Genomic DNA, 265,301 nt, shown 5'->3' with positions numbered 1-265,301 from the left:
ATCAGGCCAGCGTTCGGCCGGCTGTGTCAAATGTGCACATGGCTTCAGTGACAGAGATCTTTTCACATGGACGCATCACATGCCTTCGTCTGTCTGGGTCCACTTCGCTGAACAGCCTAAAAATATGCTGTTTCCTGTTGCAATTAGCTTCTATTTGCGGACACTCGCACAGACAGGGATGTTAGCCTTTCAGACATGGGTGCCACTTTTGTGTGGGGTGTTGCACTCAGGCCCTTGTGCTGTGTCACAGCAGTATAGTGCTTGTAGCAGCCTGCATCACTCCCCTGTTGGCCATATGCAACATATGGAGTTTATTCTCCCGCATGCTCTATTTACTCTGGTACAGCGTCAGTTGTGTCCGCCACGTAAATGTTGAAGTCACATTCTGAAGTTCTGATTCTCAGTTGGGACAACAGCTCAGTGTGTTTTTCATGTCTGACTGCATGACCTCGCAAGTAGAGCACACAGAGGGGAGCACGACCTTGGACGTCACAGAGTCGGAGTGCGTCATCAAGACATCCTGTGCTGAAGGAACACGTTTTCAGCTATGAATTAAATGCATGCATAATGAACTCATGACATGTTTTATATAGAAACTGTATTTTACATTTGGTACATAGTATACAGCACATTGATGTTGAATTAAACCCCGTACAGGATAGGTTTCCATTTTTCCCAATCTCTAAAATCATGGTGATGCAAGAGACATGAATCACATTATCACAGCAGAGGGTGTTATGATATTAATAAAGTGATAACCAGCCATTGGTGCAAAAAAAAAAAAAGTTTGCCATGGTTCATGGTTGGCATAGCCACCAGCAAAGCAAGGTTAGCTGTACATTATGAGCGTCATTCAGCAGCAGCCTGAATTAGTAATGTTTGAGGTTGAATCTGCTTCTTAATGGTGTCCTGCTGCTAATCAAAGCTCGAGCTGTAAGCCACATAGTGTTTTTGGGAGCTCAGTGCTGGAGACAGGCTACACACTGGGACTGGGTCCGACAGCGGATCTGGCGGATGAGAGCGCAGCAGTGATGTAATGACGGACTAATGTGAACCAGTATGTGTCTCCTCTATCGGCCCACCCTCATTGTGTCTCACTCTGAAAGTGGGTGATGGCTCACAGACGGAGGGAGACTGGAGAAGGAGGATAACAACCACAACAAAGACGAGCCTTGTCCGCTGAGCTGCATGTAAACAGTCCCTGCTGCCTGTGATGTAACACCGGCCTGCTTTCTGAACCTCCTCTTTAAATAACCCAATAGCTGCCCTGCAGTGTTGGCTGACATGTTCATTTGACTTTGTGAAATATCAAGGTTCCCCGAGTCGCAGAGAACATGTTTTCTGCACCGCTTGTCAGCATGAATTTGCATTTTGCTCCTGACATTTCACCTCCCCCTGCCCCAGGCCCCCAGCCTGCTGGTTGCCAGCAGAGGGGAATCGTGCCAACACACATCCCAATAAGGAGAGGGTGAAGGGCCCCTGGAGCCACCATTATGATACCACTCAAGTCCACGTAGTAACTTTCCAACCTACATTATCCTCCTGACTGTCAACAATGGCAACACTGCGATGGGAGCACAGCAGCCACAGCATCCATCAACATGTTGACGTTCTGACCCAGGAGTACTCTGTAGTCATTACTACATCATTACAGGAGTACTCACACACAGACCACACCCACGTATTAACATCCGCAAGAGCGACCATTAACAGTGATTTGTGACTTAAAGCGAATGTGGGCCAGGGGCCCCCTCCCTACTTCCTAACCCCCCTACTTTCAGTTCCCCTGCCACACCCATCTTCGAACTCGGCCTTCATTTTGATCTCAACTACACACCTGTAAGGTTTAGTGACAGCATCGTGATGATTGTGAGGCTATCACATTGACAAAATCTGTCCATAGACATATAAACACCTGGCAAAGTACTCAAAACTGCTTCTGTGGTAGTTCCCGCTACAGTAGGTGTCTCCTGGACCACATTTTGCCATGATGACACACACAAAGACTCACAAGGTGAAAACAATACCAGCCTCACGCTGTCACAGCTGGTAATAAGAGAGAAACAGACATTAAGCTGCACAGGATAGACTTAAACATAAAATTACATAACTGCAAAAAAAAAAGCTGCATCAGAGGAGAATATAAAATCACCTGATTTAAATATTGTAGATGCTGTCTTTAAAGCTGTTCTATTCAATATTTTCATGTTAACAATGGATCAAATGATTACGTAATGAAGAAGGGGTCGCTAATACCTCAATTTTGCATTTCAAAGTCATCATTTTGGTTTTACGGTTCAATTTTTGGGTTCACTCTAAGCGCTCTCATTGACCCAAGCGCAGCAGTCACCTGTTCCAGTTTCACCAAACGGCAGACGGACAACGTTAGTGACTAGCTGTTGCACATACTGGAGCATTTAGCCGCTAAACCAGTTGGTGTAGACCAAAACAAAGCTAAAAGGAGAGTGAACATTGGATTTATGTAACAGGGTTTGTATAGTGTGTGATCCATAGACGGTATAAACATATGGAGCCACTGTGACATCACCCATTTGTGGACATCCGTTTTGAATCCGTTCCCGGCATTTTTGGTATTGGGTTTTTTTATTTATTGTTTTTTTGAGAAAAGTGAAGTGACCATATTTGGATGAGAGGGTGGAGCTGTGAATCTGAGAACCCAAGGACACTATGCACACCCACCTGCCCTGCAACCTGTATGCAACTGGCTCCTGGCTATGCAAAGTGGCTGCTAACAAAGTTAGCTTGTAAATGTACTTACTGGAAAAAATGAACAGCCGACTCCTTAGTGTGTCTTTTAGTACAACCGAAGGCCTCTATCGTGATTGACACGTGGTAGCGACTGTCAATCACAAGGTAGCCACACCTTAAAGCATACCCTGCTTTATCTTCTATTTAATGAACATCGTGCTGCATTGAAGAAGACTTGAAACTAACAATTGAGACCATGAACTCATCAGGAAAATGTTTACTGGCCATTAGAAAGAATGCAGGTTTAAGGCACTTCCACATTGGCTTTAATGTTCAGTCCCGGAGGTTGGTGTTAGGTGTGATCCCACTCCCCATTAATCCAGTAGTATAGGTTTGTGGCTCACAGGCGCCCCCCTCTCAGTGGGTAAATTACATCATATGACGTTATATAGTGCACTGGACAAACAAGTTAGCTCACCCTGCTAAAATAACTTGATCTTTTATAGTGTGCTAGAAATAGACGCAGGCCTCCCATCCATCATTATGTCAGGTGTCAACATTGATAAGAACATGATAAAATATACTTCACCGAAGTAATGAAATCAAACTCAACAATAAAGCAAAAGCCATCTGCATGAGCCCTGCAGACTCACTAACATTAGAGCTTTTTGTGTATCCTGTGGTATAAAGCAACACGTACCGGTCGGGCTGCTGAACATGCAGTTCACAGACATCTCCTTACAAGATTTCTGGGTTTTGATGTTTAGTTTTCAGGGACGTCTCGCTGCCATTTGGAGACGCTGGTGCGCAAAGTTTGTTGGTTCAGCTTGAAAGAATCCTCTCTCCTGACGGGCCTGGCAGATGATGTGAGGTTTGATGAATCCTGGCTGTGTGAGTCAGAGCAACAGTCTGACACCGAAGACTCGTCATGCTTGCCGTCATTCAGAAGTAGGAGTTTGTTGTCGCTTTTTATAGACGAGCAGCGGGCCGGGTGGCAGGCTGCCTGAGCAGACAACGTCCTTGTGTACCTTTTTATAGCAGAGTGCTAAACTTTACACAACACCTCACCACACCAGAACCTAGTAGGAACATACAGGACTTACTACTACTAGTGATTACATGCAGGTTTGTTAGCATGCACAAGTAGAAGTAGGAATTCATACTAAAGAATTCACAGTAGCCACAAAGAGTCACACTGTCCACAGTGACATGCATGGTCTGACAGTTGTTGAGATGCAATGATAAACTGAGGAGGAGAAGACGTCTGAACATTTCCCGTCTCGGATATGAAAATGAATGCTCTGTCTTTCGGGGTTTCCACCCTCACAAATGACCCAGGCTTTGTTTCGGCGACTTAGCGGGCATCCACAAAGGACAGACCATAAACTGTTGTGACACATGAGGAACTGCAGCCAACCGTGAGTAACGTTAAGGTTCACGAAATGCCTTGGAGACTGCAAATAAAACCGTGCAGTCAAAGGCTTGTCACAACTGTACGTTCACAGCCACATTCTTTTATTTTTTGGGGGGGAGGATGCTAGTAATTTAAGGACTGCCTTGGGGTCAGAGAGCGCATCAATTCAGTCCTGCAGCAACATTTATAAAAATGTTCTGGGCTGGATTATTTTAAAAGCTGAAACAAAGTCTTGCATGATAATAAAAAACACAAAAAAACTTGTTAACTTTGGCACCAAGGTTGATTTGTCTTTGTGCAAAACAACATTTTAAAGAAGAGGCTCTGTGAGCACCCAGAACCCCTCCCTTTGCCCACCCAGTGCCCCTATGCATCCATGGGGCGGGGGACCACACACACTGTCTGAGCTTTACTCCTGCAGCCTGGCACGGAGGGCAGGGGGAGGAGAGACACAGATGAGGGCTGAAAGCCTGCGCGGTGTTGTTAGCCAGACCCTCCTAGAAACACAGGAGCTAATGAATGCAGCCAGAAGTCAGTGTGTGGCTCAGCAGCTGCTGCTCCACAGCACAGACTGCCCCTCTGAAGCTGCTCCGAAGAGGAAAATAAAAGGGGAAAAAATAGGCAGGAATGGCTCACCAAGTACAACACACTAACAGGGATGTTTCTTCTAATGAGAACATTATTCCACGTACAGGCCAAACAGCGATGTGTGTGTTCCTGCGTTTCCTGCTCTGTGTGTGAGTGATGTAACAGCCTCTCTACCGTGGGCAGGAATGACTCCGGGCTGCTCCGAGCACATTCACATTAATTAAGTTGATGCATCGTGGCAACTCACATGTGAACACACATGTATAATCACACAGTGGCAGCGAAGCAAGCCGTTAGCGAGCACACATGTTCTCCATGATCGCCAAACAGCATGCAATAATACAGTAGCTTTTTGTTATGAGGAGTGTATGAATGCTGCCGTGCTCTGTAGGTCTAACGTGAACTGCACTCAGGGCAGTGCTTGACCCTTTCACTTTGTCCCTTTGTGTTCTCAATTTAATGGATCTCTGCTTCAGTGGCTTATAATGGCGGACATATTCCTGTGCTGATTTATGGGCCTTATACGTCTTTGCTGCTTTATTAGAGGGTGCTTTGTGTGGAAACTGTGATAATGTGATCATTAAAAAGCAGCTATTTAAAATCATGTTGTTGATCTTCACAGCATGTTACCACCACTGCCCGTGTGTGTGGTAGATGTTGCATAATTGCATGATTATGGCTATCCTCATTACTTTGTGAAATATAATGATTATGATAGTCAACTGTAATTATTGTGCAGCATTTTGAGAATTTCTATTCACTTCCTGACTATTTTCCGCCAAAACATCCATGAAATACCTTGTGTGTTACCAATATACCCTTCCTGCGTTGCTACAGTACAGAAGCTTGCTTTCTGCTTAATTGTTATTTTTGCTTCTTTTTCCTTCTTGTCTCAAACTACAGCAGATTTAAGCAGGTTTCCCATAGTAACTAAATCATTGGGAGGATAACTTATGACAGCTCTGGGTCTCCTTTGAACTGCCCTCTGCTACCCACAACGTTGGTGCAACCCAAATAGTAACTTAGTGGACTCCAGGAAGAATTGTGCTTTGGACTGCACTATGTATCTCTGCTCATTAGAACTGATGAAGTGTACAGACGCACTGGAGACAGGGATATTCACATTGGAGACACTCTGCCAATGTCAGTGAGGTAGTTCATCAGAATTCAACTCCATAAGATTTCAGTGGATATCTATTTCTAAATGACACCATCCCAAGACTCAAACAAAAACCAATGAAGTCATGTGAAGCAAAGGTGGGCATAAACACAGACCCCATTCAACCCTGACATTACAGCTGGGAAACAGTATTATGAAGAGTGCCAGTGGACAATAAAGGCCAAAAAGTCTCATGTGGAGCAAAGAGGGAAAATGAATCTAAAGAGACTATTTCAACCTGTAACTCTGCTTGTGGGAGACGCCTCTATCAGAAATAGAAGACAATTAAAACAAAAAGCATTCCAGGTGCCATGATGTGTGACATGAAAGAGGAAATTCCTCAACTGATAATTTAACACCCCCAAATGAATCAAATGATTCTATATGTGGGGGCCAATGATGATCAGAAGTACTAAAGCAGCATTTCATTGAACTGTTTAATTGTGTGGACAAACTGGAGGCCCAGTTTCTTGTTAGTGGACCACTGTCAGCGGTCAACAGAGGGATCAACAGGTACAGCAGACTCTCAGGACTCGACACATGGCCCAAGGATCAGCTATATGGATAACTTTGATCTTGATAATATTGATAAAGATGGCCTCCACCCAAACAGATCTGGAGTCGAAGTACTGATTTTTGATTCTGTCTGCGACACCCATCAGCCGGGCCTAAGATGATGCACCCTGACACCCAGCAGCCTCGGTGCCATGAAGACAAAACATCACAGTCCTCAATGTCAGCGTGATGACAGCCAGTTCATGGATTAGTCTTCTAATTCCTCCTCCCTTCACTCTTACCCCTCCCCTGCCTCACCCCTTGTGGGATTCACTGATAAAATGGAAGCGCTGGTTAAACGCTGCCATTAAATTCATCGCCCATCGCCTGCCTCCACCCCACAACCAAACACGTTCTGTGACACCAACCTTGCTGATAGTCATGACAAAAAGAGCAGACTAGGACACGTCTACTACCCCCACTAAGCCTCTTCTCTCTCCTATTGGGCATGGACCCAGTGACACCCACCAACAGCAGCAGGATCTTTTTCTGGGCTTTATGTTCCTATTCATCTTCCTTCATGTTGCTATATTTTGATAAGTAGTGGAATGAAAAAGATGCACTCATCATCAACAAATGGTTTTCTTCTCTTCCACACCTGCCCCTGCGTCAGTCAATCATCCTGTAGGTAATTTCAGTTCTAGATTTACGAATGTATTGATGCCATCGCCCCCACTAAGCTAAAGGTAGTCTCTGGTAAGAAAAAAGCACCGTGGAGAAATGCCACACTGGTAGAAATTAAGAAAAAGACAGTGTTGGTGGCAAAAATCAAATCTGCAGCTGCATTATGACGTCTATATAGAGAGAGTACATTTATAATTCTGAACTGAGAGATGCAAGGCAATCCAAAAACAATAATAATGCATGTGCCTTATTTGCTCCTGCTGACAGGCTGACAAACCCTATCACCAGGTGACTATGGTCCCATACAAGTACTGAAGTGCATTCAACAAATCAGTGATTGCATGTGCCAATATTTCCTCCAGTTAAACGAAGATAGAGATTGGACCCAAAGAAGAACGTTTAAAAGTCAGTGAACACCACTAAAGTTAGACCACAAACCAGGCCAGAAATATGGGTGTATTCGTGCACTCCTCCACCTAAATTTTAACATCCCCATTAAGACAATAACAAAATCAGTCTGCTCCAGTTCTCAGATCTTTACACAGGATTCCTATTTGTCAAATCATTTAAAAAGCTACTGTTGGTTTATAAAGCACTGAATGGTTTAGGGCCCAAATACATCTCTGATCTGCAGCTCCGTTATGAACCGTCCAGACCTCTCAGTTGGTCTGGTACGAAGTCTGCTTACTGTTCCCAGAGTCCAAACTACACATGAAGAAGCAGCATTCCCTTTTTATGCTCCACACATCTGGAACAAATTCACAAAAAACTTATAAGATCTGCTCCAACTCTCAGCTTTAAATCAGGGCTTAAAAGCTTTTTTGTTTGCCACTACATTTTAGCGAAGTTAAACTATTTATTCATGTCTTACACTACTCTTTATTTTGTCTTGTACTATTTGGGCTTTTTTTTGTTTGTTTGTTTGTTTTATTCTTTATATATTGCCTTGTGTTTGTTTTAAATCTTTTCTTAATGCCTGTCTGTCTTATGTAAAACACTTTGAATTTCCTGTTGTTGAAAGGTGCTGTACAAATAAACTTTCCTTGCCTTTATTTTAGGCCTGCAACTAATGATTATTTTCATTATCAACTAATCTGCCAATTACTTGATTCATCTTTTGGTCTATAAAATATCAGAAAATAGTGAAAAAAGCATGTGACAGGTGCAAGTTGACATTTGAATTGCTTATTTTTTTCAACCAGCAATCCAAAAACCCCAAGTATTCAGTTTACTATCATAGAAAACAAAGAAAATCAGCAAATCTTCACTTTGAACCAGTACACTTTTTGTCTTTTATGCTTGAAAAATGACAGTTAATCGATTATCAAAAAAACTGTGCTTGTTGGTTGTGTCTCTGTGAGATTGATTGAGTGGTTTGGACTGGCAGCTGACCCTGGTTCAGCTGATAGTAGTGACCTCAGTCCACTGATACACTTTACGTAAGAATTACATTCAACCTTTGTTGTTCATGCAGCCTGAGGCCAGTTTTACGTCACTGCTTTCGTGTCGTTGCAGCCGCTCTGCTGCAGATTATTCCTGCATCAAGAGTTCATTGCTGCTCAGCTGGCTGTATTAATCAATTACTATCCTACTATCATATTATTTCATTGAGACATTGAGGTGTGAATCGAGTTTTGACCAAGGTGACTAACGCACTTGTCTGTGGCTTCACTGGCATTAGATCTGCATTAGCGGTGTGTTTAGCCCGGTCTGTGCTTCAATATTTCCCCACTCCTCTGAGACTTGGCTTCAAAGGCTCGCCTCCTGCCTCAGTCCAAGCTGGATTACTCATCAGCCCCCGCACACAGACGTGGGCAGCGACGTCGTGCATGACTCACGTGGCTCTCAAGAATGTTCATTTTAACTCTGCACTGGCTAGAAGAGATGGAAGTATTAGTTGTGGCCATGGTGAAAAGGGGGAAGATGTAAGACATTTATGACACATGAAGGACTCCTGAGTGGCCCTTGGAGAAATTTCAAGGTGACGCACTTTACTTGCATTCACAGTGAATCAGTCAGAGTGGGAGTATCACCTACATCCCCACAAATGCCACAAATGCCAGTACCATTTACCCCTGACCTTGATCTATCTTATGGCTGAATGTTCTTGCTGGGAATCACAAATTGATTGGTTGTAGTCTTTCTCAAGAGCACCTCAGAGAAAGGTGAAAGATTGTCATGTATGTTCTCTTTCCAGGTTTTGCCAGCAAGCCTATGGATTTAAACCAGCAGCCTACCCGTCAAATGTATGTTTTCAGAGACTTTATAGGACTTCATGGGTGGTCTAATCTATCTATTCCAAAACAAATGGTTGCTTCTATTGCAAAATCATCTGTCAGAATCACTGTCGCGGTACATCACTAGACAAAATAGATGTTTATTCGTATGAAAGTGTTGCAGATTATTAGTTCACTGTGTTGTCCTCTAGACCTACGAAAGACATGAGGGGAAAATGGCAAGAAAGAGAATGAGAGAGAACGTCCATCATGTCAGATCACATGTGACAAGGTAGGCTGAAAGCGCTGCTGTCAGTCACATTACATACAGCAGCTCTGTTCCTGTTCCTTAAGCACACAAAAAATGCAACATTTGTACATCAAACCAAAAAAAATGACATTAAACAGGTACAGATAGATTCATTTAAATCAACTGAAGCTTAAAAAATATTTACGCAGTCCTTCCTATGTAACTCCGCCATATCAAATTCTCTGAACAAGCAAACTGTAGAATCCACGGCCATGCAATGAATAGGTGTAATAAGTGAGAATAAATGCAAATGAATTATTGTATTGTTCATCAGTGGTGTAAGAAGTACACATTATGTAAGTAAAAGTACCAATACAACAATACTCCATTACAAATAAATGCATTCAAAATTCTACTTACATAAAAGTACAGAAGTATTATCAGCAAAATATACTTAAAGTATCAAAAGTACTCGTTCTGAAGTGAAATGTTCCCTGTCACTGATATATTATTATACTTGACACGTTTTCTAATCGTAGTAGTATAGTATATAGTAGCATTTTATTGGGTAGTTGGTTGAGGAAGAGCTAGTTAATCTACTTTAGATACAGTACAAACACAGGTGGGTTTGTCCATAGGTTTCCAACCTAGGGGTTGGGCCCCTCCAAAGGGGCACAAGATCAATCTCAGGGGCCTTGACAGGATTAATGCCAGAGGAAAGAAGAAAAGTCTAAGTTATGCGACACAAATCTGTCTTCATTTTTTGGGGGACTTTTGTCTAAACTTTTAGACAATTGTAACTCAATGTTCTTTATAATGTAAAATCTTCTGTAATCTAATCTATCTGTAAAATAACTGGTAATTATATCTGTCAAACAAGATAGAGTTACATGCTGTCTGTTCCTTGGAGTACCATGCTCCATGTTAATACGTGATTTGTTTTCTTCTTTTTCTCTCTTTTTGAGTGAGGGTTTTTGATCCACTCGTATAGTTCATATCATGTTCTTTTTCATTATTTGTGCAGCTAAACAAAGGGTTTTGTCTTGTTCTGATGTTTATATAACTACTGCGTTCCCTGTGATGTGTCAGCCAGGTGTGTAGTGTTGGATTGTGACAGGTTGCATGTTTAGGGGGGACAAACCGTGACGGACACTCTCTCTTGGCTGGGAGGGAAACGTCTACGCAGCCTATGTGCAGCTGTCTGTGTCACGTGGCAAGGAGGCCATCGCCTTGGCGAGGTCCATGACGCCCAGGAATGCTAACGTCTTCAGGCAGCCTGTCACATAAATCCCACATCCTGTCCGGCCTCCGGAAGTTTGATGGCTCCAGCATTCGGCCCTGACTTCTCAGACGTCAACGGCCTACTTTGGGAGCTCACCTTACCTTCACCTTCAGCCGTGACGCGCGCAGAGACGCCCTGATTGAGCCGGAGTTAATTTAATTCGGTGAGCAAAGGTCTGACATTGGGGAAGAGGGAGGAGAGGAAGGGACGTTAGCGCTCCAGCAGGGATGAAGATGATGAGTTTGCCTTTGGGGTGAGGACTTGATTCAGTAGAGCATATGAGCAGCTTTCAGTGGGTTTCATCAGAGCTGGCCTCATGTTGTTCGGGTTGGGTAGGGGCCGCGTGAGGTTGGGCAGAGACATTTACCAATACACAGCATCTTATGTAACAACTCCTTGTGCTGTGCTGGGCGAGTAGCTGTGGAGAAACCTGGCTCGAAGAGAGGGGAGTTGAGTGTTATCACCTTTTGTTTTTCCTGTAGCAGACATTTTAAAGGGTCAATTCCCCCAAACTACAGAAAAAGCTCTAGTGGTGCATATCTCTGTGCAGATAGTTTTGTTTTTTTTTGTCCAGGTTTTGAAATATCGCCTCCACACCAATACAATGGAGGTGAACTGATTTTACTTTGTGGGGCTCACAGCACTGAAACTTTATTTAGCCATTCAAAAGCAACATATCATTTAAACCATATTAAGCCCCATATACACGCATTTCCCCAGCCCATTTTGCCCAGACACCAACCAGTATTTCTATGCTGGAGTACTACTTGCCCCAGGTTTGCTGGTTAGCTGTTTAAACACTAATTTGTGTAACAATATGCAACATATAGCATAATATCAACTGGAGTTTGATTCAGCCTAATTCAATTTATTAAAGGTATTGATCTAGATATTGACACAGATTTGTAACTGTGAAAAGAACTATTCATGTATACATACCATTCATGTTCATTGTTATGGTGTGGCAGCAGAAATCTCATTGCAAATAAAAGCAAAACTGCTGTGTCTGCATGACTAAATATCACTTTGTTTCTGTTGTAATTCTGGTGAATTGACCGTTTAATGAATTATCACAACAACTGATATCTCCAGTAATCCATTTATATTCCATGATGATTAAAAATATGCATTTTTCTGCTGTCTTTGTCAGGTCTATTTCTTCTTCTAATGTTGTCAGGGTAGTACAGGTCCATCCACTGAACTCTGGTTGTTTATCACGGTGCTTTTTAGAGGAATGAGGACTGCTCTACTGTTCTGTTCCATGTACGTCTGGTGTTTTGACGCATCAAACAAATGTCCATCAGGTGTGAGGTGAAGAAGAAGCCTGTGCATTTGTCAGTCGGCCTCTAGCCTGTTCCATGTCTGTAGTCTGTTGTTTATCGGTACAGTCGTCCCAGAACCTGAGCAGACAGAGGAACAGAGGAAGTGACAGGATGAGGACGATAAGCCCCACCTCCACCCACCCCACAGCACGTGCACACAGACACACACTGACTCATACTCCTTCCTCACATGGGAAACAACACAGCCTCTCACTAAATCACTGTGTGTGTGTGTGTGTGTGTGTGTGTGTGTGTGTGTGTGTGTGTGTGTGTGTGTTTATTTGGTGTTTACAGATATGAGGCCTCTAAGGATAACTGGGATTCAGAGGCAGTGATGTGTGAGGGCCGAGATCAGATGAGGTCATCAGGGATGGCGAGCTTAGAGGAGTTTGTCTGCGAGGAAGTCAGCTGTGTGTGGTTTTGAGAGAGGTACAACAAGACAGGGAGGGAGAGGAGGGAAGAGGATGCTCTTAGTTACAGCAAAATGTCAGGATGTTGATCAATCTGGTAGTTTGAGACTGTGTTTAATCTGCTTTTTTCCCCCCATGAAGTCTTGTCTGTCATTGACATATTATGAAAGTGTGCATGCCTCAGACCATAATGAGCTAGAGTAAAAACACAATTAGCATGCTGCAAGAGTGTAAACAAATGTCAGACACCTATTTATAGCATAAGAGGACATCAGAGTGCCCCCGTTCCGATCTGTCCCGACTCCACAAGGCCTCATGTTTGCGGCGGTTCAGCTGTTCTCAGATTGGTTGTGCCCACTGGGACCGTGTAAACATCAGCGCTCATAACCTTCCAGTGAATGGACAGACAGAGAGGCTGCACGCAAAGGCAAACAAATACACACACATGGTCAGTGAGGAGATTTTGGCGGGAGCTGGGTCAGTGTGGCAGACAGTATGGTCTTTGCCATAAGGGGTCTCAGAAATCCATAATAATCGCTCTCATTCCTGAGGCAGACGCTCTCATTTACTGCCCTCTTCTCTCGTTTGCTTTGAATCCTAGAATTCGGCCATTTTTGGGGGGAGTAGGCCAGGGTAAAGACAGGCCAGAGTGCAGGTTCTCTGAGGTCAGACTGTGGGAGGTGGTGCTCGTAGTGTAAACACAGCAAGACTGTGTTTATTTGAATGTAAAGACATGCGAGCTCTGCTGTGACTCAACTGCATGTGACTCTCATCGTTTCAGTGACAGCGTGTATGTGTGCGAGGATATATGTGTGTGCGTGCTTGCAGGAGAAACAGGAGTGAGGAGCGTGTTACAGACTTGGGGTCATAACTTCTGTCATAACTTCTCATTGTGCTGGTGGGGGAGGGGGGGTTATGTAACAGGGACAAAAGGATGCATGTTGCTGGCATGGCTGCGCATGCGGGGAGATGGGGAAATCTGTGTGTGATGTGTGCGTGTGTGTGTGTGTATGTGTGTGTGTGTGTGTGTGTGTGTGTGTTACGGCAGCAGATGAAGACGTCAGTATCCTCCAAACACCAACACCCCCATTGTAGCTGCTGTTGCTAACGTAGCTAGTTGCCAGAAGATGTTTTTGAGACTTGTTTGTGTGCATCTGTGACTGTTTCTCAGTCTGTCAGTGTGTGTGTGTGTGTGTGTGTGTGTGTGTGTGTGTGTGTGTGTGTGTGAGAAAGAGAGAGAGAGAAACGAAGCTGTAACTCTCTAACACACAAGAAACAGATGGAGTTCGAGGCTTCAGGCAGACCTCAGGGTCATGACAAGATGTATAGAGAAGATATGGCATGCTGCATCATGGGGGATATAAAGTATATACAGTAGTATATAGTGTGTAGGACTCCATTTGATCAGTTTAGCCTAATAGGAGTAGATATGATAATTGGAAATACAAAAATTAATTCTGATGAAATGTAGTGATACAAACGCTACAACAAAGTTGTGTCATATCACAATGGTAATTTGCAGCATTTGCAAACCATAACTGAGCTCTGGAAATGAACACTTTGATACTTGAGTTTTCAAATCAACTCAAGACAGAGGTCTAGAGAGACCGAATAATCTGAGCCCAAACTGCAGAAGCATCAGTTCAAGTATCTGCAGAGACCCTGCCCTCTGCCTGTATTTTCTAAATTTCTGTGTTTGTTACATGGAAACGTTCGGAAACGTGGCACAATTTTCCACAAATTTCTGTACCCTGTAGGTACCCAGTATTTACAAAAATACTTAATTTCTCCTTTCCAATTGGTACTCCCTTGTTCCCTATAGTCCTTTTTTTTGTCCACTGTACCTACATTTAACCTCCTAAGACCTGGCATCCACATGCGTGGACATCACATTTTGGGTTATACCATAATACTTAATTCTGCTTATATGGAAATTCAAAATTGACCCCGTATGCGGAACCACATCATGTCAACAGATGATGCTTAGTTTTTATACTTATCAGGTCCCAATAAGCCCAAATAGCAAAGAGAAATTAAGATAGAGCTTGGGTCTTAGGAGGTTAAGTACCACTAGGAACTGGTAAGTATTTCAGTCATGGCAGAAAGACCTGAGGGCAAACTTCTCCCATGTGCTGATAAAGCCACTGAAATGTTTATGTGTGACAGTGTAACAGCAGCACAAGAAGAGAAGAATCATAAAGTCAACAAACTGACTTAATCATGTCAATTACTTTCTCCGAAAACTCCGCACACACAAGCGTGGGATTATCGACAGTATATTATTGAGCCGCAAATGTCACGAAACTATTTGTTGTAAAATGGCTTTTGGAATTGAAAGGCTTCATCATTCTCTGTCACTCCCTTCCTCCCCCCTCTCCACTGACCTTCACCCCATCTCCAGCCATTTCTCTCCATCCTCGTTTCACTCCTCTTCCTTCCCAGCCTGCTTTATCTCATCCTCCTCTCCTTCGTTCACCCTCACACTGCCGATTGTTTGCATCTACTCATGAAAGAGAATTTTCCGGTTTTCTCATTCCATTTAAGCTCAGCCAGCACTAACCCATTGTGCTCTGATGTTCCTCTCAGGCAAGAGGTCTAAATCAGGCAGGGAAGACGGGGGAGGGATGGAAGGATGGAGGGAAGGAGGATGGTAGGGATTTGAGGGAGGGAGGGAAGGAAGGAGGGTGGGGAGGGAGGGGGAGGGAGGATAAGAAGGAAGGGTTAGAAGAGGGGAGAGGCAGAGAGTAAAGCAAATGTGTGAGGGAGAGGTGTAAAAGAAGTATGCGTGAAATAAGCAGAGACATTACAGCGCCTGAGCGGGCTCAGCAGCCAGCCATATGCTCATAATGTGGACTCAAATCTGACCTTTCCTGCTTGCCATCTTCCGTCTCTCTCTTTCCTCTCTGCTGAATATAAAAAACGTCTGTGGTAAAATGACAGTTTTCCTTATATATCATACTAACATCTCTCTCATTTCATTTTCACTCCCCGCTACTAGTTGCTTGTAATTCATCTGCTGGATAAGAGCTGCAGCTAAGGGTCACTTTAACCGCTTAATTAAATGTGGATAAAAATCTCCTCCTTTTTTATCATTTGACGTTCAGCACCCAGATGATATCACAGACTGTCTCACTGTGCAGCGACTTAGCCCACTTTGTAGCCCAGCGGGTGCAGCATGGCAATAAAGCTGCAATGCTTATAAGGTTTAAACCCACCAGAGCTACTTACACTAATACAAGTTTGTGCATTTTGAACGCACAGAAGTGGAGCACGCTAATATTAATACTAGCCTGTGCATACATGGAGATAGGAGCTGCATTTGATGTAGGCCGGTTTCTTTAAAGTGGTTTTAACAGGTTGGCAGCAGTTTTACAGAAAATAAAGAACATTTCTTTATATGGATTAAACAACACTTGTTAAAGCAACAGAAATATTACAGTGACAGATGCACCAGTATTTTAACAGCACTGCAGTTTATTGGAAGTGTAAGTACAGGATTGCGGGTGAGTAAAAAAACAAATGAATGAATGGCTGACAGGGTATCACACACTATAAGAAGGCTGAAGACAGTCTGGACTTAAAGGTGCATAGACAAGATTTTGTGGAAAAATACAATGCATGGCCAAAAGTATGCGGACAACCAACCATTGCACATATGTCGGAACATTTCTTAAAAAAACTATTTATGTTAATATGCTGCTATAACAGCCTCCACTCTTTGGAACCAGGATGCAGGGATTTGTTCCCCTTAGTGAGGTCAGCCACTGATGTTGGGCAATAAGGGTTGCAGTCGGCGTTCCAGTTCATCTCAAAGGTGTTAGATGGGGTTGAGGTCAGGTCACTGTGCAGGCCAGTCAAGTTCTTCCACACCAAACAGGGAAAAACTATTCTTTATTAACCTCACTTTGTCTATTCAGGCTTTGTCATGATGAAACAGGAAAGGGCCCTCCCCAAAATGTTGCCACAAATTTGGAATGCTGAAACAAGGATTTCATTGCTTGGTAGTAAAGGGGCCGAGCCCAAACTGTTTAACAGCTCCATACCTAAACTACAGAAAACCATGTGGGTAATGGGGCTCCTCAATTGTTGTGGCCTGGTTGGATGGTTAGAAGCTTCCCTATCTGATTACTCGGTTTGTGTAGGTTCTTGATCTTTAGCTTCTGTCTCTGGAGTCTGGTGAGAGGAGGTTCTGTTGGTGCTGAGTTACTTTACCTTTCCACTGTCAGGGTTACAATCGTGTTTGATATCCTGTTGTTATTCTCCGTCTTCTCTCAGAAACAGCACTGTATCGTCCTTGTAATCAGCATCATTAGTAAAACTCGGTCTAGTGAGTGTGCAAAGGACATACTGTTGTCTGAAGGGTTCAACAATGTCTCTCAATTTTGGAGGCAACTGCTCTGCGATGTTTCTGACCCTTTTGGGCCTTTTTTTTCTTGTTCACACTCAATTTCACAACCCATTTCAGCCAATTCTCTGAACATTTGTGTTTCATCTTTCTCACTTTTCATCTGCACATTTTTTTTCTGCTGTGAATTCTGTCACTGAGTGTGTCTCTTGGCAGCTTCTTTTCACGCTTTCAACCATGCCAATGTGTAATTTGAATCCCAGTCAGGGTTCCTGTTTTCAGTTACCACTTTCCACTTCCCCTCTGTGAGAGTGTGCATGTTAAATCTGAAGGAGATCACAAAATACATGCTTCTATTGAAATAAGAAAAAAAAACTTGTTGAATTCCATATACAGCAAGAGGACAGACCTCAACTGGTTGGATTTGATTTCATTCACATCCACTCGATGTGACACATCCTTTGCCTTTTAGGTTTCCATCCGCATATCAACCTACTGTGATATCACACCAGTATGATACCAGGAAGATATCAGTGATAACTATAAAAGAAAAGGCTTGGCTCCTCCGAACACTCACAACTGCACTTGACTGTTTTGTTTAGATGATCTAATTACTGATAGCTTAACAGTTTTTAAAGTCATGAACAAAAAAAGAAAAAGATCAACTCACAGGAACACCCGCCAGGCAAACATCAAAGGTTTCCTCACCCAGAATACTTTTCATATGAGTAACTTGTTCATTGACGCCAGATTGTTGAGGTATAATAAAAATGTCCAAACGTTGAAATGGATGAATAGACTGTTTCTCATCAGCATTCAATGAAACGAGCTGGGAAAGAGTTAAGTTAGATCGCATCTGCTGAGCACATGCTCCAATGAAAATACAGTACCAATAAGCTGCTATGTGTAAGAAAAAACCCCAAAAAGGCATGAAATCAGTGGTGACAGCAACAAATCTCAAGAGCAACATTTCCAGAAATCAAGTTTCAAACCAGCTTTAATACAGCTTTAAAGGGCCAGTACGTCCAAATACCCAAAAAACACATCTTGTCACTCACCCCTTGTGGTATGTGCTATCTATACAAGCAGATATGGACAGATACAACAAAGATAGATATAGATGTGCTGGCTTTGTTTGCACGGGTTTTAAAGTATTCGTCTCTGAGATTTCTGCCACCACCTCAATAGCAGGGAATGAAATTTAGTTTGAGCTGAAACATTTAGAAATTATTTAACAGCAACATCTCTCTCCAGAAACAGTGTGCCCATTACTCTGGATAATCCACTGACCTCACTGTGAACAGTTTCTACCGAAGAAATAGTCCCTGTGAAAGCAGGTGACTGTGTTCTGTGGATTATCCCGACTAACAGGGACGTTGATACTGGAGCGACTGCTGCTGTGAATTTCTTTAAAAGTAATTATTTTAGTATGTTTTTTTTTTTTGTATTTTGGGTGAACCAACCCTGTAAGGGCAACAGTTACATAAACCCAGTTTAATGTAGTTTTAAATATCAAGTTCAAAAGTTGAAATGATCTCATTTTGCTCTGTTGCAGGTCCATAATAGTCAGCTCTCGAGGAAGTAGTTGATTTTAGCTGGGGGGACAGTTGCCATGCGGTGTAGTTCAACACCTCCTAGACAGCCTGCAGGGCATCAAACCACCGCTGCTGGGGTGGCTCGCTTGCCACCATATGGCGCCATGCTGCTGTGACCCCACCTGTCTGTTCCATCTCTGGTAAGGACCTGACGCAGGTAGAAAAGGCCTCAGATGCTTTCTTGACACAAAAAAAACATTCGATTTATCATCGAGGACACAGAGCACATTTCACTTCTAATGGGATTAGTGTGATATTTTGTCACCTCAGAGGGGGGGCGCCACTCACACACTGCTTTCCTTAAGACAGGCATTCCAGTGACTTGCTAATGGCGTCATCTCCGCCTGTGTGAGTTTAAAAACTCCCTGAATGAGCATATTGTTTGCTCCAGGGCACATTTGTTTGATGAGTCTAATCCCTTGTCATCCCATGTCTAAAGAAACAAAGGTGCAACACTCGGCTGCCGAGGATCAGCGAGTATGTGTGTGTGTGTGTGTGTGTGTGTGTGTGTGTGACGGTGTACATAAACCCATCTCTCCCAATCCCACACAGGCTCCTAATCCCAGAAGATCAAGTGTAACCGGGTTGGAAGTGTGACTGGGCGGGAGCCAGTGTGATGCTTTCGGTTATGTTGACTCACACCGTGATCACTCCTGCCTCACAACAACCGCAGGATGTCATGCTTCTGTAACCTTTTGTTGCTTTTGGCTGAAACATCTATTTTTATTCAAAGGCTAAATGTTTACATGCACAATCTGCACGTATCCGTCATCATTCTACAGCTGCATTGTTTTTTGACAGTAGCAGATAAAAAACACTTCTAAAGACTAAACACAGATGTGTATGCAGTAAGGGAAAGTAACGTGTCAGGTTCGTGTTTAACCATGCGCAGCTTTTACAGTAAACATCTGTGTGAAGGCTTTGCATGCTTCATATATGCTAACCATAGACAGAAATGTTAAATCATTTTCACAGTACAATGAGACATCAATCAAAGCTGAGTAGGCAGTAAAATCAACTGAGCACATGAACATGAGCCTATTTTTAAATCAGGTACTGTGAGTAGTGTTGTTTTCCATACTTGACCTCAAGGTTTCATTTCAATGCCATATGCTCTCATTGGACAAACAGCTGATAGCGTCCTCTTCTGCAAGTGAAGTCAGTCAGTAAAGTCAGTCTTATTTCAATATCTAATATGTTTTTACGAATCAGTGCCTATGTTCACATTTTTGGTTACTATTTGGTGCAATTTAATGGAACCAAATTATGCAATGGTCTGTTAAAGCTTTCATTAGGCACTAATTTCATGTGGAAAATTGAATTTATTTCACTGAAATGTATTGGAATTTTTAAGGTTTTCTAGGTAACAATACACATTTTGTGCCAACTGTGCCAAACGTTGGCTGAGGGTTCCTATGGAAGCCCAGTATTCATGTAAATGACCTATCATTACATCCTGCAGGGGGTATCAGGTTGTGCCATCATAACTCTACTGAGCCCTCTGACAGGCGACACCATTCTCTAACCCTGACCTAACACACATTTAAAATGCCCCTGAATCCTTCGCTCACCCAAGCAAAGTACTTATATCTTCATTGTATCTTCTTAGGCTAAGCTACATTGGCTGGCCCTACCAGCTCCATATGCAGTTTAATATGAATGCTCAGTTGTCCAGCCGCCATACCTGCTTACGTAGCTTCAATGGTCTTGCAAGTACAACGTTTTTACATTTGAACTGCCTTTGGATCCAACCAAAGAGCAAATATTCGACTGCTTAATTGGGCCTCATATCTACATGATATCTAAGGCTGACCTAAATTGGCTGGCCCAACTGGCTTGATAGGCAGTTTCATGTTGTGCAGCCACCATCAATGATTATCTAGTTCCACTGGTCTCACAAGTGGCCACTGATTAGCAACTCCTCTGGTATCAGACTCTCAGACACACACTGGAACCTGTCTTACAAAAGGGGGGAAAACGGTTTCGATATGAAGTTGAGCGTGACCATAAGAATGTGGGCAAATCTACAGGCTCATGAAGGTGGGCACCCTTTCAATACATGGTGTTTCGTTGAGTTGGGCCCACCACACCGAGAAGGCTCATCAGTGCGTTCCAGTGATCCAGAACTTGCCAATAAACACAACACCTCTCTTAGAAGCTCTCACTTCTCAGGCCAACACAATTGTCGTTGTGAGGCATGTCATCATGTGAAGGCTGTAGTCCTCTTTACTGACATGTTTACTGTAAGCCTGTGTGTGTTATTTACATCATCTTGGATTAAAACTTTTTGCCGTGTACCTGCTAGAGCACCTGTAGTCAGGGCTCAGTGATAATCCATCAAAAAAAAAAGTGAGTGAGACCTGGGCTGGCAACAGATCCCATGGATGTGACTATCAAAAGCGAAACGATATAATTTGATGTTGAAACATGCTGGTTAGGCAAATTCTTTCTTTTTATTAAATTTCACAGAGATTACAGTTTTGATCTCATTCACTGCGTTGCGTTTCAATCTATTCACCGGTGGCAGCTTTGAAGTTGGGAGAGAGAGATTTAAAAGCGAGCCAGGTATAGGCTAACAGGGCCCCGCTAAGCCTGTGACAAAAAAGACACTGAGACGTGTGCTCCATCTCTCCTGATCCACAGGGACCGGGAAAGTAGGCCAGGCTCGGTGTCAGACTGCTGCGAGGATCAGGACGCTGAAGTTGTTGACTTGTAATCAAAGTTCCTTTTCACACTTTGGATGTCAAGAATCTCACAGAGCGAGAGAGCGAGATTTAAAATATTCCTCTCTCTCTCACACACACACACACACACACACACACACACATGTAGGTCATATTTTTAGAAGTGAGGCTTTCCAGCTGAACACTGCGTCACACAGTGTCATCCAGAAGCACCCAGATTTTTAATAAATCGTGTTTTCTGGAGATGGAAGTTGAACTATTCACCCGCCTACCCCATCAGACACATACAAAGAAACATGAAAGGAAGCAGCACAGAAGAATCCTATAGGAGGCCTAATAAGCATGAGACACTGATAGCATAAACTCACTTGTGGGTACTACAGACACATGAGTCACGACAGGAACGTTATGGTGATGCAACTGGAGAAAAAATGTCTAATTTTAGGAAGTCAGCTCCAGTTCCGGGAATCTTAAGGGCAAGGGATATTTACAAGGGTATCAAATGCGCATGGAGGATGAGTATCTGCTCAGGCCGAAAGATGCATTCACTTGCACACTGCACACCGTCATTTCTGTCTCCTCTCATCTTGTGGAGACGAGCTTGTTCGTGTACATCAAACTCACCATTTCTAAGTGATTGTGCCAATAAACTGAACGCGTGCCGTGAGTTAATAGACAGCCACTTGACTAATTTGCAATTAGGAAGCTTTTTGTGTGTTGACAAAACTGTGTGTTAGGCTGACGACCCTGCTGAGAGAGACAAGAGGCACCAAAACAGCCAGGAGACACTGAGGCTCGTCACGTGTTGTTTGTCCCTCCCGGAGTCCTGCCTGACTCCATCGCGAGTTATAATCAGACGGCGAATCACGGGAGCAGCCCACGATGCCGACGCGCGCCATGCAAGCGCACACCCAGTCCGGCGGTGCCTGGGATTGGGTGGAGGGAGTGGTGGCTGCGGACGGAGTCACAGGATTGGTAGAGTTCAGCGCCAAACTTGTTGACTCATAACTGAGCAGCTCCTCTCCATCGTTCACGGCGCGGAGCTGTCCAGGGCCAGTGGTGCTGAAACTGCCAGCTTCCGACGCGCCGTAGGAATAATTCCGTGTTTTTTTATTTCCACGGTTTGATTGCTCCCACCGAGCCTTTGAAAGTTGCGTGCTCTTGCGCAACTCTTCCAGGCGTTTGGTTTAAGCGTCACTTGACGGATATTTATCCACCGTCACCGCTCTATCCAAGAGCGCACCGAGCCTTCAACTTCTTAGCCGATCAAACAGAGAGCTCTCCGAGGCTCAGCCATGGCTTTCATGGTGAAACACGTGGTGGGAGGACAGCTGAAGAACCTGACAGGCGGACTGACGGAGGAGAAACCCGAGGGGGAGAAAACAGACGCCGCCGCGCAGGGGATGACTCAAGAGGAATTTGAACAATATCAGCAACAGTTAGAGGAGGAAAAGTAAGGCAATGATTCAAGCTTGTGATTGTGCGGTTGTATTGAAAACCTACAGTATGTGTCAGTTAAAAACAGTGCGTCTCTGTGTGTGTTAATAGCAGAGCGCTCCCAGTGCGCCGTGCGCCTTTTTACGCATCAATGCAATAACACGAGCGCTCCACACACAGCTGCTCCTCTCGCCCAGGGAGCTCTCGCTCTCTTAGCTCCGGCAATTTGTGTAGCGCCGTTTTTTTAATTTGGGATTCCTGGAATCATTCTTCCACGGAAATGTCTACAGGGATTCGTGCCTGAGGCGAAACATGTTCCTATTGCTGTGCGTGCGGCTGTATAATGAATCTGACTGTGTGGTAAATAAAGTCAGACCTCTATTTGGATATCATCAGAGGGCAAACAACCAACAGCACAAACTCAAATTCATTTATAAAAATGTACTGCAGCCTAAAAAAAAGTGGATAAATTGAATTTAGAATGGTATGTTCTCTAATATCTCTAATTTGGTTTTTAGTTGAACTTTATATATATTTTTTAGCTGTGGTTCCAGCTGTGCGCCTTTTAATTATTTTGTTATGCTTGCTTCTCATTTAAATCTTGGCTCTGTGTCTCACCTGCAAACGTGAATTCTTTACATGTTCTTTTTTCATAATCTACATATTTGTTATGGTTTTTATCTCCTGGGCGTCAGGGAGGACAATATAAGTTAGCAGCAAGGTCATTTGGCAAACAGAGTTCACCCAGCAGACAGCAGCTCACCAGTGATTAGTGTGATGCCTCGCTTAGAGCAGGACTCCACACCCCATATCAGATATTCACATAGAATAAATTATCATAGATTTATAATGTGGAATAAAGAATTCAGACCAGAGTTCTTACAGAAAAATGGTCAATTCTGATTTCCGTTCTTACACAAATTGTAGGCATCTAAAGCAGAACTGCATGCTCTTTGCTGGGAGGAGCATATATCATGAGGGCAGAATTATCCAATTGTTTCCAACCCCTGGCTCATTCTCATCAGCACAAACACATGTGATGAACACTTTTATCCACAAAGAACCGTGTGCAGACATTTTAAGCATGAGTGGGAAGTCCTAACTCTCGCAGTATTAACACTCAGCTCAGCCCACTGAGCTCCACAGGAGGCCTGGCGAGATGCTTACCGTTCTGCCATCATAATGTGACCTTCAGTGGAAGTGAGTTATTAGTCAGAGGTGCTAAACACGAGCATAGATCACAGAGAAAGCCCATACTGCTCAGATTAAAGCAGAATAAGGCTGAGGGGGGTGGGGTGGGCGGCTCATACTGACATGTCACATGTAGACATTTTATCACCCTCAGCACCCGGGCCACAGTGACAACCCTGGTCATCTGATGCCCTTGAGAGGGGAAGACACGAAGCTCTGCTCATTGGCTGCAAGTGAGCGCTGCACGGGCCCATGTGCCATTTGGTGTTTGGGCCCGCTCATGTTAATACAAAGTGAACTGAGGCTCACACGGACGGCACCATGAATGCTGCATCTCCAGATAAAACGACCTTCCCCTGACACATTGGGTACAAACACTTTGAAACCATGCCCGTGGTCCTCCAGTGCCGCCCCCCGCCCCAGTGCCTTTAGATTAACGGTCTGATTTGATCCTTCTAGGCGTACAATGCAACCTCTGCCACTGTAGCTATGAACAATATCATCTACGGTGTTTATTTTGTTGTAAGCACCTACTGTATTTAACTGGCTGTAATAAAATGCTGTCTTTTGTCACTGTAGTCTTGCTATATTTAGCCTCAGAGCATTTGACAAGCAAGCTTGTTAAGCATTATGTCAAGTTGTTGACTCAAGATGTTAGAGGCATTTCAGCAAATTTAACAATTTAAGAGGGACAATTATGAACTACACTGAAGCCATAAATGTTCCAGCAATGATGAGTGGAGAGAGCATTGCCTGCAGCCTATTGCCTGCCCTCTGCTGGAGGCAACACACACTGTAGGCTGGACTGGAGTGAGTCTTCAGAGACAAATGACAACAGGCCAACGGATAATTACACGACATGTCGCAACATTTGGTTTCTCCCAATTCAAACGTGCAGAATTTTAGAAATGCCTCAATACCTCTCTTGTATGCAGAATCAGACTTAAGGCAACTTAAGTCATCTTTCATTTCTTTGATGGTTTGCCTCAAACTGCCCTTTTTTCAAAGACTGTCATGGAGCTCTTTTGAGGGTTTCCAGCTTTAAAAGTTGAAAACACCCGAAAGGTCAGGCTTTTAAGTGCAGTCAGGAAGGCAGACTGCACTGTTGCCCAGCTAAAGAGAGGTAAATCCAGGATATGTATGGGATGGGTTAACAGCTGTGAAAGTGGGGGAGTGGTAGTGAGTCTGCAGTTCGTAGGTTACCTCTTGTAGTCCACATCCCAAGAGGACTAAAGTCCCTCAGGGGAGCACTGGACTGACAGGATGCTGCATCTGGGGCTCCTAAACATAAGCAGAACATCTCCTCCTGCTTTTTTCCCCCCACGGCATCGCTGCCGCTGCTCCACCTCCTGCTGGCTCTGCACTCTGTGGTTAGAGTAGAGAGGAGACATGGGAATGCTCAGCTCCAAGGCCTACAAGGTCCAGATCCAGCAGAAACGCACCTTCACACGGCAATAATGAACATTGATTTTGTTCGTTTTCAGATAATATGTGTGGTTTGTTAGTAATATGTTGAGGACATTGACCCTTAAATGTGGGGTGCTCAGAGTTACAGTTGCTATTCCAAAGCTCCCCACAGGTGAAAGCGTCTACAGTTGATTAAACAAGACTTTTCTTGCTGGCTTTGGTTGAAAACGGAGTCGATCTAAATTTGTATGTTGAGTGGCACGGAGAAAATTCAGCCTAAAACCTTTTTTTCCTCCTTTCTTGCAGACAAGAAAGAGAAGCCAATTTTGCCCAGAAGAAAGCTGAGAGAGCCACAGTTAGAAGTCATTTCCGGGACAAGTACAGACTACCAAAGGTAAACTAATTCAGCTCTGCAAAGAAAATGCATGTTTGGATTGAAGGGCAGGCCATGTCATGACACACGTGAAAATATCTCCAGCAGGATCACTGCCTTTGTAAAACAAATTCTTGCAGCTGAGAACTATCCTTCTGTAAACCCCAGTGGGATTTTGGACCTTTTGTTCTAAGTGCATTGTCCTTCTTTCTCCATTCCTGTTGGGCGTGTCAATGCCTGTGTGTATCTACCTCAGAACGAGATGGATGAGACCCAGATCCAGCAGGCGGGGGACGACGTCGTGTTGCCCACAGAGCTGGCCAAGATGATCGCTGAGGACAACCAGGAGGAAACGCACAAGCAGTCGGTGCTGGGCCAGCTGTCCAACATCCAGAACGTGGACATCGACCAGCTGAAAGACAAAGCCCAGGCCACACTGGAAGACCTCAAAAAGCAGACGGAGAATTGCAGTCTCATGTGATTTGGCCAACTCTAAGTCCCAGAAGATTAGAGTTTTACTTGTACAAATATTTTTCAGGAGGCAGAGCTACTCTGGAGGTAGAAATATTCTTGTTGCTTGAGTGGAATGTCAGCTGGCAGGACAAATAATAACTGTTTTCCTAGCCCTGCAGAAAGGAAAGTTAAATATATTGTGAAATCTGGGGCTCATCTTACTAACTGGGGAAAAAAAGAGCCATAGTGTCATCTAGGTGATCTAGTTTAGTTCCTGTTGACCTTCAGATATGAATGTCATTCATATCTTTATTGAAATTAGTAGACTTCCACTCTGAAAGACTGTGCTTCTTTGGCTCCTCCCATTCAGATTGAACCAATGAGATTATTTCTGCCTTCTGAGAAACTCCTCCTCTGATGAATAACTCCTTTCATTCCCTAACCTCCCTCCCTCTCTGTACCTCACATGACCAGTGATAACACAATAGGATCCTGCAGCAGAGGACTCAGGTGTGAGTGTGAGTGTGTGTGTGTGTGTGTGTGTGTGTGTGTGTGTGTGTGTGTGTGCGTGTGTAGGTTTTCATTTCTTCCGAACACACAGCAGATGATTTCACTGATGAACACCTGCACCTTTAACAAGAGAGGATCACTGAGATCAGCTGCTTGGTTGGAATGAAAACACACATACACACGGCTGACACTTATGTGTGTCATGTTGAATTTGGGAACAAAAGCAATTGGCAATATTCATTTAGAGCAAAAAAATGAGGTTGGCTTTTATAATAAGTAGCTTACTAATGTTGGCCCCCTGGTGCCCTGATGAAAGCTCCCTGTGAGCTGCATTAATCTTAGTTTTAATCTTTAATCCTAAACATATCATTTTAAAGCCTTTTTATTTTTTTAAAGCTTTTTCTGTACTTCTGTGTGCCTTGGACGTCCGTACAAGGTTGTCGTCTCTCAAGCTCCAACATCTGTAAGCTACTTTTTTACGAAGACGGGCCTTCTTGTTTGTTTCTTTCTGCAGGAGATGTCTTACTTTTAGTTTGATTAAAAAGCAACAAATCATTTTATGAGCAGGCGGGAATCACGTCTTACTTAAGGGCAGGATAGATGTGCTGTCTTCTGTCTGTTGTAAGAATTTACAGTTAAGTGTGTACAATAACTGCGCTCCCAAGTTTAAGCTAGCATCGATATCGACGACATAGGGAGCAAATCTGTGTTTGTGCTGCATCCTGCTTAGGTTAAAAAAGCTGCTCACGTGAGAGAAATGTAAATGCTTTAGAAGTTGTAAGCCAAAGCCCTTGTTGTAGAACACGTCAACCAACATAAAGGAAATGGTACAAATATGTCGAACTGTGTAACTGCGGTGTGAGTATAAATTCACAAGTATTTGTGTTGTATAAGGTGTAAATGTATCTGCTGTTTGCCTATACTGTCAACAGCAGGTCGTTCTTCACTCTGTTTCCATCAGCTCACTGCGTCTTGTAATGTTGTCGACCATCACATGACCTTTGACCTGTCCTCCATCTCATTGATCCCCCCACCCCCCGCGTCTCAGTGGTGCCGTTTTGTGCTGGTGGATTCGTGTTGTTTAAGCCGATGTGATATGTCAAGTGGTGTCTTTGTGAAAACCTCTTCCTGTGGCAGAGAGTGCTGGTCATGGTGTTGCGCAGCACGCGCAGTCACTGTGGGCTTACTGCATAACTCCTGTATTCTGTCTGTGTTGTTTTCTAGCCAAGCGTTAAGTGAAGGCAAATCAAGAGGGGGTGTTGTTGATGTTGTGTTACATCCATATACGCTACATTTTGATTGTGTTTGATTTTATGTAGCAGTGGTGTTGAGGGTGATGTCAGCTTTGATCCCCACTTTGAGTCCTGTGATGTTTCTACTGCCAAAACATGGTTTTTCTTTGGGTCATTTTACATGAACACATGTTATTTTAGAGAAAATGTGGGCAAAAATATATGGACTGTTTCCTCTAAGGTGAGTGGTCATTCTCTTGCTGTAGGTTCCACACTGCTGCTGAATGAAAAGTGAGGCAACACTTAAAACATTTTCAGTACAGTGGTCATTGTCATGTGATTGATGAACAGCGTATTTGTAACATTTCAATAATATAATGCAGAGGAAAAGTTGCAATAAGTCCTTTTATAATAGAACTACTAGAATCTGTTGTGTCTGATCACGAGACAATATTAATGGGTGGAACAGAAGCCATAAAGCAAACTGTTTGCTTTGTATGAGTGTGTGTGACTTAATAAATAATAATTCAATAACTCAATAATGATAATAATAATAATAATAATATACAAATGTCATTTTTTTGTGTTGTCATCCTGTGGAAGTGATGTTGCAGGAAATGGTTGCCATGACATGCAGCTTCTTCTCCTTCTTTGGCTGTTTCTTTGTTTCACGGTATCTCTGTCATTCTGTCTCATTTCAGTGATTTTTTTTTAATTTATTTTTAGTTCTAACTGCAATAAACTGATTTTTAGGATAATGAATGAACTTCCTTTCTGTTTTGTGTGATTTTTGCACAGGGCCCACTACTGTACAATATGTGCTGATCTGTCTTCCATTTGCAGCCACCAGAACACCAGATGGAGACAAAAATACACTCACAGCTACAGAAGCATCCAAGAGGGAGGCTCAGAGATTATGATTGACATGTCAGTAACTGTTAATATCAAAAGATAAATGATACAATTAAGCATTTCATATAGGGAGGAAACATCCTCACCCTGTGGCAACACTGCAGTAAGTTAAATAATCCATATATACAGGGCCATTTCTAGCTTTTAGCCGATGTAAAATGTTGTTTGGGGGCTCCTATTTTGTGAGCTATTTTGCTCACAAGACACAGCTCCCCTATCCATTGCATTGTCTTAATAATAACGTTAACTGCTTTTTTATATATAAAGCCTAAATATATTTATATATATATATATATATATGCACATTTTTGGAGCATATAGGTGCTTTCACTCAACACACGAGGGCACTTGGCTACCTGTCATCTTTTTTTTTATTTCTAAAAAAGAAAAGAAAAAAGGCATCTTGGGGGTCTCCTGGTGGCTTCGTGGGGGCCTATGCAACTGCATAGTCTGTATATAGCAAGAAACAGCCCTGCATATATACCAGTGTGTCCTAAAAGCCTACACAAAACCATTCATGCGTGTTTGTATATACACCTCTATAGAAATGTAGTCCTTTAACTATGACCTCAGTAATAAACATATAATTAAATTTACATAATTCCAAATTCAAATTCAAATCAACAAACTCAACATTATAAACTCTGTACAGGTTTTATTCTACTGGTGTACCTAATGGGCCACTGAAAGTATATATGTATGTAGGTGAGATATATAGAAGACAGTACAGCCCTATAAAAGCACTACTTTTTGACACATATGTTTAGACTGTAGAACTGAATTGTATTCAACTTTGTGGTTATTTTAGAAGCTGTCATTTGTGGTGTTGTGTTGGACTACATTATACATCCTAGTGTTCCTGTTAATTGGTCCGCCTGGTGTAGCCTACATACAGTACATAGAGCCTTAATATACACACATGTATGATGTATTCTATGCATTTTTAGATACTGGACTGCAGCTTTACCAGCAGCTGTTTGTCATATAGTCTTGACTGGGTCTCAGGTTGGGCATCCGTCTGGTTTTGTGGAGTTTGTGCAAAACTGGCACAGGCTCTCAGTATTTGGGGTGGGGGGGTTGCAAAAAAAAGAAAGAAAAAGAAAATCAAGTTAGTTACCATTTCAATGGCAGGAAAGCCTGGGCTATTGGTAGTTTTCAAGTGCGGTGTGAAAGGGGATAGCTGTAAAATATATTGATGCTGAAACCCCTCTCCATTGATAGGCCGCAGTGCGTGGACAATGTGCAGCCTGCAAAGACACTGGGCCACTGCATGGCCAATCTGACACAATTGGGGTGAAACGGGCCAGAAAATACTATTCTTTCCCATTCTCTTCTGTCAATCGGAGCTTAAAAACTCTGCAGAGTGAGAGGCAGGACAGGGAGAGGGGGGGGGGGGGGGGGGCTGCCACAATTAGCGAGAACCTTTAAGTGAAAACCGTCAACGACGAGGCGGTTATCGCAGAGGTTTTCCCCTGCTCTGTTTCTGTCTAAAAAGGAACAGATTTGTTTGTCCTCGCTGAAAACTGGAGCAGTGAAGTTGCAGATGTGAGCTTCTTGCAAAGGAATGCGTTTTGCAAGCCCCCCCCCCCCCCACCACCTCACTCGTGTTTTGCTGCTAGAGAAGTGGGGGACCACACAGATCCTGGGTTTCATGCAAGGAAAATCATAAACATTTTCCTCCAGCCTATCTCTGTCATGTACTGAGAGGATTTGTGCTGCTGCAGGCCTGGAAATGGGTCCCACGGCTGACTCCTCAATGACGACCAATCGGTGGCCAGGATTGTAAATGAGAGAGAGAGAGAGAGAGAGAGAGAGAGAGGGGGGAAGGAAAAGTTTTCTTTCTTTTTTTCGACAGAGGGAGGGGTGTTGTGGTGAAATGCTCGGCGGACCGTGAAGCGTAACAGCAAGAAGAGGGACAAAGACGCACAGAGCGGGACAAACTGCGACAGATAGAAACCTCTTCCAACTGACAAAAAAGAACAACAACAACAAAAAAACCCATCGGAATGCGTGGATGGATGTTAAACGTGGTAGAGCTGGAGAGAGGAGTCGAAACCGACAATGGCAGGAAAGATGAGTTCAAGTGTACGAAGTGAGTTGTGGACAATAACTGCGGTCGGAGTGCGCGTTAACTTTGGATAGCCCCGCGGCGCGTCGCAGCGTCCGCCTCAGATCTGCAGCGGCGGCACGGAGCAGACTCATGCTGCCCTCTGGAGAATGATCCCCTACTTTTGAACGGACATGCTTCCCGGAATGACTGTTTCTGCGCTCTTTCTCCTTTTTTTGCAGCCACGCGTGGTGGTTTTCCCTGACTCAGACCCTGTTGCAAAGCTCGCCAGGAGGAAGCAAACTTTCGTGCAACTTTGTGGATGATTTATAGAAGGACTCGTGTGTGTGTGTGTGTGTGTGTGTGGGTTTTTTTTTTCTCGTCGATTGCGTTGGTTGGAAAACGCATGTATGATATACTTCAGTCTGTGAGATTCAATGTGTAGACTGTCCTGGTCCTAATGTGCTGGTGGAGAAAGTGCACGTCACCGAGCTAGAACTCCATCCAAGCATGAAATGTTGGTGCAGCGCCCTGGCACTTCTCCCATGGGTGCTGGTGGCCTTAGATGCCCAGCTAATCTGCTGGCAGGCGCTCCTTCGCTGCCACGACGAGCCCGAGTGCGATCTTGCGTACAGTCAATACTTAGCAGCTTGTGAAGGTAACATCAGGGGGACGAGGAGGCAGTGTCCCAGCCACTGCATCAACGCGCTGATAAGGCTGAACCACACGCGCAGCGGGCCAGACCTGGAGACCTGCGACTGCGCCCAGGACCTGGAGTGCCTCAGCGCCAAGCGAGCCATAGAGCCGTGCCTCCCCCGCAGACACCCGACCGACGCCGGGGGTATAGGGTGCATGGAGGCCCGGCAGCGCTGCGAGGAGGACAGCAACTGCCACACCTCCCTCACGGCCTACTTGTCATACTGCGGGCAGCTGTTCAACGGCAGGAAGTGCTCCTCCAGGTGTAAAGCCACCATTCAGCAGATGCTCTTCATCCCAAATGGCATGCTGCTGAACCGCTGTGTTTGCGATGGGGTGGAGCGGCCTTTCTGTGAAGTGGTCAAGGAGAACATGAGAAAACTTTGCTCCATAGGAGACCACATTGTCATTTCAGACCAGCCTGATGTGGACGACATGTATGAGGATGAAGACTATGACCCTAAAAGTGACAGAGAGGAGGTGTATACTGATCATTCCTCTGCTTCCCAGAGGTTGTCCAGCTGCATGATGCTCCTCTTTCTGCCTCTGGCACGGATATTGTACTGAGAGGATGGCTACTTGAAGCATTTGTCAGATTTATAAATGACAGTTCATCTAACCTCTCCAGGGAGCCAAGAGTCCAGCTGGAGCTGATGCGGAAGCAGTGACTTGATCCAAGACACCTCAGCAAGGCATTGGTCTGCGGGATAAAGGAAGCTGTTTTTTTCACCCCCAGGCCTCCCTGCCATCCTATTTTAGATGCAGAGTGACAGTGAGCACAGTAGTGATTTGTGTAGGCTTTCCTCGACCGTACAATTTGCATAGTAATTCTTCTACGTGCACATCTCACTCAGGAAAACTGCTCTTTTTTTGGATTCGGATTGTGATTCAAACCTTCACATAGATGGCCTTGCAGCGCTCCGAGTGAACTGCTCACTTGTTTTTAAGTTGACGGAAAGCCCGTCGTGACAACTGGCAAAAATGCTTTCAGTGAACCACACCGGACTTATGTTGCCATTTTGTGTGCCTTTAACCAGCTCCTGTTTGTTTGGTTTGGTTTCAATGGCACTTGGGAGTGTGGCTTTATTAAGACCTTAGACAAACATTGGACCCATCCAGTCTCTGTTTGCTCTGCTCTCCATTTCAGGGGCCTCTGCATTGTTGCAGCAACCACACTTCAAATATTTGTGGGAACAGTCAAAGGACAGGCAAGGGTGTGGGATCAAGTACTGAAATTAACTGAAGCGCCTCTCCAGCACTCTGTCTGGGGCCCCTCCCCCACATGAGATTGTTTTATTGAACTTTTCCTGAGACCCCCACCCCCCACCCCCTTTTTCCTCCTCTCTACTGCCTGCCCCCCTTTCACGCCTTAAAGAGACCCCTGTCTTTATTACAGCTTTCACACCAGGAAAGGCTGTGTGTTGCTGGTGCGTATAGGTCAACATATCATCCCTGGAGTTCGTCCACATCACTGCTCATGATAAAGAGGTTCACCTGGTCTGACACTGCTTGGCTTTCAACTGTGTGATTCGAACGAACGGAAGTGGTTGCAATATGTTTTCATGAGCTCATCGCACAAAGTACAAAGTACATTTTATGGATATTAAGGATTGCCGGACCAAACCCCCAGGTCATGCTCTGCCTTGTTGATTCTCCAACCACACAGTAATCAGTGATCAGTGTCACAATAGAAACAAGGTATTCACTCGAGAGCAGCCGTCTGGTCTGAATGGTCAAGCACGGGTTGTTGTATGTTAATTATGAAGCATGACTGTTGACTAAAGAGATGTCTTAGGCTACATGTAGAGCGCTTTCTAAAGAAACACACAAATACAGATGAAACTAATTGAAACAAGAGATTGAGGACATTCATATTTGTATTTGCACAAATGTACACGGGGGGGGGGGGGGGGGGGGGCTTTGTGCGGCTACTGAGCAGCTAACCGGGCTAATGTTACCTGTTACCTGTTTGAAGGTCCACACTGATAGTCCAGGGATTCAAACCAGCAGTCTTTCAGTCTCACTTCTTTCTTCCACATTAAGCTGTTTAGCAAAAAGGGAAAGTAAAAACAATGTTCTTGTTAGTATTGATCACTTTGTAATGAAGCTGCCAATTCGTGTCTTTTGCCACTTGAAATTGTGTCAAAACCAATCTTTTTGGTTTTGTTATGAAGTCTTGAATAAATGTTGATAAATGTTAAATTATGAAGCTAGATTATGAAGAATATGTATATGTTTGACAATTACACGCAGTTAAATAAGCCAGTGTCTGCCCACTGTCACTGTCACACGCATTTAATACAATAAAAACACACAAAAGTAGCTCAGATTTTGGCCACAAAACCTGAGATGATTTAGAGTTCTCAGTTTTTTCATCTCAACTTGCGGGAACAGCAGCAAACACTTCAGAGCAGTGTCTTCCATGTGGGATGGTGAGTTTTATAATAAAATGTTTATGACCTAAAGTTGTGGAGTGATGTGATTTGTCCACAGAGAGATCAAGAAAGAAAGTAATGTGATCCAGAAAGTGTCTCTAACACTGTGTCTTTGATTCAGGGGAACGTTCACAACCCTATGAATATGTTTGATGATATGTTGAAAGAAGTATATGCTCCAGTGCTGCTTGGGAAGTAGATGCACTAAATTCTCTTTGAAAAAGAAGTGGCTGTAATCTAGTAACCAATTTTATACAGGTTATTTTTCCAAATTCCTGAAAAGTTTACTTTTTGAAGACAGGAGTGCAGTAACACTTCCCCATATTAGATTTACTTTATTTATTTTTACTTTTATTTATACGTGGCCTTTTTAAAAGGTGCTATATACAGTGTCTGAAAGCCAAAAACACAGAGGTTATTGTTTGAAAATGTCGTTCTCAAGTCAGCCAAATCACTCCAAAGTAAACACTGCATGTGGCTATATTTCACTGTCTAATACTTAGAGGATTAGGTCAGTGTAACTGAAACCTGGTGAAGTGTCTAGTCGTTGCGCAATACATCCTTATTGGAGCAAAATGGCAGAAGGCAGGCAGTCAATGAAACATGCCAATTGGTCCACTTGTGCACTCTTCGGTATATTTACAATCCTTGTTAATGGCCAAAACTCTAATGAAACAACGGTTTTCAGAGCCGGCAACCATTTGGGGCTTGTTCCACACTTGCTTTGGTGTTTACAAGTCATTAACAAATTGTAAAAAAGTAATTTAGCATTACAGCCAGGTGTGAGGTGTACACCTGTTCTGCAAACGTAACTCTAGTCACGTCCAAAAAGGGCAACAAGCAAAGAGAAAAGTGTGAAGTGTTTTTCCAGGACAGATTTAGTTACACGTGCCGTCAAGCTCCTTTCGGTTCTTTGCAGCAAAAGAAAACCACTACTGACACTGTGCATAGTTAATGTAACAGAGGGATACTGATGTGGTCCGAGGTGTCACGCATTTCCACACATTGTCAACTGCTGACGATGTTTCTATTTGGTAGGATGCTCCCAGTCTTGCGTGACAAAGTAGACCTACATGTGATGAGTAATTAGAAGTTTGTTACTTGAGTCACAGGTTGAAGATTTCAACATCTCCAAGCCTGGAGAGAACTTCTGCGCAGCTTCTCCTGATTTTTTCGTTAACCACAGGAATCCTCAAGCATTTCCAACTGTCTACTGTGTCATAAAGACAGGGAGATAGAGAAACAATGTGGCCTACAGCTACAGTATAGCGTGACTCCCTCTAGTTTAGTTAAGATAGTCTATGGTCCAATCTGTCTTAACTATTGCCATGCACCTTAAAGTGCTCCAACATAACCACCCCGCCCCCTTCAAACCAACCCCCACCCCCCAACTCCAATTCTGGGAGCAAAATCAAAACAAACACGAGCAGAGCAGCCTTGGGGAGTTGAGTGTGTGGAGGGAACAGGGGGATACAGAGGCAGCACTGTGCTGGAGCCCATTTTCTAAATTATCTTTATTCAACATTTCTCTGAAACAAACCCCCCTCCTCGTGACCCCCACTCTCTCTTCACTGCTCCAGAGTGGGAGTAACCCGGGGATTTAGGAGGCTCTTGTCTCTCAAAGGTACAATGTTCCATTCATGACAGCCATCGTGCCAAAGTGAATGGCTGACCTGCTCTCTGTTTTCAGTGTAGCGGGTGCTGGAGTCAAGGGCACCCAGTCCCTTCAGGTCTAGAACATAGAGACCCCTTTTTATGGGTGACGTCGATGCCAATACGACTCGACCACTGTCCCATTAACAGTATCAACAGAGCCAGAGAGAAAGGGAGCCTGGAAGGGGAAAGGGCAATAAGTAGTGTTGTTGGAGCTGGAGCGAAATGGAGGCCAATTACAGCCACAATGCCGTAGGTTGTGGTTAGGGAGAGGAGACTGGGGGGGTGGGGGTTGAGATTTCCATTTCAGAATCTCCCTGTCTGGGTTGCATTAGTGTAAGGATATTCTACACACTTTTTGGGGCAATATAAATTGGCAGAGCTTTCAGAAACAAGCAACAAAGCAAGCACAAGGGTCAAAATTGCATCCAAAGTTTTCCTGGCAGCAACATGCTCATGTCATGATTAAAGCAATGAAGCCGAGCCAACACCACGGGCACCGTGAGCCAATTAGAGCACAGCCACAAATGCAGCACCCGGTGGTTCTCCATCCTGTTGCCCCAGGACTCTGGGCCACGCTGCTCTCTGTTCTAACCATACAGTCTAGGAGTGATTTACACCTGGCAGGCCAGGTGAATGTGATTAACCAGCTGGTAGGGCAGAAAGCAAACATTACTGAGAGTCCTGGGCAGATCTGAAAACCACTTGCTAAACCTAAGCCAACTACAGCAGCCACACTCTGTGAATCACTGCTTTTAGCAGAACTAGACATATTTTTCAATTGATGATTTTCCCAAGTTGACTGAAGATTTTCCCAAGATTGTATCATGTTTCGAGTCACTATTTTAAAGGGGTCCTCCAGAGACTTAGTATTGCACCTGCAAGATATCCTGACTTTCCTAATACAGGTCAAGCTCCTCCTGGCTCCTACATTTCCCACAATGCATCCCAACAGCATCTTTCAGTAGACCCGCTGCCTGGTAAACACCAACTCCTGTCAAACTCCACACTCTCCAGGCCCAGATTACCCTGATGACATCACTACGACATCATCAGGGTTATTTTCACAACGCTCCTCCAGGAAACCTTATCACTGTTTTCACAGGTGGCACTAATTCAGTGCTCCATCTTTCTAAAATGGTTGATCTTTTTGCATTTCAGTTTTTTGAAAAGCTTAATTTCCACTTCAGGCTACTTTTCTCTGCAGAAACCAATGAGTGCAACATTACTGGCTAATTTTGAGCAACAAGTAGTAAAAAGTGCAACTGCCGTAGTAGCGTAAAGAGTTATCATACATGGCAGAAGAGACATAAAAGATAATATACCTGTAATGAGTTCTTTGTCCAATTAGTTTTTGAGAACATTTTCAAATTCAGTTTCCATAGTTTTCCAGACTTCCATATGAATCATATAATTATCAAACGTCCTTACTTCCCCTTGCCTGCCTTCCTCTCTCCTCCCCTTGTGGCCTTGAGCCAGCTGTTTCTACAGAGCGGCCTGCCAGATGATGACGATGGCGGGGGACCAGCAGCGTTGCTCCCATGACGGCACATAAATCTTTCCATAGGTTCTGAGAGACGAGCGTTTGACTTGTGCTGTTCACACAACAGGTCCAGATATTACAGAAACTTCAGAGATGGCCATTTTATTTTTCCACAGAATTTCTCATTTAATAAATACATAGAATATAAAATCACAGCTGTATAAACATTCAAATGAAAAATAAAAACAACACAGCAGTGTGGAAATCAGACATATTTATACTTTTCTCCTTTAACACTTGTTTCAACAGTTGTCTGTATATTCTGTTATATTCACAAAGTAAAGCTCCCTTTTGGAATATTCAAGTGCTTTACCTGAAATCAAACCAGTCGTGAAGACCTACAACAGCGAGGATTATCAGCCTGCCACCGCCTGTTAAGCTTTTTTACCATTTCACAGAGGCCTAGTTATGAAGGCTTTGCTTGAGAGCCACAACTCACTGTATCCCTCAAATACCCAGCCGGTGCCAAGCCTAAGAAAATGCAAGTCTAGTGTAAATAAGGCAGAGGCCGCACCTCTCCAGTTTTCCCCTCATAGTGGTGAAGAGGGCTCCATCAGCGGAGAGGGCATGGTGAGCCTGTGGTTGACCCACAGTAAAGGCAGTGGGGAAGGGGAGTATGTGCATGTTTGCAGAGGCCTCGATATATTACACTTAATCCTACAGTTCAAAACTGATTTGGTACTTCTTAAATGTCTCAGTTCCCATATGATTGTTTTTTTCAAGTTTTCACAGTTTTTAGGTGTGCTGCAAATACTGAAAGTTTTGCAATACAATAAACGTAGCAGCAGTCTCAGTAGAACTTGTTTACCATGACAGTGTGGTATTGTCATACAAGCTGTCCAGCATTTACATATCAATGGCGTGTCAGGAGGAGGGATTTGAGGCTAAGCAGTGCAACAACACAATGTACAGAGCAGGGAACTAACTTTCACATTCACCAGTGTGCAGATGCTGAATTAAAAAAAACTACTTTCTGTATTTTACCAGCCAAATTATTATTATTATTAGTTCTCAACTGGCCAAATCATCCACCTTCCAGCAACAACCAAAACATTAACCATATTTGGCCAGCGTTGTGTAATATCCCACCCGGACAGCGTTCTGAGTTGGATAGGGTGAAGTGTGATGCAGGTTTGATTTGGCCCCCGACAGAAACCTGGTCAGGTGAAGGCTCTGTGTCCGACCTGAACGCTGACAGGCAGTCTGAGGCTCTGTGGAGGTGTCCCAGCCAGTTCCCATGGTGGCCGTCAGGCTTACTGCAAACAGCAAGCTGAGAAAACAGAAATGATTGATGTGTGATAGGTTTCAAGATTACACATTTCCATTTTTTTTTCATTTCATTAAAACATACGGAAACACTGTAGCCTTATAAATTGTCAATGAAAGCCCTATAATAATGTAAACCGTTTTCTTAATAATAAATATACAACTTGATCTGTTGCCTCCTTTTCCACCTTCTAACATGTATTTACTAGTATCCCGTTAAGCTATGTACAACAGCATGTGGTGTAGGTGGGCTCCTCTTTGTGTGCAAAGTCATAATGCAACTATACCATACCATTACCTTACCATAATCCTTTGCATTTTTCAGCGGGCTACATACTCACTATATAAGTATAAATTATGACCCTGAAGGAGAAATGGGCCCTCACTTAACATTTGTTTCCACACAAACTGAACATCTGAACACATTACTGAGGATGAACTTTTCATTTACAACATAAACAAATGTCATTAATCTTTAAGTATAAGCGTCACACTTTACCACTGAATCACTGCATGCAGCTTAACATATAAAAAGTAAATTGTCTGAGGGTTACAGTGTAATGCTTCTCAGCAAAACTGTGCTGCTTGTTTTGGTGTAGTCTCAGGTCACCAGACAGACTTGGGCGTTGCTGCGACCCTCTTCTCTAGTACAGCTGCTGTTGGATCAGTGCCAGTTAGTATGGCTGACTATGGTGTGGTTTTATTAAATAACAACAGCAGAATAAGAAGCCACGTTCTTCATGAAACTTGAGCGGCCTCGAGAGTCATTGGTGCCCTTCCCCATCCCCCCTTTTTTTATATTCATAATTCCCCAGGAATTTCTTGCCGAGAACAGGATATTGCCTCGGCTTTAGGTATCCAGAGCTGAGCCCAGAAAAAAAAGTGAATTTGGCCGTATATAGGTTACAGCTAGGGAAGTTCAAGTATATTAAAATGTAACTTATATTAACAATACATTGCTTTTTAATTACTTTAGTAGTTTGTTTATGTAGTGTACAGACAGGGAAGTTCCAGTATATTCAATTATTTATTTTTACATCGTTGTTTGGATTTGATATGTACTGAATGCACACTGACTCCTCAAAATATATAAAAAAGCAAATTTACATGCGAGTATGTGAAAGGAATGACATGTACATGTGTGTGCTGTCGTTGTTTCTGACGTCTGTGTGTTAGGAGGATAACTCTTTGCTAGCACCAAGTCTCACTTTCACAAGGTAGGCTTTACAAGAGGGCAGAGGACAGAGCAGCCCACGGCTGCACTGAAACGAAATCAAAGAGCCAGACAGTCCTGCGGGGTGGCCAGCACAGCGAGAGAATGGCTCATATTTTACAAGTGGAAAAAAAAAAGCTTTAATGAAAGGACATTTCATTACAACTTCAGGCGGCTATTCCTCACTTAAACCCCACCACCTTCCCGTACCAAACCTCCATATAGTAATTTATCAAAAACACACTCTCGTGACCAAAGGAGCAGTTTATGCAACACGGCAGGGGAAACTCACAGCTTCTGACAGAGTCTGCAAGAGGTTCTCGATCCAGAGACACGTCCCTCTGAGCCTCCTGCATCTGAAAAATAAACACGTAGCTGTAAATCACCCAAAACTAATAAGCAAATGACAACAAAACAAGGACATTGAATACAGATATAGGTAGATGATGAGACTGAACATCATCATCAATGTTTTAATTTTTAATTAATTAATTAATGTTTAATTTAGTAGTATCAAAAAAAGAAGTCTTAATCTTGTCCCTAATCTCTTTTTGAAATCAAACCTATTCGGTGTTCTCAGTGACATACAGTCTGAGGATGCGAGAGTAATCCTTCAGTTGAATATCTGGAAGGAATGCATGCTTACCTTGATATGCTTTTTGAGGTATTCAGCTCTGGTCATGAGGCTTTTAATCTGGTGAGAGACATAAAATTCAAATAAATGTTATTACAATTTAAACTTTCAACGCAAGTGTTCGCTGATGCTTTCATATGGCAACATGTGTTCTACTGATTTTAGCCACGTTTGCGGTTTGGCTCTAGAGATGTCGGCTGTTCCACCACTTGGGTCCAGTCTGAAAAATTTCAACAACTATTGGATGGAAGGTCACAACATAATGTTTTGTGTCTTAATGTTTCCCTCTAGTGACATGTTTAGGTTTTAAGTGAAATGGATATAATGATTCTTTTTTTGGAAACTTTTCATCTAGCACTCAGTGGTCATTACTACATTGTTACATGAGTACTCAGTACTCATAGGTGGGACCACACCTACATACTAACATACTGGGATACAAAGAAAACTTAAAAATAATGTGGGCAAGGGGCATAAAGTGGGGGGTCAATGGTGTGTAATCAAAAAAACAATTCTCTCTGAATTTCCTTTTCTTTTTTTTTTATTTTCAATTACAAGATGTATTTTCTGAGTTGCGCTTGTTTACTGTAAACTGCGGTGTCTTCATGCAGCAGGAAATGCAATAACTTTAAGATGTGTGGACATAAAATCAGATTAAACTGATCAGCTCGACTGATGTGCTTCTTGCTCTTTCTGTTATGTTTTGAAAACATTTCATATGGTACACATGTGCTACTAATGTCTGTCGTCATCATATGCTTGAGGGTGCTCTTTGCTGTGGTAATCAGTCCTCTGGTGATTATGAAGTTTCTTGGCTGCACCTCATGCCTAGTTCTATCACCACTGTCACAGTATAGAGCGAGCCCTCTTGGGTATTACTTCAGTAACATCTGAGGGTCATAATCACGGGAGACCTAAACTGATGGCTTCCATAACGTCCTTTTAAAACACCAATCTGCAGTAAGTAATCATTCTGACCACAGGTTTTTAGTATCCAGCCCTGACCCCAACCCTACGTAGCCACAGCACTTAAATCACAATCCCTTTAATCAACAAGTACAATAAATGTGGAAGAAATCTACATGGGTGAGCACAGTTCATGGGACGTATTGATCACTGTCAGATTTTTAAAGGTACATATACTGAAACACAGGCCACAGGACAGCACGTCATCACGTATGTTCAGCCACAATGACACTATGTCAACATACACTGGATAGATCAAAGCTGTGGCTCACATATGACAAGACGGGATATTGAATTACAGCTTTGAAAGGCTAAAGTGTGCTCTACAGTAGATATGAACGCATATGGAGGCCAGTCACGGCATGTGTTGGTTCTCACATATACACATGCTTTCCATCGAATCCCCCACCTCGCCTCCCTAATGCTGTGTTGGATTATTACAGCCACATCTGAATTTACTTAAGACAAGCACCCATAAAACTTCAAATAGGGAGGTCTATGAGGCCCACTCAAACCCCCATCCCCTTCTGGGGTTTGTTGGTGAAATACTGTTGTCTGTTGTTGGCTCAGTTGCTGGCTAAACAATGCACGAAAACAAAGGGGTCTGGAGCATTAATGGCAGACATACACAAGTCGTTTGCAAAAGTTTGTTTAAGTACAATATCAATGCTAATATTCTGGGTCTTGATTCCCGAAAGTCAGAGCCAGCAAATTTACTGGACCATCAAAATGTTAGGTTTGTTCAAGTATGTTCGGGTTGGTCCCAAAGGCATGTATGTAATCTACAGGAAAGGTCTTATTACTGCAATAAGACAGGAGAAGGTCAATGGAAGGACTTTGTTGGTTTTTATTACAGCTGATTATTATTGCTTTTATTTATCTAATTCACATATCACACATATTTCTTTCTTTCAAGTTACCTAGGTCTGTTCATTTCAACTTCAACTTTAATTCCTTTACGATGATTGTTAATGACACTGACAATCCGAGTATAATCTTTTTTGAGGGGTTTAAACCTGAAATAACTGATTTTCTTTGGGCCGCCACTTGATGAATGTAACAGTCAGGTGGTCACTCTCCTTTTAGCTCTTTTTTTTTGGTTTCCACCCTCTCCTGAAATCTTAATAAATATCTGGCTATTTAGCTGATAAATGCTAAAAGTTCAGCAGCTCTCTGTTGTTTGCTGCTGGGCAGGTAGCGTAGAGACGGTTTGCAGGGCTTTTCTGAAAAAAGCTGCCTGCTGAGGCCAAAAACAACGCTTTCGCAAGTAAAACCAAACCAATGAGCGCAATGTCGCTATAAAACTTTGCAAAGATGAGGGGAATAGAGTTAGACGTGTGTCAGCACGTGTGACTCTTTTCACATACAAGTGGTCATGTGATCCATTGCTGATGTAAAAAAAAAAAAAAAAAAAATGATGCTAGCCACTTTAAGTATCCAATTTTAAAATGGACAGTGATCTATGTGTATGTAACAGTAATATAGATGATGGATTGCGTTATTTGGCCTTTACCACAAAAAAACATGCACATGTGAGTGCTGGAAAAAGGCTCATGGGTCATGTGATGGAGCATCCACTGTGCTAGGTGATCAGCCGAGGGCTTGTTAGAGGAGACAAATAGTCGTCCCTACCGTGAGCACTCGACCAGAAGCCCTTCCTCGCCTACTCACCTCACTGTGGAGCAGCTCTCTCCTGCGGCCCTGGGGCTCGGCTGGCTCACCGAGAGAGAAAAAAAGAAAAGATACAGAGAATAATGAGGAGAGGAAGGGAAGAGAGAGTCCACCACCTAATCACCTTGTTTGCTCAAGAAGAGGTCAACTACTAGATTGGATTTCGCTAGCATGTAGACTGGGGGGCTCAAGGGTGGAAATGGCTCTAATGTAGGCCAGTGTTTTCACAGTCAGTCATCCTGGAGGGGAGAGTGACAGAGAGGGGAGGAGGACGAGGAGGAGAGCTCTCTGGTGGCAAGGCATGTTGGGAAGCTGTGCAACAAAGAGCTTCTAGCCAAACAAAGAACCAATGTTTTCTTCCCACAATCCCCCTGGTGGCATCTGCTGTGCCACACAACGAGGCTGGCTGACACTGGAGAGAAAGGCTGGTTAGGATGCCATGTGATCACTTGGACCAGTAAATCATACGTTATTGATCCACTGACAAGATGAGTAAAAACGCTCATATGTCAATTTAATTGATGTGTTTTTGTAAACTATTTCTTCAGCTACATTAGGCAATAAGGTGTAACATCTACAATCTATTAGGTCAAGTCAGTCTTTTAGCCCCTACTGGACGATCCTTCAACAGCACTGGATGATTAGAGCTCTTGTTTATCCGAGAGATAATAGTTTTTATTTGTTTCCAGTGTGTAATAACACAAATAAATGAAGTGTGTTGTCTGAATGGGAAGCAGATGGCAAGGCTCTCATACCACACACAGGGCGCTGGCACCGGGTCTCATCCCGGCTCAAAGCCACATCTGGATCACTCTATCCCACCTCTTCCATTAGGCCGATCTTCCAGATGAGCTCATGAGCCGGGCCTAATGGACGCCAGGCCGCAGAGAGAGTCACTGGAGTCTCTTCTGTAGTTCTTCTGTCTGTTTGTCTGTCTGTCGCTTATTAAGTGTCCCCGTTCTCTCTCCAAGTCTATTGCTTCACTCCGTCTCTGTCTTTCAGTTCGTCTTTTCCTCACTTTAGTTATTTTCCATCTCTGTGAGACTTTCTCTGAGTCGTTTTTATATCCATCTCTCTCAAAGTCTCTCAGTCCTGTTCAGTTTGTCTCTCTTTCTGTTTCAAGTTAAGTCCCTCTATATTTATTCTCTACTCCAAGTGATTTTTTGTCTCTCTTTTCCAGCTTTTCCCTTGAGTATCATTTTCTTTGTTTGGCCATTTCTTGACCTGTCTCAGTTTCTACCCTCAACTCTAAATGAATGTCTCTCATTGTGTCTGCAAGACTCTATTATTCCGTTCCTCTAATAACAAATGTGTGCAAACACACACAGCCGCCTGAGGTCTGAGGTGATGTCTCTGAATGCAGAGGAAGTATCAGATGTGGGTCTACAATATGGTTTAAATTTCTTCCTCAGTCACTAACTACTGCCAATGTGTCCTTGAGCAAGGCATTTAAACCTTGGACTCCAGTGGACAGGATAACTGCATATAGCCATGTTGTACAGAAAGAAGAGTTTACCTACCTGCCAGCGCCAACAGCAGTTCACCTAAGCACTGTTGGTACACATCCAGGGTCTCATGGTCATCCAATCCACTCTCCTCCTATAATGGAAAGTTATAAATAAGGCAAAACATTGCTTTATATCTGACTACAGAGAAACTTGGGCCACCTTGGTACATGCATAGTTCAGCTATTTCATAGCATTGAAACATTTTTTATTCATTATTGTTCACTTCTAAAATTGTTAGCAGCACAAAGCAGAGACACACAAATATAAAAAAGTTTGCACAACTAATAAAGTGTCAGATGAGCAAAACCACAAAATAGATGTTTTTGGTTTACCAATAATCTTAAAAGATGTGGTTTGGAAAGCAATCTAAGAGGGGGGATTGGTTTGTACTCGCTGGTTTGTTTTGAATGTTGTATTACTGCCTTTGTGTGTGTGTGTGTGTGTGTGTGTGTGTGTGTGTGTGTGTGTGTGTGTGTGTGTGTGTGTGTGTGTCATCATCCAGCAGTACCCCCTTCTAACCTTAGCCATGGCAGTAGAGGCCATCTCCAGAGCAGCCAGCAGTCGTGGTTGGTCTCGAGACATTTCTGGAGTAGAGAGAAAACAGAAAACGCTACTTTGAGTCCTACTGTATATCAGTCTAAACACACCATCAATTCATTCTACTAGAAATATATGCATTATTGTATAATCAGCATGTTCCCTGCAGTATCTAAAGACTCCAGTATTGTGGATTTGGGATACCTAAGATTTCATAATATCTATTTTAGGGCAAGAGGGTCATAGAGCACAAGAGTCCTTGAGCAAAAGACCAAATCCCTAAGAGACCCAGACCTGTCATTCTGACCTATGATCTCTGGGGCACAGGAAAAGAAAATGAAGCATACATTTAAGAATAACTGCTGATCAGACAAGGCTAATGCAGATATACAGTGGCCCTGCCTCTGCACTGAGCTGTGTTCATTACCTCTGAGGACATCCCTGGAGGTCTGGGCCTCCTCAAAGCTCAGTCTGTTGTCGGAGGCCACCAGGGCTTTCAGCTCCTCGGCTCTGGACACATACTGGCTGACCTGCAGGAAGTCCTCTTACATTGACTCAACTTAATCATGTCAACCACGCCATATGCTCTCCATCCACACCATATGGTATTCATAGTGGAGAATTCATTCCAAGTGAAAGCCACTGGAGTATAAAAGAAAGACCGATTGAAAATAGAAAGTAATCCAAATGTGAACGCGGGGAGTGTTTTCAGGCCTACCTTCTGCCTGAGGGCATCTTTACGTTGTCGGTCTGTCTCGTCTGGGGAGGGCGCAGAGAAGAGATGTTTTGATTTTACATTTAATGCGTTTACTTTGCCAGTTCATTATAGTGGAACAAAGGCGGTGCATTGTTGAAGGGCTTAAGCCAAAGACAGGATATGAGAGTGGTTGTTGTTCTTACAGTGAATGGCAGGGACAAAGTGCTCAAGGGCGCTGCAGTAAAGACAGAGAGCAGCAGACCTCTCACCCTCCTGGTCCTTCTGAATGGCCTGCAGGACCAGCTCTTTCTGAAAAGAGGAAATAGAAACTGGCATCACTGAATGCAAACTGCTGCAGCTCTCCATCGCTTACGCATGCATGCAGAGTCATGGGTGAAGGAACATGTGGGGCAGACATGAGCACAAACCTACTAACACATGTGTACATGTGCTCAGTCAATCACACACACACACATTATTCATGGTCATCTAGAGCAGACACACACATGCCAGCACATATGTCCCATTCTTCTTACTCTCTTACCGCTTTTACCAGGCTCTCTACACTCGGCATGTGCTCCAAATCCACAAAAGGGTGGGTGAAGAACTCTGCAAAGGTGATCCGGGCATCTGGATTTCTCTCTAGCAGCCGCAACAGAAGGTCTCTGCAGTCCTTGGATACCCTGGCCCCAGGAGGGAGCTGATGCACAAAACACGACCTTATTATGTTGCACTCAATCCACAGGACAATCCAAGGGAAAAGGACAGCAGACTGTTGCCAGAGACCTACTAGTCTCACATCACTACTTTTTATCAAAAGATGACCTTAAAACTCTTGATGTGAATCCCTGGGTAATGGACCATATGCTAATGCTATCCATTTAGCTTGAGCCTAATTTTTGACACAAGAATTCAAGTGAATTCAAGCCCTCCATCATTAAAAGTAGTGTTATCCTTAATTGCTGCAATGATAATTAACATTTGGTGAGTGTATGCTGCGAGCAAATCCTGACAGAGACACAACTATGACTTTTAATTGCCAGCAATCAGCTATGTTATTGTTTTATTTAAACACATAAAAATCAAGATAAAACTCTTGTTTTAAGTCTTGAAACATCCAATAAGCATTTTAATCCATATTAATGATCGTGTTTTTACACATATATCATTAAATCGACTGACTTATAGACGAAACACTACCAATTTGTTTCTGAACAGGTCATAATTAAATATATTACATAGGCCTATTTACAAATACATAAAAAAAAGTTTTCATTTGTATCTCAGAATGTTCCTTATCAATTTTTGATAGATAACTGGAGATGAGCAATAACTCCTTGTTTCAGCTGAGCACCCCCACTGCCAGTAAGGGTACAGTGTGAATGGATGCCATCTAGTGGTTTAATGCTGAAAATTCACAAATACAGTGAGAAAAATCTCAAATACTCAACGGTAATGTGTTTTTAATAAACTGTTCCAGGAGCATTTCAACGAAACATTTGGTGAAATGCTGCTCTGCCTTGTACAGCAGGGTTGGACACACATTGAACAAGAACGTTTTTTAATCAGTTTGAGCATTAAAAACTTAATTACAGGGATAATTAATAATAATTTAAGATGATGTGGTGGTGCATGTACATTTGGATGATTTAATCTATTTTGATTTTTAACTGTTACACCCCAAGGTGCTGTGGTAGTACAGTGTTACCATTACTGACACAATCAATGAATAACAAATAGCACTTCATGCACTGACTTCTGGCAAACTATATAGTCATTTTCCTAAAATTTACTTCATCACTGCTGCTTTACAGGTTTCCATCTGGACATAATACAGTATTTGACATTTGGAGTGTGCTCAACGTGTGATTCCATCAAATGACAAATATGTGGCACAATGTGGCACTACTTTGGAACGGCAGTGTGAGCAGTGAGTCATTCATAGTTGTGTCTCGGTCCAGCACACTGATCACTAATGAGGAACTCATGTATTGCTCCACGCTTACCTCAATAGGTTGGTTACTCCGGATCTTCTCCTCCAGTTCAGCGTATGACCTTGATGCAAATGGTGCTCGCCCAAACAGTGTCTCTGCATGCACACAAACAATGTTGAGTAGATTATTCCAAAAGGATAACTGATGTTAGTCTAAAGTGAGAAATTCCAACAATCTGTAAATTGCATGCTACTCTGTTTGGCTTACATGATTGACAGTGACAAGACCTCCTCCCATTATGTCTTGTGCATTGTCACTCCACACAGTGCAATTACTGCATTGTGCTATGGCACTATTATTGTACAATTACTGTACCCCACTAAAAAGGGGGGCAAACCAGGTGGCCATTTTATGATTAATGGCACAATTTTGTTTGTGACTTACTCAGAGCGCTCTTTCAAGCCTGCAGGGCCAGTCAACTGATAAGCCTTTTATAATTGTAGAGGAAGTGAAAAGAAGTAAAAACTATTATTAAGGGGGACTCACAATACACAGCACAAGACACAGTTACATCAGATGCTGCGCATGGGAATCCGTTTTGGTCCCTTGAATATATAATGAAGCAGCATTACAACTAATAGATGGTCTGAAGCCGTGTTTAATTTGTGTTGAGGGCATTCCACATTCAAAAGAGAAAAGTGAACACTAAACCACTCACCATAAAGAATGACCCCTACTGACCAGAGATCTACCCTGGAGTCATATTGGCGTCGGCACACCATCTCAGGAGCCATGTAAAGAGGAGAACCCCTCAGCACACTCTGCTCATCCCATGGTGACATGTACTGAGCGAAACCAAAATCTGAGAGCAAACCAGAATGAACAGGTTCACTATGAGAGATTCAAGCAGACATGTTAATAATGGAGAATACACAAAGGAGTGTTGTTTAAAATCAGCACAGTTTAAGAACCCTTTGATATGGTGTCAGTACAACATGAACAAGCAAATGTGGCCTGTGCAGCAAAGACAGTTAACTGTCTTACTCTGCAAACATCAGAATAGCATGATGATGATTCAGTTCATCTGGTGTCTGGCACGGAGCTGAAATGATCACAATCACATGCACATCAATATGTGTTCACTTGATGGCTTGACTGTGTGAGATCACCTGCTAGTTTGAGGACAGAGCCGCTGAGCAGAATATTCTGGGGTTTCAAGTCCAGGTGTGAGATGTTTCGCTCATGAAGAAACTGGAGGGCACAGGCTGTTTGTGCAGACACACATACAAACACACAATGAGAGAAACACAGTGTTGCTGTTTGCACTGAGCACACACTTGCACTAAATAAGAATATATGTCTTATTTCTACCGCAAGAGTGAGTTCTACCAATTTTTCCAAACAAAACAAAACAACAAAATAGTATACAGGGATGAAAAAGTGTCAAAACACCGTAGAAAAAAAAGAATAATACCAACTGGTATGAAAATAAGCTTTTGACATGGAACCAGTGTCAAAATGTATCTCCTATCAATTGAAGTCAAAATAAAAGTCCAGCACTGACTCACCCATCTGTTGCAGGAAGCGCCGGGCCACCCTCTCAGGTAAAATCCTGCGACTGCGAATGAAGCGGGAGAGATCTCCACCAGAGCACCACTCCAGGATCAGATATATATTCTCAGCATCCCACTGATGAAAGAGAAGAATTCAGACACTCTTACAATCTTACAAATCTTACACAAGGACTGTTGCTTTTGTTCCAAAATAGTTTTTACCTTCTTCTTCATTCCTATTATCAGCTACAGCAAATCTGAAAGCTATAAATGAGCTCACCTGAAAGTCTTTCAGCTGGACTATATGAGGGTGACGCATAGTCTTGAGGATTTCAATCTCTGTGAGCAGGTTTTCTGTAGATGCCTTGTTTAGAGTCTTCTTCGCAACCACCTTCACTGCCACCACCTCTCGACTGTCCCCCTGCAACGTCACAGGCAAGAACTAAACTTTCACTTTCAGTTACAAAACTATATTGAACTTATAATACCAGTGTCTTTCAGTAGTGACAGCAAATATGCTACATGTGGACTGTCAAAGCCTCAGACAAAATTGGGAGTGTAGAAAGCACATTTATAATAATGGCTAGTATCTGTGGTAAGGAAAGGAAAGTACAGGTGACTCTTACTGCTGGCCACCTGACTCAAACATTGAGTTAATATAGAAACATGAATGTTGTAGCATTTTGATACTTATGAGATGTTTCCCCTGTCTCCTCCACAAGCCCACCTTTCTGTAGGCTTTGTAGACTGTGGCATAGGTGCCACTGCCCAGCCGCTCTGTGAGGATGAAGTCAGCCAGTTTTGGAGGCGCAAAGCTGGAGGTTGAAGCCATGCTGACGACAGCAACATCAAATTTCCCGAGGTGGTCTTGGCTGGAATGTAAGATCAATATGCTATTCATACCAAATACACGCCTGATCTTCACCCTGCAGCAGGGATGAAGAATAGTGCTATCCCTTGACCTGGTGGGGACCGTCTAGTTAAGGGACAGTCTATCTACACCATTCCACTTTACAAGAGTCAGGAAGACAAGTTAATTATTTCACCATTGTGTTTGTCAGTCATTTACAGAGTTCATTTACAGTAAGGGGCGGCATGGTGGCGCAGTGGATAGCACTGTAGCATGAGAGGAAAAGCTGGTTAGAGCGGATTGAGCAAGACAATGAACCCTAAATTGCATGGCAGCTTATTTACCATTTATTATGATGTTTGTCCGCGCGAACAAGTTCAAAGTTTACTGAATTAATCCAGGCAAGCTCGTTAAAGTCTTAAACCGTATTCTGACATGAATTTGTCTTCCTGATAGGAAAGGAAACCGTAAACTGCCAGTTACTTTAACTGAATTTGGTGTACCTCAGTTTGAGAGATAACCGCTAGCTACAAGTTCTAGCTAGCTAACGTAGCACTTGCTGTGGTGATAATGTAAGTTAGCTACTATGTTATGCTAAGTTACTATTAATGTAGTGTTAGTAAACCAGTTGCCAAAAATAAAACGGAAGTAGTTAGACCTTTTCGCGTTCATTCAAAAGTTAAAAAAAATACATATGCAAATAGGTGACACATACCTGTAGGCTAACAAATCCACAGCACATGAATGAAAAGTCAATGTTTACATTGCTGACAAGCAGACTTGGTCGCACGCTGCAGTGCAGTTGATCAGCTGACATTAAAATGAAGTAGAAAATATGTTACTGCCTTCTAGCGTTGGTACTCCGTTACTGCAGCTTACGGGAGGAAATGTCGTGATTCAAACAAGATGCGACGCCTGCAAAATATCAGTCACATTCAAAGTATATTTGAAAGATCTGTCTAAAAAATAAATAGATCATAAGAGCCCTACATTCAGACCTAAAATGTTATTACCGCATAGTTAGGGTATATAATAGGGTAATAATTCACAACTTTGACTAAATAACATTTTGTCAGATAGCTAACGTTACATTTCCCCACTCATCCACAGAAAATGGACTTGGCATTTGCTTTAGTCTGATTTTGAGACTCATAACACAAGCAATATGTATTCATACGTATCCACTGTGTTATAAATTTGTGTTTTCAAACATATCGAATAGCGTATTCATATTGTTTCATGTTCAATTAAGTGGACTCTTGTTCTGGTTGCTTGCTTGTGGGTAGTTTTATTTTCAAAAACCGTCACCGGAAGTTAGCTGTCATTGTGGGCATGGTGGTCATTTAAAGATGGCGGAGTGCCTGGCTGCACGTTTGGCCTCCCAGGAGGAGCAAATTCAGCTCCTCACCAAGGAAATCTCCTCTCTCCGGGATGGATTAAGTCGAGGTCTGGATGCCGCCTTTGTTGCGGGGGTCTCCCCGGAGCTGGAGAGCCTGCGGACCGAGAATGAGAAGCTCAGGTACCGGCTCCTGCACCTCCGGCGGGGTCTGCGTGCGGAGCTGGAGCTGGAGGAGGCGCGGGGCAAGAGACAACAAGGAGTGAAGTGTGGCAAAGCGCCGGAGAAAAACACCAGCAAAGAGCCGCAGACAAACAACCGAACTGATAACAAGGTAGCATTAAAGACTAGGGCAGTTAGTGTTGCCCACTTTAAATGACTTGTAATATGAGGAGGGGGTGAGTAGTAGACGTGCTGCACTATTATGGCCTCTGTCCAGTGAAGACAAATGACAAACTCCACCACCCCATTTCCAGAAATAGCTGCCCCCTCAGTGTCTCAGTGTGTGTACACTTTGAATATGTTCACTGATATTAATAACAGGCTGATAATGTGATCCAGAAGGGAATAGTGATAAGAGCCTATTGTAAGACTAAAGACTCCCACACCCCCTCTCTGTTCGTGGACAGGTGGCAACCCCGGATACCAAACCAGGTGACAGGAACAAGAAGGAGAAGAAGCAGGATAAGGGACAAGGAGGTGGAGGTGTGAAAGAGGTGAATATTAAAGAAGCACAGGACCTTAAAGTCGTATGTAACATACAGTTATAACATAACTTATGTTATAAATAAGTTTATCACAAACATTGTTTTCACACAAATTAATAATACTGTGATGCTGCGTATGACAAAACAACATGCAAAGCTCTAGTCATGCTTTGACTTTTTAATATATTCCGCTGTAGCAGAAGCCCATGCCTGGATACATTGCAGAGCGCCTAAGCCTCTACGAGGAGCTGAAGAGGGAGAGTGACGCCCTGCTGGCAAAGAAAGCTGCAGACAGCAAGCCCGTTACTGTGGAGCTGCCAGACGGACGCAAGGTGGCGGGCAAGGCTTGGCTCACCACACCATACCAGTTGGCTTGTGACATCAGGTTAGTGCTTAAACAACTAGCCAGATCCACTAATGTTAAGTCTACAATTATATTACCAATGAATGGCTGCCAATATGATCTGTATAATGAATTATTTATCTATAAAACACTAAATTGTCTGATCAGAGCAGACCCACCGGAGGGAGACTTCTCTCTTTTTATTGTAATGATAGAAATCGCTCTCAATCAAATTTGGGAGCAGCATTTCTGAGGCAACCATCTTGTGCTTGACTTTCAGCCAAGGCCTGGCTGACAACGCTGTGATTTCTCGGGTGAATGGGGAGCTTTGGGACCTGGACAGACCTCTCGAGCAGGACTGCTCTCTTGAGATCTTGCGCTTTGACAATGAGGATGCTCAGGCTGTGAGTACATAGACCTTTTAAATTAATTGATAAAAAACATTTCAACACATGTCTGGTGGCTACAGAGGGAAACCTCGGAGATGAGTTCTTCATCTGTGATCTGAAAATCTTTTTTTTGTTCTCCTTTTTTTAATTATCTTCAGTAATATACTGTCTTACTTTAGTGCCTGGTGTATTTAAAAAGGTCAAAGCCACAACGTCCAAACAACATACTGGCTTTAATTTGACTAAACTGTTGAAGAGGTAATATTTAAATCTTCATCTCATGTCCTAGGTGTATTGGCACTCCAGTGCTCACATCCTGGGGGAGGCAATGGAGAACTTTTATGGAGGTTGTTTGTGTTATGGACCCCCCATTGAGAATGGTTTCTACTACGACATGTTCCTGGATGGACAGAAGTGAGCAAATATCTACACTACAGTATCAGGACACATTTCCACATCTGTGTGGATTTTAGACATTTTCAGGATTCTGGTCTAAGTTTATACCCTCCAGTCTTAATTATGTATTTCACTGCTTTCTGAAATCGAGGTTATTGATGTTTTTGCGTTGTTGGGCCAAAGAGAGTGCCTACAGCAGAAAACCAACTCTTTTAGAGTTCATTTAAAACCTACTAAGTTGGATCATCATGTCAAACAAGATTAGGCCATTACAGAAACGTCATGGTACTTGTCGGAGCAGCACTGACCATGTGCACTTGTAATGAACTGAACATGTTTTCCAGAGGAGTGTCCAGCACTGAGTTTGGGGACCTGGAGACTTTGTGCAAGGCTGTGGTGAAGGAAAAACAGCCCTTTGAGAGGCTTGAGATCAGGAAGGAGACACTGCTGAAGATGTTTAAGGTGAGAGAGAGAGAGAGAGAGAGCTCTCATCTGCCTGAGATCCTCTACTGTGGAAGATTGAATTACATTTTTTACATTGTTCAAAACTAGAAATATGTTTTTGTGCCTCTATTGTTTCACAAACTGTTTTCACGGATGAGAAAACTGTTCTCCAGCCAAACTGACATATCCTGGTTCATGCAGTCTTGCCTAGTCTTATTGTTTTTATTTGCATGCATGGCAAAAAAAACACAAATCAAGACAAAAAATGTGTGTGTGGAGAATATTCCTTCTGCCCATAACTTCTAACTTACCCAACATGCTTGTGTCTTTCAGTACAACAAATTCAAGTGCCGCATTCTGAATGAGAAAGTCACCACCCCCACCACTACAGTCTACAGGTAAATTGCTTATAAGAAAGAAGAAGAAATATGAACTGGATCTTTTTATTTTAAGGAGGACATATGAGTCTTTGTACTTTGTAAAGCTAACCATTGTGTAATTTATGAATCCTGGTTAGATGCGGGCCCTTGATTGACTTGTGCAGAGGTCCCCATGTAAGACACACAGGCAAGATCAAGGCCATGAAGATCTACAAGGTATGGAGAACACACACAGGGTCTAATGTTGTGAATGAACTTCAGCATTTTAACAAATCAGACTCCCAGAGTAGATTTAATTAGCTGATTCTGTTCATGAATATTTTCTGGAAAGGTTGTCTTCTATTAACACATGTACAAATTATTTCACTCTTTTCCACCTCATCAGAACTCTGCAACCTACTGGGAGGGGCGCTCCGACATGGAGACTCTGCAGAGGATCTATGGGATTTCCTTCCCTGACTCAAAGATGCTGAAGGAGTGGGAACGTTTTCAGGAGGAGGCCAAGAATAGAGACCATCGCAAGATTGGCAAAGTGAGTCTCCGTAGGCAGTCCTGTCCAAGCCCACCCAGCTGGCTGAGGCATGGGACTGGAGACTGAAACCCAGTACAAAGTGAAGTTTTATTTGTAATTGTGTAACATGATGGCTGACACATCTCCTTTGAGGTTTTTGTAGGAGTTTTTCCTCGTGAGAGTCTAGGGTTGTGGTTTTCTAGATGTGGTGAAGCCCTGAAACGAACCTGGACCAAGAACACAGTCTCCAGGCAAACATGGACTGTAAAAACATGTGCAAAAATATACAAACAAAATACAGCATTACGCAGAGGTTAAGGAAAGTAAAATTATCTTTCTTGCGTAACTCATTTGGCATTGTCAAAATTCCTCAGGTCCAAACCAGTATGGCAAAACAACATGGACATGAAAACCATTAAATCATGTGTTGCTGCTTTCTACCAGCTGAGGGCACTGTGTTTCTTCATATTGGCACATTTAGGACAACTGTGAGTCATCTGAGCACCCCAGCTGGTTTCCCAGCATGGGAGACGCAGGCGGCAGCACCTCAATCAGCACTGATAACAACACAGTTCCATATTAAATATGAGAGTCAAGATATTGCTGTTGAAGCCAGTTGGAGGGAGGTGACAAAAGTGGCATGTTGTTTTAAAGATGGTGCCGGGTGGCATGATCCCAAGCCGACCCTCATCATTTGCCGGAGGCATCATGAAAGCACAACATTTTGAAATCCTCTAGATGCAGTCTAATTTTATTACCCAACTCTGGAGTAAATAACAATATTCCATCTTCATCATCATCATCATCATAGGATTACTATTGAATTACTTATTTCAGTCATTCAGGCTCATTCTGTTCCATAAAGGAGATTTAAATAAGTCAGACCTAAGTTACCATGGAGACCTATCCCTCCAGACTAGCCTGGTCAGGTAGTTCGTTTTAAGGTTTAGCGTCATCTCAGGCTTAAACAGTGTTACAATCAATCTGTCAGACATAAACACAGTGTTCCTCCCCAAAGGTTGTCTTTACTCATATCTTTTAGTGTCTTCAGTAAAATTCAAGGGACAGATACCCAGAAATCCATTTTTAAAAAACACATATCTTAGTATTTCCACCATATAGAGGCTGTTGTGCCACTTGTACGAAACAAAGTAATATAATCCAACTGATAAGAGTTGATACTGTAGATTCTTCAGTTTCTAGAAAATGCTAATTATCTTATTTGCTTGCCATAAAATACATTTCAAAGTTGTTTAAAGGTGTATTTCATCTTATACGTCTGCATGTAAACATTCATTTTCAGCACTTATTAATCTTGGCTTTCTGCTGGTCTACGACATGCTGCCACTCAGTCACTGACAGGTGGTCGGCTGTGTGATTATTGGATAACTCCCTGCTGTGTATGGAGGAGTTAGATAATAAGAATATGTGAAGTCATTAAAAGAAGTGGTCTTTGTCTGCTTCACAGGATCAGGAGCTGTTCTTCTTCCATGATCTCAGCCCTGGCAGTTGTTTCTTCTTGCCACGTGGAGCCTACATCTACAACACACTCACAGAGTTCATCAGGGTAGGAGTGGTGGCCAAATTCCCATCAGTGCCTCTTTTATTTACAATCCTATTGGCAGAGTTTTGTTCGATTTTTCGATTTCAATTCAGTCAAATTCAAATTGTTCCAAAATATTTTTTGTGATCTCACTATAACAAGCTTTGTTTTTAGTGACCCTGAAAAACATTTCTTTATCATAATAAGTTTGGTTGATAATTACGAAATCATTATTTTGTCATTACAGGAATTGTCTTGTGCTTTTTTAGCCCATATTTTGGGATCTCTATTGAGGAACAACACCAATTTATATTGGAACAAACAGAATCAGCATCTACACAGCGTTTATAGTTCTAAAAAAAGAAGTGCTCCAGAGTTTCTGAAACACAAAAACATTTAAAACCACTCTCAACCTGAGTCCGTGAGGCTCAGGCTATGCTTACCACTTCCAGTGTACTTGTAGTGATTGCCAGCTCATTGACATGCAGACCACTAACTGTTAACTTATGCGAAACATGCAATCACCAAGGAGCTCAAAGATAAGCTGTGAGCATAACAGTGACCTGAATAGTTTAGTTCAGCTCAATCAGTTCAAAATCTGCTCAGAGCCCCAGAAAAGCTCCAGGCCAGTCCTGACTGCTGTGTACGGTCTGAAGTATGGCCTGAGCAAAGGTTTGTCAGTCAAATGCCAAATACATGACATACTGAACATCATAAAGTCAGAAGTGTCCAAACCACTTAAGAACGGAGATTTCAGAGTGACTTTCTGGCTGTACAGGAACTGGTCTCTTTGACGTGTTTGAAGACACGAGTTGATATCTTGAAGACTTTCACATCACACACCAACGCACCGGACCAAGCCAAGAAGACCTCACATAGATTGCACAGAAATGGTGCAAGATCATTATCACGTCACTTCAATCTGTTATCACTGTGTTTTTTTAAAAAAAAAAAATAATAAAATAAAAAAACAACTGTGCGGCTCGCATGTATAGATGCTGGCTTCTTATGACTGCAATGGAGGAGATGTATCCCTCTTTTTCTGCTAAATTGTATTTATTCAAGAGAAGCTGACTAAGCACGCATTATATTTTTATGCTCCTGCCTGTTTCTTATTCACAGCTCCTCATATTCACGGTTGAAATCTTTCCAGTAACACCAGTCTTCTACTGTTGGCTGCTAAACAGCTCAACTGGACATTACATGTTTTGCTTAAGGAAAACAAATGGATAAATAAAACCCACAGGATCTGATTTCCGTTGTAGTCGCTCGAGATTCGTGCCAGAAGTCATGATTCAGCTCAGCTCAATAAAAAGTACCTGTGCAGTCCAACTGGCGGGTTTAGCTTGTTTATGTGGTTTTGTTGTTTTTCTAGGATGAGTACTGGAGAAGAGGTTTTCAGGAAGTAGCCTCCCCCAACATCTATAACAGCAAACTGTGGGAGACATCTGGCCACTGGCAACACTACAGCGAAAACATGTTCTCCTTCCCTGTGGAAGAGGACATCTTTGCACTCAAGCCCATGAACTGCCCCGGGCACTGGTAAATTTAGAGCGCTGTGAATCAAACTGTACTTACGGTATTTCATGTGTTGTCACCGTCATTTGATTTCCTGCTCTCTGGTTGTCCTGTAGTCTCATGTTCAGCCACAGGCCTCGCTCATGGAGGGAGCTTCCTCTGAGGCTGGCAGATTTCGGGGTCCTCCACAGGAATGAGCTGTCAGGAACACTAACTGGGCTGACCAGAGTACGGCGTTTCCAGCAGGATGATGCTCACATTTTCTGCACCATGGATCAGGTGACCACATCAGTAGTTTTCAGCATTTTCTTGGGTTAAACACACATTTTTTTAGGCCTTTGAACTTTGAAGTACCTACTTACTTATTTTGAGTAATTTCCTAAATTCTGAATCATCTTCTTTTTTTTTCTTCCTTTTTTTCCCCCAACAGATTGAGTCAGAGATGAAGGGCTGCCTTGACTTCCTCCGCTGTGTATACGATGTGTTCGGATTCTCCTTCCAGCTTCACCTCTCCACTCGTCCAGAGAAGTACCTGGGCGACATCGCTGTGTGGAACCAGGCCGAGAAGGTGAACCACATTATGCACAAAGATCTGACTTTGTCTTCCAAGTATGAGACACTGCTTTGGTGGCGTACAGCATATAAAATGCAGGGACCTTCGTTTTTTGCAAATTAATGTTGACACTTACTTGGCACTGTTGATGAAAGTTCCCTGCTGTGTGATCATACAGTAGTATCAGATCTGTGAGTCATTGTGAAGTTCCTTGAATTTGTGTGGGAGGTGTGTTGTCAATAAAAGCCATTGCTCGTTTGTTTGACTTGATTTCTATCTATAATTTTGTCCAGCTGTAAGTTGCATAAGGGCATCAATTCAAGTGCGTGTGGAAGTGCATTAAGGGCAAGTTTTCAACTGAACTGCATGTACTTAATTGTGTACTGCAGTATGACATGGCCGGCTTCACAGTAATTGCTTTTCATTGTTTAGATGTAAATTAAACGTTAACCCATGCCTCATGTGCGACAGCAACTGGAGAACAGCCTGAATGAGTTTGGGGAGCCATGGAAACTCAACCCTGGAGACGGTGCTTTTTATGGACCCAAGGTTAGGACATTTCTTGATATTTCCTGCCAAACGAACAAAATCAATTTAATTCTTTGAGGTCTGATAAAGGGGCTGTAATTCTTTCTGTGCTGTTTACAGATTGACATTAAGATCAAAGATGCAATTGGACGTTACCACCAGTGTGCGACCATTCAGCTGGACTTCCAGCTGCCTATCCGCTTCAACCTGACCTTTGTGGGGTGAGTCACCTAATCAAAACATTGACACACTGCTGAGCGCGTGTGCTTTCCTGCACCAAGGATTATATGTTAATCCCCTTCTGAATAAAATGTCTCAGCTTGTACACTGTGCTCCACGGAGTCGTGTGTTTAAGAGGTGAAGACTTGTATGCGAATTTGAACTCATTGAGCAGGTGATGGGTTGATTTATCCCCTCACCGGGAACTTCAATTTGTAAACCCAGCATGGGAAAACAATGCACATCCTGTACAGCCACAAACAGCAGGTAATTAATCAATCAGCCCGGTGTTACATATTGAAAGGGAAGGGGAGGTGTACAAATACATTTTGAATTGAATTAAAGCCAAAAAATACAATTCTAAATGTGAAAGGCCAAGAATGAGTTTAGTTTACATTAATAGTGACACATTTCACAGGAACCCTTTCATCTTTCTGATGCAATGTCTTACAGGAAGGATGGGGATGACAAAGCCCGACCAGTCATCATCCATCGTGCCATCTTGGGCTCAGTGGAGAGAATGATTGCCATTCTCACAGAGAACTATGCAGGGAAATGGTGAGGTGCTCTCTGGAAATTCTTGCATTTGTGAAGTTAAATAATGTTAATAAATTCAAAAACTGAAAATCCACAATTTTGATATGGCCCACTGCTTTCATCTGTATCATATGTTCAGTGACGTTTCAGCAAATAAATCAGATGTGCTTTGTCATTACGCCATCTTGCTGGAATGCCAAACTATCCACTGTATTGTTAGTAACATCTTAACCATGAGTGTCCTCTTCCATTTCTGGCATAATTTCAATATCAAAGATTTCAGCCAGTAGTTCCTTTTTGTCAAGGAAATGGAGCTGGTAATGTTGTTATCGTTACACCAGTTTATCACTGTGAAGACCGTTTCATTACAGTCGTGTCTGTCCCTTCACTAGGCCTCTGTGGGTCTCTCCACGTCAGGTAATGTTGGTGCCTGTCAACCCCTCCTGTGAGGATTACGCCAAAAGGGTATGTCTTCCACTTCCCCATCTTGACCACATTTAATTACGATCATATGAATGCAGACACTAATTATCTGTGGCATTCAGATTTATATAATTTTCATGAACTGTATATTCTTTTTTTTATTCCACCTGTCAGGTGTGTAAGCAGTTTACAGAAGCTGGTTTCATGGCAGATGCTGACCTGGACTCTGGCTGTCTTCTCAATAAGAAAATCCGTAACGCTCAGATGGCCCAATATAACTTCATTCTTGGTGAGAAAATGTACTGCCCTATGTACATTTGGGAGCACTGACTGACCACTGATTCATGAGCATTTTCACCCCATATTAGCTGCTCACGGAGCTGCCTGCAATCACTTCAAAAGTACATTGAATTGGTTACTCCCACTACATTCACAGTCTATTTTAAATACAGTATTATTGTGATTTTTAGGACTGTTAAAATTGATTTCCCCTTTAAAATGCTGATTGGGTAATCCACTCATTTTAGGTGGTCTCTTTTTGATTACAAGGAGGCACCACAATGTAGATAAAGGAAGTATACTATATATGGTTTCATTGTCTGTAAACCACACCATACCAAAACTGAGATTTAGGAAAACAGCATCAGTAAAGATTAGGCAACTAAAGCAAGTTAAGTCAAAGGACCAGTTATTTTGCATTTTTTAGTCCGTTCTCCTAAGAGTCATTTGTATTTTGAGTCAGAGTATGTTTTACACTACCAAACATTTTCCAAGACATAACATAGTTTTTTCATCATATCTGCTTTTAATTTTATCAAAGTTTCATTCTTGTTGCATTGGAAGCACTGCAGACTTTTAAAATCCATCAGCAGTTAAAACTGTAGATTTGAAAAAGCATTCAAAAATCTAAAACAGGAATGTAAAGAATATGTGATTTGTAGTAAATATGATTATATGAACAGGTATGGTCCTTTATAACTGTGGGGTTGTCAGTAGACTCCCCTTAGAATGATAATGGTTCAAAATAAACATTCTTAATTGGTTGAATATAAAGCAAATGGACCTCCAAGCTGGCTAACCACCCACAGTTGTTGAATTCAGCGGCACAAAGCGGGGAATGTGTTAGGGTAGCTGTGTGTGTGTGTGTGTGTGTGTGTGTGTGTGTGTGTGGTGTGACTTGGCCCATGTCAAGCTGTTGTGTCTTCTCGTATCTTGGCAGTGGTCGGAGAGAAGGAGAAGATGACTAACGGCGTCAATGTGCGCACGAGGGACAACAAAGTCCATGGAGAGCTGTCGGTGGCCGAGGTGCTGGCTCGCCTGACCCTGCTCAAACAATCCCGCTGTCGAAACGCAGAGGAGGAGTTCTGATCAAGACAAAGAACGATCCAGACTCTCGCATTTGAATACCTCAACTACAGTCAGATGAGCAGTAAAGGGACAAATTATGGCACAGATGTGTAGATGGTACAGTGAAAGTGTAGTACATAGAGCGGAAATCAGACAGAGGAACTGATGAGCTGATATTCTGTAAGTAAATGTAATGAATGGGGCAGCAAAGCAACTTTGAAATGTCTACATGATCATCTGTGAACAGCAGAAAAAGACATGTTCTTGTATGTGGTGTGGGTATCGAATTATGTCAAAGTAATTTAAGTCTATCTGAAGGGACGTTACTTGATAAGTGTGATCATTGTCATAATGAAGGTTACGTGGATTTGGCACTAATTTTTCATAAAGGTCTGTCACTATGGGGAACCCCAGAAATAAAATAAATCGACTGAATGTGAGAGATTGTTCTTTTACTTTACAACAGAAGAGGTTAATGATGATTCAAGAAATATGTCATGATAAACAGCAGTAGGGAAATACAGCCTCCATCAGTGGCAGTGATTGTCTTTGCCTATTGAGCAATACAGGGCCACGTCCTTATTCAACATGTACTGACAGATGTAACAGCATTAGGCACTGAAATGTATTTCTCATTATTGCTCTGGTGCTTATGAGAGGACCGTGTCTGTGTAGTCTACAGAATCCATAGCCAACGAACACCAAATTAAAAAATGAGACATCTTTGAAATACAAACTGTAATAAAATGTTGACGGTTTATAATATATGGATCACAGGGTTTTGTGGGTGGAGCGCGGTGGGCGTGGTAAGATGAGGACCCGGAAGTTCTGTAGCATGTTGCTGCGTTCAAACTCATGGGAAAGATGGCGCATAAAAACCCTCTTCCATACCATCTTCTCTTTTAGTCTAGTCACAGTACAACAAGGGTTGTGGTGACTCCCATTTTAACAACTTTGATGCCACGACCTGTAATTGTAGGAGTGATGAACAATATGGAAAAATTGCAGTAAAATGTATTGTCACAACAATGTAGTTATAAAACACTTGCACAAAGTCACTTTGCCAAGTGCTTAGATGTAATCTAAGACGTATATGAACGAATGAGTGTCAGCTGAATACTTCTCTCATGACATCTTGACTGCTTAAGTTAACTATAGATGATCAAATAACCGGGGAAATAGTGCACTTATCTGCCCTTTCTTCAGAACAGCACAGGATCTCTGACAATCACTTTTTTCCTACGTGACCTGAATGCATCTTTGGTTTCCTTCTGCAGCAACAATGGCCACTAGCTGTCAGATATGGAGACCTGACCGAGGTCGGTGCTTTAAAACCTACGGAATTGTAATTGTTTTGTTCATGGACCTGGTCTTACAATGTGTTAACGGTATGTATATGGGGGCAGATTTATACCAGCTTGGCTTGTGTACATGGCCAGCTTACATTTGGGCTTTTTGTCGTATTCGTAGTACCGTTAGCTTCCTCCCATTGAGCTAGCATTAATTGGTTAGCTAGCGAGCGAACACTAGTGCACCTAGCTAGTTAGCAATGAAAACATGGGATGCAGTAAAATGCGCTGATTGAACAGTTGTTTGTCTAATACAACAGGTATTTTTGGTCAATTAGATAGTATTTCATTTACAATATGTGAGAGCTAACTGTTTACTGTCCCTGCCAGTTTGCAAGAAGTTAGCGCATCGGTAAAAGTTACTGTTAAGCTGTAGCGTTAGCTAGCTTAGATGTTTTGTTAAAATAACATTCTGTGTTTTGATACGCTATCACAATTACTAGACTTCTAATTTATATTTAACCATAGGTTATTGACGTGTCTGTCTCGTGTAAGGTAGTTTTTATAAACATGGTCATAGCAGATGAGTGAGTTGGACTCGTAACTATGTCTTCTTTATTGTCTGGCTGCTTCTCAGGGTACCTGAGCTCTCCACATGTTGGCCAGGAGCCCCCCTACACCAGAGATGCCCAGCATGGACCTGTCATCACCAGCCCAGTGGTACCTGCTGCAGCCTCAGGTAAACACATCGGTCAATGATCAGCATTAACTATGCTGACTGTAACCTTTGTAGCACAGAACTACAAAAAAAATACAACACTATTGAGCGCATTAGGCAACCTACATCTGATTGGGGTATTCGAAGTCATACATACAAGCCCATGACTCTCTTACATGAGGGAGGTGCAACACTATAGAAAAGGATTCCTCCTATATAGCCTGGGATTATGAACTGCAAATCTGTGCATATCTTTACCGGCACTTGTGTTGTCCAGGATTTGAAGAGTTAATGTCTTTTCAACAGAGCAGCAACACTTTTCTTTTGCTGGCAGTAAGCAGCCTTAATGGAGCAATCAGGAGTGAATGGCCTTGCTCAAGGACTCTTTTTTGATGGCCTTTTTGATGAGGGCAGAGTGTTAGTCATTTAGCTCCCACAGCCTTATTTCCCCAATTTGGGTAGAGATTCAAAGGTTTATTGCCACAATCAGCAATGATCTCAAACATAAAATCATGAAATAAACTTGCATCAAAGCTGTGTTACATTGATTATTCTAGCTACAAAAGGAAAAACACCTGTAACTTTATGTGTGTTGTTTTGCAGTGTCTCCTGCAGATGAAGAGAGCTACACTTCCAAGTGTCCTAGTGGGGGGTTGTGCAGTCGCCTGCCAGCTGATTGCATGCATTGCAATTACCAACACAACTGCACCTACAGGAAACCAGCTTCCTTCACATGTAAACCCAAAAAAGGGGTTCACTGTATCGTGAGTAGCAGTCCATCTTCTGATAGATCTATGCTGCATAAAGGGTGGAAGTCTATACCTTGTTTAGCTCATTGATATAAAGGGAAATGAAACCCAATGTCATGTTGTGCTTGTACCATTTGTGTCAGCTATGAAAGTCGAAGTCATCTTAATGTTGACAAAAGTGCCCAAGACAAATAGTTGTGTGTGGTGACAGAATTAGTGATTTTAAGAAGCAGTTGTGGTGCTTAAATTTGGGAATAGCTGTGTAGTGATGACCTGATGTTTTTTTGTATTTGTAGGGAGAGTCGGGACAGCAGCAGACCAACTTCTCTCTCTCCATCACCTGTCAGTTCTGCTGGCAGCTAGACCCATCCCAGTACCGCTGCTCAAACTCCACCAACTGTATGACAGTGTCCTGCCCACGCAAGCGCTACAACGCCACCTGTGACGTGTTAGACCATGTACATTGTTTAGGTATGATGAAGGCTCTGCTGTAAATTCGCTTATTTTCGTTAACTTCAGTGGGGGTAACTGTGTCTGTCAGGCACCGTAGACATAGTTTTTTGGGGAAGGGCGTTTTACAGGTTTTCTCATCTTGTTGAAGTTTACAAAATGACCTTTTTTGCCTAGAACAAAAAATGTGAATTGCCAGACCTTCGTGGTTGCCCTTAAGTTTCTTATGTAAGGTTACGTATTCTGTTAGGTGTTAATTAATGTGATGATCAACAGCTTGTATGCACAACATGTATGGAGAACAGTATATCACAAAAGCAGCTGTTCTGTGCTGATAAATATTTGAATGCACATGTAGTTGTAGAATCACTGAAACTTTTAATATTGTAGTATCTAAACATAATACTGTAGAGTAATTATAGCAATACAGTTTTCAGTCCTTGTCCTCAGAACTTGGAGGACTATTAGCTTTCCGTCCTACAAGCTTGGTAATTGCACTCTTAAGGTCTATCAGGTGTAAATCAGGCAGATAAATAAAATAGAGAAATATGATATTTTTTTTAAAAATGTATACAACTATTACTATACAACTTGTATTTGTAATACACAATCTGGGAACCAAAATGAAAACGATACTTCACAGAAAATAATGTCAAGTGTTATGTTTTTCAAAATATTTTGTACGTATATTGTAAATGTGTTTTCAGTCATGCTAGTCCACTGAATGTCTTTATTTCTTGTGTAGGTAAAAGACGTTTTCAGAAACGTTTATTTTGTAACTGGACTGGTGGATACAAATGGTCAACAGCATTAGCACTCAGGTAAGCCTGCCACTAGTATCACAATCATGATCCTGCTTAGATGCCTGAAACATTCTTTTTTTTAATCTAATAGTAGCTTTGACTTTGTTTCTATTTTTTCTCATTTCTGTCTGTAGCATTACGCTTGGTGGTTTTGGGGCAGATCGGTTTTATCTGGGCCAGTGGAGAGAGGGTCTGGGCAAACTGTTCAGCTTTGGAGGCCTGGGCATTTGGACTTTGATAGATGTTCTTCTGATAGGGGTTGGTTATGTGGGACCTGCTGACGGTTCACTTTACATCTGAAGCGAAGCTCTGGAGACATGGCTGGATGGTTTGTGCCCTCTTCCGCTTCACACTGCTTCCCTCTCAAAGATTTAAGATCTGAGATGCTGTGTTCTTAGCACGTTTGCCTGCCCAAGCTCGCTGTGCAACACGTCCTCATCCCATCTGCTAACAGGCAGGAAGTGTTTTCCTCATTACACCAACGATGACTCTACCCACACAACCATCAGATCAATCCCAATCATTCTGCGCCCGTCTCCTGTTGAGATTCTGCAGATGGAGCTGTGCAGGGGGATGAGGAGCCAGTTATTATGTCTATCTGGTAAGTTTGACTTAACTGCTGGTTAGACTCTGTCACGCTGATATATAGATAGGTTTGGTTTCCTGTGGAGCAGTGCTTTCACAGACATCCTGTCACCTTGGAGCCATGTGTTGCTCCTCCCCTATTGCAAGGTAAATGCATCAATGGGGGTCAAATGGTAACCATGGCTACAGAGGGTTTTTTTTTTGGTGACAGAATAGACGTGCTGAAAGGTAATATTTATGTCCGGAAAGACAGCATGAATATGCTGAAGGGAATATGTTCAACACATGGTTGAATTCAATAGTTATTTTACATGTTCTTTATTTTTTCCTGACATTGACAACTGTAAGAACAATGCCCTGAGGGTTAGATAAATGATATAATAGCTTTTCAAAAGCTCAAATCAAATGTAAAAGTTCATTGATAAAGTTCATATGTTGTATGAATAAATAGAGCTACTGTATATTCAAGCAGCAACTGGAACTGGTAGAGAACCAGAAAGATCTGCAGGGGCAAGGACTATAATTTTTGTCATCACTTACTGCAATATGTAGTCAGATTTTTGGGAAACGCACAGATAATAATCTCTAGCAGTGTATGTCTGTACATGATAAATGTTGAAACACTTTAAATGTGTTGCACTAGCAAACTGCAGTTACTTGTGGTTTCCCGTGTTGGAGATATCCTGTACATTCAACTGGTATTTTTCATTATCATTCTTCACGTTGTAAATAAATTCAATGTGTACTAACACTGTAAGATCTTTGCTTGAGACTGTGTGGCACAAATGGGCTTCCCTCTCACTACATGTAAATATATGTTTTCTGTTTTCAGTGTCAGGTCATTTTAATCTGTTGGAACACTGTAAATGACATTTTTTAAGTTATGTGAATAAAATTGTGAAATATGATGATGATGTGTTTACTCGTCAGTGGATATATGAGAACCATGGCTAAATGTTTTCATTCACTCCTTGGTTTATGGCAGCGTTTAATGGGGCACAGTTTGGTCAGGTTTTGCAATAAGACCAGTGGATTTAGGAGGCATAAGAAAGGGTGAACAAGCCATCAGCTGAAGAGACTAAACACAATTCTGTCTAACATTTCTATTTGCTAAGATGTTTCAATTCTAAAAACCAGAGAGGCAGAAATTAAATGATTAATGTGGCCTTTCTTGTTGCAGCAATACCTTACACAGAGGTCAGCATCATCTCTATATAGGGAACTTGAGCAGGACAGTTGCTTTTATTTCAAAGGGGCCATGAGCTTGGACCTTCTGCTTGAGTGCTGCTTTCCTTGCAGCATCTGATAGGAATTCAGAGCTCTATTATTAGCTGAGGTCATCTTCACAGATGTCTGTGCTTTTTCTCACATTAAACGCAGTGAGTGGTGCCAGACGCCCATGTTACCCACAGGCGAGTGTGACAGAAGGAGGGAGGTCAGGAGGGTAACCCAGTGGCTGAGGAACACTCCCTTCCTAAACTAGCACTGTTCAGGCGCTTTTGAGCAAGACACTGAATTGCCACGTACGGTGATTAAACATGTTTAACAGAGAGTGACAGAGATACACAGTTATTTCAGTAAATCAGTTATTAGCTTTTACAACAGCACTATTTAATTCACCAATTCATGTAGATATATGTGTGCTCATGCTGCATAGTGTGAGGAGGAGAAGAAAAAGAAGAACTCACGGGGAAAAAAATCATTTCCTTTCTAGTAAGTTGTTGGCTTTTGTGTCGACTTTTCCAATTGGCTGCTTTGCTGAGACTGTCGTAAATTTACTCCACCCTAATTCTAGTTCCTCAAATTTGACACCACCCACTCACAGCCACTACAGCTCCCTCCCACAGACTGATGCAAGTGCTTGTCATATAGTTGAAATGCTCACCTATATTCTGCAAGACGACATAAGTGATTTTGTTTCTGCACCTTTTGGAAACTTGTGGCTTAAATATTGACAAATTACTTTGTAATCCTGCATCCACAAGATACTCCCTACGACTGCTGCTACTGACTGCCCCAGCATGACCCCAGTTGATCTGTATCATACTATGTACTGAACTTCTATCATGGAATAACATTTGAAGCATACTGAATGGATGTGTTTGTACATCTGTGTATATGCATGTAAATATGAGTAAGTGATACATGGATTTGAAATTCTGTATGATAAATAATATGGGGATGGTAGAATACTTTAGAATAACACAGAGCTGAATGCACAATGACATAAACTAACTTCTGCAATACTAAGATCAAACACAAAGGTTCTACTCTTTAACAAATGTAATCACCACATCTTACTAATTATGTCTGGGGAGTCTGGAGTAAATAGATAAGTTACTGCACTAAATAGCTTTTTATTCACACATCAATGGCTGCTGCCAAATTACAAATAATGGTCAGTGCTATTTGCTATTTGGTTTTGCTATTATCTCTCTTTATGATATTCCCCTTTTCTGTGAGTATGAAACCATCCTTAATGAGAATTATATGGAACTTGGTTTTATGAGAATAATTGTTTAATTTTGTGGTACTTATCCCAAACAGTCATTATTCCCACTGTTAAAATGAACATCATTGGGAGTTGAGCCAAAATATTGTCTGTCAAAGACAGATAGATGGTGTCACGACTTCCTGATTTTGAATTGCTAATCATGCAAAGAGGAGAACAAAAGTTTATTCATCCCTCTCTTACGCAATCCCACTTAGTCCCATCGCAGCTCTGAATTTTGGAGCATCGGCTCTGACCCTCTGTATCCTACACTGCCTAACAGATTGTGTCCTCCCATTATGCTCACTCCTACAGGAGATAACATCTCTAACAAAAAGCGGATAAACACAATGCTGTAACCACACGAATTAAAAAGTCTAACCACTCTATAAGCATCCAACTGCGTGTTCTGTTCTCTCACACTTGGACTGTTGCTAAGGAGCATTTGAAACCACCTGAGGACATAACAGAAATTACAGTGCCTATAAAAAGTATTCACCACCCTTGGACTTTTTCCATTTTGTTGGCCGACGCAACATTGAATCACAGTGGTGTAATTAAATTTTTTTGACCCTATATCAGCAGAGAGTACCATTTAACGACATAGTGAAAACAATATGATCTAAATTAAGAACAAATATAAAACAAAATGATTGATTGCGTAAGCGCTCACGCCCTTTGCTATGACATACATATTGTAGCAAATAATGTTTCTAAAGGCACACAATTAGATGAATGTGTGTGTGTGAGATCAAGAAATGATAAGATCAATACACCTGTATCAGGAAGTTGAACAGCTGGTTCGAGTGTTTGCCAGAAAGCATGTGGGAGACTCTGACACAAAAAGTAAGATGGTCATCCAAAACTAAGCTTTTTTGGCCATCATACATACCGAATCCTAAATGAAGCACCATGCTGTCAGGATGCTTCTCAGGGATACAGACCAATCACAGAGGAAAATCTGCTGCAGTCTGCGAGAGAACTGTGGGTGATGATTTATTTTCTAGCAAGACAACAACTCCAAACACAAAGCCAAAGCTAGACAAGAATGTACGGTATTCAAAACAACAATATCGTCCAATCCAATCAAGAATCTGTGACGAGAAGATTGCCGTTCTCTCCATGCAACTTGACAGAGCTTGGACAATGGATGAACGCGGGTGTCCACATGTGCAAACCTGTAATTGGAGTCAGAAAGGTTGCCTCTGCTACATATTGTCTGGGAGGAGGTGAATACATGCAGTGCAACCAGCTATGTTGTGCGTTATGTATTTTAATTCAGTGTGGATCATTTGTAGACATTAGTTTTCCTGTTTGTGTCAAAAAAACCCAAAAACATTCAACCCTGTAAAACTCATAACACGAAAAGCAAAAGGGTAGTGAATACCATTTCTTGGCATTGCACATAGCAAGATACAGGCAATTTGAATAAATTACTTCTGCAACTGGTCTCCTCCACCGTTTTGTCAATTTTATGTTCCTCGTGGAGGGTTGCTATAGCTTATAATCCATCAACTCGCTTATCATCCTCCCATCTGTGCAACCCATTTAAGAAAAACACCACCACATCAGTGTGCCAGTTCTGCTTTCCAAGTCTTGAATCGCTTCTACAGTCTTGGCACAGCAACAATATCTCACTTAAACCTTGTTCACACATTTAAATAAAAAAAAGATTGGATTATGGTCGTTTCAGAGCATGGACGATCACCTCAAAATGTGTCAAAACAAAAGAGAAAGTCAGGCCAAAATTGCAATTTTAGTGATTTATTTGTACAATAGGAATCGCAACGTACAAATACCCCAGCTCAAATGTACAGGCAAGAACATTAGAGCATCTATTCTGCCCGACCTGAACATCCCTCAAACCTCCCTGTGAGCTTAGACTGATGGAAACATATGCCAAGAAACAAAATAAAAGCTAAAAGAAAAATAAATAAAAGCAGCTACCTGCTGAACAAATGAACATTTACAGGGCTAGAAGAGACCCCTCCCAACTAAGTGCCAAAGAGTACTGAAAATACTAAAATTAAAAAAGGCAAAATAAAAACTAAAAAAATTCTCATGTCCAAGTTTAACTGTCCAACCTTTATGGCAGTGGAGCGATTATGGCCTCAGTTTAAATAACATGTAAAAATGGAGCTCACAGTAGACAAATACAGAAAAGGCATATGGTGATATCTCTATCAAGTCCATGTGCCCATGCCACTTACACATTTATACACCATCCACAGACAATGTTGTGAGCTTTTACACACAAGACAGAGGACACGCTTTAATTTAAAAAAAAAAAAAAAAAAAAAAGAAACAAAAGAAGTGGAATTCCCTCTCTAACCCGCCACATGTAGAACAAGTTTAGACAGCAATGGAGGTGACATGGTCCATTTCAAAAGCAATATCAATTTACATTCACTCAAATTTCCATTAGTAAATCACTCATGTTACCATGGTAACTCAAAACGTCGTATAAAAATATAACAAAGACTGAAAACTGATGCACTCAACAAAAATATATCTACACAGTTTCAAATGTGGGGCGGGGGCTGAGCGATGCGGCCAAGAACAGCTCAAATTTCCAATCTATCCTTCTTCTTCTGTGGGATGAGGAATGCATAAGGATGCCCCACATGTCAAGTCTGAGTAGCAGCAGTCTTCCCCCTCTCACTAACAGTGACACAGTGAAAGCCGCGGGTTCCATCGGGACCCCTTGGCAGCCTCGTTACCCCCGGCGGAAGGCCGTCGGCGTTCTGGATCTTTCTACCCAGCATGGGGCTGCCGACCGGACTGCTCTCCTGAGACGCCACCTGCTTGCGCCGCTGAACCCACGGGCTCCCTGAAGGGGTGAGGCTACTGTCTGAGGAGTAGTCTGCCCAGCGACGCCCAGGCTCGGGGCTCAGTCTGCCCTCACTGACGAGGGGAGACTTGTGGGAATGAGGAGATTTGCGCTGAGGACAGGGGCTGGCACGGGGGCTAGACCAGGGGCTGTTACGCGGGGACATACCAGGACTCAGGTGATTGTTCTGGAAGCTGATGCCCGCAGTGGTGGGGCTGAGCTTGTTGCAGGACTGGGACTTTCTGGTCAGCCTAGGGGACGTAGGGTTGCTCTCAGTCTCTGAGGAGCTGCAGGCAGAGTCGTCTCCGTGGTACTGAAGCTCTCGTACTCTGCTGTTGAGCGAGCGACTTTTGCGCATCCCTCCCTCCTCACGTGGCCTGTCTTTGGACACCTTCTTCTTGGGCGGCTTGGTGCCAATCAGGACTACTTTCAACCCCAGTGAACTGGTCCCTCCATCCTCGCTCCCCACAGCTTCATTGGCTTTAACAGCAGCCTCCACCTCCTCAAACTCCACAATGGCACATTCCTCTGTGCCTAGCTGAGTGTAGCGGCCACTCAGCCGCTTCAGGTCAGCCGGCAGGTCCTTCCCAGGCTTCAGGACTCTGACGGAGGCGATGGCGCCGTATGTTCCGAACGCTTTCAGCAGCAGCTTCATCAGCTGCTCCTGCTGAGTGGCTCCTCCTTCACTGCCTCCATTATCCTTAGTGAGAGCAGCCAGCTCTGGCCACCTCTGCAAATCACTTAACAGCAGCATGCGGCTAGGCAACGACTCACTGGCAAAGACTGGCACTGCGGATTTACGCCGCACCTTGCGTCCTTCATCGTTCAGCTCAAGTATCTTTGAGTGTCTCAGCGCGTAAGCAGTTGTTCTCCAGTCACGAGTCAAGTGTTTCACCTGCAAAGAGACAATGCTTGTGTTACATGGGTGAGATGATAAGTGGTTTAAGAGGGCCATCTCATAACCACTGGATAACAAATTTGATCCCGGCAACAGCTTCTCTTTGTGAGTTATGAAGCTTCACTTGGCGAAACAATAACCTATAAGCCTGTCAGCAGGATCAATCAGTAGTGTGTACTGCCTTCCCTTCAGTCATACTTCCTGAATCAATATCTGGACTGATGGCATTATAACCGATTCAACACACCCAAATGTTCTGCATCACTGCGTTACTCAATTCATCACTGTATAATTTCTCATATTTAAAAAAAAAAAAAAAACAATCTCAGCGTTTAAGCCTTGTTTGTATTAAAAATGAGTATGGGGACTGGGATCACTTGTGGCATAAACAGATTAAAACAAAAATCTGCATGCATGAGCCTGAAGTAGCACCAGCTGTTGTGAATCAGTGTGATAATATCATTGCACCCCCAACAGCATCATGTTGACACTAAAAACAGCCAGTCATTGCTATTCAATTCTCAATTTCTCAGCCTCTACGTCATTGGGAATTAAAAATGGCTTGGAGCTTTATCTACGTTGCCGTTTTAACACATCTTCCTCACCAAATATCATGTATGTAAATTATTAGTATTATACATTATATTCAGTTGACCATCAGCTCAGGTATATCAATATATAACATTAAAGCACATAATGAGCCACCAGTGGACTATTACTCCTCATTGAACATGTGATGTGTACACTAGCCTATATTTTAGCCCACAATATTAACTTCATCAGGACAGGGAATTCCATTAATATCTGGTTACGTTTCCAGACTATACCCACGTGCTTTGCAGTGATGGTTACCTTTTTGAATGAAGTGAGCAGCTTGACGCTGACAAACCCGAGTTTGTTGCGTCTGACATGTTTGAGCAGGAAGGCATCGTGCTCCAGGTTCTCATCGGACAGGTAGTACTCGATCTGAGCGACCAACTTCTGGATGAGTTCTGGATCTGGGGGCTGCCAGCTCTCCTCCTCCAGCTCCCCTCCACTGGTCCCGGCGCCGCTGTGTGTGGGAAGACAACACGGTCAGTAAAGACTCTTCCCTATGACATCACTGAAACAGCAGAATGCTTCATATCCTAAACTGCCAACATTACAACTGTAACACATTTCACTTTCATTAATACAATAAGCCAGAGGCTTACAAGTTGTTGGCAGGAATTCGTTCTCATCCTGCCATTTCCTTCTGCAATTTTCCTTTGCAGCCGTTGACAAGCTGTGTCTCCAGCCAGTCACCATGCCTCAGTGCCAGACCTCAACACCAGTGTCCCACTAATCCTGAAACTGCCAAGACCTCTCCATCTGAGGGCCGTGGAGTCACAGGCTCTCCCTCCCACACAGAATATGGTGGCTCACCAAATCAACTTCACACAATTTTCACAAAAACTGGTCCCAACACTGCATAGCTAAGGCTTTCAGGCACAATTTGATCTCAGTCAGACACCTGGCTGAAGCTGTGAAGCGGCACATGCAGGTATCCTTGCAGATTAGAGTGAGGGTCTGAATGAAATTTTGTGGATGACTCATCACCTCCTCCAGCCTCCTCCCCTCCCTCCCACACCCTCAGTCAACAGCTTTCCAGCCGGCTGACCGCACAGCTGGCACAAGCCCACTGCTTCCCCAGGACTTCAGATAAAGACAGCCACGAGCTGAGCTTTTAGAAGAGAACGCCATCACCGTCAACACACACACACATATATACTGTGTAAATATGTGGATTAAAGCAAACAGCACAGATGTTAGCGAAGCTGGACATTTTTTCTTTTTTTTAAATAGGCTGTGATGAAGTTCACTTTCTATTAAGGAATGTGCTGCAATTCTCTGAAGGAATGTTGCAGGGATATTAGGTGAAACAGCCGCATGTGCAAACAGCTGATAATCTGCACTTTCCTCCAAGTTCCAAGCATGCTTCCTATCACATCTTCAGGGATCTTAAAATACATCCAGTGTGGAGAAACGTGCCACACAGGTGTTACAGAGGATTTTTGTGGCCGAGAGCCATTAGGGATCGACCTACAAGCAAACAGACGCCTGGTATGGACCGAGTGATTTATTTTCCCCTTTGGCCTTTCTATCACCGACTCAGTCTTTGCGCACTAGTCCGAGTTGTAGGGAACTTATAGGCCAGAGGATAAAAATAGCAGGCCATGACGCAGGGGAATTAGATTAAAGTGAAGGTGCCATCCTCTTTCTCTCCAGGACTGATGCTGCCTACAGGTGGCAACACTTGCCCTGCTGTCCCACCCAGGAGATAATAATAATAAATAACAATAATAATAATAATCTCTCATGTATATCTGTATCCATTTACTGCCTTTAGTTGTCACTGTGCTACACCTGTCCATTTGTACAGTATATTTCTACACAGCTGGCATTCTTTCAGAAAGACAAAGCAGTCTGTACCCATGCTGCTCATGTGCCGGCAGCTCACCAGCTCAAACTTACTGGGCCAATACAGATGAAAATCCGACGCAGAAACCGGTAGGGCTCCAATAACCTTGACACCCAAGAGGAAACCGTTCCATTCACCCTCCAACCTGAATGAACCCAGGCTGCATGCCATGGTATTTGGGGAAGGGAATACACTTCACCTACATTTATTGAATAAAACACATTTGACAAAGTCTGACAAGGCCATTTGTTTACCAAATGATGGTATGATTGACTTAATTTTATAGTTTACCAACATTGTTCTCACCCCATGCATCCCTGGTTATTAAGACAGTTAACTTAAGTAACTAGTAACTCAAACCTGGATTTGTCATGTCTTCCGATCTCGTCCTCACTACAGCTGCCGCCGAGGAAGTCAATATTATTGGATGACACCTCCTCGGGTTCCTCGTCCTCTGCCGCTTGAATGGCCACTGTGATCGTCACCGTCCCCATCTCCTGCGTGTGCTGATCCACGGTGATTACCTCATCGATGCCCCGCTCCGCTGACGGATCCGAGGCGCACTCCGCTGGGCTCGGATTGGGGATCCCCACGGACCCGCTCATGTTCCTCCTCGGATAAGTCAAGGTGCTCCCGCCCGCTCCCTTCCCTTCTTCTGTCGTAGCAGCAGCAGCAGCGCCTCCCTGGAAGCTTTTAATCTTGCTCGACTCGAAGGCACATACAGGATACGGGGTGCGTAAAGCTGCTCGACGCCTCTTCGGGCACCAGTGATGGCGGAGAAGGACCCAGGGGGCTCCGAAGACGCGCTCCACGGCTCGCCAGAGACCCCCGATCCAGATCCGACCCGACGGAGGGCCCTGATGAGCAGCGGGGCTTGTAGCAGCCGGCGAGACGCAGCCTGGAACTGGTGAGACCGACGGGCTGGAGCCTCCTTGGGCTTCTACTGCTGCTGCTGCTGCTACTGCTGCTACTTCCTCATATGTAAGAGGCTTTCTGCTTTTGAAACGAGCTCTGGGATTGGGCCGCGGCAGCGTCTCTTCGCACTCACTCCCAACCCACAAGCAAAAGCTGACACAAAGCCAAGGGGGAGGCAAGAGAAAGGAGAGGCAGCGCATGAAGGCGTTCACCAAGGCGTGCATATTTCGCTTTTTGTTTTTACACACACACACACACAGTTGTCTTTTTCTGTGAAGACACGAATGCCCCGTTTACATGGCTCTAAGTAGGGGAGCAAATTCACGTGTTCCTCTCTAATTGGGAAATTGCCGTGCCAAGGACGACCCCTTCTCTAACGCCGCTAATTGGATAATAGGCTTTCAGCTTCTGCTCGCAAGCAAGAGACAAGTGGCGCATGTGCCTCAAGGAAGGAGGAAACACATCAATTAATAGTAGGGCCTATATTCATGGACGTCAGACTAGAGATTGCAAACGATAGGGTATCAAAACTCCAGATTAGTTAGAAATGTGTCCCATAAAGGTCAGTAAAATGTCCTTCAGAATTGTATCTATTCCACACTATATTCATTAACTACATTATCATATTTTCTGTCAGGTTAATCTCCCTGATGGTCTAAATGTCCATTCAAATCCTTTTTCTTAATTTTCATTTATTGTACTGAAAAACTGTCACATTTAAGAATATTGGCTCCAAAAAAATATCAATGAAATCATCCATTAAAAACTCATCAATATAATCTGTGTGTAATTGCTTCATGTAAACTCACCCTCAAGTCAGTAAAACTAAGGTCATGTCCTCAGAGACAATACTGAGGACATGACCTTAGTGTCCTCAATGGTGGTTGTGGCCCTGGCCTATGGGACCAATGAAACCTCTCTAAAATAAAAGTGAGAGTAAGTGTGGCGGTCCAGAGTTCATTTCCAGAATCACTGGCTTCATTCATCGATGTGGGTTTTGTAGCACTCGAGCATATGTAGGTGTTCATCTGAGAGCATTATTATTTCAGTCATCTGAATATTTCTCCGTAAACTATACCTCGGGTCCATTTTTGTAGCTTGTTGTTGGCCTCCATCCTAATAGCCCTGTAAATCACCCACACTAATGTTGTTGGCTGTTGCCTGCCCTGCATGAAATATCTTTACTCCTCCCCACTGGCAAGCCACGCTCACAGCTGGTGGGCAGTCTGACTCATTCGCTGCACCACATACAGTGCTCCAGTTTGTGTACAATGCAACATGGGGGTAGAGAATGAGACAATGAGATGTGAGAGAAAAGGGGTGGGGGTGGGGTAAAGTTAAAGTCACTTGTAAATGGTGTCGCAGGCCACTTCCTCTTTTCAGGCATGGTTGTCCCATAGACATAGATAGCCTCCTTCAGTCCTCTTTCAACCATCTGTCCACAGTGTGTACAAAAAATCCACTCTTTTAGATGTCACTAGTGGTGGACAAAAAAAGGCTCCTCTCAGTATAATACAATGCAGTGCATTCTTAACAAAAACTGAAGAAGACCTCATGAAGCAGTATGTCATGTCTTACAGGGCTGTTGTATTGGAATTAATTAAATCTGTCTAGGTGTGCTAATAAGGTGGAAATTCAGTTCATTTGATATTTTACAGCGCAACTTTAAAATCCCTCTCTGGGCATTTTCTTCTAATTCGCACCATAACACAGCTTGGTCATTTTTCATAATTTCCATTTTCCCACCTCTGGCTCATATTGCACCACCAACCCTCTGAGGAGAATCTCTCTTTGAATTGCCTCTCCTAGGGATTCTTCAGAGGATTTTCCCATTTCCTTCTTCTTTTTTCCCCTTTCTCTTGTCCTTTATATGCTGTCCAGGAGTTGTTTCTTCCTCTTCCTTAGTGATCCAGATGTGGACCTTAAAATCCCATTGAAACATATATATACAGTATATATAAATAAGCTTGAATTCTCTCATTTTGTGAGAATGTGATAACTCTCATGCAATCCTATTGACACAACTCTGGTAACCAGCCAGTGTGCTTAGTGCTAATTAGTAAATGTTAGCATGCTAACATGCCAAACTAAGGTGGTGAACATGGTAAACTTTACACTTCCTTAATATTTGCATGTTAGCATGCCGATGTTAGCATTTAGCTCCAAGCATCGCTGTGCAGCCTCGCAGAGCTGCTAACATGGCTGTAGACTTTTAGTCTTGTTTCTTGTGGCAAAAGCACTAGGTTCATGTGACATCAGTACTTATGTGACATCTACATTATCAACAGAGTTTTAAATGCAATGGCCCACCTTCACCTATCAGACCTTCGTTCTGATGGGTGTAGGTCTTTTGGATGTACAGGAACAGTACATCCAGTTCCCTTTGAGGTTGTGATTCTAGATGTAAGATATAGTTCCATTGTTAAAACCTGCCATGCCCTTTACGTAATTACTGTAATTGTTGTTGTTAGCAGGAAGTACATTAGTTAACAATGGGGGAATTTGCTGACATGACGCTCACAGTGTGGAATTTCTACAACAGTTTTAACAAAGAATTTTTAAATATTTGTGTGATGCGGCAGATGGAAGGGGCCTTGGCAACCAATCTGTTTCCCCCTTGTCTGTCTTCTGTTTTCAGGAATCCTGCTAAAAAATGGGGGATGGTTGTAACCCTGTGAGGAAATGTTTGCAACCCCCATCTCTTGCAGCCATCACATCAAATAAAGTGCCGTTTAGGGATGTGAATTTGTAATTAGATGGATTGGATGTAATCAATTTCAACTAAAGAGAGATCTTGAATTAAATTGATCAAAATAAAAAATCATAATTTCCCTTCACTAGTGCTGCTGATATTTTTTGCTGCAAGCGTATCACACAAAACAAATCATGTACAGTCTAGGTTACTGGGGAAGTGGGTTACTGTGAACCATGTGAGCGCTACAATTAAACTATTACCTGAACCTGGTTTCCATCTTGGTTTCTCCTACTTAAGGTCACTCTTGTACACAGGGTGATGCATAAATAATGAACTGGTGCTTGAAATCAATAACCCAGAGCTGTCAAGTAATCTATTTTTCCCTCTGACTGTGAAATCTTTTCAGCTCCTGTGGATAAACAAAAATTTAAAAAAAGCTTGATAAATGGATTGACTGACAGGAAAAAACTATGTACTCTCTCTCTCTCTCTCACACACACACACACTCACTGGCAGATGGTAGAAAACAGCAGATCTATGTGCATCACCCATTACTGTAATTTTTCTGTCGTATTTTTTTAACGTGAGAATATGTTCACAAATAGTGCCCCTGTTTCTACATCTACATGTCCTCTGTCCGTCAAGGCAGGGGTCAAGCTGTGCTGCTGCCAACAAATCAGCACTGCTGGTACAATTACACCAGGTTTATTTTTGCATTTCTTAAAAAAAATAAAAAAGCCAATGTCTATGTTTTTTCTTACAACCAACAGTATAGATCACCTTTGTTGTGCTGTATATCAGACTGTGTTTATAGTTTTCTATCGTCCCTGTGTCCAGTTTTAACAACAAATTACATTAATTTTCACTCCTGCATGCATCCATCTTCCTGCATGCTGACAGATCTTCGACAGGCTCTGGTTTAATGTGTTAAATGTCACATTCATACCTTGGTCAACTAGCAAACTTTTAAAGGGTCTTTCTAAGGGGAGACGATGGCGACATTATAACTGAGATAAAATAATGAAGAAACACACACCGTAGACTAGGGCAGGGACACATAAGACACAGATAAAAGGTGACAACTACAGGAAAAACACCTTTTATTGGCTCTGTGTTTGTGTTTCTTCTGGGAATCACACATAATTTTTCTACGTATGTTGCATTCAAAGAAGTAGATCTATTTATACACCACTGGAATTTACATTGTACTTTTACAATATGGCCTGTCATGCAAACTGTTGATGATCACCTCCCATAATATGTGTCAGCCTGTGCTTCGTGAATAGATTGTGACAGGCAGTGTGTGGGATGTCCCTTTGATGAATCTGGACTTCTGTTCTCTGAGCAACCGCTTATTACTGCCAGAGTAAAAAGGCTAAAAATACACAACACAATCTCTATTTGATCACAATGGGATTAAAAGGGTGGTCACCTGGGTTATATTGTTAATAGAGCAAAGGAGGAGCACCAAAATGGTGGATAAAGACAGGGTCCAAAATGTTATCCATCCATGACATGACAAAGCCGATATTAACCTGTTGGCCACTTAGACATAGTCCTTTTCCACAGTGGACATTTTGACTTGAATGAATGATTGAATGATTACAATGTAATTTATGTCATTAGTTACACCTTTACTGCTATGATAAGTCAAAGTGTTCAGCAGGAGAAAGGTCTGTTTCTTTCGATGCTAGGTAATTAGTTTCACACATCGAAATCAATACACATGTTGTGGACAATTAATACGAATGCATAAACCATAGTGTAGGTATAAGCATATTGTGAAAAGTGTTGGTCTGTAATCTCACATCTATAAAGGAGATCTTTAGATAAAACCTACAACTAATGCACTGAGAGGCTCAGTCAGGATAGATTTGGATATATAATAAAGGAGGCTAATGACAGGGATGAATCAGCATAAAATAATTCCAAGATATCTGACAAATGCAGATGGCTCACTGACTGCTTACTGTGTGTGCTTACTGACACACCTAACTGGAGCAGAGCCATCATTACTGTTATTTGTTGCACCTGTGCCGTTCCTCTAATGACAAAATGTTCACTGTGAGAAAGGTCTGTTTTCAATGCTCCTGAGGTCATTATCATAGCAATCTTTTTTCTCAGCATTACATCAATTTTATGCGGAGAACGTAATAGGAACCGAGAATAAGTCAAAATGATGATGTTCACAGGTGCTGGTACAAGTAATTATCTTTTAAAGTGTTCTGGTTTAATTATGTTTTGGACTTTGATGGAGGGGGTGCTTGCAATACTATTATGTGTAATTTGCATATTTAAAAATACAGTTTACATAAATGTTTTTTGGACCCACATCTCAAAGGTCTGTGTGACTGACTGACTGACTAGCTGAGGCTACTAGTGTTTACTTAAGCTACTGTGTACATCAGACCATTTGATTTTCTGCTGCATTTACTCTGCAGTAGGTGTATTCTGGGAGGGCATGTGGGATTGGCTGATATTTAACCTTGACCTGCTTAACTGAGAATGACCTTCAGTGTGATGTAAAATGACAACAAGACTGAAGGCTGAATAAACATGGCCGGCTTAACCCGACAGGGGGGCCCTGGTCCTGGAGCTGTCGGCCCCTACTGACCCCTGTTCTGCCTGCTCTTTGTACATTATGTATGTAATCTGTCAAGTACAGTCCATACAGTAGCCTACATATGAGAGAGCCAGAAATCGACCAGTTCTCCTGTTTGGGGATACTACCTGGCCTCATTGCTGTGTCTCATATTTTGTGGGAATTTGATAAAATATAAAAATATATTTAGACACTATGTAAACACAATGTAAACTGAACTAATACAGGCCTTTAAAACTAGACTGTGACACAGGTCACTTTTACAAGACAAAGCCATAATGTTAGATAATAATAACTGATAACTAATTAAGTGGCAAACCAAACTAAGCCCACCTTTGGCCATGAAACCATTTTAGGACTGGTTTCCATACGGAGTGTTTTTTAGTGACACAGGAAATCAGTGTAACCAGGCAACGCCATCGTTGCCATGGCAACAGTGCTTGTCTCCGAGGAAGTTTGTAGCGCGTGGAATAACGATGAACAACACATATAAGCTCTAGAAATAGTTCACTGTAGAAAATGAGTCCGCGTGTTTCTTTTGAGTATTCATGAAGTTAGTGCCGCTGAAAAGTAAACAGTTTTCAACGTCCAAAGTTGGTCTTAACTGTCAACTTTAGCAAACGTTTGCTAACGTGAAATGGAGCCGGAGAGGACTGAGGGCAAAACAATGCGATCTCAGAAACACAACGCCAGTGTCAATGATGGATGGGTGTTTCTCACCCCCATGGTAAATACCGCGTTTAATAGACTTTTACCATTGTTTCACAGTATAATGTTACATAGGTTAACTATTGAAAGTTTAGCTAGCTAAGCCTCTGGTTCAGTAGAGAAAATAATCAGTTATCGTTAGCTAGTCATTGGTAGTCAGTAGCCCAAACATTAACATATGGCTGGGCTACTGACTACCAGTTAGTCAGTAGCCCAGCCATATGTTAATGTTTGGATAAGGGGTCTGTGTCTTATTCAATGCAACACAGTTGACCTATCAGTACAATATTTTTGCAGGTCAACAGCTGCAAGTTGCACCTTACAACTGTCAAGTCACTAGTTCCTGAGAGAGCCCAGAGGATGGTGAGAATGACAAAGCACGCACTGAAAGACAAGCTATGTAGTTAATTGCCTAGACTTTCCAACATGTTCACCGTTTTACAGATGGACTCTCAAGAAAAAGACATGAATACCGGCCAAACAATGACTCACTGTAACCCAGGTAAACTGGAGCTAGTCCCTCATTCACATACTCACTCACCCAAGATGTTTTTGTGTGATTCAGCAATGTATTCTATATTCACGAATGGCTGAGGTATGTAAATAATCTTCTAGACTATTCTTCACCATACCATACCATACCCTTTGTAGAAAGCAGGTTGCATGCATGCAGCCCGAGAAGACCTGTCCAGACACCTCCGGTGCCATCATTTGCCAGTGACTCTACAGATTCCTCTGCACATAATCTAGTACCACTAGCGGGTGGTGCTCAAAGTGATTTGGATGAAGTTTCACGTGCTGCACAAGAAGATAGAGACAAACGTAGAAGACCAACCCACAGTGCAGGGGCCACTTACTACTGTAATGCCTTAAACCTTCCCAAGCCATCAGGTAAATATGGCCACATCACATGGCAAATATTATACACAAATATATAGCATTGATGCACTATGGTATTTGTGTGTATTGCACTTAGTTTGTAATGTCCATGTCAGGTGGTTCTGGAGGATATAAGTACAACGCAGTCCCTGGTTTTCCCTTCATGCGATTGCCAAATGACAGTTTTACCTCCAGTTTTCAACGTATTGACTTGGACAGGTACCTCTTGTCTCTTTTTCATTTTCAAGAGATTAGAGTTTTATCTGTGTAATTTAGAACATATTGGTTTGCAGTGTCTTTCATATTCTTGTTTCATTCCTATGTCATTAGGTTTTGTTGGTTTTATGAGCTCAGTCTGGCTGTCACAGTATTTGCAGTAGAAATAATGTAGAAATGGCATGTGCTTCAGATTGCCACCAGGGAGCAGCAAAGTCCCTTAAAATATAAAATGTCTCCAAGTGGTTGCTAACTTAGAACTACTTTACTGGTGGCAAAAAAAAAGTCAATCAGTATGTATAGTTAAATACTAAATCAGCAATTTGCATCACTGAATTGCATGGTTAGGTGAAATACAGCAGTTATATCATGGAAATTACATGCTGAACTGCAGCCATCCATATGAAGCATAAATTGTGCTAAATGTTCTTTTAATTTTCCAGGCGCAGTCTGGAGGAATGCCCCCAGCTGGGAATTATGGATGAACTACAGCTTCTCAACCTCCAGCACAATCTAATCACAGTGATCCAGCATCTGTCACGTCTGCAACACCTTGTTTTCCTGAACTTGTATGACAATCACATCTCTGAAATGACTGGCATTGAAACTCTAAGCTCTCTTAGGATCCTTATGCTGGGGAAGAACAGGTAAGTTGTCATCAGTGTTAGACAGATAGTATTGTGCAGTTCATATATGTAAAAGAGTTGTTTTTGTTTCATAAGGTTGGCAGGAGGGCGATTATCACTGTGAATGACATGAAGACCTTACAGACAAACTCTGGAATGAGTTTCTCTTTCTGTAATACATGACATTTGTCTTTTTAGACCTACCTGGTCTACCTAACAGTCCTGGACAATAAGTCACTGTACGCTACTGTATGTTCGGTTTCCTCAGGGAATGTAACCTCTTAATAAGCTTGTTTGCAAGACAAAATGTATGAAAGTATGTTATTGACTGTTGACATACATACATTGTGACAAACTATATTTAATGTACACTTTATGTCACTTCTTCTCAGAATCCATAAGATATGCTACCTGGAAAGCCTGTCCAAACTGAACATCCTGGATTTGCATGACAATCAGGTACTGTTCCTTCACTATCCTCCCACCTACAGCGTGTGTGAGTTCAGTCTTGTTCATTTGGTTGCTGATACTGTAGCTGGATCATGATTTTCAGCTGCAAAGTTCAACAGAAGTGGATTGCCTCTTCCACCTCCTCCACACTGTGGCTAACTAGTGGTTTGCTATGTGAGATGGCAGCTCTCTAAATGCTAGAGTCAAACAGACATGACAGCAGGAGGCCAGGCATGATAATTCATGTACTCATGCTCATTCTAAACCCCTCATCTTAATCCACTGGCCTATAAAATGATGTCCATTCAGGGTGGACATTTGTCCACTTGTCACTGTGTCCTAAACAGTATTAGCATTCTTTGTCCGTTTGATATTTTAAAGTATTTTTTTAAGTCAGAAATCTGATGGGTGTTATGATCATTAGTTTACCTACCTCAGTTTTTAGGAACTTAACATCAGCATTTGTTTTAGTTCCCGGCACTATTAGAGAACAGTGGATTGAAAACCATCAGAACCCACAAGCTCAAGGGTCTACTCCCACATCTATGTCCTCAGTGACCCTAACATAATTTATTCAACAGGCACAACTGTTTCTATGTTTTCAGCGTTGGGAATGTTTAGGAGCAGAATTAGTGCATATTACGCTGTTCTTCAATTCATTTGAGTCTAAATCTAAATTCTCTAAATTCTTGGGGGCTGTTTGTTCAGCCTCCACAATAGAGCGTGGCTCACTGACATTAAAATCCTGAGAAGTAAAATGATGTAAGCAACACTGATGTCAGATGAGGATTTTAGCAGCTCCTGGAAAAGGAAGATAAAATAGAAAGGCTTCCCTTGGCCAAATTAGTGTTTTGCCAGCGTGCCGCCTACGCCCGTCCTCAGAGAGCTACTCCAGAGCCCTGGTAAGACTCCTTCCCTCTCTGATGTTGGCTGCTCTTTGCATGAGCAGGCGTCCCAATTACTATTCAATGACTGCTACAGTCTTATGTTATTTTTTCCTGACAGAGGATGCTTTGTTGCCTCAAGCTCTGTCCACTTGTTGTATTTCCTAACTACATCTCAGCAATTCTGAGAGTGTGACAACTGAATGAGTCAAAATGAATGAATCAATAGAATCTTTTGCGCTGTCCTTGTTGGTAATGAGAGCACAATGCATTCAGAGGTAGCCATTTCTTGGCAGGCACCCATTGAGGAGCAGATGATGAATCTATTATTCCGACCAGGACAGTTTGCATTTCACTCACTGACTTCAAATCCTCCTGTTTTGTGCACTAAAATAACTGTTCTATCACCTTTATTCAACGTTTTCCAAACTCACCAGAGGCCTGACCACCCAAATGTAATGTGAAATGCTGCACAATGATAATATGAGATGAGGTGAGTAAAGCCAGTCAGGGAATTATTGGATACATGAATTAAAATCATGTTAAAGTTGTGATTATTCTACCCAGTCAGGTTGTTGTTTAGCTATAGAACAACAGCTGCTTGTCCTCTTTCCTTTTGTGTGCATGCTTTAACCACAAACAGTACATCACTGTCACCCCTTCTTCCTCACATCACTCCCAACCTATCTTTTTACCTGTTTATTTCTGTAACAGGATGTTGTTTCATTTCCAGTTTGCTCAAACAAAAGGAAGATATTCTCTTTGGGAGCATGCATCCATCCCACACTTGTTCTCAGTGACCGAGTGTTGGGGGTTACAATGCGACCCGACTTTGTTGGATAACCAATCTTCAGTTAGGCGGTGATGTTTTCCACTCGAGCAATTTGACTTGAATACTCACAAAAGACAATGGAGAATGCCCCACAGGGTCTGTAAAACAAAAGAAATAGTATCACAGAGTTAGATGTGTTGGTTTAGGTCATATCCTTCCTGCAAACCAAGATGATTATTTTAATTTAGTTTGACTGGATCTGTCATCTGTGGTAAGCATAGCACTCTGGGTTAGGGTGAGGCTGGAACAGAGACTCCCCACAAGGATGCTCTAGGTTTTGTTGTCATTAATGACACTTGTAACACAAGGTTATCTATGTTCATGTCGTCTTCTTTGATAATGCAGGCCATTATATAAAATCTTAGGTGTGATTACTGTATTCTTTACAAGGAACACGCCAAGAGCCGATGTTATTATCTCCCCTTCTTGGCGTGTTGCTCTCAACTTTCCTGTCAAGAACAGGCCTCTGTCCTACCTGTGGAGCCATATTTCTTTAGTTTTCTACTAATGTTTAGCAAACATCGTAGACACTACAGAAATCTTCAACACTCTCACATCCATGTCCTACTTACATATCTCAAGCGTTTGTTAAAATGAAATCTTACTAGTGTAGCATAGATCGAACATGTCAGGTTGTGTAACACAAGATCCTTGAATATTTACAAATGAAGCTCTCCAAAATCTTCTTCAGTGTGTGTAGAGATACTGTCTGAGTGTTGACAGAGGTCTGACATACCGATGCCTGTCTTGCTTAGGTCAGGGATACCCAAGTGTGGGCCTGAGGTAATGTTAACCTTGTGAGAGTGTTTTTTTTTCTGTTTGGGCGATGAGTGTTTTTTGCTCCCCTGAATTTATTCAATGAGCATGCAGCTGTTTTCCATCCACTGACTGCTTTACATTCATGCATTTTCCGTCTTGATATTTGAACCAGAAACCTGTCACAAGCCTGCTTCTCTAACCTTTTAGGTACCATTGATCTGTTAATGTGTTGACTGAAAGTATTCATGTCAGCTGTGACACCACGATACAACTATTGTAGAGGTCTTTTGAATGCAGCATTATGATCTCGCTCTGTTGTATCCATCGCCAGATGAGACAGCTTAATGGCAGTGTTTGGGGTGGATCTGATGCACTCAGTTTATTGTCATTTTCTTTTAATTATGCTGTCACTTGTATATGCACACCCACTGTTAATACACTTGGAAAATCTGAGCCAGCACCATCAAAATTACACATTTTATCCCATGTTTGTTCAGGCCAGAATGTGTAAATTTCTCTCTGTGGCCAATATTCAGAAATTACTACGCACTTTTATTTATTTTGTAATGAGTTCTGCAATTTATATATAAAGTTTTTGTATTGATTTTAAAATCTTCTTAGTAGTTTTTACGTGTATGAACCTGTGAGATCTCTCACTATCTGGGAGTGCCATACTAACTAGTCCAAAGCCCAGAAACATGTGCAGAGCCTGCTTTCCAACAACAGTTAACTTTTGGGAATAGAGGAGCTGAGGAAAATGACAACGGAAAAGCTGAAAACCCATCTTGCTCCTTATCTTCATCTGTATTTCTAATTTTAAGTACTTTTTTTATCATTTAATTCTTAGTTACATTTCTATACCGATTGACCTTTTTAATACTTTAACTGCAGCGATCCTTGGGTATTGTATTTTGACAGAATCCTTGAACCCCTCATGCCCTTTTAACCTTATCCTCACATGTACAGTGTGCACTGTAGGGGCGAAAACACATTATTCTCAGGGTAACAGCCACAGGGAATTCTTCTGAAGTATTTTAAGTGTCATTATGAAAGGGGCCCCTGAGTCATCTCTCCCAGAGAGAACTGGGTATCATGTCACTATTGACCCTCAACTGCTTGTTTGTTCTTATCATTTGGGAGGTCAGACAGGAGTCACAGCTTGACGTGGCTGACTACATATCAGCCATTCAAGTTGTTCACAAGTGATACAGATTGTTTCTGTCAAATGTCAAAAGGTATCATTTAGCAGAAGGTGCAGCCCTCAAAGACATAGCAAAGAAAATGGAGCGCACTGCTTTTTGGCTTTCTTGTACTGTTAAAACATTTAGCTGTGTGCAGGCTAAAGCATCCTAAATAGATGTGAACCACCTGATGATCTTTAAATACCTGATTTGAATGCGAGAGTGAGCACTGAATGTATACAATTCGAGCGTGTTGTGCTCCACTAACCCTATCTCTCTCCGTGTCTCTCTATATGTAGAATCTGATCATCTAGATTTTCCGTTTCACATCATTTTATGTCATGCACCATCTTTGTCTCACTGTGCTTTCATCCAGATCTCCAGGATAGAAAACCTGTCTCATCTGAGCGAGCTGCGAGCGTTGAACCTGGCAGGAAACAGAATCTCCAGAGTGGAAAACCTGCAGGGCCTGGACTATTTGACTGAACTCAACCTACGACATAACTGCATCTCTGTTGTGGTGAGGGGCCTCTTTCCCAATTAGGGACAGCTTCAAGCATGTTATTCACTGCATGCTCATTATTCTACTCCTTCATATAAAGGAAAAGGCACCAACTGTTCACAGGGAACACAATCTAATTTTCAACCAAGTTTCTGCCCTTTCCCTTTGTGGGGCTTCTTCTTTTCTTCTATGCAAGTAGGAGTTAAAAATATTATAAAAATAACAGAAATCCCTACTTTAAGTAGTAGTAGTTGTAAGTAAGATAATACAGTAGACGCAGGCTTGTTTTTAACTCGTTTTTTGCACCCCAAGGCCTGACGATGTGCATTGAGACAGCTGTGCTGGGCCTGATCTGTGCATCTTATATATATATGCATTATGCACATGTATTGGCTCAGTGTTGTAATAATTCTAACCTGGTCCCAGATTGTAAACACTGCGGCTGCCTTGTGGTTTGTGAGTGCTGAGGACGGTGCTCAGCTCAGGTGTTTCACAGTAGTTTGTTCTGCATTTTGATGAACAAATAAACACACTCATGCGCCCTGACAACTGTTGCTGAGGAAAATGTTCCTCATAGCATGAAAGTGTTAGTAGCTTGCTTCATCTTTCACCTTCATGTCATTCCTTTGGACCAGGTTCTTTGAATGGTGACTGTTTCCTCGGTTATGGGATCACATGTAGCAGTTCTTACTGTCACAAAATAACAAACACAGAAATTACATCAATAGAATCTTTGTAACAAAGTATGTGGTGAAACGTATCCTGGTGGTGTTACCCGGGGAGACGTAGCTCATTACCCACAACCTCCCACTGACTTTTTGGCGTAGTGAAAGAGGAACTGGATATTCTAAACATGGAAATTCACTCCCATTGGTTTCTATAGTTTTAATCTGATAAACAGAACAGCGCATGCCAAAACAGGCCCCTTCATTTGTATGCAAATCCCCTAAGCCCTTTCCTGCTTTTTGGGGTACAAACAGAATCCAGCGTTATGTTGTATTAAACCTCTTCTCGTCACTCACCCTGCCGGCAAGTTCTCATCAAGAACCACTTCCAGTCTGAATTATTGGATTTAATGTTTTATTGGATACACAGGAGAGGAAAAATGCTACCCCTCAGCAGATTCTCTCTCTGTCATTAGTGGCGTTAGCTGCCAAGTGCTTATATCAGGCGCAAAGTAAATAGATGTCAAGGTTTTCCCTTTCAATCAAGGCTGATGAAAAGTGAAAATTCTGGACTAAAAAAAATTCTGTGTATGACTTATGATAAGTAAGTTTAAGACGTATATGTTAGGCTCAGTTGTCCAGTGCATATTATATAAGCATTATGTGTTACATATGCATACTATAATATTTATATTTTGGGGGAAAATGTAGGCCTAGGTTTTTTACATGTTTGGACACAACATGACAATTAGTATTTATCTAAACTTTTTGGTGCAGTTGTTTTGCACACTCTCTAAATGTTGTAATCTGTCTTTTTAATGTAAGCATACATTTCTACTTAAATCCATTACATTGTCATATGAATGACAGTTTGTTACACTCTAATGCTTACAACACAATAACCGATAACACAGTGGTGATTCAATATAAAGTCAGTGCATAAAGCCAACGCTTGTTCTCTGGTGGGTTTTTCCATTGAGAAATCCTGTGGCAGTCAGTAAGTGATGCATTTTACATTTTTGGCAGCAGGATCAGTGATTTGTTTGGAGGAGCTGGGTAGTCAGCATGAGCACTGATAAAACAGACAAAGCAAAAAGGCATCACCCAGAGGCAGACTGGCTTTATGGATTAGCAGGAGTTTTTCCCTTTGGGCTTGTCTTCTTGTGGGGCCTGTAGTGAGTCAAGCATCACTACAATTGAAAATGTAAAAAAATGTTCAATGCTGTTCGGTAGCTCTGTTGTAGATTAGTCAGCATTTGTGTGTGTGTGTGCGTGTGAGATGGAGTCATGAATTCATCACGTCTCTTGAATCCATAATTTCCCCTCTGCTAACATTACTTAGGTTTATATACTTTTGAAATTTGCAATGAAGGGGAATCTAATAAAATAACATGCAGCCTCAAAGCACTGAAAAATATTAAAATTAAAACCTGAATGATCAAAGACAGGGTCAATATAACCGCAATAATGAGGATTTTTTTCACCCCAGTTCTCATAATGTGAAGTTTAAGGGCAAAGAGCATTGAAAAACTGTCATTACTATTGCAACTGAAAATCCAATCCAAACTGTTTGGTGCAGAGTGCAAAAACAACACTGCAATGAGCACTTAACAGATTGTAGTCTTAACGTGTGTACGCACATAATGCACAGTACCTGCAGTTCTAGCACACAATACCTGAGGCCAGATGTGTGTCAGCTAAGCTCACACCTCAAGTCCATGCTATTCAAAGAGCAGCCGCAAAACCCAACAGCTTACCTCAGCATCCACATGTACCTGTGTGTTTGTTTGAGCAGATTTCATGCTCTTTTGTGGTGTGTTTCTGTATGCAACAGAAACCGTGGTGATGAGAAGTAGATCTGTGTTTGTGGAGAAATGCCTCTGCCAGGGCTCAGCATGAGTGTGAAAAATGAAGACACGCAAACTGTCAGTGAGAAGAGGGTAGAGCTGGGGTAAAGAGGTGAAGGCATACAGACACATAAATACTTACCCCCAGGCATACTAGCACACACACACAGCAACACAGCTGTACCCGACCTGTCATCAGATCCTGTCAGCCGATTGGTTCTGATCAATTGGGGTATTTTTTTTTTTTTGTTAAAGCGACCACATTGGTGGGCGATTGTTATGCAGCACATCAGCTCAGTGATGACATCATTCTGTCTGAGACGGGGCTGCTATATTTAGCGTGCAGTGGCTGCCGCTTCACCAGCATCCATACAGGAACTGGCACAGACAGAGACTCTGGGAGTGTGGCGGAGGGTCAGATTGAGCTAGCACCAGATAGCATGACTTGCAGTTTGTTAACAGAAGGAACATGAACACGCCCCTGTATTGTTGAGGTGCACAGTAAAGCATTACACAGCCAATAAAACAGAAATCCTAAACATTAGTCTATACGCAAATAAGGTAAAATAATTAATATGTTGAGTATGCTGTTGTCATAAGAATCACAATTTGTCTCTCCATGACTGATTTTAGTTTTACCACAAAGCTTGGATGTTTGCGTACAGTTGACAAATGACATATTCTGCATTCACAGAACAACAGGATCATTCCAATTTAGTTGTGTTTCAAGCTACCTGACAAATGTTCAGTCTAATATTCTCTTGCCTTTAACCTTTTATGTTTGGTACAAAGGAAAATGTCTGGGTTGCTTTGGCTTGCTAGATGTTGAGCTTTCTTCTTTATCAGTCAGTCGCTTACCTTGTCTCGAAGGCATTTTGTGCTGGACAGGTACTGTGTCGCTTAATGTTGGGAAGACAACCAATTCCTGTCATATTGCCCTTTTAGCTTTATCAGTTATTATGCGCAATTATGCTCTTTTTGGTGTCTGATAATGAAGAGAGCTGAGGAAGGAGAGCGGAATGTACAAAACAAAGCAGATCTGAACAGTCAAGGATGAATCCGTATAGAGGATCATAGTGTGCTGTGTGTCTTTTTTGCTTAAAAGACACTACTTGCCTACCTATCTTTCTATCTGCTGCAAATGTTTCCTTTGTCGTGGTTATTTGTTTGAGTGTCCTTTATTATGGGCCTCACTCCTTATTTTATATGCTTTCAAAATGTGCACAGCCACTGATCTACACTAGACAACCTGGAAAATAGTTTGCATAAATCTCATTCATATTTGCTCGCTATGTTTTGCTAAATAAATGACCAAGTTAAATATATTAAATAATAGTGGGCAGTCCAGATGTAGTAAAGGTCAGCAGGATGTCTGCAGATGGGAAAGGTGAGAGTGGTTGCTGTAACCAAAGAGTGTAGTGGGGTGAGACTGAAATACACAATGAAAAGTGAGATTGTCACTCATTGTGTGCTACAGTAGCTTGTTGTGGCTCACATATAATAAATAATGAAACCACCTATACTGTCTACTAAATTTTCACTGAAGATCCACAGGGAAAATTCTTTAATTATATTAATTCCATAGATTGGTCAAACAATGTAGCACAGCAACACTTACGAACAGACAAAGGTTCTCTCTCGCATGGCTGCTGATGTAGCATATTGTACTATGGTGAGCAGGAATGGATGAAACAAGGATGAGCAACTGTGTGCTATATTTATATGGTTGTGAGTATTTTCTAAATGATGACACTCTGTGCTGCTGTGTTGTGCTGTTCTCTGCAGAGGAGCTAGCATAGCCTAAAATGCTAAAGGCTAATGTCTCATTTCAATGGAGACTGGAAACAGCTCTGGAGGAGGCTGCGAGGTGGTGGCTGCAATATGGGCGGACGCTGACACAGCTCATTCAGATTGCTGCTGGGAGTGTCCTCTTTGCTTCCAGCATGTGCAACACTGGCCGCTCTCACACACACACACACACACGCACACACACACGCACGCACGCATGCACACACGCACACACACACACACACACACACACACACAGCATATACTTTGACACTACTGAACATGATATCCTCCCACACTGCCGTCTGATAAGCTTAAGTCATTGTGGTTGTGACATTGGCCATGGTCCTGTGTATCCTCCTTAGCTCGCCAGCTGGCCAGCTGCTGCTCCTCACCCCACCCCCTCACTAAATTCTGCATTGATTTTTGATGCTGAGCCTGCCTGATGAAGAAACAACCCCCATCCCAGTTAGTTTCCACTGAATTTACCCTAGTTATTGTCCTTGCGTGACGAGGTACAGCAGCTAGCTGCTCAGAGTGCAACTGGATGTGTTCTGGTGGTGAGCATTTCGAGCTAGCCTCCTGCAGCAGGGGATCTCTGCATTAGCGCAGCACACACACTCTGCTCTCTCTCCCCTCCCCCTTTCTTTCTCATGCTCTCTCTCTCTCTCTCTCTCTCTTTCTCTCTCTCTCTCTCCTGCCCCTCCTCTCCATGTGCAGACAAGGCAGCATGCTGTATGTGTGTGCGTGTGTGTGTGATTGTGTGCGAGTGTGTGTGCATGCGCAGGGTGGATAGGGATGCTGAATGCTGGAGCAGAGAGCTGCAAGGTGACTGAGGGAATGGAGAGGGATACAGAGCTCTGACGACAGTGACGATGCAGTGCCCTCTTCCCGAGCTGCTCCTTCTCCTCTTCACATCCCTCCATCTCTCTCTCTTCCCTCTCCCTCTTTCTCTTTCTAGACTGAGGTGGATCGCCTGCCCTGCTTGCAGCGCCTCTTTCTCAGCTGCAACAACATCACCAGGTAAGAGCTTGCACCGCTTAACTCCCTCCTCCCCGCAGGGCAGGGACAGGGATAGTGGCCGAACAGCTCCACGTCCACTCCCTTGGCTCTTGGCAGGGCCTGGCCCACAAGCTGCAGGCAGAATACACACAAACATGCACACATGCACACACACAGGGTTGCTGTGGTGGGCAGTTTCTGTAACCTAGAAAACATCAACCTGGATGTGTTCTTTATTGTTAGTAATTACCGTGCTGTTACCTAATATAAAGGGTGTGCCAATACTTTAAAGTTATTCAGACAACAGAGAGGCAGGCTGAGAGAAGGTAGCTCACTTCCACGGAAAATTTAATGACAGATTTGAAGGTTGAGTGAGCGCTATTGCTAGGTGAGGGTGTGTAGGATGAATGAGAGTTGTGTTTTGTTAGTTTCATAAGTGCAAATGTCAACTTGCTTTACACACCTTTTCCAGAATCTGTAGTCATAGAGTTAACTTGTTAAAGCAGCGTAGCCTTATCGCTGAATGAGGCTGCTTTAACACTGCTTCGTTTTTGCCTGGAGGAGGGGCCTGCATATGAGATTCAGGGTGGGACAGTGTTCATCATCCTCCTTGACCACAGTCACCTAGTGCTATGATAGATCTGACCTGACGTCTCAAGCCAGACCCGCTGTTCTGGTGTCTGTATGATTCTGTATCTGATACATACTGTTACAGAGAGAATCATGACAAAGAAATAGGCAACAAATAACCAGTTTGTATTCTTAAACTCCTTATGTCGTTATAGAGTGACACTGAATTATTATATTATGTGTGGTTATTCCACTAGTTGCCATAATATGCACGTGTATATTTTTTTTATCCCTCATATTCTTATTACTATTATGACTTTCGGTAGAGGCATTTTAATTAAAACTACTCCTTTTGAATGGTTGCTCACCAAGGCAGTGTATAAACATGGTGTGTGTACCTTTTTTGAAACTGTTCAATGCTGATAGGAGAACAGTCGTGCTCTGTTGCTAGGTAGAGGGACAGAACATACTCGTCTACATGGTGCAGTCAGATTGCCCAGTGGAGGATGTTGAAGTAGAATGAATCCCCCATGAATGTTTGCAATTATTATTTCACATCATAGTATTGTATTTTTTACTTTACCTGCCTGAATTAAGTTAGACGCCTTTATGAATCCAGAGCAAGGCAGACCTAACAATGAGAAGTCTGTAAAGAGAAAGGTGGAAGAATCATAGTGCTAGATGGATTTGGAAAGTACACAATTTTCAACCACACCCCACAGCACACAACTATTTTTGACATTCACTTCCAGTTAGACCTTTGATAGCATCCGGGGACAGGTGCTTGTGGACTTTTCATTACTGCGACTATTATTGATCGGTTTTATCATAGTAACAATACCCAAGAGGGCATTGGTCACAGTGATTATGAATGCAACAATTATGCAAAATGCAATCGAGCACCATTGGGATCTCTCAAGTAGTCTCTCACATAATCACTGTGAAAAATGCCCTCTTCAGTTATTGCTCGAATGTAAGTGTCTCTATTATAAGTTATCATATGCAATGATACTAGAAAAATACTCTCAAATTTCTCAAATTAGTGCCATTTCCCGACTACCCTTAATGAAATGTGAATTATGAAATTTTGCTTTGCATTTGTTAGACAGTTCATCAGAAGTTATTATCTGACCCTCTATTACATCCAAAGAAACCTCTGGCTAGGACCAGGCACAGTGCAGTGTAGTAGATTCATAAGTAGCTCCAAGCAAATGATTCATCAAGGTTATTATCACAAATTGGCAATAATAGAATATCCACTGCATAACATGGCATGACTGTGTTTTTTTCATGTCTCCCTTTGCCACAGGGTGATATCAGCGGTGTAGTGGATCTTTCTCTTGTCATTGCCCCCTGAGTAACATCAGTGCCTGCTAAATTACCAGTTTTTCCTGTCTTGTTTTAACTTGGCTCCATTCTGTCAACACAGGCCTAGATTAAAGCGTTCAAGACCCAAAACATAGCTGGGGGAAGTTGTCTTGTTTGACTTACCCGGTGGATGACTCAGGTTTCCCAAAACTTAGTTCGGTCATCATGCCTGTTTATCACTGTGAAGCATTCAGTGTGCCTTGTATTTGTATTGAAAACATTTGTGGGTGCGTGTAGCTTTAACTCTTGATCTAATTTCAAATGTTTTTTCTTTTCGTTTGTGTCTAGTTTTGATCAGCTAGCCTGCCTTGGAAAGTCACGCTTCCTTTCTGAGCTCACCCTGGATGGGAATCCTGTAGCCCTGGAGACATGGTACAAGCAGGCCGTCCTGCGCTGTGTGCTTCATCTGAGACAGCTGGACATGAAGCGCATCACAGTAAGGCTGCACTGTTTAACTGTGTCTGTTTACATGAGCAAAAACTGGCCACTGGCCAAATGCTGCTAATTATAGCTGTAGCTGTTAGGTTTGTTTTAAATTTAGTTTATTGTCCCTTCAGATATTTTTTCTGTATTTCTACACATTTAGGACAGCGAATCACATGACCAGAACGAGAGATCACATATTGCCATTATCAAACATGTCAAACAGCAAAGAAGATGACTCATGTAGAGTTATGACAAAATTAAAGCTATAAAACCCTCACAGCTCATGACTGTAGTTTGTATTTACAAAAGCCCTGCGTTACATGTCATATTTTGATCAGACATTCATGTTCAGCTAATGGCTCAAACCTTTATGTCACTGTCTGAGCATATGTTCCTGACGGCACTGTACATGTTGATTCTTGAAACTTGATTTCACAGTTCATAACAAACTTAGGATGAGCTCACATAGGCAGTCTCCTATTCACTGTCAATGGGGCATCTCCAGGCTCCTGTACATCGTGACGATACTATACTCGTTAGTCTTTGTTCTTTGATATTGGTGCAGCATTCATCATGTTATCGGTTGCGTATTAGGAAAAAATGCAACAATGACCAAACTATAAGCTAAGCATTTACAATACACATCATTTATATCCAGTCTAACAAAACAATGATTATTCTTGAACATAAATATGAAGTCATTGTATTTATATAGCATGCCAGCAAAGTGCTACAGTGAAATATCAGCATGCTTTTAGAGGCTGTCAAGCAGGGAGCATCCAGGTCTGAGCTTGTACTTTAAAGGAATCTGTAAGTACCACACACCTTGCCCTCAAAACATACTGCTGGTACTTAGGGAAAAAAAACCTTGCAACTCCAATTTCAACAATTCCCCTGTTTTACTTGAATTTCAAGGTACATGTGGTCCTTAACGTATGTGGCAAGTTTCATGATCTCCTGGGCCGATTAAACCCCTCCAACAAACTACTATCTGTAGCTGTCAGTCTTGAAAACAGTGATGGTGTTTCATTTCCAGACAGTTTACTGTTGGGAGATGCAAAGTTTTGATTTGACAGCCACAATGTCAGCCTAGGACTGGAGTTTCCTTCTTTTTTTAAATGGTGTCATGATATAGCTGGGAGCAAACTTCGTAGTAGCCTGTGAAGATCTAGATTTTCCCCTCCAACTGATTTGGAAAAACTTGTCCCCAGTGCACTATGCTGTCAGTAAAAGTGAGATCAGATTATCTGATATAAAATCTATGCCTGACTGCTGGCAGATTGGCCATTATTCTTGAATGAAATCAGAGTTAATACTGCAAATGAGGAGAAACCATACTACTATTCTACTTTGGGCTAAATTAACAAATGCTGCCTCTTCTTGCTGTTTCCTGTGGGGATCTATGTGCCAGAACTGTATAAAGTAAGTTCAAACAAGATGCATGCAGTAGACTGGAGCTGTCTCTGACTGAATATATTTTCAGTTGGCTTACAGTCATTACATTTTATTGACTAATAAAACAGATAACCCACTCCACATTATCATATTTACCTGCAATGCATTTAATTTGACAAATAGAGCATCTTTCTATTATGTTTGTGGGAATATATATACTTTTCCAAAATAGCTTTAATAGGTTTAAAATGTTGTAATGTCATTATTAAACTGGAAATATTGTAGTTGACTGAAACCTCAACAGTCGAATAATCAACTTAATGTACTATGTGGAAGCTGCCAAAACAAAGCCATTGTTATTGTTGAAAAATAGCACCCTTTGCAATCAATAAGGTATTGATCAATTTCACAGAGTAGCAAATACACATTAGAAGCTGTTCATTTCACAAACTTAGTTTAAAGTAGTGACATACAGGCATCATGGAGGCACATCTTAATCTGCCTCCACTATCTGACATCAGTGCCTTGACTCTGGTGAGGCTAGCATTTTGCCTCCATTGATCAGACTGAATCGTCTCTGCTAGCTCGTCACAGACAGCCGAAATATCCCCCAGCTCGCAGCCGGCACACTCAGATTGTGTTGGCAGCATTGCATTCTGGGAGTTTTGGCTTTCCCCAACAGCTGGGGATCAGTTGATCCGAGACTGAAAATCAGACAGATAATCCTGTGATGCAGCCGGCTGGTGTGAGAATCTCTCCCGTCCTCCACAGTGGTCCAGTTGTGCTGTAGAGAACAGTCTTCCTGGCGGCGTCTTTTGTGGTTCCCCTCTCTCTTGAATAATTCAGAACTCATGAATGGAGCGACACTCTGATTGCACAAGCTATCTTTTTCAGGACGAGGATCGGCGCATGGCTGGTGTACAGGCTCGAAAAGAGGAGGAGAAGAAGAGGGAGGGTCACAAGCAGACCATTCATAAGGTACCACCCTGATCTGACACTCTGTGGTTGTCTTTGTCTGCTTAGATTTAGCTTTTAAATATGTAGCAAATACACGTGACAGCCTCCATCTCAGAGAGCAGATTAACAAGTGTCCTCTGAACCAACTTGAGCCCTTTTTCATACTGTATATACTGTAGTTTGAATCCAATGCGTTTTACAGTATTAGCACCAGGCCATTATAATTATGGCATCCAGGTTAAAGTAAGGGTTAAGCGTGTATTTGGACAATAACAAACCTCTTAATTATTTTTCTTTTTGATCAGCTTGCCAATCAGAACATATGTGATGAGAAAGCTCTACAATATTTAATTAATTAATTACTTAATTTAGTTAATGCTCAGGATTTGTTGCTAGATTTCCCCAACTTTTTACCCCCTTCAAGATTCAAAGATTCAAGATTCAAAAAGCTTTATTCTCTATCACATAATGATAGAAATTTGTTAAGTTAGGGGCGCACAAACAACATAAAAACATACACCCACGAAAGACTCACATCAAACTGCATTAAAACACAGACAATTCCATAAATATATGAGAATAAGAGCAAGTGTGCAAAGCTGCATTAAAAACCCAAGTAGTGACAGTCTATTTGACCTTGTTTAAAATGGATATTGCCGAGGGACATTCTTATGTGTTTTCTAACATTTTTTTAACTTTTTGGATGCTGAAATGGACTTTCAACTTTTCAAACACATCCACATTAATACTACACAACATAAGTGGCCTTTGGGAACATTGTTAACGTATGGGGAGGGATACACTGTCCACAGAGGTACTGTATCTATAAATGGGTCTGTAAATTACACTTTTATTTCTTTAAATGGTCTAAGATGTTCTGTCTTGCACAGGCATCTGTTTTGCAGCAAATGCATTTGTGTGTGTGTGTGTGTGTGTGTGTGTGTGTGTGTGTGTGTGTGTGAAACTATGTATTGATGTGCTCCTGCTGTGTCTGCGCTGCAGTGGTTACTCTTGCTGAGAGATGGCCTCTGTGCAGCACACATTGTCTCCCAGTAACCTAACTCCTGCTAATCCCCGGTGTTGAGAAAATGTTATATTGAATGCCGCAGCCAAGAGTTCGTAAGGGGTGAAGGATTCACCATGAATTGGTACTGACTCACCCCTGCATCGGGGAGTGGCACATTCCATAACTGAGCATATCGAAACTACAGCTTGGCCAGGACAGAACAATTGAAAGACAGCAGAAGAGCAGAAATCGTCTCTCTTGCAGGGTAGGGATGGCACTTTTACCGCTGTGAGAGCCAACCACACTTAAATCACAATGCTGCAGTAACAGAGGCAAATACATTGCACCAACACATGCATATACAATTTCAGATCAAACTTGTGAAGTGTGATATCGGCCAGTAAGCAGTTTTTATGCTCTCTTCAACAACATATCGATCTCAGAGACAAGCAGGGCAGGAGGTATAAGTTTGCCTGTGATTATGTCAAGACAGACAGAGAGGTTCCATTAGCTTAGTATATGCCCTGTGTGTTCTGCTCAAGAGAATTGTCACTTGAAACCTTCTCTGTCCTCTGTTTGTGTGTGTGTGTGTGTGTGTGTGTGTTGCATTCATCAAGGAGAAGCGGCGTCTGGCGATCCGTAATGCAGCGCAGCAGTGGGAGGGCGTCAGGGCCTGCCTGGAGCTGCCACCAACAAATGGTGCTAAGGAAGAAGTCAGTCCAGAGAACAGCCCCGCCCACAGCCCCGCCCAGACCAATGGCCTCACACAGGAGCCTTCTCCAGATGAACCCAGGTACACACCACATCAGCAGAAGATTAAGCCACTTAAGTCACATTTCTAGAACTAAAAGAGTCACTGGCTCGTGAGAAAGTGAATTGCGGTTCCAGTAGTGGTGTGGTTTAGGTCTGCATAATTTATACACCTTGGCTCAGTTATAGAAAAGCACTGTCCATCTAGGCACTTATAGGGCTCAGCTAACTTAACTGAACTTTACTGGTCCACTACTGGCTTTTTTATAGGCAAAGGATTGCAATATCTCTCTGTCAGTCGGTTGGTCCATCACGTTGGGCCAGACTAATCTTTCAACAACTATTGGATGGATTGCCATGAAGCTTTGTACAGACATCCATGCCCCCCTCAGGATAAATTGTAATTACTTTTATGATCCAAAATATCTGCAAAAATTCACATTCCCATCAGCCTCACTTTACTTGGTGTTAGTGCTAATCAGCATTCAGCTGTTAGCATTTTGCTAACTAAATACAGCCTTATAGAGCAGCTAGCGTGGCTGTAGACTCTTAGTTTGGTATTAGACATACGATATATTCACGTCAAGAATGAGAATCGTGAATTTTATTGAATTTTGTTCATGTTCATTTTTCAAGCCACTGTTCAATTAAGTGTTCATTTAGTTAGGCATTGTCAGATGTAATTTGTTCAGTAATGTTCAGTTAGTAAGACAGGGTTTTAGGGTCCCATGATAAAGTAAATGTTTGAGATTTCTTCCTGAGACGAAAACAATTGTTGAGGACAATATTGTTGAGTAAATATTTGTAACCGACATTTAGCAAATCCGTTGACAGTTACATCTACCGTCTACAGTAAGTCAACATTGGAGTCTAATTATTTACATTTGGTTTGGCTACACGTAATGTAGCTCAGATGGGAGCCTGAAAACACGAGGAGTTAATGCATCTTGGTTTGGATTCCAGCTTGTTTGATTGGATATACAGTACTCATGAGTCTCCTCTCCTGACAGTTGGAGGGGAAATCTGGTTTGTGGCCTTGGTTGGTACTGATGTTGGGCATGAAATATCTGTTGAAGACGAGCACTTTTCAGATAAGATTGTAACCCTTGTGATTTAGCTGATTTAAAAAATTTGGGTTTTAACACCCCTCTAATCTGAGAGGGTTCAAAAGAGAATAGTTTGATCTGATGCTGAGTTTTTTTGTTTTTTATTTTTATCAGACGGGTAAGCCCAGGTTCAGGACCAGAGCGACCATCAGGAGGAACGGAAAGCAGACTCCGCACCAACAGCCGTCCAAACAGCCCGCGAGATCCCAAGTAAGACAAAAATGCACCCACCCTGGGCTCGTCAATGTCAAAACATAGTCTTTGGTCAATAGATTAGTAAAGTTGAGTTCTGTTGGACTCCATGATGATTTAGAGACTGGCTTATGTATAGTAAAATTGAATAAAGGATCAGTTCACACAAATTGCAAAAAAACACAACTTCCCTCGTGGCATCTAGCCACGCAGATAGTTCTGGTTTTATTTGCCAAGATTTTGAGATATCTGCCGCTGTGACACCTCTATTGTATCAGTAGAATGGAATTTCGCTTCAGGCAAAGTTACATGAAGTAACATTGAAAAAGGGTGTACAGACAGACAGACACTCACAGATACACACAAATAACACAGACCACTGAAGAAAGCTAACTTTGTCGTTCATGAGAGAGGGTTGCGAGTTGTGTTTCGAAACATATAGTTACAGATTTGATCCCAGCAACAGCTGGTGCATCAAACCCATCTTGAAATATTCTTGAGCAACAGAGGGACCCCCTTTACTTACTCCAGGGGCGTGGGTCCTGGCTGCTCCTGAACTCTCTGGTAAAGTCAGTACATGCATGTCTAAGATGTCTGGAGACAGTTTCCTTTTTCCACTGTTTGTAACGATGTTGGAAGTGCCCTAAATCAACAATCTGTGCTGAGTCCAATGTGAGCGTAGGGCTCTAATATACTCTCCTACACATTGTGATCCAGGTCTGGATGAGTTATGAGGGGGAGGGCTGAGATGAAAGTGGGGGCTGTGTCAAGGACTATTATTACATGTTTCAAAGACGGCTTTTCCTTCCTGCACCAGGATATGAAAATGGCCCCGAAGCACAATACCTCAATGGCAATGGCTTTCCTTTACAAGGTCTATTATAACTTCAGTCATGTGGCTTAACAGGTTATGGTGACGAACAGGACTCACGCGATTCAATCTACCACGCTCCTATGAGTTGGGAGTTGTATTACTTTGGCTTGTATTGAATGACAAAATAATAAGGGCCTTTACAAACCCTGGCACCACCAGTACCTTGAAGGAGAAGCAAGATCTGTGACTAAAAGGTCAAAGGGTAAAATCCTCAAAATGCCTGGGTATATGTTCAGTAGGTGGGAAATTGTTTCGTTCAACAGTGTGTGGGTTTATTGAAGGATTATAATGCCTACACAGTGTAGCCCAGATGACCTCGGATAGCTGTACTAGATGCTGAAGAAAATGACACCATCCTCCCCAATGTAGAGCACGAGGGGGCAGATGATGGATGAACTGTTTTTTAGGCCTGTGAATCAACACTAGTGCATGACATCACACATCAAGTCTTTGGGGGTGTGAATTCCCAGGAAACACCAACAGTAAGGGGAGGTTTATTCTTTTGTACCCTGAAGAGACAGTATGTGGTTTGTTACAGCCATAATCCTGTTCCTCCAGAATCTCAACAGATTCTTGGTTTCCCATTTTGGTCAGGGGCTGGGCCTGGCACATCCACACATCTGGACCTGCTCTGTGGCAGCCTGAGGAGCGGGGCAACCTCTTGGTGCATTTGTGTGTATGTTTCTTCCTGAGTAACAAGCCTTCTATTTCTTCAACTCCAAGCCCGATACTGAGAACTATCATCTCAGTTAGAGACAATTTAAGAGTAAAACTGATTGATTAAGTTTAGAAAAGTCAGAACAATGTATATGATTATTCTCAAGTTTTGAAAAATCTAGAAACGGAGAAAAGGGGGTTCAGTTCAGTTCAATTTGTAAGAATTCTGCATACGAACTGCATATAAACTGCCAATTGCATTTGACACACAGTGATCTGTTGATATGTAATCTTTCATTTAGGATTTCTAAAAACAAAATTTTAGTCTCCGCAATTGCTAAATGTGCCATGTTTGCATTGTTATTGTTGTAATATTTGTGTTCAATCACTATGGTGAAGAAAAGATGTAGTTAAATGTGATGAAGAATAGGGAAAAAGATGATGTCATCTGGTTGGCATTAGCAGCCCCAGTTTGGTGACAAATTAGAGGTTTAAGTGAATGTTGACAGCACATTTAGCATGATACTGTCAGTGTGTTCCTACAATAAGTTATCAACCTGAAATCCAAAACCGCCACATACTGTAGAAACACACTTTACATTAACAGTCTGCAGCACTCAGCACCCAGTAAGCCTAACATCTGCACTGCACCAGTAACTGCCACTTGAACCATTTGTTTTCACTTTTCAAGAGAGTGAAATGATGAAATGCTCTTTTAAAATGACAGCTCAGAGAGCAATGTTTCATATGCGTCACTACCACACAGTATTTAGGCGATTGGAGACATGTTTATGCTACAAGCCATGTCTTTGGGGAGATTAAGTTGTTGAGAGATGACAGATGTCCTCCTGTAGGATTAAGTGAGATAGCCCTAATTGAATTAGATTCAGAGTCTAATAGGCCAGAGCAGGATCCATGTAATTGTGACAGATTCTTCGTTCGGTCCTCACTGCCTTGTTCACCTCACCTCTCAATTAGTTGCTTGGTTCATGTCACAAGAGGATCCCTGGCCACCTGGCAGCCTCTCAGCTGTGATTATGGGGGAACGATATGTGACGCAGTGCAGAGTGCATTGATGGCACACTTCCAGGTGCACACAAGTTACTCTCATTCTTTACGTGACTTATCTTCATGTTACGCTCCGTCTCCTGCACCGCTCTCCAACTCCTCCTGATTTACTGCCTTTGGCAATCCTACATCTCGGAGGCATGACATATCCTGACGAAGAAACTGCCTTTCAGTGTCTGGTGCCACTCTGTCTATTGCTGTGTGTGCTTGCAACAGGACACACTTTGACTTTGAAACTTTAAAATGTCTTCACTACCAGGTCTTTAAATATTACACTCCACTCCCAATCAATGCTCTTTTCATTTGAATGCACATTTAATTATCTGGAGAAGTACACTCAGCTTTTAACATTTAAGTACTTTATACCTGCTTTTGGAGCTGCGCTCATTGCAACAATCCACGATTTTGAAGGCTTTTCACATCTGTCAGTGCCCATGTCAGTTCTTGAAGTTAGCAGTATAACAAGGAACCAGAGTAATCATTTTGTGTGTGTGTGTGTTGTGTTGGTGACCTGTTTTACATGTGTGTTTCGTAATCATGGTCTTATGGGGGAATAAAAGCTTTCTAAGCTTTCAGGGGATATTCGGTTTGGGTTGGCAGTTGATTGAGATTGGAGATTGACAGCAAGGATGACTTTGCCACACCATATCCACTTCTCTTAATATCTCCATGGCATCCCCCCATGTTTTCCCATAACCATAACTTAACATTTGATGAACAATGGCTTTTCATACAGGATGCATAGGGGGTCACCTTAGGTATCATGTAGGAGTCATCTGTCTGAATACAAAGATAATGATTGAGTGGGATATTCCACGTCAGTCACTGGTTTATCGGGTGAGGTTCAGATTGTATTACACTTCCCAGTAAACACAACAATCGGATTGATTGTTGTGTTTACTGGGAAGTGTAATTTATGGCTTTTTTGGGTGTAGCTCTAACCGTTAGGCTCCCAAAGGATATATAAAACTAACTGAACGAATTAAAACTGCCTACGGCCTCAAAGAAGACTTTGAGTTACTTATATAGACACATACAAGCAGACCACACAGACACAGAAACTTCCCCAAAGGCCAAACAACCATGGTCTAAACTCGTCCTGCACCGTCCCCTGAGGCACCTGACCATTCACCCGTCTTTTTGTTTTTACACAAGAATGAATCAGTTAAAGTGACTCAGTATCACCCACGAGAGCCTGATGTCACGTGTCACGTTTCTTCCTCCAGCAGCTCACACACATGATATGGGCTGCTGGAATATTCCGCTATGATTACTGCTTAGTGACAACACATCAACCGTCCTCATGGTCTTCACTTTGCAACAGTACTCAACTCTCTTGTTTCTCAATTGTGGGTATCCGCTGCTTTTCTTTTTCTTATGTTATAGTAAATTGAATTTCTTTGGGTTGTGGAGTGTTGGTGGGACAAAAAAATAATAATTTGAAGACTTCATCTCAACAGTGAACAGATGAATCGAGAAAATCATCTACAGACTAATCAATGAGGAAAGTGATCGTTTGCACCAACCAACTCATTTCACTATGATTGGGTTGAGTTTTATAAGCTGCATGTAATAAACTCATAGTTTTCCTCATGATATTGTTATCTTCCAAGGCATTATGTTGAAGGCTTTGTAAGATTTTTTAAAACTCATATACTCTAAAACAAACAAATATGGATCTAGGACAAAAAATACAATTATAATTACTTACAGTCTTATACTGTGAACAGCAGTATGTGCAGAGGTGGTTTTGTTGACAATCTGTCTCCATCACTCCTCTCTTGTCTCCCTGTTGTTTTTCCTTTACCTGGACCTCCTTTTTTATTTGGCCGAATCTACTGTATCATACCTCTCATATTGAGGATGGCCATTAATAACCCAGTTTAATTATTTGTCTAATTCTCCAAATCTTTGATCCCCTTTCTGCTGCTCAGTTAGGAGAAGAAACTGTTCCTTCTCTCCGGTACAGAGGGTCAGTACTGATCTGTGTGCCTGCAACAAAGGTGGTCCTCTCAAAGAAGCTTCAGTCACTGCACAGCTTCATTTTGTTTCCCTGTGTATGCACCTCTCTGTCTACTGTCCTTTTTTCAAACTCCTGTTCTTTTTCTGTCCCTCAACACACACTTTCTAAAAAATTGGTCTCAACAAGAATCTTGGATTTGAGTTCTGTAATCAAAGGATTAGTCTTCTAACCACTATGGCTTTCTGTTGCAGCAGGATTGGGAGGGTGTGAAATATGAATAGGGGTGATTAGTTTGTTGGCGGGCTGAACCCAAAATGATCAGTGTTGAGTAGCGTGCAGCCAGTAGCCATCTGATGCCCTGCTATGCTGAAAAGTCCCCTGAGTGTCAGCAGACCCAGAGGGCTGAGCACATGGGCTCGGGCAGGGAGATTATGTCTCCTTGAGACTTGCCCAGTTTCTCCACTCTCACGACTCTCTTATCAGGGAAGGGCACTTCAACTGTCGTATAGGAGAATAGAAAGCAATTAGGCAAGACAAATAGGACATTGACTAGACCACTGTGTGTTCTGTAGCGATGCTGCTTTTCCCTTCTTTTAGCACAATGCCTGCTTTCTCAAATGTAAGCAATATGCATATTCTTCAAGGCAACAAATTCTGTGCATTTAGCATATCAAGACAGCTTTTGACAGTTTGTGTGTGTGTGTGTGTGTGTGTGTGTGTGTGTGTGTGTGTGTGTATACGTTTCAGGCTTGTGGAGACAGGGAGCGGCAGTGTTCAGAGCTTGTCCCTCTCTGACAGTCACCTGGCGGAGCTGGATGGAGACACCCTGCGTTTATTTGGACTCGGAGCCCTGGAGGCCCTGGAGAGGGGCTGGGGAGTTCAGACTGCTGGTGCTGTCACTGTAATAACCTTCCGCTACATCAACTTTGACGCCATTTTACCAGCACTGCCGCGAATAAGGGTCAAGTTCCCAAATCTATCGGTGAGGGCACTAGCCACATACCATAATGAGCCATGGGATAACATTTTTATCCAAAGCACCGCACAGTTTATTGAAAGCATACAACATATGTTTTAAATCGTTTACTCCAAGGGGAATACAACTCCTAACCCTGTTAATCTTTGCCATGATCAACTCAGTGAATTACAGTCATGAACAACTATACAGTAGCTATACAGTTTGACCGCTCTGAAACCTACTTGTTTCTTTTTTCTGCAGCACCTGATCTTCTTGGAAACCAACATCAGCCGTCTGCCCCAGCTGGCGGCCCTGGCTCAGGTGAGGCGCCTGGACCAGCTGACCATCCACCCAGAGGGCAACCCAGTGGTCAGCCTGGCTCTCTGGCGCTCTTTCGCCATCTACCGCCTCCACCACTTCAACCTGCAGAGGATCAATGGCCAGGAGGTGAGGAACAGCTTGGCTTTTAATGCAGCCCTCGTGCTGTATAAAGGTGGCGTTCCCCGCCGCCTTTGTAAGACACAAATATAATGACCAAAAATACATTTCACTATAAGGCATTAATGTATTATGTATTATTTGTTGTGTATGAGGAAATCGAATTGAGTTTAATCCATTTTAGAAGGAAAATATTGAAAATGAGCTAATTTGATTAAGGAATAGTTTGATTTTTTGGGAGCGACGCTTTGCCTTCTGCCTGAAAGTTAGATGAGAAGATTGATACCATGCGCTAGTCTGTCCATTAAATGTAAGGCTACTTCTAACACCTGGGTAGCTTAGCTTTGGACAAAGACTGGAAACAGCTAGCTGGATGTCTAAGGATCACTAATACGTTATAGCTTGTTTGTTGAATCCATACAAAATGTCAAACTCTTTTCTTCTAACTCCCCATCAGAAAGCAAATTGGCCTCAAGGCATGGGCCCATGTCTCCTGGAATGATCTACCTGAGGATTTTGCCTCTAAATTAGAACTAGAACCAGAACTTTTTGGTAGATGATAGACTTGATTTAATAGATGACTTACATTAGTTTATACCTGTCGTTTTTTCTTGTTCCTTACGTTGTTTACATTGTGTCAGCTGTCGATTTTATGTCTTCTCCCAACTCAGATAAAACAGTACAGGGTTGCGCTTTCATGCTCAGGCTATAACTTTAAAAAAATGTTATCAACCCATGACAAAGCTGTACTTTTGTGCTTTCAGAGTGTAGATACACACATGAAATTGCCAGCCAGTCAAGCATCTTCTGTTGTATGTGTAAGTTCTTGTTTGTGTGTCTGCCTCAGGTGACCATGAATGATGTGATCGCTGCAGAGCGTGTGTTTGGGACTCTGGGTCACATAGCAGCCACCGAAACTCCACGTTGCCGGCTCCTCCTGCTGCTAGAGGAGTCCAGGTGAGAACTTGATCTCAGACACCAAACCACAACATAACATTAACTATAATCTAATGACAGGTGTGTGTGCTGGACTGTGGATGTTGTTCCTTTTAGATATGTCAAGAATGTGCGGATTCTTAAATGTGTATATGTTTGAGTTACGGCTTACAGCTTGTGAGTGTGTAGGCTACTATACATGTATGTGCATGCCTGTGTGTAGCGTTTTGTGTGTATACATTTGTGTGTGTGTGTGTGTGTGTGTTCACATTTGTGTGAGACAGCGAGACAGAGCCTGGCACCAAGGAGCCAGGGGAATTAGACTATGTGTCTCAGGGTAAGGGTGGGTACTTGGCACTTCGACACAAACATTCCTCTCTCTCCCCAGCCAAAAGCTCTTGAGGTCTGTCACTCTTGGTTAATGAAAAACATCCTCGCAAAGCAAAGATCTTCTGAATTTGTCACGCACAAGAATACTTTTTTAATGGTTTTTATTATCTGGTTGGTTAAGGGCAGACTAAATTGTGAAAGGTCAAAAGCAAAGCTGCACACATGATTACTCTTCCTCCAAAGATTATGTTTAGGGAAACTGCTCCGGTAGAGTTATTCAGTTAGAAGACAGTCACAGTAATGTGCAGATGTAAAATATAATTTTGGTGGTGCGGAAAAAAGAAAAGGCATGTTCAATGAAATATAAACAGAATTTCTAAAACTTCCTGTTGAGCGGTATAGCAGTAAGCCTCAGTGTCCTCACTTGCCCTTTCTGAATGATGTTGAAAATGAACTAGTAAACTTCAGGACAACTGGCTCTTGGCTGCAACTTCCCCTGATTCATACACTGTTATGGATAGATAATACACAACAGCCCAAGGCCGAAGATTATTTTTGCATCCGTACTGAAATCTTAATCACTGTTATCTGCATTACCCCTTCAGTCAATATATCCATTTGTTACAGTAAATGCTATTAGATTTGACCTCTTATCTATGGAAACCTTCCTATAAAACGTATTTTCTGGATGAAAAATACTGGAAGAAGGAAACGAGATAACCATTATAACGTCTGCTGAAAACACAATGAATGGTGTTTATGTTTCATGTTCCCGCAAAGCTCCTGTGCTGCTCAGTGGGTTTAACTCGAATCGCTGGTGTCATGGTTCCTGCAGAGGTCCGTGTGTGGGGGAAGGCCCTAACATTCACAGGGTCTGAGGATCCATTCCCACTAGGATCCTACTACTGCAAGATGCTTATGGAATTCATGATCTCATTACACTAAATTCTTTCAAATATCAATTTAGTAGACTAGACTGTGTCTTGCAGCATAATGAACACTAACTGTGTTGCCCTAATGCTGTAAACCCCACACACGTGGAACTCCAAGTAGGATAACATATATCAAAAACTACTATTTGACCCAGATGTGATACTTATATTTATGTTGCATGTCATCCTTGGACACAGGCTCCTGTAAAACGGATCATTTAGCCAGGTTTTGCATGACAAATTGTTTGAAGGACAAAAATGTATGGCACCACTTTGCTATTTGCAGTCATCACTTCCTTGCTAATGTTGCTGAGCTAATGCTAGCTTGCTAATGTCTCAGTTCCATGCAAAATGTTTGCTTCTGGATGTTGCCTTCCTTTGAATCAAGGTGGTAATCTCCACAATTGGCAGACGAAAGATTGCTACTGCCAAACAAAGAGAAATATGGATTTTATTTTTATGAAGGGCAGTAATATCCTCTCTTGTCCCCTTGTTTCTCCTGCCTTCCCTCTAGCAAGGGTATATACAAATACTTGCCACCAGCATGACACATTTTTCCTACAGTTGATCCCAACATGAGGTCCCACAGGTAGCTTGCTGTAGTTTGTGATTCTTCTGCTTTCATTGGTTGTTTATTTATAATGCTGCACCATGCACACGCTGTAGTAAAAAAAAAGAAAAGCATTATTTTATTAGAAACAGTTTGTCAGGACAACACAGTTGATCCCTTGACCTCGCCCCCTTGTTGAGAGCGAGGGAAGGATGACATCAAGAGATGCTCTTGTTGCATAAAAACCTTGTATCTTACAAAACACAACTACATTGCACAGTACCTTTAAATAGATTTGATTTGCTCTGTATTTGTAAAAGCAGCTAAAGTATCCTGTTAACCTTGGGCTCAAACCCAAAATAGAAAAACGAACTCATTCATCACTCATTGGATATTATTTGCACATGAACCATTTGACTGAGTTAGACTTTGTTACAATCCGATCATAACTGCTGTTCTCTCAAGGGATGTTTACACTCAATTACACTCTATTGACAAAGTAGTTTGATGGATACACTCACTTTTTCTGATGCCACATGATTCTCACTGACAGTAACATGTACACACACACACACACACACACACACAGGTCTACCCTCCTTATGCTTGTTTTACCTTATTATTCAGTGTGATATGAGACTAACACACACTAATGCGTTTTGGCATACACAGACAGACACACACACACACACACACACACACACACACACACACACACACACACACACACACACACACAACTATCTTATCCTATTCCTATATATGGAATGTTTGCCTCCAGCCTCCTCTGAAGAGACTATTTCAGCATCCTGGCACTGGCCTGTGGAACATGTTGGTGCAGTAGTGTATCACAAGAGATTCTGTCCTGTTAGACAGAAACATTTGATGTAGTTTACATCACTTTGAAAGTCCTCTACTGCTTTTATATACATGTGCACATCCTGCTGCTGAGTGATAAGAGTGAAATTAAAGCACATTAGACATTTATGGAAATGTAATCAATTGTAAAATTATGAACATTTCATTTAATGACAGTGTGATTGCCGCCATCTCATGAATGGAGGTGTTTTCCCAAACAATTTACTGCTGGTCGATCCCCTATGCTGTATCTGCTGTCAGTTCAGTCATTTGTTTTATTTAAAAAAACTTTCACAGTACTAAGGTGAGAGTGTTTGATGGACACAAGAACACAACTTTTATTATCTTGGTGTCACTCATTTTCTGCCACTGTTTCTCCCCAGGTATGTGTGTGTGTGTGTGTGTGTCTAACTCTTCTGTCTTCACCCTGAAGGAAGCGTCAGCTGCAATTCCTATTGGAGGGGCGTGGCCGACGGGCAGGTCTGAGTCCGGAGGAGCTGCGAGACAACGGGAAGCTCCTGGGAGAAGGCCTGAGCAGAGCACTGTTCAACTACCCAAGCAGACACTGCAACGCAGAGAGCCCCGAGGTCCGTTCTGTTCTATCTTTGTTAACTACGGCCATGCGCTTTTTGAGAAACTGCAACAACTCTTGAAAGTGACTGAAAAGTTGCATCCCACCCCAACCCATTTGTCTACCAAGCTGTTGAGCTGTAGAGTGACAAAGCTAACCCCCATTATATGTCAGCCTGTACGGCTCTTTAGGATTCGATGTTGCATTCCTTTTTGCAGTAAGTACTTCCATGTAAAAGGCATCAGGGTATGCTATCATAAATCTAGCACACTATCAGGCAGGAATCAACACTCACCATCTACCCTGTATAATTGGTGTGTGAGTGTGTGCATGTTATCATGTGGGCACCTGCCATCACAGATGTTTCGCTGAATGCATTTCAACACATCTGTTTTCACTTTCTATGCTATTGTGTTGTGGTTCCTAGTTATAAAACAATGCCATGCTCCCAGTCCCAAACATAACTCCAATAACTACAATAGATAAATAGGATTTGGGATAACAGCCCACTCAGCAGTTGAGAAGGTTAATTATATCAACAAACAATACCAAGAATGTAACGCAGTATATCGCTGCATTTTAGCTACTAAAATGACCTCTAATGTTTTTTTCTCGCAGAAAGCCGGCAGTAACACTAATGCAGTCGCAGTACAATTTCATTAGGGCTTCAGCTAACCTCCCTTCACATTTGAGATTGCGTTTGTGCAGATCAGGCACTACAGCACAGTATTAGTGCTTGTTTGCTTTGCTCTTGATTTTCTGCCTCCTGTCCAGATCACCTCTTTCACTTTGATAACCTGCTTCCACCAAGAAGTGGATGTACATTTTTCATCTGGTACAGAGTTGAAACTACAACCTTTTAATTCAGTTAATTAATTGATTAGGCTGGCTTTATTTTACCTTTTTAATCTAATCCTATAATAAAACCAATACCAGCTATGAATTTATGATACTGACTGGTAGTGTCTGTGGAGCCAAAGCCTGATACAGCCGATACTTCTGTGGCATAATGTTGCTCGTTTACTGTCGTGAACATGTAAGGGTCATACTGTTGTATCAGGAACACATGTTCTGTCATTGCCACGAAGAAGGGAAATTACGTTTATCCATGAAAAAGACAAAAAAATGTACTTCAGGGCTGGAGGTGTTCGCAACTGCAAGATGAGCATGTAATCAGAAAACCTTTTTTACTGATAAGGTTTATTTATCTCAAGTCATCAAAAGTAAAGCAGTTCAATGATGTTGTTTCTCATCTCTAAGACAGTGGTCCCCAACCACTATAGCTTGTGACCCCTTAAAACGATGCAATGTCTGCTAGAGACCCCTCTTCACAGGTTGCATTTAGGTACTGGTTGTCACTAGTTGAACCTAAGAGTGGCTTCCTTGTTTTACTGAATACTTATTAAATGTAAAATTATCTAGTCATTACTATCAAAGCAAAGATTACAGGAAAGTCTGAAAAATTAAATATAATTTGATGTAGCAAATACATGTTTCTCTGCTGTCCTATCTTATCCGTGTGACCCCTCAGATTTGTCTTGAGACCCTTTGTGGGGGTCCTGACCCCCAGGTTGGGAACCACTGACATAACTTTCTATCATCACACATGGACAGTAATTTCAGAAACCGACATCATCTGACCCCCAAAGACCTTGACCGTGCAAGCTTTGCTTTTTCCCACGTGATTCTCCTGCCTCTGCACCTCACCTTAACGTACTTCTAACAACTGAATCAACATGAATGAGATTCTCTTCTTTTCCTCACAGGAGGGCACAGTGGAGTCATCGGAGCGTGCTGCCATGGTGGAGCAGTACCTCCAGGAGTTGGTCCGAAGGGCGTCAGACACCAATCTGAAGGGCGAGGCTCTACACAAGCTGTGGCCCTCCATGTTTGCAGAGATGGTGAGGGACTGTGTGTTGGAGATGAGGGACCGAGCGGCCTTCCGCCAAGCCAGCCTTGCAAAGCTCTCCGAGACCAAGTGAAGAGGACCAAAGGTTCCGCACACGCACGCACACATGAGGACAAAGCTCGCCCGGGCGCCTCCAGGGCTTCATCTCAAATTCCATCTATAACACATCATCACTTAGTGACTTACCACTATCAGTTATTGAAATCTTTGGAAACCGAAGGGTGTATTTCCCTAGTGAGTGGGAAGCGCTTTCTGTAGACTGTTTTAAAGATGTCTGAAGAAATGATCATGACAAAGGCATCTTTGTTGAATGTAGATTTTCACTGTTTGATTCTGCAGTGCTCCAAGCTGTAACATACTTGAAGAACGTTAAAGGGACTTATTGACTCCCGGTGCATTGTGGTCCCTACGGAGCATCCTCTGCACTTTAAAAGCCTTCTGAATGACCCCTCTTCACCATTACTGTCATCAGCTGAAAATGGCTGGTGTCTCTTTTTGTCGAGACTAGGATGATTTTTCTGTGTCTTAAATCTTGTTTCATGCACCGCTCTTTCACTTTCTCCTGCCTGACGTAAAAAGAAGGGCACGAACAAGGACAAGGACTTTTCTTTGTTTACCACTGATTTTCTGTATTGTACTTAGTATTAAAAGATTCTGTTTTAACACTCAGTTTGTGTATATGGTTTGTATGATTGTTTTTCCTAGAAATCTGTCTGCAGGAGTGAAGAAGTCATGTCTTCAGGCATCAGATCGGCTCAGATCACTTGTTTTGTTAGGCACACAAGTCCACCTCTAAAGTACGTTAATGCTTCTGGTTCCTCTTTTAGGCAGTTTACACTTGCATTATCAACACCTCATAGACCATTGAAGGGACCATGAAGGGTCCTCGGGGTAGTGTGAACTCAGACTGGAATGTCCCTGAAGGCGTAGACGCTTCACCAGTTTCTCACCACCTGTTCCTGCTCCCCACACTCAAACCATCCCACAAAGAATATTTTAACCCTTTCTTAATGAGGCATGTTGGCAGTGAACGCAGCACCGACATGGAGGAGTAACTGCGGGGGGGACGGAGCTGACAGGCACTGCTGTCCAGTGTCATCCGCTCCACTGGAGATCAGTGCCTTGCTCACGGGTGTTTGACTTTTGAAGTTTCCTAATACTACTATTTTGGCGGTAAGTTTATAAATAATAATGTACTATACAAGTATACAAGTAGTATTTATACAAGGTGTGCAGCAATAGACTTAAACTTACTATTATGAATTATTTTCTGACCTATTGCCAGCTGTAAGTAACTCCTCCATTTCTGTTATCTCTTGTATGAAGTCTCAGTCCACACTACTTCTACTACTTCTAAAATCAATCGTTTTAGTTATCGTGTTCATGAAAATGAACAACTTTTTTAAATCTAAGCTCTTAACTGAACTGTTGGGTCAAAGACAAAAGTGACATGTGATAAATCAAAGCAATTAGGGCAAATATTCTTATAAGTGTATATAAGTAAATCCATGTTTGTAGGATCTGCTTTTTCTGTGTGCCTTGTGTGCCGATGTTTCAGTACGTATTACCTACATTTCCCAGAATACTTTTTGATAACCCCCAGAGGACGATGTTTTAGAGTTGTACCTGTTCAACAAGTAACGTTGTCTTAAGACAACAGAGGAGTAAGGTTAGAGTAAAAGAAAAAAGAGTGAGTGAAGCAGCATTATTGCACTAATATAGACCGACCAAATCACCACTGTCATGTAATATTATCTTCACAATTGGCGTTCGGGTGAATGAGGAGCAATAAACCTAAGTGCTGGTTTGGAGGCTGCAGTGTTGATGTTCTCGACCCTCTGATAGACTTTTGTCTAGTCTGGAGACGTGGCTGCCAGTTCGTTCCACCTCACAGGACCAACTATTAGTTTCTCCTGGAATGAACCCAGTGCACTGTTTATTGTGAGACATGCACTGCAAAAAAAGAAGCATCTGAAACTGTAACTTCAATTTCTTTGGAGGTTTAAAATCACATTTTTACTTAAAGCCACATAATTTACACTAATAACACAAATGAGCATTATATTTTGCTTAATTTATTTTATTTATATATTTTTTTCAGTGTAGCACTTGTCCAGTAGCAAGTCAATGCATATTTTTATCCCAGTGACAGTGACAGTGACTCCCCTCTCCAAATCTCGTCTGGAGAGGTCTTCAATGGGTCAACCGGAACGGTGGTTCATTAACAATGCTTTAATTGGAGGCTTGTTTGCATCTGAAGGGTTTGGAAACATTGAGGTTAAAATCAAATTCCTGGGCGGCATCACCATCTACACACCAGTGAGGATGGTCAGTGGGGGCAACAACAGCACCAGCTCCCCTGCAGATACATGCATACATACTGTACATATAGAGTATACACTTCCATACGGTGCAGCAGCACATGGATGGATTTGTAGGTGGACTTATATTTGTAGACATGTTGACACACTGATAGATTTCACAGTATTTACAGATTATCTTTAGCTACATAATGAAGCCATTGTCAAGCCAGCATGTTTACAGACAATGGCTGTACTGAGCTGCATACTGTATGTCACATAGTGTGGTGTAAACCACTGAACCATGCATGGCTCTGTTTTGTTCTGTGAAATTAAACAAACAGGCTCAAGAGAGTGTACAAAACTTTGGGACCACCCTCATATATTAAGAGGCTTTAGTACCAACCATGTCCAATATTTCATTACGCTTAAAAGTCTTTTAGGTTATCCAATTTAGTTTAGTTGTTTTTGGACACTTAGTTGTGGCTGAGTCCAGGCATGCTTCCCTTTACTGGATGGTCATGCCCAGTAGCAGATTATAAACCACTACATAGACCACTATAAATGTCCCTCAATCTCTTTGGCAGTTTTTCTACCTTTGAGAAAACAACACAGCTGTTCTGAGCTGAATACAAAGAAAATGTTTGACTTCTGTCCACCAGAATGCTTCAAGGAATTGGTTTCCTCAGTGCACTCAAGAGTCCTATTCTGGATCATTGACTGAAGTGATCAGTAACCCACAACATCAGCCATCATAGGCATCAAGTGGAAAGTGTGAGGAGTGTCGTCATCAACTCCACAAATGGCCTTTTCTTCTGCATAGTATCTGCATGGCAAGATACCACATGGGGTGAGTGGGAATGTATTTATGTTTGTGATTGGGATAAACTTCTTTAATCTGCTATATCCACTGTACTACACTGTGAAGTTTATTTGTTGGGTTGCTGCTGACTCCACTTCTGCTTTACAATGTTAATGTTGAAAAGCCTGTTCAATCAAAAGTAACACCATGCAAACTGCTGAAGTGAATGCTACACAGAAAAGAGAAATAAGTTCGCTGGCCTCTCTCTGTCAGAGCAGACAGGCTGGTAAACATGGCCACACTGAATGCAGTGACCTGATGTCACATTCAGGATTTCTGTTTTTTTTTTTTAAATGCTTAAGAGTCACCTATATGTCTATTTTGTGTCCATCAACAGAGTTGCCAGGTGCTGCTTTATTCATTTCAGCCGGTAAACGAGATCATTTACCTGCCTGTGGCTCCAGTATGAACATTTCAGAGCGAGAGAGATGAGTGAGAACTGGCGCGATCTCTCTCTCTCTCTCTCTCTTTCTTCCTCACACAAACACATCCAAGCGCGCCACTCACGGACCGGGAAAAGGAGGACACACACACACACACCTACATATTTTACATGACACGCACAAAGACAGAGTGGCTGTTGCGGCAGGGGGCGCAGCAGAGGTTGTTTTCTGTCCGCCGTGTCGGTTTCCAGCTTTCTGTCATTCTGCGTCTGTGTGCGTTAAAGCAAAAACCTCCGGAATCACCATCATGACCCAGGTCCGGAGTTTCTGCTGCGCCAGGGTTTGATCCACAACTCTGGCTACGGATTTTTCTGATTTACATGGCTTAGCACGAAGTCTCTGGAGGGAAATCCTGCATCTCCACCTGGATTAATGTGTCGACCATGAGGATACCTGCGCTGGGGAATGGATCTGTGAACGCGCTGCAGCGTCGGACTGGATAGAAAGTACAGTGGCCATCCGTACCCTCATCAGAAACCTACAGGTGTGTGTGCTGTTAATGTTTATTACTTCTTTCTAATAACATCTGAATAATTGACTTTTTCTCCATTCCCTATAATCATTGTGCGAAGTAGATCTGAGTTATGGGGTCTGGGTTGGGGGGGTCAAAGTCCTTCCCTAGCTGGACCTCAGACCTGCTGTCTAACGGGGTGGCAGTTTTTCAGCAGGGGGGCTCCCTCATTAGGAGCCAGAGGTCAGGGGGTCAACTCACATGGTCAAGTGGCTAGAAGTCACTTCACTTTTCCCTGAGTCAGCATCTTGAGGGGCTGTCAGTCATGTATCATATATCAGTGAAGTCACGTCATTTACATTTTGATACTGTTCACTATTTGTTGTTCTGGGAAGTTAAGTCAGACTAAACAGATGAGTGAACTCTGTAGATGGATAGTGATCAGACCCTCCAGTCCCTCTGCACTGCTCCACACAGACAGCATTTGTGTTGAAAATGTCAGCACCACTCAGGTGCATACTAATGGAAACTTCTCTACTTTCACTTCAAGTGTCTAACTTAAAGAATCCAGGAGCTATGCAGGGAGCCTGTGTCTGGATCGTCAGGTAATGTCAGAGTGATTGTTTCTATTATTACTTATTTCTTTCAGAGTTGTTGTATTCATCAACGTCTGTTTTTACTTTTTATGTCTTATCTCATTCTCTGACTTGTGTAAAAACTACCAGTATCACACAGCAATCACTTCTGTCTGTTTCCTGTAGAGTTTCTGTCCTCCTGCTGTTGCTTTGGTCGGACCCCCTGGACTGCCAGCACACAACAGACCACAGGAAGGTGAGCAGCAGTTGCGTGGCAGCTGGTGTTACTGGAAAAAAGACATAAATCTATGTTCTAACATGGTGTGATCTGTTTGACACCCTCATGCACATGATGGTAGACCTCCTTTGAATATTTCCAGGAGTTTTTCTTTTTGTTGTTTTATCTGTCAGTCTAATCGCATGGTTGGCACAGGCTAATGGAACATGATCGTGTCTCGTTAGCATAGCCGAAAAGCCACCCTAAGTTACAGACTTTCAATCTTGCCTCTTCTGTTCCAGTGTGTGTGGACAGTGAGAGTATTCCCAGGGGGGAACCTGACCAGGGTGCTAATCTGTTAACTTGTCATGAGAGCATGAGTGAAAAGTTCTGCTGGTTGCCGTGAAACAGAGAGGGTTTATGTCAGCTGTCAGCAAACCACCCTTGACCTCTGGAGCCATAGGAACCGCATGGAAGAAACTGGTGGATGCACCTCGTGGGTGAAGCTGACTGACAGATCAACGATCCAGTCAGGTTAGAGGGGGTCGGTGCAAGCCGGCTCCATGTGTTTCCACAGGGCGTCCAGCTGTGTGACCTACGGCTGACCCGGGACATGACAGTGGCGTAGAGTTACAAAGGCTGAAGCAGGGCAGACGAGGTGTGTGTGTGGGGGGGGGGTCTCTCTCTGAATAGCTGCGCAGGCTGATTGACAGGAGAAGAACTTCCTGCCAACTCTCCCTACTGCTTCTGTATTCTCTTTCCATCCACTAAAAGTCAAAGGCAGCTGAGCTTTTACTACGGCCATGTGTTTGCCCAGAGAGGTTGCTGTGAATGGAGACAAAGTGCTCCTTAAAGAGCAGGATTTCCACGCGGCTCCACGGATAAAGCCGGCTTGGCACAGGGCTTCTCCTGGCAGGTTGCTCAAACAGAGAGTGCAGTGATCACTGCTAATTCGGCCCTGGCAAAGTTGCACAGAGGGATAGAGTCAACAGTGAGAAATGCAGGTAGCCAATAGGGGATAGGCCACTAAAAGACACCCACTAATCAGCCAAATCAGGGCTTTATAACCGTGAACAGAGGTCTGTTTCATGGACAGTGGTGGGAGGCGGAGGGGCAGGATAGCCATGTTGATGAGATGAGGTCACTGACTTGAGCCTTTATACAAGGCCACGATCTGGGGAGATTAAAGTCTCGTTGATGGAGGCTTTCCATCAATCCTTGGCGTTCGGTTTGTGTGGCACTATCCCACTTCTTTGCACTCTGTGGTGTCACTAATCACGGTTGTTTCATCTCCATACAGGTTACTCAGAGGGCAGAGCCCCAACAGGAGTTCAGGGCAGAACTTGGAAAAATTCAGGGATCCTGGGGTGCCTGGGGGCCCTGGTCAACCTGCTCCCGGACCTGTGGAAGAGGGGTACAAGAGCAGAGCAGGCCCTGCCTGCCTGCTTATACTCCATCCCAATACCCCTCCAGAAGAGCTGGCGTTCACCCCCAGCAACCAGGCCTTGTCATTTCAGCCCTGCGGCCAACAGTGCCGCTGCACCGCGACACAGGCTGGTCCTCCAACAGCAGCAGTCGTGGAGAGCCGAGGCAGGAGAAGGAGACTCGACCTGGTGGACGCAGGTACTGTATCATCCTGCGCAGGGGGATGGAATTGGTTTTGAGCTACAAAACAAGCTGAGGTGTTGTAATCACTGTACTTGCAACTGGAATTTTCCAAGGCTGTGATTTTTTATTTATTTATTGGAAGTGTTTAGATACAGATGAATGACAAAAAGAAACACCTGAATAAATGAACGAAGAAACATAACAAATGCAGATGCTTCTTTGTTTTAGGTAGCGCTCTCCATCAACATTAAACAAGGGAAAATCTTTAGCCTTTAATCTCCAGCTGAACTCCAGAGAATCTATGACAAGGATGGTCACTCAACACCAAAGACACTTTATGTTGTTGTCCATCTGTAGCACAAGGTCCTCTGCAAATAGTGCAAAAGAGTTAATAATTATTATCTATAATATCATTTATTATAATTCGTGATTATTGATTTAACCTGTGTGTTCCATTTGAAGCACTAAAGAAATACTGTGAAATGACGTCCATTGGAAGTAATTTGACTATCATGATGGTAAATTGTCGTTATTGTAGCTCTTGTCTTTGTCGAGATCTGCAAGTCCTTTAAGAGCCTGTGCGGCTGTGCTGCATGCTGAGCAGCCTGGTCTAGAAGTGACTCTTTAGAGCCATCACCGTGGGCCATCTGACTGGCCTTCAGTGGAAAGCTTAGTCTTTTATGAACGGAGTCAAAGGCTCGGCTTGTGCTTGGCAGCTTTGTGACCTCCTTCCTGTTGTGCTTGCCTTTAAACAAATAGCACTGACAGCTGAGTAATAGGGGGGTTGTTTGAGTTGGAATCTAAGGAGCCAAATAACGACAAAAGCTCCCAGAATTCTGCTACTGGGATCTGGACGCCTCTCAAAAAGTCATAGTTTGGATGAAGGGCCATGATAGTTTCCTTTGGCTAAAACATCCCTGATAAAAGAAGATATTGATGCAAATATACTGGATGGCCTCTGTTGTACAATATCTGGTTGGTTTTAGGAGGTTAAGTAGATGATGTGTTCTATAGTTAGACAGACAATAGGTAACTAGCTAGCAGGGGGGGACATGTGTAGGTGTAGAGATGAAGTCCTTGGTTTAGTTGTGAATCTCCTCATGTTTGTGTCTTCAGGAGGGTCACTCACATCATCCCGGGGAGGTATGGCTACGGGAGGGCTCCTTATGTTGCTCCATTGCAGACAGACACAGGACAGGGCTCTGGGACGGCTCACCCCCCCAGACAGAGACGCTCTGCTGCGGGTGATGCCCACCACCCCACCACTAGAGGCCACGGCGGCCACAGGTCAAACAACCTGGACCCTTCCAACAACCCCCATCGCTACAGCAGACCCTACGTGCAGCCCATGGCTCAGCAGCCCCAAAATAACCAAGTCTGGGCCCCCCTCTACCAGCCTGGTTCCGCCAACCAGGCTGAGGTCCAGACTTCTGGATCCCAAGAGCACCAAGAGAGACCCTACAACCCCTTGCCTTCTTCCTTCTGCACAGGGGAGCCTGCTCACTACAGGATCTGCAACAGTAATGTATGCAAATCTGTACCTTATTATTCTTAGCATGTTGGCTAGGCATGGGCATTTAGTGAACAACATTATTGATTTAGCTTATTCTGATTTGTTATTGATTCCTTTACATTTATTTGTTGATAAATCAGTGGGTGGAGAAAGAGAGTATACATAGCTTTTGTAGTATTTCTTTAGTTTTATTCCATAAAACCAAATGTTAGAGCAAAAGGCAGAAGACCTTTCTGAGACCACATCTCAGTTTGTGCAACAAGATTTTAATCTGAAAACAACTCAAGAATTGATTTTATTTAATTTGGTGGAGTCAGATCGTTTATTATTGTTGTATTGACTAGTCAGTGACTGTTTACATGATAATGTGACTCCCCACCTCTGCAAACTAACTAAATGGACGTGATTCTTGATGTCTATTCCTAATGTACTCATGATATGTGGTTGTCTAACTAATTCTCAATCAACTGAGTTTTAGCTTCTTTGGTACACTGGGACACAATATCAATTCAATTCAATTTCAATTCAATTTTATTTATATAGCGCCAAATCACAACAAAAGTCATCTCATGACACTTTACAAATAGAGCAGGTCTAGACCGACTCTTTATAATGTTATTACAGAGACCACAGTTCCCACCATGAGCAAGCACTTTGGCGACAGTGGCAAGGAAAAACTTCCTTTTAAGAGGCAGAAACCTCGAGCAGAACCAGACTCTAGGTGGGCGGTCTTCTGCTTTGACCGGTTGGGTTGGAGAGAGAGAGAGAGGGAGAGAGAGAGAGAGAGAGAGACATGGAGAGGGAGGGAGAGAGAGAGAGGGGGAGAGACAGATAGACAGACAGAAAGAGACAGAGAGAGAGATAGACGTAGAGACACAGACAGACAGACAAAATATCAGTAATGTAACTTGATCCAGATTCCAAACAGGAAATTGAATAAGAAGCATTAACTTTGCGATTGCAACCACAATCAGTGAGAAATGGCGGAGGACCTTCACCGTTATTCCTCTGTTTCACAGAGCTCCATTGTGATCCAAAAACTATACGAAACTTTCAATTTTCTGCATTATTTTGGAGTAACACATTTGTTTGAATTTAAAGTACTAAGTATTTTCTACTGGCAACTTCAGTAAAACTTATTGGTGGAGCTATTGGCTTAGGAAACCTTAGCAGTTAAACCCCAGCTGTAATGCAGTGTGTAAGTGTGGGGATGGGTTTTGCTTATCTGAGCCGAGGTTATGGAATCCATCCTGTGTTTTAAAATAAATTTTGGTGTCTGGTTCTGTATATTGTCTCTGGTGTGCGATGACACCGATATTAAAGCAACGTAAAGCAGACCAGGGGCTTGTTTAGACAAAGGAGATATGGAGAGATGTCCGGGAGGGTGACTTTCAGTGGCGAGCTTTCATAAATACAGGAATCTAACTACTTTTGGCAAGAAAGCCTGAGCTCCAAACACAGGGTTAAAACAGTTAAAATAGAGGAGGTTGACTGCAGCAGTCAATCAACGGCTGCGGAGCGTGACAATGAAAAATGTGAGCTTTCTGCAGTTACTGAAGGATTTACCTGTTGGAGGCTGTGTCTTTGTGGAAAAATAAATGTATATGTGTGTGTGTGTGTGTGTGTATTTGATGTGTGTGTGTCTGGTCCATCCTCAGGCTTGTCCTCCATCCAGCAGACACATCAGGGCTGTTCAGTGTTCTTCATACAACAACAAACCTTTCATGGGCAGGCTGTACGAGTGGGAACCTTTCAATGAGGGTAGGTTGTATGTATGTATTTATGTATGTGCAGTTTGTATTTGTATGTAACAATATTTTCACTTCTGTTTATGAAATTGCTGTAGTTTAAATAACAAAATAATTAAAACGTTCATATTAGAAACTCTAAATTATGGTAAATAGTGGCACAGTAGCATGCAACCATTCACACCTTAAAAAAAATAACAAGGCTAATCTACAGCTATGCTAGCAGTTCTGTGAGGCTGTACTTATGTAACGTTACAGTGGTGCTTTGAGCTAGCGTTAAATGCTAACATCAGCATGCTAGCTGTGGAAATTAGTCTCTATCTGTCCGTCTGTCTGTCTAAGTAGCATGCTCACAATTAAAATAGTAACATGCTAATGCTTAGCAGGTAACATTTACCAGGTTCACCATGTTATGCGTGTTAGCATGCTACAATTTGCACTAAACACAAGTTACAACTGAGGCTGAGGGGCATATTAGTAGTTTTGCTGATATGTGGTGATGAACTTAAGTACTGGACAAATTGAAATGTTGACCTGATGATGGTTATGGTCACCAAGAGTATTACAATTCATCCTGAGGGGAATGTGTTTGCCGAATGTCATGGTAAGACATTTCACTCAGGATCCTCACCTAAATGTACTCTACACAACCATAAGGTCACACACACATTTCACATTGAATCCCACTGTCACTGTCAGTTACATCTTCAGCTGACCTTTGACCCATATGAACCAAGGTGTGTTGTGATGTAAGAGCTGCAGTATGTCAGCTGTCTGCAGGCTCACTGATAAATGTTCTTTCAAAGAAACTCACCGACCTTACTCACCTGAAGTATCCTGGCAACAGTCAAAACACCTCCTGAAATGCAATTTCTGCAAGAACACTAATGGAAATAACAGTCTCCAAATGAATATCCTGTCAAACAGATGTGTATTGTGAGACCTCGCCTTTGTGCTGCAGCCTTGACTGCCGGGTAATGCAGATGTAAAGATTAAATAACCTCAGGTATATGTGTGAGGCTGGGTCTGGATTATTTGACACCCATCTTGAACAGTGCTTGTAGACCTGTTTAAGAAATACCTGGCTTTTGGGGCTTATAGGATATCTGATTGATACAGCACCTGAACAAAATGTAAAGAACAGGTATCAGGATCCTTTGTGGTCGCTTACTGCTGTGTTTGTGTCATCAAATGAAACAGGGAATCTTTTGTTGATATCAAAGTGCTGGTTTCAAACAAGTTTGTCAGACACTTTCTAAATTATTCTGAATTTGTAAACTCCATTTATCTGCCTCTCGTTAGGGCACTTAAACACATTATTTCTAAACTGTTGCCATTCACTGCTGTTTTAAAGCAGTGGTTGAGGCACAAAGCAAATTTAAATATTGTTATTTTTCTGTCTAATCAAATGTTGTTTTAGTGCTTTGACTGAGTGAAATTAAAGTTGTAACTCAAATCTGACAGAACACAGCCCCAGGGTTAGATCGTGGACCTGTGTTAGATAGTTTGTGTTAGTAAAATGGTGACATAATGTTGCCCCACTTACCTGATCTTTTGGGAAATTAAGTATTTGAGGGCCCGTGCGTGAATATTCTTATGCTAAAAAAATGTGCTTTCACTGTGCTCTATAAATCCAGCTGTTCCTTACATTTCTCATAGTTACTAAGTATTGAATTTAATGTTGTGAAGTTGAGGTTGAATGTTATGAAAGTGTGAAAGTAAGCTAATTTCACACTTCATGTTAAGATGTTGATTGATTTGTACTATTTGCTGTCCATCATGTCTTTCATTGTCTTTTATGCACTTCTGTGGCCTTTCTACTATGTTTCATCACTGTGCACTGTAATACTAATATGTAATTGATATTTGGTCCCAATCCCCTACATCTCCTTTCAGTGTCTGGGGATCAGCATTGTGAACTCAACTGCCGGGCCATAGGGTTCAGGTTCTACGTGCGGCAGTCCGACAGAGTGATCGATGGGACGCCATGTGGGCCGAATGACACTTCTCTCTGTGTGGCGGGAAAGTGTGCGGTAGGCCACTGTATAAACCTTTTTTTTTGCATTATTTACAGTGAGAGCTTTTTCAGCTCAGTCCTACATTCTCTAGTCCTTTTTCACTCTTGGCCTCTACGCAGCTTCATTGAGGCTGTTAGCTGCCAAGACCTTATCAATCTACAGGCTTTATTCATTTGTGGATGTGACCCAGCAACCTTTTTGTCACAAGTAGCTTCTTTGTTCCCTATATCCTACGACTGACCCCATTTCTTCCAGATCCTTGGTGTCGGTGAAGATGTATATGCACGTGTTTTGCAGAACATGCCAGCACGAGCTTCCTCAAGCTTTGTTTTTATAAGTTGGCATTGTTATTGGATCCCTGTGTTCTTCTTGTTTTAATATCCACAGATCAAAGTATAATTAATAAGAGGACATGAGGAATGTATAAAGATCCTGAAGGTTTGCTGCACCTGCCAGACAAGATTATATATAAGATTATATATATTGTATATAGTGGATCAATTATTTCACCCAAATTTGCATCATGAATGAGCAGGTGGTAAAAATATAATAAGACTTTATTTGGATATTCCATGCTGCAATCTTGGAATATGGAGTCATTTTTCTATTTGATATATCTCCACCGATTAAGTAAACCATGATCATAGCAGTACCCCAACCTGTTTATTCTGACCAAGAGGTTGTGGGGATCACCATGAACTCAGTACACATTTAAGTGACACGTCAAAGTCACTTGTTTATAAAAGGTGTACAATTAATCTCTTTGATGACCAACATTTTATACACCTCAGGCTGTAGTTGTGATGTAATCATGGCTGTGACCAGCAGAGGGCAGCACTGTACTATCTGATGCCATGATGTGGAGGACTGAAGTGAAGGTCAGGAGGAAGTTTTTAGCCCCTTGGGCCAAAGCAGGAGATCTGGGATCTCAATGTAGGACATATTTGTACTCCTGACCCTGTATTTAATACAGGCCATGAAAACACACCTGTGAGCTCAGAGTTGGAGAGGCAGAAGCTGCTGTGTGGGCCGGCTCATGGCTGGCTATGTATTCAGTGTGCTGGATTCACTTCAACATTCTTTTGATCAGGGTTTAACTCAAAGAAATATGTAGAAGGAGCTCCTTTCCATTTAGTCATGCTGACCCCGCTCTGTTAACCCTGTGTATTTCCCATGCGCTGTAATCCAGCGACATTAAGATTTAATCAAGATAGAAAGCCCTCTGATCTCTCATTTGGGCCTTGATCACATTTCCACTGTTAACACACACAACATGGTGATCCTTCTAGTGGGTAGGGTTGAATTATTATTAATGATGGAAACTAAATTGTGATACTAAATCAGTCTAAATCAAGCAATTATACAAAAAGGCTGAGTATTTGAGGATCCAAACTCATCAGCAGTTTTTCGGAGAGGAGAGATTTTTTCTCATCACTCTCCCCACTGAGATTTTCTCAGCTGGTCCAGCCATTTGAACAGGAGATCCCCCCAGCTACAAGCCCAGAGATAATGTAAAAACATCTGGATAATTTAATTTAAATCAGATCCGCTCCCTTCATTGAGGTTAAACATTATTGTGGGATTCTGCCCTCAGCAGATACATACCATAACATATGGAATATACATAAAACTCAAAGCAAGAGTCGTCATTGCAAGCATATTGATAAAAGCTACCTTAACATGGGGGAGGTTGGGCTGGTAGAGGGAGTAAGCAGCGCAGCTATTCATCAGCAGCAGCAGCAGCAGCAGCAGCAGCATGGAGCAGGAAGGAACCACAGGGAAGAATGAGGAGTTGGCAGCTCCAGCAGTCTGTTTGAAGTGTCAGTCATCATTGGTGCCTGTTTGCATCAGCTGATGGTCAGCCGGTTTGGTGCACTCTGCTTGACCTAACATGATACTTCATAACTTGTCAAAATACTGAAGTAAGTGATGGATCAAAATGTAACAAAACGTTTAAATGTAATAAATTCAAAATGAATATCAGCAGCATGAGGTTTTTACATAACAACTTGTTGCTTTGTCTCTTGCGCCAATCGCAGATCAAAATACCAATTTGTCCAATTCTTTGGTTTATGACCAAATAACTGTGAAACTGGTAACATTCCCATCAGCCTCAGCTGTGCTTTGCATGAAGTGCTAATTAGTAAAAGTTAGTGGCTGACCTGTAGGCTGCAGTGTTTGTGGCTGCTGCAGGAGGCAGGAATAAATGCACTGTTCTGATGTGGCCCTGGTAGCTTCCAGCTCTGCCCAGGCCAACCAGCTGCTCAGCTCCGTGGCTGAGGATTGAGTACTACAGCAAAGCACAGTCCATTATATGTGTGTTAAACTGTTTGATTGTCTCTAGTATTGGGATTGCAGGAATATCATGTCATCAGTATTTTGAAAGGTGTGTTTAATGCATAGTGAGTGAGCAAATGTGCTGCAAAGCTGTATGAGTGGGAGACTTTACATGCATATACCAGAATATATTTTACAACATGTCTCACATATTCATGACATATGACTGCGGTTTTCAGTTGTTTCTCTATGGTAAGCCTGTTGTAGTGGAAACCAGACTGTTTAGTCCTTTTCTGACCTGACGAACAACAATGACAGACAGAGATGGATGTCATATTTTGGTTCTTGTGGAAAAGCTGTCATGGAAAAATGCGTTTGATCCCTGTTTGTGTGGTTGCTATAGAAACACCCTGTACAGCTCTGGTTTTTAAAAGTCCAGTTCTCACTGGTCTCTTTGTCATCCCTATCCTACAAAAACTGTATGTGGTCTTTTGCGTGACAGTAACAGGGTTAAGACTAAAGTGATTGTAAGTGCAATAAACTAAACATTTGTCTATTTACGTCCTAACTAACTGAACTAAAACACTGCTACACTATACAGATCAGTAGGTATTGGCAGGATCTCACACACAGCCACTGTACAAACTGGTGCACTGTGCTGAAGGCACTCAGAAGTGACACACTCCGGCTCACCGGGTGCTTCTGATTCAGAGCCAGTGCCAAAACACATTGACGACAAGAAACAGCCAGGTAGACTTCTTGTTTATCCTTTATTCAAATTAAACATTCAAAGCATTCATAATTTAAACACCTACTGTTGCCCATTGATTGAAAGCACACACACAAAACACATAATAGCACTTTCCAGAGGGCAGTTGATGACATATGCACAGAATTACTACCCTTGATATAGACAGAATCTGTTATACCTTTTTTTTTCGTTCAGTCGCCACATAGCGCCACATATTATACATTTTCAGTCCTCAATTTGTGAAATATTAACACAGAAGTAGAGATGATTGCCTTGGCTTGCAGTTGAACCAGATTTATAGCCTATTTTCTGCCATGTAGACTCTCTATAGACCTCTACAGCTGTGTTTAGTAAAAGCAGAGGAGCTACATGCATTTTGTATGTATGTGTGTGTGTGTGTGTCTGCAGGGGTGTGAGCATAAAACATATGCAGATTGAGCATGTATTGCAGGAATATTTATTTGATGAACATGGTGTGACAGTGTTCCTACACCTTCATATTACCAACACACGTGTGCACACTCACACATCACGTGTTTCTTTTTTTGTGGTGCTTCTACTTTATTAGACTTTTGAGAAAATGACAGAGGTAAATGAATTAGAGAGAAAAGGAACAACGTCATGAGGTTGAACCTACATTTTACTCACACAATAAAGCAGCTCAGTTTCCTTTGTGAGTTATTTCACTTTGCAGTAGCGTCTGGAGGTAATTTTAGTTTTGGCTTCCATATCGGTCCCATTGCGGTTCTCTGCTGCAGGTTTGTGGCAATGAACCGATTTTTAGATACTTAATCATGATAATGAAAAATTAATTCAAAACATTCTGACTGCACCCTTGTTTTAGAGGGAAATGCGGTTCAATTATGCTGTTATTTTAACTTTCCATAGAAACCAAACCATAGAGGTCGTGTGCTTCTTGTGGTGACGCCCTGCTGCTGATTGCAGGAGGAAACACTAGTCTACATGCCCGCCACACAGCCCACAGTTTGTGTGGTCCCTGATACTTCCCCGTGACACCTTTCATGCCGCATGAATAACAGCCTAGCGCTGTTCATTTGACCTTTGGCCCACTGCAGGTCTCCATCTCATATTTCTCTATCTGACGCAGTGACACCCTCAAATTGGCCTGTTAGAGAGACTCGTGTCTATCAGCTTTTACAAACAAAACTAATAAGGCAGGTCAATGTCTTAAGGTTGGTACCCTACAGTTTTGGACTTCAACAGTGCTTTAGCTTCTGTCTGATGGTGTGAATTCATCCTCATCTCACTGCCTGGATTGTTGCCCGGCCGGAATTGTTTGTTGTATTGGCACCTCAGTGCTTGTCTTTAACTGTCTGAGGTGGGATGGAGCGAGGGTTTGGTGATGACCAGCCAGTAGCAAAGGTTTCAGTGCTCTTGTCCAATGTTTTTCATTCCATTTTAGTGCCTGTCACAGACAGTCTACATCCTGAATTTAAGAGAGTGTAGGCAAGCCAAACAGTTGCTCACTGTTCAGGTCACTCAGCTTTCTTCATGTGTGCTGCTGGGGCTTTGCTTTCCTTCATGTTTTGTCCTGCCTCCAAGGAGCTGCTTCAAAACTGCTGAGTAGCACTGCACTCTTGATTGGGTGGCTCAGCACACGACAGATGGAATAAATGGGTTTGGAAATACAGTCCGCTCATTGCCTTTACCTGTTTGTTCACATAAAATGGAAAACAAACCATTTTTTTGTCACTTTTGTTTCCAAGAGAGAAGTGTTGAGACTCTGTAGGGATGATGTGAGTGTTGGACAGATTCATTGCACTTCAAAATCCTTCAGCTCCTCCATGCTAGAAGTTAGATACTTGCTCTCTACATGAAGACTAAGAGTCTATAGCCATGCTAGCAGCTCTGTCAGGTTGTACAAAGGCACAGTGGTGCTTTGGGTTTAGTGCTTACGTGCTTACAATGACAATGTTAACATGCTGATGTTAGGCAGGTATAATGTTTACCATGTCAACCTGCACGTAGATGAAAAATCACTTAAGTCAGTAGGATTCATCCTCTGAGGAACATGAATGTCTGACATTTCAGTCTGTGGTGGACCGATCGAGCGGACGGCATTTCTATCTCTAGAGCCACATCGCTAGCGTAACACATTTACGACATTTACATTGGATAAAACTTGTAAAATGGCTCATCTCAAATTTATATGCTGTAAATACTGTTTGATTCTGGTTCAAAAAACCACAGCACCAACGCCTAATTATAATTATAATTTTATCATATATAATGTATGTTTAATGTAAAGTTATTTTTTACTGCATTAGATCATGTGTTACTAAGAAGGAAAGCACTACGTCATTTTAGTGAAATTATATGGCTATGAATAGCCATGATTATTATATTAACCATTGAATTGAATATTTCATATCCTTTGATCAGTTTCCGTATTATCACCATTTCTCTTTTAAAAGTGGAAACATTCCCAACGAATCACACATGTGTATAAACACGTTGAAAAAGCCAGCTCTGAGGCACCGAAACCCCCTTGAATGTGGTTACTCATTTCAGATGAGCGGTGAAAGAAAGATCCCTTTATGGTGAGAATTCCATTCAGCTGCGACTTCTCTCTCTTTATACCAAGGAAGGGCATTTGAGAAGGGTGTGTGTATTTTTAAAGGGCGACCACACGCTTCTCTGCTGGCGGTGGTGGGCCCAGCTGAGGGTGAAAATCTATCTAGCAATCACAATGCTAAAACCCAGTTGCACTGCTTCCTACTCTTCACAGTTAGGGCGGGAGACAATGATGAAGCAACAGGAAAAGCAGTTATGACAGCTGAAGTGGAAGTGTGACACTGATAAGCAGTGCAACATTGAACTGACAGATTTCGGCCTGGATTTTGACGTAATGTTCTCTCTCAGTAAAGATAGACAAATAGAATGAGGCTATATCCGATGCAGAGCGGAGTGGAGGTCCCAGCCACAGTCTTCCTCTCCGCCTGGCACGTTTCCCGGCACCCAGAGCGCCGCTCAGGCCTAAACTCATCAAACAACATCCTAGGCCACTCCTCAGTCTGACAGCTGCATCTGTTTTATGCATTCTCCCGCTGTGGTGGACAGGCAGACTTGTTAAAAGGGGGATGAGTGCTTTGATATACAGCCTGCCTGGCAAAGACTGGCGGAGATACCTCAATCCCATCCCTGTCATGACAAGCCCCAGCAGCACACTCACAGGTTGCTCCCCACCATTACCCACTGCAGATGGTTATGGATTCATGTCAGCACAGCCTGTCTGCAGTTATTGGACATGTATGCAGTAGCAGTTATTATGGGTATTTGTTGAAGAAATATGCTGTCTTTACAATTAGTACTTTTCCTGTAGTGCCACCATGAGGTTGACATTTGTGGTTTTGAATGACATGTCTGGACAACTATTGGATGTGGATTGCCCTGTAATTTGGTGCAGACATTCATGTTCCCCTCAGGACAAATTGAAATTACTTTGGTGGTCGACTGGCTTTTCATCTAGCAACATCATCTAATGCTTTGTCTAATACTTTGGCTTATGAACAAATACCTGCGAAAGTAATGACATTCCCATCAGCCTCAGCTGTACTTTGTGTAGCAAATGTTAGCATGCTGACATGCTTAACTAAGATGGGTAAAGTAGCACACGTCATATTTGGTTTTACAGGAAGAAAATGTGATTGGATTTTGATATACGGATACAAAGACATTTTTTTGGCATGTATTGTTAGATAGATGCACAATATGACAATGCATTGTCATTGTGAGCATGTTAGCATGGAAGAGTAACATTGTTCTAGCAAGTGTGCATTTTACAGTGAAGTTTTATGTTGGATTTGTCTGTAATGAAAAGAAAAGAAAAGATAAATTAACAAAAATATAGATCTTTATGTAAGGTTCACTTAATCCCTGGAATAGAGATACTGTTTCTTCCAGCTCTCCTCCACAGGGAGTCAAAGGTCAGGTTCAGCTATAGAGCAGCAGCCCTGGAGCTAGTAGAGATACAGTATCCTGCTTAATGACACTTGTTAGGGCACTGGTCGCTGTCAAGAGGGCTTGAATATGAGAATTCCAGTTGGAGGACAGTTAAGACAAATGGTGGCTGAGAAGTTAAGATGTGAAGGAGATGACAGATTGATGTCTTAGCTTGGCCTAAACTTCCTGGATCTTCATGGGCCCTGCCGCCCCCCCCCCCCCCCCCACCCCCCTACTGGCTCTCACTGGCCCACGACGGCCCTTGCTGGCTCTGTGTGACCTGTGCAACTCCGGTAGGCTTGAGAGCTGTGGGACACTTGTTCTGCACTGGCACACCTCTGCTTGGCTCCGCTACAGATCATCAAGCCAGGGAGCGTTTAACCTCGTGAGTGGGAGCCTCCTTCAAGCTGTAAAAAAGCAAGTGTCTTGATGGGATCTCCATTTGATGTGTTTCCAACATGCTGGTGGTGGTTCCTCTAATCTTATCCTGTCTTTGATTTGGTCTGTTTATTTTGTCTTAATAATAGTTGAATTTTCTCCTCAGCCCCGCCTAACTCTTGGTCCTGTTTGCTAATATAAAAAGAATGTGAATGTCATTACTTTAAGACTTTTTGGTACATTGTCTGGGTTATATTTTCATGGTACCACACGGGACTATAGGGGAAGAGTAAAAGAAAGCCAGTGTTCAGCTCTGTGTTGAACTTCAGTTTCCTGATCATATTCTGGCAGTTCAGCACAACAACAGCTGGGGCTGTGCCTTCAAATATCTGTGTCAGCAGAAATTAAAAAAAGCGTTTGCACAATCAGAGCCATACATTCATCCTATTTATCCTCACTAATGGAGCAAAAATGGGAACATTGTAAAGTTGACTGGTATGGAAGATTTTTTTTTGATATATTCAATGTTTGTAATTATTAGCATTTTGTTCTGCTATATCCACTGAACTGCTGTTCTAGGATGCTTTTCCATCACAGTGTGGCACTCTTTAGACCTGCCTTGCCATTATCATTATGCATCTCCCTCCCATCATGCTATGTTGTCACAGTGAACTGGCGTATTCAGCATGTGTGGTGGTTCTGTGTCAAGATTACTAAGCGTTAGCACTAGATGAATATCGATGGCTGAGAAGATGGATGGATGACGGTGATTTGGGGACAGTTGATGTATAGTGAGCTAGGTGGCTGACACACAACAGGTTGCGCTCCGCAGTGGAGTGTGTTTCAAGGGCACAGAGCAGTGAGTCCCAGTGTCTGGTCTCGGAGACAGATTTATGAGGGTATACTATACGGATGCAAGGTTGTATTTTTAGCACTCAGCGGTCACACAGGTCTCCCTCAGACAGACGGCTGTTGACAGTGATTGGCTGCTATCTGGGTGGCTGTCAATTGAAGAGACAGTTGAGCACATTTTATGCCTCATCGGTTTGTTTGGAATGTCAGAGAGCTGGAGCTCTCAATGTGTGGTCAGCGCTCACCGGGCGCCTGGAATTCAGGGTAATTTGAGAATAAGATAAGAAACGTAGGTGTGAGTGGATGTTGCACTTTCATGTCTATAATCATAGGTGTTTGAGAGTATTACCTGAGACCAAGTCTGCGTCTTAATTAATTATAAATGCCTATTTATAAATATGCATTACTATGTCGGCGTGTGTGTGCTTGTAAATGTGTAAATCTGAGAGAGTGGTGTGTCTGTGCTGTAGGTTCCCTGCTGCTCAGGGTCAAACCCCATTGTAAATTAGACTCTTATCTGATGGTGTCTAACAGCTTTATTGACAAAAGGCCTCCAGCAGGTGTATAAAGACATCAATGCTGAACTTATCTGGTGTATTTATTCATTGTCTGGTCGGTCAGTCACAGGTTTGTGCTTCACAAAAGCTTCTTGTTGAGGTCAAGATTATTGAGTAAGGAACAGGCCTCGGAGCCTCTGCAGGACAGAGTTTGTCTGTGATCAACTCTAACAAAATGGAAAAAAAAATCAGTCTTTATGTTGAAAAAAAACACAATATATTTTGAAATTGTGTGTGCTTTGATCGTCAAAATTCCACCTTTAAGGAGCACCAGTCAGCTTTAAAAGGTCCAAGGGTTACAAGTCTACCTGTATCTTCACACTGTGAGCAACACGATCAACAAATCACTCATAGTCCAATCACTTCCTATAAAGTGAGACTTAAATCAACTGAGATCAGCTGCTATAGTGTTTGGTTGAAATGAAACCCCACACACACACACAGTACCTGTGCACTTTGTGGGATACCTCTGATGTACAGTAACTATTTTATACGTCTTCTGCAGACTGTGTCGTCCACCGTCGACTGTTGTTTTGATAGAGGTAGCCCAGAAAAGCAGCATCCCTCAGCCACACCTTACCCCTCCCAGCCCACATCCCTCCCAACCTGCTTTATTCATTAACCCCTCTGCCCCTGCCTTTTTCAGTCAAACACATTGCTCCAAGGAAACAATCATGGGACCTACATGTCTGGCCTTGCTGACTAATATGTATCCCAGATGCACAAAAATCGTGTGTTTTCTCTTCTTACATTCTGCCTTTTCTCAACTTTTACTTATCTAGACTGTTTTGAAGAAGTGGACAAAATGAATGGAGATGTCATTGAAAAGGAATAGAGATTTGTTGTGAATATGGCTGCCGAAGTAAGTTTGCACTGCTGTGTACAACTCGGGGGCCCTGCGTCCTCTTTTCTCATCCTTCAGTGTGAGCATGTATGAAGCATGACGTAAGGTAGATTAATGACAGAAGCATTACAGCTGCCAGGTACAGTGTTTCCCACCGAGGCCACACCTGCTAAAAATGTTTGCAGTCATGGTTCTGCTAATGAGCTTTGGATTTAAAACGTCCTCCAAACAGCTAACGCCAGAAAAGGCTGGAAACATGACAGAGAATGAGAACAGGAGCTGAATACAGCTATTGTACGAGCGTGTGTCTGCCGGACTCTTGACAGTTTACAGTAAAGATGAGCCCACCTGCTGTAGAGCGTGACTCTGACGTGTGTGGGTTGGAGACCGGTGGAATCAGGCGCCTGGAGTCAGGGTTGCTTCAGGGCCGACCCATTTGTTGAAGGAAACAAAGACCCCGGGGTGCGCTGGAGAGTCAGTCTGGCCCCGCCCGACCTCTGGGCGCTATGCCTCCATAATGAGATCTGCTCGGATCAGAGGCAGATCAGGGGAGCGGGAGACGATGTCTTTAGGTTCATGGTGACGGATGGGCTGCTGAAAGGAGCCATTCCCTTCCTGCATACTGAATACTGTGCATCCAGCTTCATGGTGTCTGTGTCTGTGTGTGTGTGTGTGTGTGTGTGTGTGAGGTGATAGGGGTGGAGGATGAGGGGTTTAACTATGAAAACAAAGCTGTTTGAGTGAGCCATTCACAATTTCCCTGTACTACTGTTTTGTTTTGACACATGCTACTGGCAGGATGAAATATACATACAGATACATATAGATTATTTGTGTGTGTGTGCCTGTGAGTGCGCGCGCGTGTGTGTGTGTGTGTGTGTTTCTCAGCTGACACTGTTCCAACATAAGCCAAGCCAATTGCAGGTGTGGAGATATTGGTCTCTTGTTACTCTTCCTTGCACTCAATGCCTCAGCCTCCTCTGTGAAACAGCTTTACAGAATATTAGGAAAGGTGGCGGGGTGTGATTTGTCAAGTACAGTGCCAACATGTATATCATCAAATATTTGGCAATCTGTTCAGCTGACTTGTGTGAGTGCACACTTAGATCTTAAGTGTTCATTTTAATGGGGGATAGATTACTGTGTGCTGTTTAAAACATTGCAGATGTACATCCTCCTGAAGGACTGTAGTGGTATAACTTTGACATATTTTCAGTGACTAAGATTGCACCCATCTTTTCACCAATTTTGTATGCACAGGTAAATACGGTATGTGCCTGTTACTGTGTACTGTAGGCCAAATGCCTAATAATAATTAACACTGAAAAATAAAAAGCCATGTCATATTTACAAGGGTGAATGACCCACAGCAAGTCTCTCAGAGAGTTTTGTCCAAACCCTCTAATAACAAAATGATAGTAAATGTAATTTAGTATACAAGTATACAGGCCATCTACTGTACACTAACGCATACAGTGTATAAACATCGTACAAAAAATGTTTGTAAAAGTCAAGGCTCGACTAGTTCTGAGAAGTCAAAATCTCACTAGTAAAGTGTTTTAGCAGTTTTCTTTCTTCTGTCTGTCTCTATATTGTATCATCTTGTCAGTCCATCTGTCTGTCTCCCTCTCCTTATATTCCCACCATGTGTACGTTGGTGGTCGGCCATCTGAGAAACAGCCTTTCAGTGCGTACAGTGTTGTGGTCTCCGTGTGCCACTTCAAAACAGAAAAGTTTTCAATTATCTCGAGCTTACTCCAGGCCACAATGCCCCAGATGTGCTCGGCCTGCCTATATAATTTTATGAAAAAAAACAACAACTGTCAGATACGAGGATGAAGAGTGTACTCCTTACCTCAGTATGTCCTGGTGAATTAGGGTTTAATGTTGTGGAAACGATGGTGGCGCAATAGGAAAACCATATGATGAGTCGGGGCTTTCTGGCTGCAGCAGTTGTGCTTCCAGCGTTGGCTTGTATTTAAGGATTTGGGGGGGGGGGGGGGGGGGGGGGGGGGCAAAGGGATCTTATTGTTTGTTGACTTGTTTCTCTATCTTGAGAATGAGCAGAAACAACAAAAATATGTTTTCCATACTGGGTTATTTCCACTTCAGGATGTTCATGAGACCTTGGAATGCTTTTGCCCCCGTTTCTGGTTTGTGCTGTAGTAGTATTAAGAACTTTAAGTGTGTCATTCTGTAATACTTATTTGTTGGCATCTCTAGAAGATGGCCTGCCCACCTGCCAATTATTTCCACACAATTTTAACCATAGCGGTTTTGCTTACACATTCATTTCAGCCCAGCAAGAATTTCCTTCCTCTCTTACTTTTTCTGTCACATTGAAAATATTCCCCAAAACTTCCTCTCTGGGTTCCAATTTACTGTCAGCAGTAGCTGCCACACTCTCCTCTCTGCCTCCTTTCCCTCCCACCTCTCTCTCTCTCTCTCTCTCTCTCTCTCTCTCTCTCTCCCTCCTATTCATTTTCTACCTCTCACTCTCCCTCCTCTAAAAAAGCCCCAGCCCCCCCCCACCCCACGCTCCAGCTCCCCCAGCTGCACCTCCCCTAGCTCAGTTTACAAGGGGAGCTCATAGAGATCGGGTCTGTAGTGAGAGGGATTTTTGGGCATTCTCAGAATTGCAGAGGCGAGGAAGAGGCAGGAGCTGACAGGAGCAGTTGCTGGACTCGTGTGGAAGCCTGAGTGACTGGTCGAGCATTTCTGTGGCCACATGAGAGAATGCTGTCAGGACTGGCTCTCCTGCTGCTCGTCTGCCTCCACATGCGTGTGCAGGGGAAGCCGCGGTCACAGGTAGGACCCGTGTCACCTCTGTTGGGTCCTGGAGCAACCTGGGAGAGAGTGGGGATTCCCATTGATGCTAACACTCTGGCTCTAAGAGTTGCATTGCACGATGCAACTCTCAGTGTAAGTTTGTTTTGGTCTCTCTCTTTGCGTTGAGGTTTTGGAAGTGGATGATATGACACCAAGAGAAATTCTGTGAATTTATTGGACTTGGTGATTAAAGTAGATCTGATTAAGACATCTAAATTCACGGATGTAGATCGAAGTAAGCCTTGTACTCATTTCCAAGCAGTTTGTCGTGCTTGTAAGCAGCACTGGACAGTGTCAATCCATAACTTGGGCTGGCAGTGCGGCCCCATGATCCTGTGGTCCATCTACTGAGTGGAAGTATTTACAGTATGGCTGTTTTCACTGTGGCTCTGCTTGCTCCCTGAGCGGTTTATTTTTCAACAGCACATTCACAGGCTACTTGTGGGATTAGATTTCCCTCCTAGTGGAAGACTTGTGAGTCAGGCCTGTCCTGGGACTATAAAGATGTACTTGGAACTCTATTAGGGATAGAGACTGCAAGCCTGAATTAGCCTGTCGCTGCCTGTGGCTCAGCTCAGCTAGTTTTAGCTCACCTGTGTTTGCGGATGATTGATGAGGCCGGTGTGAGGTGCCTGAGGTTGTTAAAGCAAACTTGTGAAGTGCTGAGGTCTTGATGTTGATGTCTGTGCCAGTTTTATATGACTCCAAACTACATAGCTGTCAATTTTATAAAATGCGGCCTTAGTTTCTCTCGTCATATGTTGTGGGCGTCTTTATTTTCAAGTTGACAGAAGTCCACATGCACAGTAGCAGACACTCTACACTAAGAACAACCAAATAATGTAGTGTCCCTCATCCTACCCTGTGAGGTCCAACCTCAGCGCCATTCTCAGCGGTTACAGACTAAAGACAGCTGACATCACCTTGTATAAGTATGTGTATTTTCTAGGAAGCTGTTGGGGTTATCTTTCTTTAAAGATCTGTCAGGTATTTTTGTTTTCACATGAGCTTCACCTCCTCATTACAGCATGTGAGGTCTCTCACAGATCTCACTGCTGTATGTGTATGTGTCAATAATATTTGCAAATTCAATGCACCATTTGCTGTAGTTGACACTGAAACATGTCATCATCAAAATCACGTTTGTTAGCAAATTTTTCTAAAATTAGAAAGATTCACAAAGTAAAAAGCTGATGCCTGATACAATCAGCCAAAACTCTGTGTGAGCTGATTTTGAGCAGTTTAAAGAGGGCCTGAGGTGACCCCTAAGTGAACATTGGGGTTAATGCAACAACCTGTTTTATAACTACATGTGCATCTCTGGCGCAAAGTTTTGGTAGAGCCACAGCCAGTGCATCTCATGTCAAAATAACAGTGCTCGTGTAACTGTTCAGTTTGATACTTCAGTTAACGACGTGGCGTGTTGAAAGTCCTCCTTTTATCATGTCATCAATGTGCAGTATGTCTTTTTGTGGATGTTCCCAGTGGAATCAAACCCATTACCTTGCAGTGTTAATGCAGAGACCATTCGGTCATTCTGTTCCCAAAACAGTGCATCCGAATCAGAGCAGTGATGTCAGGAGAAACCCTATGCGTTTTTTATGGCTGTAGATTCACCATGCTCAATGCTATTTCTGAGTGTTACAAGCATGGGAGCCTTTAACGAAGACGCTCTGCCCTTCGCCCCAGGCTGAGAGGGCAGTTTATGGTGTGGATGAGGCCTCTTTTTACTGTCGGGATCAAAGGTCTTGCCACTCTAGGCTACATCTCTCTTTACGGCTCGGCTACAAATGCTCATGCTTGCAGCTTGTCGGATAAACTGTACATATGATATTTGTATTTTGTAACTTTTAGTCCTGCAAAATTATTCATTATTCAACACTAAAATAAATGTGGGGAACTTGCTTATTTACCAATTTAAAAAGGCACAAACAGCACTGTAATGCAATTTGTTGGAACCACAACTGCCACTTGTTTAGTCCTCATCTCCTCCTACGTTACAGTAAATAATCCCAGCTTGTCCGTGTTCCCGTTTTGGTTTGACACATGTTGCCATTGACTTCATGAAATGCTATGTTGTGGAGAGTGGAAAGCTGAGTGATTACTATCCAAAACACCAGAACTTGTGTTTCTATTTGAGGTTACAAACCACGGTTAGTCTTCTAGTTAGTGTTCCCATCATACCCGAGCCAGAAGTGAAATCTGAGGGAAAGGAACAAATTGAATAAATCTGCAAGTTTTGTGCTATTGATGAAGTCACATCTTCCATGTAGTACATGCATAACTGGGCCAGAGTCACAGTTTGATTTCTGTAAGGCTGTGTCTGCACAGCTCATTTGAAAAAATGTCCACTGAAAAGTATGTTATGTTGTGATAGTAAATTTGTTTGTTTGTTTGATTTTAACCAAAATGCTTAATCAAGTTTGTGATGTAGTGTCAGATTTCCTTTTTAATGAAAGCATTACTACATTACTACATTATAATGATAACGGTGGCAAATTTATGACTTAAACAATTAGTGCTTGATTTGAGACAAAACCAGGTCTCACATTTCTAGTTGATTTCTCTGCTGAAATGACTGCTGAACTGTCACTAGCAGATTAAAATAGCTTTAAGTTGGTTGAAAACACTGTCTCTGGTTGACTTTTTAATGTTTCCAGTTGACTTGATTTAAGGGGGAAAATCTTGTAAATGAGGTCTTAAATCCGCATTTGATGGATACATATATGACATTGTGGTAAAAGACTCCCACCAGAAGCTGCATGTGCAGGCAAAAAGTCAGCATCCTTGCCAGTTGATGGTTCATGTAGAAGAAATGAAGAAACAGCATTGTTCTTGTGTAGCAGTATAGAGACAGGTTGCCCTAGTATTATAAGCATGATAAGGATCTAACTCTGTTTATCTTGGGTAAAGTTGGCTGCGGTTAAATCCAAGAAAGAGCAGGACAGAGCTGCTAATATTACCCTAAATTCTGGTGGCATTACTGTTCCTTACATGTTTGTATTTTTGGTTTTGGAAAGACTAAAAAAGACACCACCCTCCAGTCTCTTTAAATCCAGAGTATCTCTCTTCCTACAGCAACAACCATGCTTCCCGCCCCAACATGTGGAGAAATCCAAAGCTTGACGGACCTGCCGTGCCTAGTTACGGATTTAGTGAACGTCATTTATTCCATTAATATCGGCATTCTGATAATCGAATTATCCTCCAGGCTGTCTCTGTGAACCCATCAAAATAATGGATGCACCCTGAATCACATCCAGTGCGATCCTCAAAAAGAGGAAATATCTGTAATATTTTCTCTTTAATGGTGTTTATTTCGCACAGGATGTAACAGTAAATCACGGATAGTCGGTAGTTCAGTTAGTTTATTGGTGAGAATGTCACATGTGAACTTGATGGCAGCGTGGCTTCCACAGATACAGATGTGTTTGAAGTGCTGACTGAAGTCGCCTGCCCCTGCTCATTAAAAGCAGTTAAAGATCCACAGCATCCCGGCATGTGGGAGGCAGATGCTGCTAGTCTCTGCAACAACAATGTGAACTTCATACGAAAGAGGGGGTGTGTTATCATACCATTATCTTATTTCATCCCAATCTAATCCTAATTTTAAAACCTTATTTAATCAATCACATAAGATGTTTGTAAGATCTCAGTAATGTTTTTTTCAGACACAGCATTGTGTCTTGTGGTCACTTCCACTATAAATTCTTTGTCGCTGGGATGATGTTGCCTCTGTATTCTCAACCTGGAAGCCAAGTCAGGGATACATTGCATTTCCAGATGAGCTGGTGTGTCACAGCTGACCAAATCATGAATACTTCATTGGCCAATTGCCAAATAACATTACAACTTTCTATGTGTGAAGAGCTGTAGAAATCCCCAGCGTGTTCACTAAACAGCCCCCGACGCTCATAAATATGTTTTAAAATACTGCGCTACTTCCATCCCGGGATGCCTTTTTTTACAGTGGGAGTACCGACCATAGCATGCCTTTTCTCCCAATGTCCCACAAGCTTTGCCTGGCAGGAGGCACACTGTCTGTTGACATGAATGAGATACAACCCTTCAGCATGGCGATGGAACTTATTTGCTCATTTTCTCTACAGAAGTCTAATTGGCATGTTACATTTGAAGACAGTGAAAACATGTTTTGAAGGAGACAGCAGTTCATGTCTCACTGTATTGTTTTTTGTTTTGCTTTTTGTGGTTCGAAGGAAAGCTGAGAGAGAAACTGCCAAGACACAGGTTAGAAGGTTCTGGTGGGATCTGAGCCTCAGCCAATGTGGATTCATGTGGATTCAGACTTTGGGCTTGGGGGGGGGGGGGGGGGGGGCGCGCTTTAACCACTGCATCATCTCCAGACTAAGAAAACATCCTTTTATTCATAAATTCCTCCATTTCATTGCCCTTTTGCAGCATGTAGCCATGTGAGTTGTTCTGGTCTGTCAGGCATCTGAGTTGTCGTTTTAAACTGAAACTGCAATCAAAAGCTACGGTGATACAAACTGCACAAGAGAAATATCCTGGTGATGCTTCAGTGCTTTACACTGACTCCTTACATTTAACGTCTAGTGTGGCCTTGGCACCAACAGCTGTGTACTAACTTATTGTGGGAACCTCTTGTGAGGACAGAGTCCAGCCTGGCATGTTGCTCTGGACATGAGAGAGACATAAACTGCACTGTGTTTGAGTTGTGTCTGTCAAAGCCCCTATAAACAACATGACATGGTATGTTGACATACTGCCTCACTACTGCTGATTTACAATGTGATTTGGATATAAGACACTTTATTTACTATGAGTTATTGTATTGGGACTGTTTTTCATTGTCAATCATTTTGAGGCTTTAAGATAAAAATATCTGAAATATTTGTTTTTCATATTTACTGTGAAACAAACCAGACCAGTTATAGTAGTCATGTTGAACCCTAGAACTTATTATTATTATTATTCAAATATTTTTATTGATTTTCACATTATACACTCACACTAGTACTCAATACCCCAGACCAGAGGGGAAAGAAATAAAAATAAATAATAATAATAATTATAATAAATAAATCCAAGATCAGGAGAATAAAACAGATAAATCACTCGGTATACACAAAGTAGTTATACATACACATATATGCATATACACACATGACTGCATATACAGAGTTACATATAAACACAAATAAAATAAAATAAAATAAAAAAAGGGTGGGGGGGACTTAGGCTACACTATATTAAGGGAAGGGAGTTCATCCTCAAAATACGATAGAAATGGTTGCCAAACTTTAGAATATCTATGAGTAGTGCCCCTGGCAGTGTATTTAAGTTGTTCAAGTTTGAGATGGGACATCACCTCCTCCACCCAACGCCTATGAGAGGGGGGTGTAACCTTCTTCCAACTAAGGAGTATTAGACGTCGAGCCAAAAGAGTGGGGAATGCTATAGCCTCAGCCTGGTGCCTAGTTATTGGTGTCTCCTGAGGGACAAGCCCAAATAATGCAGTCAATGGGTGAACCCTAGAACTTAATACAATTTATCAGACAGACAGTTGGATACATTTCAGAGATAGAGGAAAAAGGTGACAGACATGTTGAGCCTTGTGCAATATGTATTGTGCATAGCTTCTGTTCAAATATATATATATGGCCCAAAACAGCTGCATACACTTGGGTACTGCTGATGCAGTGTAGCTCTGTGGTCCAGCCGTAAGCATCTGCTGGTGTCGGTCTGTCAGCCTTGGGCTTGAGGTGTCTGTCAGTCGCAGATTATTCTGTCTGAGCGCCCTGAACACTGGCTGACAATGTACATATGTTAGACACAGAAGCTGGTGCCTTCACTTTCCAAACTCTCTCTCTTTCTCTGACATGCTCTGTGGTTTTTAAATACATTTTATATCTCATCCCATAACTCACAGAAAGACACCAAACACTGCTGTTTACCAGTCTGTGACAGAGGACAAAAAATCATGTTAATAAGGCTGTATAAATAAACCCTCTAAAGAAATAAACTGCAGCAGATATCTTGACTGGTGCTTCAGGCCAGCGTGACAAGAGAGCTGGGATGCCTGATGATATCCCACTTCACTCGGTAAAAACACAAATAATCTTGTCTGACAAAACCACACAGAAGATTTAAACCACTGCACAACTAACAGAGTTCGTCTAAGGTACACAAACACACTCTTCTGCTCCGAGACATTCCAGCACCAAGTAGAGCCACCACATCTCAAAGTTAATTTACCACAGCAGAGAGGAGTTAAAAAGCCTGCGTGTTGCGTCTACCACTGCTGTTCATTTAAGCATGATATCATTCTGAGCATTAGCTTTTTGTTCTTATTTGCATTCCTAGCGTGGAGCTGCGAACCAGGCCTCCTACGTGGATAAAGGCGTTATTATTGCAAGGCAACTGTAACATTATGCCAGAGCTGTCGGAAAGAGATTTAGTGCCTGTGCAACTGTATATCTTGACATTGTGCATGTTTAGTATTAAGGAATGATACAAATGTGTGATATTTCCCAGTCTTCCCTCCAGCTCTGTGATATTGGTTTGGACAGTTATTCGCTGCCTCTAAATCGTTATCTTTAGAGAAGAGGCGCCTCTGTACACATGCAAGTGAAACAGCAAACTGGGATCATCACTTCTACAATTACACTCTAACAGACAGATCAAGGGTCATCACTTATTTCTCTGCTACAGCGTGATGCTCAGTATCAAGTATGTGGCCTATATGATAATCTAGTTGCAGTGTATTAGTATTAGTGTATATCAGAACATGTATTCAGTGCAGCATGTGACTCTTTTGCTTTATGTTGTCTGTAAATATCACACACACATTGATTGTGCTTCAGTTTACCCTCTTTAAAGCTGCACCAGTCAATATTTTTATATTAACAACTGCTCGAATGACTACCTGCAATGTGAAGGGTGTTGCTTGTAGTGATGAACAGCCCATTGTTTTGGTTTTACAGCCCCCAACTTGTCTTGGTCCACCGTTACTGCTCTCATCAACCTCTGTTTTCAGCGAAAAAGCTCTGATAAACTCAATATACGCCCAGAAGCAACGAGCTGGTGAACATAGGGGAGTATTTAGCAGCTAAGATAGAGCCAGATATTTCTCACAGGAGTTGGTGGAGACAAAAACAGATCTAAAAGGAGAGTGAGCATTTGCATTTACATTTGTCAGGTCATCTGAAACAAGACTCCAGATGAATACTAATGTTGCTCAATGTCTATTGAATGTGCGAATAGGTTTGCTAATGTCAATGTTGTGTTTATAGCTTGTTTCCACTGCCCCCAAGTGGCCACAAATAATTTAATACTGTTTTAAAATACTATTTTTCAATTTCTAAAAATCTCTTTGAACGTGTGTAGTGCCACTCACATGGCAAATGATGGCATTTGCGAGTAGCCTAACCTGTCCTGAAAATAACATTTCCCAAGATGTGGCTCTGCCGTAAGCCTTGAAATAAAGGAAGTGAAAGACAGCCGTGGGTTTAAGAGGTTATGTGAAATACACGTAGAAGCCCCTTCTTTCTATTTGTAAGGTGCCCAAATTCACCTGACCCCAGAACTTAGTCGTACTTTTATTCATTTTAAGGCCCAGCATACTCAATTATGTGTTACGGTCAACGTTTCTCCTACAACTCGCCATCACAGTTCACTTGGTGGCTAATAACAATAATGCAGACCACTGTGGGTCACCACTGGGGGTCCAGAGGAGACCCAAGGTTTAGAGTCTCTCTCTTTTTAAGTATTCAAACATTAAAGCTACAAAACGAGTGGAAGTGCTGCCATCATTGATCTCGTCTGAGTCCCGCGGGGTTAAACGTGTAGTTCACTAAGAAAGAGACTAAAACTCACCTCTCAGACATCTGTGTCTAATTCTAAATGTCTTGTTGTGTTTTCTGGGAGCAGAAGAAATCTCCAGTGACAAGTGCCTTTGGCTGTGTGTGAGTTCAGTTTGTTACAAAAATGATGAGTTTAACCCAGCTGCATCTTGTAGGACAATACCATCAGGATTTACTTCAAGATTATGTTGTTTTCAGTGTTGGTGAGTTGACTGGGAGTGGACTCCTGACACATGTAATCATTTCCAGATGAAGGTGAGCTTTAGCGACATTTTTAAAAAATCCTGTTATAATTCCACCAAAAACAGAGTGATTTCCCTCCCCCAGATGGCACAAGCCACCCACAGAGAGAAGAGGAAAAAAGCACTGAACGTGGTCTCCGAGTGAAGAAGCTAGGCCAAGACTCCAAAGCTGCCTCCTCGTTCATCAACCACAAGGAGATTTCTGTTTGGGTTCTGCTTAGCGAGGCCTTTCGCTCAGCTGTGTCCGCGGTCATGTGCCCTGACACCGGCGACACCTCATTTTGATGGGTTCACAGTTAAGGTCACATTTGTAAGAGACAGCCTGGAGGGCAGATGTGACAATTTGGGGGATTATTCAGGGACAGATTAAGATGTTAGTGTTTTGTGCGGCATGCTGCGAGGTTGAAAAGTTTGTCTTGACAGTTTAGTAATTTCAATGGTGCAACTGCCCAAATCACTAGATATCAAGCAGTCCCTTAATGCTCTCATGCTGCCTGCGTTGTAGGCGTAAAACCTCTTGGCTCTTCCCATATCAGAAGAACAAAAGCCCAGTGTGTTTTTAAATCCACAGTCACATGATATTACATTGACAATTCCAATTTCGGGTCAATAAATTTCACTGCTTATTCTCCACTCCTACATGAATATGTTTTGAATCAGACATTTTTCCCGTCCAAATGGCCACAGATAACCTCTCCCCATGTCAGCGTCTATTTTACGAGAGGAACATTTTTCCCCTTTTTCAGGCAAAGGCTGTGTAGCTGCTATAATTGTGTTGTTTTAGTTTGAAAGAATTTATGGTGAAAATGGAGACGCAGAGGAGATATTCATTGGTAGCCATATCACTAACAGTCCTCCTTGACTGCATTTCTATTTGTTTTGTGGACTAAATGTAGCTTGTCAAAATGTGTTTTACCATGCGCTATGTATTCCTTTATTGCTGGCCTAAGTTGCTTTATATTCATTGATCTGTAAAGCGAAATCATGAAACGCAGCAGCTTTCCTTTGAATGTTATTGTGTTATGTTTAGGGATTTTTGTCCCGGCTTTATCCAGCCCCTTGCTGCACTGCTACATAATTCCACACTGACCACAGTTTTATTTATTTTTTTATTTTTTTCAGCACTTTTAGTTTGCTGTGCTTTTCTCTCATCACTTATTTCCTGTGTGGAAGGAGGCACTTCATGTTTGTTTTGGCTCAGGTGGTGTTTTGGCCCAGAACAGAGTGAGCTGCTACGGGTGGGAGAGAGCCAGACTCTCCTCTTGAGTTCAAACCCAACTGCCTCAGTCCACCCCTGGCCACCATTTTTCCCTCCATCTCTCCTGCTATACCTCCCTCTATCCCTTTACTTTACCTTTCTCCACCTCCTTGTCCTCTCCTTTCTCTGTGTTTCCCTCTATCCTTCTTCCCAGTGACCTGCAGCTGACTTACGGCTGCTCTAGTGCAACTAAATCCATGTAGATGAGCACAATTTTCACGACTTATTAGACACTTCCGGTAAATGTGTTTATGTTCATCTTTAGAGCCCTGACCACATGTAAAGCTCAGCAGCCCCACATTTGTCTAAGTTTATGAGGATGTTGCCATATTTAACATGTTTTTTTAATGAATGTTGGGACCCAGTTTATGCATTAACTCTGAGGGGAATATGTTTGCATAACAAGACAGAGCAAGAGGTACATGTCAGCTTCAATCAGGAAATCCACATGGAAGCCGAGCAAGAGCTACAAACTGACTGGAAGGTTGGAGATCACAATCAATCACAGAAAGCCCCCCAAATGATGCCCACTCTGTGGGTTTCCTTATTAGCGACGGTGGTCTGTGGACTAACAACCACAGCCTAGTGTGTTTAAGTGTACGGTAGCTCAGTGGGACCAGTTTTGGCTGCCCCCCCCCCCCTGTTTGCACAGGGAGTTGCTTTTACTGCCGGTTCGTGTGAATTTGTGGACTGCTGATGTTAACCGTTCTATTTTTACTGTGCCCAGGTTTCCTGTAATTTATTACCACCAATGTGACAAAGAAAACTCACCCCCTAGAGATTTAGGAAGGAAATTCTGGGATCCGTTCAAAGACAGTCATGCCAAAATGATGAAAGCAACAAGATCCCTGCTAATTAATTATTGTATTGTAGTTAATGATGTGAGTTTATTGAGTTTGTTTTGCAGGTGCAGCGGTGCTTAGCTTTGTAAATAAATCTTTTATGCCTAATTAGCTCTTTTTATTTGGCCAAGAACAGTTTATGTACTTGCACACATCCAGTTATTCATAACCAACAGTTTTATTGAACACTTTCAGCACACACTTTAATGCTACAGCTGTTTCTCTCCAAACTTCTTCATTTAAACTCCTGTTTCTCCTCTGTCTCGCAGAGTCTCGGCTGCGATGAATATCTCGGATCAGGAAAGGTGATGGACAAGTGCGGCGTGTGTGGAGGCGACAACACAACCTGCAGGCTGGTCTCTGGAGTGTTTAAGCACAGTTTATCCAAGATCGGCTACCACATGATAGTGGAGATCCCAGAGGGAGCCACCAAGATCAACGTCACAGAAATGGTGAAGAGCAGAAACTACCTAGGTGGGAAAAAAAAACACTCGTCACGCCGACACTGCACTCCGCAGACACGTTTGTAGCTAAAGCAGTCGTCCTCTGTTTTCTTGCTCAGGACTGGTTTGATGGTTTTTATCCTAGCTACTATTTTACATCTGGGTGTTACTACAGTTACCTACCAATAAAACAAAAACAGCTTCACCCTTTGACTAGGATTGAAAAAAGAAGCTAGTTCAGACAGTCAACTTGAGACAGCAGCTACATTCGCACAGCAGGCTCCTCTCACTGCAACATATATCCAGCACACCTTCTTCATTATGTTAGTGTACTTAAGATGTCAGTGATCCTCTCGGCCTTTTGCTGCCATCTGAAAGCTATGGCATTACTTGCTGCCTCTGCTACCACTGCTGCTGCCCCACCTCCACCTGTAGACCCTGAGTCTACCTTCCCAAGAGGGGGTGGGTAATCGTCACTCCCTGCTGTGCGGAACTTGGTGTTTTCCTCTGGGGAGTGATGAGGTCAGAGCTTAGACGCCAAATATCAACTCTGTACATATTTTGCATTTACATAACAATCCAATAATCCATGTGAGTTGGCCGAGTGAAGTATATTTAGGGAAAAATGCAACAGAGATTTCTTAGCAGCATGTTAAAATCACTATGATAATACTGTTTTGGCATCTATTAGTTTGCCTGAGAACAGGGATTTTGTTGCTAAATGACTAACAGCAGTTTTTTTTGAATTTTTACTCAATAACAGTGTGTAGGGATGAATGCCAGAAATGTCTGTATGCGGAGAAGTCCTAATCATTGAAGCGGTGGCATTGACTCTGCGCTGAGCTGATAAATCTAGGTTACTTTTACATTTCAACTTCAAAGGTTTTTAAACATGAGGCCTTGCGGTGTTTGCTGGGGTACTTCTGTCGCAGCTAATTCAGCTGCCTCTCTGCAAATTGAGAGTCCCAGTTTCCATCCAGGCTTACTTCATGGGAGTCTCCATCCACCACATATAGTATTATGTTACAGATTAAAAGTATGACACCATTGGGAAAAAAGTTCATAGAGGGTCATGGTAGGAATAATTGAATGATAAATGTAAGAAATGTTTTGATATTTGCTAAGTTGACATTTGACAATTCTACTAGTTCCAGCTGTGCAGGCAGCAGCTGCTTGTAAAATTAATTAGATTTGTCTGGAAAGGCAAATTAACCAGGTGGCAGTGTCACTTTTTCAGGATTTCTCCAGGGTGCAGCCTACATTACCACCCACCACTGTGGTGCAGCCTTTGATTGGAGCCTCTGAGTGAAATGCAGATAATTGGTATCTTTATAGAGGTACAACAGTGGGACACAGTAGTGGGTTATTTTCAGAAGTGACTGTTGGAATGTCAGACATTGTTTAATGAGAGCCGTGCCCCAACTCAGCAGTAGGTTCGGAGGAGGAGGGAAATTACCCTGGACCCCCCCACCCACCCCCACCCCACCCCACGGCCGCTTCCCTCAAGGAAAGTGCATAAACACGCTTTCATTAGAGGATCTTACCCCTAAAGCCTCACCATCCTTTTTAATTAAGGTGAGGAATTTCACCAGTCTATAAAAAAAAGAACTGCGAACACTCTGAGGGTGCATTCAGTGGCTACCTTTCAAATCCCAACTACTTGGATGCCAAGTACGCTCTGCTTTCTTTCATTTGAACCGACCATTTATAAACACACAAGTACACAGAGATATGTACAGCCACACACACATTCACACACACACACACACACACACACACACACACACACACACACACACACACACACAAATCATGCATGGACGAGGCCTCCTTTCACTTTCACAATGTAAGAAACATCTGTGAGGATAAAATAATTGGAAGTCATCTTAAAATGCTGTTTTTGAATTGATGAGGAGGGCACAAAATTCCAGGCAGCAACATTTTTCCCCCCAAAAATGGATACGTAGGTTTTTATAATGCAAACAGGAATATGAGACGAGGGCAGGAGTCTAGAAGGAGCCGCCTACTGTCTCCTCGCCATGTCCCTGATTTTCCCTCAAAAGGCCTCTGTTCTACGCCGTGCATCTCTAATGTGCTTTTAGTCGTCCAAACACTCTTTTACAAGCTGGTCTAATGTTACACTTCTAATGCTTTTCTAATGGCCTCTTTTGCTTAATCCATGAAATCAGTGGAAAACATCTTGGGGTATTTTGTTACAGGATTTGCATGAAAGATTTGCCAGGACAAACAGATTGTCACGTTTATAAAAGACATTGCTTTATAAGTGCACGTGAGAGCATTTATTCCGTTAGCTGAAATTACTTTTTTGGGTGGAGAAGGTCAGTGTCAGAGCTTTTTTTTCTGTACTACAGTTCTCTAAATGGTTTTACATTAAACAATAATTATGTGGAGGAGGTTGTGGCAGTATTTTCCTTTTCGTTTGAGCTCAGAGCTGTCAGCGGTGATTGTGGGGTTGTTCTCTCTCTCTCTGTCTCTTCCAGCTCTCCGAAGCCGATCAGGGCGATCCATCATTAATGGAAACTGGGCTATTGACCGACCAGGGAAGTATGAGGGAGGAGGGACCATGTTCACCTACCGCCGACCAAACGAAATCAGTAGCACAGCTGGGGAGTCCTTTGTTGCTGAAGGGCCCACCAATGAGATCCTGGACGTTTTTGTAAGTAAACGTGTCAACTCAGACCTCCAGATACTTACAGTAGCGACTCTCTTTCTCAGGCTCAAGTGTGACCTGAGGAACTAGGGTTTGTCATTGTATGATCACTTTTTACAGCAGGTATGGCATTTTAGAGGGACACTATATATTATTGTTATTATTAAATATTTGAAGGTGAAGAGTATTACTTTCTGATTGTCTCATCTCCTTTGCCTCAGATGATCTTCCAGCAGCCAAATCCTGGTGTTCACTATGAGTACATTCTCCCCTCTGAAAAACCAGTTGAGCCTCAGCAACCAAACCACAGACAAGAAGGTAAATGAGACTCACTTTGTACCCCCCCAACTGCGTATTACCACAGCTTTGTGTGATCGCTCTGTACATTTTAAAGGCAAAACGATGAATCGAGAAATTAATCTGCAGAATAACTATGCCCTATGCATATCCATCTATTCATACTACAAGCATTTATGCATCCTTATACATCTAATTTCCCATCCATCCACCACAGTGACTCTGGTTTATTGTTACGTTTCTTGGTGTGTCTAAACTCATGCGTCCACGTCTTAGGGAATGTAGTGAATGGACAGGGTGGATACGACCATCACAGCCACACTCACCAGGAAAACTACAATCCGGCCGGAGGCGGGAGGGACCCCGCTCGTCTCCCCGACAACCAGGTTCCCGTCGTACAGCCACCCAGACGCACGAGGGAGTACAACTGGAAACTGGCCGGTGCCACGGAGTGCAGCGCCTCCTGTGGTAAAGGTCAGTCAAACTATTTTTTATATTGCGTGACTGGCAATTGGAGCCAAAGGAAAGTCAACTTGACTTTTTTACATTATCAACATTGAAAGCAACTAAGACTGCTTGTAATGTAAAATTGTATAACATTGCATTAAAATCCCTCACCAGTTCTTCCATTAGGTCACTTTGTCTTGAAATGAATAATTGATGTGTTGATGAGAATTTCATGATCAGTTGGCAGTTACAGAATAAAATCAGTTCCATAAAGCTATTATGAAACATAAAAACTGCACTAAAACGCTTCACTTTTTTATTTATAAAAGGTACATTTTCGGACCCTCCCCACATTTATAAAAACAATAAAAAAAAGACTCCAGTTAACATTTCATAGAAGACGTGCATTTCGTTTTTTACAGAATATTTTCTTATATTTCAGATGTGTTAAAATAAATGTCTGCTTTGTGTGCTTTTTAGGAGTCAGATACTCTGTCTTTCACTGTGTCTCCCGGCTGAACCATGCCCAGGTATCAGATGCTTTGTGTGACAGCAGCAGCCGGCCGACTCCACAGGAAGAGGCCTGCAACCTGCAGCCCTGTCCAGCCTTGTGAGAGACCACACTCTTCTGCTCTCACACTTGTGCACACAGTCTGATACTGCTACATTTAAAAAGACTTTCCACTAAAAAACACAGTTGAGTCAATAGTATACACACTGCTGTCATATAATGATGACTATACGCTTTGTTGTTGAAAAAAAGACCCTTAAACCATCATATCTGCTAATCTGGTCAGGAATTTGATTATGTCTGCTGTAATCGCAGGTGAAAATGAGCAGTATCCAGACATGTAAGCCTCCCCTGAGAGGTTATCAAGAAGAGAAGGTGAATTCTAAAATTATTTTTACATTTTGAGATCACTAGTGTCAAATGATGGCATCTGCCCGAATGAGTTTGATAAGCAACAGCAATGCTGGGTGCTCAGGGCACTCTGTGATTGGCTGGGGAGTGTCTTAGTGCACCTGGTAGACTGATATAAGAATAAATCTTTCAAAATGCAGAAACTCAAGATTTACAGACAAATCCTTTTACAGATTCATTCTCATCGGTGGTCAAAACCTTATTTCATATGAACAAATCACAATTCAAACAACAGAATGTGTATAATACACATGCCTAAATGTATGTTATATACACTTCCTATGATACCTTCCTAACACCAAGCTCTTGTGACTTTTGCCCGAGCAGCTGGGATATTGGAGAGTGGTCAGAATGCAGTAAGACCTGCGGTCTGGGCATGCAGCACCGGCAGGTCCTGTGTCGCCAGGTTTATGCCAACCGCACCCTCAATGTCCACACGAGCCGCTGTCGACACTTGGAGCGGCCCGAGATCGCCAGTACCTGCCAGCTGAAGATCTGCAGTGAGTGGCAGATCCGCTCCGAGTGGACCGCTGTGAGTGGCAGCTGCATATTACCTGTCTGACGTGTCTCTACAGTTAGCGTACAACATAATCTTTAATGACATGCAGCTTTAAGAAATAGATACCAGTTTTTTTGTATAGTTTTTTTCTTTGACATTTGTATCAACTTGTATTCAAAGGAATAGTTCAGCGTTTTGTGAAATACACTGTGCACACTGTACACGACCTGCCCAGCACCAAACAGCTGACAGACACAGTCAGAGACCAGCTGGTGGACATAGATGAGCATTTAGCAGCTAAAGAGACAGATATTTCCCTGAGGAGTTGGTGGAGACCAAAAACAGATTTAAAACAGACTGGACTCACATTCATCAGATGGCCACATCAACTTAAAGGGTGATGATATGTCAAACCAGTCAGTGCAAGTTTAAACAAAGGAGATATAACATGTTAATTTGTCAACTTTAGAGGTGCTGGTAGGCTGATTTTTGTTACCTTTGGACAGAGCCAGGCTAGCTGTTCACCCCTGTTTCCAGTCTTTGTGGTAAGCTAAGCTAAGCTAACCATCTCCTGGCTCCAGCTTCATATTTAACAGGTATGAGAGTGGTCTCAGTCTTATAGTTACTGAAGTTTGTTAAACAGAGTGAGCATTCGGGCACAGTACTGTCGATGGGCAGTACTCTCCTGCCTACTACTCCTCTATGGGCAGGGCAGAAAGAAGATATACAGAGATACACTGGTGCACTGAATGAAGCTAAAGAGCAATCCAGTCTCCAGCGAGGCTTACCTCCACACTACAGTATTAACCATGCGGTGTCTCCATAGTGCTCGGTGCCATGTGGGCTGGGTCAGAGGTCACGGGAGGTACGCTGTGTCAGCAACGTGGGCGACTTTGTTCCCGATGAGGAGTGCAACATGAATCTGCGGCCCATCGATGTAGAGAACTGTGACATGGGAGCCTGTGCCAAGAGCTGGTTCTACACAGAGTGGGGCAATAGGGTAGGTGTTAGAGTCAATGGGAGGCATAGTAACTTTCATTCATGTCTATTAACAGTGGTAGTCATTGTGCAGGTCTGTCTTCATGCATCCAGCAGCTGTTTTTGAAAACTAGATAATATATAGATAACGTAGGTAGAACATAGATTTTGACAGCTAGAAAGACTCCATCACAAGTAACTTGCAGGTGTTCTAAAGACAGAGCCATAGTGAATAATCTGTTGCCCATACTGTAATATGATCATGAAGGAAAAGTGTGAGGAAAGGAAATTTGTAAGTTTGTAAATTTGTGAAAATAAGAACTAGGAAGAGAGAGAATAGGGATTTTTTAAGATAGAGAATGACTAAATATCGAAGATGTTATGCATACATTTGGCATGCAAGTCTTCCACTTAAATCAGATTATGGCCCAGGATTTTAGTGACAAAATAAAAGCACTCAGTTTTCAAATGGGGATATAGGTTTATAAAAAGAAAACAAGTGACTGACTGGTGAAAAACATGAATTGTAAAACAAGCGTTTACTCCACAGTGCTCAGCTGAGTGTGGGATGGGTGTCCGAACCCGGGGAATCCTCTGCCTGACCAACCACATCGGTAGCCTTCCTCTGGAGGGCTGTGGCAGCGAGCGGCCCGCAGACTCTCAGGTCTGCAACAATGGCCCCTGTGAGAATCGCATCGAGTGGTTCACTGGCCCCTGGAGCCAGGTATGAGGATGACCCTGGATTGTTTTCCCTGTCTCAATTTGCACTGCGTAATTGAATCCATATGGTCTATGTTATTGTGACCCAGTGCTCTGCAGAGTGTGGCGCAGGCAGCCAGCAGAGGTCAGTGGTGTGTCTGATGAAGTCGGATGAAGGATTCACCATCATGCCACCGTATGAGTGCTCCTCCCTGGAGCGGCCCCTCAGCCAGCAGAGCTGTAACCTCAAGACCTGTGGAGCAAAGTGGTACCACACAGACTGGAGTGCTGTGAGTAAGATATCAAACCTTCGGCCCTTTTGCTGTTTAGATGCCTTTAGGCAAGGCATCTACCCCCTACTACTCTTTAACTCGAACTGATCATTGGCCAACAACGCTGATAATCTGAAAAGGGATAAGAATTGATCCTTCATTTTCTTTGTAGTAATATTTATCATGAATTAATGACATTATTTACTTGGTTTCAAATCTTAAATATTAAATTAGCAACAATCAGAGTTAATGAATAATACAAAACTCTGCTAATCTTCCTCATCGGGAATGTGTGGGTTGATCAGATTTGATTGACAGTGACCAAACAACCCACCAACTGTCAGCTGATTTTGATTCAAATATTTCTAAACTCTGATTGGTGCACTGAAGCACATTTTTCCAACTAAGTCCCGCCCACTTCAAACCAGCAAGAAGAGCACAATGAAATATAGCAATCTCCCATGTGAAATAACCAAAACTGTTCTACCTTTAGCAGAAAATACGGTGTTTATGTAGGATCCCATTACTCATAGTAAGACGTTTTATTACCTGCTGTCACTGACTCCTGTACTTCCAGTGTTCAAAAACATGTGAGGGGGGTTTCCGTGTGCGGGAGGTGCGCTGCCTGTCTGACGACATGCAGTCCAGCGAGGGATGCGACGAGCAGCTGAGACCAGCAGAGAAGGAGGACTGCAACCCAGAGCCCTGCATACCTCGCATAGGTCAGTCATCTCCTAACATGTTCTCTGGAATATCACTGACTTTTCCTAATGATTTTAGCATCCCCAGGAACACATGAGTCCTTATTGTTACTGTAACGTCCAGCTGGGGGAACTCCTGGCATGAGGAGTAGATGAGTAATGTTCTGTGCCATCTCTGAATGCTTGAAATGGAAATTGCACCTTGAGCAAGGCGTTGAACCCCAAACTTTAGTCAAGACGTCTTAGAAGTTCAAGCAGCACTGGGGAGCTATAAACGCTGGTGACTCTGCCATCCCCCTGCAACACTTTACCCAGGGTCTATTGCCATGTGTAGTCAACTCTCTTGGTTTAATAAGGGTCAAACTTAGAAATACAAGATCAACCTTTCTTTTTGTTTCAGATGAGAACTGCAGAGACAAATACTTTAACTGCAACGTGGTGGTCCAGGCTCGCCTCTGCGTGTACGATTACTACAAGGCCACGTGCTGTGCTTCGTGTTCCCGAGTGGCCCACAGACAGTCGATTAATCGGAGCCGCAGCTAGCACACTCTCTACCAGGGCCCCTTAGCTCCATGTTGGGACAGACTCAATACCCGCTGTAGGCTCTCTGTACCTGGGCCAGCCAGGGGAGTGGGCGGCTGGACCTTGGCTTAAATGGACACTTTTTTTTTTGATTGCCAAGGATGGAAACCGAAGAAGGAACATGTCTGTTGGTTCATTTGGAGACAGCTGTTGGGAGAAAGGAATACCTAAGAATAGTAGAGGACAGGAATCCACTCACTGGATAAACAGAGCGCTGGTGGGGTGAGAGAGATCAGTAGCAAACCGAGGAACCTACAAAAAACTTAATGGATTTTAACCACAACGTTTAATATATAGAATCCATCATTTTTTTGTTTCAAAGGGAGCCGTTTGCAGCTGTCTTTTTACCAGTAACGGCTCTTGTGGATTACATGATATGAAGAGGAGAGCACCTGCAAACTGTTAAAGGTGGACTATATATAGAAAGTATATGTTTTAATATGGTTCTTTACACTACAAAGCTCAGATTTATGGCATGAGGTCATATGAAGTCGATGCTGTCTCACCTATAATCAGCTATTTAACACCCACTTTGTTGACCAAAGATATGTAACCTCATCAAACTGAAGACAGTGACAAATTAACACATTTCCCTAAGAAACCAATACTGTGCATGAAACCCTCCGTGGTGCTGATGGCGTATCCTTTACGCTGCGTGGATTCTCGAGACAAATTGAGAATTTGTATTCTTTGTGGCATACATGAGGTTTTTCTGATAGCCTAAGCAAACATTTTTTTCCTGCCTGCACAGCCATGAGGTGTAAATGCAGCCTATGTAATATGTATGTACATATGTATGTATGACAGAACGAATGATAAAAGTCTTTTTTAAGGGTTCTCAGACAGTCCTCCCATCAACTGAAGAGCCCTCTTTATTTATTTGCGTGGCTCCCCAGGGAGGACACTGGTTTATCGGCCGCCGGTGGCCCCTTTTTTAGCTGTGGGGATAAAACTTTTTTCTGCCTCTCCACCAATCACAGCCTCTGAACTGAATGCAGGCATTCCACAGCCTGCTGGATGGTAGAAGCAGATGGTCAACAACCCTCATGCATTTTTGGAGAGGTGAAACAAACTATATATTTTTTTCTGTGGGAGATGATCATTCCACAATTGTACAATTCCTCATAAATCAAATGTCATTAATACATTGAATTATCTGTAAAATATGATTCGATTCAAAGATAAATCATGACAGTATTTTACAACTATTTGTCTGGTATGGTTTAAATGAGGTTTACATTAATATGAATCCTTCTTTACAAACCTTTTCCGCCATATCACCCCTTCTATCAGTTTCATACAAAACGTGCACACCGTACCTCTCAATTGTTCAACAGTTTTTGTATTATATGTTATCAGTTCCCTCCACGCACTATAAACTTACCTCTGATCCATAAGTACTGTATATGCATCAATGTTTAAGTTCAGGATGACTCAAGTATGCATTGAATTCAATCTTGTGGTGGAAATCAACAGCAGGAGACGAAGATCTTCCAATACAAGAGACTTTTTTTTACAAAGGACAAAAGCCGAGTTGGTCTGCAGAGAAACTGAATACATACAGAAAGTCAGGTCCTTTTATACAGTTTTGTATAGCCAAAGGGCAAAACATGTCCTGAATGTGCCAACATGATGCCATCATTCTTGATTTTCCCAACTCAAGAAGAGTGGAAGTACCAGAATCCCTCAGTATTCAACATACCACTGCAACTAATCAAACATCTGTATTTGCCTTATTTTACATTTCAAGTGTTCAACAGTTGATTTTCATGATGTGTTCTTGAGATTTTCTGAATTAAACAAAATTACTAATTATTTGTACACTTTACAGCATACTTTCCTTGTGTGATTCCTAAGCTGATTCAGTTTTACATCACAGAGGATGAGGAAATGATGTCCCTGATTTAAGTCATCCATCTAGAGGACAATGGCAGTATTACAACAAACAGATTCACAGGAGAAGTCCCACCTCTTATAATGATGCACACTGCTTCATCTTTGAGAAGAGCTGTCAGGACTACTCTAGTGGCCCAATATACTGATTTGTATACAAAGATTATTAAAGGCTGTGCTTCATACTAAACGATAACACTATTGAACACTATTAAAGACCAGTTTCATACTTGGATACCTTGGCTGTCATCACTTTAAAACTAACAGAACAACTGAGCAATTACAACCACTAACAAAGACGGATGCAGTTAAAAGGTCCAGGAAGTAGCAAAGATGTTTTCAAACTACTGAGGCAGAGTTTGTCCCTTTTAAGTGTCTGTCTGTCAGAACGTCTCACTGCTGTCGACAGGGCTGAAGGTTTTTCCAGAGTCTGCCATGAAAGCCTCAATCTCCTCCACAGTGCGAGGGACGCAGGTCAGCAGCATTTTCCTCAACGCAAACCTGCACACAGCAGTGATACAGTGGTCAGTCACACACTGTGAGAGGGAAAGACATGAATTCATATGTCCAATACAGACAATTAAATATCTAGGGTGGACTCGACCAACATTCACATGACAGAGGTTTTAACTGTTTACTTAAATTATTTAGACTTAGGAAGTGGAGTTTAAGCAAAACGTTTAATATCTATTAAACTTTGCAGAGATACTGTACCAGGCTCAACTTGAAGTTCTCAGTGCAATGTACAGTTGCAAAGAACATTCTTTGATTGTGTTTACGTTGTATTGTTTTACAGCGTTCACAGATCTCCACAATTAAGTTGGTTATGTAAAATTTCAGGAAATTTTATTAAGTAAGATTCCATTCCATTCATTTCTGTGAATGACAAAGCCCTTCTGAAAACAACTTGACTCATTTCTACAACTGCTCTGGCACAGACATACACAACTGTGCAGGCAGACTGACCCCTCCAAAGCTGCGGAAGTGAGACAGCACTTATTTGTTGATGAAGCAGCTCTGAACGGGGTTGGCCAGGACCTGGTCTGGGCTCCACGGTGAGGACCATCTGTCTAGAGACTTTGACTGTTACAACACTAACTACTGGTTGGCTGTGATGTAAGCAATCTCAGAGTGATGCTTATATTACTTCCCCACAGGTGGAGCAGATTGGCACATGGATAATTTGTCCATCAAGTCCATGCTTGCATCTAAAAACTGCTGAGAGCTATACTCACCACGTCTCCATCCAAAACTGTAAAACTGAATTAAATAATGCATTTCAGTACAACATCAAAGGGATTTGTGTCTCGTCAATTTTCCTTTACTTTGCTTTTTGACTAGAAACTCAGATATGGTGGCTCTGATGATGATCAGGTCCTCATTTTTCAAGTTCTTAATGTGAACAGGAAAATAGCTTGCATCCACTGACCCCTAATCCCACAGGAAGTACTCATTACACTTGACCTTTAATGCAAAAGACCAAAGCATGATTAGCAGCAACATCTCAAAATTCTTAATCCATAATGATGCTGCTAGCTGACAGCTGAATGCCTTACGTTGCACAGATACAGGGATATAAGATGTGACACATCCCTCCTTTAGTGTGGCAGTGGTGCTGGACCAGGCTGCAAGGGGAAAAAAACACTCCTTCAGAGGAAACAAAATAATTGTCGGAGAAAACAGTAAAATCTCTCAAAATCATTGGTTACTTTGTATAGAATATTTAAGTGAACATCTCATCAAATTATTCAGTTTTTGTTGAAAAATGAAACAATCTGCTGCCTCCTTTGTAGTGTCGTTCTTTATACTACCACCCGATGGCGCCAGAGTAGCAAACATTTCAAATTCGACACATAATTCTGCTCCAAATGCATGGACCTGTAATACCTGCTGGTGGAGCTCCTATCACAAGACACAAGACATACAACACTTTGTGAAATCAAATGCAACCTGTGGCACAGGCCTTTCTGTGGTTAGTCAAGTGAAGCCCATATTTCACATGTAGTTCAATTCATTTAGTATAAACATTTTGAGAGAGACTACACATACTACTGTTTTTTCTGTCATATTAATGTTAAGCTTCTTGGCTTCTCTTCTCATCATCTTTTTAACATAAAAAACTGGAGGATTTTTGGATTTGCATGGTGTTTATAAAGGCTTGAAAAAGGAAGTAAGAGAGCCCCCAAAGCTTTTTTAATACTTTTAGTTTTTACTGCACACTTTTAGAAAGTGTAATAACTGTGTGACAATATGGCTAAAGTATTGCTTTAATGTCACAGCTTATTGGTCAAAGGCTATCTCTGTTAACTGCTGGCCTCAAAGCAACTGGATGAAATTAAAATCAATAGCATTTAAACAGTTTGAGGATCCTGACATCTCGGATCCTTTGGGCAAATCTTAAACTCAATAAGATGTTCAGAGCATCACGATAAACCCCAAAGCACTGAACTTGTTTTCTCTTTCTATTCCTTTCTTGTTTAGTTAGATGACATTCTGAAATATACCAATTTGCAGATGCACAAGTTATTGTTTTCTCTCTGTGTCTCTCTTGGACAATCATTTGTTGCTTTTTCAGTTTTCTATTCCTCTTCATAGAGGTAACTGATGGTGGTTGGTTATAAATCTTGGCCTCTGGCCAGTGGCTTGACTGATAAGATAACAAACACAGCACATATGATTCTGCCTTGACTTATTGCTTTTACGGCTCAACGATTTCTGTATCATTCACTGTTGGCTGAGTTTACAGGTGTAACTGTGAGGACAGTGCATGGCGTTGTTACTGAACATGCAAGGCGTGAATATATTTACTGGTGTGCTGACTGCGCTCTATGACACTAATAGTGCAGATCTGAGTGCATACAGGAGGTAGACACAATAATGCACTCCAATGCAATTCATTACCCTGTCCAGCCATGCAGGACTTAAAAATACCTCATGAAACGTACAATGTCCAGTGGGTTTTGGTTGCTTTCCATGTTGCCTCAATATTGAGCTAATGGACTGACAGGGACTAAACTCTTCATCTGAGTGTCACATGACAGATACTACAGTAACGATGCTTGGTATGGGAGTGGGAGGGGCTGTGGGAAAATGTTAAAATAACATTTTTTTTTTCAGGAATAAAAGTAAGCCAGAAGTCTGGAGTCTCTTGCCATAAAAAAAAGCCTCCCCTGTCATTTTAATAAAAACAGCCATTAAAAGCGCTTTGTCACATGACATACACCAGCTCCGTAGTTGCTGCCATCTCTTCAAGTTCGCACTGAGTTTCACCAACAGGGAACCATCAGTCGGCCGGTCAGGTTAAAGATGACATAGCAGTCTGATGTTGATGGAGTCACTGTAAGGCCTCTATGAGAGGAAGAACTGGACAGGTCGCTGGAAAAGAAACGATAACGTTGAGTGAATTGAGAAGCCGGTCATAATCTGGCCTCACAGCCGACAGAAAGTTAGAGCTGGCCGAGTTAGCTTGTTTCCTGTTGTCGTTAGTTGTTGTAAGTTCCCGGCTTTTGTGAGACAAACGTTAGCTAGCTAGCTAGCTAGCAGCGATGGACGAAAGAGACGAGGAAGTATGTACGCTAAACAACAAACAAACAAAATGGCCAATGGGAAATGATTATCTGGATGTTGACCGCTTCATCTCCCCTAAAGAAAGAAAGAATGAGCTTCGACGCCGAATAGCGTGAGTGAGTTACACCGTCCATCTGTGTGTCTCTGTATCTGATGTTATGGAGGTCATCTGTTTTGCCTCCACCGCTGAAGCTGTTCGCTGGGCCTCGGCCTTCCACCTCCTCTGTTGAAACAGCTCTTTTCTGTTTACTTAATGTAAGATCCCTCGCTAATAAAGCGTTTATCTGCCGGGACCTTATCACGACCGACAGCATAGACTCTTGGATCAGTCCTGATGAATGTGCCCCGCTGTCCCCTCACAACTGTGGCCGAGATTGACATGTTGAGGCAGTGGCCTTGCAGTAGCCTAATACACAGAAATGTTTGGTTTCCAATTTTGTTGCCCCTCTTCCTTTTGACTTCTGATTTTATTGTTATTATATTTAGCCACCCCAAAGGGCACACACATGACCTTGTAGTATGCGTTCTGTGGGGAAGATGTGAATTTGGTTGATTTTGCCGTCTCTGATCAGAAGGCTGTGCTCCTCCAGGTTTTACCTCAACCCTATTTCTTTCAGTAAATAATGGCAGCGGCAGTTAGCAGTGGCACTGAAGCTGCCACTGACTTGCCTATTGGCACAATTGTTTGGGAGAGGCAGCAGCAAGAAGAACCGGATCATGTAAAACTTGATCTTCATCATTCTAGCTGTTGTAAACTAAAGATGACCAATCACACATAGAGACCCCAAACATGTGTATATATATATAGCCTACTAGTCTCGGCGACCTCTACGTTTCTCAGTGCATCACAGGATTCTGATTTAAAATCAGCTACTGAGGGATTTCTATTAGTAAATATATTTGAAAAAAAAATGTGATTCAGTTAATACAGTCATGACTTTCAGCTGCTGCACTACACGGGAAAAGGTCACAGTGATGAAGACATTATTCAGCTCTATTTGTTCACTTTTTTTGTTAAACCCCTTGTAAAAATACTTCAATCCGAGTCTACAGTGAAGTTTTGTGGTTAAATTTGGCTGCACAGCATTAGTTTGTTATGACCGCTGCATTGGTCCGCAAGGATGAATCAGTCTTCCTCAGATCTGGAGAAAACTCTGTAGTATGGTTCCTCTGGAGAATTTTCTTTTAATCGACTGATTGTTGCATCTCTAATCTTCACCGCATAACTTTCACTCGTTGGACACTCTACTCATCATTTACCCCTAGTTTGAGGTTCACTTGTTTAAAGTCTTGACCAAACGAGCTGTAAAACCATCATATTGTCCAGTGACACATTTTCAACAAGCAGCAATCAGTCTTGTGAAAGAAAGAAATTAAGTCTGATAAACTGATTCATGGCTCCTATTTTTCTCAACTAATGCATTTTAATTCTGCTTGACCTCAGCCTTTGACACTGGACCACAATGTCTTAATCAGCCATCTGAAAACCTATGCTGGCATCTGTGATGTGTCTTTGTATTGGCTCAGAGATGCCTCTCCCCTTTATCTTGGTGCCTTATCTAACAATGTTAAAACAGAGGCCTGTAACCGAGGTGTACTTTTTGACTCCGAGTTGTCTTTTGATGCTCAGGTGACAAAAGTGGTGCACTGCAACTTATACAAAACACTGCTGCCAGGCTTTTAACACGAAAGAGAAGCAACCACATCACACCAATCCTTGCTGTGTGACATGTCAATATATATATATATATATATATATATATATATATCTCAGTATCGTGTATATTTTATGTTTTGAATTTAAGGTGCTAAACGTTTTTATTGGTATTATTAAGTTATCATAGCGTGCTGTCTACACAGACACAGTTGGGTAGGGCTTTGATTCATATTAAATGTCTCAAAGTTTGCATTTATTGGTTTTTCAGATACCTCTAAACTGTGTGTGGTGTGTTAATACGCCTGTGCAGAAGGTCTGCTGGTTGCTTGTGAGAATTTCTTCATTATTGTTTTAGTTTTCAGCATTTGCAACTAACTACAAAACTATGTGAACATAAACTTTAAGGTCTGTGAATGTATTCAATCTTTTTATCTGTTCAGCACTGACAACATGGTAGTATAAATTGTAGGACTATATTTTTGAATGCTAAGACGATACACGTGAAACTTCATATAGGTTACTGTAGTGTGGTGCATTGCACCTTTTTGATATGCACATAGTTCTTTCTGAATGTCATCCTGTAGTTCATTCATTGTTATTTTGTTTGGTGTATTTCCCCACAAAGGAACAGTAGGCTTACTATAAATAATTTTGATCTTTAACCTATATTGTGCTTTTTTTTTTTTTTTCGCAGCCTGGCCTTGAAATAATAATAATTAACAACATAATTCATAAAATGCAGAAAAAGCAGTCTTCCTCCATGAGATCTGTTGTCTGTAACTAATACAATAGGCCTGTTTTTCTCTACCTGTTGCTATTGCTACAATTAGCTATTCAAATGTGCTTGTTCAAATTAAATAAATGTGAGTTTCTAAAGATTTCTTCTCGAAATGATTGCAGCACCATAACATGTCACTGACAGATACTGACTGTATTCATGTGTTAGAAGAAAAAAACATTTTTTTAAATGTTTTATTATACATGTGTTTTTCTCCTTAACCCCGTTAATAAGCCCTACACTGGCCTCTAAATCCCCTGCGTATTGTGCCATTGAGTGCATTTGAAGGCTCGTGGGAAGCTGCGCAGCTCGGGTGATGCCGGGCTCAGTCCACACGGCACTGCTGTGTCCGCGGTGGCCGAGATGTACCACATGTGGCCCTTGTTTGCCTGAGCACTGTTGGAAAGACTTTTGGCGATACTCGGATCCCGGGTATGAATGTTTAGTTTCGCTTGAGCTGTGCGGAAAAGCGCTGCGTAATTTGCACAATTGTCTGGTTTGCTCTGTGTCTTGTGGCGCGCTGCACGGCGAAAAGGCTGAATGTGGGGTCAGTTTGTCACTGTCCCATCTGATGTCTCAACTGTCCTTTCTGTATGGCCGTGTTTGGCTCGGTTTTGTTTTTTTTCTTGTGGGGTTTTGTCCACCTGCTGTCCAGCAATGTGCTCACATTGTCGTTCTTCCGTCTGAGTGGAGGCTAAAAGATGAGGCTCAGATGGACACTGTTGCAGCTTAACAGGCTGTTGTAAGTTTAGGGGAATGGGAATCTTTTCATCGGAGAAAAGTAAGAAAATGTATTTCCCTGCCATATTGTTCAAAATATATATATTTGAGCTAATGGTTTCCGCGCCACAGGATTGAAATGCCCTTAATTCACTTTGAATTCCTTCATGTATTGAAGATAACGCCTCCCTGTAATGAAGCAAAATTCAACAATCCAGGAGTGGTTCAAGAAACATTCTTGAAATGAACTGATGACATCTGTCCCGCTGAAGTCCGTTTACCCACAGATACGACACGTTTTCTACACACAAGTGCTTTAGTCTCTCCATCAGCCTAAATGTTGAAACGGAGCCACCAGCCCTTGTTAAGAAGAAGTCCCGTTTCTCGCAGAAACCTTTTAATTAGCAAAAAAAAGAAAAAGGTTTCTTGCAGTTTATTTAAAGATCAGCAAATATTACTCAAGTAGGCCCACTGACTCAGACTGAAATTCAGTAGCTGCGTTCCTATAGCCCAGATGTAGTAATGCAGCTCATTCGCGGTTGGCTCCTGGCGCAGCGTTCATCAGGGTTCGGTTGCACGCGCGGACAGATGATATTAAACAAAAACAAAATGATAACACTATGTTTCCAGCAGACAAAACAAGTAAACAGTACTACAATGGCAGCTGTGGCTAGACGCCATGTGATTCTGCCTATATAGCCCACCTCACCAATCAGCATATAAGTGATGAAAATTGATATTTGACGGATATGTCGTGACAATTCTTAATGCATCCATTTTACGCATCAGTATTAGGCGTTACCCAGAATCCCAAGGGGCATCCTCAGCCAAATAAAAGGCAATCATTTGAAAAATAAGGCAATTTCAAATCAGTGAAAAGGGTGTGAAGTGACTATCAGAGGGAGAGTGTGTGTCAGACATGGGAATGGCCAGTGAAGCCAAGTGGGCACCATCAGTGAGTCGAGGTCTGCATTGGAGGGCTTTAAATACAGCTGGAATGCTTTAAGCTTATTGTAGCGAGCTGCCCGTCTCGGGGTTACGGTGAATGCATAGGCGAGCACTGATGCCGTTCGGTGGTCATAAGGGACATTAGCATAGGCACTCATCGAGCCCTATAGATACCGAGTGAAGCCGGTGTTGTTGGTGCAGATTCCGGCCCTGAGAATGAGCCAGCTAGTGATGCTCACTTTTTTGGATTGTTCAACGCAGAGTTTCATGGCTTTGACAGAAAACTGTATTATATTGTGGTATTTTTTTTTTTTTTTTTTTTTTACATAATTGATTAAAATATGTTTTTATTCAAGTAATTTGATTGGATTTAATAATTAACAACGTAATTAGTGGAATGCAAAACAAGCACAAGTCTTGCTCTATGAGACCAGTTGTCTCACTTTATGTGTAAAACACTTCAAAAAGGGGCTAATAACTTTCCAGGAGATTAAAACAGCAAAATGCAGGATCTTCCCCTCTGCGCCATTTGAGTCTGTAGTCAAGTGCCTCATGAATTGACAGGTGAACATAACTTTGTTAGGCTCTCTCCTTTCATGCTGACTGATTTGATGACTTCAGTTTCTTTGTTTATGTCGTAATTGATGTTATTCATGTTTTAATACGGCAAAGTGGACTGAGAAATGTGTGACTTTTCCTGCCGAATCTTCGATGCGCAGAGACTAAGTCCAGCTGGGGTTACACCCATTTTTTGACGACACGAAAGCCATTTCTGCATGTTGGTCGAGTGGTTTGCGCAGCTGCACATAAGGAATTCGCGAATGCGCATGCGTACATCTCTTGCAAACCCATGGTTGGCGGTTCGACTCGTGAGGGGACCAAACGGTGCGCTTTGATTTCCGACGCAATGGAACTACACAGTGACTGCGCACCGCTTGCCTGCACATCCGCTGCGTTGGTGCCCTAGGGCAAAAACCTCAACGCCAACTCCTCCAGTTGAATTGTATGTTAAAAGTAAGACAATAGGTGTATATTTCTCTACCTTTTGTTCAAAATAAACAAATGTTAGTGTCTAAGACTTTGCCTGGAATTACTGAAGTGTTATTGATTGACTTTCCACTATTCTAACATATCACTGACAGATATTAGGCTATTAAATGTATTCATTTCATATTCATATTTTTTAACCTTTTAAGCCGGTGTCTCCACATCGGATGCTTCTGGAAACATTACACATCTGAGGTTAATTATGTATTCAACTTCCAGCACCATCACATGTCACTGACAGATACTGACTGTCTTCATGTGTTTTTCTCCTTAACCCCGTTAATAAGCCCTACACTGGCCTCTAAATCCCCTGCGTATTGTGCCATTGAGTGCATTTGAAGGCTCGTGGGAAGCTGCGCAGCTCGGGTGATGCCGGGCTCAGTCCACACGGCACTGCTGTGTCCGCGGTGGCCGAGATGTACCACATGTGGCCCTTGTTTGCCTGAGCACTGTTGGAAAGACTTTTGGCGATACTCGGATCCCGGGTATGAATGTTTAGTTTCGCTTGAGCTGTGCGGAAAAGCGCTGCGTAATTTGCACAATTGTCTGGTTTGCTCTGTGTCTTGTGGCGCGCTGCACGGCGAAAAGGCTGAATGTGGGGTCAGTTTGTCACTGTCCCATCTGATGTCTCAACTGTCCTTTCTGTATGGCCGTGTTTGGCTCGGTTTTGTTTTTTTTCTTGTGGGGTTTTGTCCACCTGCTGTCCAGCAATGTGCTCACATTGTCGTTCTTCCGTCTGAGTGGAGGCTAAAAGATGAGGCTCAGATGGACACTGTTGCAGCTTAACAGGCTGTTGTAAGTTTAGGGGAATGGGAATCTTTTCATCGGAGAAAAGTAAGAAAATGTATTTCCCTGCCATATTGTTCAAAATATATATATTTGAGCTAATGGTTTCCGCGCCACAGGATTGAAATGCCCTTAATTCACTTTGAATTCCTTCATGTATTGAAGATAACGCCTCCCTGTAATGAAGCAAAATTCAACAATCCAGGAGTGGTTCAAGAAACATTCTTGAAATGAACTGATGACATCTGTCCCGCTGAAGTCCGTTTACCCACAGATACGACACGTTTTCTACACACAAGTGCTTTAGTCTCTCCATCAGCCTAAATGTTGAAACGGAGCCACCAGCCCTTGTTAAGAAGAAGTCCCGTTTCTCGCAGAAACCTTTTAATTAGCAAAAAAAAGAAAAAGGTTTCTTGCAGTTTATTTAAAGATCAGCAAATATTACTCAAGTAGGCCCACTGACTCAGACTGAAATTCAGTAGCTGCGTTCCTATAGCCCAGATGTAGTAATGCAGCTCATTCGCGGTTGGCTCCTGGCGCAGCGTTCATCAGGGTTCGGTTGCACGCGCGGACAGATGATATTAAACAAAAACAAAATGATAACACTATGTTTCCAGCAGACAAAACAAGTAAACAGTACTACAATGGCAGCTGTGGCTAGACGCCATGTGATTCTGCCTATATAGCCCACCTCACCAATCAGCATATAAGTGATGAAAATTGATATTTGACGGATATGTCGTGACAATTCTTAATGCATCCATTTTACGCATCAGTATTAGGCGTTACCCAGAATCCCAAGGGGCATCCTCAGCCAAATAAAAGGCAATCATTTGAAAAATAAGGCAATTTCAAATCAGTGAAAAGGGTGTGAAGTGACTATCAGAGGGAGAGTGTGTGTCAGACATGGGAATGGCCAGTGAAGCCAAGTGGGCACCATCAGTGAGTCGAGGTCTGCATTGGAGGGCTTTAAATACAGCTGGAATGCTTTAAGCTTATTGTAGCGAGCTGCCCGTCTCGGGGTTACGGTGAATGCATAGGCGAGCACTGATGCCGTTCGGTGGTCATAAGGGACATTAGCATAGGCACTCATCGAGCCCTATAGATACCGAGTGAAGCCGGTGTTGTTGGTGCAGATTCCGGCCCTGAGAATGAGCCAGCTAGTGATGCTCACTTTTTTGGATTGTTCAACGCAGAGTTTCATGGCTTTGACAGAAAACTGTATTATATTGTGGTATTATTATTTTTTTTTTTACATAATTGATTAAAATATGTTTTTATTCAAGTAATTTGATTGAATTTAATAATTAACAACGTAATTAGTGGAATGCAAAACAAGCACAAGTCTTGCTCTATGAGACCAGTTGTCTCACTTTATGTGTAAAACACTTCAAAAAGGGGCTAATAACTTTGCAGGAGATTAAAACAGCAAAATGCAGGATCTTCCCCTCTGCGCCATTTGAGTCTGTAGTCAAGTGCCTCATGAATTGACAGGTGAACATAACTTTGTTAGGCTCTCTCCTTTCATGCTGACTGATTTGATGACTTCAGTTTCTTTGTTTATGTCGTAATTGATGTTATTCATGTTTTAATACGGCAAAGTGGACTGAGAAATGTGTGACTTTTCCTGCCGAATCTTCGATGCGCAGAGACTAAGTCCAGCTGGGGTTACACCCATTTTTTGACGACACGAAAGCCATTTCTGCATGTTGGTCGAGTGGTTTGCGCAGCTGCACATAAGGAATTCGCGAATGCGCATGCGTACATCTCTTGCAAACCCATGGTTGGCGGTTCGACTCGTGAGGGGACCAAACGGTGCGCTTTGATTTCCGACGCAATGGAACTACACAGTGACTGCGCACCGCTTGCCTGCACATCCGCTGCGTTGGTGCCCTAGGGCAAAAACCTCAACGCCAACTCCTCCAGTTGAATTGTATGTTAAAAGTAAGACAATAGGTGTATATTTCTCTACCTTTTGTTCAAAATAAACAAATGTTAGTGTCTAAGACTTTGCCTGGAATTACTGAAGTGTTATTGATTGACTTTCCACTATTCTAACATATCACTGACAGATATTAGGCTATTAAATGTATTCATTTCATATTCATATTTTTTAACCTTTTAAGCCGGTGTCTCCACATCGGATGCTTCTGGAAACATTACACATCTGAGGTTAATTATGTATTCAACTTCCAGCACCATCACATGTCACTGACAGATACTGACTGTCTTCATGTGTTTTTCTCCTTAACCCCGTTAATAAGCCCTACACTGGCCTCTAAATCCCCTGCCTATTGTGCCATTGAGTGGTCTTCCTCCATGAGATCTGTTGTCTGTAACTAATACAATAGGCCTGTTTTTCTCTACCTGTTGCTATTGCTATTATTAGCTATTAAAATGTGCTTGTTTAAATTAAATAAATGTGAGTTTCTAAAGATTTCTTCCCGAAATGATTGCAGTTATTTATTCACCTTCCAGCACCATCACATGTCACTGACAGATACTGACTGTATTCATGTGTTAGAAGAAAAAAACATTTTTTGAAATGTTTTATTATACATGTGTTTTTTTTCTTTAACCACGTTAATAAGCCCTACACTGGCCTCTAAATCCCCTGCGTATTGTGCCATTGAGTGCATTTGAAGGCTCGTGGGAAGCTGCGCAGCTCGGGTGATGCCGGGCTCAGTCCACACGGCACTGCTGTGTCCGCGGTGGCCGAGATGTACCACATGTGGCCCTTGTTTGCCTGAGCACTGTTGGAAAGACTTTTGGCGATACTCGGATCCCGGGTATGAATGTTTAGTTTCGCTTGAGCTGTGCGGAAAAGCGCTGCGTAATTTGCACAATTGTCTGGTTTGCTCTGTGTCTTGTGGCGCGCTGCACGGCGAAAAGGCTGAATGTGGGGTCAGTTTGTCACTGTCCCATCTGATGTCTCAACTGTCCTTTCTGTATGGCCGTGTTTGGCTCGGTTTTGTTTTTTTTCTTGTGGGGTTTTGTCCACCTGCTGTCCAGCAATGTGCTCACATTGTCGTTCTTCCGTCTGAGTGGAGGCTAAAAGATGAGGCTCAGATGGACACTGTTGCAGCTTAACAGGCTGTTGTAAGTTTAGGGGAATGGGAATCTTTTCATCGGAGAAAAGTAAGAAAATGTATTTCCCTGCCATATTGTTCAAAATATATATATTTGAGCTAATGGTTTCCGCGCCACAGGATTGAAATGCCCTTAATTCACTTTGAATTCCTTCATGTATTGAAGATAACGCCTCCCTGTAATGAAGCAAAATTCAACAATCCAGGAGTGGTTCAAGAAACATTCTTGAAATGAACTGATGACATCTGTCCCGCTGAAGTCCGTTTACCCACAGATACGACACGTTTTCTACACACAAGTGCTTTAGTCTCTCCATCAGCCTAAATGTTGAAACGGAGCCACCAGCCCTTGTTAAGAAGAAGTCCCGTTTCTCGCAGAAACCTTTTAATTAGCAAAAAAAAGAAAAAGGTTTCTTGCAGTTTATTTAAAGATCAGCAAATATTACTCAAGTAGGCCCACTGACTCAGACTGAAATTCAGTAGCTGCGTTCCTATAGCCCATATGTAGTAATGCAGCTCATTCGCGGTTGGCTCCTGGCGCAGCGTTCATCAGGGTTCGGTTGCACGCGCGGACAGATGATATTAAACAAAAACAAAATGATAACACTATGTTTCCAGCAGACAAAACAAGTAAACAGTACTACAATGGCAGCTGTGGCTAGACGCCATGTGATTCTGCCTATATAACCCACCTCACCAATCAGCATATAAGTGATGAAAATTGATATTTGACGGATATGTCGTGACAATTCTTAATGCATCCATTTTACGCATCAGTATTAGGCGTTACCCAGAATCCCAAGGGGCATCCTCAGCCAAATAAAAGGCAATCATTTGAAAAATAAGGCAATTTCAAATCAGTGAAAAGGGTGTGAAGTGACTATCAGAGGGAGAGTGTGTGTCAGACATGGGAATGGCCAGTGAAGCCAAGTGGGCACCATCAGTGAGTCGAGGTCTGCATTGGAGGGCTTTAAATACAGCTGGAATGCTTTAAGCTTATTGTAGCGAGCTGCCCGTCTCGGGGTTACGGTGAATGCATAGGCGAGCACTGATGCCGTTCGGTGGTCATAAGGGACATTAGCATAGGCACTCATCGAGCCCTATAGATACCGAGTGAAGCCGGTGTTGTTGGTGCAGATTCCGGCCCTGAGAATGAGCCAGCTAGTGATGCTCACTTTTTTGGATTGTTCAACGCAGAGTTTCATGGCTTTGACAGAAAACTGTATTATATTGTGGTATTATTATTTTTTTTTTTTACATAATTGATTAAAATATGTTTTTATTCAAGTAATTTGATTGAATTTAATAATTAACAACGTAATTAGTGGAATGCAAAACAAGCACAAGTCTTGCTCTATGAGACCAGTTGTCTCACTTTATGTGTAAAACACTTCAAAAAGGGGCTAATAACTTTGCAGGAGATTAAAACAGCAAAATGCAGGATCTTCCCCTCTGCGCCATTTGAGTCTGTAGTCAAGTGCCTCATGAATTGACAGGTGAACATAACTTTGTTAGGCTCTCTCCTTTCATGCTGACTGATTTGATGACTTCAGTTTCTTTGTTTATGTCGTAATTGATGTTATTCATGTTTTAATACGGCAAAGTGGACTGAGAAATGTGTGACTTTTCCTGCCGAATCTTCGATGCGCAGAGACTAAGTCCAGCTGGGGTTACACCCATTTTTTGACGACACGAAAGCCATTTCTGCATGTTGGTCGAGTGGTTTGCGCAGCTGCACATAAGGAATTCGCGAATGCGCATGCGTACATCTCTTGCAAACCCATGGTTGGCGGTTCGACTCGTGAGGGGACCAAACGGTGCGCTTTGATTTCCGACGCAATGGAACTACACAGTGACTGCGCACCGCTTGCCTGCACATCCGCTGCGTTGGTGCCCTAGGGCAAAAACCTCAACGCCAACTCCTCCAGTTGAATTGTATGTTAAAAGTAAGACAATAGGTGTATATTTCTCTACCTTTTGTTCAAAATAAACAAATGTTAGTGTCTAAGACTTTGCCTGGAATTACTGAAGTGTTATTGATTGACTTTCCACTATTCTAACATATCACTGACAGATATTAGGCTATTAAATTTATTCATTTCATATTCATATTTTTTAACCTTTTAAGCCGGTGTCTCCACATCGGATGCTTCTGGAAACATTACACATCTGAGGTTAATTATGTATTCAACTTCCAGCTCCATCACATGTCACTGACAGATACTGACTGTATTCATGTGTTAGAAGAAAAAAACATTTTTTGAAATGTTTTATTATACATGTGTTTTTTTTCTTTAACCCCGTTAATAAGCCCTACACTGGCCTCTAAATCCCCTGCGTATTGTGCCATTGAGTGCATTTGAAGGCTCGTGGGAAGCTGCGCAGCTCGGGTGATGCCGGGCTCAGTCCACACGGCACTGCTGTGTCCGCGGTGGCCGAGATGTACCACATGTGGCCCTTGTTTGCCTGAGCACTGTTGGAAAGACTTTTGGCGATACTCGGATCCCGGGTATGAATGTTTAGTTTCGCTTGAGCTGTGCGGAAAAGCGCTGCGTAATTTGCACAATTGTCTGGTTTGCTCTGTGTCTTGTGGCGCGCTGCACGGCGAAAAGGCTGAATGTGGGGTCAGTTTGTCACTGTCCCATCTGATGTCTCAACTGTCCTTTCTGTATGGCCGTGTTTGGCTCGGTTTTGTTTTTTTTCTTGTGGGGTTTTGTCCACCTGCTGTCCAGCAATGTGCTCACATTGTCGTTCTTCCGTCTGAGTGGAGGCTAAAAGATGAGGCTCAGATGGACACTGTTGCAGCTTAACAGGCTGTTGTAAGTTTAGGGGAATGGGAATCTTTTCATCGGAGAAAAGTAAGAAAATGTATTTCCCTGCCATATTGTTCAAAATATATATATTTGAGCTAATGGTTTCCGCGCCACAGGATTGAAATGCCCTTAATTCACTTTGAATTCCTTCATGTATTGAAGATAACGCCTCCCTGTAATGAAGCAAAATTCAACAATCCAGGAGTGGTTCAAGAAACATTCTTGAAATGAACTGATGACATCTGTCCCGCTGAAGTCCGTTTACCCACAGATACGACACGTTTTCTACACACAAGTGCTTTAGTCTCTCCATCAGCCTAAATGTTGAAACGGAGCCACCAGCCCTTGTTAAGAAGAAGTCCCGTTTCTCGCAGAAACCTTTTAATTAGCAAAAAAAAGAAAAAGGTTTCTTGCAGTTTATTTAAAGATCAGCAAATATTACTCAAGTAGGCCCACTGACTCAGACTGAAATTCAGTAGCTGCGTTCCTATAGCCCATATGTAGTAATGCAGCTCATTCGCGGTTGGCTCCTGGCGCAGCGTTCATCAGGGTTCGGTTGCACGCGCGGACAGATGATATTAAACAAAAACAAAATGATAACACTATGTTTCCAGCAGACAAAACAAGTAAACAGTACTACAATGGCAGCTGTGGCTAGACGCCATGTGATTCTGCCTATATAGCCCACCTCACCAATCAGCATATAAGTGATGAAAATTGATATTTGACGGATATGTCGTGACAATTCTTAATGCATCCATTTTACGCATCAGTATTAGGCGTTACCCAGAATCCCAAGGGGCATCCTCAGCCAAATAAAAGGCAATCATTTGAAAAATAAGGCAATTTCAAATCAGTGAAAAGGGTGTGAAGTGACTATCAGAGGGAGAGTGTGTGTCAGACATGGGAATGGCCAGTGAAGCCAAGTGGGCACCATCAGTGAGTCGAGGTCTGCATTGGAGGGCTTTAAATACAGCTGGAATGCTTGAAGCTTATTGTAGCGAGCTGCCCGTCTCGGGGTTACGGTGAATGCATAGGCGAGCACTGATGCCGTTCGGTGGTCATAAGGGACATTAGCATAGGCACTCATCGAGCCCTATAGATACCGAGTGAAGCCGGTGTTGTTGGTGCAGATTCCGGCCCTGAGAATGAGCCAGCTAGTGATGCTCACTTTTTTGGATTGTTCAACGCAGAGTTTCATGGCTTTGACAGAAAACTGTATTATATTGTGGTATTATTATTTTTTTTTTTTACATAATTGATTGAAATATGTTTTTATTCAAGTAATTTGATTGAATTTAATAATTAACAACGTAATTAGTGGAATGCAAAACAAGCACAAGTCTTGCTCTATGAGACCAGTTGTCTCACTTTATGTGTAAAACACTTCAAAAAGGGGCTAATAACTTTGCAGGAGATTAAAACAGCAAAATGCAGGATCTTCCCCTCTGCGCCATTTGAGTCTGTAGTCAAGTGCCTCATGAATTGACAGGTGAACATAACTTTGTTAGGCTCTCTCCTTTCATGCTGACTGATTTGATGACTTCAGTTTCTTTGTTTATGTCGTAATTGATGTTATTCATGTTTTAATACGGCAAAGTGGACTGAGAAATGTGTGACTTTTCCTGCCGAATCTTCGATGCGCAGAGACTAAGTCCAGCTGGGGTTACACCCATTTTTTGACGACACGAAAGCCATTTCTGCATGTTGGTCGAGTGGTTTGCGCAGCTGCACATAAGGAATTCGCGAATGCGCATGCGTACATCTCTTGCAAACCCATGGTTGGCGGTTCGACTCGTGAGGGGACCAAACGGTGCGCTTTGATTTCCGACGCAATGGAACTACACAGTGACTGCGCACCGCTTGCCTGCACATCCGCTGCGTTGGTGCCCTAGGGCAAAAACCTCAACGCCAACTCCTCCAGTTGAATTGTATGTTAAAAGTAAGACAATAGGTGTATATTTCTCTACCTTTTGTTCAAAATAAACAAATGTTAGTGTCTAAGACTTTGCCTGGAATTACTGAAGTGTTATTGATTGACTTTCCACTATTCTAACATATCACTGACAGATATTAGGCTATTAAATGTATTCATTTCATATTCATATTTTTTAACCTTTTAAGCCGGTGTCTCCACATCGGATGCTTCTGGAAACATTACACATCTGAGGTTAATTATGTATTCAACTTCCAGCACCATCACATGTCACTGACAGATACTGACTGTCTTCATGTGTTTTTCTCCTTAACCCCGTTAATAAGCCCTACACTGGCCTCTAAATCCCCTGCCTATTGTGCCATTGAGTGGTCTTCCTCCATGAGATCTGTTGTCTGTAACTAATACAATAGGCCTGTTTTTCTCTACCTGTTGCTATTGCTATTATTAGCTATTAAAATGTGCTTGTTTAAATTAAATAAATGTGAGTTTCTAAAGATTTCTTCCCGAAATGATTGCAGTTATTTATTCACCTTCCAGCACCATCACATGTCACTGACAGATACTGACTGTATTCATGTGTTAGAAGAAAAAAACATTTTTTGAAATGTTTTATTATACATGTGTTTTTTTTCTTTAACCACGTTAATAAGCCCTACACTGGCCTCTAAATCCCCTGCGTATTGTGCCATTGAGTGCATTTGAAGGCTCGTGGGAAGCTGCGCAGCTCGGGTGATGCCGGGCTCAGTCCACACGGCACTGCTGTGTCCGCGGTGGCCGAGATGTACCACATGTGGCCCTTGTTTGCCTGAGCACTGTTGGAAAGACTTTTGGCGATACTCGGATCCCGGGTATGAATGTTTAGTTTCGCTTGAGCTGTGCGGAAAAGCGCTGCGTAATTTGCACAATTGTCTGGTTTGCTCTGTGTCTTGTGGCGCGCTGCACGGCGAAAAGGCTGAATGTGGGGTCAGTTTGTCACTGTCCCATCTGATGTCTCAACTGTCCTTTCTGTATGGCCGTGTTTGGCTCGGTTTTGTTTTTTTTCTTGTGGGGTTTTGTCCACCTGCTGTCCAGCAATGTGCTCACAATGTCGTTCTTCCGTCTGAGTGGAGGCTAAAAGATGAGGCTCAGATGGACACTGTTGCAGCTTAACAGGCTGTTGTAAGTTTAGGGGAATGGGAATCTTTTCATCGGAGAAAAGTAAGAAAATGTATTTCCCTGCCATATTGTTCAAAATATATATATTTGAGCTAATGGTTTCCGCGCCACAGGATTGAAATGCCCTTAATTCACTTTGAATTCCTTCATGTATTGAAGATAACGCCTCCCTGTAATGAAGCAAAATTCAACAATCCAGGAGTGGTTCAAGAAACATTCTTGAAATGAACTGATGACATCTGTCCCGCTGAAGTCCGTTTACCCACAGATACGACACGTTTTCTACACACAAGTGCTTTAGTCTCTCCATCAGCCTAAATGTTGAAACGGAGCCACCAGCCCTTGTTAAGAAGAAGTCCCGTTTCTCGCAGAAACCTTTTAATTAGCAAAAAAAAGAAAAAGGTTTCTTGCAGTTTATTTAAAGATCAGCAAATATTACTCAAGTAGGCCCACTGACTCAGACTGAAATTCAGTAGCTGCGTTCCTATAGCCCAGATGTAGTAATGCAGCTCATTCGCGGTTGGCTCCTGGCGCAGCGTTCATCAGGGTTCGGTTGCACGCGCGGACAGATGATATTAAACAAAAACAAAATGATAACACTATGTTTCCAGCAGACAAAACAAGTAAACAGTACTACAATGGCAGCTGTGGCTAGACGCCATGTGATTCTGCCTATATAACCCACCTCACCAATCAGCATATAAGTGATGAAAATTGATATTTGACGGATATGTCGTGACAATTCTTAATGCATCCATTTTACGCATCAGTATTAGGCGTTACCCAGAATCCCAAGGGGCATCCTCAGCCAAATAAAAGGCAATCATTTGAAAAATAAGGCAATTTCAAATCAGTGAAAAGGGTGTGAAGTGACTATCAGAGGGAGAGTGTGTGTCAGACATGGGAATGGCCAGTGAAGCCAAGTGGGCACCATCAGTGAGTCGAGGTCTGCATTGGAGGGCTTTAAATACAGCTGGAATGCTTTAAGCTTATTGTAGCGAGCTGCCCGTCTCGGGGTTACGGTGAATGCATAGGCGAGCACTGATGCCGTTCGGTGGTCATAAGGGACATTAGCATAGGCACTCATCGAGCCCTATAGATACCGAGTGAAGCCGGTGTTGTTGGTGCAGATTCCGGCCCTGAGAATGAGCCAGCTAGTGATGCTCACTTTTTTGGATTGTTCAACGCAGAGTTTCATGGCTTTGACAGAAAACTGTATTATATTGTGGTATTTTTTTTTTTTTTTTTTTTTTACATAATTGATTAAAATATGTTTTTATTCAAGTAATTTGATTGAATTTAATAATTAACAACGTAATTAGTGGAATGCAAAACAAGCACAAGTCTTGCTCTATGAGACCAGTTGTCTCACTTTATGTGTAAAACACTTCAAAAAGGGGCTAATAACTTTCCAGGAGATTAAAACAGCAAAATGCAGGATCTTCCCCTCTGCGCCATTTGAGTCTGTAGTCAAGTGCCTCATGAATTGACAGGTGAACATAACTTTGTTAGGCTCTCTCCTTTCATGCTGACTGATTTGATGACTTCAGTTTCTTTGTTTATGTCGTAATTGATGTTATTCATGTTTTAATACGGCAAAGTGGACTGAGAAATGTGTGACTTTTCCTGCCGAATCTTCGATGCGCAGAGACTAAGTCCAGCTGGGGTTACACCCATTTTTTGACGACACGAAAGCCATTTCTGCATGTTGGTCAGTGGTTTGCGCAGCTGCACATAAGGAATTCGCGAATGCGCATGCGTACATCTCTTGCAAACCCATGGTTGGCGGTTCGACTCGTGAGGGGACCAAACGGTGCGCTTTGATTTCCGACGCAATGGAACTACACAGTGACTGCGCACCGCTTGCCTGCACATCCGCTGCGTTGGTGCCCTAGGGCAAAAACCTCAACGCCAACTCCTCCAGTTGAATTGTATGTTAAAAGTAAGACAATAGGTGTATATTTCTCTACCTTTTGTTCAAAATAAACAAATGTTAGTGTCTAAGACTTTGCCTGGAATTACTGAAGTGTTATTGATTGACTTTCCACTATTCTAACATATCACTGACAGATATTAGGCTATTAAATTTATTCATTTCATATTCATATTTTTTAACCTTTTAAGCCGGTGTCTCCACATCGGATGCTTCTGGAAACATTACACATCTGAGGTTAATTATGTATTCAACTTCCAGCACCATCACATGTCACTGACAGATACTGACTGTATTCATGTGTTTTTCTCCTTAACCCCGTTAATAAGCCCTACACTGGCCTCTAAATCCCCTGCGTATTGTGCCATTGAGTGGTCTTCCTCCATGAGATCTGTTGTCTGTAACTAATACAATAGGCCTGTTTTTCTCTACCTGTTGCTATTGCTATTATTAGCTATTAAAATGTGCTTGTTTAAATTAAATAAATGTGAGTTTCTAAAGATTTCTTCCCGAAATGATTGCAGTTATTTATTCACCTTCCAGCACCATCACATGTCACTGACAGATACTGACTGTATTCATGTGTTAGAAGAAAAAAACATTTTTTTAAATGTTTTATTATACATGTGTTTTTTTCTTTAACCCCGTTAATAAGCCCTACACTGGCCTCTAAATCCCCTGCGTATTGTGCCATTGAGTGCATTTGAAGGCTCGTGGGAAGCTGCGCAGCTCGGGTGATGCCGGGCTCAGTCCACACGGCACTGCTGTGTCCGCGGTGGCCGAGATGTACCACATGTGGCCCTTGTTTGCCTGAGCACTGTTGGAAAGACTTTTGGCGATACTCGGATCCCGGGTATGAATGTTTAGTTTCGCTTGAGCTGTGCGGAAAAGCGCTGCGTAATTTGCACAATTGTCTGGTTTGCTCTGTGTCTTGTGGCGCGCTGCACGGCGAAAAGGCTGAATGTGGGGTCAGTTTGTCACTGTCCCATCTGATGTCTCAACTGTCCTTTCTGTATGGCCGTGTTTGGCTCGGTTTTGTTTTTTTTCTTGTGGGGTTTTGTCCACCTGCTGTCCAGCAATGTGCTCACATTGTCGTTCTTCCGTCTGAGTGGAGGCTAAAAGATGAGGCTCAGATGGACACTGTTGCAGCTTAACAGGCTGTTGTAAGTTTAGGGGAATGGGAATCTTTTCATCGGAGAAAAGTAAGAAAATGTATTTCCCTGCCATATTGTTCAAAATATATATATTTGAGCTAATGGTTTCCGCGCCACAGGATTGAAATGCCCTTAATTCACTTTGAATTCCTTCATGTATTGAAGATAACGCCTCCCTGTAATGAAGCAAAATTCAACAATCCAGGAGTGGTTCAAGAAACATTCTTGAAATGAACTGATGACATCTGTCCCGCTGAAGTCCGTTTACCCACAGATACGACACGTTTTCTACACACAAGTGCTTTAGTCTCTCCATCAGCCTAAATGTTGAAACGGAGCCACCAGCCCTTGTTAAGAAGAAGTCCCGTTTCTCGCAGAAACCTTTTAATTAGCAAAAAAAAGAAAAAGGTTTCTTGCAGTTTATTTAAAGATCAGCAAATATTACTCAAGTAGGCCCACTGACTCAGACTGAAATTCAGTAGCTGCGTTCCTATAGCCCAGATGTAGTAATGCAGCTCATTCGCGGTTGGCTCCTGGCGCAGCGTTCATCAGGGTTCGGTTGCACGCGCGGACAGATGATATTAAACAAAAACAAAATGATAACACTATGTTTCCAGCAGACAAAACAAGTAAACAGTACTACAATGGCAGCTGTGGCTAGACGCCATGTGATTCTGCCTATATAGCCCACCTCACCAATCAGCATATAAGTGATGAAAATTGATATTTGACGGATATGTCGTGACAATTCTTAATGCATCCATTTTACGCATCAGTATTAGGCGTTACCCAGAATCCCAAGGGGCATCCTCAGCCAAATAAAAGGCAATCATTTGAAAAATAAGGCAATTTCAAATCAGTGAAAAGGGTGTGAAGTGACTATCAGAGGGAGAGTGTGTGTCAGACATGGGAATGGCCAGTGAAGCCAAGTGGGCACCATCAGTGAGTCGAGGTCTGCATTGGAGGGCTTTAAATACAGCTGGAATGCTTTAAGCTTATTGTAGCGAGCTGCCCGTCTCGGGGTTACGGTGAATGCATAGGCGAGCACTGATGCCGTTCGGTGGTCATAAGGGACATTAGCATAGGCACTCATCGAGCCCTATAGATACCGAGTGAAGCCGGTGTTGTTGGTGCAGATTCCGGCCCTGAGAATGAGCCAGCTAGTGATGCTCACTTTTTTGGATTGTTCAACGCAGAGTTTCATGGCTTTGACAGAAAACTGTATTATATTGTGGTATTTTTTTTTTTATTTTTTTTTTACATAATTGATTAAAATATGTTTTTATTCAAGTAATTTGATTGAATTTAATAATTAACAACGTAATTAGTGGAATGCAAAACAAGCACAAGTCTTGCTCTATGAGACCAGTTGTCTCACTTTATGTGTAAAACACTTCAAAAAGGGGCTAATAACTTTCCAGGAGATTAAAACAGCAAAATGAAGGCAATGCAGGATCTTCCCCTCTGCGCCATTTGAGTCTGTAGTCAAGTGCCTCATGAATTGACAGGTGAACATAACTTTGTTAGGCTCTCTCCTTTCATGCTGACTGATTTGATGACTTCAGTTTCTTTGTTTATGTCGTAATTGATGTTATTCATGTTTTAATACGGCAAAGTGGACTGAGAAATGTGTGACTTTTCCTGCCAAATCTTCGATGCGCAGAGACTAAGTCCGGCTGGGGTTACACCCATTTTTTGACGACACGAAAGCCATTTTTGCATGTTGGTCAGTGGTTTGCGCAGCTGCATATAAGGAATTCGCGAATGCGCATGCGTACATCTCTTGCAAACCCATGGTTGGCGGTTCGACTCGTGAGGGGACCAAACGGTGCGCTTTGATTTCCGACGCAATGGAACTACACAGTGACTGCGCACCGCTTGCCTGCACATCCGCTGCGTTGGTGCCCTAGGGCAAAAACCTCAACGCCAACTCCTCCAGTTGAATTGTATGTTAAAAGTAAGACAATAGGTGTATATTTCTCTACCTTTTGTTCAAAATAAACAAATGTTAGTGTCTAAGACTTTGCCTGGAATTACTGAAGTGTTATTGATTGACTTTCCACTATTCTAACATATCACTGACAGATATTAGGCTATTAAATTTATTCATTTCATATTCATATTTTTTAACCTTTTAAGCCGGTGTCTCCACATCGGATGCTTCTGGAAACATTACACATCTGAGGTTAATTATGTATTCAACTTCCAGCACCATCACATGTCACTGACAGATACTGACTGTATTCATGTGTTTTTCTCCTTAACCCCGTTAATAAGCCCTACACTGGCCTCTAAATCCCCTGCGTATTGTGCCATTGAGTGGTCTTCCTCCATGAGATCTGTTGTCTGTAACTAATACAATAGGCCTGTTTTTCTCTACCTGTTGCTATTGCTATTATTAGCTATTAAAATGTGCTTGTTTAAATTAAATAAATGTGAGTTTCTAAAGATTTCTTCCCGAAATGATTGCAGTTATTTATTCACCTTCCAGCACCATCACATGTCACTGACAGATACTGACTGTATTCATGTGTTAGAAGAAAAAAACATTTTTTGAAATGTTTTATTATACATGTGTTTTTTTCTTTAACCCCGTTAATAAGCCCTACACTGGCCTCTAAATCCCCTGCGTATTGTGCCATTGAGTGCATTTGAAGGCTCGTGGGAAGCTGCGCAGCTCGGGTGATGCCGGGCTCAGTCCACACGGCACTGCTGTGTCCGCGGTGGCCGAGATGTACCACATGTGGCCCTTGTTTGCCTGAGCACTGTTGGAAAGACTTTTGGCGATACTCGGATCCCGGGTATGAATGTTTAGTTTCGCTTGAGCTGTGCGGAAAAGCGCTGCGTAATTTGCACAATTGTCTGGTTTGCTCTGTGTCTTGTGGCGCGCTGCACGGCGAAAAGGCTGAATGTGGGGTCAGTTTGTCACTGTCCCATCTGATGTCTCAACTGTCCTTTCTGTATGGCCGTGTTTGGCTCGGTTTTGTTTTTTTTCTTGTGGGGTTTTGTCCACCTGCTGTCCAGCAATGTGCTCACATTGTCGTTCTTCCGTCTGAGTGGAGGCTAAAAGATGAGGCTCAGATGGACACTGTTGCAGCTTAACAGGCTGTTGTAAGTTTAGGGGAATGGGAATCTTTTCATCGGAGAAAAGTAAGAAAATGTATTTCCCTGCCATATTGTTCAAAATATATATATTTGAGCTAATGGTTTCCGCGCCACAGGATTGAAATGCCCTTAATTCACTTTGAATTCCTTCATGTATTGAAGATAACGCCTCCCTGTAATGAAGCAAAATTCAACAATCCAGGAGTGGTTCAAGAAACATTCTTGAAATGAACTGATGACATCTGTCCCGCTGAAGTCCGTTTACCCACAGATACGACACGTTTTCTACACACAAGTGCTTTAGTCTCTCCATCAGCCTAAATGTTGAAACGGAGCCACCAGCCCTTGTTAAGAAGAAGTCCCGTTTCTCGCAGAAACCTTTTAATTAGCAAAAAAAAGAAAAAGGTTTCTTGCAGTTTATTTAAAGATCAGCAAATATTACTCAAGTAGGCCCACTGACTCAGACTGAAATTCAGTAGCTGCGTTCCTATAGCCCATATGTAGTAATGCAGCTCATTCGCGGTTGGCTCCTGGCGCAGCGTTCATCAGGGTTCGGTTGCACGCGCGGACAGATGATATTAAACAAAAACAAAATGATAACACTATGTTTCCAGCAGACAAAACAAGTAAACAGTACTACAATGGCAGCTGTGGCTAGACGCCATGTGATTCTGCCTATATAGCCCACCTCACCAATCAGCATATAAGTGATGAAAATTGATATTTGACGGATATGTCGTGACAATTCTTAATGCATCCATTTTACGCATCAGTATTAGGCGTTACCCAGAATCCCAAGGGGCATCCTCAGCCAAATAAAAGGCAATCATTTGAAAAATAAGGCAATTTCAAATCAGTGAAAAGGGTGTGAAGTGACTATCAGAGGGAGAGTGTGTGTCAGACATGGGAATGGCCAGTGAAGCCAAGTGGGCACCATCAGTGAGTCGAGGTCTGCATTGGAGGGCTTTAAATACAGCTGGAATGCTTTAAGCTTATTGTAGCGAGCTGCCCGTCTCGGGGTTACGGTGAATGCATAGGCGAGCACTGATGCCGTTCGGTGGTCATAAGGGACATTAGCATAGGCACTCATCGAGCCCTATAGATACCGAGTGAAGCCGGTGTTGTTGGTGCAGATTCCGGCCCTGAGAATGAGCCAGCTAGTGATGCTCACTTTTTTGGATTGTTCAACGCAGAGTTTCATGGCTTTGACAGAAAACTGTATTATATTGTGGTATTTTTTTTTTTTTTTTTTTTTTACATAATTGATTAAAATATGTTTTTATTCAAGTAATTTGATTGAATTTAATAATTAACAACGTAATTAGTGGAATGCAAAACAAGCACAAGTCTTGCTCTATGAGACCAGTTGTCTCACTTTATGTGTAAAACACTTCAAAAAGGGGCTAATAACTTTGCAGGAGATTAAAACAGCAAAATGCAGGATCTTCCCCTCTGCGCCATTTGAGTCTGTAGTCAAGTGCCTCATGAATTGACAGGTGAACATAACTTTGTTAGGCTCTCTCCTTTCATGCTGACTGATTTGATGACTTCAGTTTCTTTGTTTATGTCGTAATTGATGTTATTCATGTTTTAATACGGCAAAGTGGACTGAGAAATGTGTGACTTTTCCTGCCGAATCTTCGATGCGCAGAGACTAAGTCCAGCTGGGGTTACACCCATTTTTTGACGACACGAAAGCCATTTCTGCATGTTGGTCGAGTGGTTTGCGCAGCTGCACATAAGGAATTCGCGAATGCGCATGCGTACATCTCTTGCAAACCCATGGTTGGCGGTTCGACTCGTGAGGGGACCAAACGGTGCGCTTTGATTTCCGACGCAATGGAACTACACAGTGACTGCGCACCGCTTGCCTGCACATCCGCTGCGTTGGTGCCCTAGGGCAAAAACCTCAACGCCAACTCCTCCAGTTGAATTGTATGTTAAAAGTAAGACAATAGGTGTATATTTCTCTACCTTTTGTTCAAAATAAACAAATGTTAGTGTCTAAGACTTTGCCTGGAATTACTGAAGTGTTATTGATTGACTTTCCACTATTCTAACATATCACTGACAGATATTAGGCTATTAAATGTATTCATTTCATATTCATATTTTTTAACCTTTTAAGCCGGTGTCTCCACATCGGATGCTTCTGGAAACATTACACATCTGAGGTTAATTATGTATTCAACTTCCAGCACCATCACATGTCACTGACAGATACTGACTGTCTTCATGTGTTTTTCTCCTTAACCCCGTTAATAAGCCCTACACTGGCCTCTAAATCCCCTGCGTATTGTGCCATTGAGTGCATTTGAAGGCTCGTGGGAAGCTGCGCAGCTCGGGTGATGCCGGGCTCAGTCCACACGGCACTGCTGTGTCCGCGGTGGCCGAGATGTACCACATGTGGCCCTTGTTTGCCTGAGCACTGTTGGAAAGACTTTTGGCGATACTCGGATCCCGGGTATGAATGTTTAGTTTCGCTTGAGCTGTGCGGAAAAGCGCTGCGTAATTTGCACAATTGTCTGGTTTGCTCTGTGTCTTGTGGCGCGCTGCACGGCGAAAAGGCTGAATGTGGGGTCAGTTTGTCACTGTCCCATCTGATGTCTCAACTGTCCTTTCTGTATGGCCGTGTTTGGCTCGGTTTTGTTTTTTTTCTTGTGGGGTTTTGTCCACCTGCTGTCCAGCAATGTGCTCACATTGTCGTTCTTCCGTCTGAGTGGAGGCTAAAAGATGAGGCTCAGATGGACACTGTTGCAGCTTAACAGGCTGTTGTAAGTTTAGGGGAATGGGAATCTTTTCATCGGAGAAAAGTAAGAAAATGTATTTCCCTGCCATATTGTTCAAAATATATATATTTGAGCTAATGGTTTCCGCGCCACAGGATTGAAATGCCCTTAATTCACTTTGAATTCCTTCATGTATTGAAGATAACGCCTCCCTGTAATGAAGCAAAATTCAACAATCCAGGAGTGGTTCAAGAAACATTCTTGAAATGAACTGATGACATCTGTCCCGCTGAAGTCCGTTTACCCACAGATACGACACGTTTTCTACACACAAGTGCTTTAGTCTCTCCATCAGCCTAAATGTTGAAACGGAGCCACCAGCCCTTGTTAAGAAGAAGTCCCGTTTCTCGCAGAAACCTTTTAATTAGCAAAAAAAAGAAAAAGGTTTCTTGCAGTTTATTTAAAGATCAGCAAATATTACTCAAGTAGGCCCACTGACTCAGACTGAAATTCAGTAGCTGCGTTCCTATAGCCCAGATGTAGTAATGCAGCTCATTCGCGGTTGGCTCCTGGCGCAGCGTTCATCAGGGTTCGGTTGCACGCGCGGACAGATGATATTAAACAAAAACAAAATGATAACACTATGTTTCCAGCAGACAAAACAAGTAAACAGTACTACAATGGCAGCTGTGGCTAGACGCCATGTGATTCTGCCTATATAGCCCACCTCACCAATCAGCATATAAGTGATGAAAATTGATATTTGACGGATATGTCGTGACAATTCTTAATGCATCCATTTTACGCATCAGTATTAGGCGTTACCCAGAATCCCAAGGGGCATCCTCAGCCAAATAAAAGGCAATCATTTGAAAAATAAGGCAATTTCAAATCAGTGAAAAGGGTGTGAAGTGACTATCAGAGGGAGAGTGTGTGTCAGACATGGGAATGGCCAGTGAAGCCAAGTGGGCACCATCAGTGAGTCGAGGTCTGCATTGGAGGGCTTTAAATACAGCTGGAATGCTTTAAGCTTATTGTAGCGAGCTGCCCGTCTCGGGGTTACGGTGAATGCATAGGCGAGCACTGATGCCGTTCGGTGGTCATAAGGGACATTAGCATAGGCACTCATCGAGCCCTATAGATACCGAGTGAAGCCGGTGTTGTTGGTGCAGATTCCGGCCCTGAGAATGAGCCAGCTAGTGATGCTCACTTTTTTGGATTGTTCAACGCAGAGTTTCATGGCTTTGACAGAAAACTGTATTATATTGTGGTATTTTTTTTTTTTTTTTTTTTTTACATAATTGATTAAAATATGTTTTTATTCAAGTAATTTGATTGAATTTAATAATTAACAACGTAATTAGTGGAATGCAAAACAAGCACAAGTCTTGCTCTATGAGACCAGTTGTCTCACTTTATGTGTAAAACACTTCAAAAAGGGGCTAATAACTTTGCAGGAGATTAAAACAGCAAAATGCAGGATCTTCCCCTCTGCGCCATTTGAGTCTGTAGTCAAGTGCCTCATGAATTGACAGGTGAACATAACTTTGTTAGGCTCTCTCCTTTCATGCTGACTGATTTGATGACTTCAGTTTCTTTGTTTATGTCGTAATTGATGTTATTCATGTTTTAATACGGCAAAGTGGACTGAGAAATGTGTGACTTTTCCTGCCGAATCTTCGATGCGCAGAGACTAAGTCCAGCTGGGGTTACACCCATTTTTTGACGACACGAAAGCCATTTCTGCATGTTGGTCGAGTGGTTTGCGCAGCTGCACATAAGGAATTCGCGAATGCGCATGCGTACATCTCTTGCAAACCCATGGTTGGCGGTTCGACTCGTGAGGGGACCAAACGGTGCGCTTTGATTTCCGACGCAATGGAACTACACAGTGACTGCGCACCGCTTGCCTGCACATCCGCTGCGTTGGTGCCCTAGGGCAAAAACCTCAACGCCAACTCCTCCAGTTGAATTGTATGTTAAAAGTAAGACAATAGGTGTATATTTCTCTACCTTTTGTTCAAAATAAACAAATGTTAGTGTCTAAGACTTTGCCTGGAATTACTGAAGTGTTATTGATTGACTTTCCACTATTCTAACATATCACTGACAGATATTAGGCTATTAAATGTATTCATTTCATATTCATATTTTTTAACCTTTTAAGCCGGTGTCTCCACATCGGATGCTTCTGGAAACATTACACATCTGAGGTTAATTATGTATTCAACTTCCAGCACCATCACATGTCACTGACAGATACTGACTGTCTTCATGTGTTTTTCTCCTTAACCCCGTTAATAAGCCCTACACTGGCCTCTAAATCCCCTGCGTATTGTGCCATTGAGTGCATTTGAAGGCTCGTGGGAAGCTGCGCAGCTCGGGTGATGCCGGGCTCAGTCCACACGGCACTGCTGTGTCCGCGGTGGCCGAGATGTACCACATGTGGCCCTTGTTTGCCTGAGCACTGTTGGAAAGACTTTTGGCGATACTCGGATCCCGGGTATGAATGTTTAGTTTCGCTTGAGCTGTGCGGAAAAGCGCTGCGTAATTTGCACAATTGTCTGGTTTGCTCTGTGTCTTGTGGCGCGCTGCACGGCGAAAAGGCTGAATGTGGGGTCAGTTTGTCACTGTCCCATCTGATGTCTCAACTGTCCTTTCTGTATGGCCGTGTTTGGCTCGGTTTTGTTTTTTTTCTTGTGGGGTTTTGTCCACCTGCTGTCCAGCAATGTGCTCACATTGTCGTTCTTCCGTCTGAGTGGAGGCTAAAAGATGAGGCTCAGATGGACACTGTTGCAGCTTAACAGGCTGTTGTAAGTTTAGGGGAATGGGAATCTTTTCATCGGAGAAAAGTAAGAAAATGTATTTCCCTGCCATATTGTTCAAAATATATATATTTGAGCTAATGGTTTCCGCGCCACAGGATTGAAATGCCCTTAATTCACTTTGAATTCCTTCATGTATTGAAGATAACGCCTCCCTGTAATGAAGCAAAATTCAACAATCCAGGAGTGGTTCAAGAAACATTCTTGAAATGAACTGATGACATCTGTCCCGCTGAAGTCCGTTTACCCACAGATACGACACGTTTTCTACACACAAGTGCTTTAGTCTCTCCATCAGCCTAAATGTTGAAACGGAGCCACCAGCCCTTGTTAAGAAGAAGTCCCGTTTCTCGCAGAAACCTTTTAATTAGCAAAAAAAAGAAAAAGGTTTCTTGCAGTTTATTTAAAGATCAGCAAATATTACTCAAGTAGGCCCACTGACTCAGACTGAAATTCAGTAGCTGCGTTCCTATAGCCCAGATGTAGTAATGCAGCTCATTCGCGGTTGGCTCCTGGCGCAGCGTTCATCAGGGTTCGGTTGCACGCGCGGACAGATGATATTAAACAAAAACAAAATGATAACACTATGTTTCCAGCAGACAAAACAAGTAAACAGTACTACAATGGCAGCTGTGGCTAGACGCCATGTGATTCTGCCTATATAGCCCACCTCACCAATCAGCATATAAGTGATGAAAATTGATATTTGACGGATATGTCGTGACAATTCTTAATGCATCCATTTTACGCATCAGTATTAGGCGTTACCCAGAATCCCAAGGGGCATCCTCAGCCAAATAAAAGGCAATCATTTGAAAAATAAGGCAATTTCAAATCAGTGAAAAGGGTGTGAAGTGACTATCAGAGGGAGAGTGTGTGTCAGACATGGGAATGGCCAGTGAAGCCAAGTGGGCACCATCAGTGAGTCGAGGTCTGCATTGGAGGGCTTTAAATACAGCTGGAATGCTTTAAGCTTATTGTAGCGAGCTGCCCGTCTCGGGGTTACGGTGAATGCATAGGCGAGCACTGATGCCGTTCGGTGGTCATAAGGGACATTAGCATAGGCACTCATCGAGCCCTATAGATACCGAGTGAAGCCGGTGTTGTTGGTGCAGATTCCGGCCCTGAGAATGAGCCAGCTAGTGATGCTCACTTTTTTGGATTGTTCAACGCAGAGTTTCATGGCTTTGACAGAAAACTGTATTATATTGTGGTATTTTTTTTTTTTTTTTTTTTTTACATAATTGATTAAAATATGTTTTTATTCAAGTAATTTGATTGAATTTAATAATTAACAACGTAATTAGTGGAATGCAAAACAAGCACAAGTCTTGCTCTATGAGACCAGTTGTCTCACTTTATGTGTAAAACACTTCAAAAAGGGGCTAATAACTTTGCAGGAGATTAAAACAGCAAAATGCAGGATCTTCCCCTCTGCGCCATTTGAGTCTGTAGTCAAGTGCCTCATGAATTGACAGGTGAACATAACTTTGTTAGGCTCTCTCCTTTCATGCTGACTGATTTGATGACTTCAGTTTCTTTGTTTATGTCGTAATTGATGTTATTCATGTTTTAATACGGCAAAGTGGACTGAGAAATGTGTGACTTTTCCTGCCGAATCTTCGATGCGCAGAGACTAAGTCCAGCTGGGGTTACACCCATTTTTTGACGACACGAAAGCCATTTCTGCATGTTGGTCGAGTGGTTTGCGCAGCTGCACATAAGGAATTCGCGAATGCGCATGCGTACATCTCTTGCAAACCCATGGTTGGCGGTTCGACTCGTGAGGGGACCAAACGGTGCGCTTTGATTTCCGACGCAATGGAACTACACAGTGACTGCGCACCGCTTGCCTGCACATCCGCTGCGTTGGTGCCCTAGGGCAAAAACCTCAACGCCAACTCCTCCAGTTGAATTGTATGTTAAAAGTAAGACAATAGGTGTATATTTCTCTACCTTTTGTTCAAAATAAACAAATGTTAGTGTCTAAGACTTTGCCTGGAATTACTGAAGTGTTATTGATTGACTTTCCACTATTCTAACATATCACTGACAGATATTAGGCTATTAAATGTATTCATTTCATATTCATATTTTTTAACCTTTTAAGCCGGTGTCTCCACATCGGATGCTTCTGGAAACATTACACATCTGAGGTTAATTATGTATTCAACTTCCAGCACCATCACATGTCACTGACAGATACTGACTGTCTTCATGTGTTTTTCTCCTTAACCCCGTTAATAAGCCCTACACTGGCCTCTAAATCCCCTGCCTATTGTGCCATTGAGTGGTCTTCCTCGATGAGATCTGTTGTCTGTAACTAATACAATAGGCCTGTTTTTCTCTACCTGTTGCTATTGCTATTATTAGCTATTAAAATGTGCTTGTTTAAATTAAATAAATGTGAGTTTCTAAAGATTTCTTCCCGAAATGATTGCAGTTATGTATTCACCTTCCAGCACCATCACATGTCACTGACAGATACTGACTGTATTCATGTGTTAGAAGAAAAAAACATTTTTTGAAATGTTTTATTATACATGTGTTTTTTTTCTTTAACCCCGTTAATAAGCCCTACACTGGCCTCTAAATCCCCTGCGTATTGTGCCATTGAGTGCATTTGAAGGCTCGTGGGAAGCTGCGCAGCTCGGGTGATGCCGGGCTCAGTCCACACGGCACTGCTGTGTCCGCGGTGGCCGAGATGTACCACATGTGGCCCTTGTTTGCCTGAGCACTGTTGGAAAGACTTTTGGCGATACTCGGATCCCGGGTATGAATGTTTAGTTTCGCTTGAGCTGTGCGGAAAAGCGCTGCGTAATTTGCACAATTGTCTGGTTTGCTCTGTGTCTTGTGGCGCGCTGCACGGCGAAAAGGCTGAATGTGGGGTCAGTTTGTCACTGTCCCATCTGATGTCTCAACTGTCCTTTCTGTATGGCCGTGTTTGGCTCGGTTTTGTTTTTTTTCTTGTGGGGTTTTGTCCACCTGCTGTCCAGCAATGTGCTCACATTGTCGTTCTTCCGTCTGAGTGGAGGCTAAAAGATGAGGCTCAGATGGACACTGTTGCAGCTTAACAGGCTGTTGTAAGTTTAGGGGAATGGGAATCTTTTCATCGGAGAAAAGTAAGAAAATGTATTTCCCTGCCATATTGTTCAAAATATATATATTTGAGCTAATGGTTTCCGCGCCACAGGATTGAAATGCCCTTAATTCACTTTGAATTCCTTCATGTATTGAAGATAACGCCTCCCTGTAATGAAGCAAAATTCAACAATCCAGGAGTGGTTCAAGAAACATTCTTGAAATGAACTGATGACATCTGTCCCGCTGAAGTCCGTTTACCCACAGATACGACACGTTTTCTACACACAAGTGCTTTAGTCTCTCCATCAGCCTAAATGTTGAAACGGAGCCACCAGCCCTCGTTAAGAAGAAGTCCCGTTTCTCGCAGAAACCTTTTAATTAGCAAAAAAAAGAAAAAGGTTTCTTGCAGTTTATTTAAAGATCAGCAAATATTACTCAAGTAGGCCCACTGACTCAGACTGAAATTCAGTAGCTGCGTTCCTATAGCCCATATGTAGTAATGCAGCTCATTCGCGGTTGGCTCCTGGCGCAGCGTTCATCAGGGTTCGGTTGCACGCGCGGACAGATGATATTAAACAAAAACAAAATGATAACACTATGTTTCCAGCAGACAAAACAAGTAAACAGTACTACAATGGCAGCTGTGGCTAGACGCCATGTGATTCTGCCTATATAGCCCACCTCACCAATCAGCATATAAGTGATGAAAATTGATATTTGACGGATATGTCGTGACAATTCTTAATGCATCCATTTTACGCATCAGTATTAGGCGTTACCCAGAATCCCAAGGGGCATCCTCAGCCAAATGAAAGGCAATCATTTGAAAAATAAGGCAATTTCAAATCAGTGAAAAGGGTGTGAAGTGACTATCAGAGGGAGAGTGTGTGTCAGACATGGGAATGGCCAGTGAAGCCAAGTGGGCACCATCAGTGAGTCGAGGTCTGCATTGGAGGGCTTTAAATACAGCTGGAATGCTTTAAGCTTATTGTAGCGAGCTGCCCGTCTCGGGGTTACGGTGAATGCATAGGCGAGCACTGATGCCGTTCGGTGGTCATAAGGGACATTAGCATAGGCACTCATCGAGCCCTATAGATACCGAGTGAAGCCGGTGTTGTTGGTGCAGATTCCGGCCCTGAGAATGAGCCAGCTAGTGATGCTCACTTTTTTGGATTGTTCAACGCAGAGTTTCATGGCTTTGACAGAAAACTGTATTATATTGTGGTATTTTTTTTTTTTTTTTTTTTTTACATAATTGATTAAAATATGTTTTTATTCAAGTAATTTGATTGAATTTAATAATTAACAACGTAATTAGTGGAATGCAAAACAAGCACAAGTCTTGCTCTATGAGACCAGTTGTCTCACTTTATGTGTAAAACACTTCAAAAAGGGGCTAATAACTTTGCAGGAGATTAAAACAGCAAAATGCAGGATCTTCCCCTCTGCGCCATTTGAGTCTGTAGTCAAGTGCCTCATGAATTGACAGGTGAACATAACTTTGTTAGGCTCTCTCCTTTCATGCTGACTGATTTGATGACTTCAGTTTCTTTGTTTATGTCGTAATTGATGTTATTCATGTTTTAATACGGCAAAGTGGACTGAGAAATGTGTGACTTTTCCTGCCGAATCTTCGATGCGCAGAGACTAAGTCCAGCTGGGGTTACACCCATTTTTTGACGACACGAAAGCCATTTCTGCATGTTGGTCGAGTGGTTTGCGCAGCTGCACATAAGGAATTCGCGAATGCGCATGCGTACATCTCTTGCAAACCCATGGTTGGCGGTTCGACTCGTGAGGGGACCAAACGGTGCGCTTTGATTTCCGACGCAATGGAACTACACAGTGACTGCGCACCGCTTGCCTGCACATCCGCTGCGTTGGTGCCCTAGGGCAAAAACCTCAACGCCAACTCCTCCAGTTGAATTGTATGTTAAAAGTAAGACAATAGGTGTATATTTCTCTACCTTTTGTTCAAAATAAACAAATGTTAGTGTCTAAGACTTTGCCTGGAATTACTGAAGTGTTATTGATTGACTTTCCACTATTCTAACATATCACTGACAGATATTAGGCTATTAAATGTATTCATTTCATATTCATATTTTTTAACCTTTTAAGCCGGTGTCTCCACATCGGATGCTTCTGGAAACATTACACATCTGAGGTTAATTATGTATTCAACTTCCAGCACCATCACATGTCACTGACAGATACTGACTGTCTTCATGTGTTTTTCTCCTTAACCCCGTTAATAAGCCCTACACTGGCCTCTAAATCCCCTGCCTATTGTGCCATTGAGTGGTCTTCCTCGATGAGATCTGTTGTCTGTAACTAATACAATAGGCCTGTTTTTCTCTACCTGTTGCTATTGCTATTATTAGCTATTAAAATGTGCTTGTTTAAATTAAATAAATGTGAGTTTCTAAAGATTTCTTCCCGAAATGATTGCAGTTATGTATTCACCTTCCAGCACCATCACATGTCACTGACAGATACTGACTGTATTCATGTGTTAGAAGAAAAAAACATTTTTTGAAATGTTTTATTATACATGTGTTTTTTTTCTTTAACCCCGTTAATAAGCCCTACACTGGCCTCTAAATCCCCTGCGTATTGTGCCATTGAGTGCATTTGAAGGCTCGTGGGAAGCTGCGCAGCTCGGGTGATGCCGGGCTCAGTCCACACGGCACTGCTGTGTCCGCGGTGGCCGAGATGTACCACATGTGGCCCTTGTTTGCCTGAGCACTGTTGGAAAGACTTTTGGCGATACTCGGATCCCGGGTATGAATGTTTAGTTTCGCTTGAGCTGTGCGGAAAAGCGCTGCGTAATTTGCACAATTGTCTGGTTTGCTCTGTGTCTTGTGGCGCGCTGCACGGCGAAAAGGCTGAATGTGGGGTCAGTTTGTCACTGTCCCATCTGATGTCTCAACTGTCCTTTCTGTATGGCCGTGTTTGGCTCGGTTTTGTTTTTTTTCTTGTGGGGTTTTGTCCACCTGCTGTCCAGCAATGTGCTCACATTGTCGTTCTTCCGTCTGAGTGGAGGCTAAAAGATGAGGCTCAGATGGACACTGTTGCAGCTTAACAGGCTGTTGTAAGTTTAGGGGAATGGGAATCTTTTCATCGGAGAAAAGTAAGAAAATGTATTTCCCTGCCATATTGTTCAAAATATATATATTTGAGCTAATGGTTTCCGCGCCACAGGATTGAAATGCCCTTAATTCACTTTGAATTCCTTCATGTATTGAAGATAACGCCTCCCTGTAATGAAGCAAAATTCAACAATCCAGGAGTGGTTCAAGAAACATTCTTGAAATGAACTGATGACATCTGTCCCGCTGAAGTCCGTTTACCCACAGATACGACACGTTTTCTACACACAAGTGCTTTAGTCTCTCCATCAGCCTAAATGTTGAAACGGAGCCACCAGCCCTCGTTAAGAAGAAGTCCCGTTTCTCGCAGAAACCTTTTAATTAGCAAAAAAAAGAAAAAGGTTTCTTGCAGTTTATTTAAAGATCAGCAAATATTACTCAAGTAGGCCCACTGACTCAGACTGAAATTCAGTAGCTGCGTTCCTATAGCCCATATGTAGTAATGCAGCTCATTCGCGGTTGGCTCCTGGCGCAGCGTTCATCAGGGTTCGGTTGCACGCGCGGACAGATGATATTAAACAAAAACAAAATGATAACACTATGTTTCCAGCAGACAAAACAAGTAAACAGTACTACAATGGCAGCTGTGGCTAGACGCCATGTGATTCTGCCTATATAGCCCACCTCACCAATCAGCATATAAGTGATGAAAATTGATATTTGACGGATATGTCGTGACAATTCTTAATGCATCCATTTTACGCATCAGTATTAGGCGTTACCCAGAATCCCAAGGGGCATCCTCAGCCAAATAAAAGGCAATCATTTGAAAAATAAGGCAATTTCAAATCAGTGAAAAGGGTGTGAAGTGACTATCAGAGGGAGAGTGTGTGTCAGACATGGGAATGGCCAGTGAAGCCAAGTGGGCACCATCAGTGAGTCGAGGTCTGCATTGGAGGGCTTTAAATACAGCTGGAATGCTTTAAGCTTATTGTAGCGAGCTGCCCGTCTCGGGGTTACGGTGAATGCATAGGCGAGCACTGATGCCGTTCGGTGGTCATAAGGGACATTAGCATAGGCACTCATCGAGCCCTATAGATACCGAGTGAAGCCGGTGTTGTTGGTGCAGATTCCGGCCCTGAGAATGAGCCAGCTAGTGATGCTCACTTTTTTGGATTGTTCAACGCAGAGTTTCATGGCTTTGACAGAAAACTGTATTATATTGTGGTATTTTTTTTTTTTTTTTTTTTTTACATAATTGATTAAAATATGTTTTTATTCAAGTAATTTGATTGAATTTAATAATTAACAACGTAATTAGTGGAATGCAAAACAAGCACAAGTCTTGCTCTATGAGACCAGTTGTCTCACTTTATGTGTAAAACACTTCAAAAAGGGGCTAATAACTTTGCAGGAGATTAAAACAGCAAAATGCAGGATCTTCCCCTCTGCGCCATTTGAGTCTGTAGTCAAGTGCCTCATGAATTGACAGGTGAACATAACTTTGTTAGGCTCTCTCCTTTCATGCTGACTGATTTGATGACTTCAGTTTCTTTGTTTATGTCGTAATTGATGTTATTCATGTTTTAATACGGCAAAGTGGACTGAGAAATGTGTGACTTTTCCTGCCGAATCTTCGATGCGCAGAGACTAAGTCCAGCTGGGGTTACACCCATTTTTTGACGACACGAAAGCCATTTCTGCATGTTGGTCGAGTGGTTTGCGCAGCTGCACATAAGGAATTCGCGAATGCGCATGCGTACATCTCTTGCAAACCCATGGTTGGCGGTTCGACTCGTGAGGGGACCAAACGGTGCGCTTTGATTTCCGACGCAATGGAACTACACAGTGACTGCGCACCGCTTGCCTGCACATCCGCTGCGTTGGTGCCCTAGGGCAAAAACCTCAACGCCAACTCCTCCAGTTGAATTGTATGTTAAAAGTAAGACAATAGGTGTATATTTCTCTACCTTTTGTTCAAAATAAACAAATGTTAGTGTCTAAGACTTTGCCTGGAATTACTGAAGTGTTATTGATTGACTTTCCACTATTCTAACATATCACTGACAGATATTAGGCTATTAAATGTATTCATTTCATATTCATATTTTTTAACCTTTTAAGCCGGTGTCTCCACATCGGATGCTTCTGGAAACATTACACATCTGAGGTTAATTATGTATTCAACTTCCAGCACCATCACATGTCACTGACAGATACTGACTGTATTCATGTGTTTTTCTCCTTAACCCCGTTAATAAGCCCTACACTGGCCTCTAAATCCCCTGCGTATTGTGCCATTGAGTGGTCTTCCTCCATGAGATCTGTTGTCTGTAACTAATACAATAGGCCTGTTTTTCTCTACCTGTTGCTATTGCTATTATTAGCTATTAAAATGTGCTTGTTTAAATTAAATAAATGTGAGTTTCTAAAGATTTCTTCCCGAAATGATTGCAGTTATTTATTCACCTTCCAGCACCATCACATGTCACTGACAGATACTGACTGTATTCATGTGTTAGAAGAAAAAAACATTTTTTGAAATGTTTTATTATACATGTGTTTTTTTTCTTTAACCCCGTTAATAAGCCCTACACTGGCCTCTAAATCCCCTGCGTATTGTGCCATTGAGTGCATTTGAAGGCTCGTGGGAAGCTGCGCAGCTCGGGTGATGCCGGGCTCAGTCCACACGGCACTGCTGTGTCCGCGGTGGCCGAGATGTACCACATGTGGCCCTTGTTTGCCTGAGCACTGTTGGAAAGACTTTTGGCGATACTCGGATCCCGGGTATGAATGTTTAGTTTCGCTTGAGCTGTGCGGAAAAGCGCTGCGTAATTTGCACAATTGTCTGGTTTGCTCTGTGTCTTGTGGCGCGCTGCACGGCGAAAAGGCTGAATGTGGGGTCAGTTTGTCACTGTCCCATCTGATGTCTCAACTGTCCTTTCTGTATGGCCGTGTTTGGCTCGGTTTTGTTTTTTTTCTTGTGGGGTTTTGTCCACCTGCTGTCCAGCAATGTGCTCACATTGTCGTTCTTCCGTCTGAGTGGAGGCTAAAAGATGAGGCTCAGATGGACACTGTTGCAGCTTAACAGGCTGTTGTAAGTTTAGGGGAATGGGAATCTTTTCATCGGAGAAAAGTAAGAAAATGTATTTCCCTGCCATATTGTTCAAAATATATATATTTGAGCTAATGGTTTCCGCGCCACAGGATTGAAATGCTCTTAATTCACTTTGAATTCCTTCATGTATTGAAGATAACGCCTCCCTGTAATGAAGCAAAATTCAACAATCCAGGAGTGGCTCAAGAAACATTCTTGAAATGAACTGATGACATCTGTCCCGCTGAAGTCCGTTTACCCACAGATACGACACGTTTTCTACACACAAGTGCTTTAGTCTCTCCATCAGCCTAAATGTTGAAACGGAGCCACCAGCCCTCGTTAAGAAGAAGTCCCGTTTCTCGCAGAAACCTTTTAATTAGCAAAAAAAAGAAAAAGGTTTCTTGCAGTTTATTTAAAGATCAGCAAATATTACTCAAGTAGGCCCACTGACTCAGACTGAAATTCAGTAGCTGCGTTCCTATAGCCCAGATGTAGTAATGCAGCTCATTCGCGGTTGGCTCCTGGCGCAGCGTTCATCAGGGTTCGGTTGCACGCGCGGACAGATGATATTAAACAAAAACAAAATGATAACACTATGTTTCCAGCAGACAAAACAAGTAAACAGTACTACAATGGCAGCTGTGGCTAGACGCCATGTGATTCTGCCTATATAGCCCACCTCACCAATCAGCATATAAGTGATGAAAATTGATATTTGACGGATATGTCGTGACAATTCTTAATGCATCAGTATTAGGCGTTACCCAGAATCCCAAGGGGCATCCTCAGCCAAATGAAAGGCAATCATTTGAAAAATAAGGCAATTTCAAATCAGTGAAAAGGGTGTGAAGTGACTATCAGAGGGAGAGTGTGTGTCAGACATGGGAATGGCCAGTGAAGCCAAGTGGGCACCATCAGTGAGTCGAGGTCTGCATTGGAGGGCTTTAAATACAGCTGGAATGCTTTAAGCTTATTGTAGCGAGCTGCCCGTCTCGGGGTTACGGTGAATGCATAGGCGAGCACTGATGCCGTTCGGTGGTCATAAGGGACATTAGCATAGGCACTCATCGAGCCCTATAGATACCGAGTGAAGCCGGTGTTGTTGGTGCAGATTCCGGCCCTGAGAATGAGCCAGCTAGTGATGCTCACTTTTTTGGATTGTTCAACGCAGAGTTTCATGGCTTTGACAGAAAACTGTATTATATTGTGGTATTTTTTTTTTTTTTTTTTTTTTACATAATTGATTAAAATATGTTTTTATTCAAGTAATTTGATTGAATTTAATAATTAACAACGTAATTAGTGGAATGCAAAACAAGCACAAGTCTTGCTCTATGAGACCAGTTGTCTCACTTTATGTGTAAAACACTTCAAAAAGGGGCTAATAACTTTGCAGGAGATTAAAACAGCAAAATGCAGGATCTTCCCCTCTGCGCCATTTGAGTCTGTAGTCAAGTGCCTCATGAATTGACAGGTGAACATAACTTTGTTAGGCTCTCTCCTTTCATGCTGACTGATTTGATGACTTCAGTTTCTTTGTTTATGTCGTAATTGATGTTATTCATGTTTTAATACGGCAAAGTGGACTGAGAAATGTGTGACTTTTCCTGCCGAATCTTCGATGCGCAGAGACTAAGTCCAGCTGGGGTTACACCCATTTTTTGACGACACGAAAGCCATTTCTGCATGTTGGTCGAGTGGTTTGCGCAGCTGCACATAAGGAATTCGCGAATGCGCATGCGTACATCTCTTGCAAACCCATGGTTGGCGGTTCGACTCGTGAGGGGACCAAACGGTGCGCTTTGATTTCCGACGCAATGGAACTACACAGTGACTGCGCACCGCTTGCCTGCACATCCGCTGCGTTGGTGCCCTAGGGCAAAAACCTCAACGCCAACTCCTCCAGTTGAATTGTATGTTAAAAGTAAGACAATAGGTGTATATTTCTCTACCTTTTGTTCAAAATAAACAAATGTTAGTGTCTAAGACTTTGCCTGGAATTACTGAAGTGTTATTGATTGACTTTCCACTATTCTAACATATCACTGACAGATATTAGGCTATTAAATGTATTCATTTCATATTCATATTTTTTAACCTTTTAAGCCGGTGTCTCCACATCGGATGCTTCTGGAAACATTACACATCTGAGGTTAATTATGTATTCAACTTCCAGCACCATCACATGTCACTGACAGATACTGACTGTCTTCATGTGTTTTTTTTCTTTAACCCCGTTAATAAGCCCTACACTGGCCTCTAAATCCCCTGCGTATTGTGCCATTGAGTGCATTTGAAGGCTCGTGGGAAGCTGCGCAGCTCGGGTGATGCCGGGCTCAGTCCACACGGCACTGCTGTGTCCGCGGTGGCCGAGATGTACCACATGTGGCCCTTGTTTGCCTGAGCACTGTTGGAAAGACTTTTGGCGATACTCGGATCCCGGGTATGAATGTTTAGTTTCGCTTGAGCTGTGCGGAAAAGCGCTGCGTAATTTGCACAATTGTCTGGTTTGCTCTGTGTCTTGTGGCGCGCTGCACGGCGAAAAGGCTGAATGTGGGGTCAGTTTGTCACTGTCCCATCTGATGTCTCAACTGTCCTTTCTGTATGGCCGTGTTTGGCTCGGTTTTGTTTTTTTTCTTGTGGGGTTTTGTCCACCTGCTGTCCAGCAATGTGCTCACATTGTCGTTCTTCCGTCTGAGTGGAGGCTAAAAGATGAGGCTCAGATGGACACTGTTGCAGCTTAACAGGCTGTTGTAAGTTTAGGGGAATGGGAATCTTTTCATCGGAGAAAAGTAAGAAAATGTATTTCCCTGCCATATTGTTCAAAATATATATATTTGAGCTAATGGTTTCCGCGCCACAGGATTGAAATGCTCTTAATTCACTTTGAATTCCTTCATGTATTGAAGATAACGCCTCCCTGTAATGAAGCAAAATTCAACAATCCAGGAGTGGCTCAAGAAACATTCTTGAAATGAACTGATGACATCTGTCCCGCTGAAGTCCGTTTACCCACAGATACGACACGTTTTCTACACACAAGTGCTTTAGTCTCTCCATCAGCCTAAATGTTGAAACGGAGCCACCAGCCCTCGTTAAGAAGAAGTCCCGTTTCTCGCAGAAACCTTTTAATTAGCAAAAAAAAGAAAAAGGTTTCTTGCAGTTTATTTAAAGATCAGCAAATATTACTCAAGTAGGCCCACTGACTCAGACTGAAATTCAGTAGCTGCGTTCCTATAGCCCAGATGTAGTAATGCAGCTCATTCGCGGTTGGCTCCTGGCGCAGCGTTCATCAGGGTTCGGTTGCACGCGCGGACAGATGATATTAAACAAAAACAAAATGATAACACTATGTTTCCAGCAGACAAAACAAGTAAACAGTACTACAATGGCAGCTGTGGCTAGACGCCATGTGATTCTGCCTATATAGCCCACCTCACCAATCAGCATATAAGTGATGAAAATTGATATTTGACGGATATGTCGTGACAATTCTTAATGCATCAGTATTAGGCGTTACCCAGAATCCCAAGGGGCATCCTCAGCCAAATGAAAGGCAATCATTTGAAAAATAAGGCAATTTCAAATCAGTGAAAAGGGTGTGAAGTGACTATCAGAGGGAGAGTGTGTGTCAGACATGGGAATGGCCAGTGAAGCCAAGTGGGCACCATCAGTGAGTCGAGGTCTGCATTGGAGGGCTTTAAATACAGCTGGAATGCTTTAAGCTTATTGTAGCGAGCTGCCCGTCTCGGGGTTACGGTGAATGCATAGGCGAGCACTGATGCCGTTCGGTGGTCATAAGGGACATTAGCATAGGCACTCATCGAGCCCTATAGATACCGAGTGAAGCCGGTGTTGTTGGTGCAGATTCCGGCCCTGAGAATGAGCCAGCTAGTGATGCTCACTTTTTTGGATTGTTCAACGCAGAGTTTCATGGCTTTGACAGAAAACTGTATTATATTGTGGTATTTTTTTTTTTTTTTTTTTTTTACATAATTGATTAAAATATGTTTTTATTCAAGTAATTTGATTGAATTTAATAATTAACAACGTAATTAGTGGAATGCAAAACAAGCACAAGTCTTGCTCTATGAGACCAGTTGTCTCACTTTATGTGTAAAACACTTCAAAAAGGGGCTAATAACTTTCCAGGAGATTAAAACAGCAAAATGCAGGATCTTCCCCTCTGCGCCATTTGAGTCTGTAGTCAAGTGCCTCATGAATTGACAGGTGAACATAACTTTGTTAGGCTCTCTCCTTTCATGCTGACTGATTGCATTTTTGTATTGTTCAATGCAAAGAGTTTAATGGCTTTGACAGAACACTCATTCTTAAGACTTTGACATAATGCAGATAATACTTCATGCTCTCTTCTTTGTTTAATGACTTCAAGGCTGTCACGGCAGTTGGATCTGTAACCTGTATTACATTGTGTTGTTTTTTTGTTGTTTTTTTTTTTACTAAATTAATTAAAACATGTTTTTATTAAAGTAATTTGCTTGAATTTAATAATTAACAAAAGAAAACCGTTTCTTGCAGTTTATTTAAAGATCAGCAAATATTATTTGCCAACAGCTCATTCGCGGTTGGCTCCTGGCGCAGCGTTCATCAGGGTTCGGTTGCACGCGAGGACAGATGATATTAAACAAAAACAAAATGATAACACTATGTTTCCAGCAGACAAAACAAGTAAACAGTACTACAATGGCAGCTGTGGCTAGAAGACATGTGATTCTGCTTATATAGCCCACCTCACCAATCAGCATATAAGTGATGAAAATTGATATTTGACATTATATATCATAATGCAGATAATAGTTTATGCTGTCTTCTCTGCTTAAAGACGTCAAGGCTGTCACGGCAGTTGGATCTGTAACCTGTTTTATATATATATGTATATATATATATATATATTTTTTTTTTTTTTACAAATGAATTAATTAAAACATGTTTTTATTAACGTAATTTGATTGAATTTAATAATTAACAACGTAATTAGTGGAATGCAAAACAAGCACAAGTCTTGCTCTATGAGACCAGTTGTCTCACTTTATGTGTAAAACACTTCAAAAAGGGGCTAATAACTTTCCAGGAGATTAAAACCGCAAAATGAAGGCAATGCAGGATCTTCCCCTCTGCGCCATTTGAGTCTGTAGTCAAGTGCCTCATGAATTGACAGGTGAACATAACTTTGTTAGGCTCTCTCCTTTCATGCTGACTGATTTGATGACTTCAGTTTCTTTGCTTATGTCGTAATTGATGTTATTCATGTCTTAATACGGCAAAGTGGACTGAGAAATGTGTGACTTTTCCTGCCGAATCTTCGATGCGCAGAGACTAAGTCCAGCTGGGGTTACACCCATTTTTTGACGACACGAAAGCCATTTTTGCATGTTGGTCGAGTGGTTTGCGCAGCTGCACATAAGGAATTCGCGAATGCGCATGCGTACATCTCTTGCAAACCCATGGTTGGCGGTTCGACTCGTGAGGGGACCAAACGGTGCGCTTTGATTTCCGACGCAATGGAACTACACAGTGACTGCGCACCGCTTGCCTGCACATCCGCTGCGTTGGTGCCCTAGGGCAAAAACCTCAACGCCAACTCCTCCAGTTGAATTGTATGTTAAAAGTAAGACAATAGGTGTATATTTCTCTACCTTTTGTTCAAAATAAACATACATTGTTTTGTGAGGATGCAACACACCACTAATACGTTTTAACATTAATGGCAAGCACAGTGCAATGATGTGACATTTTTGCGGTGAAGATCTTTCAGCAGTATTTTCAGTAGTAGCCGATGTGCCAGCATTGTTTTCAGTCTCTTTCTTATTTTCAGCGATTCATTTTACGTATTTTTAATTTGGTCGATGGCGTTTTCTCTTATTGACTGCAGCACTTTGTAAACGACAGCTGAGGTTGGACAAATATCTTCATACAATCCTCTCAATGCAACTTCACTGTCGAAGATGGTATTTCCTAAAGACCTGAACGCAGGACAACGTTTGGACTCCTGTCAGCACGTGACAGTTTGGACCTGCACGTCAACATGGCTGCGGCACCTCGGTGAGTTGAGTTTTCTGTCTTTTTGACAGCCCTCTGACTGACGAGACTATGTATTTATTTATTTGTGGTCCGATAATTAATAGAGTCGCGTTAGCTTTTACTTCCAGTCCACCTCAAGATGTTCCCTCGCGAAACTCGCGAGCTCGTCTGACAATAAAGCAGTTGCCACGTATATGCAACACTGTCTCTGTCAAGCTGTGTAACTAACACCTAAATGTTTACAAGTTTAGTTTCGTAAGGATGTAGAGAAGAGATGTGTTACATGAATCATTGTCTCTATAATAAATAAGACGGAACACATTTCCATAACGGGGGAGACAGCACACTTTCAGCTGCCTTCAGTAAAAACGTGAACCTCATAAATTTAGCTTTCTTCCAATTTCTTATTTTTTAAAACTGAAGTTTTCCTTAATATGAAAGACAAATCATTTCTACAGTAAATGCATTTAGTTTCCAACCATTTTGTTTTGGGGCACTTTAGAATGAAGCAATGTTAACTGTGACCCCCCCATCACAGAGGTGCCTACTGTTTTATTTGAAGGATTTTTAGTCTGAAGAGGTGAAAGTATCCAATATATAACAAAAATTAGAGAAAATAATTTAGGGAAATCATTTTGTATAACATAAGTTATTTTCTGTCTTATCCCTTTAATCATTTTTGACACCTCAGATTTATCTTGGGGGATCAGAACCCTCAAGGGATCTCAATAGAACAAGCCTGATTTTCATGTGATTACGACATAACCCAGACAAGACTTCTTGTGATCGTTGCATAAAACCGTACAAGAAGCTGCTGTGGTAATCATAAAGTTGTCAGCAATCAGCGGACATACTGTGGTCTCTGCCCGAGATTGGAACAAACATCAGACACACTTTATGACATTATGTAATCCAGCACAACACCAGAAACTCTTCCCTCAGAAATTTACACAGTTTAACCAGTAACACAATCCTAAAAAAAGTGCACATAATACATTTCACAAGGTATTGTTTTTATTTCTGGGCTATCACTGGGCTTGGTATTTGGATTGCAGAGTTTACCACCTCACGGGGGCTGATCCGTCCTCACAGATACACAATAACACCTGTATACTCAGCAGTGAATGATAAAGTACTATGAGGTTATGGATTAACCTTTGGTAAAGTCCAGGCTGAATATGAAGATATGTTGTGTTTGTTATCTCATCAGGCCAGAGACCAAGATTTATAACCAAGAACTATCAGCTAAACGCATGTCTATCTGTCTATATCGATGTCCTAACTCTTTCTGGGGCAGGCTGGGATGTGGTTCCCCCACCTCTTAAGGCTGAAATGTACTGACCAAATCCTGAGGATTACCTCCGGATACAACTAAAAACATGACAGGTCCCCTCTCCTTGTGCTCTGTGTGTGTGTGTGTGTGTGTGTGTGTGTGTGTGTGTGTGTGGAAACCACAACATCTCCAGCTCAACAATTTAGAAGACATTAATTAAGTTCTTCCCACTGCAGCTGCTCTATACTTTTGTAAATAAGCACTACGATATCAGATATCATGGTAGGGACAGAGTGGACAAAATTATGTTATTTTAGGCTCAGTCTCTCCAACCACTACTACTATCTTCTGTCTCCCTTTCCTTCCAGATCTGTCTACTGGCTGGGTAATGACACCCTGAGGGTGTCTGCAGCCCTGTTTGCAGAGAACCGCCGGCGACTGTGCAAAGGGCTGAAAGCCAAAGACGCAGTGGTGTCGCAGTCAGTGGTGGTGCTGCAGGGAGGAGAGCAGAAGCAGAGGTACTGCACGGACACAGACCTCCTTTTCAGGCAGGTAAGTAGTCTTGAGTTGACTCCCAGATCGGTGCAAAACTAAGGCTGAGGTGGGGGGCAAGGTCTTGCATTTATTTATCCATCCATACATGATCCCCAAGCCAGCAGTGAGTTTTAGTTCATGTCCCGCGCCTAAAGCGCCCAGAGGACATTCTATTGATTTGACATTGAAAGGTTTGTTTTGTTGTTGACCCCTGTGTTCACCTCTCTTAACGTAACTGGCCTAATCAATGACATTATCTCATATTTTTCATGTAATAATCTGCCCAACATGGACTAACTTCCTGCTTTCTTCTAGCTGACTATTATAATCTCCCTCACTAATGCTCTGGCTGATTGTCTGAATTGTGCAGGAGTCTTTCTTCCACTGGGCTTTTGGAGTGACCGAGGCTGACTGTTATGGAGCCATTGATGTGGACTCTGGGAAATCCATCCTTTTTGTTCCCAAACTGCCTGAGAGCTATGCTACTTGGATGGGAGAGTGAGTCACACTAATCTTCAAAGAGCTGTGTACATGGCCAACAATCATCAGCAGCTGGTCCGTAGCTGTGAGCTGTAACTTGAAGAAAGGGTTGACAAAGTCATGTGCTACACAGTTACATCTTTTACAGCCAGTATAAAGGTGGTTTTATGTATGTTAGTTTATTGATTGTAAATGCCACCAACAACCATTTAAGACTTCATATTTTTGTCATCACGCAAGCCACCTCAGACATGTTTGACAATAGTGATACCAAAGCCTGCTGCAGGATATCCAGTCCACACGCTGCACATGTGTATGAAGAGTAAATTGTCCAAATGAGTTGTATTTATTTGTTTTTTTATTTATTATTTACAGTGTGTGGAAATTACATGCAGGCTCTTTTCACATGTTTTGCTCTTCCCTGATCTATAAACCCAAAAGCAACTTTTGTCATCTGACATATATACGTATAAAAAAAGGAGTTGCTTGATCAGCACTTGAATGTGCTGGCTTCTTCATTAGTTTTGCTTTCTCCCTCTGATCTTTGTCCTGAATACTTCAGTTCTGCTAGTGTCTAACCCCTCTGTTGTGTTTTCAGAGATCTAAGTCTGGTCGACTGTCGACTGTTCTTGACTTTACCTCTTGTGTGTTTTGCATCTGTTGACAGGATTTTTCCTAAAGAGCACTTCAAGGGGAAGTATGTTGTTGATGAGGTGCATTACGCCTGTGATGTAAGTCTGTCTGTGTTGGTGCTGGACTTAACAGCCTCTGTGTGTGTGTGTGTGTGTGTGTGTGTGTGTGTGTGTGAGACCTTTTTTCTGTGCAGTAACTGAACCTTGATGTTCAGTCACTGAGCCATGAAGTTACAGCAAAGGCCATGAGTGCCTCCGTAGACTGTTTTAAAGGTGAAAGGCATCATTATTTCATTGAACCTCCTGCCAAAAGATTATATTGGTGGTGCCAGATAGTACAACTAATAACAGGTTTGTATTTAGTACTTAACATCAAGTAAAAATCAATTCTGAAGCCTTTTGACACAATGTGTTTTTCAAAGGGATTAAAATAGAAATGAACATGCATGGAACATTTTAGATACTCTCTGAGGCCTGTGTGTGCTTGCATGTGATTGGATGTTTGGGGCATGCACACGCATTTGTGCTCTGGGGGCAAGTCCATGACATCAGTGGACAGTAGTGGAGCATCATACTGATAATTCATCTGTATCCTCTGACGGAGGTCAACCACCAAAATTGGGGACTTTTGTTTTAAACTTGTAACCTGCAGCTCCTTTCTCTTCATTTTAACAGCTTAGTCTAAAACATACATTCTTGTTCAGACTGTCTGAAAATGTTATTTTGAGAGTTTGTGAAAACAGTCATGTATATCTGTGTTGACTGCAAATTCCCAGGGGAGTTATATTGGAGGGTTGACAGCTCCAGTGCTATTTTGGAAGCGTGCATGTTGACAAATCCAAATAATACAATCAGACTATAATATCACAGCTTTGACTGGCCAACAAATCATTTCGAGGTTTGCATTTGAAATGGTCACGTACAATTTTACATTCATATCTAGATTTATACTGTGATGTTTTGATGACTCATTCTGCTGATGATGCTTCTGGTATTTTTACATGTCCACACCTGCCTGAGGTGTTAGATTTCCTAATTAAGATTCCAATTATCACTTCAATCAACAGCCAAATCTTCCATGAGACAATAGCAGCTCAACACTGCAGTATAATATTAGAAAACATTGAATCCAATAATAATTGTCTCTGCATTTGTTTGACTAATACTGTCATCTAGTAGGACAAAGAAATCCCTTGCTGGTGTTCAGCACTCAGTTGGGACTGCTGCCTACAGAAGAACCTAAAAGAGAACAATATTTCTTTTCCATCAGAACCAGGTCATGAATATTTGAGCAGGTTTCTGTTTTGACATGGGAGGTGTTGTTGCACACACACTTTTATCAGCGCTGCCCTGCTTAACATGCAAACAGTTCACCTTTAGGTTTTTGAGTGCAGCAGTTTGTGGAGAAAAAATGTGAACAATGTGGTTTTCATTCTTTTAAAATATCTGGCTGGTGTTTGTCTTGAGTGTTAATTGTTGACCCAGTTTGCTTCCAAACCATATTTTTAGGTCTGTGATCATATTTCAGGAAAAGTATGTGCAGCAAGTCACATTTGCTGCAAGTAAACTCTTGAATTGTGAAAAGTCACATTAGTGAACTATTCAGTTTTTATAACTATTGTAACTATTGCAAGTGTTGGTTGATGCGACGTCTTTTTTTTTTTTTTCTTCCATGTTGAAGTCATTTTTATTGCAGCTAATTGACTAATTGAATCACTATTTAACTGAAGGCGATATGCTCACAACTGCGTTTGAATCATTTAAGCAGCAACTTTATTCTGCAGCCTGAGAGCAGAAGAAAACTGGTGCTTGTTGGATCTGCTGCTCTTCTGCGTCTCTCAGTCCTCTAATTGCTCCCTGTCGGCTTCCTTGCAGATTGTTGATTCTTACCAACCTGAGACCAGCAGTCCAATCTCCTAATGCAGTTTTGTCGTAGGTTGGTTGAGAACATGGAGGACCAGTTGGAGCATCAACCAGATCCACATTGTTGATGAAGGCTACCGAGGCAGACATTTCATCTTTGGTATAAAGGTACACTTGCAATTGGGTATTGGATATATTATTGAGTTGTGCATGTACCAATACTGATACTGGTAAGCTTGATGCCAGGCTGAAATTGGATAGTGGATTTTCTTTAGTTTCCAAATGTAGTTTTGTATTATTTCCAAGAGATTTGTATAACATGTTAACAAGCATGCCTTTTTATGTGATCTTTGGTCTCACGAAGGGGTTAAAAGTATTAGGCCATATGTCAGATGGTTAAGCCTTCTTAGATCTCTTTTTAGTCATTTTTAGTCTCCAAGCAAACCAAACTCTAATTATAGGAGTCATTTTGCATTTGATGAAATCTCTAAGTTATTGTAGTTGCAAAAACAGCTCCAAGTTGTAACAATATTATAATTATGATATCATTGGCAATGGTCTAATAGTCTAAATTCATTCACTCTTTGCACATTTGTAAAATAGCCAGTTAGGTGCCAGAATTGTTTATGCTCTGCTCTAATCCATCTTCCTCTGTAAATCCAACATTAAAGAAGTCCTGCCAGTTTATACGTATATTATCATCACACAAGTCAGATGAAAAGTGAAATGGAGACAAATGTTACCTCGAAAAAAGCACAAACCTGCCTGTTGTGAACCCTCCATTAATCAATAGATTCATTCTTTAATCAATCTGATCCAAATCCAAATGTATTTATGTATTAAAATTGGATAATACTGTGGATCATGAGTAGAGTTAGCTAGGCCGTTAATCGGCCAGGCCGATACATATCAGCTGGTATTGGCTTATTGCAGATATATCTGCATCATGTACAGCATGTTGGCCAATAAGTACCAATAAATTGCAGCACAGAAATATCAAACTAGGTCTGAGGTCAGTGTCACCATTACTTAGTTTGTCCATTGAGAGCACTGACAGATTGTTTTTTTTGATCGTATAACATCCCATTTAGTTTGTATCTTGGTCACAATTCTAAAAAACAAGACAGATTCTACAGCCATGCCTTGCCTTGCATGTTAAAAAGCCAAAATGAGATGATTTAAGGCATTTTTTGTTGTGTTAACGTGTAAAAACTACAGCAAACTCTACCAGTTAACAAGCCCTTTAAAGTAATTTAAGGACGGACGGACGGACAGACAGACAGGAGGCACACACATTCATAAAGATGTTGGTGCATAATGAAGTTCTCTAATAATTCCTGCACGTGAACTTCTAAAGTAAAGGCAACATATGAAGCAGCTCATCGGTCACACATTACTGTAACTCTGCTTCCACCTGGTGGTCTAAAATGAATACACACTCACTGTCTCACTGTTACCACAGTGACTTCATGTAGGGAGGACTTTGTTATACAAAGAATATATATATATATATATATATATATATATATATATTTATATATTTTTATATATATATATATTTATATATTTATATATATATATATTTATTTATATATATATATATATATATATTTATATATATATATATATTTATATATATATATTTATATATATATATATTTATATATATTTATATATATATATATTTATATATATTTATATATATATTTATATATATATATTTATATTTATATATATATATTTATATATTTATATATATATATTCACAGTCACGCGCCAGTCAATCACAGACATACTTCCTGTCGTGGTATGTCATTTTAAATTTTGGGACAGCAGATGACAACATGATATCATGACAAAGCTATTAATTGTTGATTGTCCCGCTCTCTTTTCCCGTCTCGCGTCCTGTCGTCCGCTCCCGCTGAATATGCTTTAATCACACGTGACTACAGGTGCCGACCTATCCTGCTGGTGGGGTGGAGTCCATCAATTAACAGCTGCAAGTCTCTTCTGTGCTACTTCACCCAGGCCATTGATGCTTTTCAGGTAGGTATGGAAAGTGGCTATTACATTTCAAATGTGCCCATTACTAATTACTCTTAATTTTACCCAATAAAAATGATCCAAGATCCAAATGATTTGCTATGACAGCTGTACTGTGCTGCAAAGAAAAGTGGTCCTTAACATTTTTCTGCAATGTTTTATTTTAACATCTAGGTTTTGTAACAACTCAAGATATCTATCTACTGTTGTTTTTCCCCCCTTTTCCACCTCATTTGATCAACAATGCAGACATTACAGAATACATAGTTGTACAAACGCAAAGCACACCACCAACTTCATTAAATCAGCACTATAATTAAAAAAATACTTAATGTAGTTTATTTCACATGTAGTCCCATTTCAAATAAAGTTGTTCCCTAACCTTTGGCCCCTCTTCCCTTGTACTTACTGGGTACCTTTACCAGGAAAAAGTATTTAAAAATATTTTATTGATACCCTTGTACTAAATAATTACACTTTATTTGGACCACATTAATCTAGACAATGCTTGTTTATTAACCAGCATTTCTGCTCTAACAGATCAGTTCCATTCGAAACTTGAGCACCGCACTTCTCAAATGTTCAACTGTCTTTGTATATGTTATCAGTTCCTCCCACTATTCACCTCTGATCCATGAGTACTGTGCACTGAGCGCGTCAGTGTTTAAAGTTCAGGATGACTTAATTATGCAATTAAATTATTCAATTAAATCTATGAGGGACATAACTATACTTATACAAAATGCAAACTAAATAAATAAACAAATCTGCTGCACACAGTTGCAAATTAAAATGTTTATTTCACAGAATTTTTTTGTGAATCAACGTTTACAAAGAGGAACATATAAGAATAAGAATTATTTTAAAAATTACATTTCTTTTTTCCATGAGGCACAAGAATAAACACTTGAGTTTGTTCTTCAAAGTTATTGGCAACATTTATCACAATGTTCAAACCATTATGAAAGCTTTATAAAGATACTGTATGAAACGTTTCATTTTTTTTGCTTATTGTCATGCATTAATGCTGCTGCTTAATAATAATTTTGTATCTGTTGTATAAGTGATATATGAGGCTGCGTACCGCTCAGACTTTCTCACTGCTGACGACGGGGCTGAAGGGTTTTCCAGAGTCTGCCATGAAAGCCTCAATCTCCTCCACAGTACGAGGGACGCAGGTCAGCAGCTCTATGCCATCAGCTGTCACTGCAATGTCATCTTCAATCCGAACCTGCACACAGTTGTGACACAGTAGTCAGACAAACACGGTAGAGTCAAAGCAGAAGACGTCCGAAGGCAAACGCAGTTCATGTAAATGCACATAAGAATTCATATGTTGAACATGGCAGAAGTTTTTAACTTCACACTACACAGGAGTTTGGTTCCAGAACCAGTGCTCTGCGTAGACATGAGACCAACTATATGGAGCTGGTACCGCTCCACCTCCTGCACCAGCTCTAGTTCCTTTCCCGCCAGTGAGGTGATGTTCCACGTCCCCAGAACCTATGATGTCTATGATGCCAGGGGTCAGCATGCTTAGGTCCCCGCCTTTGCTTGCTGCCTGGCTTGCAGTCCCACCGACCCCGATGCCTATCCCTGCTGGTGGCGACTCCATGAGATTGTTTCGGGCCAAGCCCCATGGGTCAAGGCCTGGCCATCAGACACTTGCCGGAGAGCTCCTCGCCCAGGTCTGGCTCCTGTTACCCAGTTTCCCTTTTCCGGGCGAGGTGTCGCAGCTCTGCCTTCGCCTGTTCATTGGGGTTTTGTCAACCGCTCTTAGTCTTGACCCTCCCCATGGACCAATCTGCCTTGGGAAGACCCTACCAGGAGCTATTGCTCCTGACAACACGGTAATACAACATACATTGCAGTCTTTACTTTGCATTACGTGACAGTTTCATGCTTAAAGTGACATTATTTACAGCTTTTAGCCTATTGCAAAACATGAAAGAATAGCAACGTTGTCATTCTGTGGACCAAGTATCAAGTAAGTGTTGTCCTGTGAATTCTCTGGTGAGTTAAGTTCAGCATTAGTGGGCTGCAATCCAACAAACGCAACCAAAGGAAATTGCAGGCAGACTGACCCCTCCAAAGCCGCGGAAGCGTTCCAGCACTTGGTTGTTGATGAAGCAGCTCTGAGCAGGATTGGCCAGGGCCTGGTCCAGCAGGTGGTTGATGAAGTATATGCCGGGCTCCACAGTGAGGACCATCCTCTCCTGCACCAGGCGGCCCATCCGAAGACTCTTCAGTCCAGGCTCATTGATACGCTCCACCCCCTGTACAACAGTGCAGATTGTCAGTTAACTCTGTGGCAACATTTTTGATAAGAGTGTTAAGTTAGAATTTCTTTTATTTTGGATGAAGTATACTGTAGGACAGGGGTATTCAACTAAAATTCAAAGAGGTCCAGTTAGAGAAAATTTCCCCAAGCAAAGGTCCAGAACATCATAATGTCTAACTTGTGTTGTGATTTAGTGTGATATGTATTGAAGTGGTCTAGTAGTTGTATCAATGTCTGCATATAATCAACAACTGACTGTCAAATCAAATAAAGAAAGTACAATTCAAAAACATTTTACTATACAGATATATAATACTGTAGATATGTATAATGTTCTTCTCTCATTAAGTAAAGAAGGGCTGCATTAGAGAGATAATAGAGAAAATAAATAAAATAGCTTTTGAAAAATTGTGCATCTTAAAATAAAGTGCTTAATTTTAGAAAAACAAAATAAAGTGTAGCAGCAGCTTGAGTTCCTCTTTTTCTTTGTTAACTGTTTCGCATCTTGACTTAACAGTCTCAACCAATTTCACAATAAATAATGTGTCTTCTCTCCCTGTATCGTTAACTCATCTTATCATCTGTCACTCGCCTCTCACCTCTCTTGTCTGTCTATTCAGAGTTGCAATGTTTATTGCCTGGAATACACAGATTTGATTGGCTGAGTAGCATCACGTGGGCTGGCTTAACTCGTATGCAATTTGTCTATAAGTTTCCTGATCCGCTGAACCAGCGCCGTAAAGACTAGAAAAGGTTAAAATGGAAGCCCCCCGTCAAAATTTAAAATCCCTTAATTATTGATTATAGGTCCGGGTCCGTATAGGACGGCGTCTGGGCCCGGACTCGGACCGCGGTCCGCCTGTTGGTGACCTATGCTGTAGGATATATGTATGTAATCAGTTCTTCAAAAGGGCAAAATACCTCAGTTTCTCTGGTCCAGTGCTCAAAACATTTCTACTCAGATAAGAAAAATAATTCTGGTGTCAGTCCATTAAGCCATCTCCTGTAGTTACTGAAACTAGCCAACAGTATTGTTTGGCATGTATCTGCAGACTGACTGAGCCCTGTATTCACATTCAGCAAGCCCTGCTGCACAGTGTGCTTCACTTACTGACACCTTCTGCTTGTGAACACTCAGCAGTTCCACTGGAGCTACTGTGGGTTAATGGTCTTCTGTATTTAGTTGTCAGAAGAGCATAACTGTAAAAAATCCTCCACCACAACCTGAAACCGTCTGTGTTCAGAGTTCAGACAACATTTCACTGTCCCCTCCTCCGGAACTTGTTCCTGCCGCTTGGCCTCTTTTTGTTCTGCTCTCACTTCTGCATCGAGGGTCTCTCCATTATTGATGACACATCAACATTGGAGGAACAGGACTGTGTTTTCTTCTTCTGTCTAGAGACTTTGACTGTTATAAACCTAACTGCTGGTTGGCTGTGATGTGAGCAATCTCAGAGTTTAACTTCTCACCTCTGGGTATCCTCCCACATCGTGCACGTCGATGCCCAGCAGGTGTCCCAGGCCGTGGGGCATGAAGATGGAGCCCAGGTGGACCTTGAACATGTCCTCCACACTGCCATTCAAGATGCCGATCTTAACCAGCTCCTCCAGGTGAACCCGGTCAGCCAGGCGGTGCATGTCAGTCCACTTCACACCTTCAACACAAACGGCTTTGTTGATCAAGAAGAGAAGAACCTATTTCTAAGCCTGAAAGCGTCTCAAAATGTAGCTATGAATCTAATCTAATGTTTTTGAATGTATAACAAATGGTGCAATATCTGTATTTCTCTCTTTGCAATACAGTAAAATTCCTTTATCCGTTTCTGTGAATTTGTAAATTGTAAACTATAGTTGTTTTTTTATAATTGTTCTTATAGTTTTTATAACTGTCTATATTGTACTTATGTCTCTTGCACTATCCCATATGCTGCTGTAACAATGCAAATTTCCCTGCTAAGGGATTAAAAAGGATTATCTTCAAACCAGATTGACACGTGTTACATGTGTAGTTAATATTATTATCAAAGAAATATTGTTTGCAAGACCCCAGCAAGCAGTTAACCCTATGCTGGCAGAAGATTCAATTTTAAGGACCTTTCCTCACTTTACTTTTTATAGGTCAGTAAAATGTATTCAACATGTAAACTGATGATAAACAGGTAAAAGATGATAACCTGGTTTGATGGCAGCCATGGCAGCTCGGGAGGATTTGAGGACGGCCTCATAGATGGCCCTCTGGTCGGGAGTGAACTTGCCGTTGGCTGGGAAGGAGCAGGTGATGTCTGAGCTGTAGCAGTAGTACTCGCCACCCATGTCGAACAGACTGCGGGGGACAAAACATCCAAATCGATTCAGTCAAATTTGTTTCCACAATGCTTCTGGTTTGTGTTTTTGAGCCAAAAGTTAAAAACTACTGAAGGCTACTCACCACATGTCTCCCTCCGTAATTGTCTTGTCATTTGGAGCCCCAGCATGGCCGTAGTGGAGAATGGAGGAGTTATTGCCCCTGTTGTTAAACAGTAACACAACATATAGTATAACTATGAATAACTGCTACACTACAAGGTGGTAATTGCATTGCATACAACTTATATAAAGCTACCATGAAAACTAATTTGAATTAAACAATGTTTTTCAATACAACATCAAAGGGGTTCCAATCTTTCAACGTTTCATTTCCTTTTAACTTTTAACTAGAAGACCCAGACACAGTGCCTCTCTGAAGAATCACTGTGATGATCAGGTCAAAATAGCTTGCATCCACTGCCCACTAATCCCACAGGAAGTACTCATTACACATGGCCTTTAATACAAAAGGCCAAAGCATGATTAGCAGCAACGTCTTCATCCATAATGATGCTGCTAGCTGATAGTAACCCTGCAACAAAGAGGAATTTGACGTTGTACTGTTTGAGCAGGCATGGCTTGGTTTGGCCAATAACACAGTCAGGATTCTGCATTGTAAAGTGTTTCTAATATTATAGTTGTTACAGCAATGCTCTGCCTGTGACATGTGAAGACGACTATGTCTTAAGCTTTGAACTGGCAACTTCTTTAACCTCAAAGCTACCTTTCATTCCATTTGACAACATCCTTATTATACCCTGCATGTAATTCATCAATTAAGTAATAATTATGGTAAGTAACTGAGTAAGGCTGTAATTGCGCTTCTCGAGCATGCACAAGTGTCATTTGTATACGTTCACATGCCTTTTTCTTTCATACTTATAAATATATAGTGCGTTTAGTTGTTTGTTTCCGTTGTAAACCCGCCTCCCGACAGGAGTGGAATCAGATTTTGGAGGTGTGCTCGTCAGCTCCTCCGCAAGCCTCTGCGACCTACGCCGTTTACCTGTTTGCATGCGTCTTTGGAGAAGCATAATGTCAGCAACAGTTAAACATTCACTGACAAAGCCTTACGTTCCACAGATGCATGTGTACGAGGTGTGGCGCATCCCTCCTTTATTGTAGCAGTAGTGCTGGAACAGGCTGCAAAGAAAGAAAAAGCACCCGGTAAGAAAAAGGAAAGTAAACAATTTCAGCACAGCAGAGATCACAGAAAACACTAATTAGCTGAAGGACTTCCACTACCCTCTTCCTGACTGCATGCTTTTTAAGAATTCATTCAGCACTCACTCTTTAATCATCACACGGTCAAAGCACACCACACACTTCTCGACAGCATGGCACGAAGTACCAGGAAGCCTGGACTCGTCACCTCACACAGCAAAGGCAAATGAGAATGACTGACAGCTGCTCTGACACAACATTATTTTTACCACAAATAATCCTAATAAAATATACAAACATTTATTGAATTATCAAATGACTCTTTTGGGTTTTGCTCCCAGTATCTTCAGATTGACTTTTAGAAGCTACAAACTGTCACTGTTCTGAATGTAGATGGATTGAATAAACAATTACAGTTACTGCAGTGCCAACATGCACTGAGACATAACATTTCTTTTTGTTCTGGCTTAGTGACTAGGACTCCTTCAATCATCACATACACTGTAGATATAACCATAAAACAGTAGACAGACATTCTACCTCTTGTCACCAAACATGGTTCATACATCTGACATATGACAAAATGCACCGCTTACCTCTCCATTTCATATTCTTTCTGTCCAGGCTTCACATGCTTCATGACCTACAGAGAAAAAGTGTGATTATATGTGATCAGAAAACTTAAAAACTACTGGATAAAACCGTTAGTGACTCTTTTGCAATAGTCCTATTCTGTGTGCACCTGTTGGTGCAGTGACTCAACATGCTCGATCCTCTGTGCATGTCACCCCCTAAGGTCCTCTCTAGCGTGCCATGTAGCACTTTGTAATGTAGTTTCATTGGTACACAAGAGTAAAAACATACCTCTGAAAACATAGTCTAATGATCACACTCGTAACAGGAGGAACACGATATTGAACGCTCATGGTAAGTGATTTCAGAGGACAGATAACATTGAGAGGTTAACTGCTCCTCAAACCCTGAAGAGATTATTCATGGCGACAAAGTGAAATCCTGTGCTGAAGTAAAATAGTGTTACAGCTTATTGGTCAAAGGCTATCTCTGTTAACTGCTGGCCTCCAACCGACGGGACGAAGTTAAAATCGATAGCATTTAAACAGTTTAAAGCCTTAGAGGAGCCTAACAGCTGGGATCCTTTGGGCGAGTTTTAAACTTAATAAGCTGCTTGATACTTTGGGTGTTTGATTTCATTCTGAACTTTTCCCTCTATTCCTCTCTTTTATTGTTTGAAATTTCAAACTATACTCACTTGAGCACCCTTGCTGGTGCTCTGTCTTGCTGAGAAGGATCTTACCATTTTATGGGCTTCACTGGAAATCCTGTTGGTGTAGCGCAGAACCTCCAGCTCCATATCAGTCTTAATGAGACGGCTGCAGACAGAAACAAGAAGTGAGAGAGCCGCTCTCTCATTCTGATCACTGCCAGTTTATCAATGCACAGTACGATGAATGTGAGAATTCATACAACTCTCACATCGAGCAAAATCTGTATTGTGACGGCTGCAATAGAGACTATTTTATATCATCTTTATCATCTTTCTAATACACACGGCTGACCCATGCAGAGAACAAATGTGTGGCAGATGGTCCTCCATCATTCCCAGGATCATTGTATATAAATGAGACCTGTTGTTTCTTGAAATTCCAGTGGGAAACTTTCTCATAATCTACTGTCGCAGAGCTGCTGAACATGTTTCAAACCACAATAAAATGTAACACAGTCTTTGCTTTGAACCTAAGCTTAAAGACCATATTAGAACTGAAGCTTTATGCCTGCTGATCTCACCATTTCTAATTCATTTATGTTATGAAAGCAGTAGCTGCACCTTCGATAGCTAGATACTGGAGAATATTAAGGACTTCTACAATAATAGACACAAATAAATAACACAAGGTAGTCGTAACCAATAGTAACAGTAATGAAAGTAAAAAAAAAGAAAAGAAAAAGAGCCCATTAAAAGGGAGCCATGTGAAACATCAATGAAGTCTTTCTCCCCAGGAGGTGTGCCTGAGAAGCATTCCTCCTTATTTCAGAAAATGTCAATTCATCTGGAGGGTGCAAACTCTAATGCCAAGGACAACCAGGCGAGCACGAAGTCCATTACATCCGTGCCGACTGGCTTCTGATTCTAAGAGGGAAGAAAACAAGCCAAAGGAAAGCTGCACCATTACCTGACTGGGCAGCTGTAATTGCCCGAGTTTGTGAGTTAAACGTAGCAGAATCTACAGAAGAAACTTTTAGGTAATTAAGGGAGAGACTACAGTACAGTCTTTATTCTCATCTTGAGTAGGCTTTCTGAATAATATTATAAAACATATTTCAATGACTTACCATTCCACAATGACTGGGTGTAAAAGAGTGTTGTTCACTTGGAAGCTTATAAAAAAAGAAACAGAAACATTGTAAATAAATGAAGCAGAAAGTTTGATGTCTTCCCTCACATTCTGCATTTGTTCCTCTATGGATGAATGTCTACTACTTCCTGCTGTCAGAGTCCACAACTCAGATGTCACCACACCTGACCAATCATCTTAGAAAGTGTCATTACACTTCTGTCTTTCAGACCTACTATTGCACAACCCACCTCCTCCCCAGCGAGATTCAACTGAAAGTTTCCATTAGCTACCTGCTGGCTTTACTCCACCATCACCAGCGTCTCGACTCCGGGGAGTCCTGTCCTATTTCTATCTTCACATGCACCGACGCTTAATGAAGATGCTTCACATCGGACGAGTCTAATCGCCAAAAATGTTTTCTCTGTTGCTAACCTAAATAAATATTGTTATACACATCCAATTGAACTCTCCTTATTGAAATGCAACGTGATGCAAATGGTTACATCAGCTTTGAAATAAGTATATGAGAGCAGTTAGGGTCAGAGCGTAGGATAGATCAAATGTATGTAGTTAAAAAAAGAACAAAGACCAGTGCTAAGAAAAACAGTAGCACAACCATTAATTGATAACTAACAAGCAAAAGCAAGAACGTTTGCTTAATTCAATTCTAATCAGAATTAGGTTAATCAGCAACAAACTGTATGCATGTGAGTCTGTTGTATCCTTGGTTATAAAAGAAGAAAAAAACAACCAAACAAAGTATAATTATGTTAATGTAAATTGACACCAAATGAACATACCGACTAATTCCCTCAAAGGAGGCTTCACGGCAGATGCTCCCGCTATCTGTGTTCTGTCCTCGCTGCATGGAAAAAAACAAACGAACCCACAATAAGTAAAATGACATCACCACCAAGTGTTTATAAATGTCAATACGGTACATTCAATTGGTTTATTTCCAGGCTGAAATAGGCTTCCATCCCTAAAGTTGGTTCAGTAAGATACGAACACACCACACCTGAAGAATTGGTCTTGTGACCAGCCATCTGATATCAAATAACACTATACACCACTAGCTGTAATCAGGTAGGAATGAGTGATGCACTGTGCTAACTACACTCTACAGAGCAGAGACACAAGCAGCATACCAGCGTTAGGAGCACTGCTGGTCTGAGGTCGGACAGGACATCAACAATCTGCAAGGAAGGAGACAGGGAACAATTAGAGGACTGAGAGACACAGTAGAGCAGCAGATCCAACAAGCACCAGTTTTCTTCTGCTCTCAGGCTGCAGAATAAAGGTCAGTCTGACAGACGCCGCTGTGGCTACGTGGCCTCTCTGGTACTCAGCAGCACACTGAATGACAAACCTCAAGCGACTTTATTACTCCTCTGCCAACAGCTTAAATGTCAGATCCCTGACACTGTGGTGATTATTATTAATACCACTAAAACTGACTTCCTAAAACAATAACTGTGTTGTCTCTGCAAAGCAGAAAAAGCTCTCCCTAACACCTAAAATCTAAATCTAAATTGCAGTTTAATTTTGAGACATTATGCTATAATGCTTAAAAGTTTTAAATGTCGCTGTGAGGATGTCATTCTCAGATAAACAGTGATTCAATAAGTCAATGATTAGCTGCAACAATAACTTCAACCTGTAAAAAAAGGTCGCCTTAACCATTTGATCAGTTACACATGATAAAAAGAAAATATCTGATAGGAGACGTTTGAGTTTTAACGCTTTATGTAAGAATAAGATTCTTTCGTGTATGCAGTAGTTGTAAAACACACTTGTCTGTCAAGTTAAGCCAGATGAAAGAACTTTGCAGAGCAATGAGGATTTTTCTGAAATAACACGAAACTTGGAAAATCAAATGGTAACAAAAACACTTAAAAAATAACAAAACAATAACAAAAAAAACAATAAAATATCATCACAAATCCAAAAATATGGATATCAAGAATACTCTGCCAACAATAAATGATGAAGGTAAACACTGGCCAGGGACTTTAAAAGAATGAAAAACACATTATTCTCCACAAACTGCTGCACTCAAAAACCTAAAGGTGGACTGTTTGCATGTTAATCAGGGCAGTGCTGATGAAAGTGTGTGTGCAACAACACCTCCCACGTCTGAGTGTTTGAAAAACAGAAACCTGCTCAAATATTCATGACCTGGTTCTTATGGAAAAGAAATATTGTTGTCTTTTAGGTTCTTCTGTAGGCAGCAGTCCCAACTGAGTGCTGAACACCAGCAATGATTTCTTTGTCCTACTAGATGACAGTATTAGTCATACAAATGCAGAGACAATTATTACTGGATTCAATGTTTTCTAATATCATACTGCAGTGTTGAGCTGCTATTGTCTCATGGAAGATTTGGCTGTTGATTGAAGTGATAATTGGAATCTTAATTAGGAAATCTAACACCTCAGGCAGGTGTGGACATGTAAAAATACCAGAAGCATCATCAGCAGAATGAGTCATCAAAACATCACAGTGTAAATCTAGATATGAATGTAAAATTGGACGTGACCATTTCAAATGCAAACCTCGAAATGATTTGTTGGCCAGTCAAAGCTGTGATATTATAGTCTGATTGTATTATTTGGATTTGTCAACATGCACGCTTCCAAAATAGCACTGGAGCTGTCAACCCTCCAATATAACTCCCCTGGGAATCTGCAGTCAACACAGATATACATGACTGTTTTCACAAACTCTCAAAATAACATTTTCAGACAGTCTGAACAAGAATGTATGTTTTAGACTAAGCTGTTAAAGTCCCCAATTTTGGTGGTTGACCTCCGTCAGAGGATACAGATGAATTATCAGTATGATGCTCCACTACTGTCCACTGATGTCATGGACTTGCCCCCAGAGCACAAATGCGTGTGCATGCCCCAAACATCCAATCACATGCAAGCACACACAGGCCTCAGAGAGTATCTAAAATGTTCCATGCATGTTCATTTCTATTTTAATCCCTTTGAAAAACACATTGTGTCAAAAGGCTTCAGAATTGATTTTTACTTGATGTTAAGTACTAAATACAAACCTGTTATTAGTTGTACTATCTGGCACCACCAATATAATCTTTTGGCAGGAGGTTCAATGAAATAATGATGCCTTTCACCTTTAAAACAGTCTACGGAGGCACTCATGGCCTTTGCTGTAACTTCATGGCTCAGTGACTGAACATCAAGGTTCAGTTACTGCACAGAAAAAAGGTCTCACACACACACACACACACACACACACACACACACACAGAGGCTGTTAAGTCCAGCACCAACAAAGACAGACTTACATCACAGGCGTAATGCACCTCATCAACAACATACTTCCCCTTGAAGTGCTCTTTAGGAAAAATCCTGTCAACAGATGCAAAACACACAAGAGGTAAAGTCAAGAACAGTCGACAGTCGACCAGACTTAGATCTCTGAAAACACAACAGAGGGGTTAGACACTAGCAGAACTGAAGTATTCAGGACAAAGATCAGAGGGAGAAAGCAAAACTAATGAAGAAGCCAGCACATTCAAGTGCTGATCAAGCAACTCCTTTTTTTATACGTATATATGTCAGATGACAAAAGTTGCTTTTGGGTTTATAGATCAGGGAAGAGCAAAACATGTGAAAAGAGCCTGCATGTAATTTCCACACACTGTAAATAATAAATAAAAAAACAAATAAATACAACTCATTTGGACAATTTACTCTTCATACACATGTGCAGCGTGTGGACTGGATATCCTGCAGCAGGCTTTGGTATCACTATTGTCAAACATGTCTGAGGTGGCTTGCGTGATGACAAAAATATGAAGTCTTAAATGGTTGTTGGTGGCATTTACAATCAATAAACTAACATACATAAAACCACCTTTATACTGGGTGTAAAAGATGTAACTGTGTAGCACATGACTTTGTCAACCCTTTCTTCAAGTTACAGCTCACAGCTACGGACCAGCTGCTGATGATTGTTGGCCATGTACACAGCTCTTTGAAGATTAGTGTGACTCACTCTCCCATCCAAGTAGCATAGCTCTCAGGCAGTTTGGGAACAAAAAGGATGGATTTCCCAGAGTCCACATCAATGGCTCCATAACAGTCAGCCTCGGTCACTCCAAAAGCCCAGTGGAAGAAAGACTCCTGCACAATTCAGACAATCAGCCAGAGCATTAGTGAGGGAGATTATAATAGTCAGCTAGAAGAAAGCAGGAAGTTAGTCCATGTTGGGCAGATTATTACATGAAAAATATAAGATAATGTCATTGATTAGGCCAGTTACGTTAAGAGAGGTGAACACAGGGGTCAACAACAAAACAAACCTTTCAATGTCAAATCAATCAAATCAATGTGTCCTTTGATTTTTGTTACAAGTCACAAGCTTAGATGGGAGTGTTGGGAAAGACTGAAATCATGAACACAAGTGATTTCTCTGCTGTGGCTGGCCTACATATTTTTGACAGGGTGAGGAGATTAATAGTGCCACAGAAGCTCAGAACTGGACTTGACTTTAGGAGAGGCTGGGTGAGGTTTTTGCGGGACCTCAATAGAATGTCCTCTGGGCGCTTTAGGCGCGGGACATGCTGGAGGAACTTAAACTCACTGCTGGCTTGGGGATCATGGATGGATGGATAAATAAATGCAAGACCTTGCCCCCCACCTCAGCCTTAGTTTTGCACCGATCTGGGAGTCAACTCAAGACTACTTACCTGCCTGAAAAGGAGGTCTGTGTCCGTGCAGTACCTCTGCTTCTGCTCTCCTCCCTGCAGCACCACCACTGACTGCGACACCACTGCGTCTTTGGCTTTCAGCCCTTTGCACAGTCGCCGGCGGTTCTCTGCAAACAGGGCTGCAGACACCCTCAGGGTGTCATTACCCAGCCAGTAGACAGATCTGGAAGGACAGGGAGACAGAAGATAGTAGTAGTGGTTGGAGAGACTGAGCCTAAAATAACATAATTTTGTCAACTCTGTCCCTACCATGATATCTGATATCGTAGTGCTTATTTACAAAAGTATAGAGCAGCTGCAGTGGGAAGAACTTAATTAATGTCTTCTAAATTGTTGAGCTGGAGATGTTGTGGTTTCCACACACACACACACACACACACACACACACACACAGAGCACAAGGAGAGGGGACCTGTCATGTTTTTAGTTGTATCTGGAGGTAATCCTCAGGATTTGGTCAGTACATTTCAGCCTTAAGAGGTGGAGGAACCACATCCCAGCCTGCCCCAGAAAGAGTTAGGACATCGATATAGACAGATAGACATGCGTTTAGCTGATAGTTCTTGGTTATAAATCTTGGTCTCTGGCCTGATGAGATAACAAACACAACATATCTTCATATTCAGCCTGGACTTTACCAAAGGTTAATCCATAACCTCATAGTACTTTATCATTCACTGCTGAGTATACAGGTGTTATTGTGTATCTGTGAGGACGGATCAGCCCCCGTGAGGTGGTAAACTCTGCAATCCAAATACCAAGCCCAGCGATAGCCCAGAAATAAAAACAATACCTTGTGAAATGTATTATGTGCACTTTTTTTTAGGATTGTGTTACTGGTTAAACTGTGTAAATTTCTGAGGGAAGAGTTTCTGGTGTTGTGCTGGATTACATAATGTCATAAAGTGTGTCTGATGTTTGTTCCAATCTCGGGCAGAGACCACAGTATGTCCGCTGATTGCTGACAACTTTATGATTACCACAGCAGCTTCTTGTACGGTTTTATGCAACGATCACAAGAAGTCTTGTCTGGGTTATGTCGTAACCACATGAAAATCAGGCTTGTTCTATTGAGATCCCTTGAGGGTTCTGATCCCCCAAGATAAATCTGAGGTGTCAAAAATGATTAAAGGGATAAGACAGAAAATAACTTATGTTATACAAAATGATTTCCCTAACTTATTTTCTCTAATTTTTGTTATATATTGGATACTTTCACCTCTTCAGACTAAAAATCCTTCAAATAAAACAGTAGGCACCTCTGTGATGGGGGGGTCACAGTTAACATTGCTTCATTCTAAAGTGCCCCAAAACAAAATGGTTGGAAACTAAATGCATTTACTGTAGAAATTATTTGTCTTTCACATTAAGGAAAACTTGGAAGAAAGCTAAATTTATGAGGTTCACGTTTTTACTGAAGGCAGCTGAAAGTGTGCCATCTCCCCCGTTATGGAAATGTGTTCCGTCTTATTTATTATAGAGACAATGATTCATGTAACACATCTCTTCTCTACATCCTTACGAAACTAAACTTGTAAACATTTAGGTGTTAGTTACACAGCTTGACAGAGACAGTGTTGCATATACGTGGCAACTGCTTTATTGTCAGACGAGCTCGCGAGTTTCGCGAGGGAACATCTTGAGGTGGACTGGAAGTAAAAGCTAACGCGACTCTATTAATTATCGGACCACAAATAAATAAATACATAGTCTCGTCAGTCAGAGGGCTGTCAAAAAGACAGAAAACTCAACTCACCGAGGTGCCGCAGCCATGTTGACGTGCAGGTCCAAACTGTCACGTGCTGACAGGAGTCACGTGAGTATGGCACGTCTCTGGCGCAAATCAGCTGACGCAGCATTGTGCTGCGTTCAGGTCTTTAGGAAATACCATCTTCGACAGTGAAGTTGCATTGAGAGGATCATATGATGATATTTTTCCAACCTCGGCTGTCGTTTACAAAGTGCTGCAGTCAATAAGAGAAAACACCATCACACAAATTAAAACACGAAAAGTTAATTGCTAAAAAGAAGAAAGAAAACAATGCTGGCACATCGGCTACTACTGAAAATACTGCTGCTGTACTGCCCCTAAATGTCACATTATTGCACTATAGTTGCCAATGATATAAAACTGGTGGTGGATTTCATCCTTACAATACAATACAATGCAATAAGGGGGCAGCAAGTACACACAATTCTGTGATTTAATTATTATAGAAAAATACAAACAACAATAACAAATGTTGCAAACAGGTGCAGAGAAGAATACAGAAGCTACCCCCAACATGTTTTTGCAATAGGATGCATACAGTTTATGTCTTTTTGCCACATTAATCAATTTTCGAGTACCTTGAGTTCCATGTATGGCTACAATTAGGCAAAGTCAAGTCCACTGAGGGCTACAATGACTTAATATGTACATATTGGAGCTGTTGATTAGATAAATGTAGCTAAAACAACCATTTCAAAGTTTTTTTTTTTATATAAAAGGGCTGTAATTATAAGTAGTTATACTATACATATACACATGCAGATATCGTCCAGCTCTCAGCTCCCTGTTTGTTTCATTATCATTCAAGCTACATCTGCTGAACATGTTCGGGGTTTTTTTTGGTTTTTTTTAATTGAAAAGAGGAAGAGCACAATTAAGACACCTGACCTTGTAGAGTCACACTGGAGATCTCCTTTTGGTTCTTTTTTTGTCATGTGCTGAGGAAGTGAAACTATCCATGGCCATGAATATCAATGAGCTCACATTAAGAACATTAGAACCTGTTCTATAATCTACAGGGAACTCACAATGTGTTTATACTTTCACATGCATACATGGCGAGATGCTTGTATTTAATTATTTAGTCATACATTGGTTTCTGGTGCTTAGCCAGTGAGTTTTTCAAACAAGACAGCTAGCTTTATAACTAGTGTTTTTACATGTTAGAAATGGACTAAAGTAATCTTTTATCAAGTGCCCAGTGGTTAAGAAACTCACTAAACACATAAGGCAGCCTTCAATTCAACTATGAAACACTAGAGAATATGACTCTATTAGTTTTTCCTGGACAGCTGTGACTGTTGTGAATAACTTCTGGCTTTTTCGTGCCTTTAAAACTACACACTCAGTTATGTACATTTCCATTCCAGCCAGTAAGGCAGAGATACTCAGTTACTACACGGGAGATTGTGCTCATGTTCAAACCTTAATATTCCCAAAAGAAAGTGAGATGTGAGACCTTCAGAAGCACACATAAACATCTTTGTAAAGGCACAGTATACTGTCTCTTTTGATTTAATTCTGCAATGGTGCTTATACAGTAAAAACAGTAGGGGGAGATGCAACTCTCTTTTCTCACAATACAGGTAGAGTTTGAGAAATAATTCATTATTATGAGTGACTGCAGATACATGATGCAGGTAACAATGTGTCATAAGGCATAGATGACAGACTGTCAGGAGGGTTGGCACACTGACAATGAAACATGCGCAGCTCTCACTAGGATGACAGGCAGATGTGTATGGAAACAAAATATATTTTGACACCTATCTGTTTTTCTGGAGACACAAAGTTTTTAATAGTTTCATAAACACCCGGTGGATGGACGTTATCTTTAATGCTTATTTTAACCTTAATGGAGATGGATGTGGAATTTACCAAAAACTGCTGGAAGAAATCTAAGTAGCTAGTCAATAAGAATAAGAGTATAAAGTATTTGGTTGTCATTTGTCCATGCCTAAACTCTTTTAAAGCGTGCGCTCGTTATCTGGACTTAATATTTTGCTGAAAAATGAACACGGACTACTTATTTAGATTTCCAGATATTATTAATAACACTCCTAACCTTTCCACCACCCTTTCTGCCAGTGTGGTCTCAGTTAAATGAGGCCATTGCTCTCAGTAAGTTGTGCCTAATTTGAACTAGAGGCAGTTTTACCCAGTACTCATTATATTCGTGTGCATACATTGGCCACTTTTGAAAAGGCCAAAGTACAATCCAATTATAATCATCCTTGTTTTTCTTGCAAAATAAAATAACTTCACGGAAAAGTCAGATTAGTTCATGCTCAAATCAATGGCTTGATTCACAGTCCTGCCTGACGCCACAGGAATATATCCTCATGTTACAGACTCATAATGTTGTTGTTCCCCCTCAGTGGCCTCCTGGCAGAGAGGAGGTGTTTCTGCTGGAAGTACAAAGCAAGACTCTGGGACACCAGGCGTCAAGCCACCACTGTCACTGTAGACTGAGTGCCAATTCCCCTGCATCCTAAATTTTATCTCTGGTGCCAGCTGTAAGTTGTGCTGATACAGTTGAACTGCTCGGCTTTCAACTCTTGACTTTACTCCTTGCGGGCGTTGGACATTTGCAATGGAAGGAGGAGCGTCTTCAAAGACACTAGGACAACAAAAAGGGGCAAAAATAAATGTATGTGTAAGCCAGCAAGAAAGTAGGGTGGCTGGGGACACACACTAGCATAACATTTCTGGTGAAAGATATCAAAAGAGTGGTTTTATTACTTTCTAGCCATCAACAGTGATGGCTAGAAAGTTACTGGTTTGTCTGCAAGGCTTCCTTCCTGGTCCCTCAGTGACTGCTTTCCTTGAGCAAGGCACTTAACCCTTAACAAGACAGAGCTTGTTGAAGGTAGCACCCAGATGTAGAAGTGTATACATCCCTTCTTCAGTCCTCAGATCATTTCTAAAAAAATAAGTTTGCATTCAGCATTGAATCCACAGAGTAATTGGGCAAGATACTGTGTATTTCAGTGAATGTAGAGTCAGAATATTGATGCTTCCCTGTTGCCCACAGGAAGGAGAGTATCACTGGAACACAGTAGCAGGAGGAAGAGCAGTTTTCACCACCCTGTGAAGACTGAGACAAAAGCAGTGTATTAAGCTGTGTTTTGGCAAAATAAGACCATCAGCATGTGGATGGAAAACAAAGGTGTGGATTTTAATGCAGGGGTGACTTGACTTTTGATCTATTTCAATTCCTTGTCATTACCGGAATCCATCCGAGCTGCAGACCTTTTACACTCACTTTTTCAATCCGACAGGGGATGAGAGTTTCATGCTCAGATCACTTTAAGTTTCCCCCAGAAACAGACCCACTCCCTCTCCTACAAAAATGCTTCAGTCAGTTAGGCAGAGAGTGGAGTGTGGCAAGAAGCACTATTGACTCAGATTATTTACTCTCTTCAGATGTCCAGAAGAGGGTTTAATTAAAACACAAAAAGCTGCCTGAAGGCAGATGGATTCTGAAGAGTGCGTTCTTACTGTAATACCTTCTGGTGAACGTGTCTGTGACAGAAGTGGGTAATTGTGAATCAAACCACCATATAAACAAAAATTTAATTATTCAAATATATTTAATTCCTTCAAAACCTTATTGTTTTCATATTTCTGACTGAGCCTGATCTGGCAGCTCCCCTCCAACCCTAGTCTTAACCTGAGGTCACTTGCATAAAATGTATATGAATTGAATACATTTAAATATGGGATGAGGGTATTAAGATTATGGATGTTTAGATGATTGAAAAGTGAAAGTGAAGAAGTTTCAAAGAAGGAAAATTCCTTCACAAGGGTGAGGTGGGATTACCAGCCATTGTACACTACATAACAAAATTAGTTATCAAACTGAGTAATAGTAAACTGAGCATGGGCGAGAATGGTTCACAACAAAGCTATAAGTCTTACTCAAGACTTAGTCTCTCTTCTGTGTAACCAATGTGCCTTGAGCAAGTTTCATTTATTTATTCATACATTTAGTCAAACTCCCAATCTCTCAGTTTTAGGTAGTGCATGACCCTCAGCCAATTGGAAATATAAATTGCTAGGCAGGAGGCACTGTTTTCCCCCCAAGCTGCTGGATAACAGTGTAAAGCTTTTCTTGTACCGGAGAGCTCAGGTGTGAAGGCAAGCAAGAATATGAATGTGAATGAGAGGAGTGCTGAAAAAGAAACGGATACATAAACAAATCTTCTTGAAATTTAAAATAGCTTGTGGGCACAACTACACCACTCTGACGTCAAATAAATATATAAAAATGCTTTTGTTAATTAAATTAACATATAACTTCATCAGATGTAAAATTAGGAGATTTCGCTCAGCCTGTAGGAAGTGAACTCCTGGCAGAAGAAAAAGACCATTTGAGATTACATGAAATTTGGTCTAAGGTGAGAAACAGGACACACTTTAAACTCTGTGTCTATGATGACAGCAGTCAAAGATCAGAGAAAATGCTAATCACCTCAGAGCGATCTTCATCTTCTGAAGCAGTCTCTTCCTTCCTTACCCCTCCTCTCCTGGTCTGCAGCTTTAGATGTTACAAAGTGTTCCCTAATCATCACACAAGCAGGCACATCAAACACTTCTGCTGTTCTGACCAGTCGAAATTAGTATCAGTATGTCTTCTACATCATGTGAATTAAATGAGTGATATAAACTGTCCCTTTGCATTGTATTGTCTGGTCCTGTGTGTTAGCATGACCTTGGAATTCTTCCACCAATTTAAGACAAAAATCTGTTTTTATTACATTTGTCATTTGAAGTCATTCTGATAGTAATCTACAAAACTGCCCAGTGACAAAGCAAGGGAAGATATGAATGTGGGTTTACAACAGGAGGCATAGCGGGTTGTAGGTCAAGGCTAATTATTAAGATTAATCCTTCTGATAAGCCTGTTGATACAGCATGAACAGCTTCATTGTTCACTGATTTCAGAACAAGAATTGGCCCCACACAGCAGGAACAAGAACACTGTTGATTTGAAAATTGTGCTATTTAATGCCTAGAACTCACATCGCTCATCACTATCTGAGCAACCACACAAAGGGCTGAGTTAACAGAAGAATGGAAATTGGAGCTCAGTAGGGGGTCTGTTTGAGGTAGAGTTACGCTGATTAGTAGCTCCTGAAGCAGATGAGTAGTAGGCTAATTACTGCAACACCCTCCACTCCAGTAAGAAATGAAACCATAGTTGTTTTGACAAACACAGATATCTGAGAACAGCACAGGGAAAATCACACCCACGGTGAAGTGGGTGTAGCTTCGCGTAAATTTGGTATGGTGCATATTTCATGCTTCCTGATCTACCGACTTTCTTGCTGTTACTATTTGTTTTCTGCATTTCACTCTGGGACCACATTGTCCTTTTAGATCATCTTGAGCACTCTTTTGGTCTCAACAGTATGGTTTCGCTGTCTTGTTAGATGTGGTGTCCCACAGGGGTCAGTGTTTGGACCACTTGGGTTTTGTGTGAATATACAGTACTGTCTCCTGGTCAGAAAATATGGATAAATATGTTTATACTAATAACAGTCAAAATCACCTTTTTGATGTAGTTGACTGAAATGTATTGCATAGGATCATTTATTGATGAGACTGCTTTTTCTAAACCAATGCACAGTGTCTGTAGGATGGGAAACGTTATTGTAACCACATAGCTAAATCAATCTTGCTTTGACAGGTGTGATTGATCTATTGAGGCCACATGTACACTGCTACTGCTCCAAGGTCAGTGTACTTAATCTTAATGCACCTCTATGGACTATTCACTCACGTATTGTATGTCTAGATTGCATGACAAAACCCTTACAAATGGGTTTACATGTTTTTTCACAACACACAATTTGTTTAGACATTTCTAATAATTTATTACTACCCGTGAGGTGACCTTGGGGATTGGCAGCTGGAATACATGCACACGGACAAAAGCAAGTGTTTATTGAAATATAAAAATCAATACTTAGCCTACTTAGTGTTGTATTTGGCAAAAACAGTGAGCTGTCATCTTTACTTTACTACAAGACTTATATCCTTCAAAGTTTGACAGTCACTTTTGGCACAAGTATGATGTACCTATTCCTTTCCATCTGCCGAGATGCCAGAGCGAGAGATGAATGGTCCAGTAGAGTCTGCTCTGCTTGTTTCCATCTTGTTAATATGCCTCTGAGAGGCCCGCTGTAGTCAGGAGACTCACTAGAGGCTGATCTGCAGAGAGCTGAACAAGATAAACATGGCTGTAGGAGGCAGTGGAGACCTTCAGAGCTGCGTAAATAACCTTGTACAGTGCAGAGAACAAGTTGTTCTACTCTGCTCTTTCTGCACAGAGGGAACTAGTTAGAGCTGCCTTAAGCTGCAAGTCAACAAGGAATCTAATATGAGCCAATCAAGTTCCAATGGCTGACTTTTTAGAAAACACTTGCCAACTTAAGGATCCATCTGACCATCTGACCAAAAGTTTCATTGCTGTTTGAACCCTGGTTTGGTTACTTTGGCTGTTTTATGCTGGACAGACAGCTAATAATTGGCTTATGTGAAGTTGTGGTTGAGAGCGGCTGCCAACAATTCCCAGCGAACCAGCATGTGTATTTTATTGAACCAAGATAGTGAGCTGGAAGTGGCTGAACGCTGCATAGAGGTGCAGACTGGATTAGTGCTTCTCAGTTGGATCAGCAGCCAGCTCTTGTCCGGCCTCTTGCTTGGTCACTCTCTCTTTTTCTCTTCTTAGCTTCCACCTTCAATGTCCTCTTTGGTCTCTTCGCCTCTGATATGATGTCCGTACTGAGAATCCCGAGCTAGAGCCATGTGTGACATAGTGCAGCTAAGCATTACGCACTTCTCGCTGGAGATTGTGCCTGTTCAACCAAGTTACATAGTGCAGGAACAGGCGTAGACTGGGAATGAAAGAGGCACCATTCTCCATATTACAAGTCAGTGTACCATCTAAATGATATTGAAGCTGTTATTTTAAAGTAAAACACTTTACTTTTTGTTGCTTTAATGCATTGGAAAATTGATTGCATTGGGAAGCAGGTTTCACACCTGCAAGGTGGCCGGTACCAAAGGTATGTATGACTGATCTTTTTCCACTTGGGTCCCTGTGCTGTGGTTCGGCTTTTTCAAAGAGTTTAATATAGTTAAATCACTAGGCTTTAACATGATCTCTTACATCCTGTTTTATAAACCTGCTTTCTGTGGCAACTCTTAGACCCCGCATCAGTATTACTCTACTCTTAACTGAAGCAATGCCCTCATTAGATTTTAGCACGTCCGTCTAAAACCTGGGTGAAGCAACCTTCAAGGCAAAGCAAGTTTTACTTCTGACAGAGGCTCTTGATAAAGTGTGTCATTTAATGCATTTCATGCACTTCACGATTTACACCCTGTGCAATGTTCAGCATCAATGCAGGAAGTCTGGACGTTGTGATGGTGGATGGGTGTGTAGTGCATGGACCTATAATTAACATCTTGTAGCCTTTTTATGAACTGTAAGCACAATCTTTCCCTAACCTTAAACATGCCATAACTGCCATGTGCAAGGAACTAAAGACATGTTGGCAATGGACATAAAGAAACATTGCCATCAAGGCTTTCAAATCAGTTTACTCATGTAAAAAGAATTGTTTGTTATCCTTCACACTTGTCAACTGCCCTGTACAACCACAGTCACAAGGAGGCTTCTGTAGTTACAATGAAGCAGCTGAAAGTTAAGTACTTAAATCAAGTTGTTTAGAGAGGGACTGTTGTTTTTTCAGTATAGTTGATAAAATGCCCTCAGATTTTCACACTAACCTCCAACGGATTACAGTAGTAATTACAGCAGGTTAGTGGATTTAAACTGGACCACTTAGTCACACTTCTAGATCCGGCTCCTGCCACACATATTTGACATGTTGAGATTAATACTTTTCATGGCAACTAGGACGTGCACTATATGTCATATAATACCACTGTGTTGAAAACCCTATAAACTAGTATCAGTGTTAACCGCAGCGTGGAGAAGGGTATAAAAATGCAGGGGACTGATGGAAGTAACTTGTGTAACATGTTATTCACAAATTTAAAAAATATGAAGTTACATCTATTTATATTAATTAGTGTTCTTGTTACTGATTTTTCATAGTTCCTATCCCCTAATTACTGTTAATAAATCAGGGAGTGGAAACCTACCATACCTGAATGCAGCATCTTATATTTATGAGCACTGTTACAAGAGACAATATGGGAACACAAAAGGTAGTCCTTTGGGAAAACTGCATATTTCCAGTGAGAAGCTTTTAGTTCAATAGCATGGATTATTTGAGCTGAATGTAAAATAGCGGTAACTGAAAGCAGAATGCATTATGAGACATTTGCTGCTGTTTGAGAAGGGAATAAATACAGCAGGATGATGCTCATATTCTTTACATCCTCAGCATGTAAATTCACACCAGAGGGTCTTCAGGGTAAACTCCAGCCTTGACCCTCACACATGTAAACACTGTGTTAGAGCAAAATAATTAGCTCAAACAGCTAAACTAAATTTCCCTGTCGGTTGCAAGAACTGGCATACATTACACCATTCTGTAACTGACTTAAGAAAGGTGATGACTGTGGTTGCACCCAGATGCCAATGTGGGTACGTGAGAATACAGTAACAGCTAGGACACTGTGTGTGTGTGTGTGTGTGTGTGTGTGTGTGTGTGTGTGTGTGTGTGTGTGTGTGTGTACATGCTTAGTGAAGTGTGCTTAAAGCAAGGCTCATAAAGTAATAAAACCTTTTTTTGATGCTGTTTAGTTCGCCAAATGTACTTTAAATAAAACAAGAGGAATAAAAGTATGACAGATGGTGGGGAAAAGGGATCAGGTTAGTGTGGGCAGAGCTAAATCCAGATTAAAGGCTGCTCTCCCGGCAGGTTAAGCAACAGTCACATCCATAACCCAGGACAGCTGTTTATGATTGAAGAGGATTAGGGACAGCACACATATTTCATCAGGACTTATCCTCGTCAAATTCCAAAACTGGATTTCTCTAAAACCTCTCCCTTTAGCTGCTAAATTATTTCAATTATTATGCAACTTCTTTGCAGTGGCGGTCAGCTGTGCCAGTGTCCCAGGCGTTCAGCAGATCAGTCATTGTTACCCTCAAACGTCCTTCAGGTTTAACAGTGCAGGAGCAGGAAGAGTGGAAATCATCCGTTTTCATTTCAGAGTGACACAAAGGCTTCTCATAGACGTACAGTCAATCAAAATCAACATACAAGGACTTAAAGAGGAGCTATAGAACCAACCAACCTATGTGACCCAGAGTCTGTTGTGGACTTGCTGCAGTGTAAAGACCCTTTCATTGTACTCCGAGTTTTTTACATTTCATTTGGCCAAGAGAGACAACCACATGTTCAATAGCACCATGGCACACTGAATAATGGTGGTTTATACTCGTCAAAATGAAATATTAAAGAGAAAAATAAAATAAAGAACATTTCTTTATATTGAAATGTATTTGTGTCATTTTCCTTTCCTTTTTCCACTCCTTTTGAAATGCAATATTCATTTTTGTTTTGCCAGTTCCATGAAAATGCAGAGATGGGGCCATGTATGCCATTGGTAAAAGCAGCCACGGTTGGCCAGAGATGGGTGTGGTGCAGAGACTCCTCACAGTATGTCTTGGCGCAGTGTGAACTACACTTGCAGAGTGTTTCCTTCCAACTCCTGCTTTAATGTTATTACTCTTCAGTTCTTCTAACTGCTACATTGGAGCTGTTTTCTGATTTGCTCTCCTTTGCTGTGCTTCGTGAAAGCTGTGCTGAAGTCACAACACAACACAATGCAAGCACAAGTGACAGAATGTGCAAATCTTTATTTAGATTTAATAGAATAACCTGTTAGCTTAGAGTGGCTGATTAAACACTTCAGTGTATGTCATATACCTGCAGCTGTTATACAGTAAAAGCATTGTACCCACACCTACCTGCCTCATGCCATCTGTCCCATTGTTCGTGTAAGACCCACAACGCCCTCGTTTGGCCTGCCTGTTCCCTGTAGTTGATACATATTACTTGCCAAACCATATTACAGTCATTCGTAACAGTTTTGGAGGGACTGACAATCAAAGTTGTCCTGCCTCCATATATATACTGCATACACATATATACATATATATATATATATATATATATATATATATATATCAACTGCAGCTCCTGTGTTGGTTTCATCAGACTGGAAAGGCCAGGTGTTCTGTCTGAAAGAGCAACAAGGGCGAACAGCTCCATGAGTCCTTGAGCAGCACATGAGCAAACACACACACACAGACACAGACACAGACACAGACACAGACACACACAGACACACACACACACAGACACAGACACACAGACACACACGCACACACACAGACACACACACACACACACACACACACACACACACACAGACACAGACACACACACACACACACACACACACACACACAGACACACACAGACACACACACAGCAAGTCTTTCTCTTCTGTTCTCTCTGTCTCTCTCGTCCTTCCCCTTTCTCTCCTTGTGAATTTTAAAATTAAGAAACTGGAGGCCACCAGGACTTTAATGTGTGCTTCTCCTTGCTCTACATACAAATATGTAAGCTGTCTGAAGGCCAGTTATGTATCATGGACCAAAAAAAGGGAGAGAATATGATGTTAAAAGAAGCAGTTTTTGTTAATCTCACGTCCTGGTTGGTTTGGTTGAGAAGTTGAACAGCTGTGAGAGTGTATAAGATCAGAGCTTTTGATGTGGCACACTGCAGAGAAAATTATACTCATTTAGATCCATTAACTCTACATAGTGAATGCAGTATCAAAACTAAAATGGAAACTGAAAAAACCTAAGTGGGAAACTCTCCTGGCAGCTTTTTCATTAGGTGGGATATGATTTTCAAACTGTCAAAGTTGGTGAGAGATGGCTAGGTGGGGAAATGCTACAAATGAATTGTGATAGGCCGATTCAAGTACCCATCGAGGTTTTGCATTGTTTTTGTGTTTTGAATATATTGAATATATATCCGTCACTCTAGTCTGTAAATGTGCTAATAAAATACTTTTATTTCTGTAATATTTTAAACACCAGCATCAGGGAAAATGCCCGGAATATAAAATGTATTGTATGTGTAGCTTCTTATATCACAGCGGATGGTCCTGGGTCATAAATACTCATTAGGTGAAGATAGTGAGAGTTGGAGGAGACTGGCAGATTAATGAGAATAAAGGAGCCTGTGTGTGTGCCATTGTAATGAGTTGATAATATGCCTAACCCTGCAGAACAAGCTCGACTGATAGAAACTGTGGAACATAAATGTTATTTACGCTTTGGAGGGGAATGGAGGGTGGAAGTTAATTGCGGATATATTGGGCTTTATATTCACACAGCGATGCCCCCTGTCCTCAGTGGTGTGCTGTGACAACTGGTTATTCATTTAGCTGTGACACTCCATCACCACAAAATAATTGCCTCTCCTGCCAGAGATAATATGAGATTAAAATATTAATATAATTTATCTCGATAATGCATGCAAAAGTTTTTTTTTATCATGATGAAGTGTCCAAGGAAAGATATATTCAGCTCTGCAACCTGCAGCCAAACCAAACCTAGAGGTTTCTCCTGCCAATTGATATATGTAAACACAGGGACACTCAGTGTCAAAATGTGAACAGCATGAAATGTAAACTAGTCGATGCTGAATGTGGAAAGATTTTATTCAAATGGAATAAATTCAAGTGTGCCTAGCACATATCGGCTTACAAAAGGACACGTGCGTGTGCATGCTTAGTGAAGTGTGCTTAAAGCAAAGCTAAAAAACAAACACATCGGCTAACAAAACACTTGGTATTGCATCCATATTGACCATCCTTTGGTCAATCGACAGAAAATGTATCAACTACAATTTTGATAATTGATTATTCATTTAAGTCATTTAAAAAAAGCCAGGAAATGTTCTCATTCCAGCTTCTCAAATATGAAGATGTGTTGCTTTTCTTTGTCTTGCTACAGTAGTAAACCAAACAGCTGTTGTTTGGACAAAACAAGTCAGGGCTCCAGAAATTGTGATTTTTCACATTTTGTTGATTAAACGACTGATCGAGTATTTTGCTGATTAACTTATTATGAAATAATCATTCGTTACAAGCCAACATATGATTTAAAAACATAGTGTATCAGATTAAAATCAAACAAATTAAACACACAAGGCTTTCTTACGTTGATGTAATTTCGCAGTGAACCGAGTCAACAGCTTTGTATGTAAACATGCACTCTAATCTACATTCATCAGTCATGTCAAACGGACTGGGATGTCCAGCAGACATTTTCAGGAAAAGCTCCACTCATAGACCATGATGCAATGGACAGTAGAATATGAAATGCATTTCATTCTCAGCCTCATCCAAATCACACAGGTGACTCTTTCTGTCCTCCTCTGGCATCCTGTGTTTGGCTGTGGAAACTGGACGCCTTCATTCAGTTCCAGAGAGCACAAATAGAGCACAAATACACCTCTGTGCTCTGGTCAGGTTGAGGGTAACATATTGCTCTGGATGGTAAATGTGCTTAATAACACACGTTTATACATGTAAAAATATGAAAGCAGAGAAACCTAAGGCTTTATCCCTGCAGAGCCTTTCTTCTTTACCAGTATTTCTGTTGGTGGGTGAGTACTGCTTATTAAGGATGGAATCATTTAGTACAGGTTCGTATATTATCTTAATTTATTTATTAATGTGACATTCTTATCCAGAATGATTGCAGCAGTGGAAAAACTTGAGTTTATACATCTACAGTACCCAGACAGGAATATGTAGCCTGCACACAAAAAAACATCAATGAAGGGCTGCTCATGAATGCATCTTGCATCATGCATCTACTTTATGTGGGCCAAAAGTATTGGTTGTTTAATGTAACCAAAGATGAAAAAAGCTGAGAACTAAAGGTGGTGTGCGTGATCCTCAAAAGGGTCTTGAATATAAAAAAGAATAATCCTAGAGACCTGCTTTGAGCTACCAGAAGAAACAAAACTAAGAAAGTCTACCTCAACTTTCTCATTCTTTGAACGTAATCATGTTGGATATAGTGTAATTCCATGTTTGAAGATCTTTCTTTCAACAGATTTTTTGCCTTCTATGTTTTTAAAAACCCCAAGTGGTCTTTCTTTGGCGACAGGGACCATCTGGGGGACCAGTGGGAAAGATAATGACTGTGTTGCAGAAACAATTTTTGAACACCATGAAATACAAAAGAAACCGTCTGTCTGCTTTTTTCATTCCTCATTTTAGATTAGGACGCACATTTGTAATCAGATCTAAAAAAGACGCCTGATCTCTTAAATCCTTTCCCCAAATGCTTCAAAGTCAGTGTGTATACAAGTGTACAGTATATACCCTATGGAAAGATCTTATGTAACAGTTTAACAAGGGAATTATGAAGCAGCTAAATGCAATTTGGGGGCATCTCAAAGTGAAAAAGAAAGTCGGAGGAATATACTGTAGTTAATATGAAATGAATGCGGGGGTGGAGACCCTTCAGCAATGCAGCTGAGGACATTATCTACTTCATTAATCCTCACAGACCAGCACACAACACCATGTACTGTATGATTAACATTGCACCAATACTTACCTACCTTACAAGCAAATAGTAGTGGGGTATAGCCTGACAACTGTCATTAATATTCTTTCACACATTGCAAATGTCATTTCACTTTTCCTGACGAGCTACAGTGTTTCTTTTAGGTTTGCAGCAGTCAAAGAGAGTTGAAAATGACTTTGAAACACATCCTCCTCTTCTAACCCTTTTCGGTTGATCACAAAGCTCCTCCAGAGTTTGTTTCTGGAAGGCAGCGCACTCTAAAGTGGATGATAGGGTGTGATCCTGGTAGTTACTGACTAGGAATCAGCAGGGGAGGAAATTCACGAAGCCTATCTTATCTTGCTTTCCACTCGCATCATTACTGAGCTCTATTGCTGATGATACTCATTGCCCAGTAGCGCAATGCCACACTGATCAGCCATTTGCATGCCCTTGCTGGCTGCAAACCTATATAGTAAGTGCCCTGGCATGCCACAAATCAAAAGAAAGCCATGACTTGTTATCTCGTTGCAGCTTTTCCAAGGCCTTTGCTGACTAGCCATATCTCCTAGCTTTGAAGTCGGAGCCACTGGCAATGTCTCAAGCGCTGCTGCCGTCAAGTGAGAGTCTCTTCATTAAATCCTTGAGCTGCTTCTAATTACGGGCTATATCAGGCGGCCCTTGGTGCTGGGCACTGGGGCAGAGAACAATGTGCATGACACAAATGCCAAAAATCACAGGGGAGGCTGGGGACACAAGCCACAGCAGACAAGACAAACCGTCCATATCTCCACTGCGACTCTATTTCAAGTCTGAACTTTGAAACTGCAGCGTCACAGTAACCATTAATGCAGTTCTTGCCATAGATATCAGTTGGCGAAGCAGCAAACGTGAAATAGAAATAAAAACAGATGATATGATACTCAGTATGCATGCTTTAATTGATACAGCACAAATTTTCTTTTTTGTTGGCTGATGTTTCTGAGACTGCCTGCGTGTAAGTTCGCAGATCTGCAGCAAGGGATGGTGGGGTGGATTTCATCTGCATCTTTCAGCCTGAAACTCTCAGTTCCCTTGTCTTCCACACTCCTAGCTGCTCTATTTATAACTTGTAACCATAACAACCGGTCTTTTCTCTCAAACGAAAAAAATCCTGTCACTAGGTGTCTTTGTGCTTCAGATGAAGCGAATGTCATAGTACGCCAAAACTTTCATCACTGTTGTCGAAGCCGACTATACTCTCACAACATGTTAATGGTGGTAACTGCAGCTATTTAGCAGGGATTTACATGATTATCTCATGGAGAGAGCATTCCAGTGAAATCATTTCAATCCCAGGAACAAATCTGGAGCACTTTGTTCCTGCGTGATGAATAAATTGTCAGCACTGAAGGGTGACTGACAGAGATGAATGAGACTTTGAAGAAGAGCATAGGCATTGTTTTCTGAAAAGTTTCGTCTGCTTTGCATCAGTTTATTAGACGGAGAAGAGCTGGCAGATAGTTCCAACGTTTCGCCTCCTCTCGTTGAGCTTTTGATGAAAAGAAAATAGAAAACAAGTTTGATGCGTGTTTGAGAGTCTGATTAACAAACAGGCACCTTGTGGTTTATGGGTGAATGGAGTTTAACACAACACGATTGTTTTATCACTTTTACTTAAGCAGCACAGCTCAGTCACACACACTTGTGTTTCCATCACTTCAGAGGACATTACATTGACATTTGTTAACCCTCACCACTACTTGCCTAACCCTAACCTTAAACCCTAGGTCTTCACCCTAAAATTTGATGATTTACGTTATGGGGATTTGTGTTTTGTCCCCAAAAGAAAGGCGAGTCCCCACAATGTGACTGTGTAAACAGGTTTATGTCCCAACAACATGAGTAATACAAGGCCACACACACACACACATAGACACACATATATACACATATATATACACACACACACACACACACACACACACACACACATAGACACACATATATACACATATATATACACACACACACACACACACACACACACACACACACACACACACACACACACACACACCTTCCATCATGCAGGTTATGTTGAACAGAGTCTGAAATCACTCACAGCCACAGTGTATGCAGCTGGGGAGTAGTCACGCAGAAACACAAAACACCGGCAGTACACCCTCTCAGGAGCCGAGGGTAACAGGCATTTAGCTGACGAAGGGTGAAGCCAGTGTTTGACATCTCGCTGCTCCCACCATCCCAGATCCTTTAGTGAGAACTAATTGCTCCCGTAGGGACCAATCCCGTGGTCACACCTAAATGAACCTGACCTAAGTGCATTGTGGGGTAGGAGTGGGATTGTTTCCACTGTCTAACGTCGCAATCTCCCAGGCAGACAGAGGTATTGATGCTGGTACTGAGAGAGGAAACCAAAACTGTTTATTTGCAACAGCACTGATGGAAAATAAATAAAGAGCGGGTGGGGTGGTGGGGGGGGATTAAAAATGATTATCGAAATCTTATTATTTCTGAATGTGCTCTGACCTTGTTTGTAATGTAATTTGGAGCGCCTTAAAAGATTATGATGAGATGAGTCACATTCTAGTTCTCAAATTAAGGAACAGAGTGGTCTGCAGTGGGGCTGGAGCGAATGTTATGCTGAAAATAATTTCTCAGTCTGTTTCAATGCCAGTACAAGGTTGAACAGATAAAGGCCCAATCTGTCATCCCAAACTTAATGGGACAGGAGAAATATGGAGACGCTGAGCTAAATGCAATGGTGCAACGTCTCAAAAAGAAAGAAAAAGATCTGGTCACCAAACTCTTATCGACAGGATATGAGGCTGAAGGTGCAATCCGATGACATAGGGCACTTCAAATGAGAGATTCACAGATCTGATCCACTGGATCGGTGCTGACACTGATACCAACATGATTAAGTGGATCGGACATTGGCCATGATGTGACTGATCACAGTTTCTTAAACAAAGTCATTGTAAAAATGAAGTGTTTCTGCTGTTAGTTACATACAGTCAGTTACTGAGGGCCGCAGACTCAGCGTTTAGTGCCAGCAATCCCTCATGTTACCTTACATTAAGAATGATTCCAATGAGCTCCACGCAGTGAGGTACACCGTTAAAACATTTGTGACAGAGCACTCTGTATCAGCCAATATGTTGAAGTATCGGGTAATAAAAAGTGGGTTGGGTGCATTCCTACTTGTGTATCCGGAAAAGGTTTGTGTCATAAGACAACTGTAAATACTATAAAATGTATTAGTTTCTCAACACTGAATTTACTGTAAAAATTCACTTATTTTAGCCTATTTTCTGAGCCGTCCACCCAGTAGCGCAGTAGAATCAGTTGTTTCAGCAAGTGCCCTCAAAACGACATGTGTTTACATTCCAGTGACAACGACCTCTAGCTGGAATTATGACTATAGTTCAAAGGAGGAAATCAAGTGACGGTATCAAAGATCAACAAAGTTGGCAGAGGGACCAACATGGGGGACTCCTGTTTCCTGCAGACAGTAAATGCTGGTTTCTTTTTACCATGACCACGATTGTTATTATCACAACCATGATGACGAAGGTCCCCTAACCATGACAAAGTAATGTTAACCCAAACCACAATGTTTCCATAACAATGTACTTATTTTAACCAAAATCATGATCTCTGCCTAACACCTAAATAGTTTTGTGTCTAAGCCTAACCAAACCTTAACCACAGCATTGTCACATCATAAAACTGATTTATTTTGTAAACTTTTTTTTAACATTCGCAATGTATGATGAAACACGTACACACTGTACAATGAAACGTTTTTTCCTTTCTTTTTATCAAAAGCATCAGGGGAACGGTGCAGATGTCTGACGACAGACATTCAGCCTGCCGTCAAGCATAGGGAATAATAGCTCTAATAGTTTTACAGCAGTGTACCCTACCACAGGTGCACACACATAATCAGCTAGTTCAATCACACCATAACCCCCACAGAAAGGGGACGATGTCACTATTCTCCTCCTGCTTTTAAGAGAAGAAAAAGAAGAGAAAAAGTGAAGTGAATGCATACCTCTCTCTTCTTGTTTGAGCGAGGTGATAACTCGCTAACTAACATTGTTGTTGTTGTAAGCTTTTCAAGGACACAGGGTATGTATTTGTGGAGAAGCTGAACTGGGGGAGTGTAGCTGAGACATCTGCTTTCTCCGGTGATCTAAGAGCTTGTTGTTTGCTTGCTGCAGGTTAATAATCTCCACTTTCAATTGTATCGGCTTAAAATGGAGCAGCTTCCAAAAATCTCCCTTTTCCTTTTCATTTCATTTCGTTCCTCTCAATGCTCTAAGAATCGCTACAGCAATAAGCACAGGAGGGTACACAAACAGGATTACTTAGTGCGGGCATGTCGAAAATCAATTCAATACTGTTTCAGTTGTAGGAGCCAGCAAACGTGATTTATTTTCTCTGAGAGCCATGCATACTGTACATAAGCCTTCAAAAAACATTTAGCCAATTGTACAGCTGAAATATCCCTCCATGTAACATGTGGTAAGTGTGTCAACTTATGGTAAGCACATGCACATAAATCTGAGTTGTAGAGGGTATATCAAGGTGTTATCTTTTTTTTTACAATAAGGCCACAGGCCTCTGAAACTTTATGATGCTTTATGCAACACAAAACATCCTCAAAAACCAATAATCAGTTCACAGTAATTCCAGATTTCTCCAAACTATTTGACACACAAATAGTGTATAATTGAACTGATATATATTTGGGATAGTACATTTGTTTTGGATAATATTCTGCCCATAAATTGGTGCATGTCATGTGTTTACACTGTGTGGGAAAAGCTCATATCCCTGCTAAGAGAAACCCAAATAAGTCACCTGGGATATGACGATATTAGCTGGGTTACTGAAGCATGTTCCACTATATGCCAGCGGTTTTGCAAACAGAGAAAGTGCAGTTTCCATAGTAATAACCTGATCGAACCAGTGCTGTTTATTCATTTTGTAGCTGCACAAAGAAGCACAAAACACACGGAGAATTGTGTGGTGTTGTCTGGCTTTAAGAGTCATCATGAATATGACACTGCTGTGCTGCTCACAATGCCACACCCTGATCTGTTAATCTGCACAATGTGTTAGACCCCAGCACTTACTGCAGGGATAAAGGAATGATAAGCGTCCATCAATGTCTTTGAAATTTTGAAATGCTCAATTGAATCCCCTTCCCAATGTAGTCAGTACAAGAAAGGACATGCATAAACATTTAAAATAGTGTTTAAATATAAGGAAGAAAGCTCATTTTTTTTTCCATTGCCCATAGTTACTCATGTATTTGATGGTTTTCCATATCTGATATAGCCAAAGACATTATTAGGTACCGAACGTGTAAAACACAACTAATCCAACAGTTTTTGGGACTACATATACCAAAAATACATCAAATCAACAGCAGCGATGACGACACGTGTGCTGTTTTCACATAAATCACTAAAAAGTAAAAAATCTTCCATATGTTTCCATATGTTGCTACTTCGCTTTGGAGCTTTGGAACATTCAAAGTTCAGATGACACACGAGACTTGGACCTATACTGGTGCTTTTTGAGGTGTTGAGCTGTTTCAGTGTGATGTTCTGTGTCAGCCACCGTCGGCTGTCAGAGTTCACAGCGAGACTTCAGAGGAATCATGTTCTCTCTCTAGGACAATTATGAAAGGAAAAAGACAAAACTCATTCTCCGCATGCAACCATAAATAAGAGTTTATTTTTACAACTCATTCAGCCACTTATATATATTTTTGTTTTGTTAATAGCATAAAGGGAACACAACTAGCATTTCGTTGTACAACCCTGTGCTGTACAATGATAAATAAATGAACCTTGTAACTTGAAAGAAGAAAGTTTTCAGCAAAACTGCCAAAGGTAACAAGCTTTTTCAACCTTTTACTGACGACGCTAACATTAGAAGCAAGAAGCTGCTGCTTACGCAAGCACTAATGTTAGCACAGTGAAGAGGATCGCCAGCCCAGGTAGTTCAAGCGATGCTGCTGCTACATGCATCCATCACTGTTGTGATTACTCTGGACACAACAATACAGCAACAGCTCAAGTTTCCCTTCATATGTTCCCCACCCACTAAAACTGAGTTGACTAGGGAGAGAAAGCGAGACAAACTCAACCAATGTAAATAAATAAAATGCTTTCAAGGGAGAGGGAGAGAAAAAGAGAAAAGGTTAACATTTTGTTGTGTTTTTTTTTTTACAGATGTAATTCCAGATGTGTGGGTCATTGCTGTGTGAAGTCTGGTGAAGAGAAGAAGTTACAATTAGGTTTTCTTAGACAAATAAGGATTGAAAAAGGGGGAGAACAAGGGATGTGGAGGAGCCCATGCCTGTTGCCTTTGGCCCCAATTTGACTAAATCCGCACCTGAATGCACTACAAGCTTCACCACGCAGACAGCTGCTCTCCATGTTACTGCCCCAGTCTCAGGAGGGGGAGCAGTGACACAACAGTTGTACATGGCCAGCCAGAAACTTAAACACAGACATACTTAAACTTAAATGTAAAGAAGTGATGCCAATGGTTTTCCATGGCTTCCATGATGCACTGGAACATGATCGACTCTCTCTCCGACTTCAGCGTGACATCCACACCAAACACAAACACAAAATGCTCTCTTGTTCTTAACATGTTTTCTTGGCATTCCTAGCTGGTGACATTTATTACGGATGTGCCAGAACGGTATCACTGACACTGACCTTTTTAAGAGGATCAGGTGATGCCAGGTGTGACTGATCCACAGTTTCTTTTTCAGAGTCATTATAAAATTCTGTGTTTCTGCAGTCAGTTACATTCATTAAGTCGACCACTGACTAAGTATTTAGCACCACAGCATCCCTGGACTCATCCTCTGTACTTCTGCCTGCCCAGTCTGTAAGAATAATATTTACCTTGCAGGTGAAATTCTAGTCTGATTCTACAAAAAACATTACTTTGAATGTGCTGCCAAATGGTGGTTGAGTTTGGTGGATGGGACTGAGCCACAAAGTAAATGTAAAATGTTGCAATACAATTATTTGGGGTAAATATGTTTTATTTAAATGATATTCAGCTGTGGATATCTTCCTAAAACAGCATAAATTACTTATCATTAAAATGTTTCCTCCTCCTTATTCTATAGTGACAGAGTTCACCTCAGAGTAATTATTAAAATCCATTTATTTCTTAATTTACACACCCACATACATTTGACATGTTAAGTTAACTATGGTTGTTCCACATTTTGGTCATTAGAGGGCACTCCCAACACTGTATAGAGCCCCAGAAGTGTGGTAGTGAGTGTCCAGCCAACTCTGTCGTCATACCTGTGGCAGCAGCCTTTTGCTCCTGGAACAGATAAGCTTATGTGATCTCACCAACCTTACACACTACCTGGGCAGCATATCATAACACAGCGCACATTCACACTGCACATCTGGAAAGAAACAATGAAACTCGCCTTTAAAGGATGACTGTGAAACTGGACATTGGATTAATAGAAGACTGAAGTGTGGACTACAGTGAAGCTGTGGGACTGAATAAGGACTCATATTACTGTACTGAGGGGGTTATTGTTGTTGAAGAAGTTTAATCCTGTCATCAAATGATCATTTTGACAGGGTCATAACCCCATGTAGGTTCATTCAGATACCACAATGTGCTGTACACAGCGTTGGTGCTGAGTCCTGTCAAGACAAGGCGTAACAGCTTGTTCCAAGCAGTGTGGACTCAAAAGCAAGAGCTCCAGCAGGTGAAGTTAAAAAGGCATGTCAAGCAGAGATGGAAATGATAATTCATGCTTTTATCTCGTCCCATCTTGACTATTGTAATGCCCTCTTCACCTGCCTCAGCAAAACATCCCATTTTCATTGACTCCATATCTAATTCATAATCCAATTCAAGGTTCTTGTAATCACTTATAAAGCTCTGCATGGTCATGCACCTGCCTACATTAGAGATCTACTGCAGCCCTGTAATACCAGCAGGTCTCTATGGTCCTCTGATCAGGGTTTGTTAGTGGTTGTTCCTCCATCTAGGTTTAAACTAAAGGGGACTGTGCTTTTGAAGTTGTGGCTACTAAACTTTGGAACCCTCTCCCTTTGGACTTAAGATCTGTAGACACTGTGGACCCCTTTGTATGTCTGCATATGTTGGATGCTTTATTTCTTTTGTGAAGCACTTTGTGATGTCCCTGCTCTTGAAAGATGCTATATAAATAAAGTTGCTTTCTGCCTTAATAATAATGCTAATGGTGATAGAATATAACCATACAGCATTTCAAAGCAAATTTCAATAATAAAACATAGTGGGGACAAGAAACCGATCCATCTTCAAAACAACATTTAATTAATTTGCACTGCAAAGATTTAGCTATGTCCAGAAATAAAATAAAAAAATAGCACATCAAACAACATCAAATAAAACCACCACCCACTACAAAACCCCAGCAGGATATAGCAAACGTTTATCAGAGCAGGCTCAATGCTGTGATCAGGCTGAAATCAATAGTGTTACTGCATTTATCACATTCAGTGAAAACCCATTATAAATTATCCAAACAATAGCAAACATCCAGTACACTTACAACATATGAAGGCAAAAACAGAATATCAATGGGGATAATTATTGAATCATGACAACATGATGCAACAGAAATAAGAGCTTGAGGCCTCATAGATTATTGCAACTATCATACTCATATTCTAAGTGCAGTTCATGAGATATTACAAATTCATGCAGTGATGCCAAAAAGATTCCTTGGCGCATGGTCTGAGGCTTCAGTCCATGTACTCCACATGCCCAGCTGGCGATCCTTCCATGAACACGCAATAGAGACACACAGGGGAGAAGGAGGGCACCATTTCGAAAGGCCGGGATGAGGGCATACATGGTGTTCATCAGACACCAATCCAACACAACAAGTAGCATGATGCACGGTGAAGAGGAAAGACAAACCGAGGATCTTGAGCAGACAGAGACATGCAGAGACTTTGTATTCTTGGAAAGAAACCACCAGCTGAGTGCTCTGTGTGATGCTGTAGTAATTGTCAAAACACACACAACCTGTTTTGCTTCCTGCTTCAATACACTGGTAGTGATACTTTCTCTGTTTGACTGAACCACTCATTCATCGGAAAATCAATCTCTTGGTTAAGTGCTAAAGTGTATCTGTAATATAATATTACGGATGTTCTGATAAAATTATTGTGGTTAGATTTTTTTTTTTAGATCCTGTCACTTTTTAGTTTACGGTTTAAATCTGCTTGGATGAAATGTAAATGAAAGGACAGCATAATATCCTACACACACACACGTGTTAATAATAATATAAATATTGCCAATGTCACTGTTCTACATTTAATTCAACAATTATCATTTAATTTGAAATTCCAAAGCCGAACTGAAAATAAAATTCATCATATATATTCATATTTCTTTTATTTGTATATATATATATATATATATCCTTCGTGCTTATTTTGACTCGTGTACTTAAAAAGAGTACATTTGAATTTTAGTGACTCCGCCGGCACATCAGTTACTCTGTGTCTTGATTCAAATCACAGAATAAAGCATGATGACTTACTAGGTGGTGAAATAACATGAACCAAAAGCAACATCTGGTGAGAATCAGTGCTAACATTAGCAAGCTAGGCTAACTAGTGTCTTCAGTCCACTATTAGCGCGGGCTGCAGCTCCGCTCCGCCTCTGCCCTGCCCCCAGGCCGTCCACTGTGCATTCCCTGCATGCAGTTCCAAGGCCACTTGCCCCTGACCCTAACCTGCCCTGTTGCCTGCACGTCAGTCAGCAGCAGCTGAGCTTGTTATGGAAAGCCAATTAGATAATTATTGGTCTCCTTTTCCCTGTTGTTCAATGCTTTGTACCTGTTTTAATATAGTTTTATATAACCAGCTAGCGTTAAAGTTGCAAATGGCAGTCGTCATTTGTGAACGCTGCTCCATGTGCCTGCACACTATGATCGGCAGAAGGTATTCTCTTGTTTACAAGATGTTTACAGTTGTACAAAGTATTCAACATTTTTGTCCTGAATAGAAATTCCGATAGCAATGTTAATTCATTGGAAAGCTGAGCTTTTGAGCAATTTTTTACTTTTTCAATAAAGTGTGAAAAAAGGTTTATTTCCTAATGTTTCATTGGCATAAACAGACGCACACTGGTGTTGCAGTTGCAGTACAGGATGGAGTTCAGACATACACACCAAGGAATGAAGTGGCTAGCAGGAGTCCTAAAAACCAGTGAAGTAGGCAATTTTCATAATTTCTTATCTTGTCTGTCAGAAATAAAGTGTTGGATGTCCAAAAATCTTCAGAAATCAGAAATAATTCTCTTTGGCCCATTCCTATTTTACAAAAACATTTTGGCTCGCTGTCTAAAAATGTCAAACCTGCAGCCAGAAACCTAGGTGTGACAGTGACCTTTCATATGATAAACAAATTACAAAAGTCATTCAATCATGTTTTAATTGAGGAGCATCTCAAAAATCTGGTCTTTTTTCTCCCAGCCTGATGTCAAGAGGTCATTTATGCTTTTATAGACTGTTGTAATTAACTGTATTCAGGGTTCAGAACTGCCTTACACCTTCAGCTGATACAAAATGCACCTGCTCAGCTTTTAACAAATGCTAGAAGACAAGATCATAACACTCCTGTTTTACACTCTCTTCACTCTTTTATAAACCTTTTATAAACCTAGCAAACCTTAACAGACACTTGAAAATAAATTCAGTCAATTGGAAGCAACTGTTTACTGTTTGCTTAGTGAGCCACACTAAACTGCACTTTTGCTCTAGCCCCAAGAGGAACTTCAAAATCAAATGTTGCTTCTCTCTCAGTCCGGAGGCAATGACAGTTGGTCTGGAAACTGACTGGTCAAAATGATATGCCAGCAACAAAACTTAATTTAAAAAACTCACCAAAGCTATACTTGCTGTGCTAATGCAGAGTAAATGCTGGTTAACTATGGACTTCCACAACGGCAAACAACGTCTGCGGGTGATCCCTTCTTGCATCGCCTGAAAGTACCCTCAAAACTCGAAGCAAGGGCAGCAACCACCATCAAGCAACTGCCACCTTTTCAAAGTCATCCTTCAAGCAAAGCTCGAACGAATAATTACTTTCAGAGTAATTACATTTTCTACCATTGTTGACTGTGGAGTCCCTCTGACTGTGATCACTCAATGCAACAAAACTCATTAATGAAATCACCAAATGCTTTCTCATCTTCACAGATTGAATCCCCATGGATAATACATATCCTGCCCCTATCCTTTCCCCGATTCTCGCAACAGAATCAAACAACATCTTGTGCAGCTCAGTGGGTGCACTTCCAGATTTATTGGTTTGATTACCAGCAAGCCCATCAGTGCTTAAAATGCATGTAATTGTGGAACTGTACCTTGCTTTTTAAAATGGAACCAATTTTGTACTCCATACAATGGTTCGTTTTCATGACTTTATCTTTTTAAGCTACACTAGGCGTGTTAATACATACTGTAAAATACTCCAGACTCATCAGCATGAATCATAAGTCTGTACGTCTCTGCATGAGAATGCTGAGTGGAGTTTACTTTAATCACATTATGCTGGCCAATGTATTTCAACAATGTTCAGAAAAGTTGCTTCTCACTGCGATCAAGGGAATTTGTCATGTTGAAAAATAAAGCAGGTCAGAAACCAGGTGCGTCGTATGAAAGGTATGCCAAGCAGAGCGTGGTGTGTCAGGACACTCTGAGTGTTGGGTCACTGGCTCTGTCCTCGTGTCATATACTATCCTTCACAGTGGGTACACAGCTGCCTCGCATGACCTTTTCACAGAGCCCTGCAGTCCTTCTGTGTCCACAGTATTTCTCCTTCACCTGTACCTGCTCTGCCACATCCTGTCTGCTTTCTAATTAGCACATAGTCATCAGACCTCTCAAATGCCCGGTACAATATCTCAGTGCCCGCATGGAGCTGATGAGGGATAAAGAAACCCCCACATTTTCTTTTATAACCATCAGCCCTCAGGTCAAATGCTGCATCCACACGGGAACATGAGTACAATAAGAGAAACAGATAGGATCACAGGTACAATCCCATTTTATCATGCTCCAGTACACAAACAGGACAAGCTGAGCACATACTGGAGCCTCTGACAATGGTATCAGAGGAAATCAGTCTGATCGTGAGATGAGACATACAGCACTGTGCCATGTCTGTGGTCAGAAGCTGCAGTTTTAACACAGAAAATGGCTCTAGATACAACACTGCTACAGATCGGCTAAAACAATTACCCAAGCATCCCTGTAGCATTTAGTTTGGACTCATCCATTCAATGGAGACACAATCCAGCACAAAATCTTATCTTGGCTTGGTTTGAAGAGCAAAAGAAATTCTGGCTTTAGCTGTGAGAGAGGCATATCTCTGTCAGGATAAATATCCTACAGAACAAATGCTGACATTGATAAGGAACATAATGTTCCTGCAGTGGAGAAAGGGTAGTACACACTTACCTAGATTGTAAGGAGATAATACCATAGCTACTTTCCCTTAACAACCCCCCAACACTTTTTAATACTTTATATTTTTCTGGTAAAATTCTCCTCTAAAACCGACTACATGCAGTTCAGACAAAAATGGAAAGACAAACCACAGTTTGTTATTCATTATGTCGGAAATCTGCTGAGTGTTTCATTGTTGTCAATTTAACACACAAGAACAATATCTTTTTGCAATGGCTTACTCTACATAAGCATACTTTCAGGTGTTTAGCTGAGGGGTAAAGGCCTCATCACTCAGCATTGACAAAGGCATAGAGTCTTATGACTCCAACTGTATAGGACTAAAGGAGAAAGGACAAAACCTTGAAGCCCTGACAATAGATGTAACAAATGCTTTTGTATTTCTGCTAAAGTCAAGCATGATATGACATGGAGAACAAAGGCAAGGTGAACTTGAGAACAACCTCTTTTAACACTTGCACACTTAATTTGTCCTTCAACTGTCCTCTGGGCCAGTGGCAATGGGGTACAGATGACTAGAATTGCTAGAATTGAAGCTTGCCTGCTCCTCAATTGGTCAGATACTCAAGTCAGAAAATGTACATTGCTATGTTGCAGATATTGTAAAACGTCTTTATCCACTGGCCTTTACCCAGCATGTTTACACTTGATGAAATCAAACACAATGCAATTTTATTTTCACCCACCTCCACCAGTTTCAAATAATGAAGTGCACTTTAACTCACTGCTGGTTTGTGGAGGTGACTGTAGACCTGTAGGTCTGAGTAACAGTTGAAGCTTGAAAATAAGAGGCAGAAAGTTGCCACAAATTACAGGGTTCTGACACTGTGTCCATCAAAAGCCATGTCTTCTGCTCAATTGTTCTTTAGAAAGTTGTTCAGAATAACAGCACCGGCTAAAAGGAAGACACAACTTGTTGCCTTCCGTCTCTCGTCTGGTCAAGGTCAACATGCCTGAGGGTACTGTTGCAGAGCAAAAGGCAACACAAAGGAAATGCTGAGTCATCACATCTAATCAGTTTACTCAGTTGACTGGCTGGTATGCGTACACTGTTGTCCAGGGAATTTTCAACAACTGAGATAGGTTTGCCTGTTAAAAGCAAATTCAGGTTCAAATGATTATGCATTTACAATAGAAAACTCTTTAATTGTACAGAGAATGCAATGAACTACCACTGTTTAGAGGAATACTTCAACACTTTTGAAAATACACGATTTGATTGATAGAAGATTGATATCGCTCATATATGTGTCTGTTCAATATGAAGCTGGAGCCAGCAGCCGGTTAGCTTGGCTTAGTCACGGTGACAACAAGACTCCAGGAAGTCACTGCTCCCGGCCAAGAAATAGTCTGGCACGTAACCCACCCTCACTTTGTTTTTTGTATAGATAAAACAAACAAAATCTGACATGTGAGATTTAGAGATGGTGGTACACAGATTTTATGGACAAAGCCAGGCTAGCTATTTCCCTCTGTTTTCAGTCTTTGACCTAAACTAAGCTAACCAGCAGCTATCTCCAACTACACATTGAATGAAATGGATATGAGAGTGGTGATGATCTGCTCATGTAACTCTTGGCAAGAAAGCAAATAAGTGTATTTCTGAAAAAGGTGCAACTGATGCTTTAACAAATGTGATTGTCGTCAATTTCTTCTTCATTCCCCAGATGTAGGCGATGACTTGATGATGGAAGGAGACTCCGCTGATACTGACTTTTCACATAATATTCTTGATTCGTATCAAATAATACACATCATGATACAAGAACAAAAGGACCTTGAAGGGTCGGAGGGATCTTACTGTGTGCTACAACACATTCTACAATTTGTGTGTGCTGTGAATTTGAGCTACACGGCATATACACTGCTGGCAGCCAAAGGGGGAAGTGTTGTTAATGGCAGGTAATATATTACTTTCCAGAGTACCATTAGGATGTTATACTCAGCATTGTGAGTTTTGGAGATTTGACAACTATTTTTATTCTAAAAACACCCCAAATCTGTGCCAGTAGAACATCTACTTAAAAGCACAGCTACTGTGCTGTTAAGAGTACATATTGTTTAATAGCTATAATTTTTATTCAAATGAATTCCAGACACCAGTCCTGACCTTGACTATTAAAACACAGCAAGTTGTTATTTCTGCCCGTTTGGCTTTGTGGCACAGACTACTTCATCGTGATTTTTAATGCACCTGTCTTTAAGTGGCACAATCTAAGCCAAGCATTGCGACGATTTAAAAAAGGTCTGCTCAGCTGGCCATCCAACACGGCCTGATCTCCATCTCCATAGATGGCTGAATAAAAAGTCGCCAGTCTTGGGAGAAACTTTATATTTTAAAAATTGAGCCAGGGCATGGAAAGAGGACATCACATTATAGCTCAGGGAGATAGGGAGGAACGTGATCAGATACCTAAAAGAGGCTCAGGTGCTGGAAACAGAAATTTAATGATGTCCCAAGAGAAGGCAAAGCCAAAGCAGGCTGACCCTGTCAAGTCAAATCCAAGGATAGTTACCTGCCAGGGCACGGGACATGTAAATGGGCTTGTCGCTCCTCTCGCTTTGACATTTCAACAAACCAAAATAATCTACCTCATTAAAGCGTTAGTGCAACTAGCAAAGTTTAGTGGTGGGTGTGATGGCTGTGCATTGTTGTTTGGTGTCAAATGCATAGAAAATCTGGGGTCAAATAGAGTATATTTCTCCTACAGCATCCCAGTAAAGTGCAATGGAATAAAAGCAATGCAGAAATGCTGGTGACATGCAACAGTGTTTCTGTCATTGAGCTGTACAAGCTTTTTCTACAGTGACAGATGGTGCGGTCAGCTTGAAAACAATGGTGAAGGACACAACAGCCAAGATGTCATGGAGCGTCCCTGACTCCATATATATTGACTTAGTGTGAGTGCAAGTCAGACGACCTCACACTGGGCCTCTCTTATAACACACTTCATCAACTTTATACAGTGTGTGTCTCTATTCCCCAGACCAAACCCTGCAGAGCAGCTTCTCATCAAGCAGGTCCAAGGGTCAAATGGCTGCGCAGTCCGCCTCTTGTCAGATTTACAACATACAAGAGGCCTTGAGACACATTCTTACATTTCCTCTACACAGTACCTGACAGAGTATGGCCTCTCCTGGGAGAAGCAATCTCCATCAGCCCCACTGGTCCTGAGGATGATCTCTGCTTCACTGTTTCAATTAAACTCAGCAAAAATGATGTCGACCTCAAATTATGTACAGCCCATCCCACTGCAGTCACCTTAACTGTGAGCGTTCAGGCTAATCTGCAATGCAGTATTTTTTAAATGCACCACCCTTTAACATCAGTGGTGGAGGTGAAATTTAGCACACTTTGACTGATCAAATCAATGCCTTTTCTGTACTGATGTCAGCTGACCCAAGGGTTAATGTTCAAGGTTGGCTCTAATATCTCCTCAGGGAAATCCTGGTGGTCACAAACAGACATACAATCTAACAGATAACGCACAAAAAAAGTGATACAATATTATTACAAAGCTTACTCACTTTTAACCGGGGTAGATCACCACTCCGGAGCAGGTTAACTTCAGAGGATCAGATAGTGATAGTGCTATAAACACTTTTGCCTTCAGATGTGGTCATACAGACTAGTTAGTTTGTAACAAACACAACCTTGACCCCCACCTCGGGACTTGCATCAGCTACCACTGCATACAAGTAACAAGCTCCATGTTTCATAGAAGAACATGAGGCTTTTTGATTTATGCTATATATTTTCAGGTGGACTCTTCTTTAGTCTTTATATGTGTGTTTGTCATTATTTTGGCCAAAATAAACTAGATAAGAATACTAGAAGCTTTGTGACAGATGTAAGTCTGATGCATCATTCCTCCTTCAATTTAACAGACAGGCCAGTTAAAGCATCCAAGTGTTCATGTGGAAATGTCTAATAACGTGTTTATTCAATTTAGTAAGTGAGAGGGAAAGAAATGTGACTGTACCAATTAATAACTGTAATTTTATTCCATCCCACTGACACGCTGCATTTAACGAAATATCTGCCTCTTAGGTCCACTCAGACCTCTACTGGATGTTATTTTAACTCCCTGAAGGGGCTTCCTAACAGATAACACTCTGCTCAGATAAATATGCACAGGCCTGCCCATGTGCACTTGCCTTGACCCACACAGACACATTCGAAGACAGCAGAGTAATTTTTATTCCACATGTGGAACCTATTGTTTTTTTTTTACTCCATTACTGCCTTCAGAGCCCTGCACTTCTCAGAGGGTCCCTGCAGCGATAAAAGAAAAAGCCACAGCTGGTGAAAGGAGTGCAGATATTAGTCTTCATCAGACCAGTGAGACGATGACACTTATGAAGACCTATGTCATTTAATATACATCACCAGCTTTATCGCTGAAAATCGGAGCACAAAGCACAGGCCAGTGCCTCAGGCAGCTCAAGGCTGGGCTAACCGGAGGGCAAGAGGAGAAATCAGCCTTGTCTTTCAAGGCCACCTCTGCAACTGCTAGGAAGTAGGAAATGTGTTATTCTGGTCCAAAAGGCAACAATCTATGACCGGATCTCCACTTCAGTTTTCTCACAGTCACCCTTTACCTGCATCAGAATGTCTCATTCTAAAACACATCTAAAACGTTAATTGAAAGTGTTTTAGTACGTCAGAATCTTCTGGTAAAGTAGTTCAGAGAATTCATTATTTTTCTCTCTCGTGCCACAGCCCAATTAAATAACATCTTTGTAATCAGTAAAGAAAGAAAGAAAAAAAAAACGTTCATATTTTCTCTAAGGCCTTTCATTAATCAATTTAGATGCGACAAGCAATTATTTCTCATGGTTAAAGTGCATGCCATCAATCTGGACTTTCCAATTAGCCTATGCTCAGTTTCTAAATGCACATTCCACTTGACCTCTTCTGCGTGACTTATGGAGTTGCTCGCAGAAAGTTTTCAACAAGAAACTTTGAAACTGACCTAATAGAGCAGCTCACATCTCATTATACAATAGCACTGTTAACTGCATCAGAGTTTGCTGAGAGGAGAATCTTAAATCACTACATGGTAATCACTGCATGTCAGATGAGCAAAATAATATCTATTTCAGTGATGCACTCTATGTACCTAGCATACTGAAAAAAAGAATTAAAGCACCATTTTGCCTTAAAAGCCGTAGATAACTGCAGTTTAGGTTTTGATTTATATTTGTGATTTGAATATATTGGCCACAGTAATTGTGTTTGCATTCTGAGCACATATTTATATATATAGTTTATTTATGTCGGAGTAACTTCTACTTTGCGAGAGAGAGGTAATGAGCAGTGCAGATGGCTTTGTTAGATGTGTGTTACTGAAATATAGAATGCTTACTTTAACTTACTTAGTTTGTCTTCACTATCAGCGATAACCATAGTCATCAGAAACTTGTAGGAGGAAACACAAGCAACCAATCACAATTCTTACAGTGTTCACTTAGTATTAGAGAAGCACAAGAGCACAGGAAAGCACAAATAATGCGATGGAAACAGATATTTCTTCTACGCAAATTTGATGCTTTGAAGGCACAACAATTGTATTGCTAACGAATATTAGGTTAGAAAATACAACATTGCCCGATGTGACTTGACTTCCGGTATAAACCACGCCCATCACCGGTCTTCTATCTATCTTCTTCTACAGAAACAGATAATGATGTCTCTGTACACCTCTACTTTGAATCTCCATAACTGCCAAAGCCCCAACACGTAATTCCCTTTTTGAAGAAGTGCACACAAGCTGCAGCGTAGCTTTGCGGCTATGTGTGGTGGCTCCATAGCTATACACCATAACCCCTTAACACAAAAACTACACTGTTGATTTATTCAAACCACAATTTAGTGAAGAGAAGACCAGATGTGAGTGTGAAATTTCAGGGTTATATAGATTGTGAGAGCACATTAATGCATTTGCAGTAAACATGTTTAGTTGATGTGTTTTGCCTGCCAAATGCATTCTGTTTGAAAGTCAGACTTGACAAATATCCTGTTATATATATAACAGAGCAGTAAACATGTAAATCAATGTGAATGGCCTCACTAATACTAATATAGACGAGTTAGTATTTATTAGCTTTTAGACTAAAAAAGCAAAATGGTGACCGAAGGAGCTGACTGAGGGTTGGGAAAATGAATAACCAGGTGCCTAAACCAGCAGCATAATCTAAACAAAATTTTAAGATTGATTTATTTTTTTAAAGAAATTTACTTACTGGCAGAAGTTGTGGGTTTGTGACCACAACAAAGTACCCCATTGGCTTTAATCACAGCTCCATGTGTGCGGGCTGGCAAGTAGAACTAATCAAACTATTTGCACAACCTGATTCGCTGTCCCCCAATACACTGTTGCTGCCACTGGTCACCAAATAGTTTCAGAGTGCATATTTTGCTCACACTGTGACTCGCAAGCCTGATGATCATTGGTGCACGCCTTAAGTGAGTGTAAGTGCAATAAGAGTGTTTGTATTTGACAAAAGCCAAGCACATACCAAATGTGATTTTGTTTGTATTGAAGATACAGTCTGCCTTAATCTCAGCTGCTGTAGAGCAGCCGCTCAGTGGAGTGGATGTATCTGAGAATACAAATTTGAAGTGTTCTTATCGCACACACTCACCTAACATTTTCCTGGATAAGTGGAGGTTAATAAATACACATAAAGACACAAGTTAACCACCCTGATTTGCACACACAGTTCAAATAAGACATTCAATAGTTGTTGTCTGTGTTTGTATTGCTACAGGCTTGGCTTCCTATTTTCTGCATTTGCAGCACCAATCTCTAACAGCCTAAACACAGTGCCGCAGAGGATGCCGGTCCTCTTATCTCCAAAATGCTCAGATCATGGATTTTTTGAAAAAATGTGATGAGTTTGAATAAGGAGCTCCTCTCCCCTGTGGCAGGTTCTGTCCAGATCTTGCAAAGGTTTAACAATTTAGTGGGCTTGACTGGAAATCCTGTTAGTGTAACGCAGGACCTCCAGCTCCTTATCTGTCTTAATCAGAGGCTGCGAGAACAGACAGCAACAAGCGACTGCAAGATCCGCTCTCTCTGATCATTACATCAGCTACGTACCCTGCTAGCTGAATATTTATCAAATAGCTGTTTCCCTATGCATGAATGCAGCCAAGGAACACTGCTGCTGGATTTTGAATTTCAGTTACACTTCATTAAATTGACCTTTTTTACACTTACTTCCCTGGTGCTTATGGTTGCTCATAGTATCAATAACCTTTTATTCTTCATCAACAAGAAAGTAATTAAAATATGTCAGAGAAAAAGCTATACAATAAATTGCAAAACTATTCATAATTCCCTTGTCTGTTTCTTGTAAGAGTTCCCACTGTTTTAGACTAACATCCTTCCATATAGTACACCATTATGATTTCATAGTGAGAATCATTTTGCAAAGTTATATATGTGTCTATCTCTGTGTTGCGTTATTATGGTATCAACTTCTCTTCTGCTTCGTGCTGCAGTCTTACTTTTCTCTGCCAGGCGGCCTTTGATTCCTTCAAAATGTCAGGGAAATCAGTTGTTATCTTGTTAGCGAGATGTTCCTGACGGTCTATCTTTAGTCACTCTCTTATGATTCCTGCTCGGTGATTCTTCACCAGCGACACCGCCTCCGATGACTCACTGAGCAACAGACACCCGAGATTATTAATGTTTTCACAAAAATAGTTACACAGAAATAACAGCAGTAGCGGTAACCCATGGTTACAGAGATGACGTCGCCTGGTATCACTGATCTCGTCTACACTTCATTCCCAAGTTCCAATTAATCTGAGGCGACAACCTGTCGTGTCAGGATGTGTTGTCACTAAAGTCATTTTCATTTAGAAAACAACAAAAACACATTTTCAATTCATTTGCCACCACCCAACCCTGGAAATATAAGTCAATATTCTTTCTCCAGTGGGAGATGTGCCTGACTGGCGTCCCGGCTCATTTGAGAAATGTTACATCATCAGAATGGTTCAGCCCTTGAACTCTCTTTGGTAATCTTTGATAATAAGCGAGGGGCAGAAAAGAAAATAGAAAGTTTGCAGAGAGACAAGCGTGGCCATAATGAACCGGCTTCCTACAGGGTAATAAAGGTTTGCGTCTAATGCCAAGGGCAGCCAGGCAAGCACGAAGACCATTACAGCTGAGCAGGCTGGCTCACAGCTCCGTCTGGGAGGCCAAAAACAGCTCAGAGAAAGCCAGCCCCCCCCCCCCCCCCCCCCCCCCGCTCTTGACTACAGACACAATTATCTTGCGAGGTTGCATCCAATATTTCCTCCCGGTGGCAAAGGTGAAGACATGTTAGAACTGCTATTTTTTTCTCTCTCCAAAAGAACAGGCAGTGAGTGCACTCCCTGGAGCATTTCTTCAGGACAGCAGGACAGAGAGAGGCAGAGTAGGGCAGACAGACAGTGTTCTTATGCTAGAAGCAATGGCTCTAGCTTTCACTGGTTGCTCTTTGCAATGTTAGATAAAAGCACCCAAAAATGCCACAACTAGTACACACAACTAATGCTTTTCACTCTCTCCTTATCTGTTACAGTATGTAATGTAATTTCAACTGAAAGCATTTAGTGAAATTAAATCCTCGAAGCCTAAGCTGACAAATCACAAAACATGAAAAGCATCCCAACTTCTAATTGCGGGAACTTTTTTCTATTTGTAGCTGTTCAAGGGAAAAGAGATGCAATGAAGGAAGAGTCTTACTGAGATCTTCCAGCACACATCAAAATAGTTTGCACAAAATGAGATGCAGGAAGTCATTTGAAATGGCACTGAGGCTTGAAGAGGAAAATTGCACAGGGTGATTTGTTAAGAAGTTCCATTAACTCTGTATTTAATTTGCTTGGACTTTGACAGCACACATACTTACTGTACTGTATCTCACACTATTTGGAAGTCAGTCAAAACTGGTAGCCTGTTGAAAATGGACTTCCTAGTATGGAAAAGGCTCTAAATTTAAGTCGACCCTCGTCACAAACTGCCGGCTCAAGGTTACACATACAAGCACGTTAAATAATGCTGAGAAATCCTGTACATAAAGGACGGTCACACAGAGAGGTGCTGGTGTAAAGTCACCCAATTCACCTTGCCAGCAGCTTTACAGTAAGCACAACTAATAGGAAAAACATGAAAGCAGGAGCTGAATAAAATGGCAGAGGTTGATTTTTGTCTGCACTATTCTTCCCAAGCCACAGTGCTCACTGTAAACCTGTTACAATCACACATACATCATCATTATCTTGCTATTTATAATGGTGCTAACACAAGCTTCCGACTACTTTACAACATGTGCAGAGACCTGCACACGGTGCCATTTTACGGCCTCCATTGTTTGCCCTTCCATTCTCATATCATACTGAAGCTTTTCATTGCAGTCACTCTGAGTGCCTCTCAGTACCAACCAATGCACAGTCAAACAATTCAATTTTCAATTCAGTTTTATTTATATGGTGCCAAGTCATAAGAGAAGTTATCTCAGGGCACTTTTCAAATAGAGCAGGCCGAGACCGCACAGAGACCCAACAATTCCCACCATGAGCAAGCACGTGGCGACAGCAGAAACTCTGGGTGGGTGGTCATCTGCCTCGCCCGGTTGGGTTGAGAAACAGAGAGAGAGAGTGCATACAGATGCAATGTACTGTGTGGTATCATATGGGATGGATATAAATACCGAATCTGTGGAGGGAAGGAAAGCTTGTCGTTTCTCCTCCTCCGAGTAGACTTGGATGCACAATGACAGATCCCTGGATGTATATTTGCACATTTATTATTCATGTTTCATATTTTATTTAATGTCCTTTATGCTCTTAAGTCTTACCATCAACTGGCCATTATTTATTGCTGCGCAACAGGATGTTGTCTGTTGTCTTTACAAGCCAAATGCTTCTGCACCATGTGTTTAATGAGACTCAATCCGGTACAAACTGTATATGCACTAATAAAAGGAAAGTCTCCCACTCTCCACAGACACAGGAAAGGCTTTAAAGAGATTAAATTATTTCCTGATGTCTCTGCTAGTTAGAGAGAGTAATGTGATATTAAATCTTTCATCAAACACTTCCTCCACTCTATGCTTAATTTTACTCTTCACTATAAGTTCTTTAGGCCACATGTTGAGATAAATATGAAGTGAAGTCACCATGTTTAGACTGAAACTCCTCTAAAATAACTTCATGTCAATAGCATGCTCAGCGAGTGTGCTCTTTAATTCTGTGTAATGAAATTAGTGGCTTGAGAACATGAAATGTTCTCTTTCCAAGAGTTATAACTTCAAAGCTGGCATACAATTAGGCTTCCCTCCAAATATCATCTATTTATCTTTTACTGTGCCAACACCATTAGATGATGTTTCATGGTTTAAATTTGTTTTCGGGTTGCAGTGAACAAGATGTCAGAGGGAGATTTTGGATGGAGATGTTTATATTTAGTCATGGGTCAAAGAAGGTGAGACACACACACAGAGAGAGAGGGTGCATCAAAAGAGGCAAACTCAACATGAAGTGACGTGTCCATGAAATCATGACTCATGATTTAAGATCTCTTTGTTTGACTGTATTGAATTTTAAATTCAATTACTCCGAGCTTCACTGTTAGCTATTCAGTCATAATGGGATGATTTGTTTTTACATTCACTAACACAGCTACTATTGATGTCTCCATTAGAGCTCAAACTAATTTACAGTTATTTACCTACTAGGAAAATGCTTACAAAAATTGGGCATTCAACAGTGTGGCTTAGGTCGATGTTATGAGGAGGAAGGTGAGTCAGATTTCCATCTATTATTTTGGATTGAAATTGAAAAGTGGATCTCTGTTTACTTTAACAGCAATGTTGAAGGAATGGACCTGAACAACATCATCATTATGATGGGGAAAGCATGTATATTTAAAGCTACAAAAAGACAACAATTAAACAGTGGATGTTTTCAAAACAGTTTGAAATATCAGTGGGTGCTTGAAAAAGATAATAGGAAGAATAAATAACAGAATTAAACTTTTGAACGTGGGTGGGATACTTTGAGTCAGGATGAAGGATGGACTTAAATATAACATGGAGAATGTTACAGTATAACCAAACAAATAATTATATGTGAGTGTGTGTGTATGTATGCATTTAGGTATAGGTATATGCATATGTATCTGTATATACAAAACGTATATGTAGATACATATTACAGTGAGATTTACAAATATAAATATCCTGGTGTAAACGTATTTCACACTAGTATCATTGTGTAGCATCATGACCAATTATGGATAATGGAAGCATTTTGCCCACACAAAGTCGTGAGTACAATCTGGTGAAGAAAGCAGCTTTGGACACCTCTGATTAAAGTCTTAGAGTCTCATTCCTCTTCACAAATACAGTTCCTTCAGTCAGAATCATTACCTTCATAGTTATTATGGTAAACTGTTCTGTCTGGCAGGAATAAAAATTCAGAAATACTGAAACAGCATGGCTGCTTTTCAAATCTGACTTCTGACAGCAGTTGGAACAACCAATCAGCTTGGATCTTCACACTGTGTTGTTGAAGTTTGGGAGGTGTGTGCGTCTTTTAGCCTCTGCAACCTATAATCACCCATAGCACCCTTCTCTGCGTAGGTTCAAAGATAAGATTATGTGTGTCTTTGCAAAGCATAACTTCAGATTTAGACTGTGCATGCTTTAATCATGATGCCCATGATTTCCTAACTTTAACTGTAACCATGATCTTCCTGTAATGTCAACCAAGTTGTTTTTGTTGCCTAAACTGCCTAATCCTTACCATAAAAAGGGCCAGATCGTTTTTGCAAAGAAGACACTTACAAGCAATCTAATTGGCTGTTTAGGTTTAGGACTTGTTAGACATATTTGGAATTGACCCATATTGTAACCGCTTTCTGTCTCCGTGATTAAAATGGTTATTGAGGCTATAAAATGTGCAGTAAGTGATGATGGAAGTGGCTCAATTAAACATGACTTACCATTGATGATCATATGTAGCCTACATTCTTATTAATGTTGTCATTCATAGCTGTTTGTTATCAAAGAATCAAAGTTCACAATTTGTCAAGTCTGTCTTGAAACAATAGTCAGGTCCCCATTTGAAAAGTGAAACAGGTTTTGCTTGCTGTTATCATGTCTCCTGGTTATTCCTAATGTGATTTCAATGTAAGTGATGGGAGACAAAGTCTACAGTCCATTCTGTGAAAAAATATGTCCCAAAGTTTATCTGAAGTTAATAAGGCGCTTCAGTGGAACTGAACTTTATGTGTATAAAACTATATTTGAATTCCACAACAAAACATAATTTCACAAAGTGAAGTGACTTCCATTGATTAATGCAAACTTGCTCCTTTTCATATAGTCATACACAATCACCAGTAACAGGGAAGTGTTTCTGATCACTGTCCACTTACAGTAATGATCTCCCTGTGGCATCAAGACTCTGAATAGTAGCTGACTGTAATCTGCTGGTTGGTGTCCACAAGTAATGTGCCAGCTTCCTTCATGTGCAAGACAACATAGCTGCTGACTCAGACTGGCACTGCATTAAACAAATTATGTAAATTCAGTGTCTTGAATTAAACACTATTTATGACTCATCAGAGGCTCATTCAAACATCCAGAGCCAACAGATTTAACAAAATCATTATAATGAATTCCTGTCCTGTGAGAAAATGATGCTGCTGGTTAGTGTGTGTAGCCTAGGTAAGGTGGCTACAGCTATTAAAAAGTAAATAAAGTGACATGATATACAGTAAGGCATACTGATCAGGAGGTACCGGCTCTCGTTAGCCTGCCTGTCAGCCAAACACAATGTGAGACTAGAAACAACTATGTTATGACACACCGTAAGGTTTATAGATTGTGTTTGACACTGGTCAAGAGTTCACTATATTCGCAATATCGACTCACCCCAATAAAGGCTAAAGGCTCCATAAAAGAAACAGATAAGAGAGGAGGACAGAGCTAAGCAGGTAGTCCTGGAGGCAACTTCTTTCCAGGGTCATAACCCGAGAAAGATGTCCATTAATCTTCATACTGGCATTGGGTGAGGGATACTGACTTTATGAGCACCTAACAGTATCTTTTTCTGAAAGTGATTAACAGTACAAGGTGGATAATTCCTTTGTACCAAGCTTTTTTTTTTTGTGTATACAAGCCGATTACAGAAACACTAATATTCTCCTTAATCACATTACCAGTGAGACGTCTTGTTGCTTGTTATATTAAAATCTGTGTTGTGTGGGTCGTCCTGCTTGGAAATTATAACGATACTGTGTCTTGACTTCTTCACCAATTTTGAAGCAAACAACAAGCTCAGTAGAGAAACTGGTCCAAACAAACTGCAGCCCTTCCCCTCTTTGCCCTCTTGTGTGATGACTGATATTATGGCCTCTCTTAATGATTGTGGTTGTCTGCTCTTAGTGCGCAAATTAAAGCAATAAAGGAGCATGGGTGGTATTTGATTTCTGAAGGTTTTGAAGCATTTGGCTATAAAGCTCTCTGCAGCCATCCCCCATCACTTATATTGAAACATACATTGAAAACATAGGATTGGATCTCTTAATGGCTAGTATGAGCAGGAAGAATGATAACAGTGACCAAAAACTGTTTGTACAAACCATTGTACAAACCTGACTGATTGGGCACCTGACTATTGTTTTAAGACAGACCTGAAATATTGTGAACCTATCCTTTAATTAGTTAATACAGCTATAATTTTTATCATAACAATTTATCAAATCACAATTTTAATCCATCCATCCCTCCATCCCTCCCTCCCTCCCTCTATCCCTCCATCCCGCCATCCCTCCATCCCGCCATCCCTTCATCCATCCATCTGTAGTACATGCTCTAATATATCTTACAGGCGTGCAGGGACAACCTAATCTGATGGAAAGAGTGAGCAGTGATTTCTGGCTCCACACAAGAACGTGTCTCGCATGAGCAGTGATGCGCTTTTATAGCTCCCCTGGCACAGAGCGGAACATTTAAAAGGCACGGCTCAAATGAGCTTAGCACACTTTATTACCCATCTGCAAACAGCTTAAGTGTCAAGCAGCACATCCTTGAGTTGGTAATGTTCACAGGCATACTGAAAGATGAGGGCAATTAGCCCCGAGAAGCACACATGGGTGGTACATAACCAAACAATGCAATTCTCTTCTTCAAACTAAAGGCTAAACAGATACTGTACCATCCCACACTAAAGCCTGCACATACAACAAAGCTTAATGCCTCTGTATACTGTACCTGGACTGAGATAATGGGACTTGTATCTGTGTGGTGGATGGAATTGACAAAAGACCAGAATTATCCACTTCACTGCAGTATTTATTTTTCTAGGCATACAAATGATTTCTAATTACTTACTGCCACACAGTAATTGCCTCATCATTACCATGCCAATACTATCCCCACAATATATGTAATTACAGTGTTATCTGATCATTATGGGTATTTCTCTCCGCCATTTCTTCTTCTTGTACATGTTCAGATACGATTTGTCCACCATGAACTGTGTGTCATTGTTATCTCACCGCTTGCTAGAGAACTTCCTCGCGGTAAAAATAAATTGTAGTCAAAACAAGTGCTACAGTATTCAAGTCAAGTTAGTCTAAGGTCAGTTGGAGCTGATTCTGTTGAGGA

At 41.8% G+C, this 265,301-nt stretch overlaps 10 protein-coding genes across 12 annotated transcripts; 7 read left to right on the top strand and 3 right to left on the bottom strand.

The window, feature by feature from the left end:
* Positions 1–22,448: 22,448 nt before the first annotated feature.
* cplx3b (complexin 3b) lies at positions 22,449–26,042 on the top strand. The gene is made up of 3 exons (XM_070909456.1): positions 22,449–22,606; positions 25,495–25,582; positions 25,818–26,042. Exons 1-3 carry the CDS (start codon positions 22,449–22,451, stop codon positions 26,040–26,042), a joined length of 471 nt encoding a protein of 156 aa, XP_070765557.1.
* Positions 26,043–31,230: 5,188 nt separating this feature from the next.
* On the top strand, positions 31,231–31,978 carry LOC139285923 (growth arrest-specific protein 1). The gene is given in 2 exon segments (XM_070906616.1): positions 31,231–31,271; positions 31,273–31,978. Coding segments are annotated over 2 exon segments (747 nt in total).
* A 5,183-nt stretch (positions 31,979–37,161) lies between these two features.
* Positions 37,162–49,853, bottom strand: ulk3 (unc-51 like kinase 3). Its single transcript, XM_070906964.1, has 16 exons — positions 49,749–49,853; positions 49,302–49,442; positions 49,037–49,157; positions 48,638–48,733; positions 48,187–48,330; positions 47,541–47,623; positions 46,079–46,234; positions 45,738–45,843; positions 45,556–45,596; positions 45,265–45,367; positions 44,820–44,884; positions 44,313–44,391; positions 42,793–42,833; positions 40,168–40,215; positions 39,814–39,877; positions 37,162–38,312 (listed from the first exon to the last, which is right to left on the bottom strand). Exons 1-16 carry the CDS (start codon positions 49,851–49,853, stop codon positions 38,296–38,298), a joined length of 1,410 nt encoding a protein of 469 aa, XP_070763065.1. The 3' UTR covers positions 37,162–38,295.
* A 1,361-nt stretch (positions 49,854–51,214) lies between these two features.
* Positions 51,215–61,470, top strand: tars3 (threonyl-tRNA synthetase 3). Of its 3 annotated transcripts, none has more exons than XM_070915626.1 (19): positions 51,215–51,541; positions 51,837–51,923; positions 52,112–52,299; positions 52,538–52,661; positions 52,936–53,060; positions 53,387–53,504; positions 53,820–53,884; positions 54,004–54,082; positions 54,252–54,398; positions 55,846–55,944; positions 57,296–57,462; positions 57,555–57,717; positions 57,869–58,006; positions 58,463–58,540; positions 58,640–58,740; positions 59,192–59,296; positions 59,668–59,740; positions 59,873–59,987; positions 60,918–61,470. In XM_070915626.1, exons 1-19 carry the CDS (start codon positions 51,221–51,223, stop codon positions 61,064–61,066), a joined length of 2,442 nt encoding a protein of 813 aa, XP_070771727.1. In that variant the 5' UTR covers positions 51,215–51,220; the 3' UTR covers positions 61,067–61,470. The 3 variants fall into 3 exon arrangements, with proteins under 3 accessions (XP_070771727.1, XP_070771641.1, XP_070771551.1); XM_070915540.1 differs by having other exon boundaries at positions 51,221–51,541; positions 51,837–51,914; XM_070915450.1 differs by having other exon boundaries at positions 51,221–51,544.
* Positions 61,471–62,327: 857 nt separating this feature from the next.
* On the top strand, positions 62,328–66,518 carry tm2d3 (TM2 domain containing 3). The gene is made up of 6 exons (XM_070907893.1): positions 62,328–62,433; positions 62,972–63,073; positions 63,656–63,816; positions 64,098–64,272; positions 64,997–65,072; positions 65,189–66,518. The coding sequence occupies exons 1-6, from the start codon at positions 62,328–62,330 to the stop codon at positions 65,352–65,354; spliced, it is 786 nt and encodes a 261-aa protein (XP_070763994.1). The 3' UTR covers positions 65,355–66,518.
* Positions 66,519–70,637: 4,119 nt separating this feature from the next.
* larp6a (La ribonucleoprotein 6, translational regulator a) lies at positions 70,638–75,437 on the bottom strand. The gene is made up of 3 exons (XM_070909869.1): positions 74,659–75,437; positions 72,711–72,909; positions 70,638–71,855 (listed from the first exon to the last, which is right to left on the bottom strand). The coding sequence occupies exons 1-3, from the start codon at positions 75,435–75,437 to the stop codon at positions 70,758–70,760; spliced, it is 2,076 nt and encodes a 691-aa protein (XP_070765970.1). The 3' UTR covers positions 70,638–70,757.
* A 5,710-nt stretch (positions 75,438–81,147) lies between these two features.
* On the top strand, positions 81,148–112,736 carry LOC139285840 (leucine-rich repeat-containing protein 49). Its single transcript, XM_070906509.1, has 18 exons — positions 81,148–81,237; positions 81,516–81,581; positions 81,663–81,720; positions 81,870–82,109; positions 82,214–82,316; positions 82,757–82,960; positions 83,332–83,398; positions 87,422–87,565; positions 92,809–92,870; positions 95,076–95,223; positions 97,503–97,586; positions 99,189–99,364; positions 100,542–100,637; positions 105,929–106,163; positions 106,401–106,586; positions 107,425–107,534; positions 110,617–110,770; positions 112,521–112,736. Exons 1-18 carry the CDS (start codon positions 81,148–81,150, stop codon positions 112,734–112,736), a joined length of 2,439 nt encoding a protein of 812 aa, XP_070762610.1.
* A 4,559-nt stretch (positions 112,737–117,295) lies between these two features.
* Positions 117,296–155,507, top strand: LOC139286386 (thrombospondin type-1 domain-containing protein 4-like). Its single transcript, XM_070907150.1, has 17 exons — positions 117,296–117,324; positions 117,481–117,550; positions 118,812–119,134; positions 120,236–120,644; positions 122,291–122,393; positions 124,277–124,413; positions 147,305–147,509; positions 149,980–150,155; positions 150,371–150,467; positions 150,723–150,920; positions 151,374–151,503; positions 152,143–152,347; positions 153,141–153,314; positions 153,843–154,016; positions 154,102–154,281; positions 154,841–154,985; positions 155,365–155,507. The coding sequence occupies exons 1-17, from the start codon at positions 117,296–117,298 to the stop codon at positions 155,505–155,507; spliced, it is 2,898 nt and encodes a 965-aa protein (XP_070763251.1).
* Positions 155,508–202,998: 47,491 nt separating this feature from the next.
* LOC139285910 (xaa-Pro dipeptidase-like) lies at positions 202,999–207,841 on the top strand. Its single transcript, XM_070906589.1, has 5 exons — positions 202,999–203,023; positions 204,644–204,827; positions 205,180–205,307; positions 205,957–206,020; positions 207,797–207,841. The coding sequence occupies exons 1-5, from the start codon at positions 203,007–203,009 to the stop codon at positions 207,839–207,841; spliced, it is 438 nt and encodes a 145-aa protein (XP_070762690.1). The 5' UTR covers positions 202,999–203,006.
* A 2,876-nt stretch (positions 207,842–210,717) lies between these two features.
* Positions 210,718–224,520, bottom strand: pepd (peptidase D). Its single transcript, XM_070930496.1, has 15 exons — positions 224,473–224,520; positions 222,696–222,879; positions 222,002–222,129; positions 221,289–221,352; positions 219,124–219,171; positions 218,776–218,837; positions 217,971–218,015; positions 216,934–217,009; positions 216,215–216,261; positions 215,529–215,597; positions 214,537–214,614; positions 214,283–214,431; positions 213,579–213,763; positions 211,912–212,103; positions 210,718–211,058 (listed from the first exon to the last, which is right to left on the bottom strand). The coding sequence occupies exons 1-15, from the start codon at positions 224,487–224,489 to the stop codon at positions 210,915–210,917; spliced, it is 1,488 nt and encodes a 495-aa protein (XP_070786597.1). The 5' UTR covers positions 224,490–224,520; the 3' UTR covers positions 210,718–210,914.
* Between the last annotated feature and the right edge of the window lie 40,781 nt (positions 224,521–265,301).

Source organism: Enoplosus armatus, chromosome 1 (genome assembly GCF_043641665.1).
Source record: "Enoplosus armatus isolate fEnoArm2 chromosome 1, fEnoArm2.hap1, whole genome shotgun sequence".
NCBI classification, from domain to species: Eukaryota; Metazoa; Chordata; class Actinopteri; order Centrarchiformes; family Enoplosidae; genus Enoplosus; species Enoplosus armatus.
Note: the sequence above shows the minus strand (reverse complement) of the source record. Positions and strands in the feature narration are given on the sequence as shown.

Excerpts from the sequence above, each read along its gene's own strand:
- cplx3b (XM_070909456.1), top strand. The coding sequence starts at position 22,449 with ATGGCTTTCATGGTGAAACACGTGGTGGGAGGACAGCTGAAGAACCTG. Across the intron at positions 22,607-25,494 it reads CAACAGTTAGAGGAGGAAAA|ACAAGAAAGAGAAGCCAATT; the intron begins GTAAGGCAATGA and ends CCTTTCTTGCAG. Across the intron at positions 25,583-25,817 it reads ACAAGTACAGACTACCAAAG|AACGAGATGGATGAGACCCA; the intron begins GTAAACTAATTC and ends TATCTACCTCAG.
- ulk3 (XM_070906964.1), bottom strand. The coding sequence starts at position 49,853 with ATGGCTTCAACCTCCAGCTTTGCGCCTCCAAAACTGGCTGACTTCATC. Across the intron at positions 49,158-49,301 it reads TCCAGCTGAAAGACTTTCAG|TGGGATGCTGAGAATATATA; the intron begins GTGAGCTCATTT and ends CTCTTTCATCAG. Across the intron at positions 48,331-48,637 it reads CTCTGTCCTCAAACTAGCAG|ATTTTGGTTTCGCTCAGTAC; the intron begins GTGATCTCACAC and ends GTTTGCTCTCAG.
- tm2d3 (XM_070907893.1), top strand. The coding sequence starts at position 62,328 with ATGGCCACTAGCTGTCAGATATGGAGACCTGACCGAGGTCGGTGCTTT. Across the intron at positions 63,074-63,655 it reads GGTACCTGCTGCAGCCTCAG|TGTCTCCTGCAGATGAAGAG; the intron begins GTAAACACATCG and ends GTTGTTTTGCAG. Across the intron at positions 63,817-64,097 it reads AAAAAGGGGTTCACTGTATC|GGAGAGTCGGGACAGCAGCA; the intron begins GTGAGTAGCAGT and ends TTGTATTTGTAG.
- LOC139285840 (XM_070906509.1), top strand. The coding sequence starts at position 81,148 with ATGGAGCCGGAGAGGACTGAGGGCAAAACAATGCGATCTCAGAAACAC. Across the intron at positions 81,721-81,869 it reads AATGACTCACTGTAACCCAG|AAAGCAGGTTGCATGCATGC; the intron begins GTAAACTGGAGC and ends TACCCTTTGTAG. Across the intron at positions 106,587-107,424 it reads AGAGGATCAATGGCCAGGAG|GTGACCATGAATGATGTGAT; the intron begins GTGAGGAACAGC and ends TGTCTGCCTCAG.
- LOC139286386 (XM_070907150.1), top strand. The coding sequence starts at position 117,296 with ATGCAGGGAGCCTGTGTCTGGATCGTCAG. Across the intron at positions 122,394-124,276 it reads GTGGGAACCTTTCAATGAGG|TGTCTGGGGATCAGCATTGT; the intron begins GTAGGTTGTATG and ends ATCTCCTTTCAG. Across the intron at positions 150,156-150,370 it reads ATGAGATCCTGGACGTTTTT|ATGATCTTCCAGCAGCCAAA; the intron begins GTAAGTAAACGT and ends CCTTTGCCTCAG.
- larp6a (XM_070909869.1), bottom strand. The coding sequence starts at position 75,437 with ATGCACGCCTTGGTGAACGCCTTCATGCGCTGCCTCTCCTTTCTCTTG. Across the intron at positions 72,910-74,658 it reads GGAAGACATGACAAATCCAG|CGGCGCCGGGACCAGTGGAG; the intron begins GTTTGAGTTACT and ends TCCCACACACAG. Across the intron at positions 71,856-72,710 it reads TGCTCACTTCATTCAAAAAG|GTGAAACACTTGACTCGTGA; the intron begins GTAACCATCACT and ends GTCTCTTTGCAG.
- pepd (XM_070930496.1), bottom strand. Across the intron at positions 216,262-216,933 it reads CCAGTGAAGCCCATAAAATG|GTCATGAAGCATGTGAAGCC; the intron begins GTAAGATCCTTC and ends TTTTCTCTGTAG. Across the intron at positions 214,432-214,536 it reads ATTACGGAGGGAGACATGTG|TCTGTTCGACATGGGTGGCG; the intron begins GTGAGTAGCCTT and ends TGTCCCCCGCAG.
- LOC139285910 (XM_070906589.1), top strand. Across the intron at positions 204,828-205,179 it reads CAGACCTCCTTTTCAGGCAG|GAGTCTTTCTTCCACTGGGC; the intron begins GTAAGTAGTCTT and ends TGAATTGTGCAG. Across the intron at positions 205,308-205,956 it reads TATGCTACTTGGATGGGAGA|GATTTTTCCTAAAGAGCACT; the intron begins GTGAGTCACACT and ends ATCTGTTGACAG.
- tars3 (XM_070915450.1), top strand. The coding sequence starts at position 51,221 with ATGGCGGAGTGCCTGGCTGCACGTTTGGCCTCCCAGGAGGAGCAAATT. Across the intron at positions 51,924-52,111 it reads GAGGTGGAGGTGTGAAAGAG|CAGAAGCCCATGCCTGGATA; the intron begins GTGAATATTAAA and ends ATTCCGCTGTAG. Across the intron at positions 53,885-54,003 it reads CCCACCACTACAGTCTACAG|ATGCGGGCCCTTGATTGACT; the intron begins GTAAATTGCTTA and ends AATCCTGGTTAG.